Source organism: Saccoglossus kowalevskii, chromosome 21 (assembly GCF_978046115.1).
Source record: "Saccoglossus kowalevskii chromosome 21, keSacKowa6.1, whole genome shotgun sequence".
In the NCBI taxonomy this organism is placed as follows: domain Eukaryota; kingdom Metazoa; phylum Hemichordata; class Enteropneusta; family Harrimaniidae; genus Saccoglossus; species Saccoglossus kowalevskii.
Window position 1 is genome coordinate 23,914,945 of NC_140661.1, and position 288,358 is coordinate 24,203,302.

General features: G+C 36.0%; 5 protein-coding genes across 5 annotated transcripts; 2 read left to right on the top strand and 3 right to left on the bottom strand.

The window, feature by feature from the left end:
- The first annotated feature begins 21,397 nt into the window (after nt 1–21,397).
- LOC100366629 (atrial natriuretic peptide receptor 1-like) lies at nt 21,398–97,518 on the top strand. Its single transcript, XM_085495090.1, has 21 exons — nt 21,398–21,977; nt 78,038–78,339; nt 81,485–81,620; nt 82,530–82,624; nt 83,587–83,725; nt 83,961–84,045; nt 85,651–85,753; nt 86,329–86,397; nt 88,949–89,029; nt 89,329–89,436; nt 89,577–89,648; nt 89,900–90,098; nt 90,527–90,679; nt 91,129–91,303; nt 91,499–91,645; nt 92,793–92,916; nt 93,432–93,500; nt 93,618–93,792; nt 94,514–94,612; nt 95,768–95,859; nt 97,414–97,518. The coding sequence occupies exons 1-21, from the start codon at nt 21,398–21,400 to the stop codon at nt 97,516–97,518; spliced, it is 3,108 nt and encodes a 1,035-aa protein (XP_085351216.1).
- LOC146729814 (guanylate cyclase 32E-like) lies at nt 58,718–59,440 on the top strand. The gene has a single exon (XM_085495369.1). The coding sequence runs from the start codon at nt 58,718–58,720 to the stop codon at nt 59,438–59,440; it is 723 nt and encodes a 240-aa protein (XP_085351495.1).
- Nucleotides 97,519–107,541: 10,023 nt separating the features above from the next.
- On the bottom strand, nt 107,542–188,185 carry LOC100366480 (atrial natriuretic peptide receptor 1-like). Its single transcript, XM_085495091.1, has 21 exons — nt 187,606–188,185; nt 128,516–128,817; nt 126,201–126,336; nt 125,103–125,197; nt 123,972–124,110; nt 123,598–123,682; nt 120,738–120,840; nt 120,114–120,182; nt 117,886–117,966; nt 117,230–117,337; nt 116,671–116,742; nt 116,065–116,263; nt 114,307–114,459; nt 114,018–114,192; nt 113,672–113,818; nt 113,063–113,186; nt 112,044–112,112; nt 111,752–111,926; nt 111,236–111,334; nt 110,938–111,029; nt 107,542–108,481 (listed from the first exon to the last, which is right to left on the bottom strand). Exons 1-21 carry the CDS (start codon nt 188,183–188,185, stop codon nt 108,377–108,379), a joined length of 3,108 nt encoding a protein of 1,035 aa, XP_085351217.1. The 3' UTR covers nt 107,542–108,376.
- An 11,613-nt stretch (nt 188,186–199,798) lies between these two features.
- On the bottom strand, nt 199,799–200,623 carry LOC146729815 (uncharacterized). Its single transcript, XM_085495092.1, has one exon. It carries the CDS (start codon nt 200,621–200,623, stop codon nt 199,799–199,801), a length of 825 nt encoding a protein of 274 aa, XP_085351218.1.
- A 48,880-nt stretch (nt 200,624–249,503) lies between these two features.
- LOC144363602 (guanylate cyclase 2G-like) lies at nt 249,504–250,733 on the bottom strand. Its single transcript, XM_078014230.2, has 2 exons — nt 250,067–250,733; nt 249,504–249,532 (listed from the first exon to the last, which is right to left on the bottom strand). The coding sequence occupies exons 1-2, from the start codon at nt 250,731–250,733 to the stop codon at nt 249,504–249,506; spliced, it is 696 nt and encodes a 231-aa protein (XP_077870356.2).
- Nucleotides 250,734–288,358: the final 37,625 nt, after the last annotated feature.

Here is a 288,358-nt window from a genome sequence, read left to right on the forward strand (position 1 = left end):
AAAAAAACTTATTCCAAGATTTTGCCATTTCTCACTTATTTTGATGAAATTTGAAGTTTCAGACTGAGTGCGAATAATCTGTTTTATTGCAGGGTATTGCATTACGGTATTCCGAGAAAATTTTTATTGAATTTATGTATTTTGCAACACGTTTGGGTTAACCCAGAAGTGAATAATATTGATGTATTCATCAATCTTTCAAATTCATATTCACCAAAATTGCTTCAGTATAGTGATAAATTGAGAATTGTAACATAATCTGAACTATGAAACAAATCTTACGCCTGTAACAATATTCACCTATAGTAAGAATCTAGTATGCTTTTGACGGCTGTTCGACACACCGTTTTCAAACATTCCTATTTTATTTCACAATCCGCCATACTATGTACGTATCGATCAGCAACTATTTTTTTCAATAGATGTCTGCCCTCAACGGCAATATTTGAGATACACACATTCACGCTAGTAATCAGCGCCCTCTGTAAAAGCTCTACAGCAATGGAAGTTAGTGGAAACATTGCAAATACGTCTAATTTTTTAACATCCAACGCCATGTATTACATTCATCAAGTTACAGCTAATTTGCAAACAACATTTATACATTCTACTTTGAAAATTGTGTAGGATAATGGAAATATAAGAATATACATTGGTTTCCATGGGTTTTATTTATGGCTACCGTCTGTATTATTAATGATTAAGATATTATTATGATATCTAACTTTTATGTCCATGTTTAAACAAATATTTTCAAATACAAAAATAAATCAAATGTACATACTGAAAAATGTGCTTGATCGAGCCTATTCTCCAAGCTTTCACACGTCTGCGGTATGAACACTATTCAAATTAGTTAAGTTAGTTGTTATCAACACATCGTTAGTGGCAGTACTACACTGGTATCTCGTTTTATCGCCGGTAGGGTCATTTTGTCTGTCGAGTTTCTGGGTTTTCGACGAATAATTAATATTAATCCCAAAAGAGTGAATTTCTGTATTTAAATAATGTTACATTAAAAAAAACGGAATTCTGTAATTTAGAATCATGTCAGTATTTTGCACCAATGAAATGATAGAGCATTCGCCAATGCAGGGTATTCGAAAACATAGATAGCTTTTCTTTTACATTCTGACGCTGGTGGCGTCTTGACAGGATTCGAATAGCGTTGGAACGTGTAAGACATTTATTCATTTCTATTGAAACTTATATTTACCTAGCACGTGTTCGATGCTAATAAGTGAATGATACATTGTATAAAACGTTTTAATCTAAACCATATCATCCACTCATATACATGTTTGTAGAAGATATTTGATAATATGACATCTTTTGGCATTTCGAGTCTCGGATCAGAATCAAACTATACCACTTTCCCAAGACCTTTTGACAGATTTTTTAAATGTTTTCGCTGTACACTGATTAAAAACAACAGTACGTCCGGATCTCTATAACATCTACTGCTTTTATTTGACCGTACACCTTCAAACCATGCTGACGAACACAACGAACTGCAAATAAGAAACCAAACACACACTATATCGCGCATCGGGGGCAGACAGGAATATTGGAAACAGGTTGCCTGACACAGCATGTACTTAATTCTACCCGGTGCCATATGTAACACATATTAACTCATCATATATGACGTTGTATACTTCGGAATACCAGCACATTGTCTCGGTCATACGCATTAAAACAAATCTCCTGTTAAATTCACACCGCAGTGGGACTGATAACAAAACGCAAATCCTGCATCCTTTCCTCTTACAACAGCTACCTCTCGCTGCCAACGCGCTCCTACACAAAATCTTTCAATTTCGTGTTCAGAAAATAATCAGAACAATCACATTTCATCAATACTGATTGGCCACGTGAGTATGAGGATATGGCAGCAGTTTTTAATCCAATATAAGTAAAGAAAAGGATAACAGAACAAGTAAATTTTCACTGAAAAGTAACACAATTGATTCAAAGTAATCAGTCATTGTCAAACTAGGTATTATTTTAACATGTATATTGTTTATAGAATTATATATTTTAGAATTGCTATAAAATATTACGCCCGTGGTATCATTGTAGACTTTTCCCATGCAGCATAAACGAAAAAAGTTAACAACAAAACATATTTCTAGATTCACCAGTTGTGCGAATCATGTTGATTTGGCACAAAAAACAACACTGGAACAGTATTCTGTACTTATTAGATATTCTGATCAGTAATTTATAGCGGGTTAAATAATATTCTCATAAAATTAACATATATATGAAATTACATCACGTGGCATGGAGGCTCGCATGCTTCCATCAAACGTGTTTAATCAGACCAAGCTGACGTTGAAGACATTCTGTGCAAAGTTCCTCTTGTTTCCGTTATCATACTGAAGGTGATAAGTACAAAATAACAGGATAACCTATATGAAAATAGCAGGTTTATAATCGTTCTCAAATGTGTAATTGTAACATCACGATGAAAAACATGTATTCGTCAAAATGTAGTTGTTGCAACAACATTAATAGAGCAATTACTGTAAATCATTTTCACAACGAGAACTGTCATAATTACACAGTTTGGTGCAATTTATTTGATAACTCACTGCGCTTAATTGAGTGTATGGCACGCATTATTTCTTGTCAACCTGCAAACAAAAACGAGCCCATCACCACTATTACAGTTGTACACACTGTGTATCCGTTGTCAGCACCAACACGGTGCCATGTACTGTGTGGTGTACAGTCAATTGTGTGTTTGTGCGCGCTTGTAAAATCGCAACTGCGCCTTTACATGTTGATATTATCTGCGGCGGTTGTGACCTTCAAAGAAGGATTTGAATTTTAAAGTCGTGATATTCAACGATGTCACGTCCTACAATACTGTGTCACATGCACTTGAAAACATAAAATTTCCATGGAAACGCAAATTCACTAGCCAGCTTAAGGCTTGTTCACGATACCTTCCGCCATGTGGGAAGCGTTGTTTCACACTGATTCTTAAACTAATCTTGTAGTGAAATTGTAAGATTAGACATAGAACCACAAAAGTCGACAACAGGATTACTCTTATACTCCCGGCAGCCTTTTAACTTTCACATTGTGATGTTTGTTAATATGAATGAATAACCATAGCAACAAGAACTGCGCAATTTATTCAGGCGATCGGTCTCTTCAAACACGATTAATAGCCGAGGAGCCGACGAGGCTGCTCTGCAGACACAACATTGTCATCATTATGAAAAGATGGAATAATTACCTGTACCTTAAACGAAATAAATAATTTTGACAATTTTAACAAGTCACCCTCGTTGCATACTTACCGCGGAATTGGAATTCATTATAACGTTTCATCACAAAATTTACAACACCAAATGTTGGTGCTTATTTTTAATCCTCCATGGAAGACTATTTATTTTTCAAATCTTGAATGATCACTTCACGGCGACACGGAGGTGATATAACGACAAATTGGGTGAAGCTTCACGGGCATTCTGTTCTTAAGAACGACAAAATCATGTTAGGGTCGAGCACATTCTACTGTCTGTAGAGCGAAAATAATAAAAATGAAGTAAGTGAAGAATTGATGAGGTAATATCTCACACCGTTTCGTAAATCATTATGCGCTAATGGGGAATTAGATTGTAATAAACACGACGGATTTACATTGATCAATAACAATTCCAGATTTGGTTAAGTCATTACATAGTGTTGTAACCACGGAAACCACACTCATAACTATTAAACATATTGTAATTGACTTCCCGCTATATTACAATTGAACTTATTACGTGACCCCCGGCTGGGTATTTAAACTTTATTTTAAATGCATAATGATTCTACGAAGTAAATATTATTATTAAACCGTGCAATGCTCATCGTGGAAACGTGGCGTATTGTCCATGTTAGCAACTTGTCGTTAGTTTTATTGCGGGTATTCTACTAACTATTTCAGTACCTTGTCCTACACAGTATACGGCGGATGATCCACCAACATTTAACCTTTTTATTTCAAAGAGCAGTCTATTAATTATGATCACAAACGTAATTTCGGAAGGTTTATGCTTGGTAGACAATATGTCATTACAAAACCGACAGTCGACTTTGATGTATGACATTATACCTTGTCTGTATTCATGGAAAGCTAAAGATGCCTTACGACTAACTTTGATTGAAAGGCGAATTGAGCATGACCGAAGGACTGTTTATTTTTGTTTACAAATGCGATATATTTCAAAATTCATCTGACGCTGAATAAACGTTTGTTGTATTGATAAACTAGTATTTCATACTCGCATAGCATGGAGGGAATACTGATGATTATGCTTTTGTTTTCTTTTAATTTCTCACTTGAATGACCACAATAAAACTATCCAATGCGACACTTACATGTTTTTTTAATTTCACACATGACTGTATTCCAAATCGATAACATGTTTAAGTAATGCTACAGTGAATTTTACCAAACTTATTAACGTGTCGGCTTTATGTAATACAGAAGGCTGGACGTTATTGAGTGCTACGCCTGCACCCGACTCGGGAGTCATTAAGGTAGGATATTATAGTTGATATAACAGACAGTAGCCTGATGAGGCGATTTGTGGAAAGAAGCAAGGGATTTAGAGATCTACGATGTGTCTACGAGCTTGTTTCCTGTGGGGTGATCATCTGCTTCACCTAATTGTGTTTCAAAGTACATCAGTAAATTCCGCAAGGGTCTAGAAAGGCAAAAATGTGATATATTTAGTGAACATTTATGCTGAGGCTCACTATATTTTTTCTAATCTAATCTAATCTAGTATGGTATGTATGTAATGATTCGAACCAGGCACAATAACAATTTAAATTCGATTTAACTTATTTACCTTATATAACACGTTTCTCCTGATATTATAGTCCCTCTGTGGCGTCATCAAGCTGATAACATCAATATGTTGGATAACCAAATTGGTATCGAATTTCTATGTAAATACAGAGGTGAGCTAGACTTACTGGTAATCCAACGATAGTAAATAATTTAGAATCATACATCCGTAATAATGTCAATGGATATCACATACATGTTATGTAGTGTTGATTTATGAAGGCCTTGTTACCTTTTTGACCCCGTCATATAACACTTGTTTTTTTACGGCGATGTTTCAACTTTTTTTGGCTATGATTTATATTCCTGTGTATTCTACCTGGAGACACTTTAAAAATACAAACTTTCATTTGAGTTAACGACCAATGTAGCTGAATTTTACGACAACATTAATTGCACTTTTTTGAAGCTGTGTAATGATTGATCCGAGTTGACATAAATACATCACATTTTAAATTCACACCCAGTAAGTAAATAAACATATTTAGTCATATTTACTACGCACTTTTTGAAATGCTCTTTTATTGAAGAACTAAATTAAGAAGTTTTGAAGGAAACGCTATGTCTTCCAAAGTGCTTTATTAAAGGGCGATCTTCGCGCATGTGCGACATATTTTTTGTGTTGATACATTGGGCCAATTTGTATTTAAACATTATTTAACGAGAGTGACCGAATTAGCAAAGGGCTAATCTTCCTTTGAGGAGCTCAACATAAAACTGACACATTACAAAAGTTAAAAGCTTTGAATATTAGTTGCAGAATGCCTATTGAATGATTGTGGAATACAATTGATTTGATCCTACCATCCCACATAGACTTATCTTGCCACCTTTCTCTCTGGAATTTTTTTCAATAAGAGTAACTCCTACAGTTACCCTTAGCACTCGAGCATTATTATGGTTCACATCATATATACAATAAATCATATAAATCACCAATACGTCGTATATGCGGTAACAACATAGGAATTAAAATTATATTATATTATATATCATCAGCATTTTTCAGCCACATATTTGAAGCGACCAGTGGCTATTTGATACCTCTCATTTGTATTTTGTGTGACATCTTTATATGACGTAATGCATTCACATATACAATAAAAAATGGATAAACACTGTTCAGCTCGAGCTCTACGGAATCGCCTCTGCGCAATGAAAACCCGAACTCAAACATATGGTACTATACTGTACAAGCCTTGATAACGCTGAGTAATTGGGCGTAGCCGTCTGGGATACCAACATGGATGTGGTGAGGTAATAAAAGGTAATAACCTGCCTAAATTTACATTTGATAAAATGATTCTGTTCAAAATCAACAACTAAATATATCTATGGTAAGTTCTTTAATTGTATAGGTAGGGTACTCCAGTTTAAGTTTACGTCTACTTAAGTTCCCGTATTCAACAAATGAGACGTTCCACGTTTGTATATACTATGGAAGGTCGGCAACGTGAGTCTGTAGGTGCATTTTAGTGATAAAAAGAAATATGCCTTAAATCTGTTAACAGTCGACAGGTAGATAATCAAAACTGACCAATGGCAAGTGATAACTGAATAACAGCAAGTAAAATAGACTACCTTGAACGCATATAGAATCTGCAATAGAATTTTGTGGAGGGTTCTAAGAGAGGGCGAGGGGTAGTACAATCTCGAATAACACGGATATTTGCTGACCGAAGACAGCATTCAAGATGAAGGAATCAAAAAACGTGTGTGTAATAGAGCATAAATTACCGATCTTCCTGGAATTATGCTATTGGTTGCTACCAGTTAATCTCTTAGACAGAACCCCGCCAAGCTCTCACGTGTAATATAGCCTAATTTCACATAAATATCTACAATCCATTGTTTTGCTAAAATGTTGTTTTAGTGATTTCTGCCTTATCTTGGACTTTGCAGCGGTAAGAATTTGTTGTACAGTAATTAAGAGCGTGCCTCCCGGCGTTCGTTATTTGATTTTGTTTTTCTATTCTTGGATATAGTTTACCAATGTCATAGCTGTAAAATGCCCAAGAGCACACATAGGCTATGAAATCCCGAGGACAAGTTAGGAATTCTATTTGATTTGCATGATTTAATCATAATAAATAGTTTAACAATGGAAACTTATAACAGACAGCAAGTTACGATCTAACCCCCAGCACCCACAGTGTGCCATCAACAACATTGCGTCAAACCACTAAATCCCCTCAACCACGTGTCGACCACTATTACTCTGCTAAAATGTATAAAAGGAAAAACTCACAAAAATTAATATACAGAATTCCATTCTGGTGATATTGATAGCAAAAATACTATAAAAAAGCAGTACATCACAATAATCGCGTACAATCCACAACTGGAAGCGGGTGAAACTGCTTTCAGCATGCGCAAGTCTCTCAATGTAAGCATCCAGGTGGATACTGCTGTGCCAATCACATCGCAACATTTCACTGGGTTGTTTCTCGTTTTTCAGACTAGTAGATATGACATTTAGTGTATATAATTATCAACTACACACACGATTGAAATCATGCTTATTTGTTATTTTAAATATAGCTGAAATAGAAAAAAAGAACATACGCTGAATTAATTGGCCCATCAGTTCGAAAGTACATAAATGTCACTAATTAAAATCACTGATGTCCTAGAGTTGCTTAATATAAGTCCCTTACTATACACACGAATTGAACTGAATGACGTTTTGTACTACTAATTATTAGTCTTGATGGAGCTTAATAACATATGCCATTACGATCGAGCGCAGAATAGCATGATAAATACTTACTGAGGGAACGTTTGTCATAGGCGCGTACCTAGTTGTGTGCCCATAGTTCTTCTTCTGTCAGTATTTAGAACTTTTGATGGAATTTCAATCATCCCTAACACATTTTAAAATTGTAGTTTAAAATTTTCGGTTATCATGATTTTATTGACTTCGAAGAGCTACGATTGCTCTCAAAGTCTTGTAAGTTGCATTAACAAACGTACGATGTCAAGGTGAATCGCAAATAATAGACATTATAGTGAGCCCACTATTTACTCATATTCCGTGTTCGAAACTGTCACAGACCAACAAAATGAGCCATGAGCCTTTGCGTTTTAGCGTGTGTTGTTATCGTCACTTGGGACTCAATTCCAGCGCAGCGCTGGTGACGACCCTCCCACTTTAACATTCACTCGGAACAATAACACCAAAGCTTTCGCTCCAGTGATTATTTAAATATGGTATCGAGTGGTGATAGTGTCGATCATGGATCATAGGGAAATAATTTGACTTTCATTGCAATTTACTTTGATATTTCTCGTCTGCGAACGCAAGACTATGAGATTGATTATAAAAAAATTGTGTGGATACAAAATATAACCAAAAATAACAACTTTACAGACATAAAATTACATAATACTCAAATACCTAAATCTCTACACTAGTATCATTTGAACTCTACCAATAATGAGTCCGATGCAACCACATGTACACTACCAATGACTGGTGAAGTATATGGTGCCATAAAAACTGCGCTAAAAAAACACGAAAATTGTATATTTAGTTAAATGTTTATTGTTTTTTTATTATCTAATGTAAAGTTCGAAAATCTATTATCAACTGAAAGCCATGCCTACAATGGTAGCGTTGAGACAGTGTTCCTCGTAGAAGTAGACTCCATTTCTTATTGTCGGGATAAATGTTCAGGTTATACCATACACACGGGAATGTTACTTATCAAATCGTTGTCGCATTGATCTGTGATCTACTCCGTATTAACCGCTGTCAGAGAAAGAGTCTTTAAGAAATGAATAATTACAGAACCCCAGGAAAGTCAAATCGTGGAGCATAAACCACGTCGCAATATATCTAGCAAAGTCATTATGTATACTTCGGTATCTTAAGGCCTTCATATATTATCGTCATTCTGACGTCATCTTGTATATTTTTATATCGGCGTGCTAAATCAACGTTATCGTTTTAAAGCGGCGCATAAAACGGCGCTGTGGACTGAATACATATTAAACCAACAAAGTGGACTGATGGATAGACATCTCTAGCAATACAGATTATGTGCTAATGTTATAACTATACTCTAACTTAAATCCACCGAAGCAAAATTCATGATCGATAGATCAGCGAACTATACATCATGGGGGTGATTTTGTGCTTTTCAGGAACTTGTTAAATTGCAATAATTGGTGTCCTAAATCACAAATTTAGACTTTTCAATCAATCAATCAATCAATCAATCAATCAATCAATCAATCAATCAATCAATCAATCAATCAATCAATCAATCAATCAATCAATCAATCAATCAATCAATCAATCAATCAATTAATCAATCAATCAATCAATCAATCAATCAATCTCAATCAATCAATCAATCAATCAATCAATCAATCAATCAAACAATCAATCAATCAATCAATAAACCAATCAACCAATCAATCAATCAATCAATCGACCGATCAATCAATCAGCGTGATTTCATATTTATACTGCTGTCTATAAACGATATATAAGTAGTAAAATTGGACCAGGTAAACAGCTAGATGTCAACATACTCGTGTACAAATGAATAAAGAACGCTCGCGCCCAGAGCATGATCCTTAAACAAATTACCCATTTCAGCCTTCGAGTAATTGTCAAACAAATTACAGTTTTACCTGGCGTGTTGAGATTTACTATTATTTAAAAGCACAATTCATTAAACAAACTGAAAAAAGCTACCATGGCAATATTGGTATCATCAATATAAACATCACAGCACACATTTGACGATGAGTTTGCATAATAGTAATAACATACGTACTGACACATGCTTTGTTATAATTATGTGATTTCAACCTAAAAGCATAAGTACATATTTATGACAGAAGTAATGCAGTTCTTATATACTTTGTTGTCCCTGCAATGACGTCAAATGTGCTTCGAGTGTCCCTCGCTACATCAAGCAAATGCATTTCAATCATAGGAGCTTTAAAAGTGATTGCTCATAATAGATTCCACAATTTATCCATATTGCTTTTAGTAAACATTTTCTTACAATTTAACGGATATTACCCAAATGTACTGTGAAATGGGAGATCAGCAAAGTTCAAGATCATGTTTCAGCGCAAAAATAATATAACGAATACATCCAAAGAAAATATTTGCCGCAACACACCGACATTTTGGGTTGCGGTAATATACCAGTGCTCGCATCGAGCAAATAAATAATATGCCAAGTGTTGGTGTGATTCAAATCTACACGGTGGGATAATGTAGTATAAACATGATTGGCTACAGAGTCAAATAGCGGATTTGAATACCTACTCGGACAACGATATCGAGTATCACTAACATCCACAAACCGATCCATTATACATTAGTCTGACACTGTAGTTACAATGACGTGTAAATTCACAGTCAAAATATGCTGCATGCATGGAAACATACGTTCTATTATTTTTAGATTTGACGTTGACTTCCCATTTTGTAATTATTATTTCGTAATAATTGATACACTTTATTAATCAAACAGATACAATGGAATAGTGGGGTTATAATTTATTCTTTGAATATTTCATTTGGAATTATTTGCAACGTTCATATATAATTCAAGATATTACAATGCTACTAGCATACGTGCATACGTGACTTTCAGTTGACAAGATATTGAAATTGAAAACACTTTTGAAATGGAAACAATAGTTTGAAAAGTGTCTGGGATTTAAATAGATAGGGATGGAATATTAGCTCCTTTGTCAAACAGCATCCATCATAACGATTTGCTTTATAAGTCTGTTACCAACCGATAATCACAGAGACGTGCGTAGCATTATAAATAAGCACGAACTCCTAGATATTGGAAAACTATTGCGAACACCTCCCGTGTAGAATATATATGATAATTTCATCCTTGCACTGGGAATATCGATGTCAATTACGTTTTTATCAGAATTAATGTGAGAAAACGTCCACTATTTTATCTGAATGCCTGATGGCAATCTTGTAGGATTACGCAAGATTATATTTGGTCGAGTATTATGCGATGATGCGGCGCTCGATATAATTTTATGCATTTTAACAGCAAATCACGGGTATTTGAAAAATCGAAAGAAGCGTCCTTCGGCACGCCTTGATTTGACTACACTTCTCAGTCTAATTAGTTTGCGCTTATTATTCTACTTCTGACATATTTATCTTGTCTTAATTTCGCCGAAAAAAACACCAAAATGAAGATAGATTTGTGTAATACATACAGCAATTATTTTCATTGTATCAATGTCATTAATAAACCTTATAATAAACCATTTATTAACATAAACCTAGCAACACTAGTAAACAAAATCATAGAATTATAGTGTTAAATTCCAGAAAAGATGGATATAAATATGGATTTGTCGACTATGCGGCTGTCATGAAATGGATATCACCCTGTCACATTCGTCACACATTTCCCGATGCACAACAAGATTACGCACATATTTTTTTTATCAAGTATTTTGTTATCTTCGTATGTTGAGTTTCGCCTCGGGATACAAATAGCAAAGTCAGAAAAAAACATTCCTGCTGTTACAGATATATTTTAATATATAACATTAATAAAAGAAAACGTGATAGAACTGAATTAATGTGTTTTAGTCATATGTGGCAGCGATTTCAAAATATTAAATTGCCGCTCTCATTAATATCATATGAATTCTACAACGCGAAAGCGTGAATATTATTTAGTCTTGTAATTACCAACTTTAAATATGTCACTCTAATTTGCATCGCCACGTCATAAATGACCTGTGACACAAATTTGCAATAATTACTAAATAAATAAAATAACATACGTATGGGTGAATATGCATAAAGCTTCCCACAACCCTCGAAAACAAACAAATTAAATGCGGATAGCAACTTTAAGCTATCTATTTCAACAAGTGACGTCGACAGTACAGTATATGTTTGTCAGTCATGTGTGCTTAATTTATTAGTAACAGGCCATTTTAGGAATTTCTAAAGAACATATATATATAAACATTAACATTGTCTGAACAAATAATTATTCCTAGTTAATCTGTACATATTTATAAGTGTATAATTGGAAACACGTGTGTTATATATCGCAAGTAATTTACAGAGTATCAATATATCTATATATTACTATGTATAGAGGCATCCAGCAAGTCAGTACCAAAATAAACCTTAACTGGATGGACAATTCAGATGCGAATCGTTGTAAACTGTGTATTCAAATAATGTCAAATAGTAATCAAAACATCCGATAAACTTGTGTTTGTATGCACTTTGTACTTATTAGTTAAATTATTACTTATCTATTTATCTATCTATTTATTTATTTATTTATTTATTTATTTATTTATTTATTTATTTATTTATTTATTTATTTATTTATTTATTTATTTATTTATTTATTTATTTATTTATTTATTTATTTATTTATTTATTTATTCATTCATTCATTCATTCATTCATTCATTCATTCATTCATTCATTCATTCATTCATTCATTCATTCATTCATTATTAGTGGACACATTGTACGCACGTCAGGTGTTGCGACTAGTGCATATTTAACAATTAATTAAGTAGCCCGTATGTGTGGTTGGCAATAATATCTATATTCGATTACTTGTACTTCTCAATTCGAGGCAATATAGCGAATAAAATATTATTATTATATTATTGGTAACATGTGATTGGCAGATGCCTATATTTCAAGTTACCTACTACAATCTTTCAACTTTATTGTATAATGTATTTTATTGTATATTCGCTACATGTACGAGTGTTTTAGTTGCGTTGATTTTTGGTATCTGGATTAAAATTCATACTTTTTCGATGATTTGGGAATACGTCCAACCATAATGGCCATCAGAAATGACTAGATATTGATTCCAGAGTTAATTCAATTGCCAGGAGATTAGGTAGTGAAGAACGATTATGACGAAAATTACTTCGATGATAATTGAATGAACTAGCTTACGCCCAAGTTTGCATTGCTTATTATATGGTTAATCTTCATAAATTTCGCCCTTACCAGATGAAAACAAAAATCACATGTTCAGCAGAAAAAAACAAACATATTATTTACATGTTCAGCAGATTAGAGTACATATTAATGAAGCATTGAATTTCTGAATGACCATAGGCATTACTTTCTTGTCAAACGCGTTTAGTGAAGAGCGGACTGTCATATTAGATAAAATATCTAAACCTAACACGACTTGACACTCATCCATATTTAATAAAAAAACAACACAATGCCATAAAATGTTTGATGCCATGATCATGATATCCTTTTTATAAATACACAAAATACGAAAACGAACATGCTAACGAATATTTGTTTAACAAATCAGTTCAGTTATATTTTCCCTGCATTTGTTGTTATTTACATTTGGTAACGGAACAAGTGTAGCATTTATTTCAGTGATGTTTTAAACATTCCAAATCAAATTGTCATAGAAAACTAAACTTTAAACGTCTTAGGTTTTTATCTATAGTTTTAAAACGCTAGTAACATTTTTATAATTTAACATATTTTATTTTCTCTCCAATTGCACCTCCTTAATGTGTTTAAGTATTGGTAATACATACCATGCATGTTGTATTGCAGATATGTGTTTGTCCTTATCGCACTCTAACCAAACAACATACAGAAATAACATTGCTTAATGTTGAATAAAAGTTTCACCTGTCCTTTGTCAATACTAGGCGTCTTCTAAAATAATGACATAATATTAACCTTTATGTTTTTTTCAGAATAATATTTGTCATAAAGCTTTAATGACGTAAATCGCATTATAAAATTACTTGTATTATTAAGCGCACGCATCAAGTTTTATATATTTGACAGCTACTGAAATGAACATATTTGCGTCGATTTCAGTAACGTGTAGTGAATTCTCACTGTTCGTGCTCTGATGTTGATAACACGATCTATATAAATAACACGGTTGGTATTCCAGTTATTCCGGAAAATATAAATACACTGTACTTATCTAGTATGCCTATGATATTACTCAAGGGAACGCGTATTTGTAACATCAGAACAGAACATGAACAGGATTATTATAATCCGTGTATTATGTAATATTAAAATCGCCTGCCATGGTCATCTTTCTCTAGGCAGGGTCAAACAATACTCTTGATGTTTTAGTGATATCGAATTCTTCATCTTAGTAACGGTCTTAGTAACCATGGTAAATATTAATTTGTGAACTTAGTTCATTTATATTTCTATATACGTTGCTGTGTGATGTGTGACGTAGTTGGGTACACGTTGCTGTGTGGTGTATGACGTAGTTGGGTACACGTTGATGTGTGGTGGGTGACGTAGTTTGGTACACGTTGCGTGGTGGTGACTGACGTAGTTTGGTATACGTTGCTGTGTGGTGTATGACGTAGTTGGGTATACGTTGCTGTGTGACAAATGACGTTGTTGTTCGGCTACAGGTTTTGCTTCTGCATCTAGTGATGTAAAAGTTCACAATGAAAGTGTTTTAGATCTAACCACATTAGTATGCATATTATTTGTGACAACTTTACAAGAAATCGGCGAACATGTACTAAGTATGTTCAAGGCTTGATTGCAGACTCATTTAGAGGAGTGTTTGCAAACGACCATAACTTTGCACCATGAAACCATTTTGTAATAGCACGTCACAATTTGAACCATGACAATATTTGTAATTTTTGTTTTCAAAATATGTAATTAAAGCGGTGAATCAGTTATAGTAGTCACGTGATACTTCCCCAATCCCATAAAATATAGATGAAGATAAAGACAAGTTCATGAAATAACAAATAATTTGAAAATTGGCGAATTGGTTTGACAATGATCAGTGAGTGAGATTGAGCATTTTGTTGTCAGTGTTGCAGATTTGAGAAGTGTTTAGAATAAATACTAAACTAAACTGGACAAATAAATGACTAATCTTCGTAACACTGCCTTAAAATAATTACCTTTCTGAGTTGCTGTTACTGTCGTGGTTTCGGAGTAAGGGATTACGTAATCATTTCAATCATATATGTACGTGAGGAGAATACAAAAACATATCCATTATAAAAATGTTGCCCCATCAACCTGCGTTATAATAGTAAATCTGCCTAACGGTGGGTTCGATTAAAAAAAAAGATTTGGTATACATTAAACATAATTACATCTACCTGTTTCAAGAAAAAACGGGTTTCAAAAATTAGACATCGTTATAACACGGTCACCCCATCTGGTATTATACACCACGAGGAATGTTTATCGTCGTCATAAAATCGTTGAATATACAAACATCTATTTATATAACAAGTTTAAATGAATCCTGTACGAAAATACACATACCAAACAACTGATGAGAAACGGAACATGGCTCTTTCGAACTGAGCTTGGTATCTACGTATCTTCTCGTATATCGTGCTATAATCATACATAAACTCAAAATGATATATGCAAAATATCAACTTGGGCATCACTCATCTAGTCTACATGTCACTGTGTGAGATTATCTTGTTGCTAAGCTACCATGCGATCGACAGAGTCGATCTCTTAACCGATAGGGAAGTGTTGTACTTCCTGTTCCGGTGAATACAATATTAGGTTTTCACCAGAGCAGTTTACATCGAGAATGGTTTATATAATTTTCTAGAGGGTTTTTGAGCTCAAAGAATGTGGAGTTCTTAACTGTATTGTGTATTCCACACATCTCGTTTGCCAGAGATACGATACGATAACGATGACGGTATGTCGGTAGTCCAACGGTCAAAGATTGCCAGCGTTCCATGCCAAAATATGGCATACCCCGAAATAATTGTAGAAAACAACCCTAATCCACGGACCCTACCCCTGACAGTGCCTAGAGGCCTATTTGTTATTTGGTTTACGTCCTATCATAAAACTCACCGTTCAATTGTCATTGAACGTCATTTTATCTCCCATGCAGCCATTGCATTCTGGGTATTTTAACTTTCCTAAATAATTCATAGCGTTCTGTTTAAATTTGCTTCTACAAATGGCCTTGACCTGCATGTTTATCAAATACACATTATTCAATCAGTTAAATTGTGTTACGTTCATCAACTAAACGTACCAAAGCGATAACATAGTTATATTAACAGCAATAACAAGGTTGTGCACTATTAGACGATTCGAGCTGCTACTGATTCAATTCAAACTTACATGAATCCGATTGAAATATTTCATCTTTTCGGCAACTACCGCCGTCAACGCAACAGAGACACGGGAAACTTACATAATTTGATTATGCGGGATTGTTGTACGATTCTGCCTCGAGCATAAACATGATTCTTTCCACGTAATTGCAGCGTTATGCCCCCATAACATTTGCCGTACACGATCCAGTCCCTTGGCTGTTTTGCGCAACTTTCACCTCTCGGATGAAGAGCTTAATCAACGACTCGTAAAATCAAATATATCGTGTCGAATTCACACGGCTACCTGAATGTGACAGTACCCCCCGATTTGTTATCTGCTGTAAGGATACTACAGGGACTAAACTGTCAACATCAACAAATCGTGACTTGCAGACTATTACTTAAAATGACGGGGAAGTCACTAATATTATCTTCTCTCCCTGGAACTTCTGAATGGGTGACCTTTTAATGACATGCATCTATACATGCTGTGTTTTTTGCGTGGTAAATTAAGTCCAGCCCGCCGTGTTACTTGTACACGCCAGTGGTTACATCACATTTACGTAATCGTAAAAAATATAATTATAGCTTCAGGCATTTATCTTTTTAAGAACCAACAACTCACGCTTATTTGGTTTTAGATGGTGTCTATTATTATATCTCCTTATTTGGAGAGACAAACAAACAAAAGCGTATTATGCATTATTATGCGTATTATTTTCGGATTGTAACTTCATGCACTTCCATTTAAATCGATCGTTGTGAGCAAGATTTTATTTAGTGCTGCGGATCGTTCTCTCTATTTAGCAACAACCTGCCACATTATCCATATATGCGGCAATGATTATTTTTTTCCAATAACTTAGATAGTCCATTCCTTCATCAATCTCAGTGAGTTAGGTGGCCATCGTGTTGGCAACCTCAAGTACATGACGTCATTAAGAACTAGATAATAATTCAAAACAATTTTCGTTTTTTTCGAAACATGATTGATGGCAAGAGCTAACCACGATGATCATGGTCACTTCTTCCAAGTCTACCTCAAAGATTGTATACTAGTTCTACATACTGTGAGATACATGTACCTCTGTGGTACGTATTGTAATACGTTCATTCGCAACTTGACACACAGCACATGCCTTGTACAAAAGCATCAGTTTACGCAAATCAGCGTATCCAAGTTCTCGTTAAATATATTGAATACAACGTTAACTCGTTAATCTGCACAAAGCTTCAAATCCAAATACAAATATCCTGAATGCTATATTAAACAGGTAGAGCCTTTTAATGATGACTGGGTCACTTTAGATCCAACTATGGAAATAATCACGTTTTTCTTTCAATGAAGATTTCATTTGATATGTAAAATCTTTACTGTAATGAATGCAGACATGCATGTCAGGTCTATTGAATAGCGTAATCGCAATACTTCCCTTTGTCACACACCGCGGAAGTATACGATTTTTCGAATAGTCGGACTTATTTAGTATTAAAAGGTTTCAATTTAGATACCCTGTAATATAACCATGTGTGACATCGCCTCGTTTAATAATATTGAGAACACAAGATCATAATATACGCATTTCAATTTTCACCAATACGTGCTTCTAGATGTATTAGATAAAGTAACCACGCGAGTATTGTGCAACACTTCTGACACTGGAAAAAAAAAACTGAGGCCGCCACGTGTTAGTCAATGCCTATCAGGTATATCGTTGATGATTTATCGTAACAGGAATCTCTTAGTTGCAAATAGAAAGTAGCTTCATTATTGGATTTCGGCTAACGCGTAAGCATTGTGATATTTGAGTGAAATATATAAAAAAACTATAATTATAAGTACGTTAAAACAAATCGATATTCAAACTGCAAAGGGATAGATGTGTTTTATTCGAAGGGCTGTGGTCGTCGCGCTGCGCATGTGCGACATTTGTGTTGATAAGCATTGCTTTCCCCATAATCCAATGCGCTCTTCTAATGGAAATCACGAGTACGAGTTTTGATTCAGGCGCAACGTGCACTAATTACCGTCGATGACTCCTTCGAAACTTTCCAAACACCAAAGAAATCACCTAGTTAAAGCTTGATAACGCCTCAGTTTGTACTCGTTGGTCTGCGCAACAGTCAAAGTCGCCATCTGTGTTCATATGAGACCCATATCTCGCGCATGCGCGGTGCGACGACCACGCCCTTCAATAGGCAAGCTGTGTTATTTATGCCACACGTGTTTAATATTGAAATGTGGGGATCATGATCAACGAAAATGTTGTTCAATAGAATAACAACTTTTTGTGATTAACATTAGTACTGTACACTGATTTTTTGACATTCAATTGTAGTTGGAACATCATGATCATATTTTCATGAACACATATCTTTATAGTGCCGAATAACAGAAACACCATGTGGGATGCTATAATTGCACTCACTCATTTTAGTCATATTAATAATCCATAGCATATTAGATGCTGGGTTTGTTGTAACAAAATTCCTTGAAGTAATTGGATTATTACTAAAGTTAGAAAGCTGCGTTTTTCGAATGTAAAACCAATTAGTGAACGGTGTTTTTATCTCGAGGCAGTGACACCATACCAAAGTTCACCTGGGATTTGGAATAAGGTTGAGATGTCGGATAATTATATAGTGATGTTCTAGCGTTAGTGTAGCGATACAAGCCTGTCTCTTCTGTGATTGAGTATTCTTGACGCGTGGATTCTGTTAAACCTTAATCGAATAGAGTATGTATGGATGATAACAAATTCATTCACACTGAAATACTGAGCGTTGTAACAAATGTCGTAAGCACAAATTCAAAAGTGACACTGTTTTCACATTGTTATGTTTTAAAAGCGAAAGAAGAGAATAATTCGTTTTCAATACGAGCAGTTTCAATATACTGCGCTCTACTGGACATTACACAAGTACAATCAAATAATTAAAAAAGTACTTATTAAATGTTATTTACTGAATGGACATTTTTGTAAATATACGATATATAAATATGCGACAAACAATAACTAAAACAAACTGCAACACGATTCCACAAATGTCTCATCAACATTCAATTACAGTTTCAATAAATATCTGGTAATCGCCGCACTTACGCATACTATCAATAATTGTTCAAGGCTTGGTGCATAGGACGAATGTATGCTTCTCAAAAAATATAATTGTTGTGTGCATTAACATTATGTATTTTTCTCTTGTATTCAAATTCGATCCCGTCTTTACGAAAGGATTTGTCGGCATACACGAGGTTTATATTGGCAACATCGACATGTCAAGCACACATGCTATAGTCATTTATCGATAGGATTGAGGCAAACAATGTCGCTGTCATGACCACTGTGACTTTTAAGTCAGTATGGCGCTAGTGAGCTTAATCTATCCTTTAATAATAAACTACACTAAGTATACTATGCGTCAGGAGAATTGGGATTCATTCACTTCATTCCCTGCTACTGAAAACACACACACCGCAATCCAAATCATAAAACAGCTGATCTGGGTAAAGGTACGTTCCGATGTAAACTGCATCTAGTATGCATTTCATCGAACGTTATTGACAATTAGTAAAAACGTACGCGTGTTAATTATTTTCTCGACAGTTAGAACTTGGTCATAGAAGGTCATTGTTTCTTCATTTTATGCTATACACAATCATATTGCCAACTCGCCATAGTATTGGGAAGCTGTCCTGATAACCCATGTTATCCTACTCGGAAACTTTATGAACGTAACTGTCCTCTTAAACAGAATGTGGACGAACATTTATAATCTGAATACATGGACTATTTATGAAAATCAGTTTTTGTATTCCTCAGTATGCCACGCTCCGTTTAACTTCATAATAACTGTCGGCGAAACACACAACGAAAAGGAAGAATTTTAATTAATTGCATATATTCAACACCAAAGAAAATTACTTGTGATATTTTTTATGCATACTGGGAGATTTCTTATTTGAACTGTTGAAATAGCCGCCGATGCGCTGGGCGCATGGAGCAAAGTCGATTAACGCAAAGCAAAATTCACAGTCAACAAGTCTCGCAGTAACTAATATATGACAGTAGATATCGCGTGATCATATCGTCAAGGGTATTCTAATGAATATAAAATGAGTTCAGCACCAATTGCAGACCAATGCGGACGCATGTGTCGTTCTAACCACACCGAATGTTACCATGGTGATGACCAATAGTAAAAGTGAAGTGTTATGTAAGAGCTAATCCAGTGTCGACGTCTATTCGTCACCTGTGCCTAAGACTGACGTACAGATACGAGTGTATTTCCAAAGTGACCTGGCATCAGGGTCACATTTGGGTCACGTTCTTCGGAAATGTGCAATTCTCGCCAATGATTTATCATCGATCTAGTTTGAAACTATGCGAGCTAGCTACAATATTATATATGTGCCAGACGCAAACATTCCACGCCTATGATCTCGATTATGTTACCATTGTTGCCGGGGTAACAAGAATCTGTGCAAAATACTCACAGCATCTATTGCGACGATATATTTCAAAAAAGAAAAATTATACTCCGCTGTTATTGTCTCAAACAGTAAAAAAAACCTCGGTACATTACTGAACATTTCAGTAGGGTCGTTAGTGTCTGACGGAGTCCATTGTCCACGTATGACACTGTTTCCCGTTTCAAGTCAATCGCATCTAAAAGCGCTCTTCGAATTGGGTGAGGCAATCAACTACGTCGTCGACAAAGTCACTGCCTACCTGTTTTCGTCGGTCTCTATGCTAAATACAGGAAACTGTGCAATTGTCACGTTTGGTGCAATGCAATGATACCTGCCTCTGATCATGGCTGGAGTGTTGATGTAAATTCTCTTCAACATCGCTGACGGAGCAGTTACTGTGGACCTTGTTTAATCGTTGACCTGTTTCTGTGGTCAGTCATGCCCGAATGCGTGTGAGTACAGTGTGTTGAATATACAGTAAATGTATACAATTGAATCAGCAATTTGTTCAGCGTGCCACAGAACACGAAGCGGAATCTAACTGCATCCACGCTACTGAATATAGTATGAAATGCCTGCTTCTGTTATGGTTATCATGAACACCATATAAATAGACGTTTTACGAATAGCATTTCGCATAATTTAATTTTAAAGTGATGTCACAGCTTTCTAATTCAGTTTTACTTGCTCAATTGTATCTGTAAGACGTGTAAGAAGATAATTCGTGAACGATTTAATCCGATGCCCAAAGCTCTCTCTGTAACATCATCACTGGATTTTAATCAGTTCTTTGTCGTCGATAAGTTTTGTTGTTAGCATATGTAAGTAAGATCGTTCGATATTCCTTTCTATAACATACGCACTAATACAGCATGATGTTGTCCGTCATGTATATTCTGTTCCTCTGCGTGAATTTGTCAAGACAGACGGACTTTTCAGTTTTACTAACCATGACGAAGCTTGGCAACAGGCCTTATAATTCGGGCAAAACTGGAGCAGCTTTCGAGATCGCTTTTGAGAAGGTCAACGCCGATCCAACGATTCTTGTCGGCCACCGACTACTCCACGAATCGGAACAGACGTGGTGTTACGCTGCTTTTACCACCGGTCACATTGTGGACAAGGTACAACAACACCGTTACAGTGCATTTATCGGACCCGGTTGTTCCGAAGATGCAACACCTGTCGGACAGTTAGCCACTTACTGGAATATCACCTACATGTGCGATATATGCTCGGACAGAGATTTTCTAGACAAAGAATGGAACTACCAGACCATGATACGGCTTTTCGGACCCTTCGTTAAACTAGGCGGTTTCGGAGTCGCCATAGCTAAAAAATTCGGATGGGATCGCGTAGGAATGATCGTTGACACGTTTGGATTGTCGAAACAACCAGCTGAAGGGCTGGAAACGTATTTTATTAAAGAGAATATGACATTGGTTCTAAAGGAGTACAACTCTCAACACGACCCAGATTACGAAGCCGCTTTTCTTGATATTTTACGAGAGGTGGCGCAAATAACTCGCAGTAAGTAAAATGTTAATTTATCATGTTATTGTTCTTAGTAAGTGATTTTAATTGGTGGTAATCGCAGTGGAACTATTTGTATGTGTACACACAAAGTACAAGTTAGCGTAAATTGCCACCTTCCGCTTATTGGTGAAGCAAACGCACCGATTCGAACCGGATTGATAATTCTCCCGTGTTATATATTCGAAATACGACTCATACGTTAGTCGTTTCCAGGGGGTCTTTCATTCCCGAGGCGTCAACACTTGTGTCGTTTTTATAGAAATATATAAACACAAACACGAACCCCCGCTGCAAAATATACGCGAGTTTCCATACCTGAGATTCATGTTACGACAGAGAAACCTGCTCACTTCATTAATATGATACAATGCCAACATTCATTTGTGATATTGGTTTACACAGAACAGAAATCATCATTACATAAAGTTTAAGTAAACCGATAAGCGTTTTCGTACATTGACGTCATTTTATTATATTCAACGCAAAAAAAAGTATTTCTGAAAAAAAGCTGCGAATAAAGACATGCTAATCACAAACGTAACAAAAAAAAAAACATCTTGCACGTAAATAGTCGTCATGATTAATGAAAGTCAATACTGACATACAACTCACAGCTCGGAATAGAATCTAAACAAAGCATAAAAAGTGCGGCTGATCTGCACTGGCTCGGAAGATGAATTCTGATTGGCTAAAAAAACAAAAAAACTTGTGGCGTTGAATGCACGTTCATTGTCAGTATTGTTATGCAAATTCAAACTAGCTAATCATTTACAACCTTCCGAGCCAGTGCAGATTAGCCCAAAAAGTGGCTCTGTGTGTAGGTCGTGTTCGTTCATGTGAAAAAAAAACTTTCAAACTGCTGTGATGTGACCCGGGTAAAGACGGGATTACGCGTGTGCCGCTACATTATACGTATTTCATTATTGTGCACAGTGGCGTTTTATTACCTGTCGCAGTCAACTAATTATTCGAACTCTAATCACTTTGCCGTGACTCAAATTTATGCAATATAAAACATTGCAAATTACCAGTCAATTTCCGTCAAATTTGTAATAAGTCGAGACTTTCTCTATATTAATATAGAATCCTGTTTATGTTTTTTAATATTAACACTATTAGAAAAATGTTACGAGTTGAGTAGTTTTTGTATTACTATAGTCAGTTGCAAATATAAAAAACGTAAAATGCTAGCAACAAAGCCACGTCTTGCATATTGATCATACGTCTGTCATAACACTGTTATTACGTTTGCAGCTCGACAATTTATTGTTGACCAAGCACATATAAGCTGCTGTAATCTGTCATGTGCACGACAAATATATGAAATAGACAGGCAAATTCTCCTTTTGTTTTAGTTTATAAATGCAACAGTTACATTCGACCTACCAAGCAAAGACAACTTTGCACTGATTTAAAGTAATCTCATCAAGCTCTATTATATACCACGTTACGGAGCATATAACAAGAAATTACCCACATTTCCGATCATTAGCGATCGTTTTGAAAACATTATCCCAGTGAGTGGTGTTGTTTTTATGCATTTACCATCCGATGTAAAATGTCTTCTATCATTTATTTCGTGACCTTAAGTGACCGGTAATCGTTAGAATCACTCCCAGGCCCGGTATTTATTCGCAGTTGCACTTCAGCATCACAACAGTGTCATGACTGCGTTGATGCGAGATACGAATAAACATCAACCCCAGTAGTTAACCAAGCAACCGCGGGACGTATACGCAAGAATGCGTTAGCTGATATCCCCAAGAATTCAAGTTGGTGCAATAATATATTAGTTACATTAAATTAAACCTGGAGACTTGGCATAATTTGAAGTTGATTGTAGTTGAAGCTCAAATTACATGTAATAGTCATTGCCTCTGCTAGGAATAGTTGATGCTGTGAACGTGATACCATTGTGGGAATAAATCTAGTCATCTAGCGATCTACATTATGTATTTGGATGGTAGTCATACCCCCAGAACCTGATCTATACAATTTCTTATGTATATTTTTGTACACGTTATTTGTTCCAGTGAACCGGGACTTCCGGGACTTGCCATGCTATCAACACTACTTTGGAAATGAACATGGTTACGTTATAATATACAATTGTATTTACAATATATTAAAAACTTATCACATGATTAGGGTGTATAATATTCACAGTAGTTACATTTATCGTGGAATATCAATATCTATAACATATATTTCACACTAAACGTGGCGGTATACATGATCATTCTGTGTGTGCCCTGTGTGTACACAGGGAATGTCAAAATTGTGCGATGGTACCGATTTTATTGCTGTGATATATATACTTGTTTTGTGCAAGGACGGTTGATTGTAATAATGACGATTACAAATTCAAACAGAAATATATGGCTAAGAAAGGTAGTATTTCTGCCGATTTCAAAAAACCGTCGGCGGCCGTAAAGTATGATCAGCATAAATTAGCATATAATCTCTGAACACAATTTCTTAAAATCATGATTTTTCTGTAGTTTTGACATTCAGAGCTGGTGTGAAAAGATTACCACCTGATATCAGTTGTTGTAGAGGTGGCTGATACTTGTGGCTTCATGGCTCCGGTTCGTGGGTAATACTAGGAAATGACGTCACTCGTAGCAATCAACTTTAGAGACAAGTGATATCAGGTGATAACCTCATAATGACAATTCTGGAAGTATCTTCAATAACCTTTTCTAATTCAAGACACTACACAGGGTAAGATCTAATTTAATTTCGTTATCTTAAGAGATTAACTGGGGGTATAAATTGAAGTTTTGATTTACTTATTGTTTTCCTTTGTGTTAAAGTTTGAAACGGCACAGGAGTCATGTAGAGAAAATAAAGTACTATTAATTAAAGTAAATTTTAGAACACATGTCCTCACTCAAAACAAAATATTTTTGAAGTATTGCAAATGTGTGTATAGTCATTTAGCTGAAGTTGGTGACAAATGTAACACTATTCAGTCTACAGATGTTAAATATTATTTAAACCATTACATCAAGTCCTAATATACTGAATCGACGTATTTTTGAACCTAATTATTCGACAACATACGGGCATGGAATGTTGTATTTCTTGAAGAAATCGGTGAGGTTGCTCAGGTCGGAGTTAACGCCATTTGCATCTTGCAAACATATATCACATTCTCCTGGTATTCTGAATCTTTCAGCAATAACCTCATCTTCTCGCTAGGATGACTATCATATTTTATGAGTAACCTTATTAACCTTTGCAGTTGATAAACAAATATGAGACGCGGAATGAGAAGTGTGATTCTCACGGGTCTCCCTATGACTGTAAAATATTTCACGCACGTGGGCATATATAGTACGATATGTAAGCCTTATTAAACGTCTTAGCACTTAAAACACGTAAGTAGAAACGATCTCCGATAATAGTCGCTGGGAATTATAGAATATCTTGTTCGATATTGTTATAAAACATCGGACATAGCATGGAATAATATGACAGCAAAATATACTACTGTTTATTGTGACCAATACCCCCACCAGGCTTGCAGAATACTGATCTAAAATTCTGCATATTAGGATATAAATTGGATTGATTTAAGTTTAATTAGCCGCCGCGAAATCAATCAAACTGATTAAATCGCTGTTGTAGTTACCGGTCCGTTACTAATCGAATAATCGGTACAAAAATAACGTTTTATTATCAGTTACTTTTTCCATTACAAGTAGTAGTCGGAGCGTAGACACATTACACAAAGTCGTTTTTAATGTTAGCGCAAAGGAAGTTAGTGTATTATTGTTCCAGATTGTTCGATGTCCATAATTAGGCGAGTCGACCATACTTTCTCTTCAAGTAACTCACCAGGATGTTTATGTGACGTCTATAATCACAGACGCATTATGACTGACTGTACAATTTGGTTTTAACTGCCTGGGCATGTAGTTCTGTTATGGTAAACTGCATTGAGATGGTCGATTTATGTAGTTCTGTTATGGTAGTAAACTGCACTGAGACGGTCAATTTATGTAGTTCTGTTATGCTAAACTGCATCGAGACGGTCAATTTGGCAATCAGACTCTACAGTTAAATGTGATTTGAACTCATTGATATCATATGTGATCCACTTTCAAAGTGTGTGAACCAAGAGTAAAACCATAACCATCCTAAGCTGCTACATCCAGAGCTGGGACAAAACAAAACAACTGTCACTGTAGGAGAAAATGGTGTCCAATTAGTCCCCATCCGCATTTATTGAAGATGAAACCTCCGTGATTGACTAGTTTCGTTGAAAACCTGATAGTTTTGCGGAGATATAATTTTGTACTAATGAGAGCATTCAACCAGATAAATGATAATTGTTACACGTCATGTTATATTTGAAACTTTCTGATGTAATCTCTTTCGTCAAATGAGCGATTACTTTGTCTGGAAAGTTAACGCGCAGTTGCACCTTTTGATTTCCTATCAAGTGTTAACGGTCTAACGGAAGTTGGAATAAGTTGTGCTGGTTGAGAGGCCTGTAAGGATGAGGGTGAAAATGTTTTACAATAATTACAACGTTAGCAGATAGTTAAGTAATTTTACGCCTGTTCCTCTAAACGTGAACCTATTTTCACATATATTTCCATAAACGTGACCACACGTTAATAGTTTCATTATGCCTGAGCATAAAACACTAGCATTTTACCAGGGACACCCCTGTATGGGTACAGATCACGGATTGTCGAGTTTCGGCACAATCATGATGACCAAACTGTTCCTCAAACTAACCTACTTATTTAAATACAAACTCAGCGTTCCAACGACCAACACTCCAGGTCATCATGTTACACATGTTACTTGTCACGTGTTCACTCATAAAACGCGTGGGAAAATGTCCCATTTTAACGTTAGAAATCCCATCATATGCGACGGCACATCTAAGCGAACGAGAAGCACTCAAATTCAAATCCATACACACTCAATGTATTCGTCGGCTGTAATATCACACGAACAGTCACTCTCCAACATTACCAGCGGCGAAATAAAAGATTCGAATGGGAAACTTACACTACTCTCTCACTGTATATTGCTAAGATCCTATTCGTAGATTTCGTCTCATTTAGTGGATACGTTTCAGTACTGTTCCATATATTGCATGCGTTGACACAACTTCTAATACCGCAGAATAAAACGCCATGGAACATGTTTTGATATCACCAGAGACAGCGGTCTAATTTGTCTTCAGAATTGTCTATTCTTCAGAGAATAAGTAAATTGAAGCTACTCAGGATTGTTTGGGTAAATTTTATATGAGTTTGTAATATTGCTCTTCTTATATGTTTTTTCCATCTTGTCACAACTTGCATCTGTATACTGACAATCCAAAGCTGTGGAATAAGGCTCTGTCGCATTCTATTTCCTGTATTGATGAGATGATTACTTCAACTGTAGTTTATTTTATATACGATTTGACAACTGGCATATATATCTTTGCTGACCCTGGAGCTCCGAGATTTTGAAAGCCAATTTTATCGGGGTGGTCACGTGTCACCTGTCTGAGTATACCTACTCACGTCAGTTATTTGTAGGAGTATTTACAGCGCATTGCAACATGTTTAATTTCAAGGCCAAAATTTAGCATCAATTTGATGGGTAATTCTAATCCGTATCTTTAGCGCATACGCACATGCACCGTACGACACTAATAATTTATTGTGTTTTCGTTGAATTCAATATATAATTATTACCAAACGCTTCAGCGTGGTATTAAGAGTTTGTTTTCAGGGGTGGGTGATACCAAGGTGGGAAATGGATGCACATATGGGGTTAATTCCTTGAATTGCAATATAGAGGGTTCAGGCTGAAATACAATATATAGTGTTTTCATGTTTCGTCTGATATTTCTGTGGTATTCTGCTGCTGTAAGTAATGCACGATTTGTTCCGAAATTCAGTATATTGTGTGTATTCCAGGGTTATTCGTTTTTTGCTGAAAACACCCCTATTTTTTAGTGGCAGAGTCGAATAGTCTCACTCCCACTGGGAAATCTGCATTGTTGCTTGAATGTGAGTTAATTAAACACATTTTCCAGACCGGCGAAAGAGTATGCAACAGCCAATTTTAACAGCCTGTCACATGATTTTAGTCTGAATGTCAACATGAAAGAGGCTAGTCCATTTTACGCAGGAGTAATTGGGAGTAGAATATGTGAGGGATAGTATCAACAGAGATGTGTATAGTGAAAAGTAATATCTATCCTTCATTTGCATCTCTGAGCATTTCTGTTTTAGTATATTGGTTTGAAAATGTTGAACTTGCATGATTTGCAATGTGTTTTTTTAATGGGACTCCCCTATTGATCGAATCCCGGGTTTGAACGAGAACGGCACACCACGTGATTCGTTTGAATACAATGCTGATGGCAAACATGCCGTGTTACTGCAGTACTGCACTGACGGGATGACTTACTGGTACTGCATGCTACAACTTCGCTTGTGATGTTGCTTGTTAGCCATGGATTACATGAATCTTGATTACCAGTCAAATGTTGCTCATTTGACGTTGGTAATCTTTATTTGGAACTGAGTAACTTCCTGGTACTTCGTACTATGATAAAAATCAGTCAACATACATCAAGTTCTCTCAATCGTAGTATTCCATGTGATGTACACCTAATATGCCAAAAATGTTGCTGAACGATTTGAACTGAATAAAAATAGCAGACGAAAATTTGTTTACAAAATAAAAATACTTCGGTTGCCAATGAAAACCGGTAAAAAACAAGCAATATGTTTTCGGCTGTTATCATGGAAGGACATGAACGTGAAGCTAACGTCTGTTTATAACTAAAACCGGGCACCTTATACGAGGTTCGCAAAATAACATGGCAGTCATTAGAAGTCACTTTATTTTATTGATAGGACGTATTCAGCCGTTAAATGTATTATTTCCAACCGTTTTGCGATAGTATTTTCTAGATTGGAGGCAGCATTTACATTTTATTCAAAGTTCAAAGCTGCGTTGGGATTCCGTTGACAGTGGTAACAATGTCGGCGCCGGTGATCTCTTACCAGTGCGCAACGTAGCCACGATAAAAGGCATGATCATTTGGGCACTGCTATTACAAGACTTTGGCTGTTGCCATGGTAGCGGTGGGTCAGGATTGTTTTTCCAATTAGTGATGGTACGACCTGCCTGTCAAGTATGAACCGTGACAAAATCAGCCAAGCCCAAAAAAATCACAGAAGAGTTAAAAAGCCATTCCTGCTGAACAGTTACTCTAACTTCGGGGTCAACTTTCTCATTAATGAAAACAGATATCAAAAATTCAAATAGTAACTTTTTGCCCACACTCAAGCCGAGTACAATGAGCTATGTCTGAGGTGTTGTATCACAAGGAGTTGGACAAACTTATGTATTTTAATAAATTATTGAATAATAAAATGTTATATAACTTTTCTTTTACCCCCCTCCCCTTCCTGGTATCTATTTCAAGTATTTTTGTCAGGTTCAAATCGTTCACCAGCATTTTTGGCATGTTAGATGTACATCACATAGAATACTAGGATTGGGAGAACTTAATGTTTGTTGACCACCTGGAATCTGAGTTTTATAAATCTTGAAGGGCTCTCGGAAGATCCACCCGCTGCCTGGACCCGCAGTGAAATCTCCGATTAATATGGAGCCGCAACCATCAACATCGATATACCATGAGGTTTCTGTTGGCGACGTTGCGGCGTTACTCAGTTCCAAATAACCGAAATAAAGATTACCAACGCCAAATTAGCAAAATTTAACCGGTAACCAAGACTCAGTCCATCCACGACAAGCAAGCAACATCACAAACGAGGTTGTAGTGTGCAGCTCACGAGTCAGCGACGACCGATTTCAACGAAAGTCATTCCGTCAGTGGAGTGTTGCAGTTGCACGGCATGTTTGCCAATGCACAGATCTGTGGAGGAACTTTTAACTTCAACATCAACCGTGTATCGTAGTCGCCCAGTTTAAGTTCTGGTTCTGTCGTGGTCCCAACTAAAGGGCGACAGTCGTCGTGTCGCGTCCTGTTCGATATGGACTCATAGCGACGTATACAACGCGTGTAAAATACATTGTTTATTTACATGAAATTCGAACACGCGCTGCGCTACGACCACCGCGCTTAAACATCCACGAGTTATTTATTCGGACAATGACTTAAATTAGACGTCTGATTATTTTATTTTCACACGTACAGCGACACGCGTTCTACACTGACAAGCGTTGCTAGGTCGCAGCACTGTCTTGGAGCATATTAATGGGCAATTGGGTTCCCCGATCTAAATTTCTATCCCGGTTTGTTGCACGTTCTTTTTTTAATATGAAATAATCAAATATGGGACATGTGTATAATAACAGAACCCCACACCCTCCCCGTGGCTTCGCTCGTGAAAGTACGGCAGCAGGATACACCGCATCACTCGTGAAAATAACTTCCATACGCAATGAAAGCCACGGGGAGGGTATCTGTCATAATACTTCATTATCACTGAAAACATTTTTCCCCTGAAATAAATTCCAGTGAATATGCCATTTCCCTCATACTCTATTGAGACACAGCGCAGTGAAAATTGGATTCACATGTAATGCTTGAAAACATGTCAGAAAAAATAAATTAAGTGAAATTCTACGTGACTTCATAATAGTTGGAAATGAACACATTACACCCGACCCTACCACTCTATATACAATGTAAACTACACCCCAAAACATCCTTTCACCCACAGTTACTACCGTGTTTCACCAGTGTATTCTATTTGACGTCAGGAGAAATTGAAATAAACAAATTAATTATAATTTCAGCCTCTAGTTGACCACTGATTAAATAAACTACATCGTCTTTATGTCAACTTGCAGTTATTCGTTGCCTACACCAGTGACTTCAAAATACATGTGTATATGTTTCAATCCCAGGAATTTCACTCGCTGTTAATTGCATGGGAGTGGCAGTCTTTAATGAATTTCTATTGTCATGTCAATTTCTTGCGATTACTCGAACATTAAGCTGTAACCACATACCGCCTAGGTGCTGTAATTAAATCCTGGTGTAAGCACCATATGAACTATGAACAATGTATGTGAAGCCAGCTGTGGGGTATATTCAATCCTATAGATTTCTCATTGTTTGGTAACTATTTGCTGCAAATGCAACAAAAATCAATATAAAAAATATTACCCACACAGTATTCTACAGGTTACTTGTTTAATATATAATTCAATATTCTGTTTTGATGAAACGTGGAAAGTTGTCATTCGTGGATAATAGTGTAGAGAGTTAATCAATTAAACGTATGGATGTCGTTCGTGTCATTTTATGTAATGGGAATGGGAAGCATACCACATGAAATATTGCCTCAAAGTCATATTGTGTAACAGCAGTGGAATACAAAACACTCTTAAATAGTTTAACTACATTACAAAACAGCATACAAACTCAGACCTCATGCATATACAGACATACTGGTGCGTGTTATTTTTCAAGGACAGGACTGGTGTCATCTACGCTGTTGGCATACGATTAGGATATATTTACACTAACACTGTCCGATTTGTTTGAGATGACCGCATGAGTTATATGTCAGATCAGCTGCTATATAGCTATATATCGTTAATAGAAATTCCTATCCGATGCTTTTGACACTGCGTGAATGTAAGGAAAGTAATGGTGCAGCACTGTCATCGGAATGTGTTCACAGATTAAAAATAATTGTCATAACTTCTATAATGTGTGTTAGTTATGAAATTGGCTTTCACGGGTGATTGTCGGGTTCAGCAGGGGAATATCAAAATATTAGCTGATTGAATAAGAGACTAAATATTCTATTATCCCAATAAGTAAATGAATAATTCACTAATATCTGTAGCGCTGTTTTATAAATTGTTGATGCACAACTTAGCCAAGGGAAGCTAAATAATGTGTAGGCAATATATTACGTATTATACACTAGTCACATGTATGTAATGATTGTAATGTTATGTAATCATTAAACTAATCAAATGTACTTTACATAAATAATGAATTTGCAGTTTTCTGATGTAAAGTGATGTCTTTTTTATACGTCGAAAACTTGTAGCTTGTTTGTTTGTTTGTTGTTTGTGCATGCGCATATCCGAATTTTCTGTAACCTACTACAAACAATAATAAATAATCGGATGATTAGAGCACGACTAGCTACTAGAAAGCATACCCGTGTGTTGTCATCATTATTTGGATTGTCATATTGAGCCCACAATGCAAATAGCATGTTGATGTAAACCACGCTTGCTTATAATTCTCTGGGGGGGGGGGTATAACGTAGAATAAACGCTTGTCCGTTGAAGGTAAACAACGCACTCTTTTCAAGAATTACTGACATTAAGTCACAGCTATAGTCAACTTGCGACGACAATACGGTCACACAGACCTGTCTTATCAAATCAGTTTAAGGACCTATTACCGTTAAGCTTCCGAGAATAAACATGATGAACGATATTTTCCCTTTTCAGTTATAATTGCCTATTCTATCACTTCACAACACAACCTATTACATGATATAAAGATTAAACGCCATTCTCATGTTCTCTCCCTTGAATGCAATAACAATCAGTCACACGAGAAGAGACACGAATGCACCACGCTCCAATAGATTTAGTCGTTGTCATTTGGTAGTGTGCGGAGATTCAAACAATCGCAATTGATAGATAAAAAACTAATTCATTGTCCTCTGTAGCACGGAAACCACACTTGCCAACTTGCGATGTGTATCATTAATACCCGGATGTATTGTCGGGTAAGATAACTACTAGAAATGGCATTGAATTTGTATGATAAGAGTGATCGATAACAATATAGCATGAATCTGCTCAGTTGGCTGCGGAGATAGCTTGTGTTGATGACAGCTTGAACATGCAGTGCTCATTTTGCAGTAGGGATAATAATTTTCCATTTATATCTCTTTATATTGTCTTTTAATGTTCAGACATCAAGTCAAATGTGTTTATATTGACACATCTCCGGTGGTCACTATACTGTGCATGACGCCGACTATTTATTCGCTTCGCTGTGATTCTAAACAACGAATGATAAAGAATATGAAGCATTGAGAAACAAATGAATATCTTATAAGTAGAAACACATTTCCTTGTCATCAGTATGATTACACTATGCAACCTGCTATTTGAGGTTACGCACTAAAACATTAACATATTCCATGCGGAATGTTCAAATGTGACGTGACTCAAATAATATGCATAACTTCAAATGAGAAAAACATTGATGTAATCTGTTAGTATTTGAACACGCATGCGCATATATTTTACTTATTATGTAGTCTGTATCTCAATCGATGCAGGAGGAGGGTGTACATTTAAACAGATATCACCGTGCAGAACAATTGGAAACCCACTCTTTGACCCGATATGATTCGAAAAATAAACGGAGAACTGTCTTTAATCGATTTGTTGTAATTTTTTTCTCATTCATTCTTTCAATATGTGTGGAAATAAGTGTTTTTATAGAAGAAAAAATGACGATCACATTAAAATTGATGATGATTTCAAAACATGAGTATGTTTAACTGATTCCATTTAGTGCTGGCCCATCGAGACTGCATATAACAATATATCACATAGTGGTGAACAACATATACTAACAAATCTGGTTCTCAAACAAATTTGCCACAGACACACCGCATCACAACATTAACTCCCAATAGACGTGGGAACGATTTTCCCGCTGAAATCCAAAACGATTGACCATTTCAGTTCCTAGTGTAACTATTTGACAATGGTTGATACAGTCTTGACAAATCAGACTCTGATAGTACACAAATGTAAATATCTTAACCACAACGAAATCAGGCTTTGTCACAGTGACCTGTGTTTTTTATATACATTTCTGTGAATTACGGTCGCGAACCATGTCATTATTTCAAATCGCACTTCGATTGCTGTTCACAATCAGTGACGTTGGCAATTTGATGTACGAAGGAAAAATAACATAGTTCTTAATAGTTTCTGACAGCTGTCTTTCCACTGAGTGACAGTACTGTGAGCTGGACACGTAATTGTTTCAGTTGTTGTTTAGTACATTTAGTGTGAATTAAAAATATATCCATGTTTCAACGATCAAATTAAGAAAAAAAGTTTCTTATGACAACTTCGTTGAATGCTGACAAGTCGGGTCAGCATTTGCAGAAACACGCAATCAACACAACGTCAAAACTGATAGATTCCTGTCATGGGCTGGACGACCTTTCTGACATTTACAGACGCACTGTTTACGCGTATGTAAAGTGTGTCCCAATAATTTAAGGAACTCCATGGTATATTTATTCGAATTAAATTAAGCTCGTATGATTTTTCTTGGCGTAGTTAAGTTGGTTTCCCAGAGATTTGTTTTTCAACGAAATTCGACTAATAGATTAATACGTTTAACTTAAATGTCGTTTACCAAATGTCTACGTGGGTGGGATTTGATGGCTGTACAGTACGTCACTCATATATCATTCAAGTATAAATGCCATTTCCTAGTTCGCCACTTTAACATGCTTACGTTTGTTCAAAGCTAATTGCGCTAGTTCCGCTTAGGATGCGCATATTCATCACAGATGCAAATTGTATTGAAATGTTCCATCTTTACAACAATAACGCAAATTCCACTTGATTTAGATGTTTGTGAAAATAAAATACCGCAGGTGAATAAATTGAGACACAGAAGGGCTACAATGACAATGTTTCGAAATAAAGCAATTTGAAAACTCAATGCGACTGATTACTCTATTATTCATTTGCACAAAGGTCATCCGAACATTTACAGAAAGCCACAATATGTCTGCGCATGATCAATATACTATTTTTTTTCTATGCTAATCGTAATCAGGCAATACCACGTGAATATACACTTACGATAATATAATAATATTCCCATGTGTACTAGTAATCGCACGGGTTTATTCGTCTTGCCAGTGTCATATGTATCTGATGGAACTAATTTCCTAATGCATACTTTAGTCATCATCTTTACATGTCAGTTTACTTACCCTACTTGCCTTTCAGGATCTAGAATTGATGAGTTGAGACTGTTGTCTAAATGAGTGTCCATAAAACTTATATTTGACGCATTTTTATTCATGACCCCTTCTAACTGTGAATAAAAATGATATTCTAATATTTCACATCCATTATATCCTACCACATTTCAATCATACTTAGACGTGAGAATTATGATTTTATGTCAATTTCATTATTGTGTGAAAATATCACTGACATTTACAATGTTGCGTTTTACATGTTTCGTGGGACAGTTTAGTTTTAATTCTACTCAGGCCCCTGAAGCGTCTTTTGAAGCGAAACTGTTACGCCCTTTAATTTCACAATTCAATCAACAGCAGATGCAAGTCTCTCGGAACTCGGCATATTACATAGCCGTTCAACGTGCTTTGACATTTTGCGAGACGAGATATTTCGTAACTCACTTATACATAAATAATACTATGTCACCTTCACGTCAGGGTGCCACATCTCCCTCTTACATTTACATTACGAATTATTACAACACACAATCGCTACAAAGCACCCCGGGAAGTTCCCTGTCCAATCGTGATTGCAAAAAAACAAACTCTGCCGCATTGCTGTAGGCAGTTGAATGGATATACTACTGACTGTAATTATTAACTATTCATTTGAATACTCGTCAACTTCATGCTGCTAATAGGAATACATAAGAGTATGGTTCTCAACAACAAGAACTACATCCAAGATGTGTTTTTTCAGTTGCCAGCACTTAATTGCACCGTAATACATCTTCTGTCACTCTACGTGGAACGCATAAGTACACACAAATACTATCCACAACTTGGATTGGCATTGACTTGTCCGTGGCAATTGTAAAATTATAAGAAGCTTACAACGCGACGTTCGCATTTATAACGTTATATCAATAACAATTAATTGTCGGAAGCTTATATAATCCTAAGCAGATATAGTGTTTGTTTGAGAACGTATATCCACTCTCAACAAGAGAATACCTTACCGCGATTATAAAGGAGGAATTTCAACACGATTTATATAATTGTTCAAGTTTTTGCAGAGGGCTATTCGATCTGCAAAGTGCTTATTCCTTTGAGACAGCCATGCTCATTGCAGTACCATTACATCAAATTGAAAGTCCTTGAATTAAAAGAAGAGAGGAACTCGAGATGATTTAACAAATCTCAGTTGAGTCGAGAAAACAGCATATCATTAATTATCACTTCACTCCTGTTTTTCCCCAGTATTATATGTCTCTGAACTGCAAACAGGAATGAATGCATAATTTATATTCTGCACTTGTTTTGTTCTATAATTACGTTTGTACGATTCTTCTGTCAAGTATTCGTAATCTGGGCTACATATTACGCAGAGAGTAGATCGTAATTTATACAGATCTTTAAGTTGCATCGCAAACTCATGTATGGATGGTGTGTTATGCCAGAGAAGTGCAAATCCTTGTACCAATATTGGTAACACTCCGGTCCTTTTATCATGTGCTAATTTCAGTGTATCGCCAAGGGATACAATGTATTCACAATTCATTTATGGTTCAATACATACACTTTTACATAAAGCGGAAGCGGCTATACATAGGATACAACGAAACACAATCAGTTTATCGGATCGGCTCGTAAGAGTTAGCAGTAGGTGTGCATGGAATGAAACCGTTGAAGAATAGTCGATAAGATGTGTTTGATGGATAATACACATATTTGCGTTTTTCAGACGAGAGGCTTTGTCATCACTGTCTTCATTATTGTTCGGCATTATTGATTTTGTGAATAATTAGTTTGCTTTTATTTAATAAAATCTTATTGCATTACACTCGCTATTAGTTATGTGATAGCAATTAGGATGTAGATTTCACTAACACATGTTTGATTTCACATTAATTTAATACGCATCGTCACGATTTACGCATATGTATAGTACAATAACATATAGCATATGCACTATAGTTACTAGATTGGTGATTAGTTGTGTGCGTGTGTTGAATTTTGGACAGCTTGGTTCCTGTCGTCATGGTAAAGTACCACTGAAAAGGTCGGTCATTCATAGTAACAAATACCGATTTATTGCAATCGGGTTCTCGTCTAAAACATCTAAAAGCAATCACATTTTCGCCTTTAATTATAGTTTAATGTTGGGCTGGTAGTTATTGAAATTGTTCAAAAAGTTTGTAAAATAAAGATTGCTGATGCGCCTGAATAGAACGCCAACTCGAGTGAAAATGTGGTTGTGTACCGTTTATATCATTTTAAAGTTTATGTGGGTTGTGTTCGTGTGTTTGCCGTTAAAGTCTGTAATCTGTGTTATCATATTGCCAATACTTGACAGTATAATTGAGACGATGAAATGTCAGAGTAGCCGAAAGTAGAGTCAGTTAATCTCAGGGGCGTGGCGAATGTATATCAACTACAGCTCTTCAATATCAGGGAAATCAATACATCCATCTTACAAATCTTTGTTTTATCAAATCACTCACATTCACTTTTGGAAAAGAGTTTTGGTTCGTATTCGGAATTAGTGCTTGACATTAAAATACATACATTCGCATGAGACGGACTAGAAGGCTGATGATTTTGAAATTTAGCTGTTTTTATAACTAATCTATAAATATTCACCGTAACACTAACTAATATGTATGCATTTTCGTGACGTACATTTATGATATTTACTCCCAATACAATTCCAACCAATCACATTTCAGCAATTTTAAACAAGCACGTGGTTCAAATTACTAAATGGTAAAACCGGAAAAAATAATAAATAAATAATCTTGAAGTATAGTCATATGATATTTTAGTTTGTTATACTGTGGCAGTATCAATTATTTAACCTGGAACGAAGGATGACAGAGAAACGACAATCGACATTGCATTCTTTCTTTCATAACCACTCGGTAACAAACTCGTGATAATGTAAACATGTATCTTCTTCCAACTTACTGTGTACAGTTTCATTACATGAATACTTATCACTGGAATCTTAGTCTCGATTTTTTTTTCAACCGAAAGGTTTTCTTACTCACTTTACATGAGTACGCCAATTGCTCTCAGGCTACTGAACGAGGTGAACATATTTTCATTTGCCATACAATCCTTTCATAAATATTTATAATTGATTATTATATTATCGACATAGAAGACATATCAGACTTCTTACATCTATAAAAGTAATCGTATTCACTGAACCAGCGACGAACATGACTACACCGAATCGTTTCTTAAACCGAATGGCATAAGTTTGATGCGCTAACAGACACACTTGGCATCATTATCCCTATCTTATATTCGTATAATGCACAGTTCACATGTATTGAAGCGTACCTTGTCGTGTGGATGAATACATGTCAGTGCCAGAACGTCGACTAAAAGACGGCTTTCAGGAAATTAGACGTGCACATACAATATCGAATAACATACATACTAATATACTTATAGTAAACACTGAAAATCCGGTAAAATGGTATGCTCATGGGATATGGGAGTGATAACTAAAAGGTAGCACACAGTATAATGTTATTAAAATTATCATGGTCTTAATAGAGTGTTGATATCTCTAAGAGCAATGGTCAATGGCAATGATTACATGTGATATTATTCAAGGTAAAAAGCATTTAGTTTATACTTGTTTCTAACCATTGTTAGAACTGATTGAAGTGATTGTTTTTGTTCTTGACAAGATGGCCGACGTCTGAGGCACTTTTATATAGTCTAATATACTCACTAATCAAATCTGCTGAAGATAGTTAAAACAAGTCTTGAATTGAGCATTAATTAGTTATAATTTGCATAAAGCAATTTTTTCTTTCCAATGTTTCAAAATCGTCAATATTACATTGATTTATTTATCGGTTCGTATTGTTTGCTGTTGTCTATCTTCCTTCTAACAGATGGCACATACAAGACAATCTCTCTGGATGCAGAGCGATGTATAATTGATGCCACGCAAAGACGTCGCCTGAGGGCAGTGCCATCTCGATTCACATCACATGACAGATAAAGCCCAGAGATTAGTTTTGGGTGCACTCACTTTAGCCGTGCAAGCGATATGGCAGTATTAATTGGCTTTGCTATAGTGCGATAGCTTTACGTTGAGCAAATCAATAACGCTCCCGAAAACTCCAAAGTGCTATTTATCTCAATCGTTTTACACTCATTTAACTTCACCTTATCAGAACTAGATCGATTCCTTTTTCATATTTTCCGGTGGGCTTTGACACGTGACTTGATGAATGAAAGTTATGTATGCGATCATGCGGTAAACGTTTTTATGATCCGTTTTTTTAAACGTATGCATTAGCAAAGCTACTGGACGTTAATTGCAGTTGCACTTGGTTCATTACGCCAATATAACTAGTGGGGATACAGGTCAGTATAAGGTCATGTGTATTGGTTTACACTTTTTGAATTAAATCCACTTTAAAAGATGGCCAACGTAATCGACAGCGAATTCACCATTTCTCAGAGATCGTCGTTTCATTTAAAAAATATCATCCGTTGTTTTGCCGATACGGCTTGTTCTGCGTACCCACGTGTGAACAGTGCATGCGCCTACGGTTACATAAACCCTGGAAATAGACATATTAATAAATTATACTTTTTGAAGGCGCCCATTTTAATCAGAATATATTATTATACATCACGACAATAACAAAATATGAAACATAGCCCAAGCAAAATTGATTGTAATAAAATATAAATTAATATAACTCGTGTGGGTGGGGGTTATGGATGTGACATTCTCATCACGTGACTAGCAATAGTTTTGCGCCAAACAACTGAATCATTTCCTTCGCTCGCGTAATAGTAGTGTTCACACACAACTCCTTCGCACGGGCTAAGAGGTCAAGTACCTTAGTCCGGCTAAGATAACGTGGGTGAACGTTTATCAACTTTTAACTTAGCTTTGGTATTTTATAACCATAGAACTAACATGTATACCTTCATAGTTACTGTACTGAATAATCATAGTGAAAATGACAAGTTTGGACGTTCCTTGGCCCGTGCTAGCCACTGTTTCATTGTAACAACACTTTTTATACGAACCAACGATTCGCAGAATAACAAGCTGTGTTCATTCTACTGATGAGCTAAAAGGGCGATTTGTGGTTGAATGCATCACATGCGATTTCTATAGGTCATTGACCAATTGTTCTCCTATGCAAAACGCAAAACACGTCCGCTGTGATAACAAACAACCTGCGATGAGGCCACACACAGTCCCTCAACAACACTGAAAATTGTTGAGGGACTGTGGGCCACAGAAAACAACCGCAATATTACTCGTACATAACGGTCTGCTTGAGATCGAGGTGCTAGTAAAAGTCCGAGGTAATTAGTCACGGGTTTTGTTCACTATGTCGGATATGTGCAAGAGATCGATGATTATGATCACTATCACTATCAATAACTGAAAATGCTGTTTTTGTCGAACTCGTCTGAGTATTCCGTTTGATGGAATTTTCTAATACTGCACTGTTTATTTTGGTGCGTACCATACCATTCTATGCACATGCGCATTACTGGTTTCGATTTTTCATCCAACGAATAACGAATAATTCGACTTGGTCTACAGCATGGAATATCGAAAAACAATATTACAAATGACATGTTTTCGTTCATATTGCATCTTTAGAGGAACTTTTTTTTTCTGTCGATGCTCAGTAGCGGATTCTTTTATCGCATATACGTCCTTCGGTTCTACTCACCGGGACTCCCAATATATTATTCAGTAATACAACTTTTGACATCAGCTTTTAAAAGTGTTATTATACATTTTCAGTGAGATGATGATTGGGACAACAGTGGTGGTTTCAAGTTTCTGACCTTGTTATGATACCAATAGCTAAAACACGGACATCTCTTATACGACAAACTAATCTATGATCAGGTTCATATCATTTCCGCAAGTTGGTTTGGCCTAGAAATTGAAACACGATTAGCATGCGATCCTCCCGAGGGGGCTAACATGAGATAAGACTTGTCGACACTGAAACTTGAAGAAAGATTTCGTTCCCCGTGGCAATCGCGTCATGACGCAGTGAAATCAACTCCTCTCATCCACGTCATTTGGTAAAATATTGCGGATATGCTTATAAATTATTTTGTTTTAATCAGCTTTTGTCCAAGAATCATGTCATATGTCTGTGGAAAAAACAAGAAATGTATGTATCTTTACACTAAATCATAAATTTTATTATGAATGTTATGTTATTGTATTCGGTGTGTTTTATGTGTTATTTTCGGATAGATTTTCGGGTTGTTTTATGAATCAGAATGATATTAGATTGGTGACACATGCTGAACGGATTATATTCACTCTTTTCTAAACACTTGATATCACAATTTGTTTGTATACCTCTGTGTCTATTTATGATTTGATCGGGTTTTTAATGTATTGTTTGTGTATTTCGGTTGTAGTTGTTTTGTGTTTATAAACTTATTTTTTCCTTATGCGACTTTTATTTAATGATCGACGTTTGGACTATAGTTACTGTTATTTTCAATATATATAGAATTCAGAATTGTATCCACTCGTGATTGCAGGGGAAACACGTATTACAACACAGTTATATTTGTACGACACTTTCAAACAATTCCATAGCTAAAATAATTTTGATTGATCTACGGTGCGCATGCACATCGTATCGTGCATATCCAAGCACATCGATTCAGTACAATTTTTTTCAGCATACCAAAATTGGCCCACTCTGTACTGTTCACGTCATCGGAATTGCAATTTAATGGGATTATTTGGCGTCAAACATTTTTTATGGAAATTGAACAATTTGAACTTTGAACCCTGAACAATATGGCGAGTATTAGCGAACTTAGCGGTTCGGCATTCACTATTTCTGAAACAATGTGTTTATTAAAGCGGGAGGGTCGCCATCTGCGCACGCGCGGGAGTTGAGTCCCAAGCGATGATAACAACACACGCTAAAAACGTAAAGGCTCATGGGTAGATGCTTGTTTGTGAACATTAACACGCTATGGCCATCTGACGGCTTCCGCTTGAACGTTGGTACCGGTATTACTGTTTTTGCAGCATATTCAGTGTTATATTGCATAAGTCGCCACGTGGTACTACAATGGTTCATTTGAAGATGTATTTCCATACTTGGTTAAGTTATTATAGTGTAATATTGTGATATCTTGTCTAATCACATCTAGAAACACAAACGTACACTATATACTAAAGAAATGCATAGACCTTAAATGGAAAATGCCACAGTTTAAAATTACGTTTGAAGGAAATGTGCCGAGAAGAAAACAAAATATCCCTCTTTACCATTTCAAAGAAACGCATAATTGAATTATACATAGTTTCTATAATTATTCCGGGGTCATTGACCTTGTTTGTAAATGTATGCATACTTAGGGGTGCTATTAATTTAAAATTAATTTAACAGATTGGTACGTGTTTAATTAATCACAAATGACTGAGGCTGTTCACATGCAATTTCCGTCACTTCTATATTTGTTTTTTATCAAGCTAGTTTACAACTTAGTTAAAGTGCAGTGTTACCAAAGACATACATACGAACCGTAACAACCTTATACTGATATTCCTTTATCTCATTGACAATGTATGTTATCACGCTTCGCTACATAACGCCATATAAATAAAGTTATTCCCAGTCAGGTACACTGTTAGTGTGATGATATGATTTTTAATAAGATTAAGGTCAGATTAAGGTCACCCAAGTTATGTCATGTATGCATTATTAATGACTCTCCTCTATTAAAAGCCTGGTTATTCAATCAGTTGCAAACTTCAGCATGTTTTCATTTAACATAGTGTTCATGTTTTATTGAAAACGTGTCTAACAGTTCCAGTGAACAAATCCCACGAGTAACTCCACGCCGTAACGTTTAGCAATGTTGATCGAAACAGCAGTCTCTTTTACAGTTAGTGTATTGGTCAAAGGTGTGACTGGGTCGCCTACATGCCTTAATCGATCAAGTGTGTTTCTCCTCATCGGAACGTAGACTTTGATTAAACATCTCCCGTTCCGTCAAATTGGAGAGTGATGTGCTTTGACCCTGCGTATATTTACGAGACACACATGTCTAACATGTATACACACTGACAGTGTCTTAAGTACACTTAGCAATAAGTCATATTAGCATCGTGTTAGTCACCGTATATCGGGAAACGGAATTTTAAGGTCAGTATATGTTACGACATTGAATGTAGATATCGATTTGGCAATTGAAAATCACACTCGTATTGCCATATATTCACTGCATTGATTTTCGCAGTTGAACTGGTAATATTCAATTCCATCTACAGTTCAGTTATTTGATACTGGGAGTATGATATTCCTTGCCGCTGGTCCGATTCAACCAAACAATCCATGATTCTCATGTCCGAATCACAAGTATATACGGAGTGCGACATAAGAGTATCGATGAATTACTGTCAAGAAATCAATAAAGGCATGATAATCTACAACTATTTATATTTTAAGATGTTATTATATGCAATCGATATGATATGTGTTTTAACCATTTCATTCAAACTAATTTTGTCGTTAATAAATTTAAACAATCAAATTATTATTATGTTGTAACAAGGTATAATTTAAATGCCACCAATGCGAATATTAAGTTTCAGCGGTTTTAGTTAACACTAATGTTTGTACTAGTTGAATAGAACACGGCAATGCTATGCTGTTAAAAATATAACACACGCAAAAGAGTAGAGTGAAAAACTATAATTTTAGGACTTTATTTAAAAAGCATCGTTAAAAGGTAGGTCACATTTTTTAACTATCACTGGATGATGATTTGTAACTTTTGTATAGTGTTTATTTTGCCTTGAAGGCGATATCTGGAGTTCTCCATACATATTAAGTAGCCTGCTACCAGCAATCGATAAACACACACACAGACCAGCGTGTGCTCGCCTATGGCTACAATTTTGGAATACACCCTACTGAATCAAATCAGAAAGGATTCCATGACTGTGATCACGGTATGACTCATCGTTAGCGCACTAGTTTGGGATAAATTCGAATTACATCCATTGTTTTGAGCGGAAAGTCACGCATTCTTCTAATTTAAAAGTAATATATATATTAGTTGAATAATATAACGGTGCTAATTTTACGCGATGTTCTGCCTTCAAGCTTAAGTTATTTCTCCCCTGTAGTAATATGTGTGTTTGTTTACGCAATCTCAACGATTAGTATGTAGCACTGTTGTTTTGAATCAGGACAAATATTTCTAAATGCGTTAGTTTCTACAACATCGTACGGGTTTTTACGGTGATGAATGCCTTTGAAGATCATTGCCAAATGTTTATTTCCATTACCTTGTTAGAGGTTCCGTAGTAAATTACACAAATATTTATCCTGAACCAGAGTAACTATTTAAATTAAAAAGTGTATTTATTGCCAACAGCGCTAAACAGTGTATATTTATGAAGTTTCCTGCTCCCCCGGACCACCTAGTCAGAAAACAAATCAAGTAGTGATCAAGTAATTACTGATATACGATCATCCATTCGTTTGTGTTTCAAATAGCTTGCAGGTGTACGCCGCTATGTGTATATAGTGATTACTATGAAGAGTTGAATGAATGCAGTTATTCTGTTTGACATAACTCTGGGGCTATATTCGTGATGCATCCACTAACTGAAATAATGAGCTGACCCTTTTTTTAATGAGAAGCAACTATCAGACCCAATATTCACAACAATTTCGCTGAATTCATATCCAGAGTTGACTTTGAGCTAACGCGAAACGGTCATCAACGCTAGAGACGTTTACAATCAAATCTTTGTCTATCTGCGTTGCATTAGAAGCAGTTGTACTAAGCAAAACGTCATACCTCAAGTATTCTCCGTTTACAGAGTGTAAATACCTGAACAAGCAATAATTATCAACATGCCAGTAGATTTTTATTATTTGGAAAACTAAAAATGATCAAAAAGCGTTTTTTATTCACTGCATGCAATTAAAGTAATTGCACGGAGCAATATCCAACAACTTTGGGAAGCCATGATAAGCAATAGACAGATAAGATACGAAGTTAGTCTTGGAGTGAATGAGGCATACGTACATTGTGAGCAAGAACCAATTAATGATGTAAGACTGCCACGAACGTAACTCCAGACATTAGATACGTGAACATGAATTATTCAAATGCAAATTCCCAATAGCGTTGCCTGTAACCACATTCACTGATTGCATAACATACCCCAGAGAAAACTAATTAAATACATTAAACTGTGGTTTAACCTTTGCAATAACAAGCATATTTTCAATTTGAGGGTATTTTATCTCTAGGCGCGCGCATTTGGGGAATTCAAAAATGCGAATGTCTCCCATTTGTCTGATTAAAATAAAAATGTACGCTAAACACTTATTAGTTAAATTAATGCGAATCAGGATATTCTACGGTTCGTTCCTGAGAGTCGGACACGCAAAATAATCTGTGAGTGGAAGGGAGAAATAAGTAGATACAATCGAATGTGCTTAGTACATGCTTATATATTAGATAAGACACGCCTTGCTATCGAGAGAAAAAGGGTAAACTCACCGATAAGTAATAAATGTTAATATTTAACAAGACTTACATTTGAAACATTTTACATAGTAGACGAGTGATCAAATATCCAGTATGGGTTTCTATTTTGCAGCTGTACATGCTGTCGTCATAAAGATTGAATGGAATAATATCTATTTGTAACATGTTAACCCTCGCCCGTACGATACAAAATGTGCAGGAAATTAATTACACGACTCAGGAAGTATATGTGATACTGTGGGGTGCAGATATGAACTGTCATGTTAACTTAATCTCTGCCATAATATGAAAAAGACCGTTACGTATAACATTCATGACATATTAATCGTTGCGTAGGACTGCAGGTATACATCACCAATTTTTAGAAAGATTTGTGTAGATAATGCGAACGCAATTGAATTCCTCCTCATTGCCGAATTAATATACCTATAAGTAATAATCTTCGTCTATTCACAGGGAGCCCAGGAACTATAATCAACTGTAATACTAGTACCAGTCTCTATGAGCGGCGTAAAATACCAGGTTGAAGAATATTAGTTGCTCCTTCGAATTTTGTTTTGTGATTGGTTGTTGACAAATGCTGAACAGGCCACGCCTCCAACTGTGCCGTGCGTTCGGGCAAACCGTTAGGAATTCCTAAATGGAGTAAATTTGTGTAGTTTTCATGATTTATTCTGCAGATATCGGTAAAATGTAGGTAGGGCTTTGGCGAAATTTGAAGAAGCAACTAATATTCTTCAACCTGGTATTTTTTTATATTTTATTTTTCATTCTTTTCGTCTGTTTTTTCGAGTTTAAAAAACGTGAGCTGGCTGGAGCCTTCCTCCCTTGTCCATTTCTTACACTAGATACCAGCCGACCCCCCCCCCCCCGCTCATAGAGACTGCGTATTACAGTTGATTATAGTTCCTGGGCTCCCTGTGGTCTATTTTAACTTTGTGAAAAATATGCACTGGTATATATTGAACATCTTCTGTCTAGTGTGTATATGTGATTATTTGTAGAGACATTCATTTGAATCGTCAGAATGCGTTCACAAACAATGTAGAAAGAACTCTGATTGCTTGCAAACATCACACTGACACGATCAGTTAAATATCAGTGTATACTGACGATAATCAACAGGCACTGAGCATGCTTTTTAGCTATTGCAACCTGATTTATCACGACGTTAACGCAAAAACAAGCAGTTACAGTCTGACCACCACCCATTAAAATGTATCGCGACGATTTTACAATAAACATCAATGTTGTATTTCAAGGTATACGATTACACTTACTTGTCCGTGGTGTGTTATTTTTATCAAGGAGCTAGGACGTATGCACGTTTTCACACTGAAGATATTTAACGTCAACCCTTTTTTGTATGAAGTACAGTCATCGACTGTTTTAACACATATCAGGAAACTATAATGACATACTTTGTCGATGTTACTATATATAGATGGCTAAAACGGCAATCAAACGTCTTATAACATGCTTCTTTAAAGGTCAAACTCTCACATTGCACAAATATCTTGATTAATGTTTTAACAGAAAAACGATGCACCACAAGTATTTTCATTCGGTTTCTCCTACAGAAATACGCACCATGCATCTATAAAAGTGTGTTTTAGATGACTTCAACATAATCAGTCTACGTTCTAATATTAATATTGTTGATGATGAACAGTTCTAATAGGTTACCATTAATATTTTATCACCGATGAGTTTTTCGTCTGTTTGTATTAGAACTATATCTCGGTAGGAAGCTTCAACAGTCAACTAGCTTTGCAACTTTTCAGCAAGTTGCCGAGCTTTGAAAACATGAAATATCGGGTCGGGATATTTCATACATATCGTAACTTCGAGTAAAAATAAAAAAAATATTTAAATTATAGAAATGAAGTGAAATAACATTCAGTTTTCTCATAAAAATGTTATTCGATTAGTAGTAATCTACGTCAGTCATAATCTTTGATTGACTCATCATGATGTAAACATACTCCTCCACGAACCAGAGCGGGAGTCTACCGAGAGGTCGCGTAATTAACCTTTGTAAGATGCGTGAATCTGATTAGAAGCGCTCAAAAGGTTGGCGTAATACGTGACAAATGATCATAAACAAAATGAAAAGTTGTGCTGGCGATCGGGGAAAATGGCCGATGCATTTTTGAAGCTTTTCCACAGTTCTTTCTGTCACAATTTTTTTCGGTATGTGGCCTTGTACTGAACTATTTATGCTGACTATTGCTTATATTGTACCGGTGCGTATTTGATTCCATGCGTCCGTTCCTTTGACGCACAGCACGGAGCCTTTGCCTCAAGCATTGGTAACCCTGTTTAACATATTGAAATCATTGTTTTGACTATTAAAGTCTCACCAGTTCAAAAATCAGTGACCCAAAGACCTACCGTAAATACAGTTTCTATGTTTTTGAAAATCTATGTTGTATTACTGAGAGCTCAAACTCCGCCTGGGAGAAAATCTTCTACTGTTGAACGTGATGCAGCTATAACGAGCAATTTGATTGGCCAATCTATTGAAGACATTATCTACAGTATTGCAAAAAGGGCATACTCAAGTTTACGTTGGCTATACAGAATCTGTTAAAGTGTAGTGGTTAGGCGATGGCCATGAAAATGAACTTTGTATGGCGAAGATGAGATTGACTATATTTTATAACAAATTGATTTTGATATGCAATATATATACAATAACATCTTTGAAAAAAGAAATCAAAATACTGTTCTTCTCTCATCGACATCTAATATAATTGTTATTTCAGGGTAATAGGTCTGCAAACAAATGTTCTTGCGCAAACCAGCCGTTATTAACATGCACGTTATAGTTCTAAGTCACAACCATGCAGTTCATTGTACTTACCCGTCAGCGAACGTGACATGTTAATTGCTTCATATTACTAACAAATTAGACATAGACCCCCACATCGTCCACAGTTCCCAACTCTGTTTGGTAGTGATTATCTCTGTCGGATACTAGTCAAACTTGTCTACCTAATCACTCTGTCTAATGTCTCAAGCTGGTATCTTTCCTGCAACGGAAATCACGACATAGTTGATTATGAACATATAGAATATATTTATTTTTAGGTTTTTTTTCTCGCAATTCAAAAATAACGACTACATTGTGCAGGGTATTATTGTACTCCTAATTAAAATATGTCAAGCTAATCATGCTGAGATTTTTCTTTGAAGTTGGTTGTAAAGTGATTTATCTACCGTTGTATTTTGAGGTAATTTACAGATTAATTTGATTGATAAAACGATCCTTGGCCAAATAGCACTTTGATTCAGAATTACCGATACTGTAGGCAAGTTAGCAATTATAAAAACAATGTTTATAGTACTGTTCTGTGACACCTATAATTAATTTTACAACTAAAAGTACCACCGATAAATTTACCCAATCAAAGACTAACATAGAAGATAACATTCATTTCACTAAAAATACGTTTACGTAAATATATAAGAAGTGATTTGATTCACCATGCTTTATAATACATATATTATTCATTGTAAATATGTAAATAGTCTTCGATTAGAACGTTTTCAGATAAAAACATGTCACGCTTAAAATTATAAATAATTTATTTTTATCTGGTTGTTTGAAGGACATGTGTGTTGCACACCAGAAGACCGCAGGCGTACACAACGATGAACTTTACAATATTATGTAAATCGATGGGACTAAATTAGTCAGTAGAAGACATATTGAACACATCATAAATTTTAATTTCTATGAAAAACATACGCCTAAGCAATTGCGATTAAATTTACGCTATGTTTCATGATTGTAATTAAATATTTTAGTTGACTCATGAATTCCACATCTTTTTGCATTGTGGGGATCTCGTCTCCATTGCAAATAACCAAGACTATCAGACAATGGAATTACAATTCATATAGTTCATCGTGAAATTTGACGAGTCCATAAATTCCACAGAATGTGTGTCCGTATTGGTTTCTCAGATGTCCTTGCACTTGCGTGAATCAGAAGTATATTGTTGACGACCTGAGTAAAATACGCGGGATATTGGTTTAGCTAATCGCACGAATAACCGAATAACAGCCACACATACGGTCATCAAATTGTAAATAGCACGAGTTACACTTGAAACAACACAGCTTTGAGGTGTGATTAATGTCTTATACTATTACGATCCGACAAAAAAAAAACACGAACTAGACACACACTTCTTCGTTTCATTGATGTCAGTGGGTCAGTGCCATTTGCATAAATACGATATGCTCCGATCAGTGCATTGTCCTGCATATCACGTGGCGAAACAAGATGTGCAAAACACATATCAGCAATGTGAATGTTTCAAACTGAAATTCAATTATCACATTAACATTTCACAACTAGTTGACAAATCACTAAAATACAACAGGTACTACAGGTAAATGTCAATGTATACTGTATTTTATTTAAATCTATTTACACTTCTTGCAAATACGTGTGTGTACAAGCGTCTTGCAATAATTGCAGCGAGAAACGGCGCCAATAAACCTGGTAGAGATTAAATAAACGTTAATTTAACGTTGGTGGTGCTATTCACGCAATCGATTCTAACAAACGTAAAGGTGTTAGCGCCACCAAATTTGTATTACAGTTTTTTTGCGTAGCAATGGGGGCGTTTTTCAGAAGCATAAGAAACAATTGAAAGTAGGAAATTCGATCAACCCAAATTACCGGAAAACATCAATTTTGAGAGGCTTCCCTGTGCCGGATGTTCGCAACCAATGCATGACATAATGCCATGGCAAAGCAATGCTCTATGACAGCGTGATGACTTGAGATCCCCATCAACTAATCAAAGTCTGGGCGGTTGATGACGATATGAGAATATATCTTCTTCGATACTGGTAACGGTAACTGATTTCGTTAAGGTGATCTGATCAGGTAAAAAAAATCGATTGAAGGAAACCAGAACGGAACTAAAACCATTAAACCATTATCAATCGAGTTCCCAAGATCAATTTGTTTTATGTAATATTTGTGTTTAGTAACCCGCCGAATATTAATATTTTTCACAAATAAAAATAAGCTTTATCTTAATTTGGGACAAAGTGGACATATTTTTAAATTTAAAATAGTTATAATAGTTGATTTTATCGCAAAAACTATTTTAAATAACGAACCATTGCAAGTCCAAAGTCCGTGATCAGCTCATGATCAGCTCATCGAGTTGTTATTTGATTACGTATATTATTATATTAATTTTTGTAGAATAACGAATTCACGTGCCAATGTGAGTAATACCATTGTTAATTATTACAGGGATCTTGTCAATTATATTGTGGATTACTATGGTTTTAAACGGTTCATGTCAATAACTGGGTTGCATTGATTCACTTTACATGTAAATCAGCAGCATGCGATGGTCTTGTGATTCAAAGCATGGTTTCAACGAAATCAACACATATCTCACGTAAAATTTACATTGCTAGTGTTGGTCGCCATCCACGCAGCCGCCATTGTATAACAGGCTCTAATCTCATTTCTAATCAAAGTACGAGAGATTCCTAACAAGCGCCAATTAAGTGATATTAGTACAGTCGTAACCATGACAACGTGAAGTGACTCACTTTGGCTTCCATTTCTGTCATCATTCAGCCACCATTAATAACACGGGTTTCCTTCCCTTCTTCGTTTTACACATTCTTTACGTGTTAAACAATACTCCCACGGAATACGAGAACTATTAGTATTGAAAATATAGCTTAGTCATATTGAAGTAGTTGTACTGGCATGTCACAAGATGGCGTAATTCTGTAAATTTATCATGTGACTCAGCTATATATCTTGGTATGTCAGCACCAAGTTTTTTTCAGTTTCTTTTTTTTTCTCTTTTTTTCTTCCCTTGTTTTGGTGCACAGTGTTTGACACGCCGATGTTCAACACATTTTGAACAGTGAATGGGTTTGTAGCTAGTGCTAGCGTACATCCCTGGTTGTTATACTAATGCATAGAATTTCGTATGATCACAAACAATGTAGGTAAAGCGGGAGAGACGCCACCTGTGTACACGCGAGAATTGAGTCCCAAACGATGATAACAACACACGCTAAGAACGCAAAGGCTCATGGGTATAGATGCTTGTCTGTAAACAATGACACGCGATGGCCACCTGACGCATGCGTAGGTGACGACACTCCCGCTTTAATACCATCTAATATCGTCGTTATAATTAGCCTGAATAACGCTAAAAAACAGCGAATACAGCGATTAAATTTTAGCCTATATATAATAGTCTACGTGACAAATCCCATAACCAAATAAAACGACTAAGTCTTTCGTTAGACGGACAATGCAGAACATATTATTCGAGTGTTCGGGAATCATGTTTACATCAATGACAATTTCCCTATACAGAAAGGTATGATCATTGCAGTGTATTTGCCACGTATTTCTACCCTTAAAGCTGTATAAACTGTCAGCTAATACCTATTTGAGACACACGTGTCCGTTTATATGCCTTCTTATACATGTTTCATACAAAGCTAAGCCGACTCATTGACATACAAGTTGTCTCGAATGAAATTCCCCTTCACGATTTCACATTATCCCTTTAATTCATTTGACCATTTTGTCATGTTTTGTACTATTTAATCCCACTCCCATCTAATTGCCAGACATTCCTGAAAAGGTCAATAGATTGTTGAATTTCTGAATGACGAATTTCAGACGAGTACGTATAGGATGTACGTTAAGTAAGTGGCTTAAAAGTCTGGAAATAAAATTTACGTATTGAGAGTATGGCATTAGGAGTTGTACTGTACCATGCGAAGCATGTCACTATGATTTAAGAGATAAAGATATCGCTCAATCGGTACCGGGCATTGTGCGAACCGATGTGTCTTCATTCTGCAACAAGGCTGTAGTGAATATAAGAAAATCACCCTGTGTAACTCAAAAATGTTAAAATTAAATAACATTTAAGGATGGGACTTGAAATCACAATTTCCCGTAGCCTGTAACATTGAAGCCAAAGTCTAAAAGGAATTTACAAAGAGCGATTAGCTCACTGAAACATCATTCAAGCTGTATGCAATTGAGGTTCATAACATTCGCTCTTTTATTCGTTTATTTATTGTGATATTTGTGGACTGTTCAACAATCGTTTGTTTCTGTGTTCTTCCTTGTTTTTCATGAATTATATTCAAAGCTGTATTGATTGTTTACGGGTAAGGCAGGACGGTCTCGGTGGTATCTGTGGTTACTAAAAATTGTTATGTTTAGAATATTAATAATATGTACTATGTGTCAAAAGCTGAGTATGTTTACCATGGGTTATAACTTTTAAAGAAATTTCCATAAATAATAATATACTGTCAGTCAATGGAAGTTTAGTTGAGTATTCTTATTTGTGTTCTCAACACGTGATCTTCTCATATTCAACACCATTTTAGAATAATCTAATGAATTTATGTATATATGTGCATAGTATCAACGATAGTTTACTTTCTTTATTATTTAATTAATAGTTATCCAATTCGAATTTACGTAGTCTCAAACATTTATTCACCTCTTGCTATTTTCTAAAAGAACACCCCCATCATATCTACGTAGTATCCGCGTAGTATCACCCGTCCCCTTGGTCATACACTATATAATGTACGAACGCCTTTAGAAGTTCGTACATTATATATTCCCAAACGATGTTTGAGAAGAAGTCCTCACCGTAAAATCATTTGTTTACATCATGTGTACATTTAATACCCTTCTTACGCACCACCAACCAGCTAATGCAAACATAGGGATGAACGGATATTTCTATTACCCATCCTCCTATGTATATTCATGAATTCATTTATGTTGCCTATATTTGTAATGTAAGCTATTAAGAAACAGGATGAGCCGAACGTAAAAGATAAGAAAACCTTGATTTAAAATAGATCACTATCAATATGTTCACATCACTGGAAATTTTACCGTTGATTTAGTTTGTTTTGTCCGGTTTGAATGTTAATTGCAAAACTATACATACACCGTAAGTTAGAATGATGTCAAAGGTCGACTACGCATGTTTTGCATGTTAGTAGGCTCGTATATAAAAGGGATGTTTTTCGTTTAAAATACCGTCTGTCGAAAAGCACGCTGCATAAACCTTCTAAACTTCTACACAAATACTATCCACTTTGTATTTCTCTAGTCTGGAAGATCCATCCACCAGACGGAAATTTCTATAAAATAAATGCAAGTAAATTAAAGTTAAGATAGGAGGTCATCATTACATGCACCTCGATATGATGCATACATATAACTTAGTGATTATTTTTTCTCTTAAAATATTACTGTAGCTGAACTTCAAATCACACGTCCATTATGTTATTAGAAACACGGTGTCGGTCATTGGCGTTTGAGCTACTTTTTCTACGTTTTGTGTGTGTGTTAGATCATGAATATTCATAAGTTGATCATTATGCAGATCTTGATATACGCACCACATGCCAAAATTGCAGTATCCAAATTATATAAGATCAACTCTCACCCACACGTGTACTGTATTCACACTAACATATGGCGTAACAGATTTTGAAGACCGTTAAAACATATTTGTAAATAGGGACATGGTGCCTTTACAATTACATAAATGGCTTTGACGGTGGGTTTTAAGTCAGATAATGGGCCTGAGGTCTTGACATTTTAAGTTTTATTGAACTTTATTTCCCAGAGGAAACTTTGTAGTCGGATTTTATCATGTATATCAAGTCAAATTGATTTTTGTTCTAATGAATCGCCCTGGGTCTTTTAAATCATAAATATTATAGGACTTCATTCATATTTGCCTTTATTTTCAAAAATTGTCCTAGGGCCTTTATGCCGATTATGTGATATCAAAGAAAAAAAATCATATGATTACTGGTTTTACTGTTAACATGTTTATTGTATGCTTGTCCCGCTAATAAAAATACATAGCAACGATATTGAATGCTATTCGAATAGTGTGTAAAATACATTCTTCACTAAGGCTCGACAAACAATGACCGTCATTTTAAATATCAATAGAAAGCATTTTGATCATTAATAAACACAATTATTATTTAAATCTTCAAATCCACGGCAAGCTGACGAAATTCCTAAAACTTCTGTAATTTACTGCGTGCAATTTTGAACAAACACGCCACGTTTTATTGATAATGTTTCTGAATATTTTAGCATTATAATTAACAAAGACGTACGCTACGTTGGAATTGGATAATAACACTGAATATTGTATAGACTGTGCTGCCTCGCGTCGTTTTTTCAAGATTATACGGCAAAATTGCAGTTATCCAGTATTACGTATATTCCTGTTATAAATGACAAATTTTCTACTAAATTTGTGGTTTAGACAGCCGCATTAGGAAAATGTTTCGTCTTACTATATACATGTTTTGTTATTAATGTATTCTCACGGTTATGTAATGTTGTTTGTACAGAGATTAGCAGCCTAATAACCATACAAACAACGGAACCTGCCACGGAACGTTAAATATTGTATGTATGATCCATGCCTGGAAAAATCGGTCTTCTCAATACGACTATGTCATATTTCATTGTATTATGAATTATTCACAATATACGAGAAGCCATGCGCACGTACTTATTTAGTCACCCCGCTTATCAAACGCATCTCACAGCTATCTGGAGAGCGATATAATAACGTCTTGCTGATTTCCACCATCAAGTCTTCAATTGAGTACTCCCCTCAAGGGGACAACACGTGCAACCTTTTGTGAGCTGTCACAATGAAATAAACATTGTAATGAAACATAGACATGAATTTAATATATGTTTTTGATGCACATGTGTCATATCAAATCGATAAAGTTTAATATTATGCAACAAATTCATTTGTGCGTGTTTACCCAAACAAAATTCTTTAGAATTAAGACATTTGTATGTGAACTAAAATTCTAACTTTGAACTCATTCTCCATTTCTGCCAATGTATAAAAGTATTGTAACACACCACACGCAAATAAAACAAATCTCACCTTCAGAATCTTCGAAAGATACTCGAACAAGCAGCAATCATCCACTGAAAGACATTGTATCGCACGCATGATCCTGTCTCCTAGCAACCGCGGCGAGATGAACCACATTCGCATAGTACTACGGCTTCATCGCATCACCTCACAAGTTCGTTAATTGCGATAGCGGATTTCTTTGAAGCTAATAGCATTTAAGTGAACGGCTTGTATTTCGTGTTTTCTTTTATTCACGCATTATACTGTAACCGGTAATCATATTTGTAAAATAAACCATTCGAAACCTCTTTATTACCGGATTAGTTACCTAAATAGTGGATGTCTCTTGCTCAATAAGTGGGGATTTCGGGAAAAAGTTTAAATTAACATGTTTATTGTAAATGCCACATGGACAGGCACGACCAGATGATATTCGCCGCATTAACTATTAACAATGGCCATTAACGATTTAACTACGTTTCGTTATCGATTCTCCCTACATTGATAAAGAGCTCAAAAATGCTGGCATGCAAATTGCATGTTCGTTTCATAGAATTCTTATGTCATTTTTGGTTAGCATCTTTCATTCGCTACATGGATATCTCAATCCCGAGAATGTATTTGTGATTGGGAAACGTGATGTTGTGTACTGTTAACCTAGAACGTGAATGTATTGTCAAATTGACTGGCAATATCGCGAAATGCACACCTCGCTCTCACGAAAGGGCGCACAATATTAAATTACAGTGCAGAGCTCGTTATAGGTTATCAAAAGTAAAACAGGCTGGCATTTATTTTGAATAAACGAACCGTGATTTGTCTTGATCGGCTGTCCGTGATTATTGAAGCTCATAATTAAGAGTATGCAAGACAAAGTACGCGAGTTAAATATAGCCAGGAATGATCGAAAGTTCATTCAGATGAAATAATCTGAATAATTAGGTCTATGTTGATAATTATTCCGATAATTACAACAAACTCTAATAAGCGGAATATATGTCTATGAATTATTTCTATATTTATGTAACCCACTTCAATAATCCAGTGTAAACGTAATTTTCCCACTTTGAAGCGTTTACGGCTTCATCTGAATTCGCGTCGATCGATGCATTGCTATGCTTCAGCGCACGATGTGCGATTCAGCACTACTCCGGCACTTTATTGATGTTTCCAATGGACACATGTCTGATAGTTTTTTTTTTTGGACAAATGCTGGATCGATGAAGCGTCCCGCTTCTACATTACTCACAAAGTAATACTTGTTCGCAGTTCTATTTAGAGAGACGATATTACATAAAGCGAACTACTATCTAAATTATATATGGTGTTAACACTTTTGCTTTACGTCAGAGACTAAGACAAAACAAAATATATTAAATCAAGTATAATCCGTATCAATCCAGAGGATTAACGTATGTTTTTTTTTCTTAATCAGTATAAAATCACTTACTTAGATGTTTTTTTCTTTATTCTCACGAATCTTAAAAGGTGCACGACGCACACTGGAAACAGCAATACTAATGTCTGAAATAAAGTGCAAAACATTTTACCACCGTTTGATATATGATATATACAGTGGTGCAAATACTTAGGCTGTCTTGTACCTTGGAGTCTGACTATACTCCCTCTATTTCGTAACTACACCTACGCATGTTTTATATTACACCATTTGACCGAGCTATAATGATTGACACTCGTCATGCAATTTACGTCACGCGACACTGCTTTTCCATCTGAATATGTGTTCACAGGAGCGTATTATACCATTCCAAATAATAGATACCGTGATAAAAGCAAAAATGTATTATACAAAATTAAATAATACATCTGGGGAAGTACTAATGGAACAGCAAATAGTCCACGCGGGGAAATATGTAATTTACGTTAAGATTTTAAACACGATAGTTGTACCCTCTGTAGCGTGGTTTACGGAAATTACGGTTGAGTGCGACTCCCCTGTGCATTCACGCAACTTAACGTAATAAGCACTCTACAGGGAAATAAGAAGGTTTGAGAGCGAGTCTAAGTTTGCCAACGTTGACTTTGTATTGAAAAGAAGGTCACCAGGGAATCTTAGCCCATGTTTACTGTGTTAATGATAGCATTGGAGTAAGATGATTGGAGAAAGAAGCATCTGGATATTGTACACGGTGCAATACAAGTTATTTATACATCGTTTAAATGTACGGACAAGAACAAAACATACCCACTGTCTCCAATAACGAAACAACATAAGTTTGATGAACTTTTTTGATCTATAATATGTATGGTTTATCATTACAGATGAGGAAGCTTTATCGATTAGCAGATTCCATATGCGGACCACAAACTAGTATTATGTTTGCGACGCCGCGGTTCCTCACTATGCTCCATCAGCATCTGTCTCGTGAACACACGTTCTGATTAACCTTTCTATGTGTCCGTAATGCCTGAAACTCAGTTCGGTTCAAACCCCTCCCAGCACTTGCATTTTATAAATTATTTCAATATACAGATAAATGATTAAAGAAGGCAACTTAATACTACACTGCCTCGGAGACGATTTCCACCTTTTACTGCAATCTGACAGTGGTTAACAGCTGCAAAACGCAGCTGTCTCCTCTTATATGGAAGACCGCCCTCAGCGGTATGAGTTTCTGCATTGAATTACAAAGAGCACAGATTTCTTACGCGCGCTATCAGTGCGGCAGTTTGTTTGGTGTATAGTATATATTAATTATACATTATATGCAAAAAAATATATAAAAAATAAAATAAAAATGAACACACACGAACATTCACCTTACGGTTACTCTCCGATATCCGATGTATTAGTATGCTCAGTTTACGCATGTCTATAACTTTAATACACATACAATGGAAGAAATTCAAAATTATTTTGATTTGTCATGCTTGTGTGTGTACTGAATTTGAACCGATGTGTACACCGAGTTTTTTTCTATTATTATTGTTTGCCAACTTGATTTGCGCCACCGGCAGTTAACACCAAGCAATGAGTTAATACGCCGATCATTTTGGCATTGCTCATTCTATCTACAATAGCAGGGCTGTACTGAACAGTAGTGAATGTAGTAGTGAATGTCTTCTAACACATGTGCAACTGCCTTCTGTGGGAGTGTTATTATTGTGCATTCGACTTCAGGAGTATAGTTGGGGGAAATACTCTCCGTGATATATTCTTGTACCACTGAAAAATCAAGACAGTTGGATCTTTTCCATTGCTATGGTATGTTCGACGTTTACGTGTGTTATGCAGTGCACGTTGACGCACTCTACGCTTGTTATTTGCACTCTTACACTGTTGATCTCTACGGGGCTTTCTCCAAGTTCGTGCCGAGAGTTCCGTGCATTATTCACACTGTCAAACTGGAATGCTCCTTACAGCAAAGGACGGATAGGGGCGGCGTATTTTATAGCGTTAGAGAAGGTGAACCGCGACCCAAATCTGTTGGCTGGTCACCAACTCACGTATACTCGGTTCGATTCAACGGGATATGATATCACAACCATGGCGAAGATTCTTGACTTGTCAAAGCGTGAAAACTATTGTGCATATTTTGGCCCTGTTTACTCTATCGAAGCGGAACCTATATGCAAATTAGCGATGGTTTGGAACAAGGCGTACATGTGCAGCAGTTGCCTCGACGACATGTTTTTGAACAAAAAATATCGCTTCGAGACCATGATCCGATCGTTTGGTACTTTTGATCAGCTAAGTGGCTTCATTAATGCGATTGCCGAAAAGTTTGAATGGGATCGCATTGGTGTGTTCGTCGAAAAAAATAGCAGCAGTCCTGGAATGAATTTTTTCGAACAGCCGTCCTTGTCTTTTCGCGAAGTTGCTCTTAAAAAAAATCTAACAATTGCAGATTTCGTATACTTCAATAGAAGCACAAATACTTTAGATTTATTGAAAGAAATGTCGAAAATAGCGAGAAGTAAGTAACGATAAATATTCATTATCACTAGTTTACTTTAAATTGCTTTGATCAACAGGAATTGACATAATAGATATACAGTTATATATTGCTAAGGGATTGAGCAATCAGCTGGAGGGCTGGGAAGTTTGCAAAACATCTTTCACTCACCATAATACGTATCAACTGCAAGCGAATTGCAATGTCATTGTAGCGTTGTCAGAGAATGATATCATCTTGGCAACATGTGAATGTTTCGACACATGACCTATTCGTCCTGGGAACATAAACGTATATGTGTTATCGAGGAAATCGTACGCGTCTACCTGGTATTTGTAAAAGTAGATATCGTACAATACTGTCATCTCACATTGTCAACTGGTCTATGTGTAAACCGTGTCTGTGTTTAGAATCACTCTGTCACATCGCCATTAGCCACACTTCTTCTGTCCATGAGATCAGTTCATAATCACGTTAACTGGGGTTGATCGCCGATAACCTGCAATATATACCCAGTATAAATACAGGCCAGCAGGCGGTGTTAGACCATCTCAACGGCATTGGTACTAACGAAGCATTCATTTACTCTGTTTTTGTGAATTATATTCTAATTTCCCAATTTTCGTCATCTTTGATAATAATAACAATACTAGGTGAGAGAAAAACAAATAGCTTGTGACAGCTACTCAAGACAGATCCCTTAAACGATGAATTTTATATATGACTGATTCGATTGTCTGCGTAAACATGTACTAAGCAACATTATAGTGGGTTCCGATGCAGGTGACATTCAGTGGGTTCCAATATGTCTACATTGATTACGTGACTTTGACGTGAGTTCCATTAAGTGAAAGAAGCAACGTATAAAGGTCTCATAGCGAAGTACACAACGCGTGTAAAATGCATTGTTTACAAGAAATTCGAACACGCGCTGTGCGACGACCACCGCCCTTTAATAGGACCACAAAAAATAAATTGGTAGATTTTGTCCGCGTTTAAAAAACAACAACATAATCAATTTAACATACAATCAACATAGCAGACTTGGGATATTGTATGGCTTGTTCGAGTGCCGTATTTTTAGTTGGTATATTGAATTAGCACATTATCTTATTTCTGGGTCTTCTGTAACAACGTTAACAACATTTGCGGAAAACGCAGACCTCAGAGCACACATCGACGAAATTATGTCAAGTATTTCTATGTATATGATATACGACATATGGTAAAACATTTTCAATACATACACTAGGTAATAATAATCACAAGTGTATAACAGCAAGTCGAAATTGTTGGTTAAAGTAATTTCAAACGATTACAAAATTACACATTATAATTTGTAATAATTGTAACTGCATATAGCTATGCATGGCGGGGTATAAAGACACATACAACATTTCATTAACGATATACACTACTCCTAATATATAATATGTATACTATTTTAATAACGAGTACAAACTAACGCTTTTGTAAAAAGTGATATTTTTTAGTGTAGCAGTCAATCAAAGTACACAGAATACGTAGTACGTATTCAAGTAGACATGTGAATTTGCATAACGTAATAAACCTATAATGCCTTGATTTATTATTAATTGAACATCCCCCACAGTAAATGCATCATATAACGAGTTAATTAGTATACATTGAGAATCATTTCATGTACCAGACACATCAATTCATCCCTTCATTAATTCACTCACTCACTCACTCATTACACATTAGCTTCACCAGAGCGAATTTTTTAAAAAAAGGATAAACTGATGATATTTATTTCATCTTCTATCAAAGTTGAATTCAGTGCCAAGCACCTCCATGTCTTCCGAAAACGTCTCATCTAGCACATGAGATTTATATTTCAGAATAGGGTGTATAATTAAATCCGCTTAAATTGTCGTTTACAGCTAAGCACAATTCGCGTCGCGTCATCACTTGATTGGAGATCTCTTTAGAGTCCTGTAGTGTTTTAGTATTACGGCAATGGCAGGAATTCTCGGCACGTACTAAGCATTATTTTATCCCTAGATTCTAATTTGTGTTAGTTGGCCTCTACTACATCATGTGAATCAAATTAGGATTAATGTGTTTCGTGTTACATCATTACATTACCCGAACTCATTGCTCGCATTAGTGAAGATGTATTTACTTTGTATTAACCCGATTTTCAAAGTCCTTATCAACAACCAACATACATAGTATTGTCTAATGTATTATTATTATTATTTTATTATTTTATTATTATTATTATTATTATTATTATTATTATTATTATTATTATTATTATTATTATTATTATTATTATTATTATTATTATTATTATTATTATTATTATTATTATTATTATTATTATGGTCAAATCGAAAGAAAACCATTCTAAACAGGCTACAACCATTGTAGATGATGGATGATCTGTGCAGTTATTACAAAACTAAAGTCTTCATTTTCGACAAATGATAAAATATCAGAGAGTTTTTAATTTGTCGACAAAGTACTGACAACAGTATTTAAATTTGAAATTAAAATATTAGTTAATAAATCAGCGATGTTATTGTTTTTACGTAAATCGAATCAGTATATCACTTATTTGACAGTGTCAGTGTCTCATTATATTGCAGTGGCATTTGAGACGTAATTATAATGTAAATAAGGATGATACTCTGAAACCAAACTAAAATATATAAATTAGTGAACTAGTGACGTTACCATGGCATTCTACGTAACTAACATACAGGTAAATTATGTGCCTTGTAAAAGAAAGTTGGTGATGAAGCACACTATGATCATGCTATGATGGAGTGCAGACAATCTATATATTTCAAATTAACGGGGGAATGTTTATAGAAAAAATTTTCCTCAGAACTTTATATATTAATGAATAAATGTAAACAAATTCAATTATTGAACCCGTTTATTATAATATAAACTTTATTAATTCATTTATTTTATTATGAACACTGTTGGTCTATTGTACTGTTCAGTGTAGCGTCAATACATAAAATAAATAAATAAATATATTGTAATTTTGCATTGAGCGTTATTGTGTTCGACGTTGCAAAATAGTCACAATGAGTAAACGCCATGTCGACACTCAATGTACGTAAACAAAGTTGAAATCGCTCGAATATATTAATGTACACAATGAGTGGAAATATGCTCGAAATGAAGATAACATCTATGAAGATAAAAGCATCTACTGGACACTCTAAACTTTAAAACAGCTGGCCTGAAAGATTTATTGTCTCGTTGAAAGGGTGGAGATATTTTAAGCAGTCAAATCGTAAAGCAGCTTTGGTCATTTGGCTTCTGAGTGATCAGTGTCAATCGTGGTGGGAAGTAGAGGATGATTTTAGACGGAAAACATATGCTGAGCTTACCTAGTACATCACTTTGAATTAAAGGAGCCTTTCTAGTCAAAGTTGCTACGCCCTCATAACACCCCTCTGTCCCGTGGGGTTTCTTACACGTATTCGATTCGAATCATGATGTATTGTAAATTACACTAATTCTGCCAGTGACAAATATTTAAGGAATTTTGCAAGTCAGTAACCTTCGCAAAATGTTGTCCCCACGATTGCTGAAATCGCGATAATTTCACGTAGCAGTTGCGACTAAGTGTGTGTTCATTTTGATTTATGTGTTGTCATGATACTTGATACAAGGGACACTACCGGCGTTCATATTTAAAGTCATCGAAGAGTGTTGTGGGAAATATAGTAAGATCTGCATTCGTAATAATTGTTTATAAAATTATCGCTACTAGTCTCACGCCTAAGATGGCAATTGATCATTCTGTTACCGCTCTTGGTCATGTGACAGAAGTACATTTTTTGCACAAATTTGACTGGTAACTGAAACGATCACATGTAGATTGCAGTCCTCTAGTACAAATCACATAGAACCGATAAAAGCCAGGGCGGATTCGTAAAATTCTGACCACAGCTTTTGTGTTTCCAATCATAAACACGCCCGGGCCATTAGCTATAATAGTTCCTATACTACAAAACTCCTGGTGCATTCCTGATTGCAAATGTAGATGTTTCTTTTCATTACTCGAACAACTAACAAATAACAACAATATCTAGACATTTTGAATATTAATAAGATACTTTATTCAGCGCCTCGGGACTATACAACAAACATCCGCGGGTAACGTAGCCTGAAAAGAAACTTCACGGGTCATATCATTTCACACATTGATGGGATGTGAACTAATTTCAATGAAAGAGATGCAAAACTCTTAACAGTGACAGACGGGATAGTGCGAGCGTGAAGTATCAATTTATGTTGCCTAAGTGAAATCTCACAATAACGGCATTCTCTAAACCGTGTATAATCCATCGGAGATTTGAAATCGAGGTAGTACTCATTCGCACGATGTAGGTGTGCCGATCGTTCCAGGTGCGAGTATCAATTTGTAAAAAAACAGAGTAGGTGAGAACAAACACTGGATACATAAGCATATTTAGTATAAGTACCCACACTTCAAATATCTATTATATACTCGTCTATTCTCAACAGTGTTATTGCCTTAGTTGTTATATATGGAGATTTCAGGGTTACAAGTTAGCTATATACACACAAATAACGTAAGTGTATAATAACTGTGACCAGAGTCAGATGATGCTATCAAAAAACTATCACAGTGAATTTGGATGATTCATGGTGTCCATAATTCAGAAATTACTAAAATACCAATTACCTTATATATCTGATCAATTTTCCTTATTATTAGTACAGCGAGAAATAGAATTTATGACGTTTACTTTATACCTCGTAACATTCTGAATATTACGCCACTTTACAGTGGATTAAAAGATTAGCTCACACGTAATGAGCAATTAAACTACATTCTGTGTCCTTGAAACATGGTCCCAAGACTACCAATTTATCATTGATTTATTGGCATGTCTACGTGTTCTAGCCGAGGGAATCTAAAATATATTGAGTTAATCTCCAACAGATGCTTACGTAGTCGCACAATAAGCGTAGAATAGTGTGATTGTGTTATTGATAATCCAGACTTTTCGAGAACCTACGTCTCACAGAGATGAATATGCTAGGAACATTCTAGATAGCAGATGCGACACCATAATTGCTAGTACTTTTATATTACTACAGAAGACTAACAAAGGTGTTGCCACAAAAGAATACGAGCTCGTGTAGCTCGGTTTACAAGCTTGTTCAATGAATAATGACGCAACATATAGTCTTATTTCCCATCTGAATCATCACATTGATAACTGATTGCGAGGTCTGCATCTTTCAATAATAACCTTATACCATCCATGGTTATTTGGAGTGAGGCAACATGTATATTTAAGACAATAATCTGAGTTGGAGGCTGTCAACAACGTGTTGAGATGAGCATTCATCATGTGTGATATGTACAACAAAATACCCCCAGGAACAAAGTGCACTACTAAATATGAGGGAATATATAAGGGAATTATGCGGGTAAAAGTAAAAGAAGCAATATTTCAGACAGCATGTTTAAGATGACAATTGATGTGAAATCCATAATTTATTCCTGTGGTCAACCATTGTTAAACCTGATGTACACAGGCTTGTTCGGTTTGGCTTTGTGAACATCAAAACATGGCACATTTCAAATCATGACATGTTTTGTATCAAAAGTAAACAGCGACAACAAATATAATACATTGTAACCTAAAGTTATGTAATTTCAATTAACTGGATGCGGTTTGAGAGAATAACAATTCGTTACAATTTACAATTTAGTGTTAATGATCGGGAGTTGTTCGTTTATGTCCTAATATGTAATACCCTTTGAAAAATAACAAAATACTTTTAACTACATAGTAGTAAAATAACATATTGCTGCCATAGAGTGTATGTGAGGTGAGTGAAGCAATACTCATATTGAGTGAGCAGAATGCCATCAAAACCAGGAATGCGATGGTTATTAATGTAGTATCTACGACGTGATATAGCTGAATTTAGCTGAAACGTGGGAGTGACCCAGTGTGAATCGGCAACTAAAACAGGACGTGGCCACCACTGATCAAGACATGGTACTTGTGTTAACGGTCATTTAAGGTAGAGATGCAGTTTACCTGACAGGTATTTTAATTAGTTAACCAAGATGACCTCCCTTGTCCACAAAACCATATATTTTCGGAAAGCTTATTATATGAATTAAATTTTTTTTTTTGTATTTTAGTATTTTTTTTCTATGGACACTGTAGTTTGAAATATGCACAAACATGTGCTTTTTTTTGTCAAAAGTGATTCAAAAAAAATTATTTTCTAAACCATGCTTCTGTTTCCTGTCAAAATTGGTATATGGGTACATCTGTTTACTATGAAGAAAGTTCCGTCTTGAAAACAGTCTTCCAGTTCTCAATTTTACAGGGCGGAGCTATTTTTTTTTTAAGTTCCGGGTGTTGCACTAAAATGAAGCTGAGATAATTGCTAATTTGCATAACAATTCACTCAGTAAGAAGTTTGCTAATGCTCATAATTAAAATGGCTGTAACTGTTCCAAATTTAAATGTATTATCGTTTTGTTAAAAGTTAAATATAGTGCATAATATGGAGATCCCGTTATTTCTTTTTTTCACCATGTTTCTTTTTTATTATTTATGTACAGCCTTGCTAAATCTTGCTAAGTATTCAAAAGAGAGAATGTTTGCACCTGTTATCTATATTTTAAAATCGTGTTTTGAGTATGTTCCACTATTTACAAATGTACAAAATTTCAACAGTCTATAGCCAAGACTGTTTGAATAATAAAAAGCAAAAGAAAAAATAAATTTCACTCCCAAATGCCCACGAACCTGCATCTATACCTTAAGTTTACTCAAACCCGGCATGACAAAATATTTCATAACAACTGGATCGTAAGTGGAACATATGAGCCTGTCAAAAATGTAATGGCTATTTCAGTATACATATGCATAACGATGTCTGCTCCCATCTGCCATCTCAGTAGTTTGCAAAATAGATGGAGTTGGCAAACAACAAACACAGCATGTCGTATATAATTTTAATTGGCAAATCTGACAGGGCATAATGAAAGTAAACATCATTTCTTTATGTGAGTTTGATCTGTTCCAAATCATTTCTCAAATCAATCACACTATATGTTGTCAGACGAAATTATATCAACCTGCTGTAGTCAATAAAGTCTCAGTCCATAGTGCTTGTATTGAATAAGGTTTCATTTAATAATTTTATTACATTTAAACATAGTATATTCCAGAATTTATATTACGAATGAAACTTGGCGTATCTTGAAAATTACATGATTCTACATACATTTCTGAATAAGAACAGTGTTTGTTTCAAACACAGGCGACCACCTAGACAATCCGGCTATTGACTATCTCAGTCGTTTCAATAAAACACCTCAGGAAATCAAAAGGTTAAACGACTCCATACACATATGCATCACATGCATTTCTTTTTTTTCAGAAACTATTTACATTATTATTTTATTTATTAGTCACATTCCACTAAATGTACATGTACTTGGCACTATATTCAATTCGGTGAACTCGAGAAGGCCACACGTGGTTTTAATTGTGTACAATTCACGATTTCATATACTCTATGTATTGTCGATGAATAGATTTTGTAGTCTATCACTCATCGATATATCTGCTACACGTGTCTGGCTATATCAGGCGTTTCGCACAACACGTTGAAGATCCCGTAACCTCCAACCTTAATGACTGAAATAATACGTCTTCCTCGGGCTAATGTGCTGCTTACAACGTTAAGTTCACCGAATACTTTATTAAGAATCTCCGCGGTGATGATTGAAACGGCTAGATAAGTAGAAAATAATGTCATCTGCTGATGGCATGTACCACGCAGTGTTATAATTAAACCGCTAACAAGCAGCATTGCAGTGCCGTGTGTTCTGATGATGTAGACGCATAAGGCGGATGTGACGTAGAAAATAGGCGAGGCTTACTGTGAGATAAACCTAACTTTTGCTTGCACAACATAATGTCAGCGAGGAGTAAGTAATGGGATGTATACTCTATTGCTAGAGAATTCAGTAGAAAATTTGTTTTTGCGTTTGAATAGAAGCTAAGCTAAAGCACTCGCTAACATTCACGCGAACATATATTATTAAAGGTTCCGTTCTCCGGAGACGGCATCGGCAAATCCATCCTTCGGGCGATCTCAAAGGATGATCGATATACAGGTGGAAATATTAATCTTCATATGTAATAGTAGTAATCACATTTTCAGAAAGCCTATAGGAAGTACAGCCCACAAGAGGTTCGTCCATTATTTATTCCGCCATGGGGAATCCCGCCAAGCCCAAATAAACTGAAGTAATTATATGTATTCCGCATCCAATAAATACACCAAAATTAGACTTGAATTGTTAAAGCCTGAATATAACTTACACGATACAAGATTGGATTCGTGCGTTATTGCGTATATTGTTGATTGGTTGAGCTTGTTGAGATCATACCTAATTCAACATCGAATTTAACTCACTTAGAGATCATTGCTCGATTTCGTGGTGCATTTGCGATTGTGCTCGCTGGCACAAATCAAACAATACCACCGTAATGCACAACCCGAAACGACTAATGCATAGGTCGACAACATCATTAAACTCAACTGTCGTACCGGAAAAGAATTCGAAAATGAAATCGTCTGGAAAAACTTCATTAGTAACTCTTACGTGCTTCCGTAAAAATTGTAGAAACCATGCCTTGTGTACCGTAGAAAACATGTTGAAAATGAAATGCAAAACCTTTTAATATGTGCGCATTGCTAGCGTTATAACGAACACAAGTGTATCCCATCTTCACGTCGATCATACTTTGCGGAATCTGCACATAGAGGTATGGACATAGACTGTAACGGACAACAGTGTATCAATTCGTTGGCTGTCATGCACAAAAAAACAAATGAGCAATATTTCCAAACGTTATGAAAATGATTGAATAAGATTTTTTGATACCACAAAAAGCATACACATACGTGACGTCGCAATTGCTCGATATTTCCTGTCCATGTTTTGAACAACAAACACCGCCCTCGTGACTGCGTTCGTTGGGATGCACTGTCTGCAGAATAACGCGATTCGATTACGCTGCGTATATTCAGCTATTTCACAGTTGGCTATGTACCATTATAACAGGTTTCGTGATAGAATTTCATTTATTGTTGTTTTGAGGATTGTCTAGTAATTGTGTCTAGTGTAATATATACTGCACTTAAACAAAATGTGCCATTCACATTTGTTGCTACTGACACGAGTGTTTTTGTCATGTTTGTCATCTGTTACAAACGCTTTATTATATGATTCATTTACACTGAAATAAAGTGTACTGAAAACAACAACACACGTTAAACGTCATAGCTGTGGCGTATTACATGAAACCATAACAACTATGGTGTATTACATGAAACCATAACAACTGTGGCGTATTACATGAAACCATAACAACCGTGGCGTATTACAAAAAACCTCTGAAGTTCTACAATATTATGCATTTATGACAGCGTGGCTCTACCCGTGGATTTCACAATTTGAACTTTTCGTCTAAACGATACGAATTCCGAAATTAACAGTGTTCAAACAACCGACTCATACACAAACAAATCTCAAATTTCTGCGCTTCGCTTTCTGATAATTTCGGATACTATCATAACGCAATATGACACTTTATGGAAAAATATATACGTTCTCTAGTGTCACATGATCTTTCGGATTAACTTCTACCCTTATCACCATCGGGATATGGTATTATCATTTGATCCCTTCAACTGCGTAATGCGACAGGAAGGGAAGCGAACTACAATTTTAGTCAATAACGTGACAACGCGAGACACGGTGAGAAGCAGCGACAAACAATATCGAATTGCATCCAATATGAACCGGTTTCGTTGCTTTATTAGTTACGCAAATGAGCTGCCTAACACACATCGGAAGTATACATCACAGAATACGGCACTAATGGGGACAACATGCATGTTTCAATGACTATAACAACTAACCGCTACGAGATTTGTTTCATAAAATTTCAGATCACCAACTGAGACAGCGTTCAAATAGAAACGTGTTTTCAACCGTTTTCTCATACAGTAACTCCCATGGTGATATGTTCAAATATTCCGCACTCTACGCAAGTACATTTCAATATACATGTTTACCCATTAATCGTGTATATTCCCAGCAAGCTACGTTAGTTGTAGCCACGGGGCAGTGCACAGCTATCACACTGTGATTGTAATCGCTACCGATAGTTATCTTCATACTTACAGTGATATTGGCATTCTGAAATACCCGGATTGAAACGTTTCAGAATTACCAATGACTGGTCTAAATTGAAACAAAATTCATGTCACAATTGTACAATGTAATATTGTCCATTATTATACATCAGTCACCGTAACGCCATAAGTTACAGCGTGCCGTAATCTTGCGGTATTTTACGGAGTATTTTCATTCTACCATAATATGCAATGCGAATTCCAAATATGGAATGATTACGCACGTTTGCGTCCTCTAATAATAAAAATAAACATGGCTGCCACCAGAGTTTGACTGATTCTGTTTTTGGAAATTTTTGGATTTCGGCATTCACATGATGTATCCTTGGAAGGAAAAGATGTATAACAATAAGGTTATTACGAGAATACCGCAAAGTATGCACTCAGACACTACGCCGTCGCAACGCCCTCCACTGCGCATCCGTCGATACTCCCGCTGTACAGTCTTCGTGCTTACTTTGAGGTATCCTTGAAATAACATCACACATTACATAATTAGTATTCGCGTGGGCCCCTAATATCACAAGAGAAATATTGGATTGATCAGGAATAAATATGAAGTGATGTCAGAAAATTGTTGTGCAACAATAAGTAATAAAACTCATTTCTCTATACATTATACATAGTATTTGCATTACGTATTGGTAGGCTGTATTCTGCTCCGCTCAATGTATGCCATTTACTGGTTAACTGTATTTCATATTGTTTATCGCCGCATTTAAATACTGTATTGTGCTCTGTTCGATTATCTCGCTTTGACATCCGTATATACGAGAAACACAGCCAGTTACTGGAATACTGCTGCGCTGACAGCACGATGTTAGTCAAATTATTCGACTAGAACATATTTAGAAATCTGTAGAAATGTGTTGTTACTTCATATTCAACTCTATCTATAATCACGTGATTTGTAGTGGCTCTTTAGATAATCTGGTATCAAACTATTATACTGTAGAGAACATTTCATAATCCAAGAGTCAGACTGAACTGTCAACACAAGATTTAATGCGGGCGTGCAATTGGCAGTAGTATCAACTACTAACCGTATAACGAAATGGCGATGTGAGTATTTCTCATAAATATTCAAATATAGCCAGCTCGAGACATAGCGTGGTCGCCTAGTGTTTTATACTCTCTTCTCACAAATATGCATGTGTGCTGCGTTTGAGACGCATTAGAAATGTTGTGGAGCTGTTTTGATTTTTTAACGTATACAATTCATCAAATCTATGTGGCCTAAGTCTCGTATTTGTCTTATTCCAATCAAGTACGATTGTGCGTATTGAATACAAAATTTTAGTAATGATTAATGATTATAATTAATGACTAGAACATATTCAGAACTGATATATTTGTTAATTACATTGTAGATTAATAACAGCACATGTCTCTTTGCTCGTATATTATGATTATCTTTGTATTGCGTCATTTATTTTACTTTTTGTATTACAAGACATCATCAATTGTATAAAAACTGTATATCAATAGCTAAGAGATAAGTCTCAAATATTTTGATATGTAAGAGAATTTGTATTGCAATTTACTGACATGTGGAATGGTTTACAATTATTTTTTGTGAAATATAAAAACAACGCTAATGGCGTTCTCGTGACTTCAATTAAAAGAATTGTATGTAGTATACATACAAATCATTAAGGATAAGCCTTTTTTCATTCGGTATTTCATGTGGATGTGATATAAAAAGCGATTATGAATTATGATAAATTAAACGTTGTTTAGTCGCCTTAACATGTGAGTTTTCGTTTGATTCAATAACGAACTGCGTAAACGCATATACTGGTACGTACCAATAATATGAGTTTATTACGAGGATACCTCAACGTACGCACGAAGACAGTACAGCTGGAATATTGACAGACGCGCAGCGGAAGTCGATGCGCGGCCTATTATCTGAGTGTATACTTTGAGGTCTTCTCGTAATAACCTTATTATTATACATCTTTTCCTTCCAAGGATACACCATGATAATGCCGAAATCCAAAATGTTTAGAACAGAATCAACGAACTTGATTGTGGAGTCCGGTAAAACTTCGGTGGCAGCCAAGTTTGTTATCATTATTAGAGGACGCTTACGTGCGTAATCATTCCTAATATGGTAGGATGAAAATACGCCGTAAAACAACGCAACATTACGGCACGCTTTAACTTATGGCGTTACGGTGACAGATGTATAATAAGACGAAACATTATGATTTTATACGTTGCACAAACAACAGTTATAGTTTATGATGAAATAAAAATATATTTCAACTTGCAAACTGGAGTTACTGGTATACTGCTAGTAATATTGTAGCTGTGCTGTAACTAGCAACTGATATGTATTCGAACTCTTCGTGTTATCAGAAACAGGCATTTACTGTGTATTCACATTCCGTGCAATCAGACATCATTCATTCAGTGCTAATAAACGTGGCGTGTTATAGACAAGTTCATGTAGTGCATGTGAACTTCGCGTGTTATCATCATTCATGGCCATTTGCTGGGTATGCACTTTGGCATGCTATCATGCACAGCTATTTACTCTTATCAGACATAGTTGTTTAACTGTTATTCTATGCATACTAACCATACATGGGAAAATCTATATTACTCGTCGGTGATAAGATATAAACAGTCAAGTGTCAGCCAGGTTAAAATAAAATACCTCAATCTAAATATAAGTTATCATGGTGAGATTAGTTATATATTTTTTTACTATTCTGACTATTGAAAACAAATTACCTATGAATTGAACTTTTATCAACACTGTGGAATTGGCGATCGTGTCTCGGTTTGACTTTATCTGCCTCTTTTTTCTTGCTACGACTAAATAGCTACAGCGATGCTACCGATAAATGTAACATTTGACAGATAAAGGCAAACAGCCAAACAAAAATTGAGACGATGTTGTTATTGGTACAGCATATTCACTATCATATTCGACCATAATTAAACTTTCACATGATGTATCGATTGATATAAAAGCATGCTTTCTTATTAACTTTCACAGAATGTTTGAAACACACTGTTTAACACATTTTACCTCTGTTAAAAATAACAGCAATTTATACAAATGCAGTTGAAATTCTTTCGTCATTTTAACATGCAAATTGGGCCCAGTACTGTAATAATTAAAGTAATAATATTACAAGTCTAGCTCGCAAAAATACTATCTGGCACTGAGTTTTATATTAAAATTGACTTAATAATGACTGAAATATCACCCAATAAAATATTAATCTTGTTTATCAATCGTTATATCAACAAAAGTTGCAATATACAATGTATGGGCAAAGAAATAAGTAATATAAAATATTCTTCTTTGTCGTCTGGAAATAAAGGGAACTCAATTGTCCTCTATTTACTTCCAGTCGGAAATGATGAAAATGAGAATGTATGTATGTCCCTGTATACATTGTTTCTGTTTCTGCCAGATGAGATCAATAACAAACACACATACATCATGACTGACAGAGACATAGAATTAGATGAGTCGAAGTCGCCTACATATTTCGCTTCCAACTAAGATGTGTGCATGTATCTATTCTAAAAGGCCCCAGATTGAGATATTACGTAATCAATTTACCGATATATTGAATGACATTGCACAACATGTAGGCCATGTAATATACGTAACAGTATATTCGAAACGTTAGTAGTTTTCAGTATACGTAGATGCGTGGGAAGATAAATTGTAATTAATGTCATCGTCGCCGCTCTTCATTATGTTTCTCTGGTTGTAATAACAGTCCGAGAAACATTTTCAAGTTTCCGAAAAATGCGCATTTTGCTTTATTTTTAATAGAAAAAAACAACATTTTGAGAACTTTCACATATTTGCAACATTTTAGCAATAATAAACAGTTTTCATAAAATGTGCCCCAACTTGTATACATTTACGATAATTTTGTGTCTTTTTCACAATATTGTAATCATACCTTATAATTTTTGATTATTTGCCAAGATAAAATTCAAAATTAAACTATGTGAAATGACAGCTCACCAAAAGCCGAACTCCTGACAAATTTTGTAAGACCACTTATCATGCTACTGCAGTCTTTGTGTGAGGGAGTTTGCAAGAAATTTTTGACATCTTTGTTCTGGCCAAAGGTTGTCAAAAAAATTTCTGACATCTGTACTCTGGCCGAAGGTTGTCAAAAATTTCCCGACACCTGTGCTCTGGCCGAAGGCTGTCAACAATTTCTGACATCTGCGCTCTGGCCGAAAGTTGTCAACAATTTCTGACATCTGTGATCTAGGCCAAGGTTGCCAGAAATTTCTGACATTCATATTCAGAAAGTAAAAAAGACCACACCACCTAGTTCTCGTTAGGAAGTATTTCAATTTATTAAATATTAGTACTAAATTGAAAAAAGCAATTGTAATCAAATACAGGTCTATGTAAGTGAACATTCTGTGTAAAATATATCACCATAACACAGGGAATAGAAAATACAATTACAAGCAGCCTGTAGGCTGAGATAGTTCAGCTGTTATCAATGTACATAATTTTCAATTAAAGAACTGAAGATATCATTAGAAAATGAACAATATGTATAGTATCAAGCAATGGGACTTGCTGTTTTCAACAAAAATATAACTTAATCAAAAATAAACCAAAAATTACAAAAATATTCACTAAAATAAGAGAATTAAAGATATCATCACAAAATAAACAATGAGAAAAATCCACAAGTAGTACCTATATATGTATTAAATATCAAAGCAATCAGACTTGCGATTTGCAACAAGAAGTTGAAAATGTTACTTTTTACTAAAACTTACAAAAATATTCATCAAAATTAATATCAAAGCAATCAAACTTGCGTTTTTTACAAGAAGTTGGAAATGACGAAAATATTCACAAAGAATTGAGAATTTAAAATCTTGACATGAAATGACACATGCATTGTCTATAACAATACGCAAGTTAATGACACTAATTATGTGGGTCCTGTTCTGTGTCATCTTCAAGGAAGTCTGCAACTCCATCACATCTTACTTTACAGTAGTTTACACATTTTTCGTTGATATCGACTCCAACAACATTTCTACTGTGCAGAAGCCCCACCATTATACCAGTTCCTGTTACATAATAGAATGAGACAAATTTTAAACTTTTAAAATTTTCACTGCACACACTTTTTGAAATGCACATCTAAAATCCAATATTTAAAAGAATACCATAACAGTGTTACCACAGGCACTGAGAACACCCAATCACATGCAATCACACGAATAAGAACAAGTCTGATGACATTGGTCATGCAACTTTAGAACATTCTCCGCTAAAGCTTCATCTTTTAAGCCACCAAAAAGGTCACCAGGAATGCCTCCTAAAACAGTCTATAAGGATAATTTGAGCTTCTCTTTGGAAAACATGCTCAATGGTAAGTTATTTTGGCTATTCACAACAGAAACACCTAATCATTTCAGTAAAGTGGAAGACGTTTTGTTGTATTGAAAGGTGGTTTATAATTTATAATACTGTGAAATACTTCATTTTCGCTGGAATTAATTTTTGCTGAAAAGGCTTTTTGGGCGTTCTTTATGGAATTTATTTTCATTGATTTTTTGATGAGTTGAATGTGAAATACAGGAAATTATAATATATTCGCTGGATTTTATTTTCACGGAATCATCTCTTCAGCGAAAATAAATTTCAAGTGAAAATAAAGTATTCTACAGTAATTTCTTATTTCTAATCACCTGCTCCACATGTCCCATCTAAAATCCATGCTGATTTGCTACTGCAAAGTTTGATGACTTTTTCGCTGATATTTAGTATATTGACATATTTCAGATCTACCAACTCAATTGCTTCTCACATGACCAACTAGTATGCACGTGTTGCATGTTTAACTAGAGCGTACTGTTAGAAAAGTAACATTACTAGACGTCATGCTCGATTGCAGAAACACATGACTGAATGTGAATCGTTTTGCGAATTCTGTCTTATTTAAAATGCACCGGCGTGAAACACATCTTGAATGCGTTCCACCAATATACATGCCAATAATTATTATTCAATATGTTAAAACAACTTACAAAATCAGTAATAAAGTCAATTTATACGTGTCATAGGAAATATATATAACTGTGCAGTTCACCACAAAAAATAGATATTTTGTATTTTATTTTGATATCCGTAAAATGTTTAGACCGCCGCACAGAAATGTGTAATTTACCGTTCCGTAACATAGAACAATCTGAGGTGTAATACGTGGAACTATGTAATTTGTGATACTTCATATAAAACCATGTAATTTTTAATACGTTATATAGAACTATGAAATTTGTAATACGCAACATAGAACTATGTAATGTTTAATACGTCACATGGAACTATGTAATTTGTGATACGTCACATAGAATTATGTAATGTGTAATACGTCATATAGAACTATGTATTTTGTAATACGTAACAACAAATGTAATATTTAATACGTTAAATAGAACTAATTAATGCGTAATACGTCATATAGCACGTCACATACATTGTTTTCTGAAATAAATACATAATATAATATTCCGACTGCGTAGAAAAAAAACTTTGAAATAATCTTAAAAAATAGGTAAAATCTGTTCAGGACACGTGCAAATATTTTGACAGCATGTTACACATAACTAATGCAAATAGTCTGGAGTATATATGTAACAATCAGAAAAAATATCGGTGTGTATACCATATTCATTGTAACCAAATTAACACAAACCGCTAGACCCCGCCGCGTGTCAATAACAATGTTTGCTGAGTACTGGAACAACTCATTCAGTGTGTCACGTAATTGAAGATTTCTGTTTACTATGTCGCGAATAAATCTTATTAGCAAGTACAATACGAAAGTACATACGACTTGCGATGTACTAGTATATGTCTTCTTAGCTGTAATGAAAACGCGCAGCCAGACACCGTAAGAAATGATTAACGTAATGATTAACGTAATGATTGGCGTGTTTTTAATCATATAAAACATTTCACGTTGCGCAATCTGTAACCTTATATACGGCGTGTTCAGTATCATACTCGTCTCAAAGCTGGATACACTGTCAGCATACCATAGTATACACGAAATATCTCTGCCACCAAATGTGTACATAAAAAGAAAATGTGTTGGTACGCATGCGCAGCATAGCTGATCCTAATTCCGAGGCCTATAGGACAGGGCGATATCGAGAATTACAAATCTCACCGCAGACACGTAAAAACTGACATGGCATTGAGTGTACTCATATAATATTCCCATCCAACACTCGATTAGACCCATCCTCATTGGCTCACCCGAGAGGAGCTTCTTCGCGATTGTAACCAACATCTGAAAATGAAATTTACATCCGATAAAACTGCGGTAGCCATACTGTTGTAATCTCCTAATTGTTGAATTTAATTTACGGATAATGACATTTTATTTGCTTTAATGCTTAACATGCATATTATGTCTGGGGCAGTATGGTTGAAAAGGTTATGTAAATGCCTTGCACACTTCGCTGTGATTGACAGGTGGAACTGTGTTTCTCATTATGCCCCCTTCCACGTGTGGTGTATTACACAAGGATTTTCGCTGTAGAAATAACCTCGATCACCCTCTTTGTGGCGTCATGCAAAACACTCAATAAGACCGTCCAATTCGTTGTTAATTAGTGTGTGTTATGTAAGCTGTCATTTAAATATATATATATATATATATATATATATATATATATATATATATATGTCTGGTAGTTGTTCATTATTTAAATTAATGTGTTCAGCTCAGCTGGCTCTGTGCAAATAATCTTTAGTTGATTAAAAATATTTATAAAAATGAGACTGTGCATGATCGACAATTGCAACATACGGTATATGTATATGTTAAACACTGCGATAAAGACTTTCCGTTTTCGACATTGTGTAATTCTTTCGTTTTTATGCAGATACAGTATACAGTATTTTTACCGAGTAAAATCGTATTTATTAAAGTTATTGTTCATACATGATTTGTTGAACTCACTACATAGTTTGTGACTTCATTCAGCTTCTTTCAGTCATAATTCAAGGCAAAACATAGAGAATATAGCAAACCATTTTTTTTGTAATATTCTTAAGTAACTGGACAATTATATATGGCTGCATATAGAATGCATTTCGCTATGAATTATTCTTAATATAAATTTCTAAATTATCTTGTCAAAATAATTTTTTTCTCCCCAAATTTCACAATGTCGAAAATAGAAAGTCTTTATCGCAGTGTTGTGAAAAATTCTACATTTGTGAGATCGTTACAATGTTTATAATATTTGTGTGAGAACGATGTGTGGTATCATCATCACCTATTGCTGTTATTGATCTTGTAATAAAATCGAGTCTCTTTCAATTTCAGTTATTATCATCTCGGCCAGAGGAGAGCACGTCAGAAAATTCATGCTACATGCCTATGATCTAGGTCTCATCAACGGGGACTATGCATTTTTCTGCATCGAGTTTTTTAAACAGACGGACATGTTTGGCGACTTCTCTTGGAATGGCACGGATGGACGGAATGAAGACGCTAAAAAGGCCTACGAAGCTTTGTTCGTTTTATCTTTCTACAAACCAGACAACGAGGAATTTGCTGCGTTCGCTGAAGAGGTCAAACAACGTTCTAAAGATGAATTCGATTACGAGTATGGACCAGACGAGGAGGTTCGTATACATAAATTAAAGCGGGAGGGTCGTCACCTGCGCACGCGAGTCCCTAGCGACAGTAAAAACACACGCTAAAAACGCATGGGCTCATGGGTAGACGCTTGTTTGTAAACAATGACACGCTATGGCGATCTGACGCATGCGCAGGTGACGACTCCCCCGCTTTAACCATTTGTTGGAGAAATGACATTTTCAACGAGTGTACGGTATGAGTACCAGTACTAAGCAACTCTATTATTACCTTTGTACATAACCTTAACATTGTTTACAAATCAAAGAAAAAGACCTAACTATCTAGTGCCCATCTAATTACATATGGTAAACAAGTCACAATTCTTTATATTTCCCCATCGAAAAGATTTGTGAATTTGTTTGGTTAGGCTGCCCATTGCTTTTGAAATGCAACATGGTTTTAATTAGATAACGTTCATTTCCGCGACTAACATTTGTGGCAGTCAAACAGTCAAATTGCATTACTGAGAGTATGTATACTTTTTTCATGAGGTTATTCTCGTGCGCTGAATAGGATATGATGTTTCCGAACCTATAAATAGATAAATAGACCTGGAGATATGTTAGCCTCTGCAAACAAGCAAGTTGGACCCGACTCCATCAACTTGTCAATATTGGTAGCGACCAATCTATCCCAGCATTTAGACCCCTGGTCCAAAACAAACACACAGTCAACTGTTTCAGTCAGTAGTTTACGCTATGGACATGGCGCGTAATGAGGAACAACTCCGCCTTCATGTATTTTGGGTTTAAAACAGATACATGAGAGAATGTATTTTTTAGAATTACGCAAAAGACGCCAAAAAGACGATTGCCGTCTGCAGTTGTTCGATCCTGAATCCGGAAGTTTGTTGTCTGATCCTCAAAACGTATTCGGCCATACGGCACTAATATGCGGCTGTATTTTTTTTAAACATTATGTCGATTGAGACGATTTTTCATTAATCAAACTTGTCGCTAACAGGGAACTACACGAATGAACCTCGCAGCTTCGACATTTTTTTCCGACATCCCTCGATGTATCGAAACTAATCAGTGTACGCTAGTTCTAGGGCTCATTTCGTTTAAGCATAGTTGCAAGTACAACGTTTCGGATGCAGTATTTGTACACACCTTTTGGTGCTTTATAGTTATTTTTGTGGAAATATTTTAAAATGAAGTATGATATAATTGGAATGAAACATTTGAATGTAGCACAATTCACTCCATATATGGACTCGCCTGCGACTTCTGCTTACATGTCGTGAATTATGTAATATCTCGTGGTATACCCGCCTGCACGTCAGCTGGTCAAAAATAGATTTGAATATGAAATCGTGTAAATTGTATCTTTAAAAACAAAACACAGGTAGACGTAATTCAACAAATACAGAATTTTACTGTTTCTTTTACTATTTTATTTTTCTACTATTTGATTGCTCAAACATAGCGAATGGCTGTAATTCGTTTGACTTAGATTGCGTCAAAAATACATCGTGCGCTTATTGTTTTAGCGAAGACACATACTGTCAGTAATTCGAGAAGATTAACCTTAATTTGCGACGATATTGAATCTTACTAAAAAGTAATTCAGTACTTTCGTTAAATGCACCTGTAAAAGCTACATCGATTAAGTGAACGTAAAACACATAAATCGATTTAGCCGTTTATTTAGTAACATATTAAAAGTAATTACATTGGTAATAAGTTGATAAATATACAACTTTATTACGATCATTCTTGTTTAAGAGTTTGGAAAAATGTAACATCTCCGATGAAAGGAATAAACAGCTTATACTAATTGTCTCTGATACATGCGTCACAGATTTACATGGCCCATGAAAGCCATGTTGTGTGTGTGTGTGTGTGTTTATTTTGACGCCACTGTGATATCACTGAACGTAGTGTACAATTATACATCAAATTGAGATCAAACGAGAAAGCCCGATCGCGAATAAAATCGAGGAAGACCGAGGCAAGACACACCGTGGTTCCACGTGAATGAACAATATCGGTTTGATCACAAAATAGCTTACTAACCGGGGGTTTGATGTTTTTTTCAACGTGAATGTCTGGACAAGACAACGTTTGAAGACTGATTTGTCTGTAGCTTTGGGACTGTTAACGGTAACCAATATATGGTTTAATTAGTTCTATCAAAACATTTATTTAAAGCGGGAGAGTTGTCACCTGCGCATACGTCAGATGGTCATAGCGTGTTATTGTTTACAAGCGTCTACTCACGAACCTTTGCGTTTTTAGCGTGTGTCGTTACTGGGACTCATGTCCCATGCGTGCGCAGGTGAAAACCCTCCCACTTTAATTAGATTTTTTTAAATGTAGTAATGGTAAAATTGTTGGCATTCGCGAGATTCTTACATTATATTGTTTTCAGTATTTGTTCTCGTATTTAAATGTATCCCTAAATCGCGATTTCTCAATTTTCGAATACATTGACCTTCCAAACTCTAAAATACAACGTTTCCTGGTCAATCCAGTTATATACATAAGTTCGTTACCGTTTGACCACATAAATACAATTACATGATATGTTACGCAATTTAACAATCAATTTGTACCTCTATAATATCACATAGTCATCGCAATCATAAGTAGTTAGTACGCTTAGTCACTTTGTGTCTGCAGCAACTACAACAATGATTATATTACATTAAATCACGTCAGATGTTACGGTAGTTTAAGTAGAGTTGGGCGCAGGGCACTTTTCCCCTGGCAATCTGTACCTATTGTCAGTATCTTTTTTTGTTATCTGAATCAGAGATATATGTTCAAAGTAATCGATTTGCTAAAATTATCACTTTGGTAAATTTCGAAGTATTACTTAATTATTACTATTACCTAACTTATTTCAAGAGAACTAACCCATTCTATAAACGTTTTTATCTTAAAGCCTGACGCGATTGTTGTTTGTATTTTGAATATAATGCCTGGGAAATAGGAGTGACTTCCAGTGGCGCCCTTCTTACATCATGCCCAAACAGTTATTTGTCTTAATTTTATGTAGAAAATATGCATTATAATATTTATTATAAAATGATAATATTGGATTGTCAATCAAGCTTTGTGATAACAGAATATATGACATTCCCATGACGAATTGATAACATCGAGCACATATGTTATTTCATAGGTATCTGTACTTGCCGGTATATCTCATGACACTGTTATACTATACGCAATCGCTCTTAATGAAACATTGGCTGAGGGCGGCGATCCTTACGATGGAGTAAGCCTTGTAAGACGACTGTATGAAAGGACATTTAAAGGTTGGTTTCATGATTAAAATAAGGGTGGCATATGCCAAGATTTCTTTGAATAAACTCTTACTAATTTTTTTAAAAAGCTATACAAATTACTATTCCTGGATATCAATCGAGGATATGAAGTAGATGAATTGAGTAACAATTGTATAGTATTCCCATTGAATGTTAAGAAAGAATTGAGTATTGAAAGTTAGAGATTTTACTTATCAGATCATTCAACCGTTTGGGTCTGTGACGTTGAATGAAGTCATTGGTAGGTGAAAGTAACGACCGCGTTTATTGTAATTGTGTAAATACAAGGTCTCGGATAATTGCAATATACAATAAAAACAGTTATATTTTGTGGTACGAACCATTGGAGTATATCTTGGTATAATATTTAGTACGGAGACGTCCCATTGAGAAATATGAAAGGACACGCGTGAAGGTACAAGCCACGTGAATTCGTTGTTGTTGAAGCTATGTGCCACTATTTGTATGTCAATGGTAGCCGGAAATACATATTAGAAGGCTTATTGGGAGCCCATTTATAAAGCTGCCACCAATCACCCTCCACCTAGTCCATTATGATACCTTTTCTAGGGTAGTCATCGTAGATGCAAATTTAATGCAAACATTATTGAGCCTAAACATGTTGCCTACAAGCATTCGCTCTGTTTGAACGGACAGTACGATTCTTAAGTTCATTTGATTTGTAATGGCATACATTGTTTGAAATATCTAAATTCAATACAATTACAGTTACTTTTCACCAAGGATATCAATCATATAGTCTGTTTAGAAGGTGACTGAAATAATGTAATATACGTGTTTCTCTGTCATAGTCAGACACGTGCGTAGTTGTCGATCCCTGAACAATTACGAAAATAATTCTAGTAATTTTATATTTGTTTTTGTAATATTTCACTTCAGGTATTCAAGGTGACGTTACTATTGATGCAAATGGGGACCGTGATGCAGATTTCATGATGTTTGACATGACCGACCCTGTTGCCGGCACATTTGAAGTATGTTATTTATATCCTTAGAGTGAATTTTTTATGCATACTTGTAATAACGCCATTAACATTCTGTCATGATATACTGAAAGGGAAAGATATACTTCTTACGTGAAAAAAATACAAACGTGTCATTGTAGCGGAAATACTGTAGACGATATAATAGCACGTGTTACTTTATAAAAAGTATTTTCTATTATAACCGAACGATAGTTGGTATTTAGTCGCTAATGCAAAATCACCGAGAGATCATTGTTAGCGCGATAAGTAGCACTAAAGTCTCATACAGAACTATTACATATTTCAAAAGCCCAAATGGCCTAATAGCATCAATATTACTAATCCTAAACGCTTGAGTGAGTATAATAATAATTCCAATCTTCCATTATGCATTACTATGGATATCCACAACGTATCGTAATAATAGTACATCTCGTTAGAAACGAGCATGCAATCAATAACACTAGTGATGGGCCTTATGTGGCAAGTAATGGAATTTTTCATCGTTTTAAGTTGTTTCTGCGAACTCTGCGTTAATCACGCACACTGTAACGAGCGAATATATATAGATATATATATATATATACATATATTTCAGGAAGTTATAGAAACTGTGTTCGATATTACATACGTACTTAAATATGATTCATTGTAAAATGAAAACATCGCCTCCGCATTCTTTAACAATCATTATATTAGTATTCATTCGATGAAATTTATAACTACGCAAATGCGCATGCGCAATGAATCCAGACACGTTCATTGTTATCACAAACAAATGTTATTATGTGCGCAACAATGTTTCGAAGTAACATTCGTGAACTAAGTGGATTGTCATAACTGAGTTCATCTCTAATGTCACTGTTTATAAAATTATCCTATTTTAACCAGGAGTTAAAAAAACAATGTCCAAATTTCTTATCGACATTTTTAATCAATGACCACTACATAAATCTATGTGTATATTGCAGGTTGTTGGTCACTATTTCGGAAACAGTAAAACGTACGTGGAAGTCGAAGGACGCTCAATCCATTGGCCAGCAGGTGCAACTGGTCCTCCGAAAGATGAGCCAGATTGCGGATTTTTCAACGAGTACTGCCCAGAGAAAGGTATTAAACACAGAATTGCTGGCATATCGATAGCCCACAGAGCAACGTATTCCACGATTTGAGATTATAATATTAAAAACGTGTTGAATATAGCCAATAATTTTGTTGCCAAATGTGTTATCTCATATACGCGCTCTTTACGCATTGAATTTTGCTATGCATGTATGTATCCTTTTAAAACAGTCTTTCAAACGTGTTTGTTGGGATTTCTTCTACTCTTTGTATTTCTACACAGAGCCCGTTAATCCATTGTATATTGTTGCACCGGTGTTTGCTGGCTTACTGATTATACTGGCTGTTGTAATCTTGATTATGTACAGGTCAGTGCATATTTATATTTATATTTTTATTTTTATTGATTTCTTGTGAAAATATACATCCAGTAAAGTTGAATGGCAGTTACGACTTACTAAAGCAGAAAACGAACGAATTGGCGTTCACCTTTAACATCGATATGCATCTATAGCTATGGGCGATACAACTCTGCAATTGTATGAGCTCGGATAATGATAATAAAGCTTATTCAGGCCTTGTTATCACTATCTTGTTTGGCGGGGCAAGCACTCTTTAAAAGCCACATGACATTGATACATAAGTCACAGCTCATTTGGACTCATTGAATGATTTATAAATCATCAAAAAACACGCTAAAAGTGACTTCCGTAAAATTCACCAAGGCCTATCAAATAAACGGAATTTACGGCCATATGAAATATATATGAATGGCGTCACCTTGTCACATCAGCGTGGACCTTGTTTATAGGGGATTTGTCGCTACTTACTAACACCATATTACTGCTTATAAGAGACATCCGTCCGTGAAATTAGCCCTACTTAAAACTTATAATATCCCATAATTTAGCCGCGACTTATTAATGGCCGAATTTTATATTTATATGTCGTTATCTACTTTAATAATAAAGTTAATTCCCCGCCAGGATTAATATACTGCATTACCATCCCATGAGAGTCATTTGTGATCTCTTCGGCGATGAGTTATCACCAGTTTCCCAGTGCATAGACAGGTCTCGCTTATGTACTTATAAGAAGCCAAATAAGTTATTCAGAATCGTACAAAATATCATGTCGTAGTAGCGTACATTTGAAGGAAGCTTTAACTCGACTTAGGACTGAAACAAACATCACATCGCTGTCCTTGTTCATTTCAAAGGGTATTATGAAGACTGTTACAGTTGAGACCTTTGTGTTATTATGATTTTGTTCGATCTATTTCAATCCCACTCGACCCAAGACATGAACTCATTAAGTTCACGAAAGACACCAAATGCATATATAGTTATGACATTTCAAGCCAATGAACTATGAAACAAAATTTTTTAAAAACACAAATTGTTTTTATTGTTAATATAAGAAGGAAAATAATTTCAGTCAATGCTTGTATTTTAGCTGCTGCATTGTTATGAAAACGATACAATATAATTTTGATTGTGTTTTACTCCGCAATAAAATATAAATTTATTGTAGGAAACACTACGGGACAGAGGGGTGTTAGGTACTAGATGCTTCAATTCAAATATTATTCAATTTAATTACGAAGTATTAGGGGGAGTAGCCATCAATGAATCATTCTCTAATTTCCACCATCAGTTGACACCTTCAACTTGGAAGCCAGGACCACACCTGCTTTGCGACATCAATGCTTAAAAAACTACAGCCTCTCAACAACTCACAAAAACTTTCATGCCTGCTATTTTTAAGTTTGCAATAGAGAATTATGGCCAGTAACACCATGACTCGTCTCTCATAACTGCATTAAAACGCCAGCTGCAGCTCGGCCGCTGATTAGCTACTTGCGTGGTCAGTAACTTGTCCGGTGTATAATAGTTATTAATGTACCTTGGAAAACATTGGATTATTATGATGAAAACATACATAACTCATTGTAACATTGTTCTTTTTAATAGGAAATACAAATTACAGCAAGCCGTTGCAAACATGTTATGGCGAATCAATTTCGATGACGTAATATTGCACGGAAAAATGGGCGCCACGCAAGCAACGATGAAAGTAAGTAGGACGCGTTAATTGTGTGTCCTTGTATTTAATCGAAGATAATATCGTGGCGTCATAAATAACTCAATTGTTCCAATAATGCACGTCGTGTCGCTAGAGTGGAAGGGATCAGATTTACATCTTTTCAACTTCGTTAGAGAAAAAAAATCACACTGAAAGGGAGCAGCGTGTTTTATGCTGATTGAGAAAGATTACATGGCACCTGTAAATTGAAGCAATTGATTTGTACGATTTATTTTATGTTTTGACAGCTTGGGTTATCTTTGATTAGCTGATCCGCGTCTAATTTTGAAAAAGAACACATTAAGCGCACTTACCACTCTCTCAAGAGTAAGTTAAAGTTGCTGCCCGCTATGACGTAGTATTCGAAATGGTAGGATTGTGATTGACAATCAACAAATTACATGCATGCTAACAGACAGACTTCAATTTATAAGCAGCGTAATTGTGATTCGTTTAGACCCCAACAAATTTCCAGTTTGTTAAGACGATTTAAATTGAAATGTTAATCAATACGGTGATATAACATACTTCAACATCAATTATCAATTGCGATTGGTTGATTTCAGACATCAACGTTATCATTAAAATCCAATGCAGATGCCGACCAAGTCTTCACAAAGACATGCACATATAAGGTATGCATTACAATTTTTACATAGATTCAAAGGTTTTAATTTTGCTGGAAATGACGTTACAAACACACCTGTTGTTTTGTTTGCAGGAGTCGCGTCGTAAATATACCGGGTATTGCATTGCGTGTTGTTATTCATTGATATTGAAGGGGGTTGGTATGTTTCTTAGTTGGAATCTTAAAACAGGAGGAGCACAATGTATTTTTTTCACTTTTAAAATAAGTCACAAGTGTTTGTAAGTAAACATTGATATGATGGGATTTCCTTTCTGACAAGTCTGTCACAACGCTATGAGTACAGAGATGACCATTGAAAATAAATCAACCATCAAATATCTTTAACAAATGTCCCCGTAAAACTGGATGTCATCTGAATTGTGTCTGTTGACATATTTCTCACAAGTTGTAACAGAAAATATTAACCAACCCATCTGTTAAAGTAATAAACACGTGGTGGAATTTTAGTTATCTGACTGCACACATCGACTAGATCTCAATTACGAACTTCGTGATTTGAATTACGTCATTCTTACAATACCCCCAATATAAAAACCAACGAGCTGTTTAATAATTAGTTCAAAGTGTGATATTTTACGCAAATAATGGGAAGACGCGATTTGTTAATAATAACAATAGCATAGTAAACAAACAAAATCGACTTTCGGTGTAATTACTAGTTTATATACAATTTATTTGAAAACGATGGATCCAAAATACATTCCTAACAAACACTCCTGATATAATTCTGCCATATTTGTTACATGTAGCAGTGTCTAAGCAAATAATTCAACAATGTTTTTGTTTTATTAAAGCGTTATGTTGTCACTGATTAGTCAATGCGACGCACCGCTTATTTAATGGTGCGAAAGTGGTAGCATTCACCGGCAGTCTTTAACCATACTGTCAATAAAGTTATTGATACATTCAAAGTTCGCAAGAATTTGTCGCCGATTTGACAATTCAGAAAAAAAATTAAATACCGCGTTATGGAAAATCGATTACCAATTTAATACATATATCATATCAACTTGCATTCTATATGGTTGACAAAGACATACTTGAACCAAACGTCAAATATTGATTCATTGGTACGCGAGTGAGATTAGAGTCTGATGGCAATTGAAAATATTGCTTTACAATCTCCACCAAGAATTGTAATCAATCAAGTCAACCCGTCGGTGGTGGTCTTGATTGATTAAAATTGTTATTCCAGACATCGAGTCTTATATATTAAGTTATTAGCAACTTTTGTAGACTTGTATACTTATCATCAACATCAACGCATTGTCGGTTATACTTTTCAATATTTGGAAAATGAGAAACGGGAAATTTACTGCGAATCACGACAAGATGAATACTACTTTAGTTACGACTTTTGTATAGGTTGTCGTCAAAGATAAAAATAAATAATATTATAACACAATTCAGGTCAATAAACTTTGATACCTGGCGATGTCTTTAAAATTGCATCCATATTTTGCAAATATGTTAGGCATCACCCCCTGGCTAATATATAAGTTTAACAGGTTGAGATCGTGGATGGATAATGAGAAGTTAAACATCAGGATCCGACTTTAAATGACACTTACTTAGTTCTTTTGCGCATTAAAAGTCAGTTACACAGTAGGTATGTCGTTGCTAAGCGATATGGCTAAACGGTATGAGTTACTTACATAAATTGGTAATTTTTAATTTTAAATTAACATGCTCTTTTCATGCACAGTAGTAGAAAATTGAATTACCATTGCCTGTTTATTTGTCTTTTTTTGCTTGTGTATCTGTCAAAAACCTTTGAAGAACTTTTAACAATTGCAAGATTCAATTCGAGTCTTTTCACAAGTAAAAAAAAAAATATGTCAATATGATAAACACATGTTTCTCAAGAAGACATATAAGTATAATACAGTATGGGTATTTGTTGGTGCTTAAGCTGTCTTACCTTATATTAGTTCTCTCGAAGTGCTTTCTAGAGTGAAATGCTATCATATTGACTCACAGAAGGCCCAGACAAATTCTAATAATGCTATGAGTTTGTTTTGTATTACTTTATTCGTGTAATACTATGCTAGAATGCACTGTTTTGGCACCACATGAATGCATAACTCATAGGAGGCGGTGAATGCAGACTTGTAAAGAACACTAGCACAGTTGTTAGTTAGTCCCGGTATTATAGGCAGAATATCTGCTTATGTTAGATTGGATATTATTTCATTCGTACACACAATACGTGACTTAGATGGTTTTATTCTGATCTACACACTGAAACACAAATCCACGATGCTGTACCACGGTACAGGGTTCATTATTTGGTCATCACTCATTATCTTCGTTATCTTCATCATTGACATCTAACTGCATATACTAATGTGTAAACTGCGATTTGTCAAATCCAGCTTCTGTACTGTCCGGCCGTTTTTCTTACTAATTTCGAGCAGAGTTGGAATTTGCTCGATGCGAAAATGTTTATATAAAAAAAAAAAACGCAAGAGATTTGGTTGTATATTATTTAACTCTCGTACTATAACTGCATTTTTGTTTTTTGTTTGCATTTGCAGGGAAATGTTTACGCCATCAAGTTTCTTCACTCTGGGAAGCGGATTACCTTAACACCAAATCTGTTGTTGGAACTTAAATTGGTAAAAACGCAATTATAAATAGAAATACGTTGTTTGTGTTCAACACGTACTGACCTAGATTATTAGCAAAAATGTTCACACCACCAACAGCGGGGGTAGAATAGTTGCAAGTAATTGTTGTTAGGCCCTGTATTACAATACAACTATACAATTTTAAATTTGTCATCGTTTGGGTCATGTCAGTTTTATTAATAATACTTTATATAGCTGTTCAATTGCTCAGTAATGTATATTTCATCTGTATATCCAAGCACGGTTGTTTAACAATAAGATGTGTTACACCAAATACTCTGTTATAGATGCGTGATTTGAGTCATGTCAACGTGGTACGATTCATTGGTGCTTGCTTTGATGAAGTCGAGAGGAGCTGCTTTATCTCCGAATACTGTCAGAAAGGCAGTCTCCAGGTAACGTTTACCATCATGGGTATTGCGCTATAACGTGGCGACACGATTAAAGACTGCAAGTTCCATTGATAAAGTACAGTTTAATAAAAAAAGTAACTAGCAACCGATTTATTTAATTTTGTTTCTCTATTTTATCGTAGGACATCCTGGAGAATGACGCAATCAAACTTGATTGGATGTTTCGATATTCATTAATGCTAGATGTGTGCAAGGTAAACAATGATTTTTTGTATCATTTAACACTATATATAATTAATTGAACGATTTTGGAATTAATATACTCACTTTACTGATCAGATGACGTCATAACAACGACATAAACATCATTGCTGTTGAATAGAGCAACATTCTTGAGATGTTTGTCTTACTTATCGAACTTCAAGACTTTGGGAATGAGAGTAAAAAAAAATACATCCATTTTATCTTTGTTTTCATTTAACGATGTCTATTTTTTGACACGTAGGGCGTTGAGTATATCCAGGCTAGTTTTCTCAAGTGGCATGGAAATCTGAAATCTTCAAACTGTGTTGTAGACAGTCGGTTCGTACTCAAACTGACCGACTCCGGCCTACATGAAATTCGAGCAAGTGTACCGACTGTTGTTCAGAATGGCGGCGGTGTCTACGATGAATACGCAGAGGAGGAACACGCAACATACATGCGTAAGTACCATATGTGATCAGTTGGAATTATATCAGGTTAATTAGTCCTATATTCAAGTTATCATTGTATTTAAACAATGCATCACCACTGAGTATAATCCAAAAGAATCGATCCAACGCCATTCGTCTTGATGATGAAATAACATAAGAACCCACATAATGAGAAGAAGAGTCATGATTTTGATGAAAAAAGTCTCATCATAAGTCATGGGTTTAAATATAGGAGTAATATTTTAATCTTATAACCAAAATTGAAGCGCGACGATATATCTTACATGCGTTGTACACATCCTGACCCATGTCGAATGAAGCGCGGTGCTCTATTAATAATATGTTGCGCATCGTGAGTTTAGGTCATACCAGCAAAACAGTTAGTTTAATTTATAAACACTATTTTCACATTGAGATTGGTGTGTGTATAATTGCAGGAATGCTCTGGCGATCGCCTGAGATACTGAGAGGTGAAGCACCTTCATGCGGCACACAGAAAGCGGATATTTACGCTTTTGGGATTATTATGCAGGAAATTGCACTGAGAAGTGGACCTTTCTACACAAATGATATCGGACTTTCGCCCAAAGGTAATTAATGTAAAAAATGTCTTTTTAGCGAATTTAGCAAGAGAAGTAATTCGCTAATTTAAGATGTCGCTAATGACTTCATTATAAATTCAAAATGGCGGCCAAACAACGTCTTTTCTTCCACACATAAACTTAGTAAACAACACAGAACACACTTGACAGTTTTTCTTTATTTTTATGGAGGTGATAACTGCGCATTTGCATTGGCAGGTGACAGAGAAGTATTTTGAAAACAGGAAATCGACAAAGCCAAGAGAGATTCGCTAAATCAACATTTCGCTATTACGTCATTTTACCACATTTCGCTAAAATAGTATGCCGCTTCTTTTACAGTAATGTGATTTTCCAATCTCACTTAATATAAACTAATCTGATATTGTTAAATAAAATAAAGCCCTCACACTTCCAAGTGTTCTGCTTGTCATATCTGCATTATGTTAATTTTATAGAAATAATTGAAAAAGTAAGAGCCAGTGAGAATCCACCATTTCGTCCAACTGTTGGTGATGGCGAATGCCCCAAAGATGTCGATATGCTAATGACCCGGTGTTGGGCTGAAGAACCAACGGACCGTCCTGACGTGTCCCAAATAAAAAACATAGTGAGAAAGCTTAACCCTGCCACGTAAGTTGTCTCGTATTTAACACGTTCAGTTTTGGGTGTTTGTCAAAAGATTTTAGTAATACGCTGATGTTTGTTTTTGCTGTCTATTTGAATATATTTAGCGCTGTACTCCCTGTCCTGTGAGTGTCAACGCAAGCACGAGTCAATACTACTCTCGTTTGATAATATTCGCCCCTTTATAAATTTTACATTTAGTAAAAAAGGAGACAATATACTGGACAATTTACTAGCCCGTATGGAACAATACGCTAACAATCTAGAAGGTTTGGTGGAAGAGAGAACATCACAGTATTTAGAGGAGAAGAAACGAGCTGAAGATTTATTAGACAGACTTTTACCAAGGTATTATTCTTTAATTTGTATTTTAGTACCTTTGCTAATATCGTGATGTGCCATGTGTGTAGACCATATTATTTTTTTTCTGGTACTTTGGTATTAATAATTAACCCGACAAATTGTTACTCCCATGGCGCACACTTTTGTTACTACTGTACTGAGAAGTTGCGATATTGCAATAACGTGTATAGAAGTTATACCATACAGAGACGTCTCCAATAAATAAATAATAATAAACGTCTTGCGGGATTTAGTGTCACGTGGTATGTTTGTCCGAGTACTTCATATAGTCTGCTGTCTCGTTCGTAGCCTGTCGTGTGATACTCACTGAACTCGTCCTCCAAATATGTATCCACCACATCACTGTATGGCAGGTAAATATTTATTTCAAAACAGCGCGAAATTCTGAAAAGTGTATATCAAACGAGTCTACAATGTGACGACGTCATCGAAGAGAACATTACGACTACAAGAAACTCACAAATATTTTTTGCAAGATTAATAGGCTTCCGGATTTCAGTATTACATTTCCATCACCCTGTTCATATTACTTCGTAACTAGTCGCGTTGTACATTGATTTCAGCTGAGACATGTACGTTATAAGTTATGTATAACACTTAAAGCGGGAGGGTCGTCACCTGCGCACACGCTAGAATTGAGTCCTATGCGACGATAACAACACACGCTAAAAACGCAAAGACTCATGGTATATATATAAAACAAACCTGCGTTTGCTGACTTCAGTGTTAATAGTCGTTGAATGACTTGATATATGAAAGTTTGATTTGAATTAACGCCAATTTCTGGAAATATATGTCCGCTTGATGCATATTTCGCATGCATATACCTATGGTCGCTGCTAATATTTCGCCTCTACCAACAGTGGATGAATATATCGTCGATTGGCTGATAATTATACCGTGCTACTCAGTTTAGAACAAAAGCACGTGGTATATCAACAAACACTTGATACGGTTATGAAAGCGTGACCTTTCTATTTTTCACTGCAAGACATTTTACATGGGTGATAAGCTACTAAAGACGTTATACAATGTCGCAAGTCGTTCTGCGTGTCGTACGTACCAGAACACCCGAATATCTCATTAATACGCAATTAAGAGCAGACTAATTAATATAAATTATGTATTTCAGGTCTGTATCTAATCAGCTGAAACAGGGCAAGGAGGTATCCCCTGAATGGTTCGACGGTGTTACTATATACTTCAGTGATATTGTAGGCTTCACTTCGCTGTCTGCCAGTAGTACTCCAATAGAGGTACGAGTCTTATTGTCATTCATAGCTAATTGTCATTATCTGTTCCACTAACAGATAGCACAGTTTGCACGTAGTGTGCCAATTAGTTTGTGTTTCATTGAATTCATTCGAACACACTAATTTTATTTAAATTATGTTTGGTTGTCTTATTCTTGCGACGGCGCGATAAGATAAGGCTAATTCGTTCATTGATATCGACCACCTATTGTTTTTTTTGAGATTGTTATTCAATAGCTATTAAGCAATATACAATAGAGTTATTACAAAAAATAAATCACATTGCCACGTATGAAACATCAATAACTATTATTTGGCATATTACAAACTTACTCAGACTCTGGCAGTGCATAGACGTGTGGGGTGAATGACTTATGAGCTATTGTTATTGTTGTTGTGTATATGCTGACACAAAGTTTTTGGGAAACATATATATGTATACAATGACCGTTCATTTTTTTCATGTTGTTCCCGTCGCTATGTGCTCCTGATTTTCTAGTATTATGATTTCTTTGCAGGTGGTTGACCTTTTGAATGACCTCTACACCTGTTTTGATGCAATCATAGACAACTATGATGTATATAAGGTCAGAGTTCATTTTTAAGTGTTTTCGCATTTTCTTCGCATCACGGTTATTCAATGCACAATCAATATGAGTGAATCCCACACGATGTGGTACTAGTATGTATATCCATTTTTAAAGGTGGAGACGATTGGCGACGCCTACATGGTTGTATCGGGTCTTCCTGTCCGTAATGGTAATAAGCATGCATGTGAAATAGCAAAGATGTCACTATCGCTGCTAGATGGTGTTAAGACGTTCAAAATAAGACACAAGCCTGGAGAACAATTAAAACTTCGTGTTGGTATCCACACAGGTAAGGCATTTCATTTACACAATTATTTTCATTAATGAATCGATATGCTAGTCCCTTAGAATGTTCTCGAGAGGTAATTTATTAGAGCAATGAATATGGTTCGCGATACTTGCTACGTCGAAGAGACATGAATCTCGAATTTTAATATTCAGGATTCAACGTCATAACAAGCTAACTGATCAGAATAAACATATTGCCTAATTATCAATGTCCATGGCAATGACTCCATGACTTTGTGGGTGTTCACAGCGAATATCGTTGCCGACAATGTTTCTTGGAAGTTTTATTTATGTGTTCCAGCCAATTAATAAAAGTAATTTCAAATCCTTACGATACAAATAGTATGAGTGGTTTCCACAAAATCTATTGGGCGATCGCGATCGGATTCATGAATTAACAAACGGCTGAAACAGCGGAAGTGTTTTTGTAGTAGCTATGTAAATTTGTTTAGCAGACAACTGGTTGAAGATCACCACAATTTGTGCAAATAAAATAGATTAAATAGATCACAACTGGACATTATTCGACCCACATGTTATGTGAACGTCACACTAACTTATCTGAACCCTGCATATTCCAACTCCCACATGCATCCCGCCCGCGTGTGATAAAACAGATCAAGGTGGTCAAATCATGCACCATTCAGCAACAGTGCTGTAACAGTATTCAGCCATCGCTTTCCCATCTCGTTAACGCAAAGTCTTTCTGGTATCCTTTTCAGGTCCCGTGTGTGCAGGTGTGGTTGGTCTTAAAATGCCACGCTATTGTCTATTCGGAGACACGGTGAACACTGCATCCAGAATGGAATCAAATGGATTACGTAAGTCATTGTTACTACTGAGTTGATGTTGTGACGTGGCTGGGCATCACCCCAAACTTTAATCATGCCAAACAAGGCCCTTGCAGAAAATTTGAAACTGGTCACGTGACTGTAAATTATGACGTAGTTTATTTTGACATATCATTAACACCTCGGGTCTATACGTAGCTCAACGCATGACAGTTAACTAGTAAAAACTGCGTCGTTTAACAGTAATTAAGGGACTTTTTAGTGCAAAATATACTGCCTAACTACTGAAAGAATAGAAAATATCCACAGAGTTATCAGAAATCTACATACCAGTAATATAATCACGTCTAATGCGATTGCTGAAGATTTCAAACAGATGTTTGATACAATTGCAAAGAAATGCCTAGCATTAAAATCATCTATGAAAATCGGTAAACGGCAGAGGGCGAATAGGGTCTTGACTTCACTATGATAAAAATAATTGTTGGCAAGGAAACTACCGTAACGGAATAAACCCTGTAACTTTAATGTACGTCAACACTATTATACGAGAAAATAAATGTTTAGAAAATGTGTGAAAGAAAAACAGAAAGAACAAAGGAACCAACAACTTAAATAATCTTAACTGTAACTCGAATCCAATGGTATTCTTGAAATCAAGAAACAAACAATGTAATTACAACACACATATACTGTAGATAAAACACTGACAACAGAACACAAATTTATAAGTGCTCTTTTTAGAAAGGAAGGTAACTTGCCTGAATACAAATATCAACAAGAGATCACCGACGGAAAAAGAACCGGAATGGCTGTTAAAAAAATAAATAAACAACAATAAGACGGCATACCTGGTGAAACGTAGAAATGATTTGGAAAAATGTTGTTGTTTTCAAAGTTAGTTCAAATATTATGACATGAAAAGGCTCTAGGAACTACAAAAACAGCTTTTGTCAGTTGTTGGCTGTGAATAGCATAGAAAGCCGGCCAGAAAATAAACATGCTATTTATTCTCGGGGGTTGTTTTGCATATGTATTATTTTTGTTTGCATTCCACATCTGATACAGATAAAAGTTTTTCAATGTCAGTGAACTCACTGTCACACATCATACTTTCATAATTTGATATTATTCTGGGAGAATTAAACCACTGTTATTGATTGACATATTCATGTTCTTTTCCAGCGTTAAAGATCCACTGCAGTGTCTCTACGATAAATATATTAAGTTCAGACCCAAGTTTTGAAACGGAATTACGCGGACAAGTTGAGATGAAGGTAATATTACTTTATAAATGATGACATGTATAAGTATTGCTTTTTATTTTGATTTCATTTATTGAGAAGAAGTGAAAAAACTAATATTACATTTGTTATTATCCCAGCGTTGTTCAACATAGATGGCGCAACACAACTATGACGTCAGAAGTCAATAGCTCGCCCACTCCTCGTTTATTAGCTAACAACGAGATTTACTAAAGTACTTTGAATTAATGAAGTAATCGAATTTCCTCTGTCTTTATACGTGAAACTTCATTTCACTATTTTAATGGTTATAACTCACTGAGGAATATAAAGGACTGCAATTATATCGATTACAATATAGTCTGATTGCATAACATTCTAGAAAAAAATTACTGGTCTCGTCAGTAGGTTGTCGACCCATTTATTTGTTAAATATGGGCATCTTTCATATAACAGTGCCAGTTTGCCGTAACAATGTATATTACCGTTCTACGCGAAAGCCAAATTAAAATTCCTACAAAGATAAATATAACAAATGCCTTTGATGCGTAAGGTGTTGCAATCCGTTATTTTGATCTCCTTTCAACAATAGATCCCTATTATTTCAATGGTATAAACTGTGAAGGAAATTACGTACTTAAGGTTTTGAGAAATAATCGATTCAAGTTAAATGTTATCCTGCTTATTGCACTGTTTGTCTGGATAATGATTGCATGAAATGCGACATGCTTAAATAGAGAAATAATATAGTAAAAAATTATTGATGAACACGTTATTGATTCTTGTATTTCGTCCTTGCACTTATTAAACGAATTTCATTTTCCAATTCACGACACCCCGTACAGCTGAACTCTTTCTCATGATTTGCTAGAATTACCAATTATATGTTCGTACCATAACTGTGAGTCATATATTGAAAAAAAAAACTAGATATAACAAGACCCCGGGATTAATTTTACTGAAGTCATAACTTGAGATTGGTGGGTGGGAAACCTTTGTTGACGGTTTCGATGTCTATCACTAAGTACAGGCTCAGAAAACCAATATTTATTAGTAGTCTGAGGTACAGGCTATGACGTAGCTCGTAATCATTCTCGGATATGTGATCATTCTTGATAAACAAGGAACGGTCAAACAATACATAAAACGTTTTCATGTAACCACAGCCATTTTGAATAATGAATCGTGAATTTTGTTAAAGTCATGTCTTACTATTCAAAATTGTTGATTAGACAGTGTATATACCACAAACACGTCATCAACTTTATTGGTCAAAACCAGAAATACAATTCAGAAAAACTTAGTTGTTAAAGCGGGGGAGTTTAGTTCTTTCAAAACATTTATTTAAAGCGGGGGAGTCGTCACCTGCGCATGCGTCAGATGGTCGTAGCGTGTCATTATTTACCAGCAAGCGTCTTTGCGTTTTTAGCGTGTGTTGCTTTCGTCGCTTGGGACTCAATTACCGCGCGTGCGCACGTGACGACCCTCCCGCTTTAATGTATTCATTTATCACAAACAAAGCGACGATAAACATCAACCTGGTTTATATTTTACAACTGATCTATGTGCTTTGTTTACTTTTCACAGGGCAAAGGTCTTGTGACGACACACTGGTTACTAAGCTACAACGGTCCAGAAATTTATATGAAGAACAATATGATAATAAATAATTTGAAAAGTGGACAATCATAGGAGGCGCTGTTTCACCTATTGTGTAAAGTGTGAATAAATTTTGTTATAGGGAAGCTGTATGTCACGTGTTGCTTCGCAGTATTTAAATCATCTGTACGTAAGAAGGCTCACCAAGTACAAAGCCTGAAATTAGAAATGATGGGATACCTTTTGTATTCGTCATTTTCTATCAATATAACTTATAAACTAACTGTTACATGGATCATTGGCGCAAGCCTTCGCTATAATTCTTTATTTCGACGAAACGTAACTGAAAATAAATAATTATTCTAAAATAACCGCATTGTTTTATATAAAGCTCCCCCTTCTGGTGGGAACCAACTTGTGGAGCAGCGCGTTAACGAAAGGAAAATATTATGTACTGTTTCTAGATACCTCATTTGTTCTGTATGAATGCGATTGTTATCATATGATGGTGCAAACGATGGGATGACAATTTTACGTCCTGAAACGTGCTAGTCCAAACTATAAAGCATGTGGGCTAATACCCAACAACTTTCGTCGCGTCTGACTCTTTATAGCTACCGTGGTCTCAACGACTCTTCCATACGATAGCCCCGTGTTCTTAAAATGAATATAGCAATTTGATTGGTTGAATTATAATTATGCTGATTGCTAGTTATGCATTTAGACTCGTGCGTCTTAACTGAGACAATTTCATCTTTCCATATTCTAACGTTATTTCATTCACAATTCATTCTGAATACGTTTCGCATAGCGTTTTTTTTAGCGATTACCTGTATTACTTTTGTCTTGTGACGCATGTATCAAAGTATACTCTTTCTATCTCCATAATTAATCGTGACCTGTAGTAGTCAAATACGTTTAAAAAATGAGCTGCTGCAACACTATCGACTAGTATGTTATTCTAGTGTCACGCTTGAAACTCAACCGAAAGGCGAAGAGAAGATGGCAATTTGCATTCGAAGACAATTCCACTATAACAATGTAACTCATCTATGTTATTTGAAATTTGCCGCATAGCTAAGTGTTGTCTGAATATTTACTTCAAAATACATTGATAAGATCGTTTTGAACGTAAAAAAACATACACAAACGGTGAGTTGTATCGAACAAAAAAAAAAAAAAAAAAAAACGCATGACCATGTGATGTGACATACCATATTCCAAATAAGGAATGACTTTGCAACACAAATACTATACATATTTTAATATGTTTTACACAGTTTCTGGGGGTCACTGGATCTATATAGCGGTTATACGCGACGAATGTTCCGGGGAATAATTACATATTAAGTGTTTTGTAAGCACTATTTGGCATACATTGGACTCGCATAGGTAAAACGAGCAATGGGTTCAGCACGCACTATTCGTGACACCAAAAAAAGCGTTTCGTTGTTCAACCACTATAAACATTTACATATATATGTGACAATAGCACGTGGAATGCGTGAGCACGATCATGACCAACTCGTGTAATTATTTATATGTTCTTTGTTCGTTATAATAATGTATATATTTATTATATGCTCTATGGAAAGGTGGTTTTCTGTAGTATAATATAGTTTAATATAGTGAGCGATTGTATTTATCATCACTAATGTTTACGTAGATAGAAGGGGGCTCGGAGAACTTGCCAGGGCTGAGCTATTTTTCACGGTGGAGTTGAATGTAAACATTGTTTATTGCAATCCTGAAATGTACACTCCTCATTTTATGCAGTAAGTTGTAAATAAAAGAGTCAATAAAGTTGTACAATATAAACCTTTGTTTGATGTCAGCGCGGTCTTTTATTTTTATAATAAAGGAGGAAAATGAGGTCATTTGAGAGCATATTAAGTCTTTGATAGTATTATTGTTTAATGTGAATTGTTTTTTCTGTGCTGTATATACAGTTGTTGGTTTTTCGGTCAATATAAAATCTACATAATTGTGTAGCAGAACATTTGTGTACGCAGAGAAAAGAAAAAAAGGAAAGTTGTAATTGTTCTATCGGCCATACAAAAATGTTATCAAACTATTTATTCAGTGGATATTATGTGCCAATCCAAGGATGTGAAGTAAAGAGGGATTCACACGTGTAATAATAGTTGAGGAGTGATACTAATATTTTTGATTACTTGGTATCATTATATATTAGCTGCGTAATGTTTTGAAAAGTATAAATATTTTGTATGGTAAACCGTCCTACCTCATTGATTTTGAAATATAAAGCGGCGTCAAACAAAGTTTTACAATTTGGAGGACTAATAAATTACATGATAATAACGGGGCAATATCGATAATTCCGAAAACACTACAATATTGTTGTATGATATAATGCTGGATTAGAATGAATTGTAAACAATACACATGCACACTAATTTTCTGGTACGTAGTATATAATTGAAAACACATCCTTTTTCTATTTTGTCGACCGTATGTTTTTATGTAGTGCTTCAAAACACGTTATTTTACAATAAATCACAAACCAATGAGCATATTTATTGTCATTCTACCATTAAATTGCCTTAGTTGAAAACTATTCAAATATTGAAATATGAAATGTATGCATTTATTGTCAATGCAGTCCATGTTTTACCATAATTGTCTCATCAACATTGCCGACACACTAAGTTGGTATAATATTTATATACATGAACAAAATAAACTCTATGTCATGTTTAATAATGTTTAGATGAGTTTTACTGTACTGTACAAACTCAACAAACTCAACATACATAATTCCCCCATCAAGAAATCATTCGCTAATTCCAACCGTCCATTGACGCCGATCACTTAGAAGCTAGGACCACACCATTTGTACGACTTCAAATAAAATAACCCCAGTCTCTCAACAACACACTGAAATTTGCAGGCTCTAGCTGCTTCAAATTTACAGCGGAGAATTATGGCCAATAACACTATGGTTTGCGACTCATTAATGTAAGAAAATCACCAGCTGCAACGTGGTCGCTGATTGGCTGCTCTCACTAGTACTGTTGACCGGTATATCAATTATGAATATTTTATAATTGAGACATTGACGTGACGTGCTTAAGTCTTAATCAAGAATGCTCGCTATTGATAGTTTGTCATTGGAATACTGCATACGGAGCAATGAATCTCCACGGTAAACCGCATACTGGACGGTAAATATTAATGCTATTACATCATTACAACAACATCATGACTTGTGTACCAATTCCCTCAGTGCCGATGGTTTTGTTAACACTCGGATCATTAAGCGAGTTCACAACAATCCACATTGAAGACAATGTACATAGGAGAACTCGATAGTAGGCCTATTTGAGTCGAACATCGTCTGAATAGCATTAATAAATTGTCTTTCTCATTGTTATTAATAATTTTAATATCATTTCAATTCATATTATATATTCATTACAAATACTAAATGTTCATATAGTAATACTGTAGTATATTAGTGACATACACTGGAATTTGACAGTTTATAGTAATACTATGCTATACATATATTGTTGTGCCGTACACAGCTGACTGCGTTCAGGTTTTGCAATTCATTTCGTTTTCGGCTCAGGGAACTTAGATTCCGTATGAACGGTAAATTAATATTCAGCTATAGATATATAGTATTATATATGTATGTATGTTCGCATTATTTGTCAAAAGGAAAAATAGCTAGTGTCTCCAAATTTGGCACTCGTGTTTTCCATGTGATCCAAAAGACGTGGTTAGATTTTCACGATTTTTGTGCTACATAATATAAATACATGGGTAATATGTCAGTGCATGTTTACTGTACAACTCGCTAGAAGAGGAAATTATAGGTAGGGCTTGCCATAGCACATACGACTAGCGAGATCTTGTTATTTTTTTTTACAAAAATCAAAGTTCAAGGTTACAAAAAAGTAGGACCTTCCAAAAGTCAAGGTCAGAGTGTGAATATGTGTTTTTGCAATGTAATTAATAACGACGTTCACCCTAGTACATATGTTTCCCATGTGATTCCAATATTTAGTAGTAGCGAATTGAAGACAACAGGTCTGTATCACAATATATGTATGTGCATGTTTGCAACAGACTTCCAGGGAAAAATAGCCATTGCCTTCATACTTTCAACACAGGTGACAGCAAGATCCATTTAAATGGCCAATATGTATTTATATGTTTGCATACCGTCTTAAAACTTTATTTACATATTCTTTATACGACTCACAATACCTGTTTTACTTTGTGCGTTCTGTTACTGTTATATGAAGATCCCTGAGATTAATTTTAGTACGAGGTTTTTTCCGACTTACACTCCGCCATTATAAACCATCATTAAATATCTTGGAATACGTTCCAAACCAGTAAACAGGCTTCCAATGAGATACCTGCACAGACAGAATCTAAAGATAGGTAACTATAGATATCGACGTGAAATAAACAAATCTGACCTCCAAACCATTGTATAGTGCAACACTAATCAGAAAACGCTGACGCACAGCCCGACTTCACTGATCTACTGGCACACGTACGTGTACTCTACAAATCCGCTCTATGGAAAGTGGAACTAAAGAAAGTGAGTTTCTGAACGTAAGGATTTTTATTTTTTCTATAGATTGTTTATAGAATAGCTTAGCTTTGCAATTTACTCAATTTTCACCTGAATGTGCTCAATTCGCGGCATTCACATTGTGCTCAAGACATGTTGTGTTTATAGTGTCAAAGGTCACCCATTAAATTGTTAACTGGAAAAACACATATAAATGACACAGTAAGAACTGGGAAAGATACGTGATTCATTCCATTCCTAATACGTGGCAGTTCAGAACACATTGTTCAAATCTCAAATATACATGCTTATTCTGACAAAACTTTGAAAACTTGTGCCACGTAATACATGTGCATATTGAAAGATCAGCGATAGATTGGCATGGTATAATTGTTTAAACGCTCCCTATGTCTCGTGTTAGTTGGAATTCACCTGGAAAAAACTATCTAGCGATATCCCTGTTGTGGTCATGTAATTTTCAGTGTACTGTGAAATTCCATTTTATAAACTATGCAAACTACGCCCACTGCCGGTTATCATCACTGAAACAGAGTTCCTTACCATTACTTGTATTTGTAATACTTGAAATCACATACATCTGTAAAAGTATTGGAAATGGGAAATCCACGCGAGTAATACGAATGGTGCGTTCTGCTGTCATAGCCTGAGAATAAATGTCATTATTGAGAACTACGATATGGTGTAAGATGACACACAAGCATGCACGTGTTCATTATTTCACGTTCATCTTAGCAGCTGCAGCGAAATTTTGATGTATTTGTCTAGGTATCATCTTTTTTATTTTGAATATGAATTTGTAATCGCAGCTGCCCCATATTCTATCAATTCTTTTAAAACAACTTTACGTTGTACACCACTTCTATATATACACACCATAATTTAACAGTCATTTAAATATCCGACAAAGGGAAAAACAGGTGGACTTTCATTCATTTTTATTATTCTCAAATCTGTATTGCAGGATATAAAGTGAAAAGTTCGTACGTCCCATATAAAGCAACAACAACAACAACAACAATAATTATAAACAAACAAAGCAAAAAAAGACTTGACTAATAAATAAACAAGCCGGTAGGCTGGTTGGCGATCCGCTCCGCTCAAAAACAAGCAACTTGTTTTTTGGCTGTTTCCATGGTGACATAAACGTGAAGCTGACGTCGGTTTATAACTAATACGAAGTTCGCAAACACCATTCAGTCTTTAGAAGTCACTTAGTTTAGTACTAGGACCACAGTTACTCTCTCCTAGTAGAGTGACTGTGCTAGGACGTATTCTGCTGTTACATTTATTATTTCCAACCGTTTTGCGATAGCATTTTTTAGAATGAAGCGTTTCCCGTAAATGCTGGAAAGCGAAATAATGAAATAACGAAATGGTAAATATTTACCTAAATTGCAGTGTGTTGACCTTCATAACAATATACTTCATAATGCAAAACACTAGTCACAGTGAGTAATTTAAATATACGACTCCTAATCGAAAAATGTGACCACAGTCCAGAATTTCAGACGGATATTAAGCAACCTAAGAGCATATCAGAAGCATTTACTCTAAAATATAAAAAAAGAACTGCAGTCAAAAGTCAAGAATGCCAGCAAATAAAGGACTCTGTCCCACAATCCTTTGTGCGCGTTATTACGGACACGCGCAAAAAACTGTACCACGCTTGTCAAATCTGGGTCAAATATACAGTACGCTACTATCTTGCCACAGATTGTTTAGTAGTGGAGTGTTCGGTGACCATTGAATTAGCCCGTGATTCATATTTTATGTGTATTAATTTATTCATCAATTTTCGTGACTGACAGTACTGCCCACATTTTAGTCAAAAAACGCAACTGGTGAAACGGAAGAGCATCGCCAGGCGATGGACGCAGGGCTCTTTGGCAACGACCGCATAGAGGTCAAAATACGCGTTCTATTTTTACGCGTTAAATTTGGCTCTTCCCTTTCGCCCCCTCCGGAATGTTCTACTTTTGCAGCCTAATAGCAGGTTTTTCGAAAAACGTCTAAAAAACACAAGAATTAGTAGAAATGTTCCTGTTTTGGGCGGATTATTGATAGAGAATAATGTCTTTATTACAAAAATGCTGAAAAACCGTGAGTTGTTGCCTTAGTTATTTTTTTATTGGCGAAAAACTGCGAACTCGGCAAATTTGGTTGCACAACTTCCCTTTATCATATACACCCAGCGACACCGATGCCAGCTGACTGTGTACAAAACTGGTAGGAGGTAATACATTTGGGGCGAAAGTATTCAAAAATCAGTTTTTGGATGTTGCAATGGCAGTGGTGGGCCAGGATTTTTTTCCAATTAGTGACGGCACGACCTACCTGTGAAGTATGAACAAAACCAGCCGAGCCGTTGCTGGTGAAAAGTTACCCCAACTTTGGGGTCAAATTTCTCGGTAATAAAAACAGATATCAAAAATTCAAATGGTAACTTTGTGCCCACACTCAAGCTGAGTAGAATGAGCTATGTTTGAAGTGTTTTATCCCAAATTTGTAGGAGGAGATACATTTGGCGCGAAGCTATCCAAAAATCAGTTTTTTTGCTGTTGCTATGGCAACGGTGGGGCAAAAATTTTTTTCAGATTTTTCCTTATAACTAGGGTTAAGGTGTGACCTACCTGCCAAGTTTGAACGAAATCGGCCAAGCCAAAAAAATCACAGAAGAAATAATACGTGAACACTGGAACACTGGAAATGTACACACACAGACACACACACACACACACACACACACAAAACGACAAAAGTGATTATAAGGGCAATCCTAGCGGAGCGGATCGCCAATTCATTGTTCTAGCGTAGCTGTGGTGTATACATGAGTTTAAGGTAAAGAACACGAAAAACCTCGAACATAATGCGTGTTTGATGATAAAAGCACTGCAACAATTCTATTATCACTTTTAGTTAGACGTGTATAAAAAAGCATGTTTCGTCTAATAGCATCAATTGTGGGAATGTCGGAGGACACAAACATGCCGCTAGCACTACAGTCCCTGGGCCGACTAAGGAATACACGAAATGCATTATTATATGCAAACACGGCGATCATAAATAAATTTACGACTATGTTGAAACCAAAAGGTTCGGAACAATGTAATGTTAACATCACTACTGCAGCTAGAAAATGGTCGGAACAATATATTGGCTCTGTCGTGGAATGATCAAATCTGTCGTGTTATGTCCTCATCATACATGCAATTATCAGCAACGACAAATCCTAAATAAACGAACTGGTGCACAATTTTCAGTTTAGAGTCACCTCGATATACGGGTGGAATCACAATGCTTCTAAAACACTCTTCCGTGAAATAAAGTACATACATTCAGACTTCTTAGGATGGTAAATAATATCGAAGACCGACCCATATTTATAGCAAACATTAACGATGGTTCGCAAACCACGGATGGACGGGCTAAGGATAACCATGTCATCGGCATACATCAGATGGTTGATAAAAATGCTGCCCACGTAACAGCCCATTTTTTATTACTTTAAACGGGAACTGAGGTCATCATTATACACGTTGAAAAGTAAAAGCGAAATAATGCTACCTTGCCGAACGCTGTTTTCAACAGAAAACAAGGTAGAAGTAGAATTTCCCAAGCGAACAGTGAACAGATGAGTACGATACCAAACAAATAAAATGTGAATAATATTACCAGGTAGACAACCCATGTCAATCAACTTTTTAAACAGGGATCAATGCCTGACACGGTCAAATGCCTTGGTGGCATCTAAAAAACATGCATATATATAATAGCATGCGTGCTATTATATGAATGATGATGATGATTTTTTTCATAGCATAAATACACATGTTCGTAGAGTGTCCAGGTTTAAACCCAAATTCAGCATCAACTATTTCAGAAAACCACGAATTCTGTTTAAGATAATATTTTCTAAAATCTTAGAGGATCTTGAACTTGATCTTGATTACTGTGCGCAGCTTGAAAACACACTGGCTGTAGCTATCATCATTATATTTTCTATTTTCTATTTTGGATGTCACTAAAACTTGGGGTCATGGTAGCTCCTAAAAAACGATGATTGATTGTGTATAATTATTGCACGATGTGTTGGGTACAATAAATATGTTTAAAGAGATTTGCTCTTTAAATACTGTTTATGGCACTCACATGTTCAATTCACACAATGGCAAAACAAGAGAAACATTTTTGTAACTGATTCTTTTTCTGTGAGATGGTCTCGAAATGTCAAGCTGGTTACTTACTTTACTATGATATATTAGCTATTAAAATCGCGTAATGACGGTTCTTGACATACTGTGATTGATTAGATATCATTATTCCCCACATTTTAAGAGTTCGAAAATTACCACAGTTACTGTTAATGTTAACACATTGGCACGGCAAAAGTAACAGTGTTAAGGCTAACGATTTGAGCAAGAACTTAACTTGAAATTGCTCTAGCAAATTAACACTGTATAAAATACTATCAGTGGTACATGTTACCATAATGGCATCACATACGCACGTTTGGTTCACACGACGTTTATGTACTATTTAGGATAAGCAACTTGAATGTTTAGACATTATAAACGTATATTACAGAAATTTTATAAATACATTGTTTACTATTTGTATTTATTAGTAGTGGCAATTTCGCAATGCTTCAACCTTGAGACACGTCCCTGGTAACCACGTGATCAACGGCTGCAGCGATTGGCTGGTCGCTTGTTTAGAGTTTTATTAGAAAATATGTAAGATTTTGTAGAAGGGGGCAGCAAGGCGTTAACTCAGCTTCCCGTTACGGTGGATAAACTTGGACTATCTGTAATGAACTAATTGTGTACTATTTCGGGTCAAACCTGGTATCTTTACAGTGTAAGTGTTATCTGCCAAGCGAGTTGAAGTTTCCTACACACCACGTTCCTTTCGTAGCAAATGACATTTTGGTGTCAGAAGTGGAATTTATTGGCAGTTGATGATGATTATTGGACTGAAAATGTGCCATGTTCAGTCTTGATGAGGGGGCAATGTCAGAATTCTTTGTTATATGTTTTTGTTATATTACCTCAAACCCCGCAAATATAAGTGTGCATGGAATCATGGGAAGAATCTGTGTGCATTGCCGTGTGATACATGTAATAAAGGTAATTGACAAGTCATACTTGTATCCAACTCTGGAAGGACAGTTGGAATCTACCAGGTGTGCTGTGATTTACATAACACAGGGTGTTTACAGCTTTGGAAGGACAATAGGAACCTACCAGATGTGCTGTTATCTGAATAACAAAGGATATTTATGATCTACTGAGTTGCCTACGTGACACAACTGCTAGCAAGATCACATTCTGATTGACACATGTGGAAACCCAGGTGATGTCCCTAAATCTGGGCCATTTATGCCTATAAATTGGACAGACTGAGGATAGTTGGGGTGCATCATTTCTAACGCGTACCCTGTGTGTTCCTGCTTCGATATTGTGATACAAGTGATACAGGCTTCAATCATCGTTCTGTGACATACTTCTATATCATTTTTTTGTCATATAAGTACCACAACCATGTTTCAAGTTTCCCGTACTGCAGCAGTAGTTTTATTTGCTCGCCTCTGCAAGTGAGTATGTACAAGGATAGATACACCTTGTTCGTGCGCAACACATAAATTGTGTATTTTTGACGAACTCGTCGATGACGATGCCTCCATTGAGGTCAGTACGCATTAAACAGGTTGTTAATTCAAGTTCAAGTATGAGGTAAACACTGTAGTCTTTCACAATTTTGTAATTTAGTTGACGTTACTGTAATCACGTTGCTATAGTTACATTGCTAACATGACTAAAATAATATAAGAAATTGGAATGAAAATGATCATATAGACTGGTTGAATCATAACACTTCTAAATTTAGAATATTTTAGCGTTGAAATATACATACAATATACATGTGACAAATGTGGTTCGCCGGTTAAAAGCGTGCGTTTATGCTGATTTGTCTGTCACATATTTGGCGTTTGCAGTTTCTAGAAATTCCACAACAACAGTTCCGTTAAGTTTAAATAACAACTCATGTAAATATTTCTCGGTATTTTGAATAAGTTTCGTCTCATCCTCATGGTCGTAACACAAAGTGCCATGAAACTTGTCGACCATCTTGGATTCCTCAGCTGTGTACGTGGTTTGTGACATCATTATTGGCTGAATCGCGATAAAAAAAATGGCGGCCGGTAGATAGTAGATGTTTCTTCTTTATTCGCGTTGGGATCTAGGAGAGTAACTGATCCTACTCTCCATCACTGTGACAATAAGAAACTTGACGTAAAGATTGCCTGCCACTAAATGTATGTCGCAGTGTGATAGCATCCGGGGACTACACTCCACACAGTGAGTGAAACAGTGCCCGCTATGAATGAACACTTTTCAAATTATTTAATATCATATTGTTCTTCATATATATATCTGGACCGTTGTAGCTTAGTAACCAGTGTGTCGTCACAAGACCTTTGCCCTGTGAAAAGTAAACAAAGGCGAATAAATACAACAGTTTAAGTTGCAAAGCGCAAGAATTTTAAAATTTGTAATAATGTTTGCAACTGAACCTAATTGAAGTTTAATAATTCCACGATTGTTCTAGGTTGTCAGATTATCATTATATTTTTTTCTATAGACAATTTACATCATTTCTATGAGTTGAACATATTGGGAAAAAACTTCGCATGAGTCGATTTCAACATATTAAAGATGGTCGCCAAGTCTTGAAACTCTGGTTTTGCTACTCATTGAACCTCATTAATTTACATTAGTGACAACATTATTGCGAAAATGTAAAATGATCGAAACCCTGCAATAGTAGTGTGATGTAGGCAGAGACGCCATTTTGCACATCGGAACTAGACGCATAGTACCGGGGACAGACACCAAACGGACTTGTTAAATCTAGTGACTAGTTTCGTTTTAGTATGATGGGAAGCGTGCATAGACCCTCAATAACCACAATGGACAGGCTTGTGATGTTTTATGAAAAATGGTTTCGATTAATAATGGGACGCTCAAATAATATTCAACAGATAGGCTTACGTCATGACCCCATGCTTATTTAAACTGCATAGCGCATGCGTGACCTCGTTCAAGTTGTCATGCATTGCATCACACACGCGTGACGGGTAGGAACAGGTGAGTGAAACACAAAATTTCGGGGCGAACATCAGTTTACTTTTCGAGTCTGCTGTCACTGAGATAAAGATCTTGGTGTCTGCGATCGCGACTTTCTATTGTCCGAGACACCAAACATAACTACTTCGTCGACAGGAAAACACAGCGGGCCCACACATCCTGACAAATGGCCGAATGCTGCATGTAAACATAAGTTAAAGGGCTCACATTGTAGCCATTTAAAGCAATTACTGTGTACTGTGCCTATTTTTCACTTTTAAGTATGTTATATAGTATTCAATATTTCAAACTGTACAGTAGCGAATTGTTAACTGTTTCCTTTTTATTAATTTATTCAAAGTCCACGGGTAACCTATATAACTAACTATGACTGCTTATTAGTATTATAATTTGACTCATTATACTGACTAAAGTAAGATGGCTACACAAAAGTAAAAATATTGTTATTTTCATTTTTACATATCTTATATATTATGTTACAAGAAAGACGAAAATAGAATAAAAATATCAGGGGCACAATACTTGGTTAGGAGAAAATTTGAAATGTACAAAATGAGTGAAAATTACATTTTTGTCTGTTTTGATAGATTTATAGTGTCCATACGTATTGAAAATATTTTTGTGGGTTTTTATCGAGTAAATGAGCTTTCATTGTGATCCATTGAAACTACTGCTAAAATGACATTTTCTGCATACTTTTTCACCGTTTTTCTCGAAAAAAACAGATTGACAATAAACCACAAAAGTCTACAGTCTGTTGTCTAATACTAAAACAATTAATTTTAGAAATGTTGTCACCACTATGTATGCTTAAATGTGAAAACTGATACTACATCTAATGCATGACGGGATATGTTAGTTAAAACATAAGAATACTATAAAAAAATCATCGGGAAACGGTTATTTCCAGTTCATGTAGATATTGACTGCGCACAAAGCCGTCACTTACATTATAGGAAGAACAGGAAATTAAGAGAACGAAGCCAATCCTCACGCGGACATTCCTCCACTCTTTGTGATACCGAGGCGAGGGTTATTTAACAAGCACTAATGAGAGCGACAGTAAACTGTGCCGACAGTTATTATGGCCTTCGTCCGATGGGACGCCATTCGCACCTAATACACAATGTTTAGACGATTGAGTGGAACGTACTAATTGAAACCGCTGAATCGAGGGTTGAGTTGGGAAATCGAGTTGACATTATGCAGAATACGGGGTGAACTAGCGAATCATCTTATCATGTCTAGTTTCAACTATGGTGGATATTAGGAAATTAACTACATGCCTACAGGGACGTAATACAAACAAATCCCAATAACGATGTCATATCTCTCCATTCAAGCATGCCGCGTTACGTACAAATACGTTGCAGCCGTGCAGTGAAATAAGTAGTATTGCATATTCACAAAGCATAATTTCTCTTATGTTCAATACAGTCGTCGGTATCCATTTTTGGTGGAAATCGAAATAAAGGATTGCAACACTATACATGTCAGAAGCAACTGTTAGGTATAATGTAAACGATATTCTGTCAGCATAAAAACAATTTTAGCTTTAGTTTATATGGTGATTATATTATACTATATCGCAAATTGTTGCCTATGTTATACAGTTAAAAAAATAGGCAACGTGACTGGGTGTGGATAATATTTGTCATTCTGAATTATTTGTTAAAATATGATAAATTATTCATTCTCGTCTGAAGTATTAGGAATGGTGCGTCCTCGAGGTTGAATGATTCATTTATGTTCGCCGTTTCCACATGTTATAATTTAACGTAATATAATTACCTTCATCTCAACTTGTCCGCGTAATTCCGTTTCAAAACTTGGGTCCAAACTTAATATATTTATTGTAGATACACTGCAATGAATCTTTAATGCTGAGGAAAAAAATTACGTGAATAAATTTCAATCAATAACAGCAGATTATTTTTCTAGAATGGTATCGATTATTCGAGTATGTTATGTAAGAGTGGGTTCACTGACATTTAAAGCTCTGATACAAGACAAAATAACGTGCTATAAATTAAATCAAAACTATTTCACGGACAGATTTCGTATATTGGATCGGAGGATTATGACTCACGTAATCCGTTTGATTCCATTCTGGAGGCAGTGTTCACCGTGTCTCCGAATAGACAATATCGTGGCATTTTAAGACCAACCACACCTGCACACACGGGACCTGAAGAGGATATCAAAAAGATTTTATGTTAATCTCTTTAACATAAAGTGGATGGAAGAATGCCATGGAAGAATACAATAAACAGTAACAATGAATTTGCTATTGAACCACATAATAATTCATCAACGACGTTGTTTGATTTCACTGTAATGTTGTTAATATTTATATTGTCTACACGCTTTATCGTATGACTACTTGTATTGTTAAAGCGCGGTGGTCGTCGCGCAGCGCGTGTTCGAATTCCATTTTACACGCGTTGTTTATGTCGCTATGAGTCCCATATCGAACAGGACGCGGCACGGCGACTGGCGCCCTTTAAACACACTTGAATCACATAAATCTGTTTGACCGTGTCTACAACATCGTACATTATAAGGCTGCTTATTACTCGCTCCGACGTTCGGACTGTGTATTTACCTGTGTGGATACCAATACGAAGTTTTAATTGTTCTCCAGGCTTGTGTCTTATTTTGAACGTCTTAACACCATCTAGCAGCGATAGTGACATCTTTGCTATTTCACATGCATGTTTATTACCATTACGGACAGGAAGACCCGATACAACCATGTAGGCGTCGCCAATCGTTTCCACCTTTAAAAATGAATATACATACTAGTACGACATCGTGTGGGATTCACTCACATGGATTGTGCATTGAATAACCGTGATGCGAAGAAAATGCGAAAACACTTAAAAATGAACTCTGACCTTATATACGTCATAGTTGTCTATGATTGCATCAAAACAGGTGTAGAGGTCATTCAAAAGGTCAACAACCTGAAAAGAAATCACGGACAGGAAACATTATGCCAGACGATTACGTCACGACACGTGAAAGGCTGTATTATTGAATAAGGCTCTAGTCACACATCAACAAAGCAGAATACCAAATGTAAACAGGTTCATGTTAGCATACATTTTGAGCAAAAACAGTCAACGTCCACTACAGACAACATAAAACTTATTGACCCGAAACCCACATATTCGCCTATAACGCACTTATTCATTTGCAATCAACAGCTTTTATGTCAAAATCAATCATCTTAAATATATCTGATCAATACATGGAATACATTACTCTGTTGGGAACTACCATCGACGTGCAGAATATGCATTCACGTCAAATCACAGTGAGTAGTAACTGTAAATTTGTTTGACATACGAGTGACCTCCACGTAAGAATAAATTACTTGGACCTTGATTCATCACACCCCACGAGTTAAAAAAACATTACAATTCTAAATTAGTGATATTGCACTAAACAGAAAGACGGAAAAAATTGAAAGTTCTTGAGTAGGGAATAACATAGTTGAGTTTTCCTCTTCCTGTGCACTCAAAACGCTTACATTTCTAGAGTTAATACGACCATCATCTACTGTATATGGCGGTTATATCTTGGCCAACGACAACATTTTTGCTATCAGGCTTAATCACGCCCAATGGAAACACGCACAACTGGTGTAATGTTATATTGATAACATGAACTTAACGCGATTTACTAATATTTACTACAAAAAGATATATTTTCAAATACGAACCTGAATGTTATATTAAATTGTAGATAAGGTGATTGAGACTTGAATAATGATGATATTTATGGTGAAATATTCACACAGATGTTCATCAAAAAATACATGTTACACACAACGTATCAGCAATATTATCGGCAAGTGTAACATATAATGAGACATACTGGCAATAATATACACTGAGTGGTAGACTCGTACCTCTATTGGAGTACTACTGGCAGACAGCGAAGTGAAGCCTACAATATCACTGAAGTATATAGTAACACCGTCAAACCATTCAGGGGCTACTTCCTTACCACGTTTTAACTGATTGGATACTGACCTGAAATACATAATGACACGTTTAAGATTGAGCAATAATACGACAGTAATTATTATATCCTTGCTCACGCCAGTAACAGATCGGCTTGTTGAAGTTTGTTCACATGAAGAACTCTAAATTCTGACATGCATATGTGTGATGGTTTTCTAATTCCCCATGAGTTGAGTTGAGTTGGTTTGCCTTTACCGCCACATTTTAACGTCACTGTACTGTGCGACAGGGAGATGTGAAAAAGGTCATACTAGAACGGTTTTTCTAGTGCTTTAATTTGCACAATGTTTTGATTACATGCAATTCATATATAATCTGCATTGTAATATGCAATGAAAAAGAAGGCAGATTGTTTGAGATACTGAGCTATATTAATGATATCATTCTCATGGTATGTTACACTGTAGCTACGAAAGATCTTAAATATTATTACTCATTACCCCGTTTATCACTATTGACTAAGTGGAACTACCTTACAAGTTAAAGAATAATACCTCGGTAAAAGTCGGTCCAACAAATCTTCAGCTCGTTTCTTCTCCTCTAAATACTGTGATGTTCTCTCTTCCACCAAACCTTCTAGATTGTTAGCGTATTGTTCCATACGGGCTAGTAAATTGTCCAGTATATTGTCTCCTTTTTTACTAAATGTATAAATGGGCGATTATGGTTAAAGTGTATATAATATTGACTCGTGCTAGGATAGCGCTGACCCACTCACGGGACAGAAAGTAGAGCGCTAACTATATGTTCAAATAAGCAGCAACAAACAAACATCAGCGTATTGCTAAAATGTCTTGACAAACACGCGAAACTGATCGTGTTAAATACGAGACAACTTACGTGGCAGGGTTAAGCTTTCTCACTATGTTTTTTATTTGGGACACGTCAGGACGGTCCGTTGGTTCTTCAGCCCAACACCGAGTCATTAGCATATCGACATCTTTAGGACATTCGCCATCACCGACAGTAGGACGAAATGGCGGATTCTCATTAGCTCTTACTTTTTCAATCACGTCTGTAAAAAAGACATAAAGCAGATAGAACACTTATCGTTTGGTTACTTATATAATTAAATATACAATGTTAGATTATGTTATAATTAGTACGATTGGAAAATCACAGTAATTACCTTTGGGCGAAAGTCCGATGTCATCTGTGTAGAAAGGTCCACTTCTCAGCGCTATTTCCTGCATAATAATTCCAAAGGCGTAAATATCTGCTTTCTGTGTGCCACATGAGGGCGCTTCTCCTCTCAGTATCTCAGGTGATCTCCAGAGCATTCCTGCAATTAAACACACCAAACTCAATGTGAAAATAGGGTTTATTGAATTAGGATATCTGAAATATGATCCAAAGATGTTTCTTTATTAAGTTAATCCTAGCAAAGAAAATAATGTTTTCACGATTATCACAATTCTTGGTATACGTGACGAGTTGTTACCATGGAAAAGTTCCGAAGTTGTTGCCATCATGTCGAACAAAATAAAAAAAAAACCGAACGACTAAAAAAGAAACATACTGTCTGCACGAGCTGATTTTGCCAAACCGAAAGTTTTGGGGCTCAGTGACGTCACATGCATACAATATAGTATCATCAGTTTCGTATTTTTCTGGTTTAAATAATAAACGCAGTGATTCCTATTTTAGTGATAATATTACTATGGAAAATAATTGTTAATTAAGAATTATTGTAATTATATATGTGCGTGTTATTACTCATAATCGGCTAAGGTGAAATTTGATTGCAAAACCGACGTTGTTGCATATTTTCACGAGAACATATTTTGGCGAAAATCGGGAACACAGATAGCACGTAAAAGTCATCTGTTTAAGCATATACCGAAAACAAACTATCATGCGACATGTATGAGTCAGCGAACGGTCAATTAAACGGATTTTTTTTATAAATGAACCGTGACTATGGTAACTGAGACTTGTTGTTTATCTCCCACATGACTAGTTCCCTACGCAACAGTTGTGTGAAACCGTATATTGTCATTTTTTATTCTACACGAATACTGATTGAGAGTGAGGTACATTGTTAGGTTTTCATGGTGTGTTCACTTTCAGATTTTGCAAACATTTTTGTGGTGTTTATCGATACAGTAAATGCAGCCGTACCCTGTGGAATCTGTGCAGTTCGAGGGCAGCATGCTTAGATGTGTGCGTATAAAATTCGCAGTCTCTACTGAAACCGTCTCGGCCATCGTAATTCAGGAGTGTGCATATACATGCGTGTACTGACGGAGAAATACTCATTGACAAGTCTGCATACTGATAAGCAGCAATAACAATGAATATCTACATTAAAAGCGGGGGAGTCGTCACCTGCGCATGCGTCAGATGGCCATAGCGTGTCATCTTTGTCACAGCGTGCGCTGGTGACGACCCTCCCATAATGAATGATAATTGACTTTTGTAGAAAACCATTGAATTACGTTCTCCATGGACGGTTGAAAAATGTTATCGATTGCATACCCTTATATACAAGAAAAGTGATTTATTGAGACGGTGTTAATACATATATTTACTGTATTATTCAGTGTTTATTCTGAAGTGTCGCAGCCGACTTTTCTGCGCACAGGTCATTTTATGTTTCTATACTGAAATAGACCCATTCAAACATCGAATTGACCTTGAAGCTCTCCGCTGCACACCGCATACTGCCATATTACCAATATTTTTATTAACATCATGACGTTTCATTCTGTCACGTGACCTCATTCGTCATAAGGATCAAAAGCAGATTATGGATTATGCTTAAGTCTAGTAAATGCAGTTTACAAACAAATGATGAATTGAATATAAATCTCTCATTATAAAACTAAAACAATGTAATCATCTCATGTATTGCAACATAATCCATCTGATTGCACAAAGTACTTACGCATGTGCCTTGCGTGTTCGTTCTCATCGTATTCACCATAGACACCGCCGCCATTCTGAACAACAGTCGGTGCACTAGCTCGAATTTCATGTAGGCCGAAGTCGGTCAACTTCAGTACAAACCGACTGTCGACGACACAGTTCGATGATTTGAGATTACCATGCCACTTAAGAAAACTGGCCTGGATGTACTCAAGGCCCTGTACGAGTTTAAAAACAGAAATCGTTAAAATGCACAAACGATGCAATGAAACCTTCAAACGTGAACAATATGGTATCATGTTCAAGCAATGCTGTTACTGCGGTAATGGTAAATGTGACGTGTACATATGAATTTCTATAGAGCCCGGCTATGTGAACAGCAATCATGTTTCTGCCAATTTTATCGCGTTTCAAAACAAAAATGAACTCATCAATACCAAATCGTTATCGTCATTATATATAGTCACAGGACAGTGGTTGTCACGCAGCGAGCTTTCACATTTCGAGTAAATAAACATTGCATATGGGGTTTCATACGATTCAGCATGGTCTGAACACATTGAACACGACGCAAAGGACACATTTGTAGAAACATGTGGCATTCTTAAATAGTGTCATAGTTTACCTTGCACACGTCAAGCATCAATGAGTATCGAAACATCCAATCGAGTTTAATTGCGTCATTTTCCAGGGTGTCCTACGGTAAACAAATACCAATATGTTATTACTTGTCACAGCTGTTTATTTTGTGTTGGATAGTGTGTTATGGAAACTGTGGTACAAGGGAATTTGTGATGTGTACATCTTTTTAACTTCTATGTATTATTCTTTTTTAATCTGAAATAAACCTCATTATATAATAATTACTATCTTATTTAAAGCGGGGGGGGGGTCGTCGTCACCTGCGCACTTGCGGGAATTGAGTCCCAATCGATGATAACAACACACGCTAAAAACGCAAGGGCTCGTCGGTAGACGCTTGTTTGTAAACATTGACACGCTATGGCCATCTGACGCATGCGCAGGTGACGACTCCCCGCTTTAATTCATATACATGGTTGTGTGGCGCGTGTGTGTGAAACTGAAGATATACCCAGCGTGCATCGCGTCACCTCCATAAACAGAATGACAGAATAATTCGCTATAAGGTCTGTATCGAGGATATAAGTGTTGGTGTTAGTTACCTGGAGACTGCCTTTTTGACAGTACTCGGTAATCAAACAGCTCCTCTCGACTTCATCAAAACAAGCACCAATGAATCTCACCACGTTGACTTGACTCAAATCACGCATCTATAACAGAATCGACATAATATCCAACTCTGATATTAATCTGAATCACCAAAGTTGTTGGCTGATTTTGCCTTTTGAATACCTAATGATTGAGAATCTCCATAATATATGATTTTTACTTATCAAACGTAGTTATGAACTACAACACAGGCATCCTGTAATATTTGTTAGCCAAGATATGTTTTTTTTTATATATATATTGTGTTGGTCATCTCGTCCGCCATCTGTAGTATTCAAATGTCTCGCAATTAAGGGCGCCAAGGTTGCATCATACAAATTCCCAGTCAGTAGGTTCGTATAATACAAACACCACCAAAAAGCATTAGGTAAATCATAATTTCGGATTATGTGGTCTGCCGCTGGACTAATACTATGTCATTCATACATTATTCAACAACACAGCACGATTGTATACTTGTACAAATAAATACAAATTATTTCTGACAACTACACTGCCACCATTTTGGGCGTGACAATTGCAGCTTTTAATGTCGGATACTGCATTTTAAGCACGTGCAACGTAATTCAATGTGTTAATGTATTTTTACCAATTTAAGTTCCAATAACAGATTCGGTGTTAAAGCAATCCGCTTCCCGGAGTGGAGAAACTTGATGGCGTAAACATTTCCCTGTAAAAGAAAACGTACATTGGTAAAGTCATACACAAGGCAATTAACTAACGAGTGCGGCGTGATGGGGAGATTTTACTCGAATACTCTTTGCAAATTAACAAATTTAAAGCGAATTACAAATAAGAGCGGAATTTAACAATCCCGCTCGAAATCAATAAACGACCAATCGAAACACCCGATGCATTTGACAAAATAATTATTATATGCTTTGAGGAGTCAGCGATAAAAAAATCGACATGAACAAATATTGAATCCTGTGGTTCGACATCGTTGATTTGTGTTTCAATATGCAGGAATATAACCAGCTTAAGTTTATAACCTGCATGAAGCATGTAGATCAGAACGAAACCATTTATGTCATCTAAGAATTGTGTATCAAATATCCTGCCTATGATGCCGAGGCTCATAGCTGAATAAGCTATCACTGATAATTCTATTTACTAAAATGTGTTAATGCAGCTAGTCTCGCAGCATTTAAACTTGAGATCTATTTGGGAGATCTCACTATATTATTAAAATATATCGCGCGTTGTCAAGCGCGCGCCAACAAGCGTACGTTTTATGTGACCAACGCCTAACGCGCGCCTCGCGGTGATCGCCATCGGTGATTGTTATAATGAATTCTGTACGCATGTATGAGTATTTTTTTTCTTATCTAACCCCACGTGACTAAGTAAATTGTTAATCACATAAACGTTCAATTACCAACTAGACCAATGCTTGGCATCAAAGTTTATTGACCTATATTTTTTTTAGTAGTACTAATTTTCATTTTGTTATCTTTTACGAGTGACAATGAAGTCCATGTGCGAATCGTAAAAAATGGAATATACATCTTTTTCTGATTGGTAATGGATTTCTTTCAATTTTTAATTTCGAAAAGATTAAAAGTAGAGCTTATAATCCGTTGTTGTTGATGACGAATATTCGGGGTATAAAAGTTACGATGACTGAGGGAAGATTTATGCGACGGAATAACGATGAAGAATAAATTTGTTTGTCAGAATTCCACCACCAACGAGGTACTAGTATATGGTAGAGGCTGGGAATTAATAATTTCAATTTACCGTAGACATAACATGTCATCGAAATCTTGTTGATAGCGAGGGAGTCAAACATTTGACATGTTTTTTGCCCCGCAACTTGCACTCATTTTACCGCGTCAACTACAAGAATTCTAAATATCATTGTTACATATATTTTAAAATGACGGGAAAATACCGTGTTATGAAGTACGTCTCAGAGAGACCGCTCTAGAATAGGCAGTTTTTCCCGGGTCTTGGGAGGTCGGCAAATGAATACGTCACAGGGTATGCCCATGTATATTATTTCAGTCGTAATAAACCGATTGTCTTACTTGAAGCAATACATTGAGCGGGTAATCTTATCTGCGATTATTTTGTCTACTGACATTTAAAAGTGAATGGAGATAGTCGTTGAGTAGTGTTATCGATACACCCCACAACTACTCATACGCAACAGATCCACTCGTTTAAAAAGTTTAACCCGGGTTTGAAAGACTATTAATGTGTCTTATATATCGAGCCTAATACTTTTGCATCAATTAGATGTTACTAGATGGAAATAACATGTTATCGTGGTTATATTAACTAAACAAGATTGAATGTACGGATACACTGCCGGTAAGAAACGGGTTCGGTTCCGTTTCATTTTACAAACAAATTTGGACTACAATCATATTTTCCATGTATCTGTGTTATGTTTCATCTAACATCGAATATGTTATTTGGGATAATGTAGCTAACTTTACAATTTTCATTGTTTTTTGTAAATGTATTATGATTACAACGAAGTCAACTCTCATTTATTTTATTCTTGAACATAGTTCATAGTGGAGAATTAATAAATGTACAAATAAATATCTGAAATGATCGTAAAAGACGGGGTTCACTACGAAAGCAACAAACCATTTAGCAGATATAACTTTTGTCTCGTGATTTCAGATCTTCTAAACTGATTCACGCGAGATCTCAATAGGCGCGGAAAATTCGAAGTGTAACATAGCTAAGCCCCCTAACTTTAGATATAAACGCATAAAGGCCTTGAAATGCACAGATGCGCATATCAAACGTTGTACACAAAGAAAAGAACATTTGAAATAATGTGGTAAATCTATTACATACCTTATATGTGCATGTTTTTGTGAATACTTGGTCAACATCTGCATTAGACTTTAATGACAAAGTTGATGTCTGCAAAAAAAACAAATTTCGTATTAAACGCACATTGACAAATATTGACGTTAAATAAACCGAATATGAAGGTCAATTATTGATCAAAGTTGGTTTAAAATTGCCTTAATACATTTTCAAGGTTTTAAAATGATTGACAATCACTTTGCTCATAAATTGATGTCATGAAGTATGTCAGTCAGCTTGAAATGTATTTGTCTGATGTCAGTCACAATTTTATCATTTCGAAAACTGCGTCATGATAATTGACGATAACCTTAAACATGCAATAGACTGGGGTAAATGCAAATAATTGGCTCGAAATTGGACGAAAATCAGCAAATCAAAGTTAACAAATTGGACAAGTCAATTGTCGTCAATCTGCAATTGCCATATAATCTTTCCCAATCAGGAAAAACTTTGCTACTCTTTGCTTCCTGTTGCGAAGGTGATCTCTTTCCCTTAATAACATGATGCTACCATTAGAAAATTGATATAAATTGAAATTATTTCAAATCTCACATATATTACCCGTTATTGAATATTAAATACAAAAATTAAAATTTGATTACTTACCTTCATCGTGGCTTGTGTAGCGCCCATTTTCCCGTGCAATATTATGTCATCGAAGCTGATTCGCCATAACATATTTGCAACGGCTTGCTGTAATTTGTATTTCCTTTGAAAGACATTTTGACAATCATGATGTTTGCGAAGTAATTCTATACGTCCTCCGAAATGGTTAATTAACAAACAAAGGAACTTCTTTACTAATGCAAGAACATAACATAGGATGTTCGAGCAACTCAAGCGTAAGCGTTAATTTAAATTACTTTTCAACCAAATCGACGACTAGTGTATTACCGTGTTTGTTTGTCCCTATTTGGTTTGCAAATCAAATCATTTCAGCTTTAAAATAATGTATTTTACTTTACGTGGAACCATTGCGTCATTTACGCGAACATAGATACACAATAACGATATACATCCACGTTCCATTCGAACGTCAAGTCTGATTTGGGTATTCGAATTGAAATACAAGAGTGTGTAGACATTGCGATAATAGAGAGCATTTACAAATCTTGCGTTGTAATTGTTTGGGTAGGAAAGATAATGATCTTCACAGATGTCGCCCGGTCGTACACGTGTTAACATTGCAGCAAGTGTGATCTTTCGTTTAACTACGATTATTTTTCGAAATTTCACATTAAAATTTGTGAAACGCTAACCTGTGGCTGTTCACATGTGTGGAAATATGGAATTCAAGAAAATATACCGGTGCACTGTGACATTATGTAGCTGACATTTCGATGATGAATTTTCTGTTGTTCTTATTACGCTCTATAATCCTTGCTCGTACCGACTAGGTCATGAGTGACCCTACAATATTTGAATTATTAAACGTGCCGTGTGTAGTAATTTTAAAGCGTTCTAAGCCTTTGGCGAAAAAATTCTACGTCAGTTCAATGAATCGTATATAGAATTCAATACACGTAATATCGTCTTTGCTCATTTGCATAAATGAACGCAGATTGTATAGACCGATTTATAATCTGTATTTGATTCTGGCAAAATATTTATTGTTTTTCAATGTTTAAGTATGTCTAGGTTGTATGACCTAAGTTACACTCTACTTGAACTCAGTTACAGTTGATTTTTTTAATCATGGCTTCAGGATATTGCTATGTTTCGTTGCAATTACACGTGGTTTATGACGTAAACTGATTGCTTGAGATAAAACTTTTGCCATTTATTTTCACCCGACAGGTTAATTCTGTGTTTGAAATAAACTATGTAGCAATTATATACAGGTTAGAAAAAAAGGCTGCGGCAATATGTTTGCGGTGCTTGGATGGCCTTGAGTGCCGATAACGATCGTAAAAGCTAAGTGAAGAATTCCAGGTTCATTATTTCAATAGATACCGTATACCGCCATGATTATCCCCGTTGTTGGTTAGCTGCTCGACCGAGCTATGCGTCATCAATGTTTCGGGCAAGTGTTCACCTGCCGGAAGTCTCGATATTCAACAACGTGCCAATCAAGTTATTTGGAATTTTCTACAAACAAACTTTCTATAAATTTTCTCGAACGGAGTGAGACACGTGCACTTAATAGCTTCAATAATTGTGTGCGGTTCAGAGGTTAAAATAAGGTGGAAATATGTGACACGGTTCTCTGTCACCTCACTAGTCAGTACATCTCGGACGACTGGGGTTGTGGTAAAATAGGCAAGCGGATTATCTTTATCGAATACCATACAATTTTATTTTTAGGGGAACATTCCTAGTGTTTGATACCAGCAATAGACACCCGTAAGGGGAAGTCATACACTCAACAATGGAACCTAACCGAAAGGAAAAACATTTTACAAATATTCCCATGTTAACCATGTGGCGCCCATGTATAATTCAAGCTTTTACGCTTGTTCTTTTAATACAAAATCTACCAAAGAAGGGCCTTCCCCCTAAATGTCTGTCATTAGTAAGGACTACGACTGGCCACTACAATTTTAAATATTACATTTGTAGGTTCTCGCAGTTTTCACCATTTTTTTTATTTTACTGCATGCGTAGCATTGGCAGATATCTCCGAATGATTGTTTTGTTTGAAAAAAAAATACAAAAATACAGTAATACAAAATAATTGTTTGTGTCGTCAGAGGAGCGTTCGTATATTAGGAGTAGCGATATTAGTATCATTGATATATTCGCTCATTACCTCGATAACATTAAGGCCAGTGACATGGTAATTGTTTGAGTGGTTATCCTCAGCCGATATTCGTTCCTCCAACTGTACTGAACTGGTGCATGCTAGCATACTTATTATTTAGTGAAATAATTGCCTCTGAAGACCCTTTCAAAACTAGTAAATTACGGTCATTACCAATTCGCAGCTAAATAATTAGATATTATTAGTTTGAAGTATGACCAATTTTACGGATGGTCGTATCTTATATGTTACAGTAGTGATAAAGTATAACGGAAAACTCCGACCAGATACAAGGTTCATGGCACGGTGATGTTCGTCGTTATGCCTAGGTCATATAATATCGATCATTGATGCACCCGGGGGAATTTTACGCAAGTCGCTTTGTGAGTTTTTTTCCAATGATTTACGTGCCATTCAATGAGTTGAAATGAGCTGGGACTAATTTATCAATATCCCGTGGCTTTTAAAGATTGCTTGCCCCGCCAAACAAGATACCGATAACAAGGCCTGAATTAGCCTTATCACCGTTATTCTAGCTCATACAATTGCAGAATGACGAAACCAAACACAGCTGGGTCGTCTATCGATGTAATCAATAAACGTCAATTCGTCAGCGGTGTTTATATGCGTCAATGATGTCTCGATCCTGGCCCTTCACTGCGACCCACTTTTCACTGGATACATATTTTCGCAAAGAAATCATAAGGACAATAATTACACACTGACCTGTACATAATGACTATCACGACGCCCAGTATAATAAGTAACCCGGCAAAAACTGATGCAATTATGTACAATGGATTGATAGGCTCTGTGTGGAGATACAAAATGTGAAAGAGCGCGTTACGGGAAGTACATTGTGATATATCATCAGATGTAACTCGTAATATATAATATATAAAGTGTATATATCATATATAAAAAAAACATACTTTTTATTGTGGTTGTTGGGCACGATTTGAAATTCAGTTATTCGAAACAAATACACCAATCCTTTCTATATTTGATGTTAACACCCCATCAAATGTTTATGACACTAATCTAAAAGTTTCAAACTACCAAAATGCCTTGCAATCATTAGAATGAAGGTGTTTAAATACCTGTCTCTGGGCAGTACTCGTTGAAAAAACCGCAATCTGGCTCGTCTTTAGGGGGCCCAGGTGCTCCTGCTGGCCAGTGGATTGAGCGTCCTTCGACTTCCATGTATGTTTTGCTGTATCCAAAATAATGACCGACAACCTGCAACAGACATCGTTTTGATTACTGAGAAAAAACAATATGCACAGAGCAATCTTTTTCACTTGATTATTGGTCAGTTTTTAATATGATAATCCCATATTACAACCATATTACAACCATAGCCGTAGATGTATTCGATGTGTTCACAACTGAACATAAATGTATCTTATTATATCACCCACACCGTTTGCAATGCGGACAACATCTGCCAGAGAAAAAAAACACGTTTTATATTTGCATTTTGAAAAAAAAACCTCGGCGTTAATACATATATATTTCACTAAAACTACAGAATTAAACCTGAAATAATTATGCTTCTTGTACTTTTCGAAAATATTGGACCGATAATTGAAAAAAGCAGCAGACAAATAAGCAATTGCAAACTCAGTTACACATTTTGATTTTTGTATTAACTCTCACGCTACACTCCAGCGATAATTTCAGTTTCGTCAAAATTAGATTAAGTTTGCAATTCTTTTATGTGTGCTTTAGTTGAAATATTTTATTATTATTTTCTTCTGAACAACAAATGACCCAATTCACTAATGACAACATCGCCAGTCAATAATATGATCACATTCAATGAAACTATTTAAACTTACACATGTTAAGAAGACACTTTGATAAAAAATGACGACAAATCGCCAACATTTTTGTTATCAGAAAACGAGTTATTTCAAGTTTAATTTTAGAAACGAGCGCGAACCCTGATACAATACTCAAAGATATCGCTATTGGCCCGTCAATGCTAAAATACTGATTATGTAGATCATCGCATTACCGATGACCTATCGGCGATTCCCTATTATCAATAATAGAATTATACAGAATTATATAGATTTTTTTCCGCCACAAATATACATGTATATTTCCCTAACACTCGTATAATGTGTCCCCTTACTGCATATCGTGCCAATCATGCAAATTAGAATGTTAATGACGTCATTCCAAGTACGCAAACGAGATTCACCCGGAGGATATAAATAACATACTTCAAATGTGCCGGCAACAGGGTCGGTCATATCAAACATCATGAAATCTGCATCACGGTCCCCATTTGCATCAATAGTAACGTCACCTTGGATACCTGAAGTGAAATATTACGAAAACAAATATAAAATTACTAGAATTATTCTTGTAATTGTTCAGAGGTCGACAAATACGCACGTATCTGGTTATGGCAGAGAAACACGTATATTACAAGATTTGAGTCACCTTATAAACAGGCAATCTGATATTCTTTGTGAAATGTAACTGTAATTGTATTGACTCTAGATATTTCGAACAAGGTATGTCATTAGCGCAAAGAAACGTGATAAAATTCAAATGAACTCGGGATCTATACTATCTAGTTAAACAGGACGAATGATGTATATATATATATATATATATATATATATATATATATATATATATATATATATATATATATATATATATATATATATATATATATATATATATATATATATATATATATATATATATATATATATATACTGAAATCATAGCTACAATTCTATATATGGGAAACCACATCTAATGTGATAACACCTAAATGAGGTACTGAGTTGGAGTCTCGAGCTATCGACTGTGGTGCTTGGTGACAGATAGTTGTGAAATGAACCTTCATTTAACAACAATTGATCGTACAAAAACAGTGGCGTATATGTTTACAGACGCCCCCTTTAAGTGGCGTCTACCTACACACGTGTCGTTTTAAATGATGTCACCCACTCCACAAACACACACACATCAAAATTTATGTCATATAACATCATAGTTGTTTTACGACGAGGATAATATTTGCGACTTCCATGTGCCACTGAATGTCACAAACCAAAATGGTTGAATAATCTGCCAAGCACATGCTAATAGTGGTAGCACTCACATCATTCTTAACAATTGACGCCGACAAATTAATCAACTGCAAAACTATACAAGTGTCACTCAATTCAAATCTTTCATATCCTCAAACAATTTCCGGTGAAAGTTCTTTTTAAGCTCTAGATAGCTCTCTTTTGTGACCGTAAGTGTTTATTCAAAGACCTTTTTGTGTAAGCCACCCTTATTTTAATCATTAAACCAACCTTTAAATGTCCTTTCATACAGTCGTCTTACAACGCTCTTTCCATCGTAAGGATCGCCGCCCTCAGCCAATGTTTCATTAAGAGCGATTGCGTATAGAATAACAGTGTCATGAGATATACCGGCAAGTACAGATACCTATGAAATAACAATTATTTTGCGGTCAATGCATTTTATCGAATCATCTTGGGGAAGTTATATTTCGACACTCGTTTTTAATTACAGTCGTTTTTTTAACAAGGAAGTTTGGTTGACAATCAAAAATATATATTTTTTAATCAACTCATAAGTTTTCATTGAAATCCAGGCAACTACTACTAATTACACGTGATGTATTGGCATATCTCAGCACCCAATCTCGATCCCGAGGTTTCATATCATAGTATTTCAGATATTTTGAAAATAAATTCAACTAGGTTTAGAAATTACGCATATTGCCTCCCCATCTATATCACGTAAAGCCATGTACGGGGAATTGTGAAGTGAGATGGTGCTTTAATACGGCAATAGGTTAGTGTTCTTTAAATTCAACTAAATCGCAATCAAAACAAACAAAAGAACTTGCTGGATGATACGCTGATAATTAGTAACCTCACACACAATAACACAAGTCCGGCGTTTAAGTACTTAATGCAATATTCTTTGAGTATATCTAAACTGGGATGCGGTTGATATTGACAATCGGTGAGACGATGCAAACAAGATACATCCCCACGACTAATAAGCGAAATCGAAATTTTTAAGATGATGTTGTAGTTGATGCGGAAACAGTGAGAATAATCAAGCTAAATATCTGAAATACTATGCTATGAGAATTTGGAGACAAGTTTGGAGTAAGTTCTCGGATGGGACTTGTGATTTGATTGAAACAAATATGCATTGATTAGTTCTCCGTACGAGTTGATTATATAGTATGTGTACGAATTGTTTATTAAATTGCATAACGTATCGTATTGCATTTTGTTTTTGTCACGAACACTTTGCGTAATAAACAACCACTGTAATTGATAGGTTTTGACCCTGAAACACTGGATTTAAGAAATTGAAACGTTAATGTTGGTTTGAATTACCACTTCGATCTGATGAGATCGCGGTGTGTCACTGGTAAACGATGCAAATACCTCTTTCGTATGTGATTTAATGTAGTACCAGATATATGTATATTTTGAGCACTTGTAATGTAAAACAAACGTAACACAGATTGCGTGAGTCGAGTAAGCCTTCATAAATTCAACAATATTGCATTTTTTTCCATATTCTGAACAGAATAATTGTGTCAAACTTATATATTCACAACCTATTTTTAGTGTCATTATTTTATTTTATTTAAATGAACGGTTTTATTGATTGATGCTTTTATTTAATCGATTTTAGCCCATAATGGTGTCTTTTACGAAAGCACTAAATTGCCTTTTTAGTGTGATTCAATATGCGCATAGGAACGTTGTTCTCAATTTACTGACTTTATATGTCTTCAATTAAACAACGAGAACACGGATGTGGTTTTGATTCAGCTAACATAATACGAATGCCGTTACCTAGTTTTTTGGCTTATGTTATGCCGAAAAGAAGACGCAGTGAACGTCCTATATTGATCGAGTCGATTCAGCGTAGACAATGAATGGAATTATCATGTTATATTTTCAGTATTTATGTACCGGACATTGGATGTCACTGTTGTCTCCCGTGAACCATTATGCACGAATGGTACACAATGAAATACGAATGCCGACAACTAGTGCAATTCACAACAGAAACCATATACCTGTTCGAGATTACGTGACAGTGCTGTGTGAACATTCTCCTATCATAATGACACTATCGATATTCAATGCACAATCCTGGCGTCAACAGAATTCAAACACAAGCACCAATAAACCTTAACCACGTTTACCCAAAAGACAGTTAGTGAATGAATCTTCGATTGCAGATTTAGCCTTCCCAGTGATCGACCTTTTTTTGGTGTTCAACCCCAAGGAAGATTTGAACTCGGGTCTACTAAGACAACCATTGGGATACTTTAAAACTTGAGATTAGGCGTATCAATATTGACACATCTAGGAAATTAGGTCAGAAATATGCATTTTGCTTGCAGACCCTAACATACCTAAGCGTCTATTTATATATTCATTATTATTGACACGAATTATCTTAGTCAACATGAATAAATAACCCTGCGAAGAAGTACAGCGTTAGTAATGGTAATTAACGGTATTATAATTAAAATGATGGTGTATTTCAAACGGAATGTACAACTTAACCAATACAAGTTTACGAGAATGTTACCTAGATTGATTTGTTATTTATTCATACGAACCTCTTCGTCTGGTCCATACTCGTAATCGAATTCATCTTTAGAACGTTGTTTGACCTCTTCAGCGAACGCAGCAAATTCCTCGTTCTCTGGTTTGTAGAAAGATAAAATGAACAACGCTTCGTAGGCCTTTTTAGCGTCTTCATTCCGTCCATCCGTGCCATTCCAAGAGAAGTCACCAAACATGTCCGTCTGTTTAAAGAACTCGATGCAGAAAAATGCATAGTCCCCGTTGATGAGACCTAAATCATAGGCATGTAGCATGAATTTTCTGACGTGTTCCCCTCTGGCCGAGATGATAATAACTGAAATTGAAATAGACCCAAATTTAATACAAACTCGTTGGCAGACTATACCTCGCATCATTCACATATATGTGTTACCACCATGCTTATGATACCACTAGCGCTTTCGGTTCTCACACATATCAAATCACCATGTAAAATGGACAATAATTCATAACGCATGTTTGTTTCATCGTACAGTTTACATCTGCAATAAACACATTTTATAAACTGATATCTGACATCGTATGACGAATTTCATACATATAGAACAAGTGTATTGCACATTTGAATAACAGACCACGTGATTTAGTCTGACTTCAGACTAAGTGTAATCTTGTTTGTGACATCATCTGTACAAATCCCGCGATGAAGAATTGCACACCAGGAAGGAATAGATTAAAAAGTACATTTGTGAAGATTCCCTTCGGCAAATACAGCGACGTGTTCAGTGAGTCAACATGTAATTTAGTTCTCCCCCAGAAAACATTTACACAATCGTGGATCAGACACTTGGCGACTACAAGTGAAAACTGACAGCATGCTCGGCTTTGAATCTAGTATGACACTAACGGCGCCGTATATTGGATAACAGATTGCGCAGTACGCAGGGCTTCGTAAGAATAACAAAAACAAATCACTGAAGCCTTTCCTCTTGCGTTTCACTGATTTTATTTTCATTACTGTTGAGACGACATAGACTTTGCACGTCATGTTAAGTGTGGTATTGCGCATGATTTTATAAACATGATGAAACTGAAATCTGCAATTACGTGACGCACTGAACGGTTCATCGTGATACACAGCAGACAACGCTATCAACACGTTGGGTCGCACGGTCTGTGTTAATTGGTTACAAATAATAAAGATCGCCTTTAATGTTACCTATGTACTGTTTGTTACGTGCTTAGACTATTATAGTAGGTATTTCACATCATACTAATGCAGTTTAGACGGGATCTATACATTATTATTGTATCAACGCAATACAATTAAATAACATGCGACAAAGATCTCATGTAAACACGTGGTGACAATGTGAAAACTCTTTAGAACCTCACAACAGAGGAAGGAAAAAGTCGATTTTTCGAGTAGTGGTTTACACTCGCTATGTGTGATCATATATGCGTTCACCTTCCACTACCATACTAATGTAGTAACTGTTACTAAAACAACAGTGTATGCTAGTCAAAAATCAAATGTAATTTAATCTGGTCTATTGAAAAAAAATCGAAAAAGCAATTTGAAAATCAAGAAGCATATTAAAACCAGAGAAACATAATGAACATCAGCGTCGGCGACAAATCAGCTCTCCACACATATACATGTATTAAAAACTACTAATATTTCTAATACACGTGTGTTATTACGTATATTACATGACCTACATGTTGCAAAGTGTCAGTCACGATGTATGTATTAACTAAGCAATACAAACAGAGATGTATATTTTCTATGTATAAGTCACATTTGGTCGACACAGCAGCGCTGTTTACATGGACATTGCACACACACATACTCAATTAAATCGTTTCCTTTCCGACCGGAAATTATCATCACAATAATACAGTTCAATAAAAATAAAAAACGATTCTTTGACGGAAACGACGAATGTATGCATTTCGTAAACATTACAACAGTATACTGTTAGTTGAAACATTTTGAATATTAAACTTATGTTCACGGCTAATGCTAAAAGGAATATTATTAATAGTGAACAGATTTGTATGAATAATTGCTCTACTGTCATTAGAAAACTATTTAAAAATTGTAAAGTACAGCAAATAAAGAGCTTGGTATTGCTCTGTATGTTGTAAACCAGAGGTATATATGCCCCGGACACGTAAAAAAGTACAACGCCCGTGATTAACGGCTATCTTTGAAAATCTGACGCTGCGTTGACAACTTTACGTAAATTCAAATCAGTGGAAGTGTGAAGCACAGTTTTGCATATAACAACTATTCAAGTATCAGATACTGTCAACCCAGACTGTTAACAAGGAAAGAGCCTAATTCCCCAAAACATGTCCGGTGATTTGTTACCAATATATACACATATTAATGACCTTGGGGTTATTTTTTACCTCCATTCGCACACTGACATGATATTGTTTCCACTGTTTATAGTCTGGATTAGATGTAATTGGCATTTGAATAAGTACAAAGCAAAACACCTGTAATTTTAAATTATACAATTTATATTGTTCAGAGACAAATTGTCAAAGGTATCGGCGTTGAGCCGAACCAATGATATTACATGTCTTGAAATGTTGATATATTGTCTACAATATTTGGAACTATAGAAACAGGTTAGCTGAATAATTGTAGTAACATATCGACACTTGGCAGTACTTCAGCGCCAAATCATCTTCCAAACCCTTGCAATGAGCTTGGTTGCAAAAACTCATCTCGTATATTGAACGCGTTAAATATTAACCTAATGTTTGAATTCCACAACAATAGTTTAATTTGTCATGTCTACCACTATTATTCCCCTATATCTTCTTCTGACGAGAACATACATTTCAAACAAAGACAATTTTACATGTGTTTAGATGACGTAAGCAAATAAAATACGCGTTGTCTGAAAAAACCCATATTGATTAGAGCTGAAAATGTGTTTAAGTGAATTGCATTAAGTACAAAATTAATCAATCGTAAGCAAGAAGGTACGGAAACGATTTCGAACCAAATTAAAAAGATGGCGTTTTACCTCACCATATATATGTAAAATAACACGAATATACACTCTCTGCTATGGAATGCTATTGACATGTACCTCGATACTATATATTTACACAATAGGTGCTGTCAATTTTATTGATAATTTAGGCTACGATTTATTATGCACTAAAATTTCTTTTGGTCCAAAATATATTGTTTATCCGCTTTGTATTAATATTACGTAGCTGTAACGAGCATTAGCATTTATGTGCGCATTTACGAATATCGAATCTAAACACTAAAAGCTTTTCAAAGTTATCCATAATCTCTCATTAATGCTCAAAACATAGTATTCTGTTTTCGTCGAAGAAAGGTATATGCCAGGCAAACCATTAACATTATGTTTATAAATGATTTCTGACGTCAGTAGATTGCAATACGAGATTCCGTTGCAAATCAAATTATTTTAGGCTGAACCCTCTGTGGGGGCCATTGTGATACGGTTTTTAGTGATGTACTATATTACAAATGGTAAATTAGATGACGTAATCCACTGATAAACCTGAAATACGAGATGAGGACATGCACAATGCAATTAAGAAATAGACATGAATATATTTCTATATATGTTGGTTCATTTGTTGCAATGTAGTTGATATTATCAATATTGGTTCATGACAAATACAATGTTTCTTCGACTTTTCGATGTTTTTTTACTCGTTTTTTGACTGAGGCAATTCCGTTTCGTAATTGGAGTGTACTAGTTATGTGCACTTTCATAATTGATCAATATGTGACACACAGTTTCAAATGTATGGGTACTTAGCGAATATTTAATAGAATATTTTATATTCGCTAGTTTAGGAACAGTAGTTTGGCAAATCAAAATACATGATGTTTGAAGGCACTCTTCACAACAAATATTTTTGTATCCCATAAAAATAACAAGCACGTGTTAGAAGTACGCACACTGTGTTGTCCAATGCTACCATAGTTACTCGGCTACTTTTATGGCTCCTGATTTCTTAAGACCGGAGATAAGGTGTGTTATTGCTCAAAGTAATAAGAATTGTTTTGCTCGTATCAACACTGCCTTTAGCAATACTACATGTTGTCTCTTATATTAGCTGCGAATAACTTTTAAGTCTCCATGATACTAATGGGTAAAATACCGGTCTTATTTGACTCGAAATTGTAAAAAACTTGTCGCTTCTTTGGACATTATTGGTGATTACAATTTTGTGATTAGGCAATTGTTTGTAGTTTCCAAATATTTGTATGTGCAACATGTCAGCGGTCCAACTTTGTTTGTTCGTGTGGTGCTTATATATTTAAATAATAAAAATTAACATCGACATCATGAGAATTGAACGTGATTTTCATACCCGTTAAAAAATTCAAATCATTAGAACACATTGGTATAGCACGTGAATAGATGCAACGACATTTGAAATGAGTTCTGCATTTCTATTCGTGTATTTGTGTCTGTGTTAGGTATCTCAAAAAATGTTTCCCGTGTTGCCCTTTTCTAATTGATTGCCAGTTATAAGCTCTCGACGTTGCACAAACAAACAAGCAGACAACGCCATACCCTGAACAGATTAAACAAGAAGTGTATGATAAAAAAATGCAGGATACACATATTCTCTAAAATTGAAAAATTATTCATAATGATTAATATGACTTCAATTGTGAGATACTTTATACCTGGTAATACCGCGTAGTTTTATTTATGTGTGTTTTAATTGCGAGTCATTTTAAAATTGCAAAGATTTTGTAAACGTCTCCTTCACTGCGACTCACAATCAAGTACCCGCATGACTGCCATCATTTATTACTACGACACGACTTTGTCTGTTCACCCATTTTCTCGTAATTAAGGCAGGTTCGTAATGGTTATATATAGAGTGCCTGTTTGAGTATGAAATGTTGGCGCCAAATGTGTCCAGTCTGACACAAAAGTACTCGGAGATGACACTTGCGTAATGTACTTTCGTTTTTTTCATTTACACGTAAATGCTTATCACCGTCTGTATCCGTGGGCGTTATCAGCGAAAGATGAATATCATGCAAATTGCGCAAACAATTAAAAATAGCTCATATTATGCAAAATTGCTACTACTCCTCAAATTAAAATCGCTGTTATAAAAGTTTATAACATTAGGCGACCCCGTTATGCCTAGGGCCAGGCTATATTTCAACATTTAATAGGAATGCAAGTCACTTAGCTAGTTGCATTCGTCAGAAAATGGGTTATTGAAACAGTGACGGTGAATGTCCGCAAGCTATAGTGGTAATACTTCAAATTGTACACCCGTATTAAACCTTGTTGTTGCCATCGCTCAGCGTGGGTCTGCTCAGTCACATATATCTGCTATGAAATGTACAGTCGAATCTGTACGATGGGTGAATGATAAGCTAACAAATCAGCTGACCGGGCGAACATTCTGGCACTCCAGTAGTGTTTAACTATAACGCATTCAAATAGTATGTTAAAGTGAGACAATCAAGCTGTGAGCAATTTTGATGTAGGGCTTTTGCGATAAATAACACGTAGGTGAAATATGTTGATACGAATTGTATCGGCTGTCTTTCAAATGAAACTTATCAGTAAATGGTGTACAATTTACATTTTAAATCCAGAGTAGACGCACAATATATATATATAGTTCATAACCTGTTTCTGGAATTCCAGATGTAATTACATTATTTAGAGGTACAATTGTGACATGAATTCTGATTAAAATTTGACAATTGTGACCAGTTATTGATCATTCTGAAACGTTTCAATCCGGGTATTTCAGAATGCCAATATCACTGTAAGTATGAAGATAACTATCGGTAGCGATTACAATCACAGTGTGATAGCTGTGCACTGCCCCGTGGCTACAATGCAACTAACGTAGCGTGCTGGGAATATACACGATTAATGGGTAAACATGTATATTGAAATGTACTTGCGTAGAGTGCGGAATATTTGAGCATATCACCATGGGAGTTACTGTATGAGAAAAGGTGGAAAACATGTTTCTTTTTTGTACGTTGGCTCAGTTGGTGATCTGAGATTTTATATAACACGCTTGTCGCGGTGTATTGTTGTACACATAAAAGTAAGTATGATGTCCCCATTAGTGCCGTATTCTGTGGTGTATACTTCCGATGTGAGTTAGGCAGCTCATTTGCGTAACTAATAAAGCAACGAAACCGGTTCATATTGAATGCAATTCGATACTTTTTTCGCCGTGTCTCACCGTGTTTTGCGTTTCTTCTTTATTGACTTATTGTAATTCGAATTCCCCCTCCTTTTGAAGTATAACGCAGTTACAGAGACCCATTGATAATGCTATGTTTCGATGGTGTCATGTGACAATAAAGAATGTATATTTCGGCATAAATGATATTATTTCGTCATGGTAGAATATAATTATTGCCAGAAGCAAGTAATACACTACGATTTGATATACCACGGTCGAATACATCATTACGGAAAGTATGATACACTGTATGACGAGTTTAACACCGCGCACAAACCACGATGTGATCACGTGACCATAACACGTTGTTAAAACATTTTCATGTCGATTTGTGAATTTATTCTCAAAATTATAGCGCGAGGTCAAATTTTATAGTTATGTGGACTCTCGTGTATTGTGTGTTCGTTCTACTAAATATAAAAGATACCAATACCAGCTGTCCTCTAGTATTTTGCAGCAAGACTCGTTTATTTATGATTAAACTAGGTATATTCTCGCAATTGTAAAACAATTACAGAATTTCGATCAAGATATGAAAGCGAATATTACCATTAGAAATGTCAACATTCCATATTACCACAAGAGATAAGATGTCAACGTTATGTTACAATTCAGTTCATCCGAGTCAGTAACTCATTAACATGAAGATTGATGTTCGCTATTAAATAACAAGAAAATGACAAACAAGGCAGAAGGACTGTTGTCAGTCGCAACAGCTGTGAGTGGCATATTTTGTTTTATCACAGCTTATATTTTTGCAAATGCATTTGCGATAACCTTCTAAAAGCAATACATGGAATTGTTTCACAGAGAGTTTACACAGTTAGGCATTAGTAAACAGCAAGCTGTGGAATTTCGTCATTCATTTAAATACCTGAATCTACGCATGCGCAGCTAACTGGTTCAGTCAGTGAGTGAGTTCCGTAGGTTACATACTTGCAGTATAGTCATCGTGTATATAGTGTCACGGTGAAAACATTTAGATATCTGTTGTTTATAAGTGTCCACCCACATGAACAGATATGTTATACAATTGCTCATTCGTGTGTATGGATTTACAATTTCAGATATCAAGATATCTTATCAAATAATTTCCATTAACGCTGTCACTTATGTTGCTGTTCTTTATTCAAAAACACGTAATGTTACCAATGCTCTACAATGCATCTACTGACACGAGCTAACATGCGTAAATATATATACCACGTCTAAGTAATATTGGTTCTGTGGGTTTAGAAGTGAACAAGATTCAAATTGAAAACGTTGTAATAAATGCACAGCTCAATACGTTAAGTCGTTAGCCGTAGTACGCACGGGCATAGAACATTCAGTCACGTTATTAATTGCGCATGACAGCCGACGAACTGGCGAACTGTTTTTAGTCTCAAGCCGTACCCATATTTATACACGCCGCATTTATCTCCTAAATGTCTAATAAGTTTGCATTTGCCAATCTACGCGTATATTTTAGTTCAGTATAAAACTAGAAATACGCAACTATTAGGGAGTTGCCTATTTCAGCTAGATCTGGCTTTCCAATACCAGAAAAGTGGACTGTTTACGCATATTTATGTAATAGCCATTAATGGTTTTTCCAGACCTTTTCATTCTGTATTTTGTTCCGGTCCAACAAGTTCAATGATATCCACTAGTGGTTTGCGACTGTGCGTCACGGTGGTAATGTTTGGTTCGTACAAGCATGCAATATAATGAATGCACCACAAAATCGTGCAACGAACTCAAAGTACGACAAATTCAAATCTGAATAAGATTAGATATAATCTGAACAAGCTCGAGCAATCAAGAATTAACGTAAAAAATCACGAATCCAATCTCGTAACGTGTAAGTTATATTCAGTCTTTGACCAAATTTTATTTCGGTGTTTTCGTTTGATGAGAAATACCTATAATTATTTCAATTTATTGGGTTTGACATGATTTCCCTTGTCGGCATGAGTAAAGAATGGTTCTATTGTGCACTACGAACCCCTTCGAAAGTATTCTAAAAATGTTAATAATGCTATGACATATCTCGTTTTATTGTAAAGGTAAACTTCACCCATTTACTACGTCTTGTCCGCATGAGAGTTAGTTACACCGACAGAGTCAATAATATAGCATCATTAGTTATCGGTTTAATTATAGCACTGCGTAGTACATGTCATCAACAGATGACATTATTTTCTACTTCTCTAGCCACTTCAATCATCACTGCGGGGATCCTATTAGAGTAGTCGGTGAACTTAACGTTGTAAGTAGCACATTAGCCCGAGGAAGATGCTTTTATTCAATAAGATTTGAGTTTAGGGGTTCCTCAACGTGGTACACCTGGCATAGTCAAACACGCGTTGTTGATAATGTAATACACCGAGGAGTGAGCGACTACATAGTCCTATTCAAATTAGAATGTGAAATTCACACCACGTAATTAAAAACACGCATTATTGGAATGTGACTAATAAATAAAATAATAATGGAATTATATTCTGAGAAAAAATGCATGAGATGTACGTATGTCGGTCGTTTAACATTTTGTTTTCCTGAGGTGTTTCATTATGTATTTATGTACCTAAATTCTTCAGAGGATGACATTTGACCATGATTTAGTGAATTGTAATATTAAAAAAATATAATCTATGCTGACTTCATGTAAGAACAGAGGTATGCGACAGTGCAATGTATGGTTACGTGAAATTTAGTGACAACAGTGCATGAGCTCGAAAACATGAATTTTTGACGAAAAGGAAAAACAACAGAAACTTCGTGATCGACAATGTAGTGTGGATATGGCATTTTCAGGTCAATCAATTTCGTCTTTCATTATTCTATTCATGTTATGATTCACAAGAGCCACCGCCTTCTTTCAACATCGATTGATCGCGTTAACATCAAGGTTATTTGTGTAAAAACGAATAAGTCGCACAATGGGCGGTGGGGCTGTTGCTAATTTTTTTTGCAGGATATATGCATACAGAAATGTGACAATACTGCCATTTTCCAGATACGCCATGTCTCATTCGTAGCGTAATTCCTGAAGGGATTATGTTCACATGTTATGAAAAGATTAAAGAAAACCTTATTTAATACACGCACTATGGACTGAGACTTTATTGAATAGTGCAGGTTGATATAATTTGGTCTGACAACATATAGTGTGATTGAAATGCCTTGAAAAGGGTTAAACCCACGTCAAAAATACATGTTTACTTTCATTATGCCCTGTCTGATTCAGCCAATTACAAACATATGCGACACACTATGTTTTTTTATTTGCCAACTCCATCTATTTCGCAAACGACTGAGCTGGCAGATGGGAGCAGACATCACTGAGCATAGATATACTGGGACATTCATTAGATTTGACGGTTTCGCATAGACTACTGACGATTCTCCCGTTGTGAAATAGATTATCATGCCGGTTTTGAGTAAACTTGGAAAACAATTACCACATGCCTTATGTCTTAATCAGCGGTGGCCACGACCTGTCTCAGTTACCGTATCACACGGCGTAATTTTTTTTCGCGTAATGTTGGTGATTCAATGTTGGTTGTTTGTTTCCGCCAATTTTGGTTCAGTTACAACACATTAGACAGACCCCTGAGATGGAACAACGTTGTTAACAGCCTGTCTTGCCTAATAAAACTCGAGATATGCATTATAAAATAAGAAACACATCATGGTAGCTGAGTACTATTTCACTATTTTAGTGATTAGTGTAGGTATATTAGAGTGACGATCTATCAATCAATTGAGACTGCCAACAATGCAGAATGTCCTATATGGTGCGCGGTTTAAAACTGCAATAGGTAAATACTTTAACCAATTTCCGCTGGATTCTTGGCAGGTTTTCATTCTGTAATTAGATTACAACTATTTGGGTATGGATAATTGACGCTCACACCTATCACACAATAATGGATGCTCACTTAAACATATACGCTGATACATTTTGACAACCCAACCATCATATCAACTTGATTTGTGTACGTATAATTGTGACACTTGCATCATCATAGACACTACATTTTTACCTAACTCCCAATGACCATAGGTGATATAAATTAATGCAAGATGTAGACCTCGTAATCAGTCACGTCAATAATGTTGCTTCAATATTGAGAAAGTCTGTGTACCGAGCAACAGCGGTTTGTATCCACTGTGTGGCAAGTTGTTAGTTTTTTGTGGCAATATCAGTACTAGTTAGTTACATCTGTTTCTGTATAATTCTTACATATTCACCTCTGCAGGACATACGTTTTTAGAAAAGTCTGGATTATCAATATCACAATCAAACTATTCTACTTTTTGTGTATAGACTTTGTAAACATCTGTTGGAGATGAACTCAATGTATTTCAGATTTTCCATTGAAAACACGTAGACATGCCAAAACATATATGATGACTTGGGTCTTGGGACTATTGGGACCAAAGACCCAGAATGTGGTTTAATTGCTTATTACGTGGGGAATAATCTTGTAAGCCATCGTGGAATGCACAAGTAATCAGTACGTCATGAGGCATAAAATAATGAGGCATTAATTTACCGATAATTGGAAAATGTGATCCTATATACAGGGTAATTTCTAATTCGCTTAATTGGTCAATCAATGACACATTAACTCGCACCATCATCATCAAATAATAATGTAATAGTGTCTCGACAGTTACCCATGCCGTTACACCGTCTGGTTGTAAATTACCAAATTAATAATTGTGAAACATCTACGTCACACTGCCATCGTATACTGATAGTTTCTTTATCTTATCTGCCACAGTTATCACACACTTACGTTAGTTGTGCGTATATAGCTAACTTGTAATCTTGAAATCTACATAATAATGGCACAAGCTATAAAACTGCTGAGAATAGACGAGTATACAATAGATATTTGAAGTTTGGTTACATGTAGTGAATGTACTTGTGTAGCTTGTGTTGTGTTCCCAGCTACTCTGTTTTCTGCGCTTTGACACTCGAACCTGATGCGATAGACATATTGACATCGTGTGAATGAGTAATGTCGTGACTTCAAATTTCGGAATTGCGTTTTATTGTGTAATTTCACCCAGACAACATGAAATGATTCTTTTACGTTGGCTACAAGATGAACCCAGTGATTGACGAGAGCTTTTCATCATACTGTGTGTGATTTCACGCCCCATCAATGTATTAAGTACATACGTGCTTGTTTCGATTACGTCTGTGCGATTGCACGTTGTTTTTTTTTTAGTTGCGCGGCGGTCATCATTGCTAATTTCCTTGATATTGTTCTTATTCATTAAAGTGCGAGAATAACGAAGAAAAACTCCACACTAGTCAAACTTACAACACTTCACATGCATCAGATATTTTAACGTGTAATTAATATCCGTCGTATTTTCTAGGAACTCGGCAAATGAGTCTTATACTACGGCTGTTTATAATTTCATAGTAAATGTTACGGGGTTTCAGTATAATACTGTGCTGTGTTGCACACCATTTGCTCCTATAGAGCCAGATTATATTTAAGACACGAGGAGTGAGTATCAAGCGAGGCACATATACTCCACGTATTCACTACAACTGTTAATTGTAAGCTTCATTTAATAGTTTGAAACCCGAGATGAAAACATGCACGGCACGGCTAATGCGCAGCACACCACCATCATACAGTAGAAAAATTACATTGTCTGCTATGATAACTATAGTTCATTTCATGTGGGCAGTGTTAATACATTTCATACACGTCTTCACCAACGCGACAGAGTGGACGCGGTAGGTTTAGTTAATATAATGATGTAACACGAGACACATTTATTTTAATTTGATTCGCCTGATGTAGTAGAGGCCGTGTGGAGCCAACTGTCAAAATATTGCATCTAAAGATAAAATAATGTCTGTAATACGTGCCGAGAATTCCTGACATTGACGTAATACTGGCGCACTACACCATTCTGAAGAGCTCACTAATCAAGCGATAACAGGAACTATACTTTGGCTTAGCCTCAGCTGTAAACCACAGTTGTGGGTGATTGGACATAATCGTATGATTCTAACATATGTAAATATATATACCCTGATGTTTGAATTTGATTTATTCTTATAAAGTACTAATTATTTATTTATTTGTAATACAAAAATACTGCTTTTGAGATTTTTTTTAGAGATGTGGATTATTTTTAATCAGCCCATATAAGATTTGTAGAAAACTAGAAATGACATTGATAGCATCTGAGATTATCATAACAGTGTTATCATACGTAACCATAAGGGCATTGTCATGTCTTATAAACTTCCCAGGAAAGGTAAATTAGAAACGACAAGTCGTCAGCTATATTGAAGCGAATAGATTAGGAAAACTTGTATATACTTGTATTAGATTAACTTGTATATGAATGAATGAATGAATGAATGAATGAATGAATGAATGAATGAATGAATGAATGAATGAATAATGAATGAATGAATGAATGAATGAATGAATGAATGTGCACACATCGCAGATCAGTTGGTCACGCACAAATCAAAGTTCTTTGAGTGTAAACATGACAATTAAAACAACAAATTCATAATTTAATTTAGGCAGGAATCTACGCCAGGAAACTTCCACGGACTGTCGATGTCCCAAAACACTGTCTTCTGCCTAATAGAACGATATTTTACTAATGTGTTATTAATCATAGTATATAACCCTTAGTAATATATTGTAAGCATTCATAACTCCAAGTGGTACATGACATTAATGCGTCATTTATATATCACGATGCCAGGTTATAACTTACAAAAAATATCAAGGTTACCTATTATGAGTCGTAGCACCATAAGTCTAGTAAATTATGGATTCGGTGAACATATTGACTATGTGGAATGGTTCAAGGACTAATTTCTTTAAAACGTTTTTTCTTGTCTTTTTTCCATAGAAATCGTCGCAGATTCGGAATTCGTATTCCGTTATGAAATCCAATCTCATCGTGATATTGCGTTACACCGGATATGATAAAACAGTTAGTAGTTAATAGGGACACATTATGCGCATTACTGAATTCATTTTGTATGTCATTAATAACATTTAACGCTATATATATATATTATGTACGTATTTTTCATTGAATTCGCGTATATTTCGTGCAGTGATAGATAGATACATGTTTGTTTTGTTGTTTTTATTTTTATTCCAGTCGGTTGTTTTGTTGAATGCCGGGTATTTCATAGAAATGTGTATTTATTCGAGCTTACATCGGTAATGATAGAGATGACAAAAATGATTTTCATGATTTTCTTTCCTAAATAGAACGTACGGTTGTTTAATATTTCATTTAAAATATTTTAGTTTTCCTTTTCGAGATTGTTATTATCGCCTCACACGTGGTTCGATATCAGTGCAACCTACAAGGTCGTTTATTTACTCATCACGAGGGGTGTTCTGGGTAAACATCAAATTCTGACACTTTTTTATTGACCTGCCAGATAGTCACATGGTATCAGCGAGTAGAATAACGTGTATTTCTAACGTCCCTCCTACAATTCAATATATCTCTCTATAATCTAAAAAAAAATCCTGTAGCATAAGAGGAAACATATTTGCTGGAATGCATACCAGATAATGGATAGATATATACACTGTGTCTTAAATGGTCAGAGATGTGTTACAAGATGCGAGGCAAATAATCACAAATATCCTTTTTTATATTCAGTTCACATTTAGTCTGATATTATTCACATCAATGTGATGATTCCGCTCCCAAGATGCACGAATCTGTTATTACTAGTCGCAAAGAATATCCTTTTTCCCCCAGAATTACAATATAAGTAATATGATTCGATCTACCTTAGGTCGACAAGCGTCAAATACCTGCGCTATATATTCGTTCTGCGCTACTGCGTATGCTGACTAATCGATTTTTTTTCTCTGGATGACGATAAGCGTTCCCACATGTCAAAATTCTCTTTCATATAAATATGTTTTTAATCGCGGAAGCAATTACCGTACTTACATACATACGCACAGTTCATAATAAATGGTTCGGCAAAACATTTGAAACTAACCAGACGTGACGATCAGAATGATTATCGCGACCTCTTCTCTCTGAGTGAAACAAAACCGACAAATTAAATATTGAAACATACTCCCACTCATTTATGATCAGATAATCACATTAACTATGATTTAATTAAGACCTGATTGAATTCAATAAAAGGCGCTGAAAAAAACGTGACGCCGACAATGTGGACACTTTAGAAACAACTAAACGGCTATAGTAGTACTGTCTTTGGAGCTTCGATATTGTCGATGTGGAAATACGTATTTAATGAATGACAGGACAATGCTCCGAGCTTCTGCGACTAAACAAACCACGGCGTACACGCAACCACCATACACGATTGTGTAATTTTTCGCATACACATAATTTAACTGGTTTCCACGTATTTCCTTGGAATAACAACATTAATCTTTATTGCAGGTAATTTTGTGGAAAATCTATTTGTCATTTTCCGTATATTAAAATATTTTACGAGAAATGCAGACAAAATTAAACTGGATGCACTTTCCAGTAACATGTATTACAGTAATATGTTTACCGTTGATGTGCGAATAATTTATTGAGATGAGAGTAAAATTCCACATATTTTATTCTAGCATCACAAGAAAGAAGATAAATCGTACTGGTCCGTCTTTCTATTTTGTTTATTCCCTTCCGCTTTTAGGTATTCATACATACCAGGTTGTCGGAAAAACAAGTATGCAACAATTTAATAAAAATAAATCTAACACAAACACATATATTATAAGTATAATGTCTTAGTTATCACCCATTGAGGCAGCCTGATTTCGCTTATTTTGCTATATATATACTGTATATATTTTGCAAGCTATCGGGGATAGGCGACAGATAATGAAACTAAGTACTGGCTTCCCGGGTATAGAAAGATTCAACTAATGACAATTGTAATAGAGTTATTCGTATTATTCACCGAAACACTCTATTTGCATGAAACGCCTATGCCAGCATGGAGAACCACAGTGTATCACACCTGCCCTGTAGGACTACTTGCTATGTCTATCGTCATGAATGAACATGATGTGAGCGTCATGGCGAGTTGGCTGGTACAAAAAACACTCGTTTACTTTCATATTTCGCAGACAAATAAAATTAGTGAAGTCGTAATTCACGATAAGATGTGGTTATGACTTCACTATCACATGTTACCATGGAGATTGTAAATCATAGGGTGAGCAGTAGTTAAAAAGCAGGTTTTATCAAAATACCCCAGCGCTCCAGAATTTCTAACGGCCCAGCACTTAGCAATAAATAAATAATGGCGATTCCTGATTTAGCATTAACTTTGACGGTTGCGAAACTCGTTGCGCAAATAGTTTGTTAACACACATACTGATCAGAGCAATTTAAAAGTAAACCAGTGATAATGAATATTTATCGTTACTTACTTCTCGCTATTGTCGACATTTCCTTCAATAAGTCTAAAGTATCTGTGCTACTATTGAAGTATACGAAGTCTGCAATTGTTAGATTATTTTTAAGAGCAACTTCGCGAAAAGACAAAGACGGCTGTTCGAAGAAATTCGTTCCGGGACTGCTGCTATTTTTTTCGACGAACACACCAATGCGATCCCATTCAAATTTTTCGGCAATCGCATTAATGAAGCCACCTAGCTGACCAAAAGTACCAAACGATCGGATCATGGTCTCGAAGCGATATTTTTTGTTCAAAAACATGTCGTCGAGGCAACTGCTGCACATGTACGCCTTGTTCCAAACCATCGCTAATTTGCATATTGGTTCTGCTTCGATGGAGTAAACGGGGCCAAAATATGCGCAATAGTTTTCACGCTTTGACAAGTCAAGAATCTTCGCCATGGTTGTGATATCATATCCAGTTGAATCGAACCGAGTATACGTGAGTTGGTGACCATCCAACAGATTTGGGTCGCGGTTCACCTTCTCTAACGCTATAAGATACGCAGCCCCTATCCGTCCTTTGCTGTAAGGAGCATTCCAGTTTGACAGCGTGAATAATGCACGGAACTCTCGGCACGAACTTGGAGAAAACCCCGTGGAGATCAACAGTGTAAGAGTGCAAATAACAAACGTAGCGTGCGCCAATGTACACTGCATAACACACGTAAACGACGAACACAACATAGTGATGGAAAAGATCCGAGAGACTCGATTTTTTTCAGTGGTACAATCGTGAACGAACTTGTGATATAGATTTCTTCCAGCTATATGCCTGATGTCGAATATGTAATGATAACCAGTAGAGATTACTACCGACAAAGGCAGTGTATCAGAAGATGTTCACGACTACAATGGCAACTCTGTTCCGTGCATCCCTGGCTAAGTAGTAGAATGAACGGTGCCTAAGTGATCGGCATATATTAACTCATTTTACGGTATGCCGTTGGCGCAAACCAAGTGTGCGAACGCTGTCAGCCAATAGTAAAGCCCTAACGTACATGCCAATTCACATGTATTACATAGCCGCTGCAGTATGACAAATTAAAATTGAACCTTTTAAATTATTTCGAATTTTTCCATGTAGTGCAAATATTACTAGACATATTTTATATGCGTATATTACCGATTTTGTTCCAAACATCACAAAGCAATGACAACCAATATATTCTTATTTACAAACCTACTGTAAAACATGTCTTTTTAGCTAGCATGTTATTTTAGCTAATTTAGCTAATCTGTAATTTCGCTAATTCAAGATGTGGCTAATTTAACAGAAAGTTTATTTTCACATGGAGATAATCGACATTTTAGCTAAATTAAGATTCTGTTAATTCATGCCAAGAGTCAAATCCGCTAAAATTGCATGCAGCTATTTCAACGTGTTCAGTGGCGGATCCAGCAAAATGTATTGGGGGGGGGATCCAAGCTTCGCTTAAGATATACGGAGCGTAAATCGCCTGGCCCCCTGGCCCCCTTCTGGATCCGCCACTGAACGTGTTCTACAGTATTTCGTATAATGCGTCATATTGCAAATAATAATGTTTTTTTGTCTGTTGGTAACCATGGCTGTGTGCGTATACTCCCTCTAAATCGTCGTTCAGATTATATTGCTATGGGGACAACTGACGCCACACTTTAAGCGAATGAATATGTGCTGCCTTAATATAACGTATTGAAAGTACCTCATAACGCTGAGGGCGGTGTTGTATAAATGAAATAACATGAAGGTGTTCTTAGTACGGTCAGCTGCCTTTATCCGCCATCATATTCCAGTACAACATGAAATTTGTTTTTGAGGCTGCGCAGCAATAAAGGTTGCGTGATATCATGCATCTGAAATACTGAATTGTACTTGTACTTGAATGAATAATGGCAGCTCTGGAAAGTGACATGGACCGAACTGGATGACGTAAAATGACAACTGTACATAGCGATTAGTCGTATTTGTTTCATTTGGCTATTAATTAGTATTGTGATCTTCGTATATTATATGTGCATCGGGAGTTTGATAAGAGCAATCTGTGTTCGGAGCGTATGTGTATACGCAATAGAGGCGGATGAAGCGCGGGCTCGTAAGGTAACACGCATCACTTGCCTTGATCAGAGCCCCCGGCAAGCATGTGACAGCGGTAAGGCTTCTTCACCTGTAAACATGTCACGATTTTCAGTACGTATAAACGACGTCAAATAAATTCATCAAAGTAAGTTGTTCCTTTTTTGGGGTGGGGGGTAATCTTTTTTCTCCTCTCGCACATTTACAAGATTTGCAGACTGGTTTGTTTCATTGTTGCATGATGTTGTTCTCATTTTTTTGTTAAATAAACGAGACAGGGCGCCTTGTTGAAAAATATCTAGAAGTTATTTATCCAATCAATAAGCTCCAATGCTATCAAGAACACAGTAAGCACTGGTAAGAAGTCCTTAGTGACCTTCTTCTCGCTACAAGAGTAACGTATCCAAACTTAGCCTCGCTTTCAATCCACTTTTCTTGTACAACGCTTATTACGTTATGTTGCGTGGATAAGTAAACATTTGTCAGCGACAAGAGGCCAAGTAATTTACGTTAATGCACATGGTAGTCGCATTCAACCGCAATTTCCGTAAACCACGTTCAAATTTTAACATAAATATATTTCTCTGTGTGAATTATTTGCTATTCCATTAGTACATTATTTAATTTTGTATAATATGTTTTTTTGCCTTTATCAGGGTATATATTATGTGTAGGGTCATATTATGCTCACACGAACACAGCCTTTTTACGGTAAATATCGGTGATGAGTAACGTAAATACTATGACGTGTGTCAATCATTGTTGCTCCATCAAATGACGTTATTTAAACATACAGGATTTGCATGTAACAACGAAATTGAGAGAACATTGTCAGACTCCAGGTAAATGGCGCTTACTGAGTATACCGTGTACTTCTGGGTAGTAATTTGTTTTCTGTTAAACCCCCCTAACCACTGTTGCACGCTGTAATGGATGACACGTGGTTTTTCCTACTGATTGGGTTATCCAGTCCATTATTGTTCATTGTTCACACCAAATAAACGAATCAATGACGCGTGTACATTAGGATTGTTGCCAATCGGAATAAGATGTGAGAGGTATTTCTGTATTCCTCACTGTTTCTGCTGTTAAGTGAGGTTCATCTCCAAATTAAAGAGCAACCAAGAGCAAAGTGAAACAGAAAATATTCTCAAGCCAGCAATGAAATTATAGGTGATACTGCGTCCAGCATCGTTACAACGAACATCGTTATTCATTTGTACGAGTAATAAAATAAAATACCAATTTAGTGAGCAAAGTTCTACTATTTTGAAAAAAATATCCCAATCCACCAGACGGATTAAGTTGTAACGGATTATACTTGGAGTACTATAATCCATCTTATTCAATCCTGAAAGTATATTTATATGCTATTCTCTGACCGTATAAATAGTATTTATCTCCATTTGTTGTGTCTAGTAGTCTAGTAGTACAGAGCAATCATTCGTAATTTGTAAATATCTGGAAACACTATCGCACACACAAGTTTGTGTGTACCACTAATAGGTACTACTAAATTGTAAGATGTTTAGCCATGACAGGGGGCGGAAAAACATAATACGTTCAGATGGAAGAGCTCCATTTATGCAATTTACAGTTTTTATACCAGTTTTCATTTTCTAGATATAAAACTTTTTATCAATATTCATTTTCTCTCTCCGCAACAGTGGTTATTGTCATAATGCCTGACGAGCAATTGCAGCCGAGCTGTTTAATTATTGACCCACTAAAAATAAAACTGACGTAAGCATAGAAAATCGAAGCGCGTGAATCACAATGACTCAAAACACTATTCAAAGTCAAACGTTTTTCAGTCCGTTGCCAAGAAACGATTGCCTTATCATTGAACAACATTCTGAAGATGTGTTATCATGAATGATCTGTTTCGCTTCGCATAATTTATGAAACAAAAAACAAAATAGTGGAGCCTATTGACTGAAAGTGTACCATTTTCCAACTCTTAGGGTATATAGATATCTTCCATTATCTTCTATACACAAGCTATCCAAAAAGCTCGCTTCCCTGCGCTCGCTACTAATGGAATGGGCGGGGGAGATGAGAGTGTTTAAGGAAAGACATTATACTAGGCTTTAGGTGCCCTTTTTATTATGCATTGTACGTATGACATTGGCAATGTCAGATAAAGCCTGAAAAAAAAAATAGTTCATCGCGGAACCATGTCGGGCCGTATGCTTATGAAGATATACCACCACTGGAGGCATAGGCGAGTATACCACGTCGTTGAAAGTAAACCACCACGAAAATATAACACAATTTTACACTGGACCATTGAATTACATGATTCATGTGACACAGAATAGGATTTCCGTTTATTTTAATTTGAATATCATATTACCTAATGTTACAGTAATTATTTATTTTATTTGAATGAACACCTGATAATTTCATGCAATATTCACCTTTCGTTTCTTACCATACATACTGTTAATTGAATAAGTTCACGATTCCGTGGTCCATCAGATTGAGAATAATTGTTTGAGTTTTCAAACAAATCCATTCAAATAGTGTTTGCGATAACCCTTAACGAACTCTGTACTGTAATTATTGCATGTCTTTCAGTGTGGGTAATGGTTATACAATAAAATGTCTAGCATGACTAATAATAACAGCACGGCATCACGTAGAATAAATATATTGTATTCGCTGTGCGGAGAGCTCAACGACAGTGTTACGAACTGAATAAACGTCCTACGACTTAACTTGGGCTACAGCCAATCTGATTAAAATCCTTTGCGGGAAAAGGCTCCAGATTTCTTTAACTTTTATATTTTTTGCTGCTATTTTGTTTAATTATGATTTTTTTGTTGGGGGGGGGGGGGTACTTGCTGTTATTTTTTATATCATATACCGGTCGCCATACCTATGAGGAATTCTGCAGTTCAGTATAAAACTTGGGATTTACATTAATTAGACTGATAATTTGATAAACTGACACACAAATGCAGAATACGAGGCTATAAAGAAACGTTCATCACCCTACCTGAGTTTTCCGTAAGCAGTCTGTAATCCGTGCTCTAATTGGTTGATTCTTACCCGAGATATCCACGAGATTGCCATATGCATTGAGTCAGATGTAGTTAAGGTGATCGAGATACGATATTCAACATACTTAACAACGGCAAACAAAACCATAAATATTTTCATAAATAAACAAAAAATGAAATAAAAAATGAAACTAACCTCATCGGGTTTCAATCAGATTGGGATACAGTGAATTGTTTTAATGAAATTCGTCGCTGCCTAAGATCCAAAAAAATAATTGTCATGAACCTAAAATATCCCAGAATAAGTTATCAATGTTACTGAAGTAGTCCCATTGTCTCAAAGCTCACGGAAGGCTAATTTTAGCGTAGGGATGCAGTGAATGTCACAGCTGAATTTGGAAAGTCGTGGGACACTTATTCAGTTCGCTGTATGTGAAACAAACAAATAATTGAATTATATTTATGTTTTCACATCATTGTATCAAAGTAGGGGAAGAATTAACAACTATGAAATGAATATATTTTCTCGTTCGTATTACCAGATTCATTTTTTGTCCACGAACATTTGACATACATGAATTTCCACCTCTTTATAATATTGCTAGACAAGCAGTCTAATAAAAAGGTTTCGAATTGTACATATACAATGCACGGTGGGAGTAGAAAAAATACACGGCATAAAAAGCATTCACTTCAATGCGTTTATTCACTTTTGTAATTAACAAACTTGCGTGGTGATGTGATGAAGGTTCTACGTTGATGCAGTACATTACGCCGTTGTTGCTAAGAGACGCAGTAGCTGATTGCCGATTGTTTCGGAATATGTTTCGGAAATTTTATAATTAACTGTTTCATTTGTGTAGGGTTTGTTTCAGTAATGAGATAATCTAAGCAGCCATGGAACTGTAGAAATGGAGCTATTCGCCGCTTCAGCAAAACAATAAAAATTAAAGTATTTTTTTTATGCTTCGAAGTTCAAAGATAGTTTTAGTAAGGTCAAAATAGTGCAACGCCATTGCATTGATTTGTCAGAACAAAAACGAGCACAGTCAGATCTGTGTTTCACTTCAATGTAGATATCATGCAGAGCGTTCACAAATCGTACACCCGTTCCCTGGGGGTAAGTAGCCAATTGCAGACACGATTGTGGAAATCAGCAAGATGTTGTTATAACAGTCTCCAGACAGCAGTGAGATACGTTTGATAAGCATGCACATGTTCCTTGCTTGCACATATAAATAATAGATGGGAGTGACATTGCTCCAATTCAACATTCAAGTAGAGATCCTAACAAATAGAAAACTGTTGGTTTCAAACGATTGACAAATTGGTGTACATTTCTCTCAGTATGATTATATCAAATCCAGATTAGTGTTGATATCATAGCCGTTCATTATTATTTTGCAACAATGATTGTTTTAGTTGTTTTAGATGTATCTTAAGTCTTTGCGTACACTGGCGCTGTCATGCAATAACCAAACGAATACTTAAAATACTACAAATTATTAGTTATCGAAAGTTCTTCACTGTTATATAAATTACGATTTCCGGTCACATGATAAATAATTTTCAAGGACAGTATTCGATTATCGGGGTAACATGTATTATACCAGGAATCACCAGAATTTATTTTAATCTTTCTATTGAGTGTAACATGTTCTTATATTGGCCTAGTTTTCATTCTGAAATTACTAATTGCAGCGTGGTATTGCTTTCATGGATACAGTTATTCTACAAAGCATTTTATAACAAGATCTCTGTTGTTGTTCTTCTTACAATTTTGTAATCCACAGGCTGAATAGGTATCCCACAAAAATAAACGTAACACTGGATTTTAAAATGAAAAGGCTGCAAGATTTTTCTATACAACTTTATTTATTCTGCTTTCATTGTTTTCATGGCCGACTCCAGTGCCGACAACTGCGATTTTAGCAGATAAACCATATTATCAAAAACTCACACGTGTTTCTGCGTACATTATCAAGCTTGAGTTGGCACAATGCACTTTTATGAATATCAATATTTTACATGTTTTTCGAGGATATTCTATGCCCGCAATCGTGATGATTTTACGAATTTGACTAAGTGAATTTTCGACCGAGGACTGACGTCATACTTTTTAATATCGCCATGTTAGTCTATGAGAATTTAAAGGCTTAGAAAAGAGCGTTCAAACCCGGGACAAAAACACGAGTGGGAAATTTATTTTAGTCTGCATTGTGCATTCACATTTTAGGGTAAGGACAATGATAGTTGTTTTTACTCCCCATGAAAGCAATGGCCAGAAATGAACGTGATTTTGGCCAGTATAACAATGTTACCAATAACATTCCGTTGTTTAGCTGTTGATTGCACGATCGTCGGATGCCCCGCTGTCGAGAATATGGTAAATCATTTGGACAATGTTTTTACTCATATTACGCTGCTAAAATTAAATATTGGTTTTAACTCTATGCATTTACAGTTTGTATTCACAAACTATCAACATTATAAATACTGTTATTGGGGGGGGGTATTGATTTTGATGAAATACTCCTCTGGGACATATATTGTCAATTCCAACGACATAAATAGAGGATGTCTCTACTTGTTTAGGAAATGTCTAAACAAGGTACGTCGCCAGGTCGCCTCGTAAATGGAATGATATATATATAAATATGAAACTAAGCAAAATGAGTGATATTTATATTACAATAACATATCAAACACTGGGCACAATTCAATTTTTAGTTTTACACCAACGCTGTTTGTTTCATTCTATTCATTTCAACAAAATAGATTAAGTCAAATATCAACTATCTGGCACTACTCCTATTGTTTTTAAACCAATCTCCCTAAATAGGCATATCTAATCTCTTATATTCAACTCACTTTATTTTGTAATAGTGCCAAGTAGGTATACGTATAACATAAATTATTAAATAGATGCAATATGTTTTGGCGATAGAATAAGCTTCATAATTTTGACAATAGTTGACATGGAAAGTAACAACGTATTTGGTATGACAGTTATGAGTACCTTACAGTGTTCTCACGCAAACAAACCGTCATGTCATGCTCATTTTCCCAGAAAAAATAAGTTAGTCACGATAGCGGAAATCGCTCGAGATGACGTCATTTAACAAATCGACAACATATTGACATTTCAAGGAAGTATGGCAATCAGATGGAAGTAGAAATAAATTAGACGAAACACGACAAAATGATCTAATGGATTATTAGGATAATGTGAATTTGTGAAGTATAATAGCATTCGAAGCAACTTGTACGTCAACGAGTCGACTTAGCGTTTCGTTGAAACATGTATAGTGCAGACAAGGGCGAACACGCGTTTTTGAAATGTGTGTTAGATCAATGACTATAGAGAAGATAGTCTTTGGTTAGATGACTGTTTACAACTCTTTCGACAACAGGATCCGCATTGCAGCCAAGACAGTTCACAATTCTGTGTTGATACAAGGTATCTAACCATGTAGATTACTTCTACAACAAAAGAGGTGTTACCACTGTGGCACCAAGTGAGATTTGTTTTGTTTGAGGTAACTAAACTTACGTAAACATACTGTTGATTAACCTATGATTAAAACACAAAATGAATGTTTGTAATAGCCATTAATTTCAAAATTAAAAAAATAATCTCAGTGTTTGATTGTTGTGTGCGAGTTTATGTTGTATGTAATTCATTCTGAGCCAAGTCACTTTTGAGTACACATTGATGTTTACATGTTTTGAGTATTCTACTAGAAACTTTTATCGGACTTTATCTCAGTCAAGGTTGCAATGCAGACACTGATTTCGAAAGAGGTATATACAGATTTTATGGTAGAAGTATGTGGGGTATGTATATTACAGTGCATTGATGCATATGAAAACTGTTTGTATTAATTCCTGACTATAATCCAATATCTTGACATTGACTGATACATATTTTAGTGTACGTCGAAAGTAAAACATAGTGATATACGGTTGTCCGATTCATCACACTGAATCGTTAAACGCAATGTATTTGTGTTTAAAATGGTATAGCAACATAAACTGTTGTTGTTGTTGTTGTTGTTGTTGTTGTATACAGACTAATTGATAGAGTGACATCAAATGGTATACACAAGTACATTATTTTTAAAAGGACTTGTGCTGGAATGATGACCAGGGATGTAAGCCATCACTACAGATAATGTAATATAATTCCTAAATTATTTAAAGCAACACGTTGGGGCTAGCTAATCGTGGTAACAGTAGGTAGTGTGGTATATCACTCCGCGAAGTGAAGTGACCAACGAGCTTGATGACATTTTACAATATGACTAATTCGATTAGGTTGTTTGTCTAATGGTTCTCGTGTTCAATGAGATCGCCTTATAATACGCGTAGAGGAAGTGTAAAACGAAGAAGGAAATTAATAGTGGCTGAATGACGTTAGAAATGTGAGTCGAAGTGGATAACCACATTTATATGTTGTCATGGTGATGAATTGCACCATGTGTTATTGGTATATACTAGGACCTTTTTTCCCATTATAGAGTAGATGTTCTAATATCCCCTAATTGGCGTTCGGTATGAATCCTTCTGTTTTGATTAAAATTGAGATTATGGCGTCAACACTATGTTAGGTCATGTGACATCAAATTTCGTTCTTTAAAATTAAACTTAAACATATAAAGTTTGTGCACAGGAGTAATCAAATGCAGTCGATTTACGTACAAGATGGGATTAATGGGATCCAGTTATTTGCATGAACCATTTACATTCAATATTGTTACCATGGCAATCTAGAATATGAACCGACAGAATATCATATTGGGTTTATTGTTTCCGTTGCTAAAAACTAATTTTGTTCGATGTCTTTTATATATATTAATCAATCAATCACTCAATCAATCAATCAATCAATCAATCAATCAATCAATCAATCTATCAATCAATATTATACTATCGTTCTGTCGATCCAAAATGCCCTCAATTCTATCCCAGCAGCTTCCCATTATGAGATGATCATTGGCCATGCATTTGGAACGATTCATAATTTAAAATTGTTTCATAAAAACATCATAGTATTAAATTGGAATTACGGACACTAACCGTAGAACATCATCGGCATTATCTTTTTCATTTATTGCATTATAACATTTCAATGACATTGTTGAATGTTATGGTATTTTATATAGGAATAATACAATATCCAGAGTTATTACTGTATCGTATACGTAACCGATGAAATAACTATATAAATTTGTCATGAACCCATGCAATAATACGACAGAACCCCATGGACTAGCCGGAAGTGTGGAAGTTATTTCCCCGAGTTATTATGATGCGGTGTATTTTGTGAAGTCAATTTCCGTTATCATTTAAAACCACAACCAATCTACTATCCAATCAGACTAGTTGTCTCAGACTTCGAGTAAATACGCCGCCACACAGCAACATAATGATATGACATAGGTAAGGCCATTATCACGCCAGTCCGGTAATTGGGTAAGGGGCCAGTCTTTTATAGCCCCAAAAGCCCTCCTACTTTACTCAAATTTGTAGAGTAAACTCTATGCCTATAGAGTAGGTATACATGTCTTGTACATTTAGACATTATGTTACCAAAAAGTCAATTACCGTTGTCAGAAGAGAGCATTCGTCGACCGTCTTTGCCTGCCACATCGATCTGATGCGTTCACATAAATATATCGTAAACCACAACTGCATATGACATGCCATTCAGTATTTACATTTATATGTACATTTCACTGACTCTAATAACTACTAGTAATTTTGTTTTACAGCGAGCCTCCTGTTCTAATAAAAATCAACTATCCCGCCTTTGATTTCTTCAACCCCAGAAATAAATCACTGGTATCTGGTCTTACATATGATAATATCTGTGGTTTCCATGCACCTGATCATCAAGTTTTTCCGCGTGAAATACCTAATAATTACAACTACATAGTTTCGGCATATTAAAATAGCTTACATATGTTTAATATGTCTGCGTGCGGAAGGTATAATACTGGTCAATGTGACCACAGGTGTTTCGCGCAATGAAGTTAATAAGCTATATTATCCGAATGATGGCGCTCTAATGCTTTTACTTAAGTTAAAGAAGAAGTAAACGTTGCCCAAATCGTCCTAACACCAATAGCGCCACTAACGGCAAGCACCTATTACGTGGCAGCAGTCATAACTTAAATAGCGTCATCAACGTTATAGATTTCACAACTGTTAACACGCTTGTAGATTTCGCATTTTCTTCATACCGTGTATGCGGGCCTGAGATTGAACATATCCAAATTATTTGCAAAGTACACCAATATTGTAACTCAAACTGTGTTAATAATTATACCATTTTTACATTGCCATTAGTACCATTTAACTAAAATTATCCGCTTTTGAAGTGGTGTGATTTTTTAGGTAATGTTCACAGTGTTCAGCTTCCAGTTTGGGATATTTTTCTGATTTGTCTACCACTCATTCGTGAGTAAACAATACGTCGTGTAAAAAAAGTTCCCCAGAATGTTGCAGTATTGGGATTTAAAGCGTGGAATAATTGCGGTATTCCACTCAGGTTATCGTCATTATACACCATATGATTCACACAAGTACTAGGCGACTTGAGGAGCTGATAAGCACACTCATTCTGTTCAATTTATGGACTCCTCAAATTTCACGATGCTTCATATAAATTGTATATATCCAATGCCTAACAGACCTGGCTGTTTGCAATGCAGACGAGATCTCTCACTAAGCTATATGGTGTGGACAACTAATAATAAAACAAATGCATCGTTTGCATTGTAATTGAGTAGCCATTTTTGTGCCGTGAAATGTGAATGCATGATTAGAGTGATATGCCTATTATTGTGTATTTCACTGGCTGGAAATGGAGTAAGCTTAAACGTACATTTCAACGTTTTTGTGTGTCGTTATTTCTTTCGTGCGTTGGGGTGTGCATACAACAACTGTGTTCTTGAAACAACCAGATGCATGGTTTATTTAAAATTCTGAAAAGAACATGTTCGACCGTAAATCACAACACACAAGATTCCAAGAGAAGTTTTCCTATCGCTGTAGGTGATATTATACATACTAACAATGTAACAGCGTCAATATGGTCAATCTTGTAGTTACGTTCCCTTATAGTATGCGAATATTCACAAATATATTTCATTTGTTGGTATTTTTAACTGTACATTCTGATTATAAAGATTTGCGTAGATTAGTTTGACAGGATTAAAATGAAAAGCATAGCGTGAGTTACACGTTTGTTTAACAATGAACTCTAACCCCTTGAAATTAGCTATCATGCATTATATGATACAATTTTAGCAGAAATGGCTAATATGTACAATTGTAAATAATACATTCAAATAAAAAATAAAAGCACGATACAAAAATCAACGTCAGTCAAATGAACAGCTTTAAAAAAAAACGAATGCTCAATTTAGTGTAAATTACCACTCCACCATTTTAAGTAGAAATTAGTAATATCCTGCACAAATCTAAGGTGTTTATGGCCAGAGTGTTTTTTTAATGCGTGCGAAACTTAAAAATAAACATATCCTTTTATTGCGAACAAATTTGTGATTTCTGATGAAACGTAGATACCAGCATATGAAAATTCTGAGCTAATTTGAGATATTAGTAACAGCGAGTAGAAAAATACGTTTGATTAGTATCCGACAGAGATAATCACTACCAAACAGAATTTGGAATTGTGGACGATGTGGGGGGTCTATGTCTAATATGTTAGTATATATGAAGCAATTAACATGTCACGTTCGCTGACGGGGAAGTGCAATGAACTGCATGGTTATGGCATAGCATGGCATGGCGTAGCAGAGGACATTGGAGATAAATATATGCGTGATTTGCTAGATTCTATGATTTTAAATGATATGTTCGAAAGGCTATTTTCAAAGGATTAAGATGAAGTCTTTGTTAAATCTGTTTTTGAAATGCATATAAGGAGACGAAATTTCATTTCAATAAAGATTTTTTTCTATCTCTTTTGGATGTTTATTCACGTATAGCACTATCTGTATGTAAATATTGTTTTGTACAAAGGTATTCATACACATTCCTACACAGGGCATTGAGAAGAATATTGAAAATACACTGGCCACAAATGAGGAAATCAGACAACGTGCAAACATTCAAACAATAAGGGAAATTGTAAAAAAAACATGCGATGGGAGTGGATTGGACATGTGTTACGCATGGAAAGGAATTGCATACCAATAATCGCTTTAAGGTGTTAGCATACGTTTAATGTGTTTTTTTTTTTCAATATTTGTTTTATTTTAAATTAGTGATGGTTATGACAGTATCTATGACAGTGATTTTATTCTAAACAAAAACTTCATTTTATAAGGCATATTTCGACGTTTTTTCTATTTCAAAACATTGCAACGTGTGATTGTTTATTAACACAACCAACACAAGCACAACACTCGCATGAAAGTAATCCTAATTGACACTTGATGGAAGATCCGATTTGCATATCAATACTACAAAGTTTACGTAATTACGGTACTCATTCCGCCCAGCTTTCCGCTTTTACACCCACAGCTTATTGCTTGATTTCCGACCGCGCGGTCTTGTCCGACCGGAAACAGACAGCATTTCAATTGCACTTTTTTTCGCTCGCTCGCACATTGAAAACATTGACTGCTCGCCAAAACACTGATCACACATGAGTAGTCGAAATGGTGTTTTTTTCAGATCTAATAGTTGCATGACAACCAATCGTCAAAACAACTTAAAGTGCCTGTGCAAAGGCCACCTCACGTTGCCCATTTTAGATCTGTGTCCCACTGAAATGGGCAGTTATTGATTTTTTTGCCGAAAATGATTACTCGTATCCAAGTAAATTTGGGATATTTCTCGTGTTGTAGCCACGCCCACCTATCCTGAAACGGTCGACTGTTTCCGGATTTCCGACTCTCGCCGAAAGTGCGCCACCAAATGCCAAAATGTGAGAGGAAGTCATACCCCTGAGCCGTAATAACACTGGTCATTCAGTATACTTTTAAACGATATACATTTTTCGGTCGGCGTTTTTTTTTCTTTTTTTTTTATCTATTTTACTTTTTTGAGAGAAATAGATTCCGGACCATCACCGAGGCGGATTTCAGAAGAGAGAGAGAGAGAGAGAGAGAGACGTCCGGCAAGTGTTTCAAATGAGTTGACTTTTTTGCGATCCTGGTAATCGTTTTATAGAGACCATTTAGTCCCTGTTAAGTAAAAGGTAGCAATAATTTTGAATTTTGACAGTGACACGAAAATTAAGCGTCGGACAAACAGGAAATTACAAAGCCCTTACAAACTGCTAATTGTTTTCATTTTCGAAGGCTAAAAGTTTCTGAATTGTTTGGTGATTGGTGTTGAATGTCGAATTCACACCTCTGTTCTTTTTTTTTACCTCCATGCTTGCAGCTTGATCTGCGTAATAATTTATGAAATAAGAATTCGGGCTTGGTCAATGTGTTCTCACCAAATAAATTTTTAATATGATGTTTTAATTGCCATGGATCACGCTAACTCGAATCCACTCTGAATTTATCTGTATGTGTGTCGATCTCGATTATTTTTGTTATCCAATTAAACGCCACTTTTAACGCACTTGCCCTCGTCGTGACCCGACGCGTTCACCTATTTCAACAAAATTTCAATTTATTTCCACGCGGCTGTCATTTATTTAGTAACTGTGATTTGTCGTTTTTTTAATTATTTTATAGTGATCACTATAGTCTAATGTTTAGAATGTCAAAATATGTTCTCTTTTATTTTAATTTCGAAAGTTTTACTCAGACGATCGATGAAATACAACAGTGTAGTGACGTGCCTAGTAACCTGCTAAATATCAGATAATTCCGACGTCAAATTCTATTTTGTCCAGCAACAGTTTACAAATGTGCGCCGGTGACGATCACGGTGACCAGCTACACCAGAACGGACATATTTCGCATCTAACTCAACCCCATGTAACAACAATTGATACTATGTGTTCATTATGATCCATTTCTCCTCGACGAACAAGTACATAAGTGAAAATTTAGTCTAAGACGAGAAAACTGCACAAGAAATTTGCCTTATTTACACGTATCGGCAATGCAACTTCGGCTGTCATGCGACTTCCCCTTCTAACGTCACAAGGGGAATTTCTGTATGCAAATAAGAAGCTTATGAGGAGCCTCGTTTTAAAATACACAAAAATAAAGTTGCCGTAGATTGAGTTTAAAACACATTTTTTCACTTAAAAAAATAATTCATGCTTAGAAACATAAAAAATAATAATATTTATGTATCAATGGATAATTTTAGGTGTGAAAATAGCAGCCATTTCACAGGCACTTTAACTCGGACCTCTTGTTACGTGTTTTGGGTGCTTGTTCTAAATCAGTAAATGTAATATTTTATTTTATTTTAATGAGACAGTTACGTGAAAAAGGCATAGGTAACTTAATGTTAATGATTAATTCCAAAAATAACGATACCAAAACCACGTCGGTCCACAGGCGGTCGGTCTGGTATAATTTGACATTCAATTTTCAAAATTAGGTCACGATAAGTGAATGAGCCTGAGCTCGATCTATACGTACCGTAAAAGTGTTCCCACAAAATAATATTTTGACTAAAACGGCCACATGCTCTGAAAAAATAGAACAGAGCTTGACATAAATGAATAATTCAGAAAAAAATAAACGTGTCAAATTTAGTCATAGCCATAAATATTTGGTGGCCAGACGATGAACCATTCGAAAATCAGGATTCACGCGGAAGTCCTTCAGGGCTGAAAATCGTCGACCCTACTCTGGGTTACCTTATTTCACAACTAACAAAGAAAACTGATTCGCCGTGGATTCAGCTTAGTTTTTCTTCTTTCTGAACTGAGGTCAAATCCATTCCGTTAGTCAAAATATACCGATGTTTTTCAGTGAATAATTTTTAAGCCTGTCACAGAACCAAAAAAAAATATGTGAATCGAAGCCGGAGATTGAACGGTACGACGACCCTTCAATTAGCGTCAAATATGCTTTGTTACAACATCATTGATTTGCTGAAAGTCACCTGATCGGAGCACGACCTGGGTCACAGAACCATATTTGTCCGTATTATCAACAGGATTTTGCGAGAAAACCACACCCACATTTCAAACATTTTCAGAGCGGAAGTTGCCAATAAATGTCGAAAATCTCGTGCATTCCATGTGTTCGGATAAAATAAATCTAGTGATTGCTAAAAATGGTTATTAATACATTCCCCAATGCTTCAAGGCGGATGTTTCACCGCGAACAACCAAGCTCTGTTGTAGTTTCGCGATGTAAAATGAAATATATAATAATAATAATACTTGTTTAATTATTTGGGTTTTCAGCCCACAAATTACTGAACATGATCCCCATGAATTACGGTCAATGTTTTGTCTGTGCTGATTGTAATGAATGCCGGACGTCGGGACCGACGCCCGTCCTAAATTCAGTATGGAGATACCAACGGGAATCGATTTCCCGAACAAATTATTGGGACACGGTCGACAGACATTCCAAACAATGGAAATTATCAACGAAAGAGGAGATTTTTCTAGATATACTGCCATGACAAACATGTAAAATTAACAAATGCACAAAGAGGTGTAATATTAGGTTTTATTTTAGGCTTAGATTAAATATTTTCTTTCACTCAGCCCATGCATGGAACTGCCATTTAGCTTCATGGTCCTTCAGCTTGTCTTCACCTTGAGGAAAACAACAATAATTATACAAACCGTGAACACATTGCGAAGACTCAACAATCAGGAAAGAAAACCCAGACAAACATGTCGTACTTGTGTTGAAATACATTTTGTATTTCACGTTAGAATATTGTTGAAAATAAAATTCATTTTTAACCCATTCAATCCAAGCCAAATCGAAGTCAAAGGGTCAGATTGCGTGCATATAATTACAGATAGTTAAAACGAAAAGTATTTGATCTTTTGTCGGCTTTACAACGTTTATAAAAACCAGTAAGACAATTATAAGACAATGTGAACCTCGGAAATTGTCTGCGAGCGAGCGGGCGGTCATATTTCGGGGTTTTCGCCATCGAAAATAAAGCGGAAATTGTCCAGTCGAATTCAACAAGCGGTCACAAAAGCGAGCGGAAAAAGGCGAAGTCATTGCTCTTGTTCGCACCACGGTTACTAAAAAAGAAACCGTGTTCTCACGCTTTACAGTTTTTTATTTGGAATAACTCCGCCTCCACACCATATTAGTAATATGCAAACCACTACGTCACTTTCGCGGGAAGTCATCACGTTGTCGGTTGACACACGGTAGGGCCGTTCTGAAATTTCAAAACATATTTCATCCTGTCTTTAACGCGTATAACATTTAGCCCCGACATTAGAAGGCATTATTTAGAAGTTGGTCGCTAAGCAGACATGTTTCAATAATTATAACTTCATATTTTTCAAAATTGTTAGGCCTAGTTTGAGATTCATTGACCTTGAACGTTTTTTTGCGTTTATCTTGAAATTGATTTCTACGTAGTTCTACAGATTCAGCACGTAATTTCTAACAAACGAAAGGTCAGATCGTCGCCATTTTTGGTCAACTTTACCGCTATATAGAGTACTGGAGGAATGTTCCTGGATTTTTTTGTCTGCCTTTGTTTTGTTGTTTTTACTCATGTATTAACGTCCAAACATTTGAAATAAGGCTACATAAAAACAAATTATAGTTGCAAAAAAACGAAGAACATTGTACATGAAGCACTCCTCTATAATATTTACATAAAAAAAATATATTCAGTCGTGCTGCAAATTAATAATTAATTGCGTCATTAACCGTTTTACTCCATTTTCGCGTATTCTTGTGATCACGTGACTTGGTATTTGCATAATTAAAAAAAAAATTACATATTTCCAAAGTTTGAAACAAGATCTTTATTATGGTATATAACATGTATGGGTAAAATGTATGTTTCAATCTGTAAATTAAGGCCACAAAATTGAACCAGCGAACGTATGCTAACCCCTCAACATGGGAACCAGAGGGCAAAAGGAATGTGGGAAGACCAAAAGAAAATTAGAGAAGAAATGTAGAAAAGAAAAACAATTAATTGGGCAAGGCAGAAGTAGTGGCTCAAGACAGAGAAGCATGGAGGAGGAGAGAGGCTGGCCCTATTCTCCTACAGGAGACAATGAAATGATGATGTCAAAGGTATTGTGACTCAATATTTTAATACTTTGATTTGTCCTGCTTTTCTCTTTGCATTGTTATTCGTAGTTGTGTCACTTTGAATAAATATTACCTACCTATTTACCTAGTAAGGCAGCAACATCTAGCTTACGCCGGACCTGCCATTTACGGGCATTCGTAGGTTGCTTCTCAGAGGACAGCTACACTCCCTGGAAGTAGGTTTAAAATGAGATAACTGCAAAGTCTGGATATCTTTTATGATTTATGTTTTATAAAACACAAATTGTCTTATTCAGTATGTTCTACCCCAATTTACTTGGAGAATTTGGCAGTGTATTACTATGATATTTGTCACCAATGACGTTGTTATAGCAACTTTGAATGTAGACATGTATGCTCATTAACATAAATGTAAATTGTCAGATGTATTTTAATTCAACATTGAACACTACTTTGAATGACCATTGATCTGACTAAACTGAGTGTTATATTATTTTAATTTTAATTATTGTGTAATTAAAGCACATACCAGTTACCAGGTACTGTAAAACGAATAATTTGTGGGTTGTATTCACTTGTTTTTATGTCCACGCAGATTTAATTCAATGAGTTTTACGTATTTTATTAGCGGAATTAGCGAAATTTCAACCTGGTGCATTTACAGTATATGACAATAACATATTTATTACAGTATATGTTTTTATTGTTCCACAACTCTAAGATTAGATACATTAATAACTTAAGAATTGTAAAAGCGACATCTTTGTTCAAGGTTATTATCATATTGTAAAATCTGATATAAACAAACAAAGAGCTAATCGCTGATACAATATTAACGATCGTCGTGTTAATCACGAACAATATAAATATATAAAACAAGACCTTCGGTTGCATGCAATTTTAGAGGACACAAAAGGATGATATTGGGGTCACATGTCCTTCTTTTAGGGTAACTATCATGATACGTGAGACATATGGCGTTGAAGACTATACATATACAATTACTAAATTAATACTTCTGATGTTAAAAGTTAAAAAAATATCGCCAGTGTCAAAGGCACCCTTATATCGTTATATGAAGCATATATTTTTATATTAAGCTTACATAGAAGCTTAACGTGAAATATGTTCAGTGTGCAAATGTACATTCAACCTAGCTTCTTTACAAAAATAACACACCACGGACAAGTAAATGTAATCGTACACTTTCAAATACAGCATTGATGTTTATTGTAAAATCCTCGCACTACATTTTAATGGATGAATGGACAGACTGTAAGTGCTTCTTTTGCGCTAACGTCACAATTAATCTGGTTGAAGTCGGGTTGCAACCATTTCTAATGTCACTGCATAAGACTAGGTCATGCGTGAAAGCTAGTCAACCTTCACAGTCATTGTGACAATAAATAATTGTATATATGACGAGTAATTTTGTTTTCAACTATTATTATTCATTACTACTATGATAAAAGCCTAATGGGGCATCGTGTCTACTGACGCCCTGTTAAATTGTCCTGGGCATAACCTGTATTTACTTGGTACTCACGAAGGATTTGTTATGGAAATAAATTGAAATTCAGCTTCCTATTAGAGATCTCATCGATTAAAAAAATCGTTTCTCATTTTTCCTAGCGTGGCGCCATTTGGACGAGCGCCGTCCACGATACACCGCTGATTTTTTTTGCAAATCATGCAAGCATCCTATTGTCGCACCAACGGGTGAGACGGGTGCCGGAGAGACGCCTTAGTAGCACGCAAATTTGAAGGTAATAAGAATGCTGGTAAACTAATTGATGTTCTGCAGTTTTAGAAGTACGAACAAGTTTTCAAAAAAGAAGCTATGGTCGATAAATATATTTTACTACATTACTACCCCGTACAAAGAAACCACAAACAAGTCGCATTTAAGACTACTCGGCCTTGAAAAGTGACTCCTAATGAGAAGGCATATAAAGTTTTAATTAATTGTATTACTATTATCCGCACAAATCTGTCTCGCTCATAGTGATGAAATCATGCAAGTCATTATAAGTAATTGATACGTCTCATTTCATAAATGATATATGTACGAATTGTTCTTGTATACTAGACACTCAGCTGATAACTGTATCTGACCGCCTCTTATATAACTCTCTAGGAGGTTTGATTAACCTCTCTGCGCAGCCAGATGGTGCCATAGTGTTTCAGAACAGGTATTCGTTTATTCCTGTTTTAGGATCACAAAATACACCGCTACGAAAATTAAACCACTGTGCATTATTGTATTCTGCTTATTTGTCGCGGTATATTTCATGCGATTCCTGTTTAACTATCATTTTGTTCACTTATTATCGATTTGCCAATTGCATTATTATAATGACTCGATAAAAGGGGTTTTGTGATAGCCTCATAAGCATGTAACCTCGTTTATGTACATCTATTCGTCTTTTCCCTTACCCACAGCTTGTATTGTGCGTTCTACTCGGAAGAACAGACTCCAGATTATCTCAATCCAATTTGATTTAGCTTATCAGTGTCCCAATGGCCAATGTCGGCCAATGGTTTCATTTCTAACCCATTAGACAAATGAGAGATGCAACGCTTAATTCCCCAAACGCGCGTTTCTGGAGATAGATTTCTCTTTAATTGAAAATGAGTTTGTTATTGTAAAGGTTACACCTTAGTAGGAGTTATTTAATTAGTTTTCTCTAAGGCATGTTGTGCAATCTAGTAAATGCGTTGCAGAACGACTGAAACATTGTATGTGAATTATTCATTGTCACGTATTTTTTCTAATGTCTAATGAGTATGTTTTTTGCATTTATCGCAACGTTTCTTGTTCACAATGTATATATATACGTCATTCATCGACAAATAGCTCCGTCTTCTTACTTATCTGCATATGTTGTTGCTGTTCTATCATTCGTATCACGCATCCGCAGAGGTGTTGGATATTGCAATTTCTTTAATCGCATGCAGTGGATTCGACATCACTGTTTCAATCATTTCGAATTTCACAATTATTGAAAGCCCACTAACGTATTTTTATTTATTATTGCTTATTCAGTTGCCTATTCAGGTATCGGTACTTTGAAATCTAAGAATACTGTTTTACAGAGATGTAAAGTTGAGTACTGTGATGCGCGTTGCGTTCAATTTGTGCTACATCACTACCGATGTCGTGTATGAATATGGAAATAAATCCGTGACATATGATGAGCACCCATCTATGACATTGTATATTGCAATAAATACACGAAATTATGGCAAAGGGTCAAATTCAACATTTTCAAAATGGTACATTTTTAACAAAATATTTCTCTTGAAATCATTACCAGTTCAGTGGCCATTCATTCACACGATCTTCATCACAACCATGAAATAACCGGAAGTGTGAAATATTGATATAAGTGTAGAAATTTTGACATTTGCCTGCAATTGGCAAGTTTGGCAATTCGGCAAGTATGTTATGACTTTCGTGCAGATCACAAACGTGCCAAGAAACATATATTGTCGATGTGAAATGGAACCGTTTGGTTGATGCTAAACAGACGGACGTGTAAGAATAATCCAACTGGTTTAAACTAAATAGTTCATTGGTTGAAAGTTGAGACGGACCATGACTGCGTCTTAAATTATACGACAAAAATCTTTGGAATAGTGTTTCCTACTGAAAACTTTAACCGACATCGCCGTTGAGGAAGGAGTGAAGGAGACCACGGCAATTCCTTCCCGCGTCTCAGCGCAGCACGTCTACGTGCTGACTGTTCGACAGAACGCCGATTGTATCCCGGGCTGTGCGCGGTATCTGCCACTCTTGTGCCGAGCATTCATTTTCTCATGAAATCGAAGTTCAAATTATCAATGTAAGGTTAAAAACTTTGCGTTCAATGTGCCACGATTGACTGCATTTGGATTAACATGTTCAGTCAATTCATATATTTATATTGTTGTAATGCACCTCGAGCACCGTTTGGTAAATTTGGTAAATTTTGACAATTTTCTCTAATTGCCTTATTACCAAATGTTTGTATACCGGGATTGGTAAATTAGCTTATATACATACAAGCTTTTTGAAACACGAATGAGAAGTTTGACATAAATCAGTGATTACTTAAACACTACTTGATTTAGTATTTTGAATCTAGGTGGTCGGGGGAGCATGACTCTCATAAACATTTACTGTTCATCTCTTAGTTGAAAATAAACTGTTAATTTAAATAGTTACTATAGTTTTGAATAAATATTTACACAGCGTACTACGAAGTGTGTACTAAATGAATACAAATGTACTAACATATTTTCAAGAAATCTAAATAAAAGACTTCCCGATATTTACTACATTGTTCACAGTTGCAGCTATGTTGATAACATAGTTTGGAACTATATACAAGAAAATATAAGCTGGGAGGCAGAGCAGGAAACATCTACTGAAATTGGCGTCGTTATAATATTCAACTCATATGGATTCAACTCCAGGACATTACGTGACTTTCCGCTCAAAATCATCGGCGTACAATCGACGTAATGAGAATCTAGTCCAAACTAGTGCGCTAACGATGACGCCATACTGTGATCTCAGCCATAATATACACTCTTATTCAGTGGGGTGTATTCCAAAATTGTAGCCAAAGGCAAGTTACATTGATGAGTTGTGTCGCTGTTTACTTTTTGCTAGAGGCAACTAAATTGTTCATAGAAAACGCCGGATATCGTCCTGGAGGCAAAATAAACTTGATACAAAAATGACAAATAAATCATCTATAGATAGTTATTACAAATCGAGATCCGCATGAATGGTGTGTTGTTGGTTTCTGAGCATTATTGTGTTATTAGACCAAAATCCGGAGCACACAAACACGAACCCAAGTCAGTCAAAGAATCTTTTGCATTTTTTAGAGTGCATAAGATATATATCGATCTCAGAATACATTTCATTGAAGATAAAATGTTAAGTGTGACCTTACGTGTTAAATTCAATATAATTTGTTCATTTGCATATATTGAATTATGCATAATTCATGTTAATTTTCAATGTTGTTCATCGTCTGAAAATAACATATTTTGATTATTATTATTAATAGCAAGTGAAAATTAAAAAATATTGATTGAATCCGTTAATTGTATTTTTGAGCGATTGTCAAACCTGTTTTTTCGGCAAAGACAGGATAATGACAACTTTTTGATTAGTCTCGACGAACGCATCAACTACATTAGTGATTATAAAATACGCTGTGTTTGTTGACCTTTGCACTGTAGCTTTTTAATATGATTTCTTTCCTTCAATTGCGATTAATTGTATGTCACATTTTCGCTTTCGTAATTGGGTATTTTCGAATTCCGATCACATCAAACTTCATGTATACATAGTTTTGACACGGGAAGACCAAATTGCTCAGTTGAATTGGATCGCACGCAAGGAACTTCATTGTCTCAGTGTCAAATACCTTGACAGCATTATTGATTTTGGTTTTAATGTAGAAATATGAAATCTAAAATCATCATTAGAACTGCGAAATTAAATACAGTAAATTTATGTCAATACTACTTTGATTTACAATTGTCAAATCGATATCTGCATTCAAAGTCGTAACATCTGCTGACCTTAAAATCCCGTCTCCCGATATACGGTGGCTAACACGATGCGAATATGACTTATTGCTAAGTGTACTAAAGACACTGTCAGTGTGTATACATGTTAGACATGTGTGTCTCGTAAATATACGCAGGGTCAAAGCACATCACTCTCCAATGTGACGGAACGGGAGATGTTTAATCAAAGTCTACGTTCCGATGAGGAGATACACACTTGGTCGATTAAGGCATGCAGGCGGCCCAGTCACACCTTTGACCAGTACACTAACTGTAGAAGAGACTGCTGTTTCGATCAACATAGCTAAACGTTACGGCGTGGAGTTACTCGTGGGATTTGTTCACTGGGACTGTTTTCAATAAAACATGAACACTATGTTAAATATAAACATGCTGAAGTTTGCAACTGATTGAATAACCATTTTCTGCTAAGAGTGAGGGGGTCATTAATTATACATACCTAACCTGAATATTCAAGGTGACCTTAATCTGACCTTAATCATATTTATATTTTGACAGTGTATCATACAAGAAATAAGTTATTTTTATAGTGCGTGTTGTGTTTACGCGTGAAAGCGTGACGTGTCAGTACGGTATATAAGGTTGTTATGTATGTCGTGGGCAACACCATGTATAAATAACAAACATAATAAAATAATAAGTTGTAAATTAACTTGAATGAAAACTATGAAATTGACTACAACTGCAAATGAAGAACCTCATAGTAGTTAGCAATACATCAAACATGCACGAATAATTCACTTATAAATGGACGTCATGGAGCATCTTAATACTTTTAAGTAAAACAAAACAAAACAACAGCTTATTGGGAAATTGTCAATTTGAGGTTCCAAAACTAGGGTGTAAATTGTCACACAGTATATCAACATTAGACGGCATGTAGTTATGTATAAGTGGTACATAAAGAAAAGTTGTAACTATGGGAATGAGAAGGTATCATGTTCGTTATATATAATATAACTTTGCGAAAAGTTTTTTCTTCTTGAAATACTAAAACAAAATAATACTTAGACATTTTTATTAAGCAGATCGCAAGTGAATAATAATAACAAGGTATAAGAAATAATGAAGAAATTAAGTATAACACAGTTGGTAGTCCATATTATTAATGACAAAATTGATAAAATAATTTTAACTCGTTCAAAAGGTTGGTCAATATTTATTTCGCAACAAAATTTCCGTCAGAATTATGCGGTTATTGTCATGGTAACATTAGAGTAATTGTTTTGTTATCCTGTGAGAAGGTATTGCCGTTTTTTGCTATAATGATTAAAGTATTCCTCTAGTTATTTATTTGTCACTTGTCGACAAATCACATCTATGTTTAAATTTAACCTTTCAAAGGGGAAAGTCATTTTTTTATCGCCATTCAAAAAATAAATAAACAAACTATTTTCTATGTTTTATCAAATAACATTAAACAAGGCCTACAAATTTATTTGGACCAACATTAACAAAGAAATTATTATATAAATATTATATATAATTGTGCAAAATATTGTATGTAGATTATTGCGGTAAATGTAAGGCCTTTACATGGTTAACAAATATAGAATGTGGGCAAGATTCAACGTTTTACGTTTCTATCTATGTGTGTGACGTCACTAATGGTGTGAGTCGTATGTTGTTTTCAAACATCAATTAACTATTAGGCAAGCTAAAAAGATCTCTCTCTTACTTTCTAACTATAATAGGCAAAACAATTAAAAAAATATAAACACGCGATTGATGAACACTTTTCCAATATTTCCAGTATAGTACTAGTATTTCTAATAATATCGATACAAACAAATCTAGATTCTGTGTATTAAGAATGTGAAAAGACTTTGGTGGCAACATGATGGTATGAAATAATAATACACTGATGCAAAGATATCACAGTATTTCGTATTTCCTTCCTTTTTCCAGAAATATGATAAAAGAAACTCTAAATTGCTAGGAAATTAACAAAATAATTTATAAATTTAGAAGCAATAAATAAAACAATGATTGCACATGCTTCATGGAATACTGCCGTCAGGAACGAGTTCTATTTTACTGTGTCGCCAAGTCTTATCACAAACTATGTCAGACCCTCTGGGCAGTTTTACGATAATTGATATTAGCTTTGAAATACTACGACATTATAAGAAAAGTTCAGTTGCTTGGCATAAAGCAATACGCTGTCGTGTTAGAATATCATGAACATGACCCCGCCAGAATATGCTATAAGGATGCATTATATATAGCAATAAATTATGCATGACAGGTAGTTTATATTCGTTATTGACGTACTGTATTTGAACAAAATTAATAATAGTCTGTAATAAACTATCCTCATTAACGTGTGCGTCTTAAAAAAAGTTATTATTGAGATGTTGATTTCGTTCCAGTGTTCACACGTACGAAGTAGAAGCCGTTGCCGCTCAACAACCGTGCATATTCCTTAAATGGAAAGATAATCTCAAGGGACGGCGAGTTTGCGGTTAGTTACGCTGGTCACAAACTGTATTATCTGTTAAACGTGAACTGAATTAATAAATTGAACCCTCCGTGTTATTTGTGCTGGCGTATTCAATTTAATAACTTGAATGGCACTCTACATCAAATAATTCGTACGTTTGAAATGAAATAACCCACGTAATAAAAAACGTCTAACGAGTGATCATATGCATAACTTGCATTCAGCGGGTCAGGTGTCAAAACTCACCGGAAAATATGGAAACAAAAATCAATTTACTTTTCATAAAGGTAATGTTAAATTGCTGTAAAATGATTGAAATATATAGCTATTTGGAGACGTTTTAGCTAACTTTATTGATTCTCTGAACGTAAAGATATCGTATTATAGAAAATCCCATTAATACTGGCAAATCCCTTGTACGGCATGCACTAAAAATTAATCTCTGGGCTTTAGCTAGCATGTGATCGAGAAGGTATTACCTTCCTAGGGACGTCTTTACGTGCCATCAATTATGCATTGTGGTGCAGCGAAAGAGAGATTGTCTCGCTTTTATGAACCATCTGTTGGGAGGAAGGCAATGATAAACAAAGAAAAGCTAATGTTAATGTTGATATTTTCCGACTCTCTCAAATGAGTTGTGCAGTTATATAAGTACTGTTATTATCCACCTTTGCGGAGTATTCGCGTAAACTCAGACGTCTACTATATTGTCAATATCAAAAGCAATTGTTACTAACGAATAAGCGATTGTATGAATATATCTATTTTACTTTAACGACTATTAATATACTTTAATCATAATAACACCGCCCTGTATTTCCCGAAGTTATACTCACACATCTTGAATATTTTTAATCTGATTTTTCTTAACTACTACTTCAGAAATTTAAATATGGTATAGGAGACTCGAAGGTTATTGAGTTTTCCTTGAAGCCGCCTTTTAGTCAACATTTTGTCATCTCCAGAGAAGACACACTTTGTCACATATAGTCGTACAGAAAAAATACACAGAGTAACATGTTTCTTTTAACCCAAACCTAATTAGCGCCTCAAGCTTAGAGGATTCGGTTTAGAAAACTCGTAAGTTTATTCAGGGACGTCTCACAAGTCAGATTAGTAACACGATTCGTAACTTTTGAATGGAGATCGTACAAAAAAAACATAAACCTTTTGTGTGTTTGCCAGTCAATACAATGTCGATAGTAATCAATATAATAAAACCCGCATAATTTTATTCATTTTGTTTTTCAAAATAGTGAGATAAAATTATTTAGACACTAATATTTATGTTCATTTGATCATGAATAATTATAGAAAAAAAATGAGAATAAGAAAAATATTGAATCTATTTTTTACGCCGTTAAACCAATAATAATAATAAAAAAAAACAAGAAAGTGGTGTACCTTTAAAGTTGCATTATTTGTTAAATCTATGAGAAGTCTATAAAATATGCAGTACAATGAGCTGTGAATTGAAGCCAGTAGTTAAAGCGTTCGTTACTACATGCAACGCGGTATCCTGCTTGAAATGTTCTATGTTGGACATTCCCTTGGATGCAGTGGCAGCGGGTGCTATAAGCTCATAGATAACATGCATGAAAAAAAACAGGACAGGGACACATAACTCATGAAATAAATCCCTGACTTTCTTCGTATAGAAGTTTGAGTAATCAAGTGGACCACATTAGAAAAGTCGCATTCGATTGATATCCGACAATACAATTGTAATAACATTGTACACTGTCCTACAAACAGTGGAAATAGCAATATTTGCAATAACGGTTGTTGTTTCTTCCTTTCACAAGTTTAATGATTGTGTTTCTCAGTGTGACAAAAGTATGATATGGCTATGGTTGGAGATTAATCATTCATTCTTTTTTTCGATTTTTATAGCACGTTCTTAGTTATTTGAAACCACGTGTTCGTGAATGTCCAAATATTTTGCAGTCACCACAGTCATTTAATTTTTCATTATGATAAGCGTAGATCAGGCATTGTTACCAAATATATAGATCTTTTATAAATAATATACGGAATATAAACATAGACCATTATAAGCGTTGCCATGTGAACGGAACATAGATTGTTGTGAGAGATTCCCGAATTCAAACAGCAACCCAAATGAATATTATCAATGTAAAACGATTTAATATTAAATGGAAACAAAGCAATACTATTCTCTAGTTTATGGAAGGAGCATATAGGGTACTAATGAATCAATCGAATAGAAGTTCCGATTAATTGGAACAATTTCCGTAGTGTTGATACAGATCCGGTTGAGGGGAAGTAATTAGACACGGATGGAGACAGAGATAGATTTTAGCTACCCGTTTTTTGAAAACAATCTACGATATATATACTTTAATGTCACTAATAGTGAAGTTTAAATGTTTAAACATACGTCCCTGAGATTATCTGTGTCTACTACCGGTTCCTCTTACATGCAAATTGCCCAATAACAATATAAACACAGATAACACATAATTTGACTAAACCTTAACGAACAAAAAAAAAATGCCCATTTTCCTTTTACACAGGTTGAAGTCTTATTTTGTTTCTAATTGTAATGATGAATACATATGTATCAAGTCGTCTGTTTAAAGTTTTAAAACATTCATAAACAGCCCAGTCATGACAGACGACTTTAGTGAATACAAATAACAAACAAACAAAAGGTATGCAAATTTATATTCATTTAGGAAATTTAATAGTTCAAAAAAAATGAGTTACACACTACGTTTATTCAAAACACACAACTGACAAATATATAAAACTACATAGTCAAAGGGATTTTTGAATCATGGTGACATGTAATAATGTTTATCATATTTGTCCACAAGTTCATTATCATCTGGCAACAACACTTCAGAACCGTAAGTTAAGTCTAGTCGTGTTCAAACAAAACCGTGGTTTATTAGTTTGAAGTCAATCGTGTCATTTGAAAGATTTGAATATTGACTCTACATATCATATCGTAAGAAATGATATGTTCAAACAAACTCACAGTGTCATATTATGATAGTATTGATTTGTAAAGATATATTAAAGGGCGGTGGTCGTCATGCGCGTGCGACATTTGTGTTGATAAACATGGATTTTCCCACAATCCAATGCGCTCTTCTAATGAAATCAGTGTGAGTTTTGACCTGGACACGACTTGCACTAATCACCGGCGGCGACTCCTTTGATACTTCCCAATCATTACCAAGAAATACCTAATTAAAACTTGGTTACCTTTCAGTTTGTAGTCGTTGGTTTGCACAATAGTCAAAGTCGCCATCTTTGTTTTACATGAGACCCAAATCTCGCGCATACGTGGCGCGACGACCGCCGCCCTTAAAATATGTTTATCTTAATTGCAGGGTATACATCATGTCGACTACTCTATAAATGCTGCCATTTCCACGCACATTTACTGCGGCAAACCTAATGCTAACTTTTACGAACCGATCCGATAAACTGATTGTGTTTTGTTGTATCCTATGTATAGCCGCTTCCGCTTTATGTAAAAATGTATGTATTGAACCATAAATGAATTGTGAATACATTGTATCCCTTGGCGATAACCTACACGCGATACAAGGGTCGGAGTGTTACTAATATTCGTACGAAGATTTGCACTTCTCTTGCATATTTTACCATCTTTTACAAAATGCAAAACATAGTAATTGTACAAACGTTATTATAGTACAAAATAAAAACCGGCAAAGAAATCCATACAATATCTTTAATATTACTGAAGAAAAATGACACGAAAATGCAAGTGCAACGTAGGAATAAATTATATTAATTAATGGTATGATATTTTCTCAACCAAACGCAACTTCATTGCTAAATCATCTCGAGTTCTTCTCATCATTTCTATTCAAGGACATTCAGTTGAATGTAATTGTAATGTGCTGCACATGGCTGTCTCACAGGAATATGTACATTGAAGATCAAATTGCTCTCTTGTGGTTGCAAATACTTGAACAATTAGATAAATCGCATTGAAATGCCTACTTTAGAAGTAGGCAAAGTAGGTATACCTTTGATAGGTATACCTTTGATATTCTTTAGCAAATATACAATATTTACAATAAAAATTGGCAACCGTGTCGAGCTTAGTAACATATCAGTTTTTTACAACAAGATGATTGCATTAGATATGTCAACGTCATTCCAAAACTGTGTATCAGAAATTTGCTATTTGTACTATCGTGCGATCCACAGAAATGGGTAGAAGAACAGTCTCTTTTATTTTACATTCACATGTATTTGAGTCTTTGTTGGAGAGAACCATACGCGTAGGTTTCCAAATATAGGTAGAATGTGGTGGATAAGCACAAATGAAAAGATACTAATTACAGCTGGTTTTAGATCCTAAATGTCATTCGACTATCCGAAGCTGTGCGTTATAGTCTATTTCAATCTCATACCATTTTTGGTGAATCAACACGCGTGAATAACTGTTCAAAGTGCTTTGCAGTGACGATGTCTTATAAAATGCCTCAAATGCGAATGTGAAAGTGTGATATGGCGCGTGAAGGTGTTTCAGTATTACGAATAAACAAGCAATGTCTGCAATTATTCGTCTCTCAAAATGTCAAAGCATCTTAGATGGCTTTGTTAGATTTTATACTCTTGGAGTCATTCGCCTGATGTTGATTTAATCGTGAATATAGCAAAAGCAGTTAGTGTTTGCAAAAGACTCCTCAAGTACCTAAACCATTGTAAATATCAAATTAGTATTGTTATGGATTTGAAACAAAGTCACTGTAATAATTTTCATCTGTAAACATGATTAATTTACAATGGTGAGGTACAAGTGTATTTAAATGTAAATGGTTCGGGGTTTTGTGCGTTATATACAGATATGATTGCAAATAAATACACACAACGACAATAATAATTAACAACCCATAACAAGTAATGCTGTGTCAGAATCTCGGTAAAGAAAGTTAGAAAAGGGTCACGAGTTCATTGTTATAATTATAAAGATGCACCGGGTAAACAGTCCATAGGCACTATAATTCAAACAACATATTCAACTCAACAAGTATATATACTGAAAGTGGAATATATTGAGGCAAATAAACTGACATTTAAGGATGTATGTTAAAGTATGCATTAGGAATTAGATACAGTTGACCAATATTTAACAGTAGTTCATCGTGTGAGTAATCACGTGATTCTACTCGCTTTTGTTCAGCCTAGACAAAATTAGCATTTTTGAGTAGAAAGTTGTAATAACGAAAAAGTCCCCGAGCGCGCATGATGTGGACTAGTCATTTTCATTTACATTTACCGTATTTACCGTTGGTAAACAGAAAAGTCCCTCAGCCAATCGTACGATTGTACTTGAGCCTTATTTGTGTGCATCTAGGTATGCAAGTGCACATTCACTGCACGATATCTTAAACTGTGTTTTCTCAGGACAGCACGTTATAGCGCTAAGTGGAGTGCATCTGCTGAAAGTTGGGAAGCACATGAGTTGCAAGGTTGAATCCCGTGTTTGTATGTTTGTATATGTGCCTGCGATTTATATCACTCACTCAAGTGATTGACTCTGCCAATGGACAGGATTGTCCTTGAGTCAAATCGTAACTGAGAAGGTCGTTCTGACCATGATATAGTACTAGGTTTTATTAGTGTACAGGATTATATTCAGATATTCGAACTGTGTATGTCCATCTAATCATCGTAAACGTGCATTCACTGAACGCTATTTCATGCTGTTTATTGTCAAGATATAGCGTAAAAGGAAGTGCATCTGCTAACATTGGCGAAGCACATCTACGAGTCGCAAGCTTGGACCCCCCGTCTTCATGTTCGTATATATGTCTGTAATTTATATCACTTCCGTTCAGATGATCGGAATTGCTAATACACAGAATTTTCTCAAAAAATAATCGCAACTGAGTAGGTTGGACCGACCATGGGTATATTTGTGTGCAGATTTATATTTTGATAGAGATTCGAATTGCGCATGTCAATTTAGTCATTGTAAATACTCATTCACTACACGCCATTTCAAGCAGTGCATTAAAGCGTACATGGGACGGGTCTGCTACTAGTGGCGATCCGTATTTGCCGAGTTGAGAGTGCAAATCTCGTATTTCATGTCTATATGTTCATACATGTAAATGCAATTCATACTACATTAGCTACAAATTTCATTTTGAATTGAAAAAATCCGTGAAAATCCAAATATAACATCTGAAAAATATTCTTGTTTCTATTTTCAAAGGCAATCCTTCATGGAAATGTCATGAGAATTCATCCAACACTTTTCGAGTTATGAATGAAAAATCCTTCATGAAATTACCGTTTCCATGTCAACTAAATCCGCATCTCAACCAAACACATAATAGATTTGTCCCTCCTGTAAATGTTATGAGAATCTATCAACAATGAATGAAAAGTTATTCCTGAAATTTCCATTTCCAGGGCAACCCCATCAAAATCAATCATTCGAAACCTTTTGTTTACATGGTGCCACATCTCATCCAATATGTAATAAATATGAATAACAAATTATTTTATGCCAATCGGATGTACATTTCCATCCCAATTTAATGGATTTGTCCTGAACTTTTCTGAAACCATTAAAAACATTTCGAAATATATTCTAGACTCTTTCCCAAAATTACAAGTCCTAATGTAAAAGCCCAATCATTTTTCAATTTTCTTATGTATAAAAAACTACAATAATTTTTACCACTCTAGGCAAACGCGAAACATCGACAACACCATTCAAAGCCCACACATGTAGACACTGGGTAAACGTTACAGGGCGTCTTTTAAACATGTCTACGTAATAGTCGAATTTTGTTAAACAAAACACCGCTGAGCAGCCAACTTAATTGCGCACATAAACACTCAAGTCTAATTTAATTCAAATAAATATATCATAGACACTTCATAAATTACTTAGACATGCATTACATACGCGTAAACAGTGTGTCTGTAAATGTCAGACAGGTCGTCCAGGCCACGATAGGAATCTATCAGTTTTGACGTTGTGTTGATTGCGTGATTCTGCACATGGTGACCCGAGTTGTCAACATTCAACGAAGTGGCCATAACGAACATTTTATTTTGCAAACGTGATTTGATGGTAGAAACATAACTATAATTTTCAACATAAAACCCTGTATCCAGTTACAGTACAGTTACTCGATTAATTGGTTTTGAAAACTATTAAGTATATATTAAAATAAATTGCCTACTCGAAATATTATTATCGCAAATTGAAGTGGATTTGAGATCTCAAATATGCGTAAAGTAATTGAGAAGATTCAACGCAGTAATTTCCAGAATACGCGTTATCAAATATTAACATAATAACAACAATAGATTATCGTGACTACTATGGTGATAAAACAACAAAGAGTGATAAATGACGGAAATATAGTAAAAAACAATATGTGTGTTATATGCACTTAAGAAAAAGTATTTGTTTACATGATGTGTTATGACATGCAAATGACAGAAAGTGCAAAGGTCAACCGTTACTGATATGGGGCATAATAGTTTTACGTTAGTTAGACACTAATTAGCATACACCGCTTATCAGAGATTTGTTGGGGGTAATTTTGAATTACCGCGGTGTCCCTTAATGTGACAGAACGAAGTAATTTAATAGTTTGTCATTGTTTCGAGAATTATTGCAGTCAGACCTTAATAGCAAAACACAAAAGACACGAGAGTACTGTCTCACTTCAACTTTACGTTAAACAGTTCTACAGTGCGATATTTTAATGTTGAAAATTTAAATTTCGATTTTTTATCAGTATTGTAATCATGGTAAAGGATAAATATGGTAAACAGGCTATCACCACAATATATTACATTATACATCAATAAAGAGCGGTGCTCGTCGCGCCGCGTTCTGTTGGAAATGGGAATTTATACAACGCCGCATGTAAAATACATTGTTTGTTTAAATGAAGTTCGAACACGCGCTGCGCGATGACCACCATCCATTGAATGTAAAGGAAGGAATCCAAATGCATTTCTGTTTAGAATATGTATATGTGACTTTTAATGTTGTGTATTCTTTATGCTGCGCTGTGAAGGCTGATGCACGATGATGGTTTAGTCGGCATCATGCACAATAGTAAGATCACGGGAAATGTGTCAGTGATACGAATAAGAAGCTGAACAAATTTATCACGCTGTCTGAACACTGGGATACAATGTGAACAAACGTAAATGGAACAGTATGATCTGCACGTAGAAAAGCACCATGTGTTCACTTGGTCGTCAGTACAAGCTCTCTTCGCAGCCAACTGATCAGCATTATAGTATATTGTCAACTTGTTTTACAAATTTCAATACAATCGGTTATATATTGTTCGTAAACATCGAGTTCGCAAGTGTGGTGTACAAATGTATTAAATGCGATTGTTGGAATCTTTGCTCACTGCAAGATGACAATGAAGAAATCTGCTGGAAAATGATACATTCGTGTCTCCTTTTTCTGCGAAAGAATTTTATTATATTCATACTAGAACAAATCCGTTTCGTTACTTATCGCCATCTACTGGTCTGTGCTATCGAATATATCGATATAATATTCAACCCTATAGGTCAACTATAGTCCCGGAAGCTTTACTCCAAATCCCATTAAGGAAAATAGGTCTTTAAACTGATTTGATAAATCAAAGGTCTATGTGTCCATATTTGTCATCCCAAGTTACTTTGTCTTGATATCACAGATACTTCTAGGAACAAGTGTGTTGCTTACAATGAACACCAACGGAAAAGCTTTTTACTCGACACAAAAACCCACGGGAGACAGGTTATTTGCATTGAGTGTATGGTTCAATCGGGTGAGTGAATTATTCACACAAACCAATATGGAATAGAAAAATGAGTGCACGCACTATATGAGTACGTAGCTAAGTCAATATAGTCACCAATATGTGATTTTGAGTTCACTGCGGGTTCACGCATATTGTGTGAAAAGCGCGGACAAATTTTGATTTGATTTTGCGCTTGAATTTTCTTTTCATAAGCTTAATGCCAAAATGCAAATCTTTCAGACGGGAAAATGTCGTTGAGATACCCTTATTTCATCAAAATCAACTATTATCAAATGTGTATGGCCTTTGTTTGTTATTTACGTTTGATGTCATTCATAATGCAGTGATATGGCAGTGAAAGGAACGTGATTTATTGTATATTACGCCATGACCGGGGTAAATCACGATAACTTTTGTCACTTGAACACACGTTATTTTGTCATATACTTTTCTCCTTATCCAATATGGTGCTGTGGGGTTTCATTATCGTTTTAAGGGGGTGTCGTCACCTGCGCATGATGTTATAGCGTGTCATTGTTTACAAACAAGCGTCTACCCATGAGCTTTTGCGTTTTTAGCGTGTGTTGCGCATGCGCAGGTGACGACCCTCCCGCTTTAAATTACAATGCAAGGACATAGACATGCGCACAATGGATGAGACGTAGTTTAGTTCATTATTCAATCGAGTATCCCTGTCCGAGCCCGATCAACACGCGGTAATGGTATTTTATCTCAATTATATTATACCATAGCTAATTGCAAAAGTGAATATACCTGTTTGTGTTGAGAATAATAGGCTCGACAGTGTGTTTAGCATTTTGGGAGTGTTTTTATTTCAATCATACGTAGACGTGCAAGGGAAAACGACACGCGAACGTACGCTCGTAGGTAAATTGTCAGACGAAAACGAAAATGGTCAGGATTTCTTGACCAGAACAAATAATGTTGAGTTTGTTGATTAAACTATCCATTGAGTGTTGACAAGTCGTACACGCAGTCTTGTTTGTGTGCTCGAGCATTGAACATGTGCTACCGATCGTTTAATGATAAGTGCGGCGATACAATATTATAATTATGTATGTTACATTTTGATAGTAACACCTCCGGACGGAGCGATGTTGTGAGGGCGTATGCCGAAACAACTCCACCGTGAACGGGTGTTACCTATTCAAACACTGTCAGCTTCAATTCCATTAGGCAAATCAAATATAATTATTAAATAAACAACAGTTTTGCGACTTCACTATTTAAAATAATTTTCAAACAACAACCGTGAAATATTCGGTTCAGCTGATAATGGCCAGTAAAACTATAGTTTAGCATTATATTCGCCAGAAATACCACCATCGCCCATTGCCTACTTGGGCTGAAAATTACTTGGCCGATGTGCAATGCACAATATACGTCATCCTTTAACATTACTCGGTTTTCCTTGGCTAATTTATGTATAAATAATTAATAAAACAGTACTACAAAACTTGATGAAATATGTATCACACTGAGATAATGGATTGGTTAGTCTCTTTTTCAATCAGCTTATTTTTTTATCTGTTTCGTAGGAAGAAGTGGTTTCCTTCACTGAGACCAACAGTTACCGTTGGAAGCAAGATACCTAACAAACGCTCTAATTGTACGAAGAAGAAATCATTACATTTATATGTAATCCTTTAACAAGGCGTGATAATGTGACTATCCCTGATAACTTCAGCATGAAATTGCAACTCATAGTCTAGGGCTATATACAAAACGTACAGCGCTATTGACGTCACAGTGGTGCGTGTTTAACACCACCGTATTAACACTCGTCAGTATTTTTGTCGTCCATGAGGTCGAAGTTTTCATGATTTTACTGTAAGGCAGTTAAATTATTTACGAGTTTTTTTTTTGTTTTTATTTTTACTACTGTCACACAATATGACTTTGAGGCAATATTTCATATGGTAAAGTTCAGTCGCATTAGAAATGATGACACGAACGACCTCAATTCCCTAGTTGATTAACGCTCTATGCTATCATTCACAAATGTCGGCATTTTACGTTTGATCAATGGAGAACTTGTATATTTATAATCCACGAAAACATGTACACAATAAATGAATAAGTTGTATATAGGGAGTATCTTAAGGCGCATGCGCATGGAAGCTAAGCACACGGATTAAGGTTACCAATCAAGTTTGGCCTTGACAGTGAACATATCTTGTGATACAAACGCCTCTCCCAGCAAATCACTGGAATGAGTAGCTATACTCCGACTAGTGAAATTGGACCATTCAGACGAAATTGGCTCATCCGACCCCGGAAACCTGATTCTAGGATTGGTGAGGATAACAATTCTAGTTGTCAAATCGTATATAAAGCAAACTACCGTCGAAGTAATCATCTCATCAACACGAGAAATACAATGCGACACGGCCTAATGTCACTGCTTTGATTATCAGAAAACAGATGCAAGTTGAATAACACTCAACTGTGACAGGAAATTATCCAGTTTTGCAGACTAAATGATCTCTGTGCATAAAAATGACATGCATGCTTTACATACCCAAACCCACAGTGTCTAATTACATAGTTAAACGAACCTATTGCCACACACAGTGAGCAACCAATATTCACTTCATCTTTAATAAAAATCACGCGTCTCATTAGCCACCTGCTTCCAATATAATCAACACTATGTCGTCTTGTCCTACTTTACGCTAAAGGACTGTGTCATTGTAAATGCTGTATTTGTGTACATGCACTTACTTTGAATTTCAGATGGAATAAAACTGTAAATTGCCAGAGTTTACAAGTTTAATACGCATACATATTTTTTTTTTATATTTCGTCTCAGCCAATGTTGGAGACTGACTGGTTGGCTATGTGTAAATTGTAAGTTCAGTATTTCTGGACACTTAGATAAACCGTGCAAACTGGATATTACTAAATATAAAACGCGTGTTTCAGTAAACACGTGTTGATAACCATGATCAATATATGTGGTGTTAGTTGTTGGAACACATAAAAGATTACGCTAATGAAAGTCGGATATACTATACACATATAAACCTTCCCAAAACTTGATAAAATATAAAGTGTGGAGTATGCAGTATTAAGATCAAAAAAATTTTAAATTTACAATTCGAATTCAGATTGAATAACAAAATAATATTTGGCACAAATACAAAATTGATAAAACTAACTAAACAGTTTACATACATTTGAATGTAAGCTACATTGTGTTACATTACATTCCAGCAACCATGGTACTGTTTGGTACCATATGATGTCCATTGAAATTACATTAAAATAGCTGTATCGCATGGTGTTTTTGAGTAGATTGAATAGTTTAATGAGCATAACGTCATTCATTTACATAAATATGCTAATGGGGTAATTTTGGTGAGCAGAACAACCGGAAAAAACCTCAGTGATCGATAATATAACCTGTCTTGCGAATTCCGCAATTGGAAAGGGTCTCCTATTACTGGCTCAGATCTATACCTCATTAGTTTGCGTAACAGCTTGCCATGCGATTATAATTCTTCCAATACTCAATCCACAGATTCATATTATTTGTATTGTAAATAACCATACAAGGTTGTCACTATGGATTATATTAATATTTTACATAAACTCGCTTGACTACAAGAATTTACCAATATTAATGTACTGCAGTTTGAGGGCAAAATGTCGAAAGAGTGCATTGAACCTTTTGTAAATTTGTTTTGAATTGGCTTGCCATTACACATAACCCTGTTATTTGTGGTTAATTGAGTAGATTTCCTTTAAATTAGGATACCTACTCGCGTATTATATATTTAAACGGTCATAAACTGCAAGCGAAGGTGAATGTGAAAATTAGTATATGTCATGTTTTGTAGCAGAAGTCTTCTAGTCTCACGTATAAAACCTTGCCTCGCTCATTCAGTTGGTTCGATTCAAACTAACCATGTTATAATAGGTATTGGTTAAATGTGTTAAAAATGCACTCAAATTATTATGTATACCAATGTCACCAGTATCCGTACAAATGGGCAAAATGCGTTCTCAAGATCGAGGAACTATTGTTTCCATGGGTTCGTGGTTGTTTGGGTAAACCAAATAGTAGAAGGTTACTCTTATTTTGACATATTCAAAATTACTCACTAAGATTTTAGAACAAATTGTTATCTTATGCAAACTTGTAATTCTAGTGTATTTGTATTTATGTTTTCGATCACAGAACACGATAGGATGGATGTAGGTTTGTGTCATGTTCGATAATTTTCCATCACATGCATCTTTTTCTCTTTTCATTTGTAAGCTAGGCCCATGACCACCATACTGATTATAAACTAACATGTATTTTTGTGCCTATAGAATGTTTTTACGTTTGGAAATAGTGTTTAAGACAATATTATAAGTTTTGCCTACAGCAGTTTTAAATGAAACACCCCAGAAAACATTTCCTGTGACGTACCACCCCGACAATTAAATGTGTTAAATATTCAGTGTTTACTGCTTTCGTGGTCGTTTGCTAGACTGTTAACGGCTGATAGTAAATGGCAAAGTGCAGCTGTGCGTTAACTTTCGAAACAGAGTAATTATTATTTCTACGGAAGAGACTAACTCAAATTTTCCGACATAACATGATGCGTAACAATTATCATTAAGATATTTGAATGCTGACATTAGGGGCACAAAAGTACATCCCTGTTAAACTGTCAATTTTTAATGAAACCAGTCGAACACGGTTGCTTAATCTATACTTTCGTACTTCCGTCTTCAATAAATGCGGAGATGAGGACTAATTGAACGCAATTCCATCCCACTGTGACAGCTGTCATTTTGATCGTACAAAATGTACAAAAAAAAACATGCCCTAAGACGCAGTGGCTTTCCAATAGCTAGTATACCATAGTTGTAATGTCCCATTATCTTTAAATATTTCAGATAATATGTGTTTGTATCAGTAGTTATTTGCCTTAATTAACAGTATTTAACTATTCACTTTTGCACTGCAATGTATTTGTCAACGATTCGTTTGAAGTAGATACACAGTCCAAGCGTCTTACAGAATATACCAAGAGCAAAATGTTTTCTTGGACCTTTGATCGAAATAGTCCATGATTTGACAAAACCTCCTCAAAGGAATTGTTTTTTTTTGCTAATATAACAATGTAATATATATAAAATGACGTCATGCGTATGTCAAATATAGAGCTATATACAAAAATGAATCACGCATGGTACCAACGATTTCAAAGCACATTTCACTGTAGAGTCCATGAATCAGTCAAAATGACCGTCTCAGTGCTGTTTACCATAACAGAACTACATAAATCGACCATCTCAATGCAGTTCACCATAACAGAACTACATAAATCGACAATCTCAATGCAGTTCACAATAACAGAACTACATAAATCGACAATCTCAATGCAGTTTACCATAACAGAACTACATGCCCAGGCAGTTGAAACCAAATTGTACAGGAAGTCATAATGCGTCTGTGATTATAGACGTTTTTTTAAACATCCTGGTGAGTTACTTGAAGCGAAAGTTTGGTCGACTCGCCTAATTATGGACATCAAACAAACTGGAACAATAATACACTAACTTCCTTTGCGCTAACATTAAAAACGACTTTACGTAATGTGTCTACGCTCCGACTACTACTTAAAATGGAAAAGGTAACCGATCATAAAAAGACGTTATTAACCGGCAAATGCATGAACGATTAAACTAGTTTGATTGATTCAGCGACGATTAATTAAACTTTAATTAATCCTATTTATATTTAAACCTGTATAATTTATTTCAATATACAAGTAATAGTAGTAATAATTTCGTCATAATATTACTGTGCATATGTTTTACAACACTAGTCAACATGGTATTTGTAAAATTCTTGATGACTATTATCGGATCCACTGACATATTTTAAAGTGCCAAGCCGTTTAAGGGTTACATATTGTATTTTATATGCCCACGTACATGGAATAACTGTTGTAAAAACAGGCATCTCCCTTCGCGCCTCATACTTGCTTTTTTAGCTGCGCCGATTAATAAGGTTAGTCGTAAAATAGTATAACCACATTGGCAAGGCGCTTATGTTGTTGCTGAATGATTCAGAATATCAGGGGAGTATGGGAAGTTATGTGTAATAATAGTATAATGGTTAAAATGTCACTTTCCGTCAGTGTATGTTTTTAAAATTACACGAATCGCCAAAAATCAACTTATCCATAAAACATGAAATGTATGTACATAGATTTAAAAAAACTAGGACTAAAGCAGGTTTCGGCGTTGAATTAGGAAATTCCATTTATTAGTATTGCTTGCTTTCTTCTCGTTATGCAATCCTTCACTCAAAGAATAACAACACAAACTCTCAGGGGCAACGTTTGCTAAATAATCCTAGCCAATATCTAACAATAGCGAAACTTAATTAGATATTTCCCCCGTGTGGTGTTCTATATTAGGAGAGGGAATTGGAGTAACTCTACGAATTGCGACTATGTATCAAATGTAACCGTGTTCATTCACTAAGTAGCGTTGATAGCTTGTTAACTCTCCTTGAGCTGGGTACAAATAAAGACTATATACAACGCATTGGCGCACTGGAAATACACCGTATACACAAATAAATACGAGATATTGTATGGACCAGGATCCGGATATATTGCCGCTTTTTAAATACGTTAGCCAGATGCCGAGATGTATTCCTACAATAGTATCAAATGCGCGGCATCAACTATTCCTCCCAGAGACAAAAAAACTATCACATGTAATTTAGACTTCAAAGACAATCAACTTCAAATTATGCCAAGTTCCCAGGTTTAATTTTATGTAACAATATGTTATTGCACCATCTCAAATTCTCGAGGGTATTAGCAAACGCATTATTGTGTGTTCGTCCCGCAGTTGCTTGTGTAACTCCTGGGGTAAATATTTATTTGCGACCACATCAACGGTACAGTGAAACAAAAGATACATTACGGACCTGGGAGTGAGTCTAACGATTACGAGTCACTTAAGATCACGAAATAAATGAAAGAAAACATTCTACATCGGTTGTTGAACGCATAAAATGAACTGCCTTTTATACTGGGATAATGTTTCTAAAACTGTTTATTAATCGAAATGGTTGTTAGATGTTACGTATTGTGGTATATCATAGAGCTTGGTGCGATTATCTGAATCAGTGCATAGTTGTTTGAAATTGTTAAGTCAATTATGACCAAATCCTTATTATTGTATAAACTTGGGAGATGTTAATTTTTGCCTTTAGCTATAATTTAACGCATGAAAGGGTAACATATTTAAAAACACAGTAAGTCAGTGGTACATATATGTCTTTTCGTATCCGCGTATGTAAGTGACAGACTCCAAAGTTATTTAGGAGCTCGTTCAAGAATGGGACTATTGTGTTCTGGCTCACAGTGGCCGGACTGGCGCTTCATTATTATTCAAGAGTTAACGGTTTGACATGGTAATGTGCATTTCACATTTAATAATTGCAACTAGCTTCTGTTAATAAGAAACTGCGCAAGTTTACTAATTTTGTTAATTTACAAAACATTAATAGGATTTCCAATGAATATACCAGTAATTTGTACTCGATATATATTACGGCATGTTGTACATTTTATACAGTTTGGTCACGTAAAATGCGAATAATTAGAGTTCGAATAATTAGTTGACTGCGAACAGTAATAAAACGCCACTGTACCCAATAATGAAATACATATAATGTAGCGGCACACACGTGTTCTTTTTTTACACGGGTCATATAAAAATCATTTTAAAGTGTTTATCAAACTAACGAATTCACAGAGTTATTTTTTCTGTATTTGTATTTGATCCCAAAATATTTCATTAGTATTGACTTCCATTTATTGCGGCGATTATTCTGCATTTGCAATTGTTATTGTCACGGAATGTAGTTTTTTTAGCGTAGAACATTGAAAATTACTTCAACGTACACTGGTGAATGTAACCGTCATGCAATGATGCCTTCTGCTCTGCGCGTGAAACCCACTGCGACTGGGAAAACTAATATCACAAATGAATGTTGACTTATATCACAATAATGTAATGAACAGGTTTCTCTGTCGTAATAAAAGTCTCGGGTATGGGAACTCACGTGAATTTCTTATAGAGTTTCGTGTTGCGTGTATATGTTTCTATAAAACCGTCACAAGTGAAGACGCTTCGGGGATAAATGACCTCCCGGAGTCGTGTTCCGAGTATAGCACGTTGGAATTATCAATCCTACTCGAATCGCTTGAGGTGCGTTTACTTTAAGAACCAGCGGGAGTGCCTTCGTTTTACGCCAACTCGTACTTCACTCTACCACGGTTACCTCCAATAAAAAGCACTCACTAATAGTAATCAGGAAACAACATTTTACTTACTGCGAGTTATTTGCGCCACCTCTTGTAAAATATCAAGAAAAGCGGCTTCATAATCTGGGTCGTGTTGAGAGTTGTACTCCTTTAGAACCAGTGTCATATTCTCTTTAATAAAATACGTTTCCAGCCCTTCAGCTGGTTGTTTCGACAATCCAAACGTGTCAACGATCATTCCTACGCGATCCCATCCGAATTTCTTAGCTATGGCGACTCCGAAACCGCCTAGTTTAACGAAGGGTCCGAAAAGCCGTATCATGGTCTGGTAGTTCCATTTTTTGTCGAGGAAATGTCTGTCCGAGCATATATCGCACATGTAGGTGATATTCCAGTAAGTGGCTAACTGTCCGACAGGTGTTGCATCTTCGGAACAACCGGGTCCGATAAATGCACTGTAACGGTGTTGTTGTTGCTTGTCTACAATCTCACCGACAGTTATGGCAGCATAGCACCACGTTTCATCCGATTCGTGCAATAGCCGGTGGCCGACAAGAATCGTCGGATCGGCGTTTACCTTCTCAAAAGCGATCTCGAAAGCTGCTCCAGTTTTGCCCGAATTATACGGCCTGTTGTCAAGCTTCGTCATGGTTAGTAAAACTGAAAAGTCCGTCTGTCTTGACAAATTCACGCAGAGGAATAGAATATACACGACGGACAACATCATGCTGTATTAGTGCGTATGTTATAGAAAAGAATATCGAACGGTCTTACTTACATATGCTAACAACAAAACTTATCGACGACAAAGAACTGATTAAAATCCAGTAACGATGTTACAGCGAGAGCTTTGTGCATCGGATTAAATCGTTCACGAATTATCTTCTTACACGTCTTACAGATACAATTGAGCAAGTAAAACTGAATTAGAAAGCTGTGATATCACTTTAAAATTAAATTATGCGAAATGCTATTGGTAAAACGTCTATTTATATGGTGTTCATGATAACCATAACAGAAGCAGGCATTTCATACTATATTCAGTAGCGTGGTTGCAGTTAGATTCCGCTTCGTGTTCTGTCGCACGCTGAACAAATTGCTGATTCAATTGTATACATTTACTGTATATTCAACACACTGTACTCACACGCATTCGGGCATGACTGACCACAGAAACAGGTCAACGATTAAACAAGGTCCACAGTAACTGCACCGTTAGCGATGTTGAAAACATTTGCCATCAACACTCCAGCGTACATACGGAAGCCTCGATCAGAGGCAGGTATCATTGCATTGCACCAAACGTGACAATTGCACAGTTTCCTGTATTTAGTACAGAAGCCGACAGGAACAGGTAGGCAGTGACTTTGTCGGCGACGTATTTGCCTAGCTCAACCAATCAGAAGAGCCCTTTTAGATGCGTTTTCTTGAAATGTGGTACAGAGTCATGCGTAGACAGATGACTGTTTGCGGCAATAACAGCGTAGAATATTTATTCCCTATTAGAACATATCCTTCTATAAATGATGTGAGTATTTTGCACAGGTTCATGTTACCCTGGCAACACTGGTAACATAACCGAGATCACATGCATGGAATGTTTGTGTCTGACATGTATTTAAATTACGTCGCTCACTTGCATAGTTTCAAACTCGATATATGTACAACCACGCCGACGCGGGTCGGCAATTGCACATTTCCGAAGAACGTAACCCAGACGTGACCGCGAGGTCAGGTCACTTGGAGACAGATGAACACTCATAACTCTACGTCAGTCACTAAAAGAACAGACGACGAAAACACGGTGACACCGGATTAGCTCTTACATAAGACTTCACTGTCACTATATTAGTTATCACCTTGACAACCTCCTGTGTGGTTAAAAGCACAAGTGACGTGATTGATGACACTTCCTGACTGACTGGCTTTAGGACCGACATACATTTGTCCACCTTCAACACAATTATGTTCAATATACCCGTAGTACATTTAATATCACGCGATATCTACTTTTAGATACCCAGTTACTGCGAGATTTGTAGACTGTGATTTTGCTTTCCAATAATCGGCATTGCTTCATGAGGCCAGCATCGGCGGTTATTTTAACAGTTCAAAAAAGCCATAACTATAAAATTAAACAGAGCGTTGCATACCAAGGAATACATTGATTAAAAAGAATTATAATAACAATTATTTCATGTACCCGATTATATGTGTACGTCCAAACGTTTAAGACGGCTGTTACGTCTACGGACACTCTATTAACTAGAGCGATTGTTATACCACGTCTTTTTTGATCTAATTGTTTTTATATAAGTTAAAATTTAATGACATACGCTGTTTGAGTTTTCCCGGTCAAGAAAATAATAACATATATTTTACTTGAAAATGTTTAGCACAATAGATACAACTTGCACTAGAATAAAAACTATTACGCAAGATAAAGTCCTTCCAATGGCAGAAAAAAAATCAAGGCTGGATTTTATTACTCAAATTGTACTCAGTGTATTTTAATGGCGATAAATAAATCTCTCTAACATCATACTGACTTAAAAATCACAGTGGCCATGACAGCAGCACTGTTCGTTTCCATACTTCTGAAGTGACTGCTACTATAGTAATTTATACATGTCAGAACGTCGTAGTGGTATGCGCGTTTGACGTAGTGATACGCGCTTGACGTAGTGATATGCGCGTTTGACGTGGTGATATGCGCGTTTGACGTAGTGTTATGCGTGTTTGACTTGGCATTATAACCTATTATAACTTTCGTATTCACCGGAAAGACATTTAATACATACGTAATCACATTAGATTAGAGAGAAAACATTAGAATTTTGTTTGGAAAGTTATAACTGCGCTTATGTTCAAACATTTCTGTTTGAATTACAGTAATAGTTATCTATTTCATTGTTTGGCTTGTGCAATGTCGGGTGTAGACAGCACCGGAATTAAACTCTTATACTGGTTGAATTGGCAACAAATAATAGTTGCGCCACATTTCTGGCAAAAATAATTATATGAACGCCCAATATTTTAGTATCGTATTACATTTACCCATTCAGCGTGCTTGAAATGTAATTGTTTGCATGAATAGGAGATGTTTTAAATGTTGATTGTAGTCGTTTAAAGTCTAACAGAGTCCACACATCGAGAAAACTCAATCACAGAAGAGATAGGCTTGTATCGCTACACTAACGCTAGAACATCACTATATAATTATCCGACATCTCAACCTTATTCCAAATCCCAGGTGAACTTTGGTATGGTGTCACTGCCTCGAGATAAAAACACCGTTCACTAATTGGTTTTACATTCGAAAACACAGCTTACTAACTTTAGTAATAATCCAATTACCTACAGGAATTTTGTTACAACAAACCCAGCATCTAATATGCTATGGATTATTATATCACCAAAAATGTGTAAAAGCAATTATACCATCTCACATGGTGTCCCCATTACAAAGATATGTGTCTATCATCGTGATTTTAAAATTGTATAAATTGACGTTTAGTTATATATATATAAAGCATTCAGGATATTTGTATTGGATTTGAAGCTTTGTGCTGATTAACGAGTTAACGTTATATTCAATACATTTAATGAGAGCTGAATGGGCTGATTTGCGTAAACCGACGTTCCTGTACAAAGAAAGAAAAAAGTACATGCACTATTCAACTGCAATGAAACTTTCATGACAGGACATATAAGGAATGCAGCGTTTAGGCAGCACGGAAAAATAATCAAAACTGTCTGTGATGACTAAGAGAGAACTCACCATGATTGCCTTAGATCTTGCATTAATATTGGGACTCGAGAGCTGTTATTAGTTTTGCGAATGCACTTGACCAAACTAATTTATTATAGCTTTCCAACTAATGATTCACCAAATTAGAGGAGCCGCCTTGCCGATAGTTGTTTGCAACTACTTTATGTGACATAATGATGTTCATTGAAAATAGGTAATATATTCAAAACCTCCATCTATTAAATTGATGAAGGGAGTACTCCCTAAGTTACTGACAATAATGAGCCATTAACGACTTCATTCCCGATTCCCATGCACATTTCTTTCAACATCCACAGTTTATTAGTGATTCAGTTCATCGCAACAGAACAGATATATATTTACATTATGTCACAATGTTTAGCACACTTGTTTAGCAAGTTTTAAGTTATTGGTTCTGAAAAATGTGGAATACCTGAAGCAATTATTATTATTTTTACGATCAATAAAAAGTTTTGACCAGTGATGTGTACGAATAGTAAGCCTAACATCCCGATGCCGCCTATGTTATGTCGTTAAGAAGCTGTCCTTTGGTTCCAAGGAAGCGAAAAAACTAGTGTTAGATCCTATTAGCGACCGTCCCGCAACTTGAACAAAGACCTCCCAAACACGATATGTCGCTGTGCTGGAAGCTTGGTCCCCAATACGCTTAAAGTGGATAACTAGTCAGGAAGTAATAATATACTGTTACGTCTAGTTAGCCACGTGACCTCGTCACAGTAATGTAACGATTCGCTGATTAAGCCTTTTTTCAGTGAGGTTAAAGTTGTGCAAAACAGCCAAAGGACTCGATCGCGTACGACGAATGTTATGGGACATGACGCCACAATTACGTGTAATGAGTTATGTTCATCCCCGAGGCTGAATCAGACAATATTCCCTCATAATCAAATTATGTACGCTCCCCGCGTTTCTATCGCGTTGAGTATTCTTCCTACTGACGGTGTTCGAAAAGTGTGGCCTTCCAAATAAAACAAAAGTTTCAATTGGATTTAAGTAGTTTTAAATTGAATTAGTATCAATTTGCCTGAGTGATTAATATCATGCTATTCAACTAGATAGCTTTCAGAGGAGATGGCAAACTACGCTAGATTTCTTCAACACTATGAGGTTATTACGAGGATACTGCAAAGTATGCAAGGAGACAGTACAGTGGAAGTATGTGGAGGTCGATGCCACCGCGTACTGTCTGAGTGCATGATTTGCAGTATCATCGTTACAACCTTAATATTATTATACATTTTTTTTTCTTCCCATGGGAATGCCGAAATTCAAAACGGTTAGAACAGATTCGTCGAGTTTCTTTGTGTTGGTCCGGTCAAACCCCAGGGAAGCCATGTTTGTTTTTTATTATTAGAGGACGCTTACGCGCGTAATCGTTCCATATTTGGAATGCGCGTTTTTCTAATATGGTTGGAGGAAAATTCCCAGTGCAATACAACAAAATTACGGCACGCTGTAACTTATGGCGTTACGATGACAAATGTATAATAATCATACATACCAACATTCAAAGCGACAGTTTAGGTCTAATGCTCATTTTCTTGACTTTTCTTAACATGTAACCGGGCTAGGCGAGTCGTACAGAAAACATAAGTGTCAAATCCTATTACCTTGACTTGTAACTCTTGTCTCGGTGATATGCCTAGTTTTTGTGAGCCACATGGGGAAGTTTGAATGTACTGGCTTACACTGTAGTAACATCCATTAAATTATACTGTGGTTTTAAACATCGTCTTCAAAAGGAATCGTCGACCCTTTTGATAACAATGGCTATATTCCGCATGTAATTATAATATATAGTACAAAAACACACCCTGAGACCTTGACTTTGGCCTATTGTCTCTATTGTTTCGCCATTTATACACTCAAATAATATTTTACTTTATGAAAAAAACAAGAAAAAAAAACAAGAAATGTTATGCAAGTCTAAGTCATTCCTTCGAAAAGCGCGATGTTTCCCGTATGCTTGATGGACATTGGACGGGATCAGCCCTTCAAAAAGTGTGATATTTCCCGTATGTATGGCGTACATTGGATGGGATCATCCCTTCAAAAAGTTTGACATTTCCCGTATGCATGGCATATATTGGATTGAATCAGCCCTTCAAAAAATGTGATATTTCCCGTAAACAAGTCGTAAATTGTATGGGATCAGCCCTCCAAAAAGTGTGATATTTCCCGTATGTATGGCGTATATTGGATGGGATCGATCCTTCAAAAAGCGTGATATTTCCCTATGAATGGCGTATATTGGATGGGATCTGTCCTCCAAAAAGTGTGATATTTCCCTATGCATGGCATATATTGGATGGTATCGGTCCCTCAAAAAGGGTGATATTTCCCGTAAGCAAGTCGTACATTGAATGGGATCAGCCCTTTAAAAAGTGTGATATTTCCCGTATGCATGACATTTATTGGATGGTATCGATCCTTCAAAAAGTGTGATATTTCCCGTATGCATGGCATATATTGAATGGGATCAGCCCTTCAAAAAGTGTGATATTTCCCTATGCATGGCATATATTGCATGGTATCGGTCCTTCAAAAAGTGTAATATTTCCCGTATGCATGGCGTATATTGGATGGGATCGGTTCTTCATAAAGTTTGATATTTCCTGATTTCCTGTATGGCATATATTGGATGGGATCGATCCTTCAAAAAGTGTGATATTTCCCGTAAGCAAGTCGTACATTGAATGATATCAGCCCTCCAAATTAAAAGTGTGATATTTCCCGTATGTATGGCATATATTGGATGATATCAGCCCTCCAAAAAGTGTGATATTTCGCGTATGCATGGCATATATTGGATGGGATCGATCCTTCAAAAAGTGTGATATTTCCCGTATGTATGGCATATATTGGATGGGATCAATCCTTCAAAAAATGTGATATTTCCCGTAAGCAAGTCGTACATTGAATGATATCAGCTCTCCAAAAAGTGTGATATTTCCCGTATGTATGGCATATATTGGATGGGATCGATCCTTCTAAAAGTGTGATATTTCTCGTAGGCAAGTCGTACATTGAATGATATCAGCCCTCCAAAAAGTGTGATATTTCGCGTATGCATGGCATATATTGGATGGGATCGATCCTTCAAAAAGTGTGATATTTCCCGTATGTATGGCATATATTGGATGGGATCAATCCTTCAAAAAATGTGATATTTCCCGTAAGCAAGTCGTACATTGAATGATATCAGCCCTCAAAAAAGTGTGATATTTCGCGTATGCATGAAATATATTTGATGGGATCGGTCTTTCAAAAAGTGTGACATTTCCCGTAAGCAAGTCGTACATTGGATGGGATCAGCCCTCCAAAAAGTGTGATATTTCCCGTATGCATGGCATATATTTGATGGGATCGGTCCTTCAAAAAGTGTGATATTTCCCGTATGCATGGCGTACATTGGATGGAATCAGTCCTTCAAAAAGTGTAATATTTCCCGTATGCATGGCATATATTGAATGTGATCAGCCCTTCAAAAAGTGTGATATTTCCCTATGCATGGCATATATTGGATGGTATCGGTCCTTCAAAAAGTGTGATATCTCCCGTATGCATGGCATATATTGAATGGCATCAGCCCTTCAAAAAGTGTGATATTTCCCTATGCATGGCATATATTGGATGGTATCGGTCCTTCAAAAAGTGTGATATTTCCCGTATGCATGGCGTATATTGGATGGAATTGGTCCTTCATAATGTGTGATATTTCCTGATTTCCTGTATGGCATATATTGGATGGGATCGATCCTTCAAAAAGTGTGATATTTCCCGTAAGCAAGTCGTACATTGAATGATATCAGCCCTCCAAAAAGTGTGATATTTCCCGTATGTATGGCATATATTGGATGATATCAGCCCTACAAAAATTGTGATATTTCGCGTATGCATGGCATATGTTGAATGTGATCAGCCCATCAAAAAGTGTGATATTTCCCGTATGCATGGCATATACTGGATGGTATCGATCCTTCAAAAGGTGTGATATTTCCTGTATGCAAGGCATATATTGAATGTAATCAGCCCATCAAAAAGTGTGATATTTCCAGTATGCATGGCATATATTGAATGTGATCAGCCCATCAAAAAGTGTGATATTTCTCGTATGCATGGCATATATTGAATGTGATCAGCCCATCAAAAAGTGTGATATTTCCAGTATGCATGGCATATATTGAATGTGATCAGCCCATCAAAAAGTGTGATATTTCTCGTATGCATGGCATATATTGAATGTGATCAGCCCATCAAAAAGTGTGATATTTCCAGTATGCATGGCATATATTGAATGTGATCAGCCCTTCAAAAGGTGTGATATTTCCCTCTGCATGGCCTATATTGGATAGTATCGGTCCTTCAAAAAGTGTGATATTTCCAGTATGCATGGCGTATATTGGATGGTATCGGTCCTTCAAAAAGTGTGATATTTCCCTATGCATGGCGTATATTGGATGGGATCTTCAAAAGTGTGATATTTCCCGTATGTATTGCGTATATTGGATGGGATCGGTCCTTCAAAAAGTGTGATATTTCCCGTATGTATGGCGTATATTGGATGGGATCGGTCCTTCAAAAAGTGTGATATTTCCCGTATGTATGGCGTATATTGGATGGGATCGGTTCTTCATAAAGTTTGATATTTCCTGATTTCCTGTATGGCATATATTGGATGGGATCGATCCTTCAAAAAGTGTGATATTTCCCGTAAGCAAGTCGTACATTGAATGATATCAGCCCTCCAAATTAAAAGTGTGATATTTCCCGTATGTATGGCATATATTGGATGATATCAGCCCTCCAAAAAGTGTGATATTTCGCGTATGCATGGCATATATTGGATGGGATCGATCCTTCAAAAAGTGTGATATTTCCCGTATGTATGGCATATATTGGATGGGATCAATCCTTCAAAAAATGTGATATTTCCCGTAAGCAAGTCGTACATTGAATGATATCAGCTCTCCAAAAAGTGTGATATTTCCCGTATGTATGGCATATATTGGATGGGATCGATCCTTCTAAAAGTGTGATATTTCTCGTAGGCAAGTCGTACATTGAATGATATCAGCCCTCCAAAAAGTGTGATATTTCGCGTATGCATGGCATATATTGGATGGGATCGATCCTTCAAAAAGTGTGATATTTCCCGTATGTATGGCATATTGTGACGTTAAATGCGGGGGCCTTTATGGGGCTACACCGTATTCAGGATCGGGGAGCTTGTCTTTAATACCGGTCTAATAGTCTTTGTCTTTGGTAGCGTGCTTATCTTATAAGTTTCCTCCCTCTCAGCTCATCCGCTGTCACGGGGTGGGGATCGTTTGGTGAATGTATATCACCACAACTGAGACTGTGCAGAGAAAGAAATATACCAGTAACGATTATAACAAATTAACACAACACAATATATACGGTTTCCTGTACTTTAATGAACAAATAACAGCAGGGGGTGGGGGTACACTGTAAAATAAAATAAATTAGAGACTTGATCGATGCTGCAGGGAACACTCCACTCTCCATTGAACAGCAATGTGCAATGTTGCGTTCCTTCGTATCTGGCACACTGGCGAAGCAGCTGCACTACAATTTAAACTCGTGCTCTGTGTCCAGGGAGTATCGGCAACTGCACTGCTATCTGCTGCTACTGGTAGCACTGGTACAACGGGAGTAGTTCAGGCAGTGAGCTTCAGTGGTTCCTGTTGATCAGCAGGGATTACTGCACAGCACGTCTGCATATGTACCCCTATATAGGGTACAGCTCACTGGAGTCAGGAATCAGCATCACAAGATGTTACAGGATCAAGTCAGGTCACCTTCCTGACTAAAGATTTTCCCTTATGTCTCAACTTAAATACCTTAGTTAATTTATGGCCATGCAAATAATAAAATGTATATAACGAAATGATTGGTTATCTCGAAATAGTCGACAAATCAGTGTACAGAGGATGCCAATTTTGGTAGTGGAATAAACCACTCTTAATCCAAGCTCTACCAATTTAAAGTAGGAGACTCGGGTCAATGATGTCATATCTATTTTCATTGCCAACAACACTGGGCTCAGCACATTCCAAGGTATTTCACAATCACCATGTCACTGTCTGAGACACACCATTATGCCACAGGGAGAGACAGGATGTATGTATCTCAACTTCTGCTGACAACACAATCCAGTGACTGTATCAGCAGTCTTAAAAATAAACATGTGCAATGGGTTGTTGCAAAGTATCCAAACATGTGCGCTTTTCATTCACACAGCCAGGGCTCTGTACTTTTAACTTACAATTTATGTCACATTATTCCCCCCTGAGTTCAACACACCGGGGTTGATTTCATAGCATTTTTTCACAGACATAAATTATCTTGAAAAATTGAAATTGGTTATGGTAATTAATATCTGAAGTCTATCCTCTCAATTGAAATAGTACACAAAATCAAAATCAAGTCACAGCTCAAGTCGACTTTTGACTGCCATTTTGTTTGTCAATTTAACCTCTCTCCCCAAACTCCCAATGCTGGTCTGCAGCCCAGCAGTAGGAATGTGGTTTGAGATCTTTCTGGCCACAAATAAAATAAAAACTAGTTTTCATGAATACGTCAAAAATAATTAAATATGGAGTAGTTTATTCTTCACGCACAAGTGCGGGTTTTCTACTTTTAAATTTCTAGTTACACTAAATCCAAATGGAAATATATATGCCACCCAAATAAAGGTAAATACATTTTTCACGGCAGTGCAAATTTCCCATACAGGGTTATTCACTCACAGTTTACAGTTCAGTTCTATTTCATGTCTTCCTCATCTGATTCCACAAAAATGCACTTTGACTGGTTCATAATTTTCACTTTCATCCGATCTCTCCTAATGTCTTCATCACAACCGTCGCATACTCTCGACCTTTCTTTATTCCGAGTTGCTTCCAGCTTCCCCAATTAACTCTCACGGCGGGCGCCAACCGTGACATCTCTTTCCATTTTGGTCTGATTCCGCATTCCTTCGCCCTCTTTACTGGACCTATTTCTGCATCAGCCGTCTGGGCTTCCTTTATCTGATCACCGCTCACCTTAGGTTGAATTCTGACAGCCCGTACCTGGGTCTCCATTTCCGCTTCCACCATCCTGGTGTCCACTATTCCTTTTCCCATATTCACCTTTTCTGTGTCCCTCATGCAAGTGGGAGTATCCTGCAATGAACTGCTATACTCTCCGGCCCTGGAAATCACAGCGCTATGTTTCCCCTGCCAACCACATTTCCCGCATGGTCTCCTTATAACCCGTCAGTTTTCCCGTGGATTTTCCCTGGCCTATAACCTTATACTCGGATTCCCCAAGGACTTCGATCCACCTGGCGAGTTTTCCTCCTGGACAGTCACTTAAAACTCAACAACCACCTTAGAGCTGCATGATCAGTCCTGATGGTGAATTTCCTACCGTACAAGTACTGCCTGTAGTATCTCACGAAATTCACCAATACCAGTAATTCTTTCCTTGTGACGCAATAATTCCTTTCCGCTTTACTCAGCGACCTGCTGCCATACCTTATCACCCTTTCCTTTTCATCCTGGACCTGTGATAAGACAGCACCAATACCTGTTTCACTTGCGTCTGTATCCAGCACATATTCTCCTGTTTCCTGTGGATACACTAGTACCGGGGCGGACATCAGACACTTCTTTAATACCTGGAAAGCAATCTCACATTCTGTATCCCAGTTAAACACTTCATTTTTCTCCGTTAATCTGTGCAAAGGTACTGCTATTTTGGCAAATCCTTGTACATACCGGCAGTAGTAGGACGCCATCTCCAAGAAACTTCTTACATCCTTCACACTTTTTGGCATTGACCACTCCTTTATGGTTCTCTCTCTTTGTCTGGATCGGTCGCTACACCATCTTTTGACACTATATGACCCGAATACATTACACTGGTTCTGCACAGGTCATATTTCTTTGGCTTGAGTTTTAGTCCGGCTGCCCGCAATCTGCCTAACACTATTTCCAGACGCTCTAACTCCTCATCAATATCTCTGCCGTATACAATAATATCGTCTAAATATAACAGGAGTATTTCCCACTGCAATCCAGCCATTATTCGCTCCATAAGCCGCTCAAACGTAGAGGGCGCATTGCAAAGGCCGAAGGGCATCACTTTCCAACTATACAGACCACTACGGGTCACAAAAGCAGCTTTCTGTTGTGCCTCTTCATCTAACTGGACTTGCCAATAACCGCTAGCCAAATCTAAGGTAGAAAACCAGCAAGCGCCTGACAGACTGTCCAGAGAGTCATCTATTCTGGGAATTGGATACGCATCTTTAATTGTTACATCATTCAGCTTCCTGTAGTCAACACAAAACCTTGTCCCACCATCTTTTTTCTTTACTAACACAATTGGTGAAGCCCAGGGACTACAACTTGGTTCAATAATACCGGCTTTCAGCATCTTTTCCACCTGCTTCCCCGCTTATTCTCTCTGCCAAATTGGTAGTCTTCTTGAGGGTTGCCTAACAGGAGCTGCCTCACCTGTATTAATGGAGTGTTTAACCAGATTGGTACACCCCATATCATCATCACCCCTGGAAAATACATCTGCATACTTCATCAGCAATGCCGCTACCTTTTCTGCTTCACCGTCATCCAGCTCTGCTGTACTCCGCCTCCATATATCATGCAAATATTCTGGCAGTTGCTTTTCTTTCAGTGGTACCTCATTTTCTTTATCCCTCTCTGCTGTAACCACACCTTCCCCCTCTGATAGCGGCTCCACCATCCCCACCGCAGTGCCTTGTTTTACATGTATTGGGTGTGGGGTTACATTCAACAATCGTACTGGTATTACCCCATTACAATCTGATACTAATGCTCTTGCCACCATTATTCCTCTTTCCGCAATCGGGTTTCTATCTGTTGGTATCACCATTCCCTGCCGAGAGCCTGGGATCTTTCTGTTAGCATCACATCGTACTAACATTTCACTGCCAGGAGGAATATCAACTGCTTTTCTCAGCACCACTCTGGCACAAAGAGTATGGGCCTTCCAGTCATAACATGGGACTATTTCATCCAGAAATTTCAGCTGTAGATTCTTTATGTCCACTACAAAGCCTAAGGTAATCAGCAATTCCATCCCCAATATTGCATCAGTCTCCATATCCACTACAATCACATCGGCTGTGGTTTTGTATTTACTTATGCGTACCTCCATATTAGCTCCACCATGCTGTTTCATCAAGGTACCGTCTGCTTGCCGGATCCGAGTCGTCATGGCTTCCAATGCAGGTCTCTGCATCTCAGGTATACGCTCATAATGTTTTCTTGACAACAGGGTTCCTGATGCCCCTGTATCTATTAAAAAACATCCCTGTAATCCACCTATTCTGCCTGCCACAAATATACCACTTGTTGCCCTTGTATAGTCATGTACGGTAGGCAGGGGTCTACTTTCAGTTGCTGGGGGGGGGGGGTCGCTGTATCTGATTCCTCTAGTTTTGTCTCCCCTGCCTGCGTACCATGTCCCCTCCGTCCCTGCACCATTTTTACTGCTTGTTGGGGTTGCCTGGGCCTGTCTGCATTCCCGACACAGCCCTGGCCCCTGGGGTTGGTCGTGATTCGTTTCCCGCATACCGGTTTGGTGGAGTTGCGCAGTTTCTCTTAATATGCCCTCGTCCTCCGCATCTGTAACACTCAATTCCCATCTGACCCCACCTTCTTGGTCTTTTATCTTTCCCTCCACCGAATGACTGCTCTCCTATCTGGGTTGGTTGGAATTTTCCGACCCCCATTTCTTTTATTCCTTCATTTAGTTCTACCATCTCCGAGTCACCTTCAGCATTCAGCACCCTGCCAAATTTGGGGCACCGCTCAGCCAGTCTCCTTTTCTCTGACATCACGTGTGATTCAGTCTCCAATGCAGCCTGTATCGCCTGGTCAAATGTTTTTGGATTTGCTCTGAATATACCGTCTCTTATTTCCTTTTCAGGGATGGCATTCTTAAAATACTGCCTGCCTAGCCTTTCCTGGGAAGCAGGATCCATACCTGTGTAGGTCATCTCTGTTAAATCACGTATAGCTTCACCCAATTCTTGCAAACTTTCATCTTTCTTGCGCTGCCTAAACCATAGTTCTGCCGCATAGGTATCTGCTTGCCCACTGGGACTAAATCTCTTGTCCAATCTTGCGACTAACTCTTGGTGTGGTATTTCTCCACCATCTGTTTCTCGGGTCAGCACTTTCTGCGCCAAACTGGACAAACTCACTGCTAAATACCTGGACTTGTGTACCATATACCAATTATTTACAATTGCACATTGCTCAAAATAGTCTTTGTAATATCTCCATGGCGTTTCACCTTTAAATTTTTCTGGAATTATGCTAGGCTTTGTCACAGGATACATGCCCCTCTGATGGAAAGCCTCCTCTCCTTTCAGTGCTTTTTCTCTGTACAACTTTGGTCTAACTACCAGCTCTGGATTCTCTTTTACCTCCTCAAATAAATCTGAGGTGGGGTTTGTCAGCCATCTGCCAGTTGATTGTGCCCAGGTGTACCCAAGCCATAAGTCATCTGCTCTGTCAGCTGGTCTCCCTCTCAATGCTGATCGATACCGTGGTGTGGCTGTATCCAGCCTCCATGGTATATCTGTTTTCTCTGCTACTGCTGATTCACTCCGCTTTTCCGCTGTAACTCTACTGCCAGTCAACAGGTCAGCTTTACTCATTTCTTGGGTCCCATAGCCAGAGGTTGGTGTCACCTGTGGGGGCAGCTCCTCTGCTTTACCTTCTGGCTGCACAAACCCCTCTTTTTCAGTCTCCACTGGATCTTTAAGCTCTGCAGTATCACCAGCTGCTGCCTGTGCAAACTGTATTTCTCTTAATGTATCAACAAAAATTTGCTGATCATCTCCCTGCTCTGTATCAGCTACTGGTTCAATCTGGATACTCTCTACTGGAATCGGCTTTGCAATTTCTGCATCAGCTACTGGTTCAATCTGGATACTCTCTACTGGAATCGGCTTTGCCATTTCTGGATCTGCTACTGGAGTCGCCTTGATCTGCTTTCTCTGGTTCACCTCCTCTGCACCAGTTGTATCCCACCGCTGCCACCAATGTGACGTTAAATGCGGGGGGGCCTTTATGGGGCTACACCGTATTCAGGATCGGGGAGCTTGTCTTTAATACCGGTCTAATAGTCTTTGTCTTTGGTAGCGTGCTTATCTTATAAGTTTCCTCCCTCTCAGCTCATCCGCTGTCACGGGGTGGGGATCGTTTGGTGAATGTATATCACCACAACTGAGACTGTGCAGAGAAAGAAATATACCAGTAACGATTATAACAAATTAACACAACACAATATATACGGTTTCCTGTACTTTAATGAACAAATAACAGCAGGGGGTGGGGGTACACTGTAAAATAAAATAAATTAGAGACTTGATCGATGCTGCAGGGAACACTCCACTCTCCATTGAACAGCAATGTGCAATGTTGCGTTCCTTCGTATCTGGCACACTGGCGAAGCAGCTGCACTACAATTTAAACTCGTGCTCTGTGTCCAGGGAGTATCGGCAACTGCACTGCTATCTGCTGCTACTGGTAGCACTGGTACAACGGGAGTAGTTCAGGCAGTGAGCTTCAGTGGTTCCTGTTGATCAGCAGGGATTACTGCACAGCACGTCTGCATATGTACCCCTATATAGGGTACAGCTCACTGGAGTCAGGAATCAGCATCACAAGATGTTACAGGATCAAGTCAGGTCACCTTCCTGACTAAAGATTTTCCCTTATGTCTCAACTTAAATACCTTAGTTAATTTATGGCCATGCAAATAATAAAATGTATATAACGAAATGATTGGTTATCTCGAAATAGTCGACAAATCAGTGTACAGAGGATGCCAATTTTGGTAGTGGAATAAACCACTCTTAATCCAAGCTCTACCAATTTAAAGTAGGAGACTCGGGTCAATGATGTCATATCTATTTTCATTGCCAACAACACTGGGCTCAGCACATTCCAAGGTATTTCACAATCACCATGTCACTGTCTGAGACACACCATTATGCCACAGGGAGAGACAGGATGTATGTATCTCAACTTCTGCTGACAACACAATCCAGTGACTGTATCAGCAGTCTTAAAAATAAACATGTGCAATGGGTTGTTGCAAAGTATCCAAACATGTGCGCTTTTCATTCACACAGCCAGGGCTCTGTACTTTTAACTTACAATTTATGTCACAATATATTGGATGGGATCAATCCTTCAAAAAATGTGATATTTCCCGTAAGCAAGTCGTACATTGAATGATATCAGCCCTCAAAAAAGTGTGATATTTCGCGTATGCATGAAATATATTTGATGGGATCGGTCTTTCAAAAAGTGTGACATTTCCCGTAAGCAAGTCGTACATTGGATGGGATCAGCCCTCCAAAAAGTGTGATATTTCCCGTATGCATGGCATATATTTGATGGGATCGGTCCTTCAAAAAGTGTGATATTTCCCGTATGCATGGCGTACATTGGATGGAATCAGTCCTTCAAAAAGTGTAATATTTCCCGTATGCATGGCATATATTGAATGTGATCAGCCCTTCAAAAAGTGTGATATTTCCCTATGCATGGCATATATTGGATGGTATCGGTCCTTCAAAAAGTGTGATATTTCCCGTATGCATGGCATATATTGAATGGCATCAGCCCTTCAAAAAGTGTGATATTTCCCTATGCATGGCATATATTGGATGGTATCGGTCCTTCAAAAAGTGTGATATTTCCCGTATGCATGGCGTATATTGGATGGAATTGGTCCTTCATAATGTGTGATATTTCCTGATTTCCTGTATGGCATATATTGGATGGGATCGATCCTTCAAAAAGTGTGATATTTCCCGTAAGCAAGTCGTACATTGAATGATATCAGCCCTCCAAAAAGTGTGATATTTCCCGTATGTATGGCATATATTGGATGATATCAGCCCTACAAAAATTGTGATATTTCGCGTATGCATGGCATATATTGAATGTGATCAGCCCATCAAAAAGTGTGATATTTCCCGTATGCATGGCATATACTGGATGGTATCGATCCTTCAAAAGGTGTGATATTTCCTGTATGCAAGGCATATATTGAATGTAATCAGCCCATCAAAAAGTGTGATATTTCCAGTATGCATGGCATATATTGAATGTGATCAGCCCATCAAAAAGTGTGATATTTCTCGTATGCATGGCATATATTGAATGTGATCAGCCCATCAAAAAGTGTGATATTTCCAGTATGCATGGCATATATTGAATGTGATCAGCCCATCAAAAAGTGTGATATTTCTCGTATGCATGGCATATATTGAATGTGATCAGCCCATCAAAAAGTGTGATATTTCCAGTATGCATGGCATATATTGAATGTGATCAGCCCTTCAAAAGGTGTGATATTTCCCTCTGCATGGCCTATATTGGATAGTATCGGTCCTTCAAAAAGTGTGATATTTCCAGTATGCATGGCGTATATTGGATGGTATCGGTCCTTCAAAAAGTGTGATATTTCCCTATGCATGGCGTATATTGGATGGGATCTTCAAAAGTGTGATATTTCCCGTATGTATTGCGTATATTGGATGGGATCGGTCCTTCAAAAAGTGTGATATTTCCCGTATGTATGGCGTATATTGGATGGGATCGGTCCTTCAAAAAGTGTGATATTTCCCGTATGTATGGCGTATATTGGATGGGATCGGTCCTTCAAAAAGTGTGATATTTCCCGTATGTATGACGTATATTGGATGGGATCGGTCCTTCAAAAAGTGTGATATTTCCCGTATGTATGGCATATATTGGATGGGATCGGTCCTTCAAAAGTGTGATATTTCCCGTATGTATGGCGTATATTGGATGGGATCGGTCCTTCAAAAAGTGTGATATTTCCCGTATGTATGGCATATATTGGATGGGATCGGTCCTTCAAAAAGTGTGATATTTCCCGTATGCATGGCGTACATTGGATGGGGTCAGTCTTTCAAAAAGTGTGATATTTCCTGTATGCATGGCGTACATTGGATGGGACCAGTACTCCAAAAAGTGTAATATTTCCTGTACATATATACATACATACCTACATACATACATTCATTTGCATGTCGCTGAACGCCCTACCTTTAATCTAATCTTGTAAAACCTGAGAGCTCGTTATGACTGAAACCCTCAGACACGAAATCAACACGATCGCGTGCATGGTATCCTAGCAACCAGATACCCCGAAAAATATACAAGTATCTACGAAAACTAGATGAGTGATGCCTAAGTTGCTATGTTGTATAACAATTTTGAGTTTATTTATGATTGCAGAACGATAGATGAGAATATATATACCGATCTCAGTTCGAAAGAGCCATGTTCCGTTTCTCACCAGTTTTTTTGGTATGTGTATTTTCGTGCAGGATTCATTTAAACTTGTTTTATAAATAGATGTTTGTATATTCACCGAATATATGGCGACGTGGTAGACTCTACCAGATGGGAATGGCAGTGTTATTGGGACTGCTAATCACCGTAATATACACCACCCTAACACTAATATTTAGGTCCATTTTTTTTTCGTAAACTCGTAAATGATAACAAATGTAATGTATAATTTATCCAAACCTACCCATCTGTATGCCCCCTGGCTCCTCCGCAGAATACCATATCGCAGTTTGATGTAACAAAATTGAAAAACTGTAGCCCATCAAAAAGTGTGATATTGCCCGTATGCATCACATATATTGAATGTGATCAGCCCATTAGAAAGTGTGATATTTCCAGTATGCATGGCATATATTGAATGTGATCAGCCCATCAAAAAGTGTGATATTTCTAGTATGCATGGCATATATTGAATGTGATCAGCCTTTCAAAAGGTGTGATATTTCCCTATGCATGTCCTATATTGGATAGTATCGGTCCTTCAAAAAGTGTGATATTTCCAGTATGCATGGCATATATTGAATGTGATCAGCCCATCAAAAAGTGTGATATTTCCAGTATGCATGGCATATATTGAATGTGATCAGCCCATCAAAAAGTGTGATATTTCCAGTATGCATGGCATATATTGAATGTGATCAGCCCTTCAAAAGGTGTGATATTTCCCTATGCATGGCCTATATTGGATACTAGTAGTATCGGTCCTTCAAAAAGTGTGATATTTCCAGTATGCATGGCGTATATTGGATGGTATCGGTCCTTCAAAAAGTGTGATATTTCCCGTATGCATGGCGTATATTGGATGGGATCGGTCCTTCAAAATGTGTGATATTTCCCGTATGCATGGCATATATTGAATGGGATCAGCCCATCAAAAAGTGTGATATTTCCCGTATGCATGGCATATATTGAATGGGATCAGCCCTTCAAAAGGTGTGATATTTCCCTATGCATGGCATATATTGGATGGTATCGATCCTTTAAAAAGTGTGATATTTCCCTTATGCATGGCATATATTGAATGGGATCAGCCCTGCAAAAAGTGTGATATTTCCCTATGCATGGCATATATTGGATGTTATCGATCCTTCAAAAAGTGTGATATTTCCCGTATGCATGGCATATATTGAATGTGATCAGCTCATCAAAAAGTGTGATATTTCCCGTATGCATGGCATATATTGGATGGTATCGGTCCTTCAAAAAGTGTGATATTTCCCGCATGCATGGCATATATTTAATGTGATCAGCTCATCAAAAAGTGTGATATTTCACGTATGCATGGCATATATTGGATGGTATCGATCCTTCAAAAGGTGTGATATTTCCCGCATGCTTGGCATATATTAAATGTGATCAGCCCATCAAAAAGTGTGATATTTCCCGTATGCATGGCATATATTGGATGGAATCGATCCTTCAAAAGGTGTGATATTTCCCGTATGCATGGCATATATTGAATGGGATCAGCCCTGCAAAAAGTGTGATATTTCCCTATGCATGGCATATATTGGATGGTATCGATCCTTCAAAAAGTGTGATATTTCCCGTATGCATGGCATATATTGAATGTGATCAGCTCATCAAAAAGTGTGATATTTCCCGTATGCATGGCATATATTGGATGGTATCGGTCCTTCAAAAAGTGTGATATTTCCCGCATGCATGGCATATATTTAATGTGATCAGCTCATCCAAAAGTGTGATATTTCACGTATGCATGGCATTTATTGGATGGTATCGATCCTTCAAAAGGTGTGATATTTCCCGCATGCATGGCATATATTTAATGTGATCAGCCCATCAAAAAGTGTGATATTTCCCGTATGCATGGCATATATTGGATGGGATCGGTCCTTCAAAAACTGTGATATTTCCAGTATGCATGGCGTATATTGGATGGTATCGGTCCTTCAAAAACTGTGATATTTCCCTATGCATGGCGTATATTGGATGGGATCGGTCCTTCAAAAAGTATGATATTTCCCGTATGTATTGCGTATATTGGATGGGATCGGTCCTTCAAAAAGTGTGATATTTCCCGTATGTATGGCATATATTGGATGGGATCGGTCCTTCAAAAAGTGTGATATTTCCCGTATGTATGACGTATATTGGATGGGATCGGTCCTTCAAAAAGTGTGATATTTCCCGTATGTATGGCATATATTGGATGGGATCGGTCCTTCAAAAGTGTGATATTTCCCGTATGTATGGCGTATATTGGATGGGATCGGTCCTTCAAAAAGTGTGATATTTCCCGTATGTATGGCGTATATTGGATGGGATCGGTCCTTCAAAAAGTGTTATATTTCCCGTATGCATGGCGTACATTGGATGGGGTCAGTCTTTCAAAAAGTGTGATATTTCCTGTATGCATGGCGTACATTGGATGGGACCAGTACTCCAAAAAGTGTAATATTTCCTGTACATATATACATACATACCTACATACATACATTCATTTGCATGTCGCTGAACGCCCTACCTTTAATCTAATCTTGTAAAACCTGAGAGCTCGTTATGACTGAAACCCTCAGACACGAAATCAACACGATCGCGTGCATGGTATCCTAGCAACCAGATAACCCGAAAAATATACAAGTATCTACGAAAACTAGATGAGTGATGCCTAAGTTGCTATGTTGTATAACAATTTTGAGTTGATGTATGATTGCAGTACGATATATGAGAATATATATACCAATCTCAGTTCGAAAGAGCCATGTTCCGTTTCTCACCAGTTTTTTGGTATGTGTATTTTCGTGCAGGATTCATTTAAACTTGTTTTATAAATAGATGTTTGTATATTCACCGAATATATGGCGACGTGGTAGACTCTACCAGATGGGAATGGCAGTGTTATTGGGACTGCTAATCACCGTAATATACACCACCCTAACACTAATATTTAGGTCCATTTTTTTTTCGTAAACTTGTAAATGATAACAAATGTAATGTATAATTTATCCAAACCTACCCAACTGTATGCCCCCTGGCTCCTCCGCAGAATACCATATCGCAGTTTGATGTAACAAAATTGAAAAACTGTAGGTGTGTTTTTGTATGCACAGCACACACATATCAGATTGGCAAGATTGCGTAATTTCTTACTCGACGGTAACAGCAAATCGGAAAGATAATTCTTGTCAGACAGGGAAAGAGGATTAATCATTACCTTGCTCAGTTAAGTTTAGCATTCTAAACACCGATAAGTCTCACTGATTGAAACTTTATCAATGGCCAATCATTTCATTGAATATTCAAATTATGAATATTCCATAAAATCTTAATTACTATATAATAATAGGTTGGCGTTAGAAAAGTACTGCATTCCACAATTGTACGTACATTGAAAAAAATGTAGATATGGTGCGGATTGTTGATGTATGACTTACTAATCCAAATTGACCGTTACTATCTGAGGGTCTCAGCAAACCTCACGCAATCATACATTATCGCGCCAATTTTGTTTAAATACTTTGTATATCGATGTGGTTCATTTACATGTGTTTTTTTTGTTTTGCGGGTATTCCTTAACATGTTGATAATATTTTCTATATTGAACATTATTACGATTATTGAAAATTGTAAAACGCTTTTTGTGTGAAAACGGCCTACATGGGACGTATAGGCATCTACGCCACACAACAACGCAAACTCATCTACGTCACACAAAAAGGTATACTCAACTACATCACACAGCAACACGTACACAATTACGTCACACAGCAACATATACTCATCTACGTCACGCAGCAACGTATCCTCCACTACGTCACACAGCAACGTATACTCAACTACATTTCACAGCAACGTATACACAACTACGTCACGCAGCTACCTATACACAACTACGTCAAATAGCAACCTGTATCCAAATACGTCACACAGTACCGTATACTCAACTACGTCACACAACGACGAGTACTCAACTACGTCAAACAGCAACCTGTACCTAAATAAGTCACACAACAACCTGTATTCAAATACGTCACACAGTACCGTATACTCAACTACGTCACACAACGACGAATACTCAACTACGTCAAACAGCAACCTGTACCTAAATAAGTCACACAACAACCTGTATTCAAATACGTCACACAGTACCGTATACTCAACTACGTCACACAACGACGAGTACTCAACTACGTCAAACAGCAACCTGTACCTAAATAAGTCACACAACAACCTGTATTCAAATACGTCACACAGTACCGTATACTCAACTACGTCACACAACGACGAGTACTCAACTACGTCAAACAGCAACCTGTACCTAAATAAGTCACACAACAACCTGTATCCAAATACGTCACACAGTACCGTATACTCAACTACGTCACACAACGACGAGTACTCAACTACGTCAAACAGCAACCTGTACCTAAATAAGTCACACAACAACCTGTATTCAAATACGTCACACAGTACCGTATACTCAACTACGTCACACAACGACGAGTACTCAACTACGTCAAACAGCAACCTGTACCTAAATAAGTCACACAACAACCTGTATTCAAATACGTCACACAGTACCGTATACTCAACTACGTCACACAACGACGAGTACTCAACTACGTCAAACAGCAACCTGTACCTAAATAAGTCACACAACAACCTGTATTCAAATACGTCACACAGTACCGTATACTCAACTACGTCACACAACGACGAGTACTCAACTACGTCAAACAGCAACCTGTACCTAAATAAGTCACACAACAACCTGTATTCAAATACGTCACACAGTACCGTATACTCAACTACGTCACACAACGACGAGTACTCAACTACGTCAAACAGCAACCTGTACCTAAATAAGTCACACAACAACCTGTATCCAAATACGTCACACAGTACCGTATACTCAACTACGTCACACAACGACGATTACTCAACTACGTCAAACAGCAACCTGTACCTAAATAAGTCACACAACAACCTGTATTCAAATACGTCACACAGTACCGTATACTCAACTACGTCACACAACGACGAGTACTCAACTACGTCAAACAGCAACCTGTACCTAAATAAGTCACACAACAACCTGTATCCAAATACGTCACACAGTACCGTATACTCAACTACGTCACACAACGACGATTACTCAACTACGTCAAACAGCAACCTGTACCTAAATAAGTCACACAACAACCTGTATTCAAACACGTCACACAGTACCGTATACTCAACGATGTCATACAGCTACATATATATACAACTACGTCACACAGCAATGTATGCCAAAATAGTCACACAAAAACATACTAGAATTCATCACAGAGCAATGTATACTCAACTACGTCATATATCAACGTATACTCAACTACGTCATGCAGCAATGAATACTCAACTACGCCATACATCAATGTATACCCAACTACGTCATACATCAATGTATACTCAACTACGTCATACATCAATGTATACTCAACTACGTCAAACATCAATGTATACTCAACTACGTCATACATCAATGTATACTCAACTAAGTAATACATCAATGTATACTCAACTACGTCATACATCAATGTATACTTAACTACGTCATACATCAATGTATACTCAACTACGTCATACATCAATGTATACTCAACTACGTCATACATCAATGTATACTCATCTGCGTCATTCATCAATGTATACTCATCTACGTCATACAGCAATCTATACTCATCTACGTCATACAGCAATGTATACTCATCTACGTCATACAGCAATGTATACTCATCTACGTCATACAGCAATGTATACTCAACTACGCCATACATCAATGTATACTCAACTACGTCATACATAAATGTATACTCAACTACGTCATACAGCAACGTATACTCAACTACGTCATACATAAATGTATACTCAACTACGTCATACAGCAATGTATACTCAACTACGCCATACATCAATGTATACTCAACTACGTCAAACAGCAACGTATACTCAACTACGTCAAACAGCAACGTATACTCAACTACGTCAAACAGCAACGTATACTCAACTGCGCCATACAGCAACGTATACTCAACTACGCCATACAGCAACGTATACTCAACTACGTCATACATCAATGTATACTCAACTACGTCATACACCAATGTATACTCAACTACGTCATACATCAATGTATACTCAACTACGTCATACATCAATGTATACTCAACTACGTCATACATCAATGTATACTCAACTACGTCATACATCAATGTATACTCAACTACGTCATACATAAATGTATACTCAACTACGTCATACATCAATGTATACTCAACTACGTCATACATCAATGTATACTCAACTACGTCATACATAAATGTATACTCAACTACGTCATACATCAATGTATACTCAACTACGTCATACATCAATGTATACTCAACTACGTCATACATCAATGTATACTCAACTACGTCATACATCAATGTATACTCATCTACGTCATACAGCAATGTATACTCATCTACGTCATACAGCAATGTATACTCAACTACATCATACATCAATGTATACTCAACTACGTCATACATCAATGTATACTCATCTACGTCATACAGCAATGTATACTCAACTACGCCATACATCAATGTATACTCAACTACGTCATACATAAATGTATACTCAACTACGTCATACATAAATGTATACTCAACTACGACAACCATCAATGTATACTCAACTACGTCAACCATCAATGTATACTCATCTACGTCATACAGCAATGTATACTCAACTACGTCATACATCAATGTATACTCAACTACGTCATACAGCAATGTATACTCATCTACGTCATACAGCAATGTATACTCATCTACGTCATACAGCAATGTATACTCAACTACGTCATACATCAATGTATACTCAACTACGTCATACATCAATGTATACTCAACTACGTCATACATAAATGTATACTCAACTACGTCAACCATCAATGTATACTCATCTACGTCATACAGCAATGTATACTCATCTACGTCATACAGCAATGTATACTCAACTACGCCATACAGCAATGTATACTCATCTACGTCATACAGCAATGTATACTCATCTACGTCATACAGCAATGTATACTCATCGACGTCATACATCAATGTATACTCAACTACGTCATACATCAATGTATACTCATCTACGTCATACAGCAATGTATACTCATCTACGTCATACAGCAATGTATACTCAACTACGCCATACATCAATGTATACTCAACTACGTCATACATAAATGTATACTCAACTACGTCATACAGCAACGTATACTCAACTGCGCCATACATCAATGTATACTCAACTACGTCATATATCAATGTATACTCAACTACGTCATACATCAATGTATAATCAACTACGTCATACATCAATGTATACTCAACTACGTCATACATCAATGTATACTCAACTACGTCATACAGCAACGTATACTCAACTACGCCATACATCAATGTATACTCAACTACGCCATACATCAATGTATACTCAACTATGTCAAACAGCAACGTATACTCAACTACATCACCAACCAACATGTACTCAACTACGCCATACAGCAACGTATACTCAACTACGTCATACATCAATGTATACTCAACTACGTCATACACCAATGTATACTCAACTACGTCATACATCAATGTATACTCAACTACGTCATACATCAATGTATACTCATCTACGTCATACAGCAATGTATACTCAACTACGTCATACATCAATGTATAATCAACTACGTCATACATCAATGTATACTCATCTACGTCATACATCAATGTATACTCATCTACGTCATACAGCAATGTATACTCATCTACGTCATACAGCAATGTATACTCAACTACGCCATACATAAATGTATACTCAACTACGTCAACCATCAATGTATACTCATCTACGTCATACAGCAATGTATACTCAACTACGCCATACATCAATGTATACTCAACTACGTCATACATAAATGTATACTCAACTACGTCATACAGCAACGTATACTCAACTGCGCCATACATCAATGTATACTCAACTACGTCATACATCAATGTATACTCAACTACGTCATACATCAATGTATAATCAACTACGTCATACATCAATGTATACTCAACTACGTCATACATCAATGTATACTCAACTACGTCATACAGCAACGTATACTCAACTACATAACATAGCAACCTGTACCCTAATACGTCATACAGCAACGCATACCCAACTAAGTTACACAAAAACATATACTCGATTTAATCACAGCAACGTATACTCAACTACGTCACACAGCAACGTATATACTCAACTACGTCATACAGCAATTTATACTCAACTACGTCACACAGCAACGTATACTCAACTACGTCAAACAGCAACGTATACTCAACTACTGTACGTCACACAGCAACGTAATGAAAGTAAGTGAGTTTGTCTTACTGAGCAAATTCCAAAGTGACAAGATTTTTTGTTACCACACATATTGACATTTTAATGGGGGTTTTCTAAGCGACTAGATATGAGTATGTCTGTCACCCACTAATATTATAGGTAATCTTAAAATTAAAGATAATCATGATATGATTGCACTCAGATGGTATTATGCTTCTAAAATAAGATGAACTATATAAATCAAATTTAGTGGTAAAGCACACCGATGCAGCAACTGTTGCTATGCTAGACACGTCTCCACTGACAGATAAGAATGTTGTTCGATCGAGCCTAGAGAAAGATGACCGTGGCATACAATTTTAATATCATATAATATCCATATTCTTGTAATCCTATTCATGTTCTGTCCTGATGTTACAAATAATCCATAGTTCCCTTGAGTAATATCATAGGCATATTGACTAAGTACAGTGTATTTATAGCTGGAATGGCAAACGTGTGAATTATACATATCGTGTTATCATCAGGACACGAAGTTTCACCCCATGTTACCCACACACATCCCTACCAATAGCTGTTGCATATATTACACGCACCTTGAATACAATAATAATGTGACTGCTCAATGCATTTAGTATGAGTGTTTATATTTATTTTTAATGTATAATTCAGCGAAACAATCTAAGTCAAGGTCAATGACATTGAAAGATGGAGAAAGTATTAAAGAAACTGACTGAGTAATTGCTAGCACAAGGAAGTTTGCATATGCACAGCAGTTTGAAAAAAAATCAGGCAATTTTAGATCCTATTTTTTTAATATCGTTTAGTTAAAAGCTACATTTGTCTCATAAACGTCCTATGCCTTCAATAGGGAAATGAGTGTCATGTGTTATTATAGTATTGTAGTGTTTCTTCAAATAAGAATAACATCCCATGTGCTGCATGTTTATATGTACGTAATTTATATAATTCTGCCCAAGTGTTAGTATCTAAGTTCCTTTGGATCCAATTGTTATAGTTCTCCTTGAGCTTGAACATCGCAGAGTTCTAAAACTTCCCACATTGCGAAATATGAGAATTGGTCGACTTGTTCGGCAGCCATCGTGGATTGAAATTAAACACATTTTGAAGGTCTCCGTGATCTGCATTATTTTGTTAAATCACATACTACTCTTTATTTACAATATGTGTACGCAATAACAACTCTTAAATTGACAGTCACGTGACTTATGCTGTAGTGTTTTTTTGTTTTGTATATAGTACCACCTGGATAAGACCTTTTGAGTTTGCGAAAAAAAAATGATCTGTGACTAGGTGACCATATTTTATTGCAATTAAACGAGAAGTGGATATTTCATCACTTTTTGAGGTTCTAAGGGTCTGAATTTGTTGGTATGTACTACCATTCTTGTACAATTGACGTATAAACAAAAATAGAGATAAGTATATAAAGAATTTTTTGTGTGAGACCTTGTTCGAAAAACATGTATTATATCTTTTATTTAACCACGGTGCCATTATGATATTAAAACTGACGGCCAATTGTATAACATATAATAAAATATATTTTGCTACATAATATGTATGTGCCGTTTTTTTTTCAGAAGACGGTTGTGTAATGGAAATAATTGTGATTTCTATTACAAAAATGACCGCCATCGGACATATTATAAAGAATTACAAATCGGCATGCGTATGTGCGATTTCATGATTGATCTTATGAGAAGTTTGCATGAGAACGAACAGATAAGTCAACGTATACACAGACAGAATAAAATAGACTCGGATTCTGGATATTCTAAGAGGCCTGACATAAGGATGAACCAGCATAAAACAAGATACTAGTAAAGCTATGTTGACTGTCACTTGTGTCTATTGTGAATAAGATTCACTTTAATTTACATGATTTGTTGATCTTAAATTACTGGCACAATACATATTTATTGTTGAGATAAACAATATACATACCCCTACTCCAAAAAATATACACCTCTCAACGTGAAACTGATGCGACATTTGATATTTGTTTTCACCTCAATGCAGAAGGAATGGTCAAAATTCCTAATTAAGAATTTGATGAAGATTAACTAGAATAAGTAATGCCGACGTGATATAAAGCTAGTTCATTCAATTATCGTGGAGTAATCACATTTCACCACGTCGATGTCATTTACTTGGTAATCGTTTTTACTGCCTACCCTCTTGACAGTTTCATTTAACTCTGGGATCAATACGTAGTTATTTCTGTCATCGACGGGAAATGAATATTAACCCAAAGAATACAAATCACACATAAACAGAAAGAAGATTTGCCTGACTAATGTACCATGTGATTATGTTTGTGTCTACCTACCACCCCGTACTAACGATTACATATTGAGGGAATGTTTGAAATCACATCACTGAAACAGACTTAAAATGTACAGTAGGTTAAATCAAAATGTGGGCATCTGTCAGTCATTTGTTTCTGAATGCTATGTATATTGGTAGACACTAGTGAGAAACTGCGTTTATTTCGGCAGTGGCTTGCGCTGTTTCATATAACTAAGCGAATAGTCAATGAAACACTCGCAATACATAACACACATGTATCAAGTAATAAACTTTCGAATTTACAACGTTTGTCTAATAATAATTATTTATTCAGACAACGCTAATGTTTAGACATTCTTGAAATGGTTTGTAACTAATACATTAGGTACACAAGATCGTTAAAAATATACAACTGCTTATGTCAGTAGTTGAAATCGACAACCTGCACATTGCTAGTATGATGTAACGCTTTTGCGAGAGCTGTGGGGAGCTTTATGCAAATTCGGCCATACTCAGGGCTGTAATACATCGATGTATGATTTAGCGGCTTCTAGAAGTATGCGTAATTATTGTGTATTTATGTTTTATAGAAGTAGTGTAGCAACTGACAGTAGTACAATCGCGAATGTTAATCAAAATAACAAAACACACCAATATTTACGCTCTCAGGATGATGTCGTGAATTTATTTATTAGAGAAAAAAAATTGTATTGAAACCACAAGCCCATATGAATATAAATCATTGATTCAGTCACGTTTCTTATTACTATGAATGTTTTATCAAAATATATCTGTAACAGCGGGAATGCTCTTTCCGACATTGGCAAGCTATTTGAACCCCGAGGCGAAACTGAACATACGAAGATAACAAAAAACATGATAACTTAAATATATGTCGTAATCTTTATTGAGCATCGGCAACATGTGTGATGACTGTGCCATGGTGATATCCATTTCATGACAGCCACATAAACAACAAATGGACATATAAAACCTCCTCGAAACGGTGACAGGTTATTTATGTAACAAAATGTATATTTTTAATATTTTAATCGCCGAAATTTCAATTGAATAGAAGAGTGTGTTATGTACCTATTATAATAATGCGCTAATCCAATGGAAATTTCGATTACATGCGATGTCAGAATGCCAATGGCGAGGTATATGTTCTATCTTCATTCGTTTTTCTTCGGTGCCTTTTTTCGGCAACATTAAAACGTACAGACTAGGACGGGATGAATATTTGAGAAGTAGATTGATAAGCAAAAACTAATTAGACTGGGATGTGTAGTAAAAGTAGGGTGCGCCGAAGGACGATTTTTTTTACTTTTACTGTCCTAATTCGCTGTTAAAATGCATGTAAAGCAATTACATCGACCGATGGATCATCGCAGACTACTCGACTAAATATAGTCTCGCGTAATCCCGCGAGATTACCATTAGACAATTAGATAAAATAACAGACGTTTCCACACATCATTTCTGGTGCTAGAATAATGTACTGCCTACAAAAAGTAATATTGACGTTGATATTCCCTTTGCAAGGATGAAATTACAATATAATCCACACGGGAGGTGTTCGCAATAGTTTTCCAATATTTAAGACTTCTTGCTTATTTATAATGCTACGCACGTCTTTGTGAATATCGGTTGATAACAGACTTATAAAACAAATCTTTAGGATGGATGCTGTTTGACACAGGAAGGAGCAAATGTTTCCGATCTATTTAAATCTCGCACACTTTTAGAACTCTTGGTTTCATTTGAAAGCTGTTTTCAATTTCAATTTATTCTTGTCAACTGGGAAGCATGCGGGCATATTAGAAATCATATATATGACGAGTTGTTCAACATGTGTATTTGACTCTTAAACAAATAATAGAACGTAGAATGTTTCCATGCATGCAGCACATTACTTCGCACTTACACTTCATTCTGATTACAGCGACAAATGATTTATGATATATCGTGTCACGTGTGTTAGTGATACTTTATATCGTTCATAAGGCAAGTATGTCATGAAAGACGCCATTGCTGACATAACCGATTTGAAGTGCCGAGAAATTCAGAAAAATCTGTAGTCGTTGTTTGAAATTCAGGCATACACGTCCCGGCGAGCATATGCGTAAGTAATCCCTTTTCGAGTAGGAATATTTTGAAAGTGGTCGTTATATACAATTTTGAACATTCGTTTTTATTCAATAATGAAGTATGTAACCTGTTGAGGCAACAATCTCATTTGTTTTATTCTTGTCGAAAATAAGACTGTTGATATTTTTTGAAAACATTTACAATTTTACGTGATGCAACTTCGTCATAGAAGTGTACTAGAAACAAATATACACCTGAAAGAGTATAGTTCCATTCTTAGGAAGTTTAGTAAAATGTGACTACTATTATGAGCAACCAGTTTTAAACATCTATGATGGATATGCACTTATTTGATGCGGCGTTAGGTACTCGAATTATATTTGATGTCGCTACAGGGATACACAATTGTAGAGCACTTCTTCCGTAACTCCCGCTTATTGGTTTTAAATACAGTTTAGCGAGCATGTTATTTCTATTATGCTAATTAAATCATTACCAAATATATCCCCCCGGTGTCTATTTTGACTGTACCGCTGTTGCCATGGCTCCTTGTTAGTTTGTTTAATGAAATGTGATTTGAAAATATTAATCGAGGCATCTTAAGGGTAATTCCGATTTTTTAATTACTTAAGGCTACAATGCGTCATTTTTATAATGACTTTTATGACGCCTCTGGATGTAACGTTAATGTTATTTTTAAAGATTGAAATAAATTATTATGATATCTCGCTGTTTGCCGATTTTACTACTTTAAGATCGTTTCATATCACAAAACAAATGATCTGCATTGATATATACTCATCCGTGGGTTGTATACACGATGCAAATTATCACAAATACTTGGGTTTCTGCAATACACATCTAGAGTAGATTTATCGGTTTCTTAAAACCTCGTTGGGCATAGTTGTAACGTGGTCACGATGTCTGTGTTGTTAAGGATATCCATCAGTCCAGTATAATGGTTTAATATGTATTCAGTCCACAACGCTTTTTTATGTGTTGTCTTAAAACGATAACGTTGATTTAGTACACCAATAAAAAAATATACAAGATGACGTCAGGTAGGTGATAATCTACGAAGGCCTTAAGATACCGAACTATACATAATGACTTTGTTAGATATATTGCGACGTGGTTTATGCTCAATGATTTGACTTTCCTCGGGTTCTGTAATTATTCATTTCCTAAAGATTGCTCCTCTGACAGCGGTTAATAGCAGTTGATACCAAAATACTCACAATTTACAGCAAAATTTGTCGAGCACAACTTGTTGTGATCTAGGATCGATAATAACTCTTATTGGCACATAAAAGTATATCTAGTAAGTTAATATATGTAGGGAAACAAATTATTCAATTTACTTTTCTGTCATTTTTTTTGTTCAAAAGTGTTTGTTGTGATCAAATTAAAGCATAAACTATCACGTACACGTATTTACATAATTAAATGGATACTATTGGTACATATCACTAATTATTGTCTAAAATTAACTGAGACACTGTGACATATTATAATATCACTATATTTGAAATTTAGTAATTTCAGGTTCATACAGTGATTTCAAGTAAGTTTAGTCTAATCTATGAAATATTCGTATGAATTACTTTCTGATATTTCAGTCTAAACTTACATACTTTATTACCAGGACTAACACGACTAAGTACAATGTCGTAGGGTTACTGTGCTATCTGGACTGACAGTACTAAAATCGACGTCAATGCGTTTACTGTATTGTTCGGCCTGATCGTACAACGAGTTGTGTCTTGATAAGAGATTATTGACGAGTCTCGTAACAATTATCATATCATAATGTTACATGTAACCTATGTTTTATATTCCTATGACAACACAACTGCTACTACTGCCCAAAATGGGTCAATATCGTGGTTAGAAAATAATCAGAATAAATTCATTTTATTAAAACTAAATAGCTAAGTGCATTCTATAGATATGGGTGAACCTAAACATTGCCACAGAAAGAGCAACATACACGACCAGTTTAAACTACAAGGAACTAAACTTCCTAAAGTTATACAATAACCTGTCAAACTTTGAATCATTATAACATGTGAAATTATACAATATAACATGTGAAATTATACATGAATAATGAGTGCAATTATATTTAGAATAGATATAGTCGAATTCCCGCTTTATACAATGATAAATATGACTACAATTGTAGCCAAAAAAAAGTGAACGCTAAATTCACCAGTTTTATGTGCTATCATTTGTTTCAAACATGAATTATATGTCCCTGGTTTTGTTTTGTATTTGGTTTTACTTTTTAAGTGTGGTAGCAAGTAGTCAACGACTACATACCGTGATTGTATGATGAACATTTGCCATATTTGCGTAAATGATTTATTATTAGTAGGCAGAATCAAGTTTAGTACGGTCAATAAACGACAGAGTTTAAGCAGAATATTTCACTCTTCCTCTCGTATGTGAATATGTATTAAACTGATAAAGTAACATTTGACTCGACTCAGTAAGTTTAGATGTGTTCAAGGTGTTGTCCTGTTTAACGACCACAAATCGAAGAAATATTCTACACACATATCAATCTAACCGAAAACACATTCAAGTGTATGGGAAAGTGGTATCAATTTACTCAGATTCTTCTTTTTTGTACGTTGGTTATCTAATAGCCTATCGAATAGATATGAAGCATATTTTCCCTTACAAATAAAAACACCCACATAGTCACGTTGTTGACTTTCCCCCATTTGATGCTGCCGTGAGACGTCTCATCTGTTGAATACGTAACCATAAAAAGACTACCTATGCAACTAAAAACGCTTAGTATAGATCTTCTATATTTAGTTGTTGAATTCTTAGAGACGAAATCATCTTGTAAAATGTCTTTAAATTGAGGCAGGTAATTACCTTATATTAAAACACATACATCTTGGTATCCCCAGACAGCTTGACGCAGTCCTGCTACGCGCAATTACATTTTCATATCAATGCAAGTGCAATATGATACGACACAGGAACGTCGTTCCTGTTATTTTAATGGTTGGCATTCGCAAGAAGCGACAGCGTAGATCTCAAGCTGGGCACACTTCGTGGGTTATCAAGCTCTACTTCTGAATGGATTAAGTAATATATGGAAGTGACGAAATGAATATTTACTATTACTAACGCACTGGCTGATAATATATAATGTTTAAACTTAAAACTCAATTGTAGTATACGTACAATCGTAACGGTACAAATTTTTCATATATGACATTGAACTTGTTAAACAATGTCACAAAATACACACATCCGTATTTAGAGGTTATAAACGGCAAGCGAGGGTATTTGGTAGCGGGTATAAGAAATGTCTGGGGGGAAATTAGCACATTTGACGGGGACTATTACCGAGTATAGTATTCAAGCCTAACGTATATAACCTCGTTATATTATATTATGCTCGCAGTTTATATATCGTTTTGCTAAGTGTAATATTCGAAACGATTTCCCTTGGATTCAATTAGTTGTAAAGTTCTAGATTGCATAGTCAAATTCCGGGCCACACTCTATAACATGCCAAATCGGCACCATTCTAGAATATTATAACTAATTTCTGTAAGACCGACGACACAAAACTATAAATGGTTTAGTTGCGATAATTTGCATTTTCTTTGATGTACGCACTTCCCCTTTTCACAAAATTCTCAATGATTATAAAATTAATAATTCTTACTATTATTTATTCCAGGTTTCTATTTGTCTTGATCCTAACTCCGCAATTAATATGGCTCCTGGACCTATCCGTCGAAACCATTCTATCTTGATGCTGGTAGGAACAGGAATGCCAATGTAGGAAAATATGGATTCATTCTTCCACATTTTGGGTTTTTTAATTGACAAGAAATGGTAATCTTCCCAAATCTACCCAAACTATACTGAGATAAAGATATAAGGAAGTGGAAGATGGAATTGATGAAGAATAATAACTACCACTAAGGTCACACACTTTAAGAAGTGTATCTTTAGATTATGAAATATGACATTTATGTGAGCATGTGTGCTACTAGAAGCGGAAACATGGTTACCGAGTATGTACTATTTATTTGAGCCTTCATTGTATTTGCTAGTCATTGTTGTGATTATTTTTTATATTTCGGCTTCCATTTGTGTTCTCCTATCATTGTATATACATATCAGTTGTGATATTAATTATCTATCCAATACAATAACTTGTAATAAAAGACAAAATAGAGTTGTAATGTTTCATGTGACAACTTAGAAGACATAAACTCAGTGGCCCTGCCATCGTGATGGCCTAAACCTATTTGCCCTGATATATTGGGGACATGTACGCATTGACCCTGATATCTTGGGACATTAACCTAGTGGCTCTGATATCTTGGAGACATAAACTTGGTGGCCCTGACATTTTAGGGGCATAAACTTGGTGGCCCTGATATCTTGGGGGCATAAACCTATTTGCCCTGACATATTGGGGGACATGTACTCAGTGACCCTTATATAATGGGACATCAACCTAGTGACCCTGACATCTTGGGGGACATAAACTTGGTGGCCTTGATATCTTGCGGGCATAAACTTGGTGGCCCTGACATCTTGAGGACATAAACTTGGTGGCCTGACATCTTGGGGGCATAAACTTGGTGGCCCTGACATCTTGGGGCATAAACTTGGTGGCCCTGACATCTTGAGGACATAAACTTGGTGGCCTGACATCTTGGGGGCATAAACTTGGTGGCCCTGACATCTTGGGGCATAAACTTGGTGGCCCTGACATCTTGAGGACATAAACTTGGTGGCCCTGACATCTTGGGGGCATAAACTTGGTGGCCCTGACATCTTGGGGGCATAAACTTGGTAGCCCTGACATCTTGGGGGCATAAACTTGGTGGCCCTGACATCTTGGGGGCATAGACTTAGTGACCCGGACATTTTGGGGGACATGTACTCAGTGGCCCTGACATCTTGGGGGCATAAACTTGGTGGCCCTGACATCTTGAGGACATAAACTTGGTGGCCCTGACATCTTGAGGGCATAAACTTGGTGGCCCTGACATCTTGAGAGCATAAACTTGGTGGCCCTGACATCTTGGGGGCATAAACTTGGTGGCCCTGACATCTTTGGGGCATAAACTTATTGACCCTGACATTCTGAGGGTATTTACTCGGTGGCCCTGACATCTTGAGGGCATACACTTGGTGGCCCTGACATCTTGGGGGCATAAACTTGGAGGCCCTGACATCTTGGGGGCATAAACTTGGTGGCCCTGACATCTTGGGGGCATAAACTCGGTGGCCCTGACATCTTGAGGTCATACACTTGGTGGCCCTCACATCTTGAGGGCATAAACTTGGTGGCCCTGACATATTGAGGGCATAAACTCGGTGGCCCTGCCATCTTGAGGGCATACACTTGGTGGCCCTGACATCTTGAGGGCATAAACTTGGTGTCCCTGACATTCTGAGGGTATTTACTCGGTGGCCCTTGGGGGCATAATCTTAGTGGCCCTGATATTCTGGGGGTATGTACTCAGTGGCCCTAGCATCTTGGGGGCATAAACTTAGTGGCCCGACAACTTAAGGGGCATCTGGGGGACATGTACTCAGTGGCTCTGATATCTTGGGGGCATGAACCTAGTGGTCCTGATACCTAGGGGGCATAACCTTAGTGGCTCTGACATATTGGGAGACATGTACTCAGTGGCCCTTATATCTTGGTGCATACATTTTGTGGCCCTAGCACCTCGGCGGACATGCGCTCAGTGGCCCTGATATCTTGGTGGCATAAAATAAGTGGACATGTACGCAGTGGCTCTGGTTTCATTTGGGCGTAAACCGAATGTCCCTGGTATCTTGGAGAAACACACTCAGTGCCCGGACATTTAGGGAATAGATTCTGTGGCCCAGGCACCTCGAGGAAATTAACTTTATTATAATTTTTTTGTATTGGCTTGATATGAATTTCTAAAATGCACATTTTGAATAATCAAAACGGCGAACACAAAGTTTTATTTACCATTTGTTTTCACATAAATATTTAATTTGTTCGTTCTTGAATTTTTTCTGATAATTTATTATATTGATATCAGAAATGAGGAAAATAAGAACAATACTACCCTACAGTGGCAAATTTTAAGCGAATCCAATCATCCTGAAATAGTTCCAATTGTGTTAATATGCTCATTGCTGTATAATATCGAATTAGTCAGGTTTTAAGCCAGATTATTCAGATTCGAGGCAAGTCTATAACATATCGCTTTAAACGTGTGTATGACATTAGCAGGAAACAATGAGCATACATACCTCATGCCAGCAAAGATTGACAAACCAAAACCCTGAGGCTCATAGAAGACATTACTTTGCCCCCGTAACCTCATGCTTAGTAGAAAAGTAGACCTGAAACTAAAAAAGGTGTGCATAACTTAGGGGTAAAAAGTAAATGCGAAATATTTATATATATTTTATGATTCGCCATCACTAACTTAGGTCAATCATCATACAGCTTTGAGAAGTTGCAATTGATGTTGCCATAAAATCAATCTACAATGGTCGTCACCTTAAATGAAGGGTGGTATTTTCAAAGTGTCTTCAGGTGGAATACTTTACTTCGGAACATGAATCATTACCTAAAATAGCCAAACCAGATGAAAAAATGTCGTAAAAAGAGAGTGTTATTTGACAGGGTCAGAAAGGTTACATGGACTCCATAATTTCATATATGTGACATGCATTGAAATTATTACAGATGTACGTTCTATACACTGTCGTAGGTCTGCCTAACCGCTGTCTATATTCACTAAGCAATGTTATCCACGGTTTGTCATTTAGTCTTCCGTTGTTATCTCGATGACGCCATAGATAGACTACGATATTGTTGTTACTCTGATTGAAAGTGCATTCATAATATGCCTGAAGTGTTGCATGTATAGCGTTTTAAATAAAAACAAAATATAGCAAGCCTCTAGAAAAATCAGCTGTACTTGAGGAACTGTCGGTTAGATAAAGTGGATGATGATCCCCAAGGAAACAAGCTTGTAGATACGACTTAGGTCTCTAAAGCCCCTGCTTCGTTCTACAAATTGCCTAATTAAGATGTGTCTGATGTATCAACTACAATATCCTACATTAATGGCCCAAGTCGAGTGAACGCATAGCACTTAATATTATTCATCCGCTTATGCGGATATAGTTCACACACCCCAAGTGTAAAATTGCAAATAAAAATAAATTTACGACTTTTCTGTTAAATGTAATTGTTTTTTAAACGTTCAGTAAATTTTGAGACCAAGACTGTTCGAACAGTCCCAAATCTAAAATGAGGTTTGTCAAGATTCGCCTTTTAGTTTCGCTCGAGAATTGGCGGTTATATTTTTTTATAAGGAACATACATCACATTCCTCTATCAATTGCCTATTAACATATTGTCTGCAAAGCTCATAACTTCTAAAATTATATTTGAAATCGATCATTGCATATAGTCTGCTTCTTGACAGAAACAATTAAATGGCGATATATCAGCAATCGTAAAACTATGAAGGTAATCTAACAGACTGTACGGTTTTGTAGAACATAATCTTAAATTCCTCCCACAGCACAGTAGCCAAAATGCTTCACAAAACAAGTTACTGACCCGCCTAGTATAATAACCACTATTATTAATTAATACACCAAATAAAATACCCACAATGCCTCACAAAACAAGTTATTAGAACGCCTAGTATAACACCAACAATGCCTCACAAAATGTTACTAGCACACATTTGAATACCCATAATGCCACAGAAAATAAATTCCTAGAACGCCTAGTTGAATACCCACAATGCCACAGAAAATGAGTTACTAGCACACCTAGTAGAATACCCACAATGCCACAGAAAATAAATTACTAGCACACCTAGTATAATACCCACAATGCCACAGAAAATAAGTTACTAGCACGCCTAATAGAATACCCACAATGCTACAGAAAATAGGTTACCATCACGCCTAGTAGAATACCCATAATGCCACAGAAAATCGGTTACTAGCTCGCCTAATAGACTACCCATAATTCCACAGCAAATAAGTTACTAGCACGCCAAGTAAAATACCCACAATGCCACAGAAAATAAGTTACTAGCACGCCTAATAGAATACCCACAATGCTACAGAAAATAGGTTACCATCACGCCTAGTAGAATACCCATAATTCCACAGCAAATAAGTTACTAGCACGCCAAGTAAAATACCCATAATGCCATAGAAAAAAAGTTACTAGCACGCCTAGTATAATACCCATAATGCCACTAAAAATAAGTTACTAGCACACCTAGTATAATACCCATATTGCCACTAAAAATAAGTTACTAGCACGCCTAGTATAATACCCATAATGCCACTAAAACTAAGTTACTAGCACGCCTAGTATAATACCCATAATGCTACAGAAATGAAGTTACTAGCACACCTAGTAAAATACCCACAATTAATGCCACAGAAAAAAGTCACTAACACAAGATACTAGTTGCGAAGACGGCTAGCATATTACCCATAAAGTAACTGACAACAAATACTGGTTCGACGAAAGATTTTGTATCATGCTATAGTCGCTTGCTGTTATTCCAGTGGTAATAATATGTTCGCAGCTATTACATTCGAATGAAAGATACTGTGTGTAAACAAACTCAAGCCTGGGGCTACATGCATATTTTGGCAAAATAACATATCTTTTATTTGTAACAAGCAGGATGTTATTTGCGATTTTGAGTTGATATAAAAAAGCAGAAATTAAAATTCTAAAGCATAGGTTGCTTAAGGTGGAGATGCGGGTTAGTGGGCACTTAGGAGTGAATTTAGCTTGTTATTATCCAAACAGTTATTTGTAGAATTGTGAATAGTGGAACATACTCAAATGATTATTTTAAAATATAGATAACAGGTGCAAACATTCTCTTTTGAATACTTAGCAAGATTTAGAAAGGCTATACATAAACAATAAAAAAGAAACATCGTGAAAAAAAAGTAATCACTGGATCTCCATATTATGCTCTATATTTAACATTTTACAAAACGATAATACAATTACATTTTGAACTGTTACAGCCATTTTAACTATTAACACTAGCAAACTTCTTACTGATTGAATTGTTATGCAAATTAGCAATTATCTCAGCTTCTTTTTAGTGCACATCCCTGAACTTTAAGAAAAATAACTCCTAGACGCTTTAACCCTTTGTTTTTAAATTTTCACAAATGATTGACAATGTGTTTATCTTCAAAACGCCATTGGGCATTGTTTTTGGCTGAACAGTGTTACAACAATCGTAACAGACAGACAGTTAACCTGGATGTTAATTTATGCATAAACTTGAATTATTGAAATTTGAGCTGCTGCCCAGCAAAATTGACAACTGGTAGACAATTTTCAAGACGGCACTTTCTTCATAGTAAACATATGTACCCGTAAACCAATTTTGACAGGAAATATAGACATTGTTTAGAAGCTAATTTGTTTTAAATCACTTTTGACCAAAAAAGCGCATTTTTGTGCATGTTTCAAACTACAGTGTCCATAAAAAAATACTTACAAAATTGTTAAATTCATACAATAACCTTTACGAAAATATATAGTTGTGTTGACAAGGGAGGTCATCTTGGTTGCCTAATTAACTAATTAAAATACCTGTCAGGTAAACTTCATCTCTACCTTAAGGCTGAATTCATCTTTTTCATCGCACAAACAAATGTTGAATATTTGTAAGTGAGTCTGGTTTCCGTGGTTGTAACACACTTGCGTAATGATTTAATAAAATCGGGAATGTTATTGATCGGAATAAATGCGGCGTTTCCATTACAATCTAATCCCCCATTAGCGAATAATGCTTTACAAAACGGTGTAAGATATTACCTCATCAATCCATCACTTATTTCGATTTTTATTATTTTATATAAAAACATCATTACCGCTCTAGACATTAGAATTTGCTTGATTCTAACACAAATCTGTCGTTCTAAAAAAAACAGAATGAATGTGGAGCCATACTTGCTTAATCATTGTACCACACTGCTTGTCCAGTGAAGTGTTCAATTTAGAGTTCGAGAAAAAAACATAGATCATAGCGATGGGTTATAAGAATTTATCGGTGATGAGATATTAAAATGACGCTATTGCAAATGAATCGCTAATTAATTGTTCAGTACGGTCTGTTATCCAATATTACTAAAATGATGACAATGTTGTGTCATCTATTACATTTGTTTGAAGAGACCTTGAGGCTGAATAAAATGAGGACAACTTGTTGCCACGGTGATTCATTCACATGAACAAGTATTAGTGTGAAAGTTTCAGGACAGTCATGAGCAGAACAGTAATCCTGTTGTCGACTTTCGTGGTTGTATGCCTAATCTTACAATTTCACTAAGAGATTATTTTAGATAACTGTGTGGATCAGCGATTCCTACGTGGCCATTGATATTGCTTCGCTGTTATGAATAACATTCGACCATCAGTGAATTAACGTTACCATGGAAACGAGATGTTCTCGACTGCATGTGACACGTCGAATTTAAGATCTCACTTTAAAAAAAATTACATCTTCCTGAAAAGGTCATAATTGCCGTTAGTATTATCCACGTGTAACGCTTTGTTATTGCTGCTGTATGTTGTGTTATGCTAATTTACAACGTGTGTAAATATAGTTGATGTGCTCACTGTGATTTCGGAGTGAACAAAAATAGTACATGATGTAGATTTCGAAATAAACTGTTTTCTCATTTACATTGCGTTTTACCAGTTTGGGAAACGGTCCGTGTACCAGAATGATATCTGTCCTGATCCTGTCCTAATGAGAGTGCAACCTCAAACTCAGCATCTGATCATACCAGCAGGTTTAAACCATCTGTAAAGGTTCTTTCGTTTTCGGGTGTTTCATACATCACATATACTATACGCATGGTGCTACAAGATGACCTCTTCGAGAGAGTGGAAATGTTCAGTCACTATAAAATCTACAAAACTACGTCATTATTTGTTCGTATATAAACAATATTCGCATATTTCCTTTCAATAACAGATAATAAAATAAAAAAAAAACACATAAAAGTGAAGTGAACATCATTGAGTATTTGCCATAAAACAGGTTAGCTAATAATAGAAAAATAAAGACGGAAGTCTTTCAAAGCGGCACCAGCGTGAGATCCACACATGGAAAGTCAAATTAACTGAGATTGTTTGAGGTTATATTAGAGTGTTTGCAAATTCTACATATTGGCAAATGCTACAGCAGTCAATATATTACAATAACACTGACATAATGTCAAATTACAGCATTCATTGTTGAAATTCTAATAGTTAAATTTAAACATTGAGACTATTGCAGAAAATTCCACTGTCACACTTTTTTATGCGTGTTGAAAATAACATACGCCGTCTTTATTAGCTCACAAATCACTAAAAACTGTGGGAATTTTAATAAGAACTAATTGTCTGTTTCTTTTCAATATATTAACAATTATTTCTGCATATATGAGAAATCCTTTTGACCAGCTACTACACATTATAATACATGTGTATAGATTTGAAATGTTAACCATATAAATGCAATGTCTTCGCTGTGAGCATTGAATCTTTGCCATTATATGAGAACCACGTGTCAATAAATGATACGATGTTTGCTTCCTGGTGTTTTTATCACTCTCATCACAAAATATGACCAGCGTGACATTGAAAGAATACCATAAACATGTTAAGGCACCCAACACATGCTGGGTATTATTTTTTTCAAAAACCTGAGCATCATATGTCGGGAGAGATTTACTGATACTCTGTTAATTGACATACTCTATTGACAATGACCATAAGTTGGTGAATAATATAAGTGAAGCAGGATGTACTGTCATTGGAAATACTGTTTCCATCCACAGCCATTTCCAACGGGCCTTTACAGAGGGCGCTGACATATGGTTTAATCGTGAGTTTAGTATTGCGAAAATAATAAGCGAGATACTATGGGAATATGATTGTAATTATTACAGTTTCTATTCTAAAGATGCCGAACTACCGCTTCGGCAACAATTTAAGTGTATTTTCGTGTCTCACATTACTATGCTATTCAGGTAGGAGACATATGACGCTTTATCAGGCGCATGCAAAAGGCACACACGAAAAAAGAAGTACTTGTACGACAAATAAAAAGGAACTCACCGTTGGTGGCACACTCACTAATGAATTGCGAGTCCGAAATACGACTTATGTGGGCGTACTTTTAATCGTAACGTGATAGACCTGCACTTTGATAACACGAATGTTCCGAGGTCGTCACAACTTGACGTGGTACATCAACACCTTAAATGGTAGATGTAGACACCTGTGATTCGTTCACTTGCGAAAATATTAAGCAGTATCAATGACACAAATAGAGGTAATCTGATTTTCATGAGCAGAAGAGCAGAAATAATTATAGTAATGAAATCAACATACATTATTATGTATTAAATAACATAGCAATATTAGTGTTAAAAATATTCTACTACGCATGATCTATATATACAAATATATGCTAAACAGAAATCAAGGCAAAACACGTTAATCTGAGGAGATTCATTTAATCCTTGACTACATAGCTATATACGCTGTCTGTGGTGCCCGGGATTCGAGTTCCAATCCTGTGTTTCTGGTTGTGATGTATATATGCTCCTATCAGCACAGACAATCGCTTTGTAATGTTGATTTTAGTTCAAACTGAAAATAATAGTAACGTCCCATAAGGTTAATACTGTGTATTCGATCTCTGTAGATTGACCTATTGACCTGGTATACAATGTCTAAAATATCCTTGTACACGACAGAGCTCGGTGTCATGTATTTGGTTATACTCTATTCGATTAGTGCGTGAAATATCGTGCGCATGCGCAAATACTCGTAGTAACTTTCAAGAGATGGGTTTATTAAGTAGACAATGGAAGTGTCAATTATTGTGACATCATATAGTCACAGTTGCGAGCGTCAATGTTCTTCTATTGCGCGGAACACTACAAACTTGTTGTAATCAGATTCACACTCAAATAAATACAGTGCGACTGCAATATTTGCATGATAGTGCGTTTCTCAAAATCTAGGAAATGTATTCGATGATCTAACTGTCGCGAATAGCGACAAATTAGGTTGGACAACCTTACAAACCTGGCAAATATTACGTGTTAATTGTATATGGTTAATTAGCGCCAGAGCACGGCACTTTTGAGTGATTACTATACAATTAATATACAATTTATATTACATGCATTCAGAGTTTGATTGACAAAAATATAGCTGTTTTCAAGACCTTAAATTATTCTTATACACGTCATACATAGTGTCATATTAACGGTCGTCCCAAGCAGTTTAAACAAATAAATTTGAGTGTAAAGATCAAACAATGAGCAGTCATTCTAAATACTACCATCATCAGTTGTAACATAAAAAATGTATTTATGGCGGGCATGATGATTTTGGTATGTCATATTTGATAAAATGGAATCGAATGGAAATTTATATTTAATTATTCTCACTGATATGTGAGCGAAGTATATAACAGTAGTATATATATGATGTCAATATATATTCATATATTTAATGTGTGCATAATTAGTATATACGCATGTATATATATATGCGTAATGTATAGGAAAATCCATTGTACTGGAATCTGGTCGGCAAGACTATGATTTCCGTAGATAGCAACCAAATTCGTGCAATATACTTGAAAATTGCTAAGAGAATCGAGTCAGCATGATTGTCACAAAGTAATTACACTGAATCTCGGCACAAGTACATTTCGGTCAATTAAACTTTTTGTTAACAAAGGAATGAAAATACATTTTTTTAATGTTTGTAAGCTAAGGCAATGCACATTAGTAACAAAGTTACGCGAGTTAATATGGGAATATGATTGTAATTATTACAGTTTCTATTCTAAAGATGCCGAACTACCGCTACGGCAAACATTTAAGTGTGTTTTCGTGTCTCACATTACTATGCTATTCAGGTAGGACACATATGACGCTTTGTCAGCCGCGCCGTCTTGCTATGTATCCGTAAAGACACTTTAATAATTAGTTTCTACTAGTATTTATCGTTCGCATTTTTGTTTATTAGAACTATTCAGACCTCTTGAATTAAACTCCACGGACTGGTTCTGCGAATCAAATCTGTAGTAATTTATTCTAAGCAATACTATTATAATTGCAATAGTGCATTCTCAGAATTGTTTGATATTTAGAAAGAGCTTAAATTTCTTGTTAACATTCTAGATCGTATTCATATTTGTCAATAGAGGTCTACTATGAAAACAGTACCGAGGGTATAATGTTCTGGTCAATAATCAAATTCAGAGATGCTTTATACGATCGTAAATAAACTGTATACTGAATGTGTTCAACAGACCATCTTCACATGTTATCATGTTAATTTTAATATCTGAAATATAAATTCCAAATGAAATATGAATGTATTGATTGAAATAAACGAAATACAACTACTATTTATTGTTAAAAATGCTTGTATGTTACTAGAGGAGATACATTTGTGACTTGATAACGTGTGTCGGTGCCGGAACGTCTTATTATACCAATGATGTTTTACTTTTGTACGTGTGAAAGACCAGGAACTCTGTTAAAGCTCACGAGAAACGATTAGTTGTTCATTTTTTGGACAATAGTGTTTTTCGTGCTTCTGTGACTTCGAATTCTTACACCGTTCAAGGTAATTGTTATCATCGAGGCTAATTTGAATACAGCCACGACTACTAGGGAAGTCAGAGTCACGTATTCACGTAGTAATTGACCTTTGTGTGATTATGTGTTGCAAAGACTGCAATGTCCTCTCGGTTGATTTTGTTCTGTGCCAAGGATATCTACAGCTCTGTCCATCATGTAAGAATGATCTAAAGTTTCGTCATTCTGATGGCGTCGACATAAATGAGTTACTTTGCTTTGTAGTTGACAACATGGATGTTCTCTCTAACGATATCATAGTTAAACTTCGTATTGAGAACTTTGACGACAGTGAAATTTAGAAACCACATAGGTTGTGATATGATATGATTGCACGTGACTCCTCTGATCGCTTCAAGAAACGTCAAAGCCAAAACAGAAAGACTAATAACATAATATAATAAATCAAATTCACCATACTGATCTTGATTTTAATGCCGTGCTATGTGGTTAAGAATTTGTCCAAATTACCACCTGTTGACATATCATGCATTGACATTACCACAGTGCACGGTGAAATCCGTTCGTTGTGCCAAAAATGATAACTTAGAAAAGTGCAATGTCGTCAACCAAGAATGGTGATACAGTTAGTCAAGAAATTTATAATTTACGCAAGGCGATGAACGAAATGAAAGATCAAGCTGCAAATTTAAATACCGGCGGCTGAGAGTCGATAAAAGAAGTGGGTGTTCAGTTACGCTTAAAAGGCAATTTCGAATCCAAGGAATTAAACCTATTAATGGCAAGGAAAGCTCCAACAGGCTAATTGGAGCAGGTTGGTAGTAAATTCTGTGCTTGTTGTTGGTACAGGTGGCAACGTCCAGGCGTTAGGTAATCTACGATCAAGTCACAGACACACTCGTAATTCCGTAGCCAGTGACAGTGTCATGGTAACGAATCGTCGGCGTCGTAGACAGAAGCCTGTGATTTGTGCATATCGGAATGAAAATGACTCCCTGTTAGAAACTGTTATGGGATATTCGTCCTCCCGGGCGCGTATTTACAAGTCAACTACAGCCAGAGAATTATGTCAAAAATAAAGTTGACTTTAATATCATATGCGGTCAATTGAAATCATAATTTGACACGTATACATCATTTGTTATTAAAACAACAAATGAGTATTTTGGTGAATTATTATACTAACCTGACCAGTCAAAGCAATGATGGATCTTCGCATTGCATCTTATAACTATCATGGCATCAAGACATCTATGAACGCCATCAAAAGACTGTGTAAAACTTACGACATTTTCATGTAGCAGGAACATTGGCTTTGTCGCTCCGAGTTAACGTTACTTTCAAATATTCACGCATAATTCCACGCATCGGATATTTTACCTATGCTTGCCGACCGTACTATTAGATTCGGTAGGCCATATGGTGGAGTTGTTATTATGTGGAGAAAATCGGACATGAATCGTTTCAAACATTATGACGATAATATGATTCTTGGTCTTAACTAGCATTATATGGATAGAAGTCTGATCACTTTCCTGTAACCTTTATTGCTTGTGTGAACAAATTGCCATTCATAGAGGGTGTCGCATACGACTTGTTTACCACTTCCGTGTGACTGAGAATGTTCTAGAACCGTACTGTGTCTGGGTGGAATTTTTAGAAACTGGTTGAATAGGTAATGGAACATTCTAGAAATTTGTAGTAAGTTCCAGACTCATTATGTACGCTGATGTAATGGTCTATTTATAGACTGTGGGTATATATAGGGGAGTTGTTCAGCACTGAGATCAGATCGGAGATCTCGTTGAATTGTGTTGGAGTTTAAGTATCTAGTTATTGGAGGTTTGGAGTTTTACCGAGTTATTGTACTTGATGTTTGCAGAGTATAATAATACCAGTACCAGTTGAAACCTCATCTGTTGACTCCGTGTTCGTATGTTATCATCGCCGCCAGGGAAGTCTTTATGTTACTGTTGCCATTTTGGTATTTGAACCATCACACCTGTACTATACCAATTACGGTAATATTACGTTGCGTGTGACAACTGGGGGCTCGTCCGGGAACAGTGAAGACATGGAAGACAACATGGCCAGCGGGATAATAGATATGTCAAAACAAGAGTTGATGGAGTGGGCGGATGAACTGGGAATGACTGGAGAAGACAAAAGGAAATTTATTTTGGAGCAACTGAGTTTTCAGCATGCTGAGAGACAAGCGGCGAGGGAGGAGAGAAAGGAAAAGTTACGGCTGGAAGCGGAAGCAGAACAGCGGGAAAAGGAAAGGGAAGCAGAGGTGAGGAAAATGGAGATTGAGGAAAGAAGGGAAAAATTACGGCTAGAAGCGGAAGCAGGTGAAAGAGAGAAATTGCGAATGAAAGCAGAACAGCGGGAAAAGGAAATGGAGATTGAGGAAAGAAGGAAGAAGTTACGATTGGAAGCGGAAGAGAAGGAAAGAGAATTTGAGTTAAGGAAATTAGAGCTGCAAGCAGCAATGCCGGGGTTCCAACAGGCTGATTTTGGCGGTCAACGAAATGTGGTCAGTGATGCACAGTCACCAAAGTTGCCTGCATTTGTTGATGGTAAGGACGAACTTGATAGTTATTTATTGCGGTTTGAGAGGTTTGCAACGAATGCGAGTTGGCATAGAGATGGATGGGCCATAAAATTGAGTGCGCTGTTGACTGGTAGAGCACTGGAAGTATATTCTAGAATGTCCGACACTGATGCAGTTGACTATGATCGTGTGAAGGTGGCGCTGTTGACAAGATACGATTTCACAGAGGATGCGTACAGGAAGCGTTTCCGTGAAATTAAACCTGAAAGTTCTGAGAGTCCTGACCAGTTAATTGTGCGGCTTAAGAATTATTTTGCTAAATGGGTTGAGTTGTCAGGCACTGCAGCAACATATGATGGTGTTACCGACTTGATGGTGAAGGAGCAGTTTATTGGTGCCTGTACAAAAGATCTTGCAGTTCATCTTAAAGAAAGAGCACCCAAAGATGTAGATGAGTTGGCGGTAATAGCAAAGCAGTACCTAGTGGCACATGATCGACAGTTATCCACGAAGAACAAGGTGAGGCGTAACGATAATGACACTGCCATTGGTAATACTGATGTGGGACAGGGCAGTAGTATCCGGTGTTTTGTATGTCAGGGTGTTGGTCATCGAGCAGCACAATGTCCATCCCGCGTTACTGATGTCGACCATGGATAAAGCCATGTTTGCAAATGACCGAGTGATGAGATGGGCGATGACTCTGCAAGGATATAATCATCGTGTTGAGGATATTCCTGGACTGAAGAACTTTTGAACAGTATAGTAGAATGTTATTCGTTTATGACTGTATTTCATATTTTATTATATTCTACTGTATGTGATTTTCGAATTTATGTACTCAGTTCGATTTGATATATTGTATTGTTGTTTTATTTGAAATTGTTATCGTATTCGTATTATTGACGTCGTTGCTAGTCATGTAATATTATATGTTATAATATTCTTGAGAGGGGAGGCATGTCGCATACGACTTGTTTACCACTTCCGTGTGACTGAGAATGTTCTAGAACCGTACTGTGTCTGGGTGGAATTTTTAGAAACTGGTTGAATAGGTAATGGAACATTCTAGAAATTTGTAGTAAGTTCCAGACTCATTATGTATGCTGATGTAATGGTCTATTTATAGACTGTGGGTATATATAGGGGAGTTGTTCAGCACTGAGATCAGATCGGAGATCTCGTTGAATTGTGTTGGAGTTTAAGTATCTAGTTATTGGAGGTTTGGAGTTTTACCGAGTTATTGTACTTGATGTTTGCAGAGTATAATAATACCAGTACCAGTTGAAACCTCATCTGTTGACTTCGTGTTCGCATGTTATCATCGCCGCCAGGGAAGTCTTTATGTTACTGTTGCCATTTTGGTATTTGAACCATCACACCTGTACTATACCAATTACGGTAATATTACGTTGCGTGTGACAGAGGGTTCGAGCTATGAAATTGGTAAACGTGAATCATAAAGTGTCAATTGGAGTAAAGTAAAATATATGCAAATTCAATAATATCACTGACCAATTTCTGAGTCAAATCGCAATTTGCATTGCTGCCATGGCATGTAAAAATTGTGCTTGTGACTGCAAAATAAACACAGAATGCATTTTTCAATTGTATGGCACTCTGTCCACTAATTTTAGGGTTAACAATGATGTATGGAAGAGAAGCGTTTCATCTCCATCACTTTTTAATGTTTATATACCAGCTTAATACTCAGTTAAAGTTATGTGGGATAGGATGCAACATAGACTGTTTAGCAATGAATCACAGTACGTATGCAGATTATATGTTGATTATGAGTTCTTCTATTCAAGGTTTATGATCACTAGTAAAATGTGCGAGGCGTATGTCTTTGATAATGATATTATTTATCACCCTCTTAAAATTGCCAATTTATCAGCAGTTTACTTACTGACTGTAGTCACTTCTCATACTGACTTGGGATTTTAGCTGTTTTTTTTCCTATGATGATCTTGTTATTAAGTGTCAAACAAAATATGTGTATATACCTTACTTAGGAAATTTAAGAATTGTAGTACTTATGTTAAATTTCACACGTTCTGTACCAATATGTATTTCTCGTAGTTATGGTCAGTATACCATCGTAAATCTGTTGATATCTAACAGTGGTATACAACTACGCACTTCGCATTTTAATTGAGCGGGATTGCAGCGCAAGTGGCATGTTTATAACTCATTCCATTTCCACATTTGGTGAATTAAGATGGAAATTGTGGTATTCATTTTTTAATCGTCTCTATCACTGAATGATATTCATTGATTGTCAACGTATTTACTACTCGACTACTCATGTAAAGGCAATTGTTTTGCTGTTAATTTATACCACATTTTACAATATGGGAAGGTCAAAACTCTAGGATAACACATTTACAAGGTGACACAGCAATTGCTAACTACATTCATGGTGCTTATTCAAACATACCTATAAGAATAGAATTGTTAAAGGAAAACCACCCAATCCCAGGGATTTGTTTGAATTACAAAAATGCCTTATAAACAAATAAGTTGCAAACTGTGTACACATTGCTTTGTCTTTCGCGTTAAACAACATGAACCTGTTTTTCAGTCATAGTTTTAAACAATAAACACCGAATATCTGTCACCGCGGTTAATAATTCAGGTATATGTGTTAAATGTGGCTCATAGGAAGACTCCAGTCTATACTGCACAACTTTTGTCGACAATCGGTTTTTAAGTATTGAGTAATTCATGATTGTGACACAACAGCGATTTGTAGAGAACTACGTGAATTTAGTTGTTGACTATGACTATTTAATTAGTGTAATCAATTCTTGTTTTATTTTGAGCTTGTAATATGTTATTTCTGACTCATCCTAACCGTTCAAGATTATTGGAAATCGTTTTCGAGTCCTAGATATTTATCCATTTCTAGATTAACAATCTAATACATATTTATATACCTAAACCAAAATCCCTACAGCATTATATCCATTCATTGGTTTCTAACACACCTAGTATTTACATGATATGCATTATTGATGGCAATGTCTGAATAAAACAGTTTTTCATATTGCTATGTGTTCTGATCACGAACATCTGTGTATTATTATAAATAGTTCATGAGCTAACACTTTAAGATCCGGTTTCGAAAGCCCACGTGCTGCAACATGAAATATGCATCTAAATAGGTTATAGTGTGCAAAAAGCTGTAAAATCTAAACAGTAACTTAGATCCTGGTTGACATTTAAATATTTTGGAAGATTTGTCCGATATTAAAACAATATTGTCAATGGCACTACATAATGTAAATGAGTATATATGTTTCTATTTTCAGATGTTTAGCATCAAAATCAAATGAAATCCCCTGGTTATAACATTTGACATCAAAGCATACACATCGAACCTTGAAATATAGCTAGATATCATCATCAATTTGTGGACTATATTAACGTAATCCTAGTCAGCACATTACACAGCAGATAATTCGGATTATAATTTTCGAACGCATTGTCTAGGTAGATACAACCCATTGGTGAAGACGAGTTAGTTTATCTACACATCTGGTTTTGTATTCATAACCAGCATACTATGTAGCTAAAGTAATTAGTTGGATTGCATAGTATTTTGCATTCAATCACAAGAAAGTCATTTAATCATCTGATTCTGCGTAATTTGTCAGTCAGATTATAAAGGCTTTCCTCGACAAGTATCAGACCTGATGATATTGACCCATACCTTCTGTTTGGTTCATGTTATATGACATGTCAATACTTCGTTGAATATTTAGTCTAAGATGGCGTATTTGCTTTAATCACACATTGATATCTCAATTGAACAAAAGCTTGTAATTTAACCCAGTACTACATACTTTTTTCCATGCACTAAATTTAGTATTAAGCTAGTCGCTTGTCTTCTGCTGTAGACATTCTGCAATACACCAAGTAATGTATGACTAACCCAGTTTTAAAATACATGACCACCTTTCTATCAAGATGGAATACAAACAAAGGTGAAATAATATTGCCGTACAATAGTAGATTTGTTTGCAGTCTTAGAACTCAATGATTTATTTCTTGACCCACGAAGTAATATATCCATAATCAGCACAACACTGATTCTATTTTATGACGCAGTGGCAATGATACAGTAATAGTGTCCAAACCTAGCACTTTCCTCGAAAATCACTACGACATGAACTGTGGATGCTGTCAACGATTCACAGCGTGATTATTTAATTCCTCGTGTTATATATAATGTATGTGAACATTTGATATGTCAATGTACGATTCAGTTCTGATCCAGGTGAGTATAACTACTTGTAACTAACTACAATCAAAGTAGCAATGTAATTAATATTGCAACCATGCAAATAAGTACCTAGTTTGTATGCATAAATTACAATGGGTACGTATTATGAAATCATGAGCCTCGATTTGACGCACACAATGAAATGATTTGTGTTAAATTTCTCTGATTAATATTTCACCAATCAAACAACGTAACGGAGGGTAAACATCTCATATACATCACGATATAAATGTGGGCTAATACGTATTCAGGTTAGGGGTCAATAACCTATAATTATAACCTAGTAATCATTAATTTACTGTAACAATACATATACACTAATCGTGTAAAAACCTTGTGTGAAAACACTATTGAAAATGCCAACTGTTCTTTCTCAAAGACCTTCAATAATTATATGGGAAATGTCTGTAATGTAATTGTCAAACTAGCTTTCAAGACAAAAATCTCCACAGATCTTAGAGCATTTCAATACAAAATTTTACTTAGTGATCTAACAGCTAATATAAAACTGTACAAATGGAAAGTAACCAATTCTCTCCCACTGTTTTGTCAATTGTATTGTTGTATAGAGACTGTGGAGACAGTTTGTAAAATGACTGTATATTTATAGTTAATAATGTTTGCAATGTCAAAGCCGTTATCATTGGTCTACATGAACCTGGAAATATATTACAAAATCATTTTATTTTACGCTTCAAAATTATCTATACACATGAAGGGTCAGAGGCGCATCTAACAAAAAAAACAGGAAAATTGAACTAGAAATAATAAAAAAAGCTCATCCGTTACCGGGAACAGCTAGACGGTTGGCTCTATTGGGCAAATCTAATTACATGTTATATCAGATCAAATTTGTATTTATTTTCATTCTTGTTTTCCGTTTCCTTTATTTCTTCATATAACACGATGCAATATGATCTTTTGTGTGTATGTTTTAATGAAACATTATTTAAATAATATATACTAATTCTGTATATGGTTTTCATTACGTGTACACACTTGCGACGAGGGCTTTGTTCATATTGCGAATTACGTGATAGCACGAGTGGCAATGCGATGATTTGCATTTCACTTATAGAGCACTTGTTTGAGTCGGTGTAAATAGATCGATTAGCAATCGTTACTGTCACCTGATGAGGTTATGTGTCTGTGTACATTTTATTACTAATTACGCCATGGATTTTAATAGAACAATTTACTGATTTCTTCTAGTCTAGTATTCCCCTGGCATGTCTGTATGGCCATTACAGTAGACTCATAAAAAGAGAAATTTCGAACATGGTGACTCCTGTTGCATGATTGCCTCTAATATACATTGTAATTTACAATAGTACCGAAATTGACACTTTATTCAATATTCAATGTATTCTGATTGCAAAGGCCATAAAAATCAATTTCGCAATGTTGATATAGTATATATTTTTAATGAATTCCTTTATTCAATCCAATAAATCAGTCAAGTGTGGAAAAATCTGAATTAGCTCTGGCTATACATCGAGCACCATTGCATGCATGTAATTTTTTTGAAGCGTTGAATTTCCATGCATCGATAACATCTAATCATTCAAGTGAGTTAACACATGTATCTTATTATCTTGTCTGAATGCAGGTGATACTTTTCCTAATAACATGCATAGTTATCTAACTAACAATATTGAATAATAACTACCCATGCGCATACACACAGCAACAGCTCGCATAGAATCATACACTCGGTCGTGCGTAGTTTAATCATTAATATATATAATATAGGCCACTAGTTAAAAATATATTGATGTCAAAAGATAAGATAAGATAATATGTCAAACCAAAGTAAAATGCATTATATTCCTTCTAAATTACGTTAAAACGGTCAAAGCAACACATGGTTTAGTGAATTATAATGTGTGATTCCGTCAATACATTTACCTATATTTTTATTATAGTGAATAACTGATGATCGAGATCAGATGTGGATTGAAGGGCACAGTGTGTTGACTAAGTTCTGTAACAATATTTTACCAATTTCTGTCTGTTGTGTCCGCGTTTTAAATTTAAAGTTACGTTATAACGTACCTAAATTCACCAAATTCACATTCACCATGGCAATGCATCACAACTGAAAGTATTTCAATATTTAAATTTCGTTGATTTTTTGTATTATCACGGTCGTATATACTTGATTTGGATACTAGGAACGCAATGCGATGATTCATTGCCACGAAATAATCTAAGACAAAGTCTATTGAAAGATTAATTATTCAATCCCCAAAATATGCAATTTACTCAGGAAGCTATTTTTCACAGGAACACTCAAACTGAATTGTTCAAATATAGCACTCCAATTAATTGTTGTTGTGCGAATAGCGGACAGCTATTATCTCGCACCGATCAGACGCACCGATAAGACCCCGGTTGTCTGTTTTCTCACGTCCGTTGTTGACGATGCATACATTTCGTGATTTTTTAGATAACTAGATCTGTCACTGTCTTTGTGTGTGATATTTCGTTACACATAACAAGATTACATCACAATTGTGCGCATGATGGGTATAGAGAAGTGAAATCAAATGAAGTCGGAAATCAAAGAAAATTTTAGATGTCTGTTTCACTCACTGTGATATAGACATTGCCAGCATACCTTGACGGTCTTAATCTATATAAACACGACAGATATTTACTCGGTGTCATAAATACGAACAACTGATGATTCTTCTACAACAGCGATTCTCTAATTAACGCCACGGAGAAGCCAAACAGTGTGATTAAAATCACAGTCACAGACATTAATGTGAACGCAGAACATGCAATAAGTGTTACACAGGAATGGCATGCTTGGTCGAGCGTGTGTATGGGACGCAATTTAAAATCAGAATCAGAACTGTGGGAAACTACCTCAATACATGGTTTAACGAGGCGGAAGAACCTAAATTTCTAATACACGAGTAATTAATTATAATCCTATTAGTATTCTCTTTAATTCTTATTTTGAGTGAGTGAGATTACCGTCAATATTGACAAACCAAAAAACCGTTGTCAATTTATTTCTTGTGTAATATAATAGTAATTTATTTTCGATTATCTGAATCCCGAATCAAACACTGCTTTAAAATGCATACTGCCACATGTTAGGGACAAGAAAGTTAATATCAATTGTGCAATGTGTATCAGAAAGGAGTTCTCAATATTTTTTTTTACATATTGAATGTACTTAATACATCAACCACATCACACGGGTATCAGCTTATATTTATTCGATTTACGCTCTCATAATCTCACTCAGTCTAGCGATCAAACTAATGACTGTATATTTGCATCCCGATGTGCTTTCGGATTAACACTCTAAACCTGCGTGTGCGTTGCGTGGGGATTGGTACAACTTGCAGATCATCACAAGACAAGATCATAAATATTTAAAATTCTCGTTAATTTTAGCCAAGTCGCTCGTAGCAGTGACGTGATTTCCCGCGACTTTGTCATAAAAGCGAAATCAAAGATGTAATACATGGTACTTTCAGATATAGGTGTACACTCATACTGCGTTTGAACAAATTCAACGAGAAATAGTGGTGGATTGCAAATGCGTCACGCAAAATTACATCCCGAATGTACAATCAATGACGTCATCATGTTCTGTAATATTAATTTCATTGCATATATCATGGAATAAATTTAAAAAAAATAAGTGTAATATCTTTTCATATCTCTATGATGTGTATTGAAATTCTCGATAATCTGGTTGGTCCAAGCAAACAAGGAGTAATGACAATAACGGTGGTAAGAAAATTAGATACGTAATCAAACAAACATTGCGAGCGATATTAAATAATTGTGTTTAAAATGGCAGCGTGTGTTATTACGCTATAAGTATTCATAGACAGACATGGCGGTTTCATCTCGAATTATATTATTTTCGACTAGAATTGTAACATTGAGAGCTTGTGTACGATTTAGAGTTCAGAATTTAGGTTGTGGGAAGTCTCATGCAAGCACAAACGCTTTGTTATTATATGCGAAGAATACTTCTTCAGATAATGCATTATTTAATATGTCTGTAGATTGTGTAACTGTATATTCCTGTGGGCACTGACAGTCGCAGCGTGGTTTGACTCAATGTTTATTTTATTTAACAGTGCCATGCCGGCAAACAGGATGTTTAACTTATTTCATGATCTCACTTTCAAAACACGTAAGTTTCTAAATTAAGCGGATCAATTCGTTTCATTTGCCTCTTAAAATATTCCAGAATCGATTAACAAGAGCACACAAACATGTAGACGGGAAATACCGAGCCATGCTAGATCGATTCTACTAAACGTGGAGAGATTTATACATCCACAAATCTAAATTCCCCTACCTAACTCCGTTTTTATAAACATATTTACTCACCATATATGCTGATTTGTAGATGGTGTTTTTGTCGTGCTATGCAAGTGTGTTGTGCTAATAAAATTAACGTCAAGGTCTGAAAGATATCGATACTTATATGATAATATATTTGATTTGGTGTGCAATTGAAGAAAGTTAATTTCTTTTTCTTAAAAAAGCAACGGTGTCTAATTTCCGATAATAACTTTACTCTCCGTCGTAAATAGATTCAAATTTTAACAGAAGGCAATTCCCATTCCACCATTTCCGGTCTGAACATGAACAGTATTGTAAGACCTCAAATATCACACGTTGTCGGCGCTCATTTTAATTTACAACCTAATTACTTCTTAGTACGGTTGTTGCGGCATTGTGTGATCGGGGTGAACTGACACTTTATGAGCGTTGTTCATTTTAATATCAGTGTGCACTCCAGAAAGTGGGTATAAATCAAAGCTGATACGCAATACTATATAGCGTACATGAACAGAAAACCTTTCATATGTTCTGACTTGTATTGAATATATAGCGAAAACACACATCACTCTTTAGTCAATACTCTCTTGTCTTTTTTCTCTTCATGTTTAGTTTATGCTGCAGTTTGCTCATTGAATTGAAAATATGGTGTAAATGCATACATGATTAGGCAGGTATGATGTTGATGTGTACAATAGCGAGATCACATACAATTTATGTAGTCTTTAAAATTGGGATGAGATACACCTGTACATCGACTTTTCCATTCACGCGTCACCGTCAAGGCACCACAATGAAAACGTTTCAAAGAAATCACATCACCGAATCCGGGAGTTCACACACATAATGTATGTTGAGTAAGAAGAACACGCACTTAACGCGGTGTGTTCGGCATACATATGCATACAGAATCACCACTGCAGGGTACTTTAGCAGCTTACGTTTCAACTGAAAGCAAGACGAGAATGGTTTCCCAAGAATAATGAAAACGTACGAATGCGTCCCAAGAAGCGGAGGAATAGAACAAATCATTTATATTCTAAAGGCATCCCATCGAAAAGTATCTCATCAAGTCAACAACGTAATCAAGTTAATATTTCATCACAAATGCATCTCCAGTACTATGTAATGATTGAAACTATTGAAACAAGACTGATGTTTAAAGCAATTACTGAAGCAAATAATACACGCTGGTAGGATTTCCACGTCATTTACTTGATTCCTGAACGGATTCGCGTTAGATTTACATCCCGGTGACGAGTATTAAAGTCTCACTCTTTACGTCTGATTCAATTGAAATATAATCACACACGCCATGTCTAAGAGGTGCGTCTGTAAATTATTTATTTTTGCGAATATCTGAGCACCCAAATCTGAGTATATTCTATAAATTTACCAGAGTTTGAGGAAACATAGGTCTATCACCTTTTAAACAATTGTTGTGCAGGCGTGTTCTAATTTGTATCACTCATTTTATGTCGAATTTCACTGTGTGAAACCGAACAACAACTTTTGTTATGTGTGTATTGTGAAGACAATCAGATCGTTATTTCTACATACATATAGTGACTAATTTTATTTCATTTATACATAGCTATTAATGAGAAAACAACGAGTATCAACTAAGTATTCAATAAGTGTAGTAATAAGTGTAATGAATTCATATAACATTCAAGTCCATTCTTGACGAACCACAGAGGCGTTAATTTTGAATGTTTAGTAGAATAGCGACGTCACTTTGCTGACCGTGGTGTTATTTGCGTGACATTGACTAAGATTGTCTAAATTAAGTACTCATACCAATGAATTGTATTAAGGTTAACTTGTATACGTGAAAAAAATACAAAGCGAGTTACAATCGCGGATAGACAATTCTAAATTTTGTTTAGCACAGAATGTTTTGATTGATTGTTCTGGTACAATTATTCACAATTGAAGTCTCTGCATACATCAAACTAAACTTATATAATTGTATTTCAGTATTAATTAGTCTAACTGTTAACCAGTTATATTACCCACTCTCTTCATATTAGCTGTTGTTCTTGATTTATGTTGTTATCCACAATCGAATTATGTGACTTACGGAAGAAACTCTCAAAGTACAAAGGAAGTTGGCGCTAAACGCTCAATATGGCATCGATAAACTATCTGTCAATATTTGAATATCTTCGTTCATGTGTATGTTTTTAATTTCTTATTATTATAATTGGTTGAATGCTAATTCAATTGACAAGAATCATTTCATATATGTACACAATAATTATTGCATGAAGAATCGAGAAAGACCTTTCGGGGGTTCATGAAACCCAAAACAAACCAGACACATTTTTTACCATGTGTATTACAATAACAATTGAAGATATAATAAGCTTTAAATTAAATATTCTAACGCTGTTACATGATGATTTCCGATGTCGTCAACACCTCGGGTTGTTTTCATATACACCATTTAATTGAATGAGATATGGCTCGGTGTCACATTTGAAGCAGAATGTCTTTTTAAAAATCTTGACATCCTTCCATGCATTACAGTTAGATTCATATATATCTTTCGAATATAATATACTATTTCGTCATTGTGCATGGTCTGATTTAGAATCCTATTTCGGATATATGGCCTGATTGATATGGTTTTCGCGTTCTTGTGTAAACTCTAATTTCAATACACTGTGTAAAGTGTGTGATATTTGGGCGATTGAGATTAAATGCTCACACATTCAAAATTATTATATTCACCAATTACAAGTAAAGTTCTCCAACATACTCATGGTATGTCAAGTCCTCCCTTCATTCATTGGGCGTTTTCACCGTTAATGATCTTGGTGTCTAGTTCAAGTTTTAAAGAGCATATAAGGTCATTGTTAGTAAACCATTCCGTGTGTTTGAATTCATTAAGCGTTTGTTTGTTGTTTTTGCCGATATAACTACGTTACATATTACATTGAATCGAGTTGAATGGCGTGCTACATAAGTGGAATAAAGTAGAAGCACAATTTAATCAATTGTCTGTGTCGCGTGTATACTACTTCAGCAACAATTGCAAAAAACTTTGTATTTATTATAGGACTGAATAAATTGCCATTTGCTCATTATAAACGACGCAAATACCAATTATTTTCCACATTGTACACTAACACAACATATTAAGTGTTGTGAATTTCACGTTTACAATGACGTCAACGAATCACTATATTATAGATAGTATAGACGATACATTCATGACTAAAGATTATAACTGAGTGCAATTTCATGAATCATATTTAGTTGCATTAACATAATGTATATATAATGTATACTGGTTTTTTAGCTTTTGAGAATAATTACAGTTTTTTTATCACAGGCTCGATAAAAATAGATAAAATGTTACAAATGAATATCATTGATTGAATATAATAATACGATTCGTGCCGTTTATCATAAATGTTCTCATGGGTTACATTTTCAGACTAAACTTAATTGATTTATATGCTGACAGATTATCCACCGTTAGTCCACATTCTAAAATAGTATTCTAAAATTTTCAACGCTGCCTATATCTTACCCCGCGGAAAGTCACGGACTGAATATTGTTCAAGTGATATCATTTGATATACGTCTCCAAAAAATACCAATGCACTGATTTAAAAAAAAATAGAGAGAGATTGACAGCAACTGTTACAAGCGACGGGAAATCGCAATATAATTACCGTGCCTAATATAAGGGACGTACTTGCCATATGCTGCAGAATTAAGGCTTTATAGAAAATGTGAATTGATTAAACAGCAATGAAAGCTGGGTTTAATTGACTCCCGACACCTGATTATAGTATTATCTAAAGATAGATACATATACGCGGTAACCAATAAACGACCAGGGAAATATTGATCGCCTACTAAGACGTTATTGACTCAAATCTCAACAGTCCGTGCCCATCGTACACACGTACCAATCTTAGCATGATAGGCAGATATATAAATGTGTGCATGACTGTTTACATTGAGCGCAACAAAGTGGTGGCATTTTGACAAAGAAAATACGCTTTCTTTGAGTCGCGTACGTCGGTGGCGAAATTCATCTTGGTACACTGTAGTAATACTTATGACTGTTTTGGGATTTTCTAGACCGTAACTTCTGCGTTCATGCGTTTGGATAATTGCATTAGATAGTATTAGGTAAAGGAGTGTTATATGATAATTGAGAGCTATACTATTGTGGTAAATGGGTAACCGATGAACACAGACAAAAATATATGAAAGTTCAGTGGGAATGCTCTGTTGATAAAATATACAGTTTTTCTTCATATCACGACGATATGCGCTATATTGTATTTGACAACTGTGAGATTGCAAAGGAAAATAGCATAATATCGTCATACTATTAATGGCACACTTGTATGCAACTACTATATATTGATACCCGCTGCTAGTGCTACATTACTACCACATCATTTCATATTATAAACCACATTATTATACAACTGCCACCGTAACGCCATAAGTTTCAGCGTGCCGTAATTTTGCGGTATTTTACGGAGTATTTTCATCCTACCATATTAGGAAATGCGAATTCCAAATATAGAATGATTACGCGCATAAGCGTCCTCTAATAATAAAAACAAACATTGCTGCCATCGGGGTTTGACCGGATTCAACACAAAGTTCGCTGATTTTCTGCTGAAATTTTTGGATTTCGGCATTCCCATGATGTATCCTGGGAAGGAAAATATGTATAATAATAAAGTTATTACAAGAATACCTCAAAGTTTGCACTCAGACAGTCCGTTGCGCGTCAGTCGATACTTCAGCTGTACTGTCTTCGTACATACGTTGAGGTATTCTCCTAATAACCTCATTATATCACATGACAGTTGTGCTTAATATTCACAATTAAATATCACTACTGTTATTGTACGGTAAACGTCACAATATTTAAACATCATTATTGTATGCGTGTCCGGACAATACAAAAAGAAAAACAAATTGTGCGACATTACCGATGCTATCAAAGCAATATGTGAATTTACTCCCATAGTACTCCCATAGTTATCTCGAATGAAAGCTCGACTATATAGAAAAATATCGCTACAAAGCGTAATATTTCTATCTATCTGAGATATCGGTGGCAGTAACTGCAAATGAATAACACACTTAGACGTTGTGCCCAATTAGCATATGATTCGTAATTGTAGTTTGATCACATGACGATTTCCAGGTTTATCACCTGATATCACTTATCGTAGAGCAAATACATGTGTCATATTGGGATGTACCATCGTTTTGTGGATAATTCTACAGACCTGAAGAGAGCAATGTTTTCAAAGGCGAAGCCAAAGAAGATCATAGAAATTAAACTTGCTCGCGACGTCTGGGTCGCATATACTCTGAAAAATATGCCATATACGTGACTATTGGCGATAAGGTTGAGTGTTTGCTTGACCAAGGTAGGGTAAATTTGTAAACTCATACTGTACACTCAAATGTTTCAGTTGTTTGATCATTTCGTGAATTATATGTGATCTGTTTAGAAACCATGACGCACAGTGCATGTTTTTTTATGCACATAATATTTGCTAAAAGTTTGGTAGCGAATCTGGTTGATATGGATATATATTATAGTATTAAAACCAAAATAAAATAAAGCAATATAATTCAACATGACTTACTTCTGGCGTAAGAAGACACTGTTTTCATGAGTTCCATCATTTCCTCGTCACTGGATTGCCTGGTGTAGGATTCAAATCTTCCGACCGTGAAATTGTGCTCTTCAGCAGTAATATTGATGCCCTCCACGGCTGCCAGGAAAAGGACGTTACTTTCCATGATGTACCCTATCATAGTCCAGCCAAAAGATTCGAATACCTCAACTGCGATATCACCAACGGATTTGAAGTCACCTAGCGTACGTATCATGGTTGGCCAACCGAAATAGTTCTTCCAGCTGTACATTTCATCAGTACACCCAGCACACATATACGGCAAATCCCAGTGTGCGGACAACGAGGCTATAGGTTCAGCCTCTTCGTTACATGTAGGTCCTATCAGAGCCGTGTAGTTTCCCGGATAGACTAGATCGACGATATTCGCTAGAGTCGGCGCTATCCGACAGTTCGTCTCTAATATTTCGTAGGTCAGATAGGTACCGGGTAAAATATCTGGATCGGCGTTGATATCGTCGAAACCGATCATGTAGGCTGCGGCGATTCCTTCTTTGCCGTTTAACATTCCTGGAGGATTTGTCATTGGGTAAGACAGTAACACATTATAATCCACACAACAAACCAGAGTGTAAGCATGAAGGCTTATAAGTAACAATAATTCGAACCCAGTCATCTTAAAATTCAACGTTTGTAGTTCCGTAAAACATAAATTTAAATAGCCGACGTTGCAGCAATCTGAAAAAAAACTGCCAATTTGGAGGTGAAACATGTAATTCGTAAGTACGAGTAGTTAACTGTATGTTAAAACCTCCCCAAGTATTTGATTGCCACATCAGGAAGTTGCAGTTGAAGGGCTGTGGTCGTCGACTCGTGCATGTGCGCGATAGTTGTTGATGACTGAACTGTTAGGTTAGACTTGTTCCTGGAAAGTACGACGCACGGAAGCAACATTATTAGAGTATATTTTAGTAAAAAAAAAGTGAAAAGATTTTAAATTACAAACACATATTTTTAAAATACTATCTTTAAAACTGATCTAGTATACGATCATGATTAGTGATAAAAATGAATTCCTTTTAAAAATTCAAATTTATAAAACAGCTATTACACAATTTCCTTGATCAGATACGCTTTGTATAAAATCGTGTATATTTTTTGATGTAACATAAATAATATATATGTTAAATGCTGTCGCCTTACAAATCCAATAGTTCCACTATGCACCTGAATGTGGGCTCGCAGGCTTAGACACAAATAGGAAATATACTCCCAGATGACTCAATGTTTAATCTTGCAATACGAGCGGATTTTCTTATATGGAGCACGCATCTGAATACAGAATTAAACAAGCATCTATGATTTCTAATATTACCTATGAATAAACTCTGCGTTGTATAGACTCTGAACAGATTTCACTACAAAGGCCTAGCATTGCATTGGTAAATCTAATAAAGCATATTATATTAAGAACACACTATATTTACGTTTATGTATTTACCTTTATAAATATATAATAAACAAGTTTCTGTTTTTCATTTACCACTATTAATAAATTAATTCTCCGTGTCTCTAGTATAATAGTTTTAATAGACTGGGTAATAAATCGCTGCCTTGTTGGTTAGTTTCACTGTGTTGTTCAACATATTGAAATTTCAAGTCTACTTCATATGTAACTACCAATCGTATTAACAGTGAATTGCTGGTAAATGTATGTCGTTATAAAAGTGACGTCTCTTGATTTTTGGTTCTAAATATAATAGATTGTCTAATTTGCATTTATATTTTATACATATACAATGCCTTGCACATCTTCGTTAGCCACGAATAAACACGTTGTTAACGAGCCGTGCACTAGTAAAGAGTTTGCCCATTGGTGTTGTCTTACTAGACCACGATATATGGATAATTGCATAGCTAATTCAAATGCTTGTGTCAAGTATTTTGTATATGTGTATGTTATTCTGCAGGCAGAGCACAGAACCATAAATGGCTCATTATTGTATTGGATTGTAGGTGCACATTGATGCAAAGGTTTGTGTTGTAACTAACAATATTTACAGCGATGTTTTTGTCGCAGTCAAGGCAAATCATTACAAGCCCCATTGAGTAGAGTCGGGAAGACGGGAAGCAATTCGGCGGGTTTCCCAAGCAATCGCTATATTTATCAGATAAGAACATTTTATATTTATTTTACGTTGATACATTCGGTGTAATGCTTCATAGCGCGTGTTGTAATAATATGTTCTTTACGCATCATTTGCTTTCAAATGTTTTACTATATAATTAGTGTGAGTGTCGTTACGTATCAATGCATTCTACAAAACGTTGACATTTTATCGCAAATAATTTATAGCAAGCTTAAGAAATAATAAACCATGATCGAAAAAAATAAATATTATTTAAACTTTATTACACGTTCGGAGCGTCCTGGCCTATGGGCACCAGCGTTACTAATATGGTCGTTCTGCTCTCTCTAGTTAAAATGTTTCTGTTACATTGGTGAAATGTACTAGTATTGTCAATGAACTCACCTTGTCACTGGTACTCTTAAGTCCATGGTGCGTCGTTCGTCGTAATCGGTAATGTAGTACAGTTTTTTTTAAATATAAGCGAGGCATGTTAAACAGATTTATTCGATTATTCTTCTGAAAGAACCAACAGTCATTGACTTAACAAAAAGTCTTGGAATCTATGCATATACATTTTGTACACAAGAATGTTTCCTGAAACAGTTAGCGACCATGATGTATTCTTCTGCTCTACTGAAAATCTTTCTCAGTTAACGGCAAGTGTTGATAAGTGGTTGAAGTGCGCCACGGATGCCATGAGATGTCACAAGATACTTGAACACACTGACTGACGCGATCTAATGTTGTATATTCTACTACAGAAAATGTGATGCACTGTTATTATCTTTGGATGTAACCATTCATGTTATCGGGGTGGTCGCTGCGTGGAACAATAGTGAATTGATGTGAGGCGTGCTTGGACACGGATCAACTAAAGAGAATTTGACTTTACCGTGACTAATTTACGGATGTGAAAGCAATATTTTAATAATACGATACGTCCGCCGAATTCAAGAAAAGCAAATATATGTATCAGTATGCATCTAAGCTGTAATTGTAATTCGTAAAACCAGCATATAACGATGAATGACCAGCATATAATGGTGAATGACCAGCATATAACGATGAATGACCAAAATATAATGATGAATGTCCAGCATATAAGGGTGAATGACCAGCATATAACGATGAATGACCAGCATATAAGAATATATATGGTAGATATACCACCTACTATGAAAGACATCTAATGTTAATAATTAGTTTGTCGTCCAACCTTCATTGTGAAGAAAGTGACAACCAGAGGGCTAGCCTTCACTTTCGATAAACGGTCGTGTTTGGTTGATTTTGACAAATAGCAACCACTCATGAGCACCAAATTGTGTGATCCTCGGTCGATTGAAAACAAATGACAAGATAGGCAATACAGGTGTGTCCTGGCAATGTTTTTCTAACTTTTAACTAACTGAACTCGAATGAACGTCATTGCCTCGGCGACCACGTGTTTATTTAATTTACCTTGCCCCAGGAGGAAAGAGTCTAGATGTACTTATATGTTAGTCCAAACTGCCATGTTTCATATGTGTTAGCGGTTTGATCAATACATGCTATAAAAACGTAAGAATGGACATTTACAGGTAACTTCAAAGTGAGCGTACACTGCGGGATGCAATCTAATAACACGGTTTGGCAAAGAAAGTAGTAAATTCGTGAGATAATTGTCAGCCTAAATACCCTCAATATAAAAACAGAAAAAAATTATGATGTGGCCTGTGATGTTGTAAAATATGTTTTAGAAGGCTAGGCTGGAAATCGCGTCAATTATAATATCGATAATTTTCTCATTTCTCTGATTTATGTTTGTATTTTCATCTGACGATGTATGTGTGTTCATTTCTATTCAATAAAAGTTGTGCATTGGAATAAATGAAAATTTGATACACACATTTGACAGGACCATAAATCAATGACCATCGGTTTTTAGCCGTTACATCAACAGTTGATAAACAGCTTTCAATAACCAATGAGATTGCTCTACTTTAAATTTATATTTATGAAGTAACTATGCAGTAACTATGTAAAATTTATTAGAAAAAAGAATAAATCTATTTCTTTGCTTACTTTTCAGCACATTGTATTTCATAGGTCTGTTTGTAGGCAACGAAATAAAGAATAATTATTAGGCTTGGGCTGACACCATCATATTCACAATGCATGTGCTGCGCACAATCTTATTCCTTTTTATCTGTTTATTATTACCATTCTTATTATTTGTTTTCCTGTAAATTGTTTTCGGGTGTAATTCCCAAACCATTAGAACTACCATTGAAGGGATGTGCAGTGATACGAAGTGTAGATTCAAACAAACATTTAGGGAAATATGCGAAAAGTTTCTTGTGGAACTATGAAGTTGGTTGAGGTTTGATGAAATTGTTCGTCAGGCCGCAGAGACAGAATTTTTTTTAAGAATAAGTATTTAGTAAATTTTAATTGACTGATGTTTAATTAAGTGGCTGAAGTTTTGAAATTGTGATATCTCGAGAACTGTGTGGCAATTGTAATTTAAATTTGATGTGAATGTGATGTGAGACAGATAGTTATATTTTGGTTTGTAATCCTCAAAAAATGTAAAATGAAATTTCGGAGGTTTTATGCTGAAATGTTCTAATACCATATATTTCTATGTGCTTACAAAGTTGTTCTACATGCAAGTTGTTTTGGACTGTAAATCAAAAATTGATCGGCATATCTGTGGCGATCGGACTTTCCGATTTTCATGTCGATATCATGAATTTTCTAGTTTCAACCAGTTTTGATGTGTTTTATACGTATAATGGATCTCTTCCTGCCAATACAATACAATACAGTAACCGCTTACTTCAATTTTCAACAAGCAACCCATTTTAGATACATGTATGCTATCTGATCAATGTACGTATCTGAAGAATCTAGATGAAACTTTCCTCCAGCGAGAAATGGGAATACTGGACATCGATGAACAAAGTGCATTGAATTTAGATGGGAATTTGTTGAAAAATAGTGTAAGAAAATTCCTCCTTCTTTTATGAGGAAGGCCGAGAACTTATTGATCACCCCTCGTACATATTCTGCAGTATTACCCCATACAATTTCATTGCAGTCGTACACACAATTGTAAAATTGTGTATTACAAATTGTATTTTCTACGTGTGTGTATTGTGTATTACAAATTGTATTTTCTACGTCCTTGCTGTCTATTCAGGTGTTTGTTAATAAGTTTAATAGAATCACTTTACTCAATTAAGGACAAGTTAAGAAGTCACACGCAATAGTAGCAAATAGTAATCAGCGTGCTGGCACCGCGTAATACTCAATGATTTAGCAATCTTTAGAAAACAATATTTCGTAAGTAGAAGATGTAGTTATAGAACGCATATTCTGACATGTCTTTCATTTCGTGCTAGACTGCTTTACAATTTTGACAATTATATGACTATGAAGTTAAAACATAAAAGTAGTTCATTTTTATCTCACACATTATTTGTTTTCCTTCTCTTTGTTTGCAAATAACTTTAAAAATATTATTAAATACATAGGGGTGAAGAACCAGACAACGTGTCAACCATCCATAAGATTAAAGCAACGAATTCTCGCATTATGAATGTCGATGACGTACGTTATTTCGAAATCATATTTTCATATCAAGATTTATAATGAATGCCGTCAAAAACATTGTGGTAAATTCGATAAACGAGAAAATTTCTTTGGGGTGATGATGGTTAATTGTTAAGTAGTAGGGGAATCCCAACTTCATATTCTTCTCTGAAAGATAGACATCTGGACATTGAACTATAAAAAGGGTTTTTTGCGGCAGACGTCTTTCACGTACTACGCGACATCTTGTAGTGAACGGAAAACACCTATTAAAATTTAGTGTAGTCCTCAGATATTTTATCTCAATTCGTTTTAACTTAATGGAAATACATTGCATTTGATTCATTACATTTTTTATTTTCTGCGTAATATTATGTCGAACACTGAAGTGATCAAGATCAATATGTGGATTATACTGACTTCGTAGCAAATTGCTCTTTGAAAAAGTACTTAAACATAAAGCATTTGTGACTAAAGTCTGCTTAAAACATTCCATTCCATTGTGTGTTTGCTAAGCAATACAGTAAGGAGGAATCTAGTGTAAAGCTATGATATACAAACACACGTATACGTTTGTAGTATATAACTAGTTTCGCCAGAAGGTGGATGCAGAAAATCAGTTGCATTCATCTCGGACCAAATAAATATTAGAGAACATCAGCTGTTTTTGCAATACAATTTTGTGTGTTCTGATTTGGTATTTATATTATGAGCCTTTTTAACAAATGTAAACATATTTCTCAAATATGAAGGAGCTTTATCGTTTAAATATTTATTTATTTATTAATTCAAAATTTAAATAGGTCTGTGAGTAGTATTCAATTTAGTTTTTAAAGAGCTCTGTAGTACTGTGCATACTATTTACATCACAACATTAAAGCGCCAATTCCTATGATTTCGGAATTTCTTTGTTTAGCTATAACCACAAGGCTAATGTCATGTGAGTAGTCATTGAAATTGGTCACGTGAAGGGAACCTTAACAAATTGTGATACACAACACATGCTATTATTAGAAGAAAATCGACAGTGAGATGCCATCAGAGAAAGGCGTAGTCCCTCAAGATAGCCATGTATTTGACATTTCGCCCAGGGTCTCTGATAAAGTTGTCATCTTGTACTGTAGGACCAGAGGTTCGCTTGACAAAACTGGTTTTCAATAGATGACGCCCTCTGGAGACCCGGACGCAACTCCGCAGTAATTTATTCTATTACGTTGGTATATAGTATATGGCCATGTTTTCAGTCTTCGAATTTCGGCGATGGCTATTACAATAATGACAAATGAAATGTTTCACAAAAAATGAAAATTGGAGGGAAAAGACTAATGTAGTTACAGCTATTGTCGCTTTAAACCTAAACGTCCACTCATATCAACTGAAGTTCCCTCAAACAGAGACACAAGTGGAAAAATAAGGAAAAATAAAAGTTATTACAAAATATTCTGGTTACTAAAGGTAAGTATTTGTTGATGCGCCAGAACAATTATCTGTAGACTTTTAACATGGTCCTTCAAGTTTAAATCAACAACTACAGTTACAGTATGAACAAAGAGTGATGTAGGACCTCCCAGAACAGATTTAATTGGCGAAATGAACTAGTAAATTGATAAAAAAGGCGAATATTATTTACATAGAGGGGATGATAGATGGAAGGGGAGGATGAATGAGGGAAGGAGGAAGATGGAGACAAAACAATAATTTTGGGGTGGCTGGTTGTGAGTGGTGAAAAAAGAATAGTGATGAAATTAGGAAAGATGAAAAAGTCTGAATATTAATCTGTTACATAGCATAATTATATACAGATACAATACAATTACTTCATTTAGATTTAGACCAATATTACTATTGCCGCCAAATACAGTGTTATGACACTCTATTAATTTAGTATAGCGCCACCTAGCGATGAAGTGTATTTTCGGATTGTTTTTAGGTAGATTAGGCAGGGCGCCATATTGTTTCATGGAAAGAACTGTATGGGTTTGTTTCTTGCTCATATACCATGCTAATATTGGAAGATTTATTGCTATAATGCACCGATGAAACTACATATTTAGTCCTAGTTCGGTAAGAAACTGAAATTCTGTTTTTCGTGAATTTGTGGATGCCGCACATGTGAGTAACTAGAAATAGCGGTGATTTGACATGTTTACCGTGGATAATCTGAAACATTCTCAAGACAAATGATCGTGACCTTACGTAATCACGCTATTTTGTAATATTACTATTGGGAGTTTGTATTTTGATACGTTTTAGATAACGTATATACTTATGATGAGGTGTTGTACTGTATTTTTTGACACAGTGTAATACTGTTATTGTCCTTGCATTAGTTAGCTGCAGTTCTGTAGCTCGCTTGGTTTCGCTGTCGGTTATTTTGTTCGTCGTGGTGTTAACGCGAAACCAGGGAGCTACAGTTCCATCCTATGCGAGTTACCATATTTTACCGACCTGAAATCAGGTCGGGCCGTAACAGCCGTTTTTTTTTCATTATTTTCGCCTCAAGTTTCTACTTTTCTACTGTCGATGGGTCCCGAAACTATTTCATCAATTATTTTGAGGGCGATTGTCCGAAATTGGTCGTTTTCACGGCGAAAACTGCGTGAAATGGGAAAACTGTGACGCCTTGTGACGTCACGATAACTTATTCAAGATGGCGACAAACGCGGGGATTTCGCTGTAGTTTTCCGCGGTTTTCGTCGTGAAATCGACCAATTATTAAAACAGATTTGAATCAGGTCTATTATCAAATCCCGCTAGCATCAAAGTCCATGATATATTGTGGAGTGGCGACTCCATTTAAAGAAGTCGGGGTATATACACGCTGTGCTATGGGTATGCCAGGATCCGAAACCAGTTTGGAAGAAGTTATGTGCAGAGTTCTAGGCGACCTTATCCAGGAAGGCTTCAAAAATAGCTGATGATCTCTATATTGGGGGTGGAACACCTGACAGTGTCTTACATAATTGGAGTCGCACACTTTAAGCACTGCACAATAATAATCTACATCTATCAGCTAGAAAGACCATAGTCTGTCCCAAATCTACAAATATTTTTGGTTGGATTTGGTCAAATGGCACAATTAAAGCTAGCCCACACAGAATTGCTACCCCCTCTTCAATTGATCCACCTAACAATGTCTCAGGTCTGAGGTCATTTATTGGAGCATACAAAGTCCTCAGCCGTATCCTTAAAGGCTATGCTGACCTCATTGATCCTCTGGAGCAGGCAACAGCTGGACAACAATCAGCTAGCAAAATCAACTGGTCTGAGAACCTAATAGACTCATTTAAAACTGCTCAATATGCAATACAAAATTGTCGAGAGATTACAGTACCTGGGCCAAATGACCAATTGTGGATAATAACAGATGCCTCCGGGAAAAACAAAGGAATTGCTGCTACATTGTACTCCTCTCAACAAAATGGCAAATTACGTCTATCAGGTTTTTTCAATGCTAAATTGAAGAAACATCAAATTGCATGGCTGCCCTGCGAAGTAGAAGCTTTGTGTATAGGGGCAGCAGTAAAGCACTTTGCTCCTTATATAATACAATCAAAACATAAAACACAGCTTTTGACCGATAGTCGACCTTGTGTCCAGGCTTACGAGAAATTGAGTTCTTGGCTAGTTCCAGAGTTACTACATTCTTGTCCACATTGAGCCGCTATATGACAGATGTTCAACATATAGCAGGAGTCTCAAATGTACCTACTGACCTTGCAAGTCGACATCCCTCAGAATGTTTGGATCAATCTTGCCAAATTTGTAAGTTTGTTGTAAGTGACGTCATTGAAGGCCCTCAAAGAAATTGGTTAAAATTAAAGACGTAAAACGCTACCTGGGAGATGTCACTGTGGCCAATGATGGGCTTCTTATAGTGAGAGATATACAACCTTTGCAGCCTACCAGAGAACGTTGTTGTCCCGAGGAGTGTCATTGATGGCCTGCTCACTGCAGTTCATCTTCGCTTCAATCACCCCTCCAAACACCAAATGAAACGCCTGTTCAGCAGATATTTCTTTGCCTTAGATCTGGACAGAGCCATTGAAGCAGTATGTGCTTCATGCCATCATTGTCTATCCCTGAAATTTGTACCAACACAGCTGTGTCCTCAGTCAACATCAACACCACCAAACCACATAGGCAGATCATTTGCCGCATATATTATGCGCAGACAGCGCCAGTACATCTTTGTTCTTCGTGAAACAGTATCCTCCTTCACCCTAACGGCTGTGATGGAGAGCGAGAAGCATGATGACGTTCGAAATGTCATATTGGCTCTCTGTGCTGAGGTTAAATCTTTGGGTGATGATGATATCTTCATCCGAAACTTAAATGACTAGGTATACGTTTACAGGTTGGAAATGTTAAAAATATTAATAAGAATCCTGTGGCGGAGAATGCTATCAAAGAACTGGGCCTTGAATGCCTCAACATAAATTGTGAGGGAGGTCCCTTATCCACTACTACCTTAGCAATGGCGACTGCTAATCTAAACACCAGAATAAGGAAAGGAGGCTTATTGGCACGTGAGATATCGACACAAAGAGAACAGTTCACTGGGGAGCAGTTACCTATAGATGATCGAAAAATAATACAACAGCAACATTTCCAGTGCATATTTAGCCATGGTCCTAGTTCAAAGTCGAAACCACATGACAAGTCAAACTCTGCTGCAGGAGATATATGTCTTGGAGACCTTGTATACCTTTACGGCGATAGGGATAAAACTTGTGCCAGAAATCGTTACTTTGTTGTTGGTCTGTCTGATGACCATTGTCAAATTAGAAAGTCCACGAAATCCCAGTTCCGTGCTAAAGTATATGATGTTAGACTAATAATTGATATCCAATTAAGCCTACTGTGCTACATCAGATCTTCTCCGATCTTGTTAGAGGTCTAAATGAAGTTGAAGACTCTGAGTCGGATACTGAGATTACATCATTGCCTACTACAATGGTCACCCCAACCTTATCTTAAGCCTCACCAGAAAGAGGTGACAATAACGAGGAGCCAGCTGATCATATTATGCCTCGTCGATCCTCCAGAGTTAGAAAGCCACCTGGATGGCAACTGAGTGGAAATTGGGTAATGGAATGAATTCAAGGCCATAATAATGCCTATGTAGGGTGTGAGCCTAGCGCCACCCATGAATTTAAATTTAGGTTGTTAGCTTGGGCCATAATAATGCCTTAAACTTCGTAGTGAGAGCCTAGCGCCACCCAAAATTATGTTTATGTTGATTATGTTATAACAATCCTGTAAATGTATATTCTCGTGTTGTTCATATTACTGTACTCAAATTACAGTATCAGAACTAAAGTTTATAACATTCAAAAAAAAAAAAAAAAAAAAAACATTCAATTGTGACATTTAATATCATACATGAATTGTTAGGTGGAGAAACGGAAGGGGTATCACGCCATCACACGACCATCTGAGTTGTTCTTTCGTTCGGTTCGTTTGTTTATCATTACTTCTCTGTACACGTCCTTGTTATCCGCCATTAAACTACGTCCGCACAATACAGCATTGGTTTGTCTCAATTGCCGGTAGACATGCGTTTATGATTTGCCGGACGGTTACTGAGACTGTATAATTAGTAATGGTGATGTTATATTTGTTTATCAGTTGCGTTGTACATGTAATTTTCAGAGTTTTAAAGGATGATGTTTACTACAGAATACGCTTAGAAACGTAAGGGTGATTTATTGTTGAAGCAACAAACTTTTGCATAGTTAATCCAGCAAGTTTACTAGTATGTGATGCATAATTAGAAATGTTTATGTTGAGGTGTTGATAGGTGAGTTTCTAGTATTTAGAAAATAGTCAACATTGCTAACCTGTGACGATAGTCAACGCTGCTAACCTGTGACAATAGTCAACACTGCTAACCTGTGACGATAGTCAATGCTGCTAACCTGTGATGATAGTCAACGCTGCTAACCTGTGACGATAGTCAACGCTGCTAACCTGTGACGATAGTCAATGCTGTTAACCTGTAACGATAGTCAACGCTGCTAACCTGTAACGATAGTCAACGCTGCTAACCTGTGACGATAGTCAACGCTGCTAACCTGTGATGATAGTCAACGCTGCTAACCTGTGACAATAGTCAACGCTGCTAACCTGTGACAATAGTCAACGCTGCTAACCTGTGACGATAGTCAACGCTGCTAACCTGTGACGATAGTCAACGCTGCTAACCTGTGACGATAGTCAACGCTGCTAACCTGTGACGATATTCAATGCTGCTAACCTGTGACAATAGTCAACGCTGCTAACCTGTGACGATATTCAACGCTGCTAACCTGTGACGATAGTCAACGCTGCTAACCTGTGACGATATTCAATGCTGCTAACCTGTGACGATAGTCAACGCTGCTAACCTGTGACAATAGTCAACGCTGCTAACCTGTGACAATATTCAACGCTGCTAACCTGTGACGATAGTCAACGCTGCTAACCTGTGACAATAGTCAACGCTGCTAACCTGTGACAATAGTCAACGCTGCTAACCTGTGACAATAGTCAACGCTGCTAACCTGTGACAATAGTCAACGCTGCTAACCTGTGATACTACTCAGATGCTAACTAGAAACGTCTAACCTGTAATTTTATCCGGTCACAGTAGTGAGTTAAAATTTATTAGTAATTTAATGCCATTAGTCATTTTGTTGAGACAAATTTAGACATGTGAATTGAGTTAATACAAGTAATACTGAGTAAGGGAATGAGTTTGTTGTGATGTATTTTTTACTGAAAATGTTTTTTTGTTTATTGTTATTTACAGAATTGAATGGTTGATCAATAACAGATCTCTCATACATTAAAACCGGGTGTGATTTTATGCGTTCTTGTTCAGTCGGTCTCACCAAGTGAGTTAGTTTGATGAGTTAGATGGGACAAGTCGAGGAGTAAACAAGTTAACTCGTCGAGTCATACTGTATTGTTTACCAGATATGTTAATAAACAGCTAATTCCAGACACGCATATATGTTGGTGAACTTTACTATAAATGAAAAGCATAAACTCTATTGTTGACAACTAGAAATGTGTTCTTTAGCACCTACAATTACTGAGCGATGTATATGTGCCTCGACTGACAGTGATGATTTTGTTTATTAATTAACGATCAAGGTATTTCTCCTAAATTTTATTTCATCATTGGAGAAAATGTGAACTTGTCTCCAATGCCAGTATTGTGACATTTTAAATATTGCTGACACGGTGTGTTTTTTATTCGCATGGGGAATTTACTAAACATTCTTTGTACTAAGTTGTTGCAGAGCAATTTCGTTATCAGCCCATCATCCCCACCATACATCGTTGACACGTACACACTCTGTTTGTACGTATGTGGTTGAATATTATTAGCATTACTAAATTGTTATGTTTATCTTTGTGGTGATAATTAGACGTTGGTGGCGTTCTAGCAACACAGATACTGTGACAACCAACTCGATTTAGTACTTAATACAATCAGTTTCTCGTTGCTGAGTGTGCAACTTTGACGTCATTGCAATGTGGCTCTATGTCGGATAACACTAAATTGAATTTGTTTATTACTCAATTAATTAGTAATTTTATAACGTCATTCTCTTTGAAGCATTAGCCTATGTTTATTGTCATGTTAGTTAACCAAATCATTGGTAATGACTCAATTTCGATGGCAACCCATAATCGTTTTATTCTACTTTGTAAAATACTGTATTTTTGGTATAAAAACGTATGGATTTCCTAATGCCAAAAACGGTATATGTACACCTCTCTCACGCGACTACCCCCTCATCGACCCTTTCATACGGAAGCGATGCATACTGTCAGGTCTAAGATCATATGTGCGTTTTCCAAAGCTATGGGTTCATAGCTCTGCTTGTGTCGATCTGATGGTATATTAAACGTACATGACATTTGTATGATATTGTCAACACAGTAGAGCTATGGTGATAGCAATAGAGTACCGAGTACAATGAAACCATTGCGCAAATAAACGATTAAAAATCATGGAATATCCTGTGAAACGCGACTCCCAACCAAGGTCGATAGATTATGGAAGGCCAAGTGTTGCAATATTCATTAAAAATATTTATGTGCGAGAATTTAAATTTATAGTTATGAATTACATATTTGTATTCATAAAACCTTTATTTATATTCTTGAAATCTCTATTTGTATTCTTTAAATCTCTATTTGTATTCGTGAAATCTCTATTTGTATTCGTGAAATCTCTATTTGTATTCGTGAAATTACATTTTCTATTTCTACTGGAAATTTTTATTTGTGTTCATAAAACCTACATTTGTATTCGTGAAATCTCTATTTGTATTCGTGAAATCTCTATTTATATTCATGAAATCTCTATTTGTATTCGTGAAACTACTTTTTTTTCATTTCTAATAAAATCTCCATTTGTGTTTGTAAAATGCCCATTTCTATTCGTTAAACTTTCATTTGTACTTGTAAAATCGCCATTCACTTACTTGTGTCTTGTAAGCGTGGAGGTGCTACTACTGCTTGTAATAAAGATGGCAGAAGATCACGAGACACTGACCGCAGATGCATGGATCGCTTTCTTTAATCATATTGCCGATTTACTGAATTTATGCGACTATCATTTTGAGAGTGAGGACGTTGTTTTTGTGCGGTATGTTATTGAACGTCTAAATCGATGTTTGAGAACAGTTTTGTTTATATATGACAGTGGTATCGATAACACTGATTTGCATTCACGCATTGACACTCTAGTCTACTGTTTACGATACTTAAAAGACATCTGGAATGAACGTCTTCTAAATTTATCAACCCAACGATGTACAATACCAGCACTGATTGGGGAACGGCAGTTAATTAAATCAAACTCGCCTGGACGTCCCAGGGTTTATATAGATTTGGAACAGGTAGAGTTTCTTTTATCAGCTGGTTTTACATATACAATTATTTCAGCGATGTTACTTGTAAACAGAACAACACTGTGGCGGAATATCCGCCGAGCAGGTGTAGATTTTACACGGTATACTACTTTGAGTGATGGTCGTCTTGATGAAATTGTCGCTGAAATTTATCACAATCATCCACATACTGGTGTTGTTATGATGCTGGGACATTTAAAATCAAGGGGCTTAGCAGTGCAGCGTCATAGAGTAAGATCAGCTTTGCACAGAATTGATCCTGCCAATTCTGCTCTTCGATGGGGTTTAGTGGCACAACGTAGGATTTATTCTGTACCTGGTCCAAATAGTTTATGGCACATTGATGGCCATCATGCTTTAATACGATGGAGAATAGTGACTCATGGGGCCATTGATGGATATAGCAGATTAATTGTATATTTGCATTGTTCTACCAATAACAGAGCAATAACTGTAGCGGATTTGTTTGTGGGCGCTGTAGACCAATATGGTCTTCCATCAAGAGTTCGTGCTGACCACGGTACAGAGAATGTTCGTGTATCTGACTTTATGGAAACACAAAGAGGACCAAACAGAGGAAGTTTTATTGCTGGACGCTCTGTTCATAATTCTCGAATTGAACGCCTATGGAGAGATGTGTACTATGCTGTCATACAAACATTCTATGCATTGTTTTATCATATGGAGACACAAAATAATCTAGATGTGGATAGTGAAGTGGATCTGTTTTGTTTGCACTTTGTTTTTGTCCCTAGAATCAACAGTGCACTGGAGGAATTTACGGCTGCCTTCAATAGGCATGGTCTGCGAACGGAAGGAGGTTGGTCCCCACTACAAATCTGGTTAAATGGCATGATTGATGTAAATAATCAAGATCAAACAGCAGTACAAGATGTGATAGCAAGAGCACCACTGTCTTATCTTGGATATGGGATAGATCCACAGGCACCAGTTCCAGATGAAGACGAGTACAACATCACATTACCAGAAGTGTTATTACCATTGCCGAATGATACACTTGATGTTCTAACTCAAACTATCAACCCATTAGAGGAAAGCAATGATTATGGCATTTCAATCTACATTTTAACAGGAGAGCGTTTGTACAGTTTGCTGGAAAATACACTTCGCCAATAAGTGGAGATTGACACCTGTACATGCATCAAAATATATGGTAGCAACACCTTAATAATATGCAAAGGCATTTTGGTGAATTTGTGTTCCAATAAAAACCACCCCATTGCAACATCAAATTAGTTATCATAACTATCTCGTAACAAATACCTCCATTTTTCAGATTCTAACAAAATGTGACTGGTCATGTGACAATTGTCTTATTTTGTAGTACATTAACGTACTGGTTAATTTGAAATACCTAATACATGTACATTTATTTATGTTACTTCAGAATGTATTATTGACCATATTGATTAACCGGCATATTAGGTCAGGTCTGAGATGAATATTGATTAGGCTAATGTGCAAATTCATTAAAGGAAACATCAATCCAAACAACATAATGACCCCTAAAGAAAAAGCTCCACAATGTAGGAGAATGCAATATACAGTTTTTTTATATCACTTTTCATTCTCTAGATATTCAACTTTTCATCAGTATTATGTAGTTAGCCATCTTGATTCTCAATCAAAGGATTATGGGTAAAGTATGACATCATAGAATCTGTTTCATCTATAACATGAGAAAGAGTCATCAGTGGTAATTAGTGCAAGTCGTACCAAGGCCAAACCTCATACTTATGCTTCCATTAGAAGAGTGCATTAGATTGTGGGAAATCAATGTGTATCAACACAAATGTCACACATTGTTCTGATATCTCAACCAGTTCTGTGCAGTTTCATATCTAACTTGACAGTCATGTACACTTGAATGATGGTCATATCTGGTTGGGTTTTAGTACAGATGTGTAACAACTGAGTAGGTAAATTTTAATGAAAAATATTTCATCTATATTGTAACAAAACAGCTGAAATTTACAGTGAAATCAAATCAACAAAAAGAATATTTAATATTGTTATTGCTTTTCATAGTGTTAGAATGATCCAATACATTAATCAATTGATTAATATTTGTGTTACATCTGGATCTTGGTAGTAGCCACTAAGGATGTTTGGTAAGAATTGTAGAATAAAGTACTTAAACCTTATGAGAAGCAGTTTTCTTTTATTCAGTAGATAACAGAAAACATAATATCCCAACAATATTGAGGCAAAAACAAGTTTAAAGAACTATACACACATTAGATCATGTAGCTATGAGAACTACTTAATAAATTTTACATTCAGACTCCATACTACACAACTGACACTGCAATTTAATAGACATCAGTGGTACACAAAAAATAGCTTGTTCAATCCCAAATAAACATTGTAAGCAGGAATCAAAGTGTTCAGACAATTGCATGAATAATAGTGTCTAAAATCCAGTGACTTAAACTTGGAAAGAAGTATAGCATTCATACCACTTAATGGTGAAATATATCAGGCCAATGAATACTAATTTCACTGTTCTAACATCCAAACTATCACTTACACAGTCTACTCAACTGTAATTTACCTACACTATATCAACATGACAATGCAACAAAAACATAGAATTTTACCCATGACTCATTGCAATTGATTATATAACAAATATAACAAATTAGAAGTACAAAGTTGAAGTAAAAGTGAGTTCCCAAAATTTAAACATCTCATAACTATAATCAACAATCACTATGCATGTTTCAGGACACCTAAATACATTAAGTAATGCAATATCTGTCAATCAAACATGATTCTAGAAAAGATTGTGAGCTTGTGCCTCAACGAACGTCTGCTTGAATACAGCTAATATGAACACAGGAACAACACCCTTACACGAGTAAATGCTTTTCATTGTGTGAATTGACCTACTTCTCCAATGCAATGGAGCTGGTTGAAAAGAGCAGAAAAAAATAATATAAATTAAATATATATAATAAAATATAATTTGAATTTAAATCACAGGGATTTTAAGCTATATCTAACCTATAAAATTCTTGGCAAATTAAACAAAAAATTACATGAAATGTTTACATCAATGTTTATCTCTACCAAATTTGGTCCAACTTGAAAAAGCTGTTCAGCAAATATTATATTTCAGGCTCAGGTCTGCCATTTACCCCAACGTATATAATATATATTTCTTTCAAATAATACTATGTGTACTGTATTAATCCAAAGGTTCATTATAGAATAATATAAAATGAATTGCAGGAAAGTTCCCCCAAAAAAAGTGCAATAATATAAGCAAAACAAGAAAGTCATCAGAGATGGCAGATCCACCAACATTGACACTTGACTTTGTGAAGTGATTGAAGTGTTGGGTAAGAAATCATTAAATAGCATATGAATTATAGCTTTGAGCAAATGAATTCACTTGGGAAGTACTTAGTACAAATTATTATTATACATCATCTGTCACTGTAACGCCATAAGTTCCAGCACTCTGTAATTCCATCCTACCATATTAGGAAATGCAAATATATGCAAATTCCAAATATGGAATGATTACGCACGTAAGCATACTCTGATAGTAAAAACAAACATGGCTGCCACCAGTGGTTGACCGGACTCCACAAAAAAAGTTCTCTGATTCTGTTCTAAATATTTTGGATTTTGGCATTCTCATGATGTACCCTTGAAGAAAAAGATGTATAATAAGTCATTGAAAATGACACAGTTCCTGCTCAATTTTGAAAGTTCTCTTTGTGCTTGTCATATTGAAGCGAAGGGGTTGCCATGAGCATGTTCTTGAAGCTTGAGTCCCAAGTGGCACATACAACTTTTTTCACAAATATAGGGCCTAAACTTGCAGCACAAATAAATACTAATGTGAACTTTGCCTCACTTCTTCCAATTCCAACCAGTAATTCCTTTTATTTTCATCCTGTCGATGAGCTTGAGTCGAAACTTGAGTCCCAAGTGGTATATACAACAGATTGTTTATTTACATCAAACTCGATAGGGATTGGAAATACAGCAATTGCAACTCTTTGTAATTGTATTGTTAGTTCTGGACTAAAGTGGCTAATAGACCCTTTCTACAAGTCAAGCGCCCTATTGTGTTGAATAATATGGTGAAGGCAGTGTCCTCAAATTTGCAGTTTTAATAAATAACAGTTCAAAATAATGTGTTTAGTAAGCTAGGCCCGATTAAAAAATGTCTAAGCATGTTCAAGTTATCACATTTTAAACAAATAATAAGAATTATAAGTCCTTGTTTTCGAACTTCGTTGAAACAGAGACTAATTGAGAGTTATTGAAAGAAACAGAGAGTTATTGTAACAAGAAAAAGTTAACAACAAATAGATGGTACAAACAAGTTAAAAACAGAATGAGCAACATCATACCTTACACACGACCAAATCCTGGACTGTTCAAAATTCCAAACTCCATTGAGTTTTTGAATATTTCATATGACTTGACTACAGGTATATGTAACACATTGCCACATGTGTTTGCAACTGGCAAATTCATATTATTGTCTTCACCAATTAAAAATTCTAAACTTGGAGATGGAATAAATCCAAGAGGAGGAATACTCTCCAAACCGGTGGCAAACACCATAATGTCTTTTAGAGTCACTTCTACTTCATTTTCTATAAACAAAATTATATATTGTTTATGGGTTAAAAAACATGGAAATTATGATAAATGTGATTTTTCATGCAAAGTCTTGTGCTTCTGAATGCGGCAAATATCGCAGTGTTAAGGAACTTTAAAACATATGCAGACAAATAGAGTAAACTGCACTAAATAGCTGAATGACTAATGACAATTTACATATTTCCCTTGAATCGGAAAGACCTGTGGTTCCTGTAATACACAACTGTTACCTACACAGTACAATTGCTCATATGGAATTAGTTCCTGTCCTGTATTCATACGTGTATAAAGTCTAAACTCAGTCGGTGTTGTTATCAGCCGCCATGTTTCTTTAAAATACTTGCAATGAATGGAACTCCAGAGCGAGGCAGACATTAAGAGTGCTTTTAAAGAGGCGTTATTGTCCACTGGCACATGCTAAAAACGTTTCTGTAAATATGATGTGCCAGTCGAGACTTGCCATTTTAGGACATCTTAAACTGATTGGGTGCGGCACCAGCTTATCTTGTTCATGTGTGTTAAATTCAACGCCGGCTTACTTATTAAGTTGGACTCCAAACCAGCTTTTTTGCACACATGTGAACATGGCACTAGTCATCTCAAATGAACAGAAAGCGAACAGAAAATGTATACAATATATACCTTCAACATCAACTAGATAGTCTCGCCAGAAACTAACTACTGCCAATTCCTCAGTTCTTTTATTAGAACCTTCTGGACTAATGGTAACAGCAAATAATTCTTCTACATACTTAGAAGTTAATTTTGTATCTGTGTAAGTGAATACTTCTTGAAAAATACATGAATGGGCTTTAACAGTCTCCAAAACATCCAAAGTATAAAGTCCATCTTTGAATCTATAATTAAAGACAAAATTTTGCAAAGCTTATGATGTAATATTAACAAATTAACAATGTACATCTGACATTAATTAATATAAACGCTTACAGTATAGATGTATGTCAAAACAGACTAGCTGGTAGACTGGGCCACTGTACTGCAAAACATGAAAGACAGAAGAAATCAGCAGAATGACTGTCAGTCACCCATATTTCTTTGAATATTTCTTTGAATATGTCATGCACCTGTAACCACAAATATGTGACAATGGTACCAATCAAATGGCAACTTAATGCTTTTTCATCAAGAAAGGCTGACAGTTTCAGACTGTGTCTGAATGGGGATAATGTATAATTCATTAAATTATATAAACATATTCTTATATTAACAAATTATTACCTTTCAAAAGCAGACCGTGTTCTGTTTATAACATAAAATCTTAGTAAGTCATCAACTAGTTTTTCTTTTGTTTCTACTGTAGGCATTATGTGTGCAGCTCCTGACAGTGTAATCAATGCATCTGCTTTTTCAACAGCCAAATTTAGTGATTCTTCTGAATCAGCATTCTTAATCTAAAATGGAAATCCATTCACTCAAAAATTACACACGTGATAGATACAGCAATTAACTTCTCAATATATCATAATATTCTCAGAAATAATCAAGTTGAAGCACTAAATGTGTAATACAAACTAGGTTACCGGTATAAATCATTACAATGTGGACACATTATATTCACCAACTACTAGTACCGGTAACTACAAAAACATTTGTATTTGTATTTTTCTTTAAATTTTTAATGTGTTATCACTTCATATGTTATCTAGGAGACACATTTGAAAAGGAATAAAGATGTATCAAACAGATGACTTGACGACAGAATATTTGCAGAATATTTGATTTATTAAGGTATCTCAATGACATTACTATATTGGCAAACAAGATATGAATGTTCAATATTTAGGAAGCAAATACTTACCGCAAATATTTGAGCTTTTACATCATAATCAGCAATGTTGGATATATCAGGTTTTACTTCATCTAGTCCATAAACAAGACAGTAATATAGTGTTCTAGAGAAAAAACTAGGCCCCGGTCCACCATGGACTAAAGATACTGCTATCATTTTTCCTGCTAAATAGTACAAGTCCTCTCGAATAGCTGTAATATAATTATGTTATTTAATTATCTGGAGAAGTAATGAATGACAATTATCCAACAATTGGACTAAAGGTTAAATTGATCCCAAACTCCCATAGTAGGGGAGGGGGTGATTTAAAGAGCACTGGTTATACTACATACAGTGAAATTTTATGTCAAGGAATGCTACACCAAATTTGAAGGTATTCTGCCACATGGTTCATAGAATTTTGGATATTAATTATTCAAACAGCCTAATTAACATATGCAAAATATTCTTAGAACTAATATTATATGTATACGTGTAGTACCTAAATATATGCCTCTTCAAATCCACCCAGGTATTTTTGAGATAGTTTCAATTCAGTAAATATTATTATTATTCAATTAACATATTTTACATTCCAGTACTTTGCTTACTTGAGTGAAAACCTAATTAAATTGGAAATTACACTTAATAAATTTCATCAAACTGAAACACTTACCTAATGAATGCAATGACAATACTTTCTCATTTTCTGGACCATCAAATATGAATGAATCCCTCAGATACACAAGTAGAAGCCGCAGAAATTCTTCCTTGGGCCACCTGTATCTACTGCACCTTCATCTTTTCCTGCATCATCAGTGAATCGTACATACATACGATTCAATGGGCTGTAACTTTTTCTTCTGAAGGCCCTGACTGCTCCATCCCAAACATTCATTCTATTGATATTGAATTTACTTGAATCTTTGAATTCAGTATAATGCAGTTTCTCTGCTAGCTTTCCTAGTAATGAGGATATAGTTTCGTCATCCATTGTATTTTTCCTCCTAAGGAATTTAACAAAAATAGATGGTTTGTGAAAATAATGTTCTGATGCGGTTGGATTCGAGACATAAATAAAGAACAAAGAACAAAGTTTAACTTATTTAGTATTTCATATGTCTTACATGTCATGATGGTCCTCAAAACTGTTTCTGATTGCTGCTTGGAGTTCAGCATCATCTTCCTCACTTGAATCACTAGGGTCTATACCAAGGCCAACATACGATCTGTGATAAACAGAATCATAATTCAAAATTCAAGATTTGCTTTTCAAACAAGAAGCTTGGCAACTAATTTTTGTCTGCTATTTGAGATGCATAACAAGAAAAAAATGTGAATATTCATGCAGGGTTTTTAGTCTAATTAGTTCCAGAGCATTTCTGCAATGAATTCTATTTAAATTTGATTTTTTTAGATATCAGAAATGGGCTAATAATAGATAATCAATATACATGTTTATTATTAAACGAATCATGTCTGTGGATAACCTCAATGAACCAAATGAATTATTATACAAATTATGCATAGATTTAGGTCTCTATATTGTTTCATGGTGCACACGTAAAAAGTTTCATTATAATGTGATGATTAATCCTAACTAAAGTGAATTATTATGTAAATTAGGTAATTATTATAGATTTATATAAACCGAAAACATATTTGATTATTACATTGTGTTAGAATACATATGTACCAAGATTCATTCAAGATTCAATTAAGACAAGTTATTGTCAATGACACGTCCCAGTTCCGTTCATATTTGAATGACGTATACATTCAAAGCAGATCATGACCGAAATCTCAGACCACTTTTTCCGAAATGCACCTGCATATGTAAAATGATGTGCTGCAAGGTCCCATTATGTATACCATGATGTATGATGTGTGTGTGAAGTTTGAACTTGATCAGCTTATATGCAACAATATGGATGTTGAACTGCATTCAGTAAAACAAAATAGCCACCAGTCAGTCTTTTTCAACACAATCCGAAAAAAATTTAAACTAAATTTGCCCACGCATGACTAAGATCCAGTTCTGGAATGGTGAAAATGTACAATTTTGGTGAATTTTTGACCTTAAAAGGACTGGCCCAAATGCACAGGCATATGTATGATATAATGTATGATGTTTGTGTGAAGTTTGAACTTGATCTGTCCAGGTATGTCTGAGATATGGATCGAAAACTAAATTCTTTAAAACAAAATGACCGCCAGTCGGCCATTTTGAACTTGATCTGAAGAACAATGAATGTGCATCAAGCATGCATGACTGAGATCCGATTCCGGAATTGTGAAAATACATGATTTTGATGCATTTTCGGCCTTAAAATGGCCATCATTCAGCTATTGTTAATTGGATCATGAAACAAATGCACATATCTATTTGTGACATGATGTACCATGTGTGTGTGAAGTTTGAACTTGATCAATCCAGGCATGTCTCGGATACGGATCCAGAACTGAATTCTATAAAACAAAATGGCCGCCAGTCGGCCATTTCGAATTTGATCCGAAACAAAAATGACGTGCATCAAGGTCTTATTATGTTTAATGTATGTACCAAATTTGCATAACTGCATAACTGAGATCCGGGTCCGGAATGGGAATGCCTTAAACTGGCCGCTATTCGGCTATCGTTAATCGGATCATGGAACAAATGCACGTGCATATGTCCCATATAATGTGTGATGTATGAGTGAAGTTTGAACTTAATCGGTCTATGCATGTCCGAGATACGGTTGATCACGGACGCACGGACGGACGCACACAGTGTAAACAATAAATCTAATAAGTACTGTCACAGACCATCTATGTACGAATACAGCTGGAGACTGACTGTCGCATAGAGGTTGATACATAGGTCCCCATTTTCATCAAAACAGGGACTAATAGTTATCATGGTTCTTGAGGTATTGAATGATGAAAAATTGTTAAATTCATGTACACAGATTTGTACAAAACTGAGTCAGATCTTGCAATTGCCCCATAATATTTCATAATTGACTTGCTCACTTGTTATGGTCAATGTTATAAAAATTACATAAACAGATGTAAGACTCACCTATATGTGTCAGCTCCAGTAAATGGGTTTACTGATAAATCATCATTTTCACTAGTGGTATTTATCAAAGACTGGTTATCAGTATAAACACTACCAGAAAAGCCACTCACAGAAGGAGAAGAGACATTACAGACTTTGACATTTGCTGTAAATTCATTATCACTTACAGGAACTGAGTTATCAGAACTACCATGTACAACATCAACTGACATGTCTTGATTGGCCACAACAGATGGAGGTAGTTTGGCATTGCCATCATTGTCACTCAATTCAGACATGGTATCCACATTTGATTGGTAACTTTTACTCCTCAAATTTACAGATCTATAATAAATGAAAGCATATTCGGTAAATTAAATATTCTACAAAAAATATATATATATCATCATTAGATCCAATGATGCAGTTTTCAGAACACTAATCTAGAATCACCAGTTCAAACATTTTAAATGTGGTGTACACTATTTTTGCTGTACAAGCAGACTGACATATAAAGGACCAACAGGCAGACACAGAGATATGTACAGAAAATACAGAAAGACAGGGACAGAGACAGACAACATTGAAATAGCATATCACACTTCATCAACTTTCCGATATGCTTCATGCCCCTACAACAACAATAATAATAAATTATTATGCATAGATCAACCTCAAACTATTTAGATCTGTGTACTATTCAAGGAAACACATGTATCATTATAATGTATGATTATTAATTGATAAAAAAAAACAATGGAAGGCAAAGAGTAAATTATTATGCAAATAAGATAATTATTATGGCTGTATATAAAGTCCAAATTAATTAAATCATTGCATTGTATTAATATATGTAAGATAATTATAAGATAAATGCTTGAGATATCAGTATAAAAACCAAAAATAGACTAATCATTATGCAAACTAGGTGATTAATAGGCATAGATTTTTATTCAAAACTAATTAGGTTTGTGCAGTCTTAAAGCATCTATATATCAAGATTCATTAAAAACCAACATAAGATTCTTGAGATATTAATAAACTTGACAACAATAACTACAAAAACTCTGCTTTGCACATGGGAGTAACAAATCAACAAAACTTATTGTCACACTATTATGCCATTGATTACTTTTATGAAAGCTTGGTGCAAGCAAAATAAAATTTATCTGATTACCTTTTTCTTTGCTTTGCAGGATTGTAATTATCCTCAATATGATCATCTTCATCAATGTACTAAAAAATGACAATGCAAATGATTAACAGCAAACTAAAAATAAGGAGAGTTAATACTCATATATAATTCTTTTTAACTTCAGATTCAACTTTAAAATAAAAATCAAAGAAAGCTTAGAAATAACTCCCGTGTGCTGAGGTAACAGGGATCATGATGTAAGATTCGGGAATATTTGAAATTGATAAACAAATTATGAATTACAACCATCGTACAGCTCAGTGCCATAACAAATATTAATAATTTACGGCAGACTTCTAGGAACATAAGGCCACCTTTTTTTTATACCTTGATCCTCGGGCTGTTTGGACAGACCTGATGGGGAGGAGGGTGGAAAAAAATAAAAATAATCATATGTGTCAATATATGAATATAACGCAGACCGAATTCTGCTAATGTACTGATTGTCATTGACGATGTCAGCGTGGTCGGAAATTTGTTGGATAGATAGTCGTTCTCTTTATGCAAACGATGGGTCGCTCGTCTAACTCATCTGTACTTCCTGAAGTATCAGGTCACCCACTGTACTAAATGTATCTCCTGCCTGCACTAATTTCTTCTCATAAACCTTCGCCCGGCCTGCCGCGTGATTGAAAACCAGCCATAGCCATTGCATGCATGCTGCCATGCTTAATACCACATGTACCGACACTATGATGGAAGGCCGAATGTCATTGGTCTGAATGAAACCCGGTCTTGGCTATCAGCCAATCAGAGACGATGTAATATATAGGCTGAACCTCGACCCCAAAAGTGGGGAAGTCCCGTCGGAGTCAACGATCTGCCAATATGAAAATAACATATATTTCAGATTTCAGGGGTAGACAAGTGAGGCGGTAAGAAAAAAATAAATAAAAGTTTGAAAGCGACGGGCGGCATAAATTTATAAATAATAATTTTATTTAATTCTAATTTGGTGTATTTGCAGAGCGGCAGGCCTGAGGAAAGTCTAATAAATATTTATTTTTATTTGTTTTCTTGATGTTTTCTGGTCGGCAGGCCCGAAGGACCAAGGTATAAAAAAAAGGTGGCCTAAAATTCAAAGTAATCCCAACGCGTCTCATTTGTTACTGCGTATTAATTGACACTATCTGGGGCACGTCACACGCAATGAGTACCAACCGAAAATACACACAGGACATTTTGAGTGGCTCGAAACAAAATCTACTCGCTAATTTTCGTTTCGAAAACATCTACGACGGCTTAAAACTCTGCACCCCATCCTGCATGTTTTTTTACCAGGCAGAAGATACCGGTCAGCATGGCGTTGCCTCAGACTTCTATATAGTGCAAGCTGATCGGCCGGAAACAAGTTTTGGTGATTTTCGTGGTTTCGGAGCACAATGATTAAATTTATTAACATATGCTTGCTTTACATTACTAAACTGTTTCAATTGTATAATTTCTATCATTTTGCGCATCGTTATGTAAATTAGTCCACTCACCGATTCCTATTAGTTGCATTAATGCAATTGGGCAAAAAAAAATTAAAAAAATAATAAAAAATACATAAAAAAATGCTAAATTTTAATTAAAATGTAAAATAAAACAATGAATTGCAGCAGTCAATCATGAGTAACATTCTTACCAAGTTACTTAAAAATCGTGTTAATGCTTTATGAGATATAACTAAAATAGCTCATTAATATGCATGAATGTCAACCAAAAACTAATCAATTCTGTGCATTGCCCCAGACAAGCTAGATACCAAGTTTAGTTGAAATCCGAACAGTGGTTCTTGAGATATCGATGGAACAGACACACACAGAGACACACAGACAGACACACTAACCACAAAGACTCCCTTTTTGTGCTTCGCACACAGGAGTAAAAAACAAGTCATGAATGACATAGTCTTCGCTAGTTGTCATTCTAAAGTTACATGGACATAAATTGGCAAACGTGATTTCTATGGTGATTTCTAAGTTTATAGCACTCTCCATCCAGGTCAGCATTATTCTCAGCAAGAAAACCAGATAGCATCAAACCAGTACAACCGGTAAAATGACAAGGAAGTATACAAATCATGTATTCACTGATGCAGTTGCAATAATCACTTTTGGTTTAAAAATACACAAATTTAGAATGTTTTGTTAAATAAAACGATTCATTGATGATTATCTTAGACATTCCATCAAAATCGCCAATGAGATGTTGTTTAACATCGCAGGAAAAACATGTTGTTTAACATCGCAGGAAAAACATGCATTCTGCGCCGCCATATTTGTTACTTCAATCGGAATCCCTCATGTAACCCAGCATGCAACGGTCATGATGTTACAACATGCATGATGTTGCTAGGGCACTCTATGAGTGAGGTATTTCCAGGGGTCAGGTTTTTTTTCAGCTGTCTTGTCTGCAGTTTTTTGCGTCGATTTATTTATAGTTTTTCATTCCACTTTAATAATCTCACTAGTTTTTTTAAATTTTCGGCAATTAGTATCATCTGCAATTGAGTAGTAACAACTACAAATAACCGCAGTGCAGCAAAGTGGTATACATTTTCCCGTAGTATGCTGTGACTTGTCTTTTCACATTTTTGCCCTTACATGCAATGGGCAAATTATTACTAGTCTCGCACATGTGTATGATTTGGTAACTTCTTGCAGACTTTCGTAACAAAGTATTAAGCATCGTGACAGGATTTCAAGGATCGCGGGCAAAACTAAAGTGACACAGGTGTTTGTCAAAGTGATGCAGGCCCGCAGTGCTTGAAAGGCCAGGGGAAGATACTGTAATATATGTGTATCGTTTAAATGTGATTGGTACAGGCATGTCTAAGATATACGTCTGGACACACACATGAACGCACACACAGAGGTCAACCCATAAGTCCCTGTTTTAGGACTGCATTCGGTATTACCAAAAACGCCAGAATAAAATACATTTTAACAAACCTTAAATCCTTTCACTTGCACATAAAGCCTGCCTTGGCCAACAAGAGTTTTAAGTCTTTTTCCATTCAACTCGTATCCAGGTGGGATCATTGGTGCACTCAACATTCTATTGCTACTTCCAAGAAAGATGAAATCCTTTGGGGTCAGACTTGCAACTGTATATCAAAATAAAAATATTTTGAAATATTGCAATAATGATGAGGAATTCAGTTATGCTTTGCCACTTTATTTACATTACATTTACCTACACTGTACTCATTCAACTTAGTGACCAGTGTATTCCCCTCCAGAAATCATGCAAATGATAACCTGATGACTAATAGAGTTCTTCAATGTATTCGACATATCTGTCATATATCTTGTCTGCTGCCTTTATGACAACATTGGTGGAACATCTGTAACAGTGCTTGTGATATTATAGTTATGCATAGGAATGTGGTCACATGACTCCCACCCACTACTGGGTGATACTACCATCATTATATGTTCCTAGAATGAAATTCAAATTTCATAGTACAAATTTCAAGAAACAATTTAGTATATTACTATATTGCCCATTATATAGTACCCTCTCTCTTAAATTACAAACAAGTAAAACAATGGACAAATTAAAATAGGTCTACCTGGAAAATGCTGGAATTGGCAGCATTTGATCATATCTCTCAGTTTACTTCGTATGGCAATCTCCCTATCTTCAATTGTAAAATCAATCTGTGATTCAGCAATTACAATGTCTTTACTGTAAATAACTGGAATATCACAATCTACAATGAATACAACTTTATAGGATTTGCTTAGTACCAGTTTTTCTTTATTTCTTGCCATTTCTCTTGATGTTTTCCCTTTTCTATGGGATGAGTATACAGCTGCTCGCCTAGGATTGAAAGACAATGGTGGACCTGTCACAGAGCATTCTCTTCTATCGTCACTGAATGTCCTAGCAACTTCACGGGCCAATTGTGTAGTGTTACCAAGAGCAGATCTGGCATGTTCTAAGAGACCGAAATAAAAAAGGGAAGATTAATCATAACATTGTATACTATAATTTCATTGACGGACATGAATGTGCAAATATTTTCAAGTCCATGGGTAAATAGAAATGTATATATAATATTGATATCAGCTCAAAAATGGGGATGTGCATGAATGTGTTTGCCTTCCATTATTCAGCAAACAACCTCATCTAATCTATTAAGTATTATAAGTAATAGGCAAACCTGAGTCTTTTATTCCCGTTATAATTCAATTTTTTTATTTTATTGCACTTCAATATGTCAAATTATAACTGTGATGAAAGTACCTTGAATCAGAGGGCATATAATTTTTCTGTTAATTAGCTATGGTCAAAGTTTTGATTTTTAATTCTGTTTACTACCTTCTATCTTGTGTCAAGAAATTTTTTTATTGTAAATTAGCTATCTCAGTCTCACCAAAAGGGGGTTAATTACGAGTCAGTCAAAGCATATCTGAGATATGGCTCTAAAAGCATGTTTATTTAAACAAAATGGTCACGAGTCAGCCATTTTCAATCCGATCTAAAAAATAATGTACATCAGAAACCGATAATCTTTAATGTATGTACCAAGTCTGAACAAAATCTATTTATAAACGACCAAGATCCCGTTCCAGAATGCCAGAAATACCTGATTTAGATGAGTTTTCAGCACAAAAATTGCCACCATTCGGCCATTTTGAATCAGATAGTCAAACAAATATATTTGTATACCTATGACATGATCTATAATGAATATATAAAATTTGAACGTAATCAGTCAAATTATGGCAGATATATGGCATTAGAACTGCATTCATTAAAACAAAATGGCTGCCAGTTGGCCATTTTAAATTGGATCTGAAAAATAAAATGTGGTGCATCAAGGTCCAATAAAGTCAAACTTGTGTAACAGGTTTAAAAAAGTTCCATCCATAAATGCTTGATTTTGATGATTTTTTAGCACAAAAATGGCCAGTATTCTGACATCTTGAAAGAGATCGTGAAACAAATTAATGTGCATATGTACAATATTATGTATGATGTATGTGTGAGATTTAACAATAAGATAAGTTTAAGTTGAACAGAACTACATATGATACTAACAGTGACAAGAGATAATTAAAAAAAACAATAACAATATTTTATATATGTACTTTGATTCTAGAATGCCGTGAAACAATAACAGCTGATACAATTACAAAATGTAAAATCTTTTTTCATGGCAACAAGGAATGATGCCAGGAAACTCGAAATTCTTTTTATAGTCATCCATTGCTCAAAATGAAATCATATTGAGAAAGAACTCCAAAATCCCCAAATTCTCAAAATATTTACTGTTCAAGATCCAGTTTTGTACATTACAAACTATACTCACCAATAACACCCGATTGTTTTGGTTGATCAACCACAGTGCCGGTGGTCGCTGAGGAAACTACTGTGTATGTTCTGCTCGCCCAACCTCCTTCCGGCGCCAAAAAACTGTCATTTATTGCGTCATAAGCAATTGCCATTTGAGCATTTTCGATCATATAGCGCAAACCTGTTGCGCCTGGGAACTGAGAGACCAGGATGGAACGGTGTAAAACACCGTCCCGCAAAGGCACATTCACTGGATCACTTCCGTTTGCTTGGCAAAGCACCCAATGCGAGTTAACACTTGCCGCCATGCTGTTGTTACAATCTATGTGTTGAATCGAAGTCAATGACAAAGAGTGCCCTCTGCGTTCACTCGGCGCATATAAACATGATGCAACTAACGCAAATAGAGGTTGACTAATATAAATGGAAGTTTCACCAATACAAATATACATTTGTAATGTATACATAGCGCCCTCTATGCTCACTTATCACATATTTTTTTTACAAATACAAATAGATGAATCACGAATACAAATGGAGGTTTTATGAATACAAATGGAAGTTTTACAAATACAAATGACGGTTTTAAGAATATAAATAAAGGTTTTACAAATATAAATATGTAATTCAAAAATACGAATACTAAGTTTTGCACATAAATATTTTTAATGAATATTGCAACACTTGGCCTTCCATAATAGATTGTACATTTATTAAATACTCACCAAAGTAACTATTGAGACTTGATTATTCTAGACTGTCGACAGTCCCTCTGGCCTTACGTGTGTGTGTGTGTGTTTTTATTATTAATATTAATCAAACGCCGTAGGCGTTTGCGAAATGCCGAAGGCATTTCAAGCGAGGGCCGTAAGGCCCGAGAGACTGTTATAGCCTGCAGGACTGGCCTTGCTATTAATTATGCATGCATCTCGATGACGTAGTAATAATTTGCATATGGGCGGAGTTAAACTGTTATGCAAAGGTCAAATCGCGGGTTTTTTTTATGTCACGCATGACTTTGATCGTCTCGCGCAGTATAGATCGTTTTCTGCCAAGTATTACCCAGAACTACAAGTTGCGAACGCGAGTTATCTAATTTTAAACAAAGGAAGAGTGCGTTGGTGTCTCATGATGTACGACAACATTTCGCCCAGTAAAACTCCGACGAAAGTAGTGAGTAAATTGTGCATTCCCCCCCCCCCGATCCAAGGAGCTAATTTGTATTCTATGCGGAAGAGAATTCTCTGGTAAAAAGGATGAGAATGTCGGCGAAAGTTATTTAAAGGCTCGTCGAAAACCGTCGTATGTAACAACATTGAGGTGGTGATAGGAGAGGAAATTGACCGACATCTGAACACTGATGTTTCTTGCCGATCTTGTGCTGATAAGGTGCAGACTGTCGTCAATAAATTGACAGAATGGCGGAAGTTGTACACATCGACGAAAAATAAACTGTTGTCCAGGTCTAGAGTCGAAGTGACGAAACGAGAAAAACATCTTTCTTCTGCAAATAGCCATCAATGACTTGTCGCTGGATTGGTCGAATACTTTCATACCCAAGTTTCTTCAACGCCAGCGAAACTGCATCGTCACAAGCCATCTTCAAAGCAGTGCACTGAACGAAGTTTATAAACTATTGCGTCGTCTGGTGGCTCATTTTTTTTTACTTCCTGTTGACCTGGGACTGCGTGACTTGTGATTGGTTAGCATTTTTATGACATCACTCTGCCTGTCAATCATGATGGTACGCTACAGGAGAATTTCTCTACAGTGGCGAGTGGTGGCGCAGCAGGCTATAACAGTCTCTCGGGCCTTACGGCCCTCGCTTGAAATGCCTTCGGCATTTCGCAAACGCCTACGGCGTTTGATTAATATTAATATTAATAAAAAAATCACACACACGTAAGGCCAGAGGGACTGTCGACAGTCTAGATTATTCGAAATAAAGCCCATTCACCGGAGTACTCTTAGACGGTCACGCCATTCGCCGTCTTACTCACACTTGACAAGGTAGGTAACACATGATTAATATGACGTCATTACGTAATGCGGTTAGGGATTCCCCAGCAATGTATACAACATGTCCGACATTGCGTCATTAACGTTTGTTCATTACAATCACCCGTTTCAGAAACAAAATAACGGTTTGAAACGATATTGAGTTTGCAAAAATGTTAGCTGCAATTTCACTGTTCATAACATTATAGTTGAACATAGAAACATAATATGAAATAAATAATGATACTAAATTGCTCGTTTACAATTATACTGATAAAGAAAATACCGTGGACTTGACATTCATCTTTGGGCAATTATGTTTTTAAATTTTAGAATTTCTTTTATTTGGGAAGGTTCTTCTATAAAAATAGAGCAGATATATATATATATGATACGATTGCTTTACGTACACCACCCATGGATAGGTAGGTATTATAATATTTTAATAAGATTTTTATCTTTCTACAATTATAGATGATTTATAATATATATATATATATTATAAATCATCTATAATTGTAGAAAGATAAAAATATATATTATAAATCATCTATAATTGTAGAAAGATAAAAATATTATTCTTTCAGAGCGATATTGATATTGTCACACAACACGCATTAGCAAAATTGCAAATTTATCGAACTTCTTTCAATTTTAGATTAAAGGATCACAATACAGCCATTACTGGCTAGGTCTGTGGGAATATGGGATATCTGCTGAATATTTGTAAGTAACATGCATGCATTGCATTATATTACGTAATTAACTTTTACGTTATTTAACGTACAATCGTGTTTTACTGAATGTGGTATTTTTATATTAGCCAGAGACCAATTGATCGATTGTAAATTTTAATAACTGAAAAATAAAAGGTAGTAAATATTATTATGCGAAAAGTGATATATAGTATAAAACTATCGTATCATAGGTGGTCCGATGGAACGTCAGTGGATTATCTCAACTGGGAGTCCAGTGAACTCAATGACCATAAGGGGGAAGAAGATTGTGCTAATATATATCCTAATACAGGTAAGATTTTGTCTAACACACGGCAACCAATTGCTAAAATGGCAGTGAAAAAGTTAAAATGTTTAGACAAATGTAATTAACTCAGAATTCTGAATCCAATCATGCAGATTGTCACTCATACTCAAATCTGCACCAAAGAAAGCCACGGGATAATGGTATAATGGTTTTACAAAATTAGATATTGTCACTTTCGTATTATATCTCACAACTCTCCATGGTACCAGGTCAACTATGACGACACTTCTATACGGCATGTTAGCCTATTGTAAAATGAAATAATTTCATTATTAAAGGGCGGTAGTCGTGGCGCCGCGCATATGCGACATTTGTGTTGATAAACATTGATTATCCCACAATCCAATACACTCTTCTAATTGAAATCACAAGTATGAGGTTTGCACTAATTACAGCCGGTGACTCCTTAGATACCTTCCAATCACCTAAAATACCTAATTAACGCTTAGTTACGTCTCAGTTTGATCTGCGCAACAGCCAAAGTCGTCATCTTTGTTTATACCTTATATCTTGCGCTCGCGTGGCGCGAAGACAATCGTCCTCTGAGTGTTGAAATAACTATTCCATGCATCACCACGTACCTTGTTATGCTCAATAACCATGAACCATCTTATCCATATATAGTGTTTGATATCGAGGTAATATTTTGCAAGCATTTCTATTACATATAAATGTCAGTTTCCATAAAATGATATTTCCCATCATTGACAAACCTCCCAATCTGGATGCTTATCCATTCATATGCAAGAAATTCAACCACACTACCAATCCTATCACGCATGTGCCAGTCACGCCCATGCCTGGTCGTTGTCCCGGGGGAGGATGTATGGAGCATGGTGGGAGATGTTATAAAATTTTCGGCGGCGATGGGAGTGTTATGTTAGCCTGGGAACCGGCAAGGACTGTGTGTAGAGACCTCTGTGGAGATTTAGTCACCATACATGACCAGCCATTGCAATGTAAGTATCAGTGTATATGGTCCATTGTTATTAATGTAGTAAAATTACACGACTTCTTGTGCTTGTTTGTATGTGTGTTTGCAGTAGTATGAAATATACTCAACAATTTACGACTAGCAACATCGACACGCTAGAAAGGACAAATTACAGTTAAATAGGCTTGGTCAAATCAGATTGATTTGGTCATGCCAAACATGACATAAAACGAATGCAAGGCAATACTGTATTACAAACCTCTCAGGGGAACTAACGCAGTTAGAAGGACTCCATTGTGAATATCATGATCGTTAAACTATCAGCTATTATATTATTATTATTTATAATATTCCCTAAATATTTAGAGAAGCAGTCATGTAACGTTACGCCTCGGATTCTGAGATAAATCTCTCAGCCAATCAGATTGTTTTAATTTTAGCCTATCACAGGCGAGATGTTATTGACCTATCGTACACATTCCCGCCAATTTATATTTGCGTTACGATTACTACTTTATAGAGTTGTGTTTTCTATCACGCTCGTTCAGAGAGTATATATACTCAGAATTTGTGTATTTCACCAGTGTTCATCTGTGGTTACTACTTACTATATCAGTCTATCTGGCAATAAACCACCACTGTGTTTTTTGTATACAACTGATCTGTCTGGTTCTGTTCCGGTATAGTCTTCCCGAATCCTACCCCGGGGAGTTAACTGCTACACCCTACATTTACTCCCCAACATTTTGGTGCCGAGACCAGGATCTACAAGCAAGATGCCGGAGTCAGAACAACCCGCCGGGCAAGGAGAAAACGCCAATGGTGATCAACAAGCTGCAGCGTTACAGAAACTAAAAAGATCGCGTCGAGGTCAACGCTCACAGATGACCAGACTATTCAACAAAGCCGATGCTCTCATGGCCAAGTACGAAGAAGACAGCACCGATAAACAGGCCACGCTCGACACGCTGGAATGGCTTAATGATCAACTTACAAGTAAGTTCCATCTACTTGCCGACCTAGAAGTTAACATTTTGGATCTCACCTCAGACGAAGACTTTGATGCGGAAAACGAAACGTCCGGTGACTATCAAGCTGATATATATGAACGCAATCACAATATCGCCATGTTTGTGAGAAAGAACAGACTGAAGACGACGCCTGAGACAACAAACAGCAGTAACACTCAACCACATCCAACGCGGAAAACAGTCGCGCTACCAAAGATCGAATTACAAACCTTTTCCGGTAATGTTTTAGAATGGGCAAGTTTCTTTGATATCTTCAAGTCATCCATTCACTCTGACACTACCTTAGATAACATTCAAAAGTTTGTTTATTTACGAAGTATGTTGAAAGATGAAGCTGCAAGAACTGTCGGCGGTTTGACGCTGACGGATGCTAACTACTCACACGCAATCGAGCTACTAGAGGAAAGATACGGACAAAAGCATCAAATTATTGACGCCCATATGACTGCGTTATGGAATCTAAGTAAACCCGTGGATGACGCGAACAGTTTGAGACACTTCTATGACTCACTCGAGAGTCACGTCCGAGGACTACAATCGTTGGGGAAGGATGAGCTTACCTATGGCGAACTTTTAGTTCCTATGATAAGAGAGAAACTACCTCCAAGCATACGCAAACAGATTGCCAGAGATCATGGTAGTTCAGCCTGGACCTTACCTGACCTACGCAAAGCAATTCTACGTGAAATAGACACACTGCAAGCCGGTAAGCCAATAGACGGTTTATTCACCATGAATGATACATTGCAGCCGGAATTAACCGCTGCGTTTCACACAACAGCACAGTCAACGAAAAAGAGACCGCAAACTTGTCCCTTTTGCAAGGGTACGCACTTCGCATCGAACTGTACGATAATTACTGATACACGTAAGAGACTGGACATTGTTAAGAAAGATCGACTTTGCTTCAATTGTTTCGGTAAGCACAGAGTTTCTGAGTGCAAATCGAAATACTCGTGTCGCGTCTGCAAGAAACGCCATCATACCGCTCTACACTACGACGCGAACAAGCCTGAACGGTCATCTACATCGTCAACTACTACTTCTGAAATCACCGTGACCCTGACCAAAGCTAACCCTTTGCTAAATAAGAAAACCGCCATCGGACCCGTGCTGTTGAAAACCGCGCTTGTGCCGATATCAGCCGGGAACGGAAATCCTATACGCGCTGTTGTTCTTTTCGATGAAGGGGCAAATATGACATTCACAACAGAGAAATTTGCCCGAGAGTTGTCCGCGAAAACGACACGCCGCGAGCACATCAAACTATCAACATTTGGCGACAAAACGTCCAATGTACGCGCCATGGCATTCACTGAGTTAACCGCACATGAATTGAATGGAAATACCTCGACGATCGACGCAATGATTATACCTGAAATATCTTCGGACTTGACTAATCACATTTCCCAGGAAATTCATAACATGAGCCATTTGAAGGGATTACATTTCGCTCATCCAGTTTCTGATGATGAGAAACTTCCTATTGATATATTAATAGGGGCTGATCAATATTGGAATTACGTTGGATCTCAAGTAATTTCTGGTATGGTCGGTCCAACCGCCGTATCCTCCAAATTTGGATATTTGCTCTCCGGGCCCTCTGGAACTACTAATACAGTGGATCCTAATGTACGTATGCTTCACGTGATTTCTACTCCGGACAATTATGTTACCAAGAATACTATTGTAACGGAAAATGGCCGCGAAATTGTTGATAACGTGGATATTCAATATACTCGCCGAGGCGACGACGCAAAAGTCCAAAATGTGTGGGACTTGGAACTAATTGGAATTAAAGAAAGTCCGGAAACTGACAAACGTATGAGCTACGAATCGTATAAAGACACGCATCTGAGGGTCGACCAAGGAAAATACGTCGCACGACTACCATGGAAAGAGGATCACCCACCACTGCCGACGAACTATAGTGTTACTGTGAACCGTACACGTAACATGATTCGCCGACTAACACCCGATGTAATCAAAAAGTATGATGACATCATCGCCGAACAACGACGTCGTGATTTCATCGAAGAAGTTAACGAAGACGATACAAGAATCGGACACTATTTACCGCATAGAGCGATAAAGAAGGACTCGGCAACTACACCCATTAGAATTGTGTATGACTGCAGTTGTAGTCAGGGTGCTAGCTTTCCGAGCTTGAATGACTGTCTACAAACCGGCCCATCGTTGATAAATGACCTACCAGCCATTCTACTACGATTTCGCTCAAATAACATTGCATTAACGAGTGACATTGAAAAGGCCTTTCTGAATGTTAGATTGGAAGAAGACGAGAGGAAATTCACGAAATTTCTGTGGCTGTTAGACGCGTCTGACCCAGAAGGTAAATTCATAACATTACAATTTAAAACAGTATTGTTTGGCGCTGTTTGCTCGCCGTTTATCTTAAATGCGGTTATAAAAACGCATTTAGACGCCAACAACACACTTTCTACAGCCAAAACATTAAAGAACAATATTTATGTTGATAATGTGATCGATGGTGTTGATACTACGGAAAATGCCATAAAATACTATAAAGAAGCCAACAAGCTAATGACGACGAGCGGATTTAAACTCAGGGCGTGGTCTTCTAATTGTGAACAATTGAACGAACTTTCCAAACGCGACAACCTCAATGAGCCCGCCGAAACTGTGTCTGTTTTGGGAATGCGATGGTCGACAAAATCGGATAAGTTGACCTA

What these genes read in the sequence shown, in the direction of transcription:
- LOC144363602 (XM_078014230.2), bottom strand. Translation starts at nt 250,733, where the DNA reads ATGACTGGGTTCGAATTATTGTTACTTATAAGCCTTCATGCTTACACT. An exon ending in AGTGTCTTCTTACGCCAGAA is followed by an intron (nt 249,533 to 250,066) that starts GTAAGTCATGTT and finishes ATTCATTTGCAG; the next exon opens with TTACTGCCACCGATATCTCA.
- LOC146729814 (XM_085495369.1), top strand. Translation starts at nt 58,718, where the DNA reads ATGGTATGTTCGACGTTTACGTGTGTTATGCAGTGCACGTTGACGCAC.
- LOC100366480 (XM_085495091.1), bottom strand. Translation starts at nt 188,185, where the DNA reads ATGACGAAGCTTGACAACAGGCCGTATAATTCGGGCAAAACTGGAGCA. An exon ending in CCAGTAGTACTCCAATAGAG is followed by an intron (nt 112,113 to 113,062) that starts GTACGAGTCTAC and finishes ATTTCTTTTCAG; the next exon opens with GTTGTTGACCTTTTGAATGA. An exon ending in GCGGACAAGTTGAGATGAAG is followed by an intron (nt 108,482 to 110,937) that starts GTAATTATATTA and finishes TACTTTTCACAG; the next exon opens with GGCAAAGGTCTTGTGACGAC.
- LOC100366629 (XM_085495090.1), top strand. Translation starts at nt 21,398, where the DNA reads ATGACGAAGCTTGGCAACAGGCCTTATAATTCGGGCAAAACTGGAGCA. An exon ending in GTCAGAAAGGCAGTCTCCAG is followed by an intron (nt 89,437 to 89,576) that starts GTAACGTTTACC and finishes ATTTTATCGTAG; the next exon opens with GACATCCTGGAGAATGACGC. An exon ending in GCGGACAAGTTGAGATGAAG is followed by an intron (nt 95,860 to 97,413) that starts GTAATATTACTT and finishes TACTTTTCACAG; the next exon opens with GGCAAAGGTCTTGTGACGAC.
- LOC146729815 (XM_085495092.1), bottom strand. Translation starts at nt 200,623, where the DNA reads ATGCAGAGACCTGCATTGGAAGCCATGACGACTCGGATCCGGCAAGCA.